We start from the raw sequence: 239,269 nt of genomic DNA on the forward strand, positions 1-239,269 counted from the left end.
TGTTGTGGGAAGTCTTTCACAATGAAAGGTGAAAGATGCTACGCAGACAATGCTAGAAAGTTAGAAGGAGATGCTCAACAATCATGGATTACTAGCTGTTTACGTTCTTTTGGTTCATGTAGTGTTTAATTGGATTAAATGGATCTCACAAAATAAAACACCTGCACAGAAATGTGTGAATGTATTAATTTATTTATTACACATAACAAGGACTTTTGCCCTTCAAAGCTTGTATGGAGATGAGAAACAACACCTATGGGAACTCGTTCAAATTCAAAGATTAAAATAGTAAATGTCTGTTTGCAAAGGTAGCAGTAAAGAAAACAAGATGAAAATTGAAATTTTTTTGTAACCTTGGTGTCCCTCTCACATACAAAGTGAAGCATCAGTGTCCACACGTGTGTAAACCCTAAAGCTCCTCACAGCTTGCCCTACTTCTGCTGTTCTCACCTCCTCTGGGGCAGTTTCACAAGCTCACTATGACCCACCACCATCACATCTGTGTGTAATTTTCTGCTCTGTTTTGATGGGAAAGGAGTGCGCGAAAAGGACTAAAGTCATAAAAATCCATTCAAGCAATAAAGATATGATAAAAGCCAAACTAGAACCATAGACGTGGGAGTGACGGAGCAGTCATATCCGTTGGAGCTGACTTTAGATGAAGCTCTTATCTCTGTGTGAAAGTTGAGTCCCAGGCGACTTTGTCAGCCAACCACCATCCTACTTGCCACATACAGTACATGTCAGTGTCCTCGTTACTCGTGAGTGAATCATTGCCATCTTGTGGGTTTCTCTCTCTTTAGTGTCTCACAGGTTTCACCAAACAGTGGCTCAGTAGCTGCTGTAGCTCGGCACCATCCTAGTTTTGACATAAACTCAAAATCCCACAGAAATGGAACAAAATCGCCCCCGTTCCCTCACAGCAAACATATTGACAGGTGATGGTACTTCTCCTTCTACTAGTGTCTAAAAAGCCACGGAGGTCTCTGCCTTTAGGTGGTAATGGACAAAAGGGAGGAGTGATTGTCTTATCCACTTCCACCTTATGTGCAATAAAAGGACAGACCAGGGCAAAATCAATAGAGGTTTATAAGGTTGCAGTTACGCCGTGGATATAATGTTATGACCACTCTGAATTAAACGAGTGACGTAGAGAAAAAATGAGAAGGGGGGAATTGAAAGTTGGATAACCAAACAAACCGGCCTGTTTTCAGATAAGCGTAAATCCATCAATATGTCGGAAGATTCACCAGTTTCGTTTATTTCAGTGATGGGGTTTATGTGCGAGGTACAAGAGCCACCATCAGTGCAGGTGAATTGGGGATGACCCATACCAATTTTCACAGCAATTCAACCTGTAGCACAGCTGTGCTGTATTTTTACCGGCTCTACAGAACACCAGTCCCCCATATCTATATAATTGTGTGCAAGGGCGACACAGTGTCCTAATGGACAAATGGTGCGAGTGCTCTGAGAAGGCAGTGATGTGTCAAACCCTTCCATGGTTGGTAAGAGGTTGGAGAGCCAGGTGATTAAAGCAATGTCACTAGTGGGGAGGTTTCAGCTGCTGGCGTATTCACACACAAGCTGGCAACTTGCGGGTGCCATAAGCAACAACACAATTCGTCAATAAAAGTAAAGAAGAAGTGTGTGTGTGTGTGTGTGTGTGTGTGTGTGGTGTGTGTGTGTGGTGTGTGTGTGTGTGTGTGTGTGGTGTGTCTTAGAGAGAGATGTTTCAGTGTAGACGCAATCTCTTTCACTGTGTTGTTTATATAGCACTGTATAATGTGTCCAATTTCATTCTCATTCTTCGCCAGCCGAAACAAGACTCATAAATCTAGATAGCAGATGTGCACGAGAGCCACGATCACTTTGTAATGCTGAGAGCCATGAGTTCATGTGTTACCTGCAGCTGTGCGTTGGAGTGGAGGAGACTCTACAGTGTTTATGCCTAACACAGCAAGAGAGAATCAAGATTTGATTATCGTAAACTTCAACTAAATATGACAAAAACATTGCCGTAGTGTAGCAAAAACGATGAGGAAAAAGATTTATCTGCATGTCGAGCTAATAAAAACATAAATAAATGTTGTCAGAGTAAGTAAGAGAAGGCATTTTAGAAAATTCATCTTTACTAAATGCAATATGAAAACTGGGTGGCACTATCCTGTACACTGAATTGGCTCCATAAGCATAATGTAAGTAATGATTTAGAGGAAAGTATTCCTTCCGTCACTTTACTGTTTATCAATGTGGCAACGTCTTGAAATTTTTGAAAGAAATGAAACATTCTTTTCAACTTGGTGTTAAATTAATATGCAGCATGAAAATTAGCCAGAAGTTAGCTCTGACTCCTTCTATACTTACACATTTGGTCAGCATGACGTCTTCACAAAATGAAATGAAAAATGAACTTTTATGGTACTTGATACCAAATGCAATCACCAGAGTAAAAATGGTAGGCTATAAACAACTATACCATGGTTGCATGACATGTAAAGCTTCACCAAGTGAGGTATCTACTGATAAATGTCATGGAGCGAAACAATGATATCTTAAGCGATTTTAAGCTTGGTAATCAAGATCTATACATGAAATACAACTGCATTACAGAGTTATATAAGAGCACACACACACACACGCACATACACACACACACACACACACACACACACACACACACACACACACACACACACACACACACACAGCCAGACAGGGCAGTAGACCCTCTCTGTTCTCCACCTGATTCCATCTTCTTCTCCTCCATCAGTCAGTGGGCAAAATAAATACTCATGAACTAATGTAATTAGTAATAAAATTGCTTATTTTTATGGTTTGATTTGAGCCCATTTTTTCACACAAATACTACACGCCCAGAATTTGTCAAAGAGAATGTTTTTACCCATGCAGGTGTTATATCTGCATATTCTAGTCTGGAGACACAGATGTCTGTTTACACAGATTGGAACATCAACGGCAAGCTATCTATTATATCTAGGAAGGCAGCAACAGGTCTCTTCGACCCTGGCCACCAACATTTTCCATGTTGACATGGAAAAGAATTTGTGTGCCACACAAAGCCCTGACGTAAACCTGATCTTAACAACTTGTCAACAACGACATGAGTGGCTGACCTCAGGAAATTGCAGCCAGTTTCCAAAAATGTTGTGGGAAGTCTTTCACAATGAAAGGTGAAAGATGCTACGCAGAACAATGCTAGAAAGTTAGAAGGAGATGCTCAACAATCATGGATATACTAGCTGTTTACGTTCTTTTGGTTCATGTAGTGTTTAATTAGGATTAAATGGATCTCACAAAATAAAAACACCCTGCACAGAAATGTGTGAAATGTATTAATTTATTTATTACACATAACAAGGACTTTTGCCACTTCAAAGCTTGTATGGAGATGAGAAACAACACCTATGGCAACTCGTTCAAATTAAAAGATTAAAATAGTAAATGTCTGTTTGCAAAGGATAGCAAGTAAAGAAACAAGATGAAAATTGAAATTTTTTTGTAACCTTGGTGTCCCTCTCACATACAGAGTGAAGCATCAGTGTCCCACAGTGTGTAAACCCTAAAGCCTCCTCACAGCTTGCCCTACTTGCTGCTGTTCTCACCTCCTCTGGGGCAGTTTCACCCAAGCTCACTATGACCCACCACCATCACATCTGTGTGTAATTTTCTGCTCTGCTTTTGATGGGAAAGAGAGTGCAGAAAAGGACTAAAGTCATAAAAATCCATTCAAGCAATAAAGATACTGATAAAAGCCAAACTAGAAACCATAGACGTGGGAGTGACGGAGCAGTCATATCCGTTTGGAGCTGACTTTAGATGAAGCTCTTATCTCTGTGTGAAAGTTGAGTCCCAGGCGACTTTGTCAGCCAACCACCATCCTACTTGCCACATACAGTACATGTCAGTGTCCTCGTGTACTCGTGAGTGAATCATTGCCATCTGTGGGGTTTCTCTCTCTTTAGTGTCTCACAGGTTTCACCAAACAGTGGCTCAGTAGCTGCTGTAGCTCAGCACCATCCTAGTTTTGACATACAACTCAAAATCCCACAGAAATGAGAACAAAATCGCCCCAGTTCCCTCACAGCAAACATATTTGACAGGTGATGGTACTTCTCCTTCTACTAGTGTCTAAAAAGCCACGGAGGTCTCTGCCTTTAGGTGGTAAATGGACAAAAGGGAGGAGTGATTGATCTTATCCACTTTCCACCTTATGTAGCAATAAAAGGACAGACCAGGGCAAAATCAATAGAGGTTTATAAAGGTTGCAGTTACGCCATGGATATAATGTTATGACCACTCTGAATTAAACAGAGTGACGTAGAGGAAAAATGAGAAGGGGGGAATTGAAAGTTGGATAACCAAACAAACCGGCCTGTTTTCAGATAAGCGTAAATCTCATCAATATGTCGGAAGATTCACCAGTTTCTGTTATATTTCAGTGATGGGGTTTATGTGCGAGGTACAAGAAAGCCACCATCAGTGCAGGTGAATTGGGGATGACCACATACCAATTTTCACAGCAATTCAACCTGTAGCACAGCTGTGCTGTATTTTACCGGCTCTACAGAACACCAGATCCCCAATATCTATATAATTGTGTGCAAGGGCAGACACAGTGTCCTAAATAGGACAAATGGTGCGAGTGCTCTGAGAAGGCAGTGATGTGTCAAACCCTGCCATGGTTGGTAAGAGGTTGGAGAGCCAGAGTGATTAAAGCAATGAATCACTAGTGGGGAGGTTTCAGCTGCTGGCGTCATCTCACACACAAGCTGGCAACTTGCGGGGTGCCCATAAGCAACAACACCAATTCGTCAATACAAGTAAAGAAGAAGTGTGTGTGTGTGTGTGTGTGTGTGTGTGTGTGTGTGTGTGTGTGTGTCTTAGAGAGAGATGTTTCAGTGTAGACGCAATCTCTTTCACTGTGTTGTTTATATAGCACTGTATAAATGTGTCCAATTTCATTCTCATTCTTCGCCAGCCGAAACAAGACTCATAAATCTAGATAGCAGATGTGCACGGAGAGCCACGATCACTTTGTAATGCTGAGAGCAAATGAGTTCATGTGTTACCTGCAGCTGTGCGTTGGAGTGGAGAGAGACTCTACAGTGTTTATGCCTAACACAGCAAGAGAGAATCAAGATTTGATTATCGTAAACTTCAACTAAAAATATGACAAAAACATTGCCGTAGTGTGAAGCAAAACTAGACTGAGGAAAAAGATTTATCTGCATGTCGAGCTTAAATAAAACATAAATAAAATGTTGTCAGAGTAAGTAAGAGAAGGCATTTTAGAAAATTCAGCTTTACTAAATGCAATATGAAAACTGGGTGGCACTATCCTGTACACTGAATTGGCTCCATAAGAATAATGTATGTTATCACCAACATTAGCATATAACTAATGATTTAGAGGAAAGTATTACCTTACTGTCACTTTACTGTTTATCAATGTGGCAACAGTCTTGAAATTTTTGAAAGAAATGAGTGAAACATTCTTTTCAACTTGGTGTTAAATTAGTCTAAATATGCAGCATGAAAGTTAGCTCTGACTCTCTCTATACTTACACATTTGGTCAGCATGACGATCTTCACAAATAAAATGAACTTTTATGGTACTTGAAGACCAAATGCAATCACCAGAAGTAAAAATGGTAGGCTATAAACAAACTATACCATGGTTGCATGACTTTAATGTCACTATCACTAAACCGCTTGGCATCATGACACTTAATGTCCTGACAACCTCTGTAGTCTCTTTTAGCCACTTGTTAATCACCTTTTTAAGACATGTAAAAGCTTCACAAGTGAGGTATCTACTGATAAATTTTATGTCATGGAGCAAAACGATGATATCTTAAGCGATTATTAAGCTTGGGTAATCACAGATCTAACAAAAAAACAAACATTACTCATTATTTCCAGGAATGGGAAGGACACAGATCTGTGTATATTTGCCTCAACAGGCTTTACTATATGTACAGCATGCAAGACCCTCTATCTTTTGCCCCTTGATTCAGATAGACGATATACTGAAAAAAATTTGATATTATAAGCAAGGGCAGCACTACTAACCATGGCTCTGCTGGCCACATTGACAGAGACCGAACCAATCCATCCTTGTTCTTCATTTCACGCCTCTGCTTGCATCGTTTATCCTATTCAAGTGAGGCGTCAATGCCGATATTTAGCAACATGAACTGTGATTGATGATGACACCCACAGTCTGCCACAGTAACCATCTTCTACACAACAACAGGACACTTAGGTCTGCTTTGATTGACAGAACAGAAACAACAAAGCTTTCCAGCTTCTGTTCTCTGACACATGGCAAACTAACAGGAAGGATAATGGGTCAGTAGGAGCCACAGTTCTTATCAACAATAGGACCAAAATATATTATTTATCTTTTACCACAGCTACACATTAGAATACCTTTTTAAATTGCCTCTTTTTTTATTTTATCTAGTAAAAGTTCATTGGTAATCTATCACTTCTATACATGCAAACATACACTACTGCTAAAAAGTCAACAACTATATTGATGTTTTTCTAGTTTTAAAATGTTGCAGCGAGACTAATCACAAAATCCAATAGTGTAGCAGAGTCCACATAATGGCTATCTTACCATCTCTGCACTGGTTACCTGTGCTTTTTAGAATTGTTTTTAAAATTTTAATGATTATTTTAAACCATGTTTGGGGTTAGCGTATGATTACATCACCAAACCCCCTACAAGTCTTAATGCAGCCTGAGAGGTCAAGGTTAAAAACCAGAGGTGACTGAGCCTTCCGAGTAAGGTGAGCTCTGTTTCCTCTTTTAAATCTCTCTCAAAAACACTTTTTCATGATTGCTTTCTCTTCTCTTGCTTTCTCTTTCTCTCTGTAACCTTTCTATTTTTGTTCTCTTGCTATTTTATGTTTCCATAAATCACTTTGTAACTTGTCCTTGGCCAAAAGTAGAGTAATTAAATGACTGAATCTTCAAAATCTTTAGTTGATGTCCCCACGGTGTTGCATGACAGGAGAGAAAACTGTAAAAAAAAATTCCCCCCAAAATAATAATGAATATGTTTTCCAGTTCAGAAAAGCTCAGGTGACCCGCGATCAATAATGAACCACAAAGGTGCAGTTATCCTTTTTCTTTTTACTGTAATTTGTCAGTCCATAGTATGCTCAGCTGATATACGTTGATCTAATTCCAAACAGAGCTAACCCTAGACTAACCTTTTCTTTCTATTTTGAAGTTAATTACATTGCATTATTGTGCCCTTGAGACAAGAGAAGTTTGTTAAATCTGCACTGATTTTGACACTAGGCTTCCAGTTTCTTTTATGAGTGATTTTTATTTAACTGTTGCTCAAAGGTATCTTTGTTTCTTACTGCCCTTTAAATTGTCAGTCTGATTTAAACATTCTACAGTGTTTTGTTCTGTAAAAAACATTACTTTATTTGCAAACCTATTATATTACATTCTAATCCTCCAGCAATCTGACTGTACTGAATCAAGCTTTTGTAGCAGGGGATCCCTAAATTTTGAATAGCAAAATAAATATATACTGTATGGAGATCATTTCAATTTATTACTGTGTAGCATTACATCACTATAAGTTAAAGTCTGCATTTCAGAACATTTTGCCATATGTATGCCACTTTCTATATGTCAAGACTGCTTTCGTTTGTTTTCAAATTAAGTCAAGAACAATAGAGTAGTGTGTGTTAGGTGTGCTGGAGTAAATCAATGATGTTATAGCAGATATAAGACTAAATAAAGAGGAAAGGATGTTCCTGGATACCTGTAAATAATATCTGATCCCATGCCAAGCCTAGTGGTCGATCTTGGAGAACTTAAGATGCCAGTGAGCTGCAAGATTCCTTGATCACAGGCCTGTGAACAGCGGCCAATCTCAGACTCAAACTGAATCGCATCTTATTCGTCTAGCCTAGAATCCAAATCTTATTAAAGCCAAGGCAGATATAATTATTAAACGATCTAGTGTGGGGGTGTTTGAGTTTTGTACTGCTTGATTTTTAAACTGACTCAGCAGGAGAAGGATTAAATCATTACCTTTAAACAGCCTTTGTGATAAAATAAAAATGGTAGTCACGCTCTGTCTTGGCCATGGGCATCAGTCAGTTGGCAGGATTTAGGTTTATTTGTGATGATGAGTCCAGATGGAGAGAGTTCAGAGAATAGGAAAGCTGTGAACTGATGTCCATATTAAGCAGCACATTTTTGTATGTGATGCTCAAAGTCAAACAACTCAATAAAGTGGCTCAGAAATACACAGGGCCTACGAAAAACAGTGTTCAAACTGGTTTGTTAATTTTGTATAAGCATCACGCTTACATTGAAATAGCAGGTAGTCTATGTGTGCACATGTCAGTGCTACATTAGGCAGTCAGACTTCACCATGCAAGATCAATACATCAGCACAGGCCTATTTCCTGTTATGGTGACCAAAAGCAAATTATCTCTAGGGTACATTTTGAAACAATTGGTCCTTCATTTCAGCAAGTAGATAAAAGCATGCTTAAAAGTTATTGCTTTTTTAAGCCAAAATGACCCTGGCAGATTTTATTAGCCGTGACAAAATCTTAAAAATGTTTCATATAACAGGCAGCTTGTGAGCTGTCAGATTATAAGAAGAAATGTAAGATTAGACTTCTTTAGATATTTACTTTTGAAGTACAAAATAATTGGTTGGTATTATTTACACTTCATTTTATACATTTTCTGAATATATGATTGAAAAGTTTAAATGTTTACTTTATTTAGTTGTTCTAATCAAAACTGGCACTTGCATATTCAGATCATTGTTCTTGTTATGCTGTTTTTCGATGTTCTTTTTTATGTTCTATTGGAGTAAATAAATCAAATCAGCAAATCAAGAAATTAGAAAATTACTTGAGGTTTGGGACAGATCATCTCAGGTAAATTTCCCCAAATCCAATAAAAAGCAGCAAAGGCAATGATATATTATCTGAATTAAAACAGGAAATTCATCAAAAAATTTCAATCAAATATACTTAATAGCAAATAGTTAGTTAGAGTTATTAAACTATGGGATAAAAGACTTCTTTCAACATATAAATGCAAATCAAGTCTTCTGTCATCCACAGTATAGGTCTTGATCAAAATATACATGAATTTTTATTTTATGTTCTCCAGAACAAGTTTATTGTCACTTTATCTCATTGGCTTAAACTATTAAAGAGCTTTACTGAGCATTGACTTTTATATACAATAGTATACTGTGTATATGAAGTCAAATGAAACTATTATTTTTTAAATTCTATTCTTCTATTACTTAATTATAATTTGAAGTCACGCTTTATTTGGTAAGTTTGTTTACAATGACTTATTACCTGCTTGTGAAACCAATATTACAAGAATCATGTGAGATAACAGAACATGCACACTGTGCAGGGATCCTTTTTTTTTACCCAGAGACAGTGTAAATATTCAAGAAGAGTCCACACATTGTAATCAATGCACCTGAGGTACCGTATAAATGCATTTCACAAAACGCATTCAGTCACTTCATCTAGCTTGCAGGTAAAGACCCAGCTCTGAAATTCACTCCTGAGGGAGGACTCCATGTCAACAGTGATCAATCACTGAGGGACCACCCATCGAAAGGTGACATTGACGAGTTGACACAGCTTTTCATTTTTTCTCTAAGATGAATGGAAGTTTGAGTTTATTGAGACTAACAGTGTCCTACAGCCAGTGAGGAAAGTAATTTCAGTTGCATTAATTTTAATCAACTTGTTTACATTTCTGTTACAGAAATCAGTATTTTTATTTGATCATGTAACCCCTAAAGTGTCAGTTGGGTATACGTAAACTGTTTTATTACTGGAGAACTTTCAATTCTGCACCTCTATTTTATGAGACAGCACTACTCAGTATTGTTTGGCAGTCAGTGTTGGTTGGCTGCAAAGCAGTAACATTTGAAGAGCTGGACACAGAAATAAATTGATTCTATTTTGAGACACCTGCTGTGTCTAGACAACCCAGATATGCCAATACTTGATCTGGCGCACTGTCACTGTCTAAATATCTCTCATGGCCAAGAAAGATTGAATTTAAACACACATGGGTAGATGTTCTGCACCCCTGGGTTGTTTGATGAGAAAAAAAGGAATCTTCTTTCAGCTTTTATTTAATCTCACATGCTTAAGGAGAGAAGGGCCCACTCTGTTTGAGCCTAGAGGGGAGTGTCGTCACGCAAAGTTTTCCCTTCTGCTCCTAGTTCTGGTCCAGAAGTACTCAATATTCACACACATGCACAACAGGCTTTGCCTTTTTGTGTGAAAATTCAAAAGTGTGGAAAATACCACCTGCTGCCTTATGGTATAAAGATTATGCATGTCTCTTGGCCTACAGTAACCCTCTCTCCTCTGATTACTAGACGTTTCTCTTGCAGCACAGAGGAGAACTAGGTCTGATTTGGTACTGTCATATTGGCACAAACTGAAAAAAAAAAGAAAAATCTACATTCATGCTGACACATTATTCTGCCCAAAATACTCAAAAATCCCTGAGGCGATGTCATGCTGATCGATAAGGCATTCTCATTACAAAGTCAATTTAGAAATTTAGAAATATTGACTAAGTCTGAAACTAAACCCAAGGTGAGAGGTAAGAAATGTCTACAATTACTGATTCTTAGCTTTTCTACAAAAAAATGAGCATAAAGGAAAACGTTATAACTTTAGAGGCATTTGAACTTAGCACACAAGGACACTGAGTTTGATCCTCTTCATTTATGTTTTACTACTATCTACATATATCTTTATTTTTGTCGCCAAAAAATGTATATATTGTGATTTTCTTTGCTCATTTCTTATTTCTTTGTATACCCTTTCTTCTTACAAGTCTCTATTGTGTAGAGGAGGTCGTATGGGTTCCCATTTGGTGACACCTGAAGTCATTTTTGGGGATTTCTCTGAATTGAGGGTTTGCACACTGTCTGAATTGTTGTAATTTGTAATTTGTTTTTGACTTCACTTTACTTGACACATGAGAAAGATGTCTGAAGAGGAGGGTGTCCAGTTTGGGAACCTTAGGATTGCATCTATCCTGTTTGCAGATGATGTGGTTCTGTTGGCTTCATGGTACCGTGACCTTCAGCACTCTCTGGGGCGAGTGTGAAGTGGCCAGGATGAGAGTCAGCACCTTCAAGTCTCAGTCCATGGTTCTCTGCCGGAAAATGGTGGAATGCTCCCTCCGGGTTGGGAACGAGTTGCTGCCCCAAGCAAAGGAGTTTAAGTATCTTAAACACAAGTGATGGGAAAATGGAGCGTGAGATGGACTGACAGGTTGGTGTGGCGTCTGCAGTACTGTAGACGTTGTTCTGGGCCGTTGTGGGAAAGCTGAGCCAGAAAGCAGAAGGTGGTGACTGAAAGAATAAGCTTCCTCGACAGGATGGCTGGGATATCTCTATCATTAGTGATAGGGTAAGAAGCTCAGAGATCCGGGGGGAGCTTGGAGTAGAACCGCTGCTCTTTTGCACTGAAAGATATCAGCTGAGGTGGCTCGGGCATCTGATTAGGATGCCCCCTGGGCACCTCCTTTTGGAGGTGTTCTGGGCATGTCCAACTGGGAGAAGATCCCGGGGGCAGACTCAGAACCTGCTGGAGGGACTATCTAGCTCATGTAGCCTGAGAACACCTCAGGATCCCCCAGGAGGAGCTGGAATGTGTTGCTGGGGCTGTCTGGAGTGCCCTGCTAAACCTGCTGCCACCGCAACAGAACCAGGATAGGAGGAAGAGAATGAAATGATTAGTGGCAGAACTGAAAAAGTTTTTACACCTGTCTGTCTGTCTTCTTTTTTTTGTATTATTTTGAGTTCAAATTTGTAATTCTGAAGAGGATTCTGCATGGAAAATCTTATCTGTAATCACAGGGCTCTAATGAGGATTCAGATGCCCAGCTATTGCCTACCATAATGTATATTTTATGCAAGATTTAAATATATATATATACAAAAAATATATACAGCACGTCAAAGCTGTGTACCTCTCAGGTAGGAGTTCTGTTCAGCCACTTTGAATGACTATTTGATACTTACAATGATCTACTGTAATGGTCATTTTAATGTTCATATACCTCTCTTACATTGTATCTTCTACAGCTGACTCATGCTATTAGTGTGAAAGAAATTAAATTAAAATATAGTGAGGATAAAATGTGCTTCTGATCTAAATTAACCATACCATAAGAGCTTTGGAAGGAAAGAAACTTGCAGTGTGTTGCCATAAAAAGTCCTCCAGCTACAGGCATATCACCATCAGCTAGTTAGCGTTATTGTTAGAGTGGATAAGAGTGGAAAAAGAAGACCGATAGTGTCCAGTTATGTGATGTTGCTGTGCCCCTGTCTGCCTGCTCCTTTCTCCCTCTCTGTTTAAACTCCCATTAACCATTCACACTTAATGACTCTGGTATTTCAGACAATTTAAGGGCCCTCTCCTACGGAAAGGACAGCGCGATCGAGTGTGACGGAGAGCTAATTGAAGTCCGCTGACACTATTAGCAAACTGCCATCAGTCTGATAGCCAGTCGTATAACAAGGGGCTGAGAGGGCCGAGGAAGAGAGACACAGCGACAGCTGATGATGAACAACATAACAGTGATTCCTTTCTCACAGGTCAGACCACGTCTCCTTTAACAAGCTGAAAGAGAGAGGGAGGACATGGCGGCATATTTACACACATACAGCTTAATGGTGTATTTTCGCATGGTTTACACACTGAGGAGGCTCTTTCTCATGCAAACTCACAAACATTTTTGAAATCTCTAATGCCATACAATCCCACGACTATTTCACCTCTCAGTTGTTATGAAGCAGCACTTAAAATGGTCCAGTATTCTGCTTCAAACAGGAAACAAAGCTATTTCAGTTTATATCTACAAAGGTCATTGAATACAGTGACCGGCCGGCTTCTGTCACGTACTGGCCTTTATCTCTGTGGCCCATGCTAATGCACTATGACTGTTGCCTTTGCTGAAAGGACTAACAAGTGTAGTATTGCTGAAAATGGGCTCTGTAGTATTGAGTCTCAAAGAGAGGAGAGTAAGACTGTGTTTGTGTGCGTTATTTAGCCTTGTAAAGGCGCATTACAGATGCAGACAAGTAATAATATGCATAATGTATTATATTTGGTTAATGATTTTTTAAACATCTTCCAGCGTCAGTTTGGCAGTTAGCCACAGTGGAAATCAAGCCTGCAGCTTTGGCAGTGTTAACAATATTAAACCATTAAACCACCCCCGGCGTGGCTCAAGAAGCAGCACAGAAGGTGCCTAAACAGGCCAGTAACATGCTGATCTGCTCCCACTGTGCTGCGGATTTGATTTGGCTGCGACCGTCTTTATTTCCCCTGGGCTACACGGCGATCACAGTGAGGCGAGGAGGTGAGCCATCTTGCTGAATGGAAATGCTCCCATAGATGTGCAGTATGTGAGAGACTAGCCCTTGGGACCAATACTGCCTAATGGCTATCTGATTGACTGGGCAAAGAGAGGAAGAGAAGCAAAGAAGTGAAGAAGGGAGTGCAGGAAGGTGACAAGCCTGTCTGTCTGTTTGTCTTCCTGAGCACTCGAGTATAATACTATGTAGAGCATGTTTATGCATCCTTATCAGTCTTTGGTGTGTGTCCGTATGTCTTTCAGTCTGTGGCCCTAATGAAGGCTGCTTACAGTATAATGAGAGATGTGGTCAGATAATGGAGGAGGTAATTACTCCAGTGTGCAGCAGCAGCCGCTTGTTGAGAATTACATTATTGATTGGCCAGATGCAGCAGCATGACAGGCCAGGGAGGGATGCAAAAATGGAGAAGGGAGAAAAATCAACTCCTAAAATAAACAGCTCGTCTCTCTGGCTTCCAATCAAGGCTGAGGAATGAGGCACACAGGTGAGCGGAGAATGTGTCTGCGCACACACAAACACAAATACAAACACAAACACAAACACACTCCAGCTGAGCAGCTCCCCTCAGCAGGTAACATCTGCAGTGTGTGTGTGTAGTGATCCAAACAGTTCCACTGAGCAGGGAAATTTGTAGACTGCAGCTAAGCCTAGTTAAATGTTAGTGTGTATTTTCCAAGCATGACTAAAGAGAGAATTATATCCAGAAAACATTTCATTCACATTAAATACTGTACAACTGATTTAATTTGCTCCATGTGGTGAGAACAACCACACAATCTGACAACTTTGCCTGCAGCTACTGCACTGCCCCAAGCAGCAATTTGCACTGAGCACAGTACTTGTGTACATATTTCAAAACAAAGTTTAACTGCAATTATTGTTGGCCAAAACTGCAGATTTCCCCCTACAGACACATTCGCTTGTTAGAGCTTGATACCAGCGCTTTTTATAGGAAAGAATCCGGCAACACTAAAACACAACGTTTATGGGTTCAGTCAATATTTATACAATACTGTGCTTCTGGCTGTTGGTTAGTGGTGGTTTACACATCCTGTTGATATTAAGCTGACTGCCAGTCTTTATTATAGTTATACATAGGGATGGGAATCGAGAACCGGTTCTTGTTGAGAACCGGTTCCGTGTGTTTCAATTCCATGGAATCGTTTGGCAGTTTATCTAACGATTCTCTTATCAATTCCAGGAAGCACAAATTACGCCACATGACTTACGCAAGTTTCGCACGTGCAGTGCAATCAGTAGTAAACAATGGCACCCACTAGGTTCAAACGCTCCAAAGTTTGGCTGTATTTTACCAAAACAGACGGCAACAGGGCAACTTGCAATCATTGCAAAGTGGAGATAACAGCGTCGGGAGAGAAAACGATGAACATGCAGAAACATTTGCGCGTTTCGGAATGGAAATGAATCTCAACCTAGCAGCAGCAGCAGCAGCCAGGCTATGACCACCTCTGTGGTTACTACGGAAGGTAACTCTGGTAAATAACACACTGCCTACCATGTTAGCACAATGTGCTTCTTTGTAAAACTTGCTATAACAGTTAACAATAAACAAATGCCTTCTGCATTACATTTAGAAGATGACCATGACGAGAGAGAGAGTCTGGCTGGCTCTTTTGACCTCGCTGTTGGTTTTGTAAGGTCGTGATACTTCAAACTAAACAAAGTTGATGCTGATAAAATTGTTTGTTCTCCTTTTTTTCCCAAATGAGAATCAATAAAGAATCGTTAAGCAGAATCGATAATGGAATCGGAATCATAACAATCTTATCAATTCCCATCCCTAGTAATACACTGATTACATTTTAAATGATGTTAGCAGAGCACAGTGAACTTGCACATGCTGTGCTGTGCACGCAAAACACATTATCTTGACCCACAAGCCTTCATACTCAGGAATAATCATTATAAGTAATACATTATATTGATTTCTTCTTACACAGCACAGTAAGACATTAGGATCTTTTCTAGTTCCCCAGTTACCCTGACCCTTCCCTCGTTAGATCATCTCCTCACTTTAACCAGGCATCAGAATATAACACTGAAAACAACAGCCTACTATTAACACATTTAATACTATTTATATATTAATTGATACTAATAAACTTGATTATTTATACATATAAACACAACAAGCCTCATTTTTACCACTCACATCCCACATAAATATCGCATCCAGCAGGCAAACAAGGTGGTAGCTCCAATTGTTGAATGCCAGCATTAGTCCCCACAGAAAACGTAATTATGGGCTCAAATAGGCCCACTAGCTAGCTATAGGGTGTGTACATATGTCTGTGTCAGCATGTATGAGAGCTTTTTTTGTGTGTAGGAGTGATTGCTGGGGCTTTAGCTTTTCATTAAAACAGAAGGCCTTGCAAACCTGTGCTTCAATATACGTCCCCTGAGGCTGCCTTTATTCCATGAGCTCAATGCAATTAATTTGCCAACCTGGGGAATGGAGAGATGGATGTGAAGGGGTGGACTGAAGGATGGATGGATAGATGGATAGAAGGATGGAGGTAGAGACAGACAGGGACTGAAGCATGGCAAACAGGATTGATGACAGAAAACTCCAACAGCATAGAAATGCCTTCATTTTTGCCAGGAGGTCTGCTGCGGGTGACGAAAGCAGAACAAAGTCAGAGGAGAGAGGAATACTGAACAAGGATGGCAGTAAAACTCCTTCTGTCTTATATCCATGCCTGTAGTTGTGTCACTCAGGGTGTGTAATGACCAGAGCCACATATACTAAAAGCTCACACTTTCTGCAGCTGCCAATACATTCATACTATAACATTTATTAGTCTCTCTGTGGAGAGAGAGGGAGAATCTCTTAAGAGTAACAATTATTCACACACTAGCCTGCAGTGGTATTGTCACATTTGCGACTTTGTCAACTTCCTAATGAATGAATGAATGAATGCATTTAGCGTGGTCCACCCCCATTTTTTGGCTTTTTTGCTGTCCTTTACAAGTCAAAAGACATAAAATTAAAATAGACTGCACATAAATCAACAAAGAGAGAAAGATCTGTCTTTCCAAATTCTTGAGTAGTTTAGTAAAAGCAAATATTTTTCCCATGCAAATGTTGCTGAAAAAAGATAAACTGAAAATAATATTTAAAAAAGAAGAACATTAACAGAAAAATTATCTTTCTGATATCAGTTTTTATACATGCAAAACTGTAACACACTGGCAACAGAGAAGCTGATGTAGAGAATGAGTATAACTCTCTGGTACTCTCATGGTACAACAAAGTCTTATTGACAGAAGCCCATTAAAAACCTCATTACATCCCCAGCCATAGAGTAACAGCTGTACACTGTGGCCAAGTAGATTGTGCTACAGCTTGCTGGTGTGGTTGCACGCCTAATGGAAAATCTCAAATCCTTTCAGTGCTGAGAGTGAATTCAAATTATGGTGATTGTGGCTTCATCTAAATCTATACATCTCAAACCAAACCAGCACAGTAATGTGCCTCAATGACAATTGTGTTTCAACGTTTTGAAATGTTCTATTTTTAGAAAAAGGTGTATTACTAATTACTAATCAGTGAAAACACTGAGACCTGAACAAAGGGATCAATAAAACTGAAAACATTTCTTATTTCTCTTTGTCTGAATGATTTTAACCTTGGATGTGTGAGTAACAAAAAGTGCCCTTTAGTTCAGCATACTGTGGCAAGTTTTTTTTTATTTTTATGTTGTGGCAATGCACCACTGTCTACCTTGGTTTCTATTATTGTAAAGCTTTGTTGAAATTAAGTATATCAATGGGCTTTAAATGTCAACACTTTTGGCTCCTTAATATAAGGAAGTGTTTACTTGTGACCCAGCATCACTCCCTCATTTTATGGGTTATGACTATAATTCAAATATAAAACAAAGACTAGATGACTTGAAGTATAGTTTTGAATGAGGTAAATAGTTTTCTTACTATTCAGATACATCTTGTGACAGACCCACTGTTCTACAGCATGTATTTCAACTTTCAATCACTACAAAGGTTTGGTTTGATGGTTGCTTAAATTTTAAAACTCAAATGCGCTGAAAACAAAATTGAAACAACAAAACAGTTCCAGATTCCCTTTTATGATACACACAGCAACAAATGTGCCATACAGGTGAAAGCCTATGAGTTACAGAGGCATTCCACTGATCAAGAGGAAAGCAGCAGGCTACGGACATTCATCAGAGGCAGGAAGGCAAGCCACAGAGACAATAGGTTCACAGAGGGAAGTGACTCAGCAGTCGAAGCCTAGATAGATACGACGATAACAAACATTCCAGGAGACATGTGCATTGCAAATAGCATCGGTCGTCAGACAGAAAAGGCAAGGTAAGAGGAAAATTGCTTTTGTGATTAGCAAGCTGGCGTTCGTGCAGCAGATAAAAGCTTAATGAAATAAATAAAAAGTAGATTTGATTATGATGTTGTTATGTTTCGAAGTGCATGATGATATGACTACAAGCTGACAGTGATAGCATGAGTTATGCTAAGTATATACAAAATCCAGGACAGGATAATAATTAGATAAGGAACAAAAATCACAATCATCAGGACGGAAACAATTTTTTTAATGTTTTGTCTGACTTCAAGCACTCAGGCTAAAATCTTTCAACAATGGTTTGCCTTTTAACTTTTGCTGGCTAATAAACTGAAGCCCTGAAGGACTTTCTCAAGTGGATTAAAATGACATTTCTGATTAGTTTGTTTTGGCCCATATGGCCATGGAGTTCCATTGACACCAAAGTAATACAGCCAACTTCCCTAAATTGACTCTCTCAGCATTGCACACTTTTCAGCTTTATAGTGTAATTTTGAAGTGGTAGGGAAACAGGAAACACTCCTGTAAACATGGAACACTAGACTGTGTATCAGTTTCCATACACAAACATAAAAGACAAAAATGAAGGAACTGTGCACTTAACTGTTCATGCAGCATTATCAACCTTTTGGTTATGTGTCATAACTATAACATGGTTTGTTTTTATAAGTCTGGTATAGTCTACTTTTTTTGGTACAGGATCAGAATGATTTACTTTAACTTTTGCATATTAACATTTATTTTAACTGACACATTTCAAAAACAGACATCACAAAACTGGTGGCAGATCATCTAAATCAAATTAGATAAACCAAATCAATGGAGGCGTTCCAATAAGAGTTGCTTTTCCATGCGGGTGAATTAAATTCAAATGTGTGCATTCACCTTTCTCCAGTCTCCTTTAAAACTAGCTCTTCTAAATCTACTTTATGGTCAAGTTAGTTTCAAAAATGTTAAATTTAACCTGGAATTATGCCTCTAAAGCTGCATTTATAGATTTACTGGTCACTTGGGGGCGGCGGAAACAGGCTGAATACAACATTGACATTCTCATTACCATTCGAGTTGATATGGCAACAGTTACCTTTTTACACATCCAGCGGACACAGACTAACAATGATATTAATTTCAAGTTGTGTTTCTGGCCAACTAATAAATGTCAGTTTGATATTTGCTCTTCTTTTGTTATGTTTTGAGGTCCACTAGCTCCTGAGAAAAAAAAACTGTTCATCTGCTGTCTGGTGCCGAGCAGGAGGTCCAGTGAATTTTTAGTGCTTTTTTGCAGAAAACAGCTGCCATCTGTGGCCAAAACCAAAGCTATGAGAGCGACTAAAATGAACCAACTGTGGGCCGTAAAACCAAAACAATTAGTTAAAAGATGCTACAAAGCTCTCAAGAACTGAGGGCAACAGCAGAGTCTGCTGATAATTCTCTGGGGCCTTACCACTAAGATATCAATATCATATGATCAGTTATTAATATAGAAACTGATTATAGCCACTTTAAAGCTGCATTAGATTAGATTAGATTAGATTCAACTTTATTGTCATTACACATGTACATGTACAGGGCAACGAAATGCAGTTTAGCATCTAACCAGAAGTGCAATAGGCAGTAAAGTGCATGTGGCATAAATATTGTGGTATATAAAAAGTAAGTCTAGTATTTAAGGATAAGAGCTTGTACAGTGAGACCATATAACAGGTTACATGCGAGCAGATAACATAATGATTATTGAGGGAGGTTACTTGACCATACTATTACGCATGGATGTGTTCGTAAGTGGGAAGAAGACTAGAAACAGGAACTAGCAAACATAATTTACAAAGAGGAGATGGCAATGGATGGATAGAAACCAAGACATAAAACGTAGTATGTATGATGTCTCCCATAGTTTTCTAAAGATGCATGAAGATTATTAGAATATGATGCTCAGAGTGTGGTAGTTCTAGTTGCTGCCATCTTGGCACTCCTGCCTCTGCAGCCTGCCAGGTAATACAAAAATGTAAATAAATAAATGCATAACTTTAAGCTTCAATATAAACTGAACAGGTGAGTTATATAAACAATCAGACTCAGTACAGTTGTCATGAATGGGGAAGTTAGTTACAGAAACCAAAACTGTTCTGCAAACATGTTTATTTCGGCCATTTGAGAAACTCTGTCTTTTGAAATCAGACTTTATTATATATGGCATCTTTAAAGATCTATCTCTATTCTTTGAGCGCCTGTGTTATTCAAGCAATATAAAAATGCAATTGCCAACAACCGCTGTATCCCAAAGGAAACTGGATAATTGTCAGTAATCAATTACCTGATGATCTTTCCTCCTATAGCACATTTAATCTTTTTTTTGTCTTGCATGATGGCTTTACTTTCTTGCATTTACTAAGCCAGCCCTGCAGCAATTCTTTTTATTACCACAGTAATTTAATGTGAATGATTTGATCAACCAGCTTTTGGCAGTCTTTCTTCTCAAACTTCTATTGATTCTGACTATCACCAAGATTGCCTGCTGCTACTGCTGTCAGATAAAAATGTAAGTCAGTAGGGAGCATAATTGATATGAGTGTTATTATAAAGAGTGCATATACTTACAGCATTTGATAAGTTCTAAATGTTCTCCCCCCAATGACATGAAGACTTCCTTCTTTGGTGTAAATATTATGACAAGGAAAGTACACTCTCTCAGAACAATGGTCGCCAGCCAGTAGACCTTGACACATTTCCATAAACGTGTGTGTATGTGTATTGGATGTAGGGGTTGCAAGGGAGCATTTCTTGTTTTATGCTTACAGGGTTTTCCCCTTTCTCCTATTTGTGTCCTTCGTACTACCCCATTCCTCTAACGAACCACCCTTAGGTGGAAACCACTCTCATCTCCAACAAGGACACCACTTAACACTTTAAGTCCACCGGACTTGTTGTCACAGGAACATATTATTGATGCTTGTACTGTATTTTTTTCACGTGTTGGTGACCTACAAGGCAAAGATAATGGATGACACTTCCTTGGCACCTTCTCTCACTAGGGGAATGATCCTCAGTCGCAGGGTCATAGAGGTGTGAGAGCATAGATAGAGGCCATTTTCATCAGCAGTCAAACAGCTCATTTTATGCACTATCACTAATGGACAGGACTATCATTGATGAAGGGTAATGCCTTTAAAGGAGGCATGAACGGAAGCTAATGATCTGACTGGCACTCTGTTAGAAGCAATCTCTTGTTGGATGATATTTAGGCTCATATTTTAATGGTGTGCTTTCAGTGATGAATGCTGAGCTATTTTCACTGGTTGATTTACGATGGAGATGTGTATCCTGCAGGTAAATAAAAACGTTGTAGTTTGTAGTTTCCATCAAGGATTTGGATTTATACAGCACATTTCTGTTTGACCACACGGAGCATGGCTTGTGGAGATCAGCTCTCCTGTGAAATATAAAGACATTTCTTCTCCCTTGTGAATTCCCAATTTTCTCACTGCTGTAAAAGTCCAACTATACACATAAACACATATCGCTTTCCCCCTCCTTTAATCATTCCTTCCTCATGCACTTAATTATTTATCAGAAATCAGAAGCATACCACTTTCTAAGCACTTTCCCACACACACATATGAACACTGTAGATGCACCCCTCTTTCTCTCATCAGTGCCAGATTAAGGTCCCTACAGCAGCCTGTAAACAAAGACATAAATCATTTACGCCTCTCCTCAACTGCCTGACTGAAATTCATGGATCTCAGCTCCACTAAATCACAGTGGATGAGGGCCCAGAAGAGGCTATAAGGCTAATACACACTGTCCATGACTATCATCAGCAGCGAGGGCCAGTTATATATGTCTAAACATAGTCAGTTTAGAGATGGACTGGCCTAAGATGAGCAGTCATAGAGGAGCAAAGGGGGCATTTGATAATTGTAGTTATATCAATTTTCTTTGTATAGCCCGATATTACAAATGCCTCAAGAGGATTTATTATCTGTACAGCACAGATATCCTTTACCCTTAGACTTTTGATTCAGATAAGGACACTTCCCAAAAGAAATGGCCAATGGTCCAGCACTGAATAATTAAAAAAAAAACAGAACAAGGAAGAGAATGCACTTTTGGGACAGCAAACAAATAGAGGTTTAGAGACATGCAGTGGATTTCAGGTTTCAAGTTTGCAGCACAAACATGGACTACAAGCACTAGGCCAATAGATTCATTGACACTGACACACCCACAGGAAAGAAAATGGTCTGAAGTCTTCAAAGAATAAGCTGCTTAAAGTTTTAAGTTTTAAATTTGGCTTAAAAGGCCTCCGTGCGCCCCTGGATGCGCCGTGCGCCCCCATCACTCTGTCCACTGCCCCCCTCTACCTTGTCAACACCCCGCTCCCGGGGCGCCCGCTCCCCTAACCTAATGAGCGGTATCTAAATTTCTTTTTCGTGGGGTCGTGCGCCCCCCACGGAGACTGCGCCCTGGGCGGCCGCCCACATTGCCCATAGCTAAGACCGGCCCTGGACAGACGCAAGAGAGCACATTATAAGTAGATCATATAGGTATGAAGGGACGTGCCTATTTACAAGTTTGTATGTCACCAGAAGTAGCTTAATTGGGGTATTTTGAAGTGGGGTTGTACGAGGTACGACATAATCAGTATGTGACCTGCAGTAGATGGTGGAAGTGGTGAAAATACTCTTAATATTGCATACAGTTTAATGAATATAATTGTTTTGATTTTGAAGTGGGCCTTTTTACGTGGCTAAATTAAGTTATTCTGCTGACCCTGTCCACAGTGGTGCGTAGCTGTGCTTTTGTGCTGGGAAACCAGAGGCGCACTGACTTATGGATGGAAGTACTTCTTCTAGGAGGACGACAGATCAAAGAACAATTTTGATGCCTCACAGAGCAGCTAGCATGGCTACAGATTCTTGCTCTTGTTGACTCGTCTTGTTATGATTCCTCCTGCTGGGTTCATCCTTTGTTTCTGATTATGTTGCAACTGGGATGCAGACTCACGCCCAATTCAAGGTTAAGCACTAAAGCATAATCAAGGGAAGCTGTATTGTAAACACCAGTATGTGGACATCTGTACAGTCTTATTGTTAAATAGGAAATAATTAGATATGGATGTCTTATGAGAGGAAGAAATGCATAAAGATCCGTGCGTGCTTCCACTCTAATTACTATAATCATTTCATTTTTATAATTAAGGCGAATACAACCACATTAAATCCCGAGCAGCACTCTCTCTATAAGCACTTCAGTGTGAAGTGGTTGTCCAAGTGTTGTTAATCACACAGAGGGTCATCTTTTTACTGAGGCAGGCTGAACCACATGTAATCGTTCTATCATAAAACACCTTTAGAAGCTAGAATCTCATCTGGGAGTCGAGCCAAAATAAAGAATATGTTCAGGTCCAGTAATGCTGCAATAACACATCAGCAACTTCAAAGTGCAAGCAAACAGAAGAGGCTAATCTTCTGTTAGCAAACACTGGCGTCAAGATTGAGCATGGCTCTACATTCGCTAAGAAGGTAGGCCAGCTCCCCTGTATGCTGTGAGCCAGATTAGCTTCCTGATTCTGCATAAACATGCCTCTGATCTCCTCAGAGCTGGTTTCAGAGTGATAAACTCTCCCTCAAACATAAATTTGTCCTGCATCAAAGCTGCTGACAACACCACCAGGCTCACAGGAGCCACAGGATATGTATCCAAATATTCTATTCTACCCATTTACTGTCCAAACAAAAGATAACATGGTTGTTCTTTTGGAGATTAGAGAGAATTATGGCTTGGATAAATTTGATTATGCAAGACAGAATAATGTTGAGTTGGTCAAGAACTTAAATTTGACGAATTGATGAATCATATGCACAAATTGTGATGATGCAGGTAGGGGTTAACACCAGGAGAGGGGAACCTTAAATTGGTTATTCAAACTAAATGTGTATTTTTTTTTCTTTACTTAAGTCTAAATATGACTAAAATGCTTCACAGGGGTATAATATTCTGCAGATGGAAGGCTTGAAGTAACAATTTGCAAATCAAACCTCTAGAAGAAAGAAAGAAAGAAAGAAAGAAAGAAAGAAAGAAAGAAAGAAAAGTACTGTTTTAAAGGACATGAGCTTATAATTTGGCGTCAGTACAAAGCCAACAGTTGTGCTAATGCAGCTGCATTGGCATTTCCATCAAATAGAAGTTTGAGAAGTTCATGTCAGTGCTAGTGAAACGCAGAACTGATGCATCTTGTTACTGATTGGCCTACTATCAGCCTGCATCAATAATTGAGGACAATGTGCCAACTTGTATTTGTAATTTCTGTAAATTTGTCATTACAATATAATGCAAACAGTGTTCTTTTAATTGATCTATCAGTACTCACATCACAAAATATTATGAGGGTTCCTTAGTGTAAACAATGCTGTGAAGTAGTATTCAGACCAAATCACACAATGCAGCTTTTAGCAGAACACTATTGATTAGTGGTGTAAAAACTGTGAAACAATCAGAAAATAACTTTTTATTTTTCTAATGTACCAGCTTTCTCACTACTGGTGCTCCCTCTCCTCATTTATGTCTATGTCACTTGACCAGCACTCTCTCAAAACAAACCAAAGGAAGGCTCTCGATATTGCTGTTTTGCAGTATAGACTGCAAGACAGACACAGATGTCAAACAAAATTAACCAACCCAGGACACAACTGGTAGAGTATCATAGTTTAGTCCATGAACTCCGCCTTGATCACTCCCAGTTTCAGTGATATTTCTTGTAGTGGAGATTCTGGTGTGTTATGCTAGTAGTGCCTTAAGGCCTTAAGTGGCTAGCCACAAGCAGAGATGAGGATTTGGCTACAGAGGTCTGAAAAGTTCACTGTGATGTGATATCATTTAAGGCAATTTATCATATCTCCTTCTTTTGAGTTACAAAATGCTAAATATAACGTTTTTCACATATTCAGTAGTACTCCTTAAAGCATGTAACTACTCTTCCATGTGTACAGTTGGCGGAGTTCCCATTTAATCGTAATGTTGTTGAAAGAAAGTTAAAAGCACTGTCAGGGGTTTTGGTGACTTGTCCATTATCACTGCTCTTGCAAGAATCAATTAAAGAAATAATTGTTTAGCCCCTTTCGTACAGGTTAATGCGATGAGTGACAAGCTGATAATGAGGCTGTACAAATGTACAAAGACTCATGCACATGACGAATAGGAATTACATGAATTGAAACTATAGAATAGATTTTAAAAACAGTACAGTACTCGGCTGTACTGTTGGTGGCACATCATGTCAGTGTAAAATAAAAGACATGTTGTTACTTACATGATGGTTTTCTTTCCAGTTTCAAATCTCTCAAAGTTCTGTTCGTGCCAGCTGCAGCAGGCAGCTGCACTACAATCAAGATTATTCAATTGGATCCTTTTGAAGCCCGTAACAGCCTGTAGATTACGCTGAGATTGATGCATCATGAGGCCACAGATGGAAAAGCACAATGCTCCCTAATGTCTCAGTGTTCGTGTTGCTGCAGCTGTATCTAACCACACGAGGGTAATTTCTGCTACAGTACAGTGTTGCTTTATGTTTTCTAACGTTGATGTTGAGACCTTCTAAAGATGTTAAAAGGAACGACCTTTAAAATTATATGATCCCAGAAAGAGATCCAATTATCTGCATTTATGGCTTAAAAAACAATGTCAAGAAATGTTTCATTGATCTGATGGCCTTTGTGGATTTTCCCACAGAGATGTGATATAATGCTGATGAATTGCATATTGTCAAAAACATTAAAAAACATAGAGCTTTGTAACAATTTGCTATTAACCTTTCCTGTCTTCATTTTCTTTCTGGTCTGTCACTTGTCTGTACGTTTAAGTTTTTGCTCCTTTTCACTGAAAAGGTCATTTATGACTGCCAGGAGTAAGAGCATAGAGCATAATGAATCTATCTCCTTGTCTTTCTATCACACACACACACAAAATACATTTAGAAATACATACACAGAAAAAGGTCAAAATAGGTCAAACTGTGAAACACCTTTGGCATCGTTCCCGTTGAAATGTCTCCCACATCCGGTAATTTAGTTTTTTTTCTATTGTATTGAATATAAAAGTGATGTTTTGCTCTTGTATCTCATTATATTATACAAGACTGAGTGGTGTCTCTCAACTTGACATGCCAAGTTGAGGAGCAGTCTAAAACTGAGCACAACATCCCTGTAACGTGTCAGAACAGTGCATCCCATTCCTGCGTACTCTCATTCTTTACCCTCTAACAAACCTTCCAGTGGACATTAACCGTGTGATAGCAGTCTTTATGGGTGGAAATTGGGTTGGGTGGTGTGTTTGTGAGTGCAGCAAAGCTTCCAGATCTGGTAATAAATGTGATTCATGATTGTGTGTGATGGAGATGTCCTCAAAGTTTAAGGGCTCAAACAGAGGGCACAGAGAGAGAGGGAGAAGGGACACCGAAGGAGTCTTGTGATTGAATCATGTGTCGGCGAGGATGTTAGCAGGAAACAGTTCAGGCTCAGTGGTAAACTGGAATTACAGACACCGTTATATATTGCTGAGTCACAGATGTGACTTGTTTTGTTTGCAGTGCAGGGAGTAGGCCCAAAAAAAACCCACATAAATGTAACTGTTTTAGGGCACTGCAGAGTATCATTGAATACAAAAACATGTAACGTGGATAATAATGTTAAAATTCTCTAGCTGTATGGCAAGTGTACCACTGGTGGTATACATGTTACATATACATGTCCTCCCTCTAGTGGTATGTGGCGGGATCTCTGATATATTTTGTTAAATGTAAAGAATTAATTTACTTTACTGTCAAAATCCATACATACATTATTAGTTTTAGGCTAAAATGTGACAGTAAGGCAGTAAACGTAGAACTGTTAACAATATATACTTTTCTTATTACTAATAAACAATTTTTAAAAAACTGTTTGTACCTGAATGGGGTCAGTCTGTGCTACTTTAATGTCATAAAGATAGAACATGCAGAGCATATTATTTTCTGAGGTGGTACATGGTGTAAAGTGCTCTAGCTGAAGAGAAAGGCTGCTTTTTTGTGCATTCTAAACGTATTGGCTCTTACATTTAACAATCATTGGTCTCTTTGTCTTTCAGCTGATTCATTAGTTCTTTTAATGTGAAATCTCTTTTATTACCAAATCAATAGCTAGCAAAGACTAAATAAGGCAGAGTGATTAGTAGAGGTTTAATTGTTTGTGTTGCCGGAAGAAAAGCTTAGTTCATATTTTTCCTTTAGATCTTTTGATAATTATTAACAACTGAATATACCCTGCTCATACACCAAAATCGACCATTATAGTTTTCCATTTTACATTTCCATGTTGCTCTAATATTTACATTGTTACTAGGAAAATATAACAGGAAGCCAGATAAGGCTGCGCTGATTCATGTGCTGAAGTCATGCATGGCATTAGAAATGCTTGAAAAAAATAAAAAAATAAAAATAAAAAACACTGGAAACATCTTTAATAATTATAACGAATATTGGATTCAATTATACACCACAATGAATTGTTATAATATGTTGATGGTAAAAATCAAAGGGGAATTGCCTGCTGAATCTTGACTACATAATTATGCATGTCTCTGCATATTCCTGACTCTGGTAAACAGAATTGACTTGTGCTAAAGGTAAGTCCCAAATACACACCACAGCCCCGCAGTTCATTTCAAAATTTGCATAAATGAAACAGAGAAAATGTCATTTTTCACAGCATCTATAGACTCAGTGTGACAGGAATACGAATGCTGTTTGCTTCAGACTTTGACTCTAAAGGTAACAGCTAAAGCCCACAATCAATCAGAGATTCAGTGAGGTGCTCCTGTGACAGTTTGGGAAAATTGTCTCAATTTTATTTGAGTGGCGAGTCACTTGCCACCTGCGTGCAGCCACTCCAACAAAGAAACAATTTTTTTTGCTCAAACCGCTTTGTCTCTTTGCTCACAAAATGCTGTACAATTTGGAGCCATGCTCATTTTCTGCTGTGCTCCACTCACTTACGACTCTCGCAGGAGGAGAGGGTGGCATTGATTGCATCTTGCCATTTTTTGGATGTCACTAGTCACCACTAATGGCTGTACTAAGCACTGCAACCATGCTGCTGATGGCTGGCATCAGCAGTCACAGATGTAGAAGGGCTGAACGGGCAATGTGAATTAGTGCTTCGTTGAGGAGACCTGGTCAGCAAGCTCTCCTCTCTCAGCGTACATTGCAACTGTTTTTTGAGGTCTGACTAAAAAGTGTGATAGACTTCAAATTGCTGAAATAAGAATTAAAAAGGAAGCAAAATAGCCAGCCAGTTTCTTTTTGCTTCCTTTTTAATTCTTATTTCAGCAATTTGAAGTCTATGAAACTGGCTATTAAAGAAACATTACATACAAACCGTTATTTTTGCAATTAAGCACAAAAACTAGTGAGTCAACAACTTTCCTAACAAGCAAACCTTCCCCTTTGCCCCTTGTTGAGACAGCAGTTTGCGTTACTTCTCGCAGGTGATCGTAGCCAGAACACAAAGTTAGTGCAAGAACAGGTATAAGGGGTGCACAGTAGGAATGGCAGAGGTACCATTCACTTGATTATATAACAGTGTAGTAGCAAAATGATTACATTTTTTAAATTTCATGGTGGAAAAGTTACACAATGTTGCTTTAACCTGACCCAAAAAATACTGTGCTGAACTAAGAACAAAGATTGTTTTCAAAGTGGTGTGACTTGCGTGCTTATGATTCATTGTCCTGTTATCTGGTCCATGTGATCTAGAACAGGGCAGTGTATATTTACTTGTCAAATGAAATGGAGAAAGAGCTGCCAACTTTATGCTGAGACAGTATTCCTTTGTAAGGTGCACATGAATCTTAGTTTCTGGTGTTAGTAAACAAAATAGTTTTGGATCTGTGACTGGTCTGACACTGCTCATTAGCAAACAGGATCCATTTCTGCGTGTATGTAACTGTACAGCTGACCCAGATAAGAATTCTGTGAACATCTAAAGAGGAAGTTAAATCTCAGCACTGAACCACCTCTATAACAGTACCAGGAATTAAACTGCACGAGCTCTTGCCCTTGGAAAGAAAACTTGGAAAGTGTACAGTGTCAGGCCGAACTCAAAACAGGACTCAATCGCAGAGGTGTCAAATGAGCTTATTTATTGATGACAAAAATCCCTCGACAGAGTGAGGCTATGAAAACGGCCTAAACTAGGGAAAACAAAAACACTCCAAAGGAGGAAAACTCTAAACTACTCTATCAAAGATTATGAAAATCAAAATAACTCACACGGAGGGAAAAGAACAGGCTGAAAACTCTAAACTACTCTATTAAAGATTATCAAAATCAAAATCACTCACAAGGAGGAAAAACTACAGGCTGCAAAACATTAACTGAAGGCACTCCAAAGAGGCTGAAAAACACTACGCTATGCACTATGAAACAAAAAGACTAGACTAAGAAGTTACAACAGAAAATCACTCATATGAGGAAAAATAAACAAAAGAAGACTTGAGCTATAACGCTATGGCTATGGACAAGGAAACAAGGCTTGGGTGATTGCTACAAAAGACGAAACACTTTGGCACGGGACAAAGGGAGACGCAGACAATATATACACAGGGTAATGTGGAACAGGTGGAAACAATCAGGGCGGGGAAGACAATCAGACCGGTGACACATGAGGAAGGGCAAGTGACCTGAAAGGAGAGGACAGGTAAATATCAAAATAAAACAGTAAATGACGAGACAGGACAAAAACCCAACTTGACCTCACCGCGGTGTGACATACAGTATTTCTCAACTCGTATTGCAGGACTCACAACAACAGTAACTGACTGTTCAAACACTGAAAAATTACACCATGGTAGTTTATGCAAAATCTGTTACATCATGCCTATTTACTGTAATCGAATGCAATGTTTTGGTGATTCACCTCCTGCTTGGGAAAAGAGAAAGTATTCCAAGAAGCCCCTTCATATCATTTTTGATTGGTGGGAATTCAGCCACTGTTTCCAACCACTGAAGCATTCACTTTTGGAGACACAAGTGATTCATCTAAACAAAATGACGCCTAGAAAAGCACACATAAATCATTCTTGTTTTGAGTTTGATGACATTATGACAATATCCAGGCTCTGTGGGGGGAAAAAAGTTAGAGCGTGACATTTTTTCAGTCCTTACATATTCTAATCCTTCAACTTCACCAATCAGTAGACAGGAAATGTTGAATTTTCACCTTAATGAAACAAAATCTACATAATCACCAGAGTAACAGGTCCAGAGTACGACTCAACTCTCTTGATCTTAAACATCCTGTCAAACTTTATTTTCCAGTATGCTGAACAACTTAAGCAATGTATCAGACCCACTGAAAATCATGTTAAAGCCACAGATACAACTCAGCATCATGCGTAATCTGATCCGCTCAGCATTTAAGTACAGGATAAAACCTGACATGTAACTCTGCCACAGCACTCCTGTCATGCAGGGCAGGGAAGGATGGATTAGATGGATGGATTTTGTTTTCTCTGCAATATGAGAGAGTTAAACGAAGTATAACAGTTTTGTGTGTGACTTGCACATATTACGTGCACGTATTTAGGTATGCACACATAGCCAAAGATTACAGCCAGGGCAAAACTTGAACTTGCTCCAGGGCTGCAGAGCCCCACTGGCCCAAAAGCCCCAGGTGTTATCTAGTATGTTTATTGCAACACTAAAGCACAACATCATATCAGCTGATATTCAAAGCGGCCTTCATGTATAATTCTGGTTTCACTAACAAGGACCATGCCTGTACGGATGAATTTTAAACATGTTTATTACAAGTAACATTTGGGAAGCATGGGTGATATGCTGCAGGAAAGGTTTTAGGGTGGGGGTGTTAGAGGGGTCGAGGGATGGAGGGATGTTAGGATGAGGGATGAAGGGAGGGAGGGAGGAAGGGATGAGAGGGGAAGGTGAGAGGGATGAGGGATGCGAAGATGAGGGGTAGGGGGAGGAGGCAGGACCATCGGTAGAGTGGTCCTGAGGTTGACGAGTAGACAGGAGGGATCCTGGAGGGAACCTGGAGGGATGGAGACATTAATTGCAGCTGTACACTCACCAGGTTAATTTCTGAGATCTGGGAATGCAGCACGATCACTAAAAATAAGTCAGATAGTGATTTGAGAATCATACAGGATTACAGGATACATGGTTTTAATTTATTTGTTTGTTTTCTGTGGGTCTCTAGTTTCATAAGCATTTCCTAATAATCCCTTGTACTGTAATTTAATGTAATTTAATAATAATTTTTCATGTTCATTAGGGGTGGTGTGCACCAACCTAAAAGTCCAGTGTTTAAGATTTAGGAAGATCTATTGGTACAATATGGCACAAATGGATTTTAATATTCACATAAAATAAGTATATTTTCATTAGTCTATAATTACCTGCAAATAAGAATTGTTGCGTTTTCTCTTCCCTTCTCTACAGAATCTGCTACGTTGCACCTCCATGTGTCTAAAGTATCCCAAAACAAATTAACCATTAAACTCTACTTAGCCAGTAGCTTTCAGTAGACAGTGCCTGTCTGCTTTGCCCTGTCTTTGTTTGAAACATTCGAACTTCTTTTGAGTCAGTCTTCCGGTCTGCAGTCTTTAACCTTAAAAACAGAGCCTTGACTTTGACACGGCAAATACAAAAAGCACAGAGAATGATGACTATGACTATTTGAATTCACTAAATACACTTCTTAATCCAGCAATGAACCGAATTCAAATGCCGAAATGAAAGAATACAGCAGGAGATGTCAAAGGACATATCAGACAATTGAGTCTCCACGGATTTGAGTTTAGAGCAGATTTAAAATCTGCAACATGAGCAAAGGCCATACAGCGCTTCCAACTGTGAGCTGGATACAGTTACTGTTTGTGCAGATGCTCGAGCAGGCAGGAGACACAGGCTGACTGCAGAGTGTTATGTAGGTGATATCAAGAGATGTGTCTACTTGGCTTATAGAAAAATTCTCTTGAGATGAGTCTGTCTAGAGAAGATGTCTATATTCAGTTTTAAGATGAGGACCAAAGGTTAACATGAGTGATGTTTTGTTGTTTTAACGACTGATGTTATTAAAATTCAACAAAAACTGTAAGTGGTGTACAACTGCACATAATCTGCCAAAACAAGGTATGTTTTTGTGAGTTTCATCTCTACTGTAGTTTCTGATACATGTTTAGAAGCGGAGGGGTATTCAGTTAGTTGCAATCTGCAACCTGACTGCTAGATGCCACTAAATCCTACATGCTTCAAAAAATCTTTCGAAATCAATTCAGCAGAAGAGATCAATCCTTTTTTATTCCAGTCTTCTTCTTCCTCTGTCAAAAACTACTCCCTTCATTACCCACAATGTAACTCACTCGGCAGTTCAGTTGGAGATAGAGATGTGTTGTACAGTACTAGTAGGGCTCAGTACCGCAGCTGTGCCAGGCTAGTGGCCTCAATGAGACAAATGAAAATGTTGGATTCTTCATGCAGTGCTGTTGTCTGTATGAACAACAAGACAATGATAATTATGCATGGAAACTCTAGTTCTGTAATCACACCCAGAACACTCTAATTAGGCTGTGTATATATAGGATTTTGGCATCTTTGTGCATTCATATTTGCATTTGTTCTACATACTACAGCTTTTTTTTGCAGTAACCCTCACCAGGGGTCCCCCCAACCTGTGAAATCCACTGTCACATTTTATTCTTGTTACTGATGACCCTGTAAATAACCACAGCCATGTACGATCCAGGGAAAGTGACCAGGAGTCCAATTTGTGATTGGAAAAGACTAATGGGAATCAAAGTGATCTTTACACAGAAGAGAAAAATATAAAGAGCACACACACTAAAGGGCATGATAAGAACATTTGTGGAGGCGCAGTCTAAGGAAGAGAAATGTGACCACACTGGTTTCACTCTGTTTGAACTTGTTTTTGGTCACAAGATGAGGAGCCCGTTGCACCTTTTTAAGGAACAGGTAAATAAACCAACTCATCAAGTATGTCTTGTGTACTAAAGCCAGACAGCCGTTGGCCTTTGGGATTGCAGGGAAGTACCTGGTACAGACCAAAGTCTACATGAAGTACAGGCATGATAAGAAAGCACTATGGCTTAACACAAGGTCTGATCCAGCAGACCAGTGACAGTGTGATCTGTTGGGACCTGGTTTTGCTGGTCAGTACAGAGTGTAAAGGAAGGTTGGGACAAAAGCCGTATGATAAGAAAACAGTACGACACACTTTTGATCCGGGTAACCTTGTGTTAACGTTGGTTCAAGGACCACGTTTTCTGTTGGGACCTGGTTTGGCTGAGTTGGGAAACAGCAGTTTGCAGACCAGAGTTTGTTGAAGACATAGTGAGCATCATCTTTTATAACAGAGGCCTGAGCTGTGTTTACAGTAAAGCTTGAATAATCCACCTAATGTCATGTACAGAGAACCAGCCAAACAGAATTGTGCACAATGTTGATGGTGATACCATCCCTATAAAACAGTTTTATTGTTATCCTCCTCATAAAAAGAATATAGTCCAGGAAGAAGTTGATTATGTCCTGCAGAATGAGGTTATTGAGTTGTTGGTGTTTTTGACTGCTCTATGTAGGGGAGGATGCTTGTGAAAAACAAGCTGTTCTCAAAACTGCTTAACAGACGTCAGCAAGTATATATTGAAAAGGAGGAGTATTTTGAAGTCTAAGTTGCCAGCAGTGAGAAGGTTGTGTTATATTCTGACCACAATCCTTTGTTTTTTCTGGTTAAATTCAGAAGTGTCATGGCTCTGATTTGTTGAGTCTGGTTCTAAAACGGTATAACCTTGAAATGAAGCATATTGCAGACAATAACAATGTTGTAGGGATTCCTGGGCAACTGGCAGACCGGTGTGCAAGTCCAGGTGCTGTTTACAACCTGATGGAGTGACAGCGGGGACGGCCAATCACACAAGAAAGGGCAGAGCCAATCGAGGAGCTTGTGGGCGGGTCTAAACTAATGGTAACAGGCTTCAACTTGAGCGGCTGTTTTCCGCTTGGTCCTAGTGCTTTGTACCTCTGCGCACAGGTATGACAGGATGAACGATGGAACATGCTGCATCTGTCACATTTATTATATTATTATATATATTATTTATTATATGTATGTAAATGTAAAGCATCTTGCATATAGGCTCCCCAAACAGCTAGAAAGGGCCCTGATGATTGTGATGAGTGAGACTGGTCTAATTAAGACACGCTTTGGGTTAAATCAAGGGAAATGTGATATGAGAGAAGGAGAAATACAATAAATACGATAAATCAATATAAATTGATATTGTTAAATTAAACAAATTGAGGATCAATACATGTTTAGTACATGGTTGTTCGTTGCGCACTATCACGCTATTTCTAGATTGGCTGCCCTGCATGTCTGTCAGGCCAGGGGCGCTGGCTTACCTGTTCATGGAGATTGGAGCGGTTACGTTGAAAAGCGGGTGCAAGAGGCGGGCTTTAGAAAAGGTGTGGACCTGGTTTCTGAGTGCTGCGATAGAGAGAAAGTTTTTTTTTACCTCCGACGTTTTTATTCCAAATATTTTGTATGAGAAGCTCGTTGAACCGCGTCTGACCAAGCAAAGCCAGCCACGAGGCAAACAGGTGAGATCATACAGCACACCTTTACATTCGGCCTGGCAGCCGAGCACATGTTTCTGGACTGTAATATGCACTACATGAGCCTTTGACAAACATGTCAGTAAGCGATCTGTTTATGGGCGTTAATGCTGCATTTAGCAAGATTTCCAGGCAAAATTACACTTTTTTCATCATATTTGGAGTAGATCATGTTCCAAAATTCAACTCCCATAGAAAATACTTTTTTTCTTAAAGCAGTGTGCTGTTTGAAAATCACGAATATGAGTCACTGCCAAAAGTTATAACAAATCAGGGAGTGCAATGCCGTGAAAACCGCCCTCTATATGTTATCTATTAACCTCCCATGATTACTTCCAACGAGATTAACAATACTTACTGAAATTATTTAGAGTGACCTTTGGAACCTGGTAGATAAAAGGGTTTTTCCTGTTGTTGCTGCCATGTAATTTGATCCTTTCTTATGTTCATAATGATCTCACTGGGAAAATATGCTTGAAAGTCTGAAAGTGTCTGCTTGTGGCAATTAAATGAATAGAGCCCTCCCTCCCTCCGTGTCTTATTCACAGTCAAAGAAAGAGGGAAAGCACACACCACCTCAGTGCTAATCCTCTTGGGACTTTCCTCTTATAAAATAAGTAATCATTAGTGATAGACATTAGAGTATTAAAGTGCTAGAGAAGAGCTGTGGAGAAGCAACAATCCTACTGAGGTCAGTTACACTCCCAAGACTTAACAAACCTGTAGTGTGTGTATATATACTGAGATCTGTTTTAATTTGATTGTTCTCTTTGTTACAGTGAAACACAAATCCACTGACAATGAGGTTCACAGCCATGCATATACTTCTTTGGGTTCTAACTGCACTCACTCTTACGACACAAGGTATGTGAAATTATTATTAACTAGTTTAAACTCAAGTGTTCATTGTAAATATTTTTTGACGGAAATGTTTGTCACAAATATATCACAGAAGGAAACTTTAAAAACGTTTGTGCTATGCAGAAGAGAAAGTTTAAAAGTTCATAGGATGATCACAGTGTAATAATCATATCTCATTATAATATTGGTATCTTTGTCAACAGAGTTGGTGACAACAAGTGTGAGTCCCAATATTACTGCAGAGCGTGGCAAACAGGTTACCCTGGACTGCAACGTGTCCTCATCTCTAAATGGATTATCAGTCATTCGCATGCAGTGGTGGTATGGCACATCACTTCTGTGTTCTGTGGACAGTGACGGAAATATAACCCCACACAGGGAAAGCACTCCAAGCCTTTTCCATTGTGAATATAAACATGGACAATTGTCCCTCATCTTTGAAAGAATTGTGCCACTGGTGTGCGGAAAGTACACTTGCAAACTACGTTCTGATAGGGGAATGGCGAATTCTGCTACGTGGGTGGATTTACAAGGTCAGAGTCCACTTTTTTTTTAATGACGGCTGTCATGAATGTACACATTACAAAAAGACTAACCTGCTTCTTATTTGCTATTTTTCTTCTTTTGCATTGGTGGCATTAAGTATTTAGATTCTTTACTTGAAGGTGCCCTGTGGAGTTTTCTAGTAACAGTTATGTTCACATTCAGTGTTACTCACCAGAACCTATTGTGTGCACCCTCGAGGTCTAACAAAGATGCTAAATGCGACAAAAAATGAAAGAATGATTTGTTTTAAATAATCTATAACCAAAGGCTTTATCATTGGTTAATAGATAACAAATCCAATCATAAAAAAGAACATATAAAAACAACCTTTGAGGTTTTCTGGTTATAAAAAGTTAATCGTCTAACAGCCTGATATTTGCTTTGCCTTTTACAGCAGATTGGCTGAACAAAGATTAATAACAAAACCTACTTCCTTATGTCGTTGCACAATAACTCTGTATTACAAAATGAGAACTCTATGAGCCATTTTTAAAATGATGTACTCACTTTCATGGATTAATGTGGCTGAAGAACCGTTTATTACTTACTTACACCTAGTGGCTTACTTTCTAATAAGCAGTTGGTGTTAATTGATTTTGGTCTGCAGCTTTTTTGCAGTAAGTAAGTGGTTGAACTCGCCAATTAAATGATCTCACTCTGTGAATTAAATCGTTCTGTAGAAGGGCTGGGCGATATGGACCAAAAGTCATATCGCAATATTTTTTAGCTGAATTATGATACTCAATATATATATATATATATCGATATTTTTTCTGTGGCCGGATTTTATTTATTTATTTATTTTTATTTCTTTTATTTATTATTTATGACCCGCCAGTAAATTGCAAACCCACCACTCGTACTACAAACCCCACTATGCACACTTCCAACCCCGCTGCTTCGGTTGTTTACACACTAATCAGTGGTCCAGTGTTGACAACTTAGTGACTTTGTTGTTATATTTAGCGACTTTTCAGACCCTCTAGCGATTAGTTTTTTTTTTCCTAAAAAGTGACTAGCAACAAATCTAGCGACTTTTTCTGGAGTTATTGGAGACTCTGACGTGACGACGTCAACGAGCAGCAGGAGACCTGGACAGAGGGAGAGGAGAAATAAAAGTGAAACGGCGGCTCAAGGGAAGAAATGTATAGTCATTTAAATGCAAAATAAACTATATTGATGCGAAACAATACGGTCTCATGCTATAAATAAACTATATTGATGCGAAACAATACGGTCTCATGCTATAACGTGTTTGAAAATATATCAATATTGATTAAAGCCCTATTCTCTAGCTATGAAAACAAAACAAGTCATCACTGTCACAATGTCAGTAACTTCTCTTATTAATTATTAACTAATTAAAATGTACAGCCAATGTGAACTACTTTCTATACTGTCGGGTAGTAGTGTGATCTATGAAAATAAGCATCATATAAACTCACTATGCAATTTGTGTGTAAAATCTCAGCAAACAAAGTAACTAGTAACTTTTCAAATCAGTGTACAGGACCAGAAAAAGACAATTTGTTCCTCTAACAATGTAGTGAGTACGACAGCATTTAAGTAAATGTGCTTTGTTGCTTTCCACCAATGCTCCGTTGTGGTTGGTATAGATTTGATCAAGGAAATCAGTGAGGTATGGTGGTATTAAGTGTTCCTAATATTTTGTACATGAAGTGCATTCCTGAGGTTAACTTCTAAACTCTTCATGGTCTTCTCCACAGAGTGTTATGGGAACGTTGAGGACGCTTCTTCTGGTGACAAACACACATGCACCTTCCACCATGTCTACCCAGACGGGGATGTGCACTGGTTTCATGGCTCCCACAATCTCTCAGACTTGGCTAAACACACCACAACCAAACAAGTGGACAATGAGGGTTGGCTGACTGTCCGTAGTGAAATGCTGATGAAACATTCAGATAAGCCCTACAACTGTTCCTTGATGAACACGAAATCTGGTAGATACATTGGGAGCACTTTGATTCAGATTTCACGTATGTTGTACACAGATCCAGTCAGAAATGGAGTTGAATCACAGGGACATGTGTGGACATTTTTGTGTATTTCAATCATACTCGCTGTCACAATGAAATAATGAATTTTCCAGTAAATTCCCGTCATGGCGTGTGATAAGATGCACTGATTAGGAACAAGGAGGAACAGTGAGATACTGATATTTCTGTGTTTTCTTTTAAAATCTAGGTCCACACTGCCAGTTAGGTGAGGTGAAATTACACACCGATGAGGACAGGGGTTTAAAAAACCAAATACACACACAGATAGAACACACATACAGAAACACATGCTCATATAACTGGAAATGTTTAAGGAGTCATTTTGGCTACTGGTTAAATTCAGTTCAGGAGTGGCCAGTGGGTTTAAAATGTCTGACACATGTCCACTATGTGTCTGTCTATTGAATGTTTGTTTGTGTGACTGCTGTGTGAATGCAGTTGACTGCACACATGGAGCATTTAAACTATGAAAAGAAAATCTGTCCGTCTTGAACAGAATGAATGGACTTTAAAAGACACATGAAATCCCCTTCAGAAACAAAGAAGCATTTCTTTGCAAAATATCAAACAGTTGGATAGAGAAACCCTGTCATGCAACAACTGTCTGTGGTTTGTGGGCGGATGCTGCCCTCTGATGGACTAATTGTGATCTGTAAGACGTGTGGCTGCTGTACAACTCTTTCAGAAGCAGTTGACTGCACAAATGGAGCATTTAAAAGGTTTTACTTTAAATCAAAATTAAACAAAAAAAAGACTACACACCCTCTGAGATTTCTGATAACCCTGGGTACATTGGAGGTGAATGGTTTGTGTTGCACTAAGTGTAAAAATAAGATTTTCTGTAGAAATCAGTCCAGATTCACTGATAATCACTTGAACATTTGAGTTATTCTCTTTAACATGTTAATCAACAAGATTTTTTGTAATATATATATATATATATATATATAGTGACAAAATGGGATGCATATTTAGTGATGATGACTGAAATAAGAAAATGCTGTATTTTGTACTGATTCAGAACAATCTGCGTGATGGACCTGTTTTGTGATCTATTACGTTATGACTAATGTGAACGCTGCTTGCAGGCATGTTGTTGATTTGTTTTACTATTGTATTGTATCTTTCCTGCTAGATGCACAACAGAGTTTACTGTAAGCTGTTTTGATTGTATAAAGTTGCTGAAAAATAAATAATAATAACCTACTGTAAGCTTTCACAATGGGGCCTTAAAAGGGAAATAAAGAACAAGTATAAATAAAATTGTGTTGTGTTTACTCATGTCATGATGTGATGAAGGTCTTGATCTTCCATGACTCAGATCAATTTGGACAAATTTGGCGTCTACCAAATGAACAAATATAAATGATATTGTAAAGAAGTATGCTAAAACATCAGTCTTTAGAACATGAAATAAAAGATTGAATTGTGGGTACCACAGGTACAAAAAATCAGGAGCTGGCCTACTTTAAAAAAACATCTATAGGATTACCATTCCTAATAACTCATGCATTTTAGAGAGCAAACCTCAAACAAAACTTCCTAATAACTCATGCATTTTAGAGAGCAAACCTCAAACAAAACTGAAGTCAGAGATTGAGGTTTTTATTTCCCAAATCTAATTGCTTGGATAGATATAATTTATAGGGTTTTAATTGGTTATTTAAAATCAAAATGAAGCTATACTTCATTCTTGACTTTGTAAACAATAGATCTCTCAAGTTCAGGTTCCATTGAGTAGATGGTCTAGAACTTTTGGTGAGAATATATGCAGACTTCATGCAGGAGTTTACTCAGTTGTCATGGGATTGCAGATAGATCAAATTGAATTTTCTTTCTGATATGTTGTTGGCTTAACATGGACAAGAAGTCCTTGATGAGATTAGATTGTTTGGTTACCTTACTTTCTCTCTGTGTACTTGTAGTGTGTCCTTCTTACCACCAGAGGGAACAAGTGTTACATTTTATTATGATCTCAAACTGCTTTTCATTTTGAGGCTGCAGGGTTCAAAATGCCCAAATTACTCATGAGTGAACTCAGTGAACCATTTTTACTGTGCAACAAATAGTTTGCTGCATAATGAGGGTTACACTTGTGCTATCTTAAAGCATCCTACAACACTAATTTATCCTCAAACTCACAAATGTTTTAAACATGTTTGAAACTACAGTTCTCCCAGTAAAAACATTAAATGATTGAATCAGATGACTGTGACTGACTATCAGGACTTTTAACTGTTACCATGTTTGCCATGTTTCTGCAAGTGGCCATGCTCCTTTGTTACATCATCTCTCGATGTTTGAAATTTGTTTCTCCTGCGAGCACCTCATCTGGGCAAAGTACACAGTGGGGTGTGTGTGTGTGTGTGTATGAGTGTATACTGGGGCTTCAGGTCAAGTTCCCATGGTAACTGAGAGGTGTCTCGCTGTGTGCCCCAGGCTTCATCTCTGTGTGTGTGTGTGTGTGTGTGTGTGTGTGTGTGTGTGTGTGTCTGGTCAATTATCCCAGTGGGCTGTTATCTTCTCTCAGAGAGGTTTACATTATCACCCTGACAGCCTGGTGGTTATTGGTCAGGTGAGCGGCCACAGATGGTTCTATCATACACATGAGCAGAGGGGTGGGGGAGGTAGACAGATCAAAAGAGACAAGATAACAAGATAAGAAACTGGCCAACAAACAGCGAGACAGGATGGATAAATGGGATGGAGGAGAGAAGACAGATGGATGGAGGAATGGAAAGACAAGATAACAGCGGAAGATTTATATGAGGCACTTATAGCCTGTTACCTAACATTACGGTAAATGGGAGTCATCTTGGGATTAATTGTCCCAAGAGCCGATGTACACAAGGAGCAGTGTTGTTGGTGGTAGTTTTCATTGCTGCAGCTACTCTCTACCAATGATCTTTAGATCATTTATATTCATAACAACACACACATACTATATAAAATGCATGCAACAAATAGTATGTCACAGTGGGCAATTTTCTGCATTTTTTTCTTTTCATAACTGTATTTTTAGTACTTTATTCTGATTATACTTCACTTTATGAGTTTAACATGTATTGGAGTATTTTTACAGTGTGGTATTAGTATTTTTACTTAAAGTACATGAAATACATTTGAGTACATACTTCTTCCATCACTGGAATATTCTATAGTCTCTGTGTGTAGTCTGTAAATATAGGTAACAGAGGAGGTTACATTAAACACTTCATCCCTCCTCTGCACCATGAACATAGTCTCACAGATCAGAGAGCATCGGTGACTCAAACATTTCCACTGCTGCCAACGTGAACTTCATTTTAACACTTAATATTCTCATCAGAATCTTTTCACTCCTCCGTTTCTGTGTACATTCAGTGATTTTCAGACTACTGAAAGCCCGCTTTATATAACAGCTGTCGCTTGATAGAGATCGATACATGAATAACCCAGCAGGAAAACTGAGCTGCGTCTCAGCTGCTGAGAGCATGCAATGTCTTAAAGGTTACAGAAGGAGAAAAAGAGGTGTTAAAAGGTATGAATATGAATAAACCTCAATATAAATTCTGAAGCTATGTGCCAAGGCAGATGCCCCGCTTATTCACAGCAGCTGGAGACCAGAAACAAGGACTGTTATGTGAATCAAAGATGAACCTGTTCATCTCAAGATACAGCCTGTGGAAAGCCTCACAACAGACAGAGTGTGAAGTCTTCTGAGTGCTATAATAAGATACCAAAATATTACAGCTAAAGCTGAGATGCAGAATGCGGTTTATTAAGTCTTACATCCCGCTGTGGCAGCTAAGATCCACCTTTTTGAGAATCAGCTTGAAAGTTGGTGAAATGTGTCCTCATTTGATCTTGCTATAAGAGTTTTATTGCACTCCTTGTTTGATTCATCCAGTGTAGATAGATATAAGGATGTCATATGGCACCTATGTCATTCAATGCCCAAGGCCTAGCACCAATATGTGACAGTTTATGTTCTTCTCCATGTTCCTGCCAGTAATGTGTGTGGAAAGCTATATGGTAAGGGGGGCCCCTGACTGAAAGCTAGAATAAAAGGATGAGACTGCCTACAGCACACAAGTCAGCCAAGATGCTGCAGATAACAGTCTCATGTGTTCATCTACATTGTACATTTAACCTTTCAGGCTTTGTACAAGGACATTTCACATCTAGCTGGTGCATTCATACGGCTCACAGATAGCAGCCAGACATGTTTGTTTAGTTTAGTTAGTGTGAGTGTGAGTGTGTGTGTGTGTGTGTGTGTGTGTGTGTGTGTGTGTGTGTGTGTGTGTGTGTGTGTGTGTGTGTGTGTGTGTGTGTGTGTGTAACTGCATGCACTTTTAGCCTTGGTTTCCCTTGGAGACCACACACAGTTATAATCCTCACCTCACAACTGAGCTCTCGTTAACATAATGCTTTTCACAAAATCCAAGTGAATTTAGCAGATTTGCAATATGCAGTAGAATTACGATTGTATCATGTTGGTGTATAACAAGACTAAAAGGCTGTGCCTGTGAATACTCATATTTAAAAGAGGTCATACATTTAAATGGATTAACCCACTAAAGGGTCTGGGGGCACAGATAAGCTGTGTGGCTCCACTGATCCTCTGTTTTCATTCATTTGATAAAAAAAAAAAAATATTGTAAAAACCTTGCACTGTATACATTTCAACAATGGCCAAGACAGGTAAAAATAAAAAATGGTCTCATGCAGCACTTGTGCAATATTGGCAAGATGGGAAATAGAAAAACATCTTTTAATCAAACAGTGAAGTGTTAATACTACGCAGTCATTGAGTTATACTGTAGTAAGTAAAATACAAACAGCTTTTATATTCTTTTGACTAATATAGACAAAATATTTGATTTTATGTAACTGCCTGTGATGGTGATGGATTTTTTTGTTTCTTGTTGGTGGATTTTGTGTTGAAAACAGCTTGCCTTGCTTGCGTAATTTACAATCATTCAGTTTCAGTTTTTTCCCACTTGGCTAGTCATAGTTAAAGTCTGAACCATATGATGTGAACATCTGCTATAAATCCTGTTTCATTTTTACAGATATTGAGCTTTATATTGCTGCATATTCCCAAGCAAATTAGCAATTAATCAAACTGATACAAACCAACTTATGCACAATGAATCTCGGGCTGTTGGGTCTTGGGACAGATGCCTGTTTTATTGCTAATCCAGCCGTGCTTGTAATTCAATAGGTATTTCTCATGTAGGACATCTTTCATGCTAACAGAAAATGATTCAATAAGTGAACCAGACATCAGTCAGACATCAAATTGTGACAATTTTATAGTAACTGAATAAGTATGCGTTCCAATCAGCTCAAACAGAGTCAGGGTGCTGCTGTGATGCATGTTGACTCACTGGAAAGGCTCTGTTGCAATAAATGAAATGGAACTAAAACACAACAACAAAGTTCCTACAAAGTCAGGAATAATGGAACTAAAACACAACAACAAAGTTCCTACAAAGTCAGGAATATGTTTTATTTATCTATAAGTATCAGGTATGTCTAAACAAGTTGCAGGGACACTTGGTATTGTCATTCATTATTTAAAGAGAAGGGGTGGGAGTTTATAAGTAATTCTTCTTCTCACTCCTTCTCACATATATTTCTATGTTTAAATGTTTTGCCTCACTTTTTTTTAATTTTGGTTTGCATATTTGAAATAAATACTTCAATCAGTCAATCAAAGGAACATCTGTGGAGTTGAACTACTGTAAATGGGACAGAGGTATCTTTAATGTCTTTTGTAACTGCCATGCTTTCCTGCCATGCTCACAGGTCTGCTTCCAGCATTTGGAAGTTGTTTACTACATGTTTCCATACCACATCAGAGTTTACTTCCTGCTGTATTTTAAAATCTCAAACTGCCCTAAAGAAGTTAGAATACATATAAATACCATTCAAAAGCAGTGAGTCATCATACCACAGAATTAGCCACGGGTTTCCTTCTAAATACGCTGAAGCACCAAAATATTACAAGCACCTTCTGGAGGTTGAGTCATGACTCCTTTTGTAAAGTGGCATCTGAATCTCAAAGCTACCAACGCTTTTGGTCACATTCATGTTCAATGCGACTAATTAGCTTTCCAGTTCCCACTGTAACAGAATGTGATGTGTGGTATGAGGTGTGTTACAGGTACTTTAGAAATGCTAAGTAGAGTCATTTAAAAAAGGACGAGTGATGTTCCTCTCTCACAGGTGACTGAAGTCATTTATCCTGCATTATGTGGTACAGTATTACTGAATGGACTAATGAGATGATAAAAAAAAAACAGCTTGTATAACTTGTCAGTAAATTGTGTTCCACGTAAAACATACTGGTACTTTAATTTGTCCACCTCAACTCAGTTTTCTTTTTTTCATATTGTTACTTCAGTTGGATGTCTTTTCATTATGCAGAGAGACATATGTGCAGTTTGACACTTGAAAGTGTTTTTACATTTATTTGCTGAAAGTGGAAAGTGTGAATAAGATGTGAATGTAAAAGCATGACTAATATGCAAATGAAGACTGAAACATCTTCATCATCAGTGAAAAATATTTGCATATTCATAGATGGATAGAAGTTTTCAGTGAGAGTAAAAGAGAGTAGATGTAAGAGATGTTAAGTAGATGTTAAGAATTTCATAAAGATTTTTTTTATAAAACTGTATTGGACGCATTACTATTCTGTGCAGAGATTTTTTGTCTGTAAATACTGCATTGAGCTCATATGGTGCACACTCTGAAAAAAATGTATTTGCTTCCTCTGTTGAATCTGATTGAAGTTTGATGTGCAAAATAGTAAGACCAAAGATACAATAGATATATAGTTTAATTTTGTATAGTTTATAGTTTATCTATGTCCTCTTATGACACAGAGTAGTGTGAGTTAAGGTTTGGATAGAGGCACAAAAACAACTCTGTTAGGATTTGGGAAAGATCACAAGGAAACATTTGGGTACTTCAGAGGCCAAGGCTGTGGAAACATTATTGTTGGAGCTGGAACTACGACTTTGTTAAGGGTCGGGCACCTTTATCATCATGGTTGCTGTAATAAACATGTGATTAAGGTTATGCAACCATCATGGCCATTAACTCACAGACAAAAACAACAATCTCCTGTGTTAAGGTCTTTTGTTAGAGATGCACCCTAGTGTCTTCTCTATGTGGACATAGTAACATTACCTCCTTTGTTTCTGTCATTATTACTGCAGTGGTTAGAGAGATTTGTCATTGCAACCTAAACATAAGTCGTGTTGGAGCAATTAAATGTTTCTCACCAATCTATGTGGTAAGTGTTTACAGTTATGTAATACAGAATGATCATAACAATGAATTGTAAATGGAGGAACATTATTATAACTCATAGACGCATTGTATGATGAGGGCATTTAGTGTATTAAGCTAACTGTGCAATCTCCAGCAGTTAAATAGTTTTTCACCATAAAGTTGATGGCCAAAATGGGCTCACCTTTTCAACTAATTGCAACAAATGTATTATAACAACAATAGCTTGATAACTGTTGATTTTTCAATGTTTACGATTGTTAAACTGACAGCCTCCCATTTTCATTTTTCGATTGGGGCATTGAGTGGTTGCTGTTCAATCAACTTTTAAAACAACTAACCGCTGTCCAATAAGTGTTTGAAAGAGGGTACGATTGACCTTTTGCTTTGCAAATATTGATTGCTGTTGAAGTAAACATGCAGAGGGGATGGTGTATGGAGGGTAGTAAGTACAAAGGCAGGGTTTTATGAAATAATGAACTGGTCTCTCTGGGCGATAGAGGTAGGTAGGTAGTTAGGTCCAACATGTTTTACCAACAACAGGTAAAACACTAAAGTCATAGATCAAAAGTTGAATGAAAAGCTGCACTGGCATCTGTTTGCATGGGCTCAGTGATCGCCTGCTCCAGTAGGGCTCTTACTCACATCATCAAAGAAAAAAACATTTTTTATGTATCTAAAGGTTGTTGTGCCTATTAGTCTCAAAATTGGCTGTGCATCCCTACCTTACCCTCATATGGACGGGGTATTGGTATTTCCTGGTACTACCCATCATAAAATATGCATATCTTATTGAACCATTCCGAGTAATACAGAAGAATCAATATCTCATTCCTCTTGCTGTGTAATTGCATCTAAACATATGAAAGCAAGCTAACAAATGGAGTGTCTTACCATATATTGATAACAGTGCCAAGTTTGTGATGGTGGACTGTGAGCTAACAGACTTAAATCAAGCCCATTTGAATTATATATGGATTGATACAGCTTCATCTACCATGCTTGTTACATAACGTGCTATCTCCGGGGAATGCAATCCCTTCTAGGTCTAGGTGATTACCTCATGTCAAAAAGTCATCTCTGTCTTTTCTTCATGCATATTACTTTTCCATTTATCTCACTTTTCAGCTCTGAGAAGAAAGGGAGGAAGTCTTTGTAATTTGCGTTCCCTTCAATCTACAGGTCTCACTGCCCACCATCCATTCTCTGCATGAGCGGACGGTTCTATGCACTAAAGGCAAAAGTCGTGTCTGATTGATATGGTCCAGTGTGCTCGCAGAATAATACCCAGATGGTTGTCATTACTCAGAGACCCCAAGAGCTTTACAATATGTTCCACTGCTTCAGTTTCCTTCCACTGTTTGTGTGTCCGTGTAGTTATGTAAGCCTCGATTTATGTAACACCTGGCAACCTTAACCACCAAACTGGCTACTTTTAAGTACTTGAAATTTAGGGATGCATACTTGAGATTGCCATATGCATTAGATCTGAGTGCTGTATACTTGTGTTTTCCAAGTACAACAGATGACTTTGAAGTGACTGAGGGCATAGGAGGAAAGAGAGGTTGTTTGATGACTGGGTCTAATGTGATTGGAAAAAAAAGTGCAACTGGAGAGTCCCCTTTGAAGTGTACCTGTACCTGAAGAACCTCAAATGGAGGTGCCTTACACTTCAAAGGGGATTGTCCATTTTAGCCACTCTTTCATAGTACAGAAAAAAATGTCTGGGGAGTTTCTGTGATCAAGTTTTATTTTCATATTCCATCTGGCGGATGGCTCATTCTTAAGCTTGTATGAAATAGTGAAAAGCAGTGAAAGTTTCTTCCATCTCATCTCAGTGTTCATTTCCCACATTTTGAAAGAAATCTGATTGGTAATTAGTTCTCGTGGTGTTTTGTAATCTGATCATTTAATAGCTGCAAATAATTAATGACAGATAATGACACAGTAATCAGGAGCCATCTGGCTTGATCTTTCACAGATGCTTTTCGTTTTTGTTTTTTTTTTAAGTTTAAAACGCTATAATTGGATATTGTCTGGCACAACCGGTAAAAAAAATACAGCCATTGCTTTCTATTAAAAGTCTGGTGAATTAACGGCCATCTCTTCTTCTTTTAGTTTCTCCTGTTAGGCAAAATGTGCCCTGCCCAACTCAGCTTTAATTTAGGATGGGCTTTTTTATGCCAGATGCTCCTCCTGATGCAACCCTCCCCATTTATCTCGGCTTGGAAAAGCAATTTAGGAATGCACTGACTTGTGCATCCCCACTGGCTGGGGACCAACGTGGGCTTCAGTGTCTTAGACACTTAAACATGTGAACAGGATGAAGTTGGTAAACCGCCAACCCTGTGATCAGCTGACGGCCCACTCTACCTTCTGAGTCACACTCGCCTCTACTTTTTTAAGGTTTAAAAAAGAACCTGACACATAAAATATGCTGCTATTCTGGCCTTGTATTATGCAATTTGAGCTATACAGGAAAAAAATAAATAGAAGACATCGCGGACTCCTGTGCAATCTTTCTCTCCTGTCTGAAGTGATCATTGATGAATACAATTTACCCTTCCCTTCCTTCCCTGTGGTCATTCTGGCCCCATCACTGAGTTTAAATTGATATATACAGAAACACTTTATATCAATGCAAGATATACAACATCAAACAAGATACTTTCATAACGTAATAGTAGTTTCAGACAAACATGTTATCAGTGCACAAAAAATCTAGAAAAAAAACAAAAACAAAGAAGCCATTCTGTGATTTTAAATTAGATGCGGATTCATTCATTCTTATTATTTCTCTGTGAATTAAACATTTGGTCAAAGTGGAGTTAATGAGATAAAACTCACGGCTGCATAAACAGAGAGCAGCAGAGCCCGAACGAGACAAACACAACAAACCTAAGGTAAATGCCCAGTTAGAGACTGCTGACCTCTCTCCAAATAGAAATTTCTGAGACGCCATCAATCATTCCTACTTTGTTCCTGGTAAATAAAAGAGAGTGTTGGGAGCAACATGTGCATGTGTTGTATTTTTCTAAAACTATTACACTTCCTGTAAATGATTTCGTAACCATGGTGATATGCAGGAGTTGGAGTTGACATATGGTTGGATGTAAATATCCTTCCTCTATTAAGTAGAGTGGTAACAATCATGCAGGCACAGTGTGTACTTTTTTGTATCCCACTACCAGAACATCCATAACATAGGAAAAAGCCCACTGGTTTCTTTAAAGCACAGATGTCAGTCACGAGTGCTACAACTGATACATTGGAAATAAACTGTCCAGGCAACATGTCACAGGCAGTAACATCACACGGTGTACACAACAAACATTGTCCTACTACTCCTAAAACAAAAATACTATAATTCATAATGTATACCAGGTTAGAATATAAAGTTTGCAGTTTAAACTGGTGGTGTCAAATAACTACACTATGATTTTAATGATCAATGCAAAAAGCAAGCATTTATAGCTGTAGGGAGTCTTATTTGGTACGAGAATTAAATTGAGTAGCGCCAAACTGCAGTCCCTATTGCTTCTCATATTCTGTTACTTCTTCATGTGATGTTAACTGTCAGGGCCAGACATGTCAATCATACTTAGATAAACTTATAGAGACAGATAATTACATTTACTTTGTACTCACCTCCCTGACAATTATTAACTGCTGTTACAATTGTCAACATGTGTAGCAGGTATTACGTTTACCCCGTTCACCACCTTAATTTAATGTGTCAGCACACAAGTGCAGCTGAGGCTGATGGGATTATTTGGCAGATATTTAGTCATAAAGCGTAAATAAGTTTGACCTTGTGATGGCACTGGATGAAAAGACATTTGTTCGCTATCATTTGCCCTGATTACGTTTGTTGTGGTGTTGCTATCTGATACTAGTACTGCAATAACCAGAGCACGCTGTCCTCAGTCTCTGGCCAGGTGGGTTGTGTTTCACTTCATTATCCCATTTGTCAGTTAAACAGGCTGGTACAGGGTTTCCATGGCGAGTGATAACTGTAACAGGTATCGACCAAAGTGGTGGAGACTGTGAGAGTGAAAGAGAGAGAGAGAGAGGTGAAAGAGGGCAAAAAATAAGCATGGTAGTACTGATTGCTGCCCAGAGCTTAAATATGCAGAACAAACACAGTGCTGCACACTCCATTAACACACAAACATGGTAGAAATGAGGAGAATGAACACACAAGTCTGCTGTTCATTCATTTGGCAACAATTTTACCACTGCTACATAAGTGTGTTGTTGGCTGCAGCTCACTATACTTACCCCTAAAAAGGCGTATTGATCATCTACAACAAAAAGCCCCATGCTGAAGGCCACTTGCTGTTGTTTGTCCTATATACCCCCTCCCTAAGGGGTCACTGCATAGACATCACACTTCATAATAAATGGAGAATGGAGACTAGGGCTTACAGACAGTTTCATCATACTTTAAAGATCCACAAACATGTGGGGATGGGCAGGGCTGTACTCACCAGGGTTCTTTTTCTAAGGGTTATTGTGCGATTGACAGCAGTTTATTGCTGCATTCATCCCACTGCAGTATACATTCAATGTGACCTTTCATCCAGTGGCTTGTAGCTGAAATTATAAAGAGGACAGCCTTCCAATTCTACATTATAAACCGTACAGATAATTGTGCCAGCATACAGACCTGTGGTGAGTTTGTCCACGTGTCTCCACTTTTGTGTGAAATCAACAGTTCCCATCTTTGTTGAAAAAAAAAAAAACGTGGTATATGATAATAAGGAACATTAGCATTAAAATGTGCTCGTGCTGTTTTTCCTTATCTGAGTGGATGTCCTTTCTTTACGGCATGCAAGCCCTTCTCTGATGTCTTCCCTGTATGCTGCTTTAAATCACGTGGTCTGTTCAATATGCAAAAAATGTTTAACTTATTTCTTCTCACCCTCTTTATCTGTTCCATGTCATATGTCACATATGGCTTTTAATTGAAGGAGCACTGGGTCATTTATAGGAAATTGCACAATTAGTGATTGCAAACAACAATTCATTACTGTCCTATAGGTGAAATTTGAATAATTTCAGCCATCTGCATGTGTTTTACATGCTGAATGCAGCTGTGGGGACCAGCACAGCAGATGATAATTATGTGGCCTGAGGAGTATGAATACGTACTGTGCAAACAGTTTCACATAGCAGCGAGACACCTACTGTATCTACATGGATTTGCATTTTAAGTCTACTGGCTGAGTTTGAAAGCAGCCTCCATTTCCTGCTTTCTCATTATTTAAAATGAGTCCTCCTCTGTCTGCTGCATAATATACAGCCACACCATCAACCTGGCCAACTCTGAAGAGGGCTCTTTACATGTACTGTTGTTAGAGTGGTGATTTTCACCAGAGCTGAGGATGCATCAGATTTTTCATTATAACAATCTCCCAGAATATATATGTACTCTATACCTTTGAGCATGTTTCTAATCCAAGGCTGTGAGTGGGCTGGAGTCGTGAGAACCTCATCGAGGCAACTAGATGGCTCCACAGTTGGATGGTCATGAAAAGAGCAATGCTGTACCTCGGTGTCCACCCTTCGAATTCCCACCTATCAGTCAGATAGTCATTTAGCTGTCTCTTTCTTTCTTTGACTCATGTAAGCACATAAACACACATTTTCTCTGCTCTATTAAAAGCACTTCTGCATTATTCATATGACGTCAACATAACTCTTTGTTTTAATTTGACCTTGGCAGTTCAATGATTGAAATTGTCTTGACAGCCCTAAGTGATTATATGTTTTGTCTCATGATGATTATTAGTTCTAGCACTAGCTGTAACACTTGTTTGTAGCCTAGAGGAAATCCAGAGCAGGCGGAAATGCAAAACAATGTAGTTGGTTAGCCCTTACATGCTGGCAGTCCTTTGTTAATAGCTATTTTTATAAAGAGGAGGCACGCAAAAGTTGGGAACAGAAGACATGGGAACGGTAACCTCAGTCAGTTGGCAGCAAACTCTCTTTAAGTGAAACTATTTTTACATCTGCTGATCACACTTTCTCAAAACTCTGTCAACTCAAGCACCAAACCCCACAGCAGATAAAAGAAATCCATGTTTTGGCCCAAAAAAGTCCACAATCCCTTAAATTACTATATTTGGGGAACTCAAATATAGGCTCCAAAATCATCTGCTCCAATGATCTTTATGTACACTACACTATGTTAGGGGTGTTTTGGAATTTTCTATCCTTAGGTAACACAAGGTCACGTGTGGGCCTTGAGGTCCTCGGTGTGGTGTCTAGGCTGGGGGTTGGGCTCCAGGTGCTCTCATTACAGGGATGGGTGTGGTGCTGTGGAACTGTCTGCACACACCTGAAGCTGATCATCATCTCGAGCAGTATTTAGAGGCTGGCCTCCTGCATGCTGCTGCCAGATTGTCACCGCGTCGTGGTAGAGCAACCAGGCTCCTCATAAGACTTTGTAAACTAAGATTTATCTGAGTATTGACTTTTATTTCTGTCTCCAGACTCCAGTTCTTCGCCCTCCTCACCACCAGGCTTCTGCACCAGTCCGCCCCAGCCTAAACCCCTCGACGGTCTCTCCCTACCTCGTCCCTGGCTCAAGCTCCCCCCGTGAGCTCCCCTGCCCCTGCTGCCTTCCTGGCGCCTGTGGCACCCCCCTGCCCCTTTTTCCCGTGGTCTAATAAACGGCTGCTTATTTGGCAAACTCTGCTCCTCTGCATTTTTGGGTCCACTACCAGCGAGACACCACACTCGGCAGTATTAATTGTTTGTCTTTGACTAGGTGCCACCATATCTCAACACTGTGGTAGCCAGGGTCGAAGAGACCTGTTGCTGCCTTCCTAGTCATAATAGATAGCTTGCTGTTAACGTTCCAATCTGCGTAAACAAACATCTGTGTCTCCAGACTAGAATATGCTGACAATAACACCTCCATGAGTAAAGACATTCTCGTGTAGTATTTGGGGTTTTATCTTTGGGTTTAAAGTGGATCTACCAGCACGAGTTCGGCAGAATGTGAGACCGACTCAAGCACCAAAGACGTACTTTGAGAGTGTCTCTAATTCTCTTTGGCTAAGCGTCAATAAATAATACAGCATAAGACATCAGACTTTCTTCCTTCCTGATCTCACCATCAAAATGAAACAGATTCTGGAGGAAGTAAATCTTTGGATTTATATTTGTATTTGTCTCTCTGTGCAGTAATAAATAAGTGAATAAATACTAAATTAAGTAAGAGGAACAAGACAAACAGGCAACATTGAATCATGCACATTCAAAGAAAGTCCTGAATTTAAGAATATAGAATATTCTTAAATTGAAAATGATTTTTCTGATAATTGAATGCACACCTGATGGTGGGAAATCCCATTCTCATAAACTAATCCGGAGATACGACTGAAATGCATGAATGTCTTTATGTGAATGATACGAAACCTGCTGGAAGTGCCATGGAAACCACTGCTCACTGGGGCTCATTATCTACCCCGCCGAAGAGATGAAGAAGGAGGTGGGGGGCTGGTTGCAATGAGAGGTAAAGAAAGGATGATGAGGAGGCACAGATGAGTAAATATGAAAAGGGTAAAGGAAGAAAAGGAAAAGATAGAGGAAAGGATGTGAGAGAATGTATGATCAATATTCCCTCTGCAAATAAGTCAAGGCGAACCAGATGTAGAGGTTACAATGAGTATATACAAGGGAGGAATAAATCATTCTGTATGTGGTGTACACATACTTTGAGGCGTCCTGTATGGAAAACCAGCTGTGGGAGGGGAGATAGTCTTATCATTTATGGAAAGAGATTTATTCATGAGGTACAAGTTAGATTATTGATTTAGGAACCTGCATTATAGGTTACTCTAGGTTGTTCTGGGCAAAAACATTGCAATATGATAAAAATTTAACTTTTTTCACTATAGATCTTCTGCTTTTCATTATCACTTCACATATAATACTTTATATTGTTTTGTGAGACAAATCTAAGCTCATATAAATTATTATATTGACATTGAACATTAACTTTGTGTCTAGGGAAAGGGGTAAGAAATCATCCGAGATTAACCTCCCCAACTCTATGGAGCTTTTTAGCTTCTCTTTTCATTCGTGGGTCAGTCCCACTAATTTCATCAACCTTTCTAGCGTCAGCTTTTGATAACCAAAAACAGAAAAATTATCAACAAACTCATGAAAGAAAATCAAACTCAGATAAGACCCAGACATTGTTCTTCAGATGGATGAGTGAATTTTAGACTTCAGATGGCCAGAAACTCCAATGGGAGAATAATGTTGCTCACAGTAGTTTCTTAAGGGGTGACATCGTGTTTCTGCAGTTTAAATGCACTAATTATACATCATATGGAAAAAAGTGTCTACTTCATGATCGTAAAGGCTTCTCACTTTGCGATTTTGTATTGTGATTTTAGTTTGAGGAGTGGACCCACAGAAATCACAGATGACCTAACAAGGGAAAGCAAGGAACACAGGGACTAAAATCACAAGGGAAGATAAGATGACGAGTCACAGGTGATTATTCAGAGACAGGTGAAACTAATCAGGCTGTAACAGATAATCAAATGTGGCGGGAAACACAACAAAGGCAGGAAGTCAAATGAATTACAATATAAAATCCGGAAACACTAAACAGGACACTCAAAACCGAAATCCATCGAAAATTGTGGCTTTAGATCGTCCTGTGAGTTCACTTCATTGGAAAGTGGAAAATATTCTGACACAGATTGGGACCAAGACTTTATTAGACCCATCTCATACGGTGTGACATGTAAAACACTTGAAAGACTGTTGCACACTTGAAGCCGTCTTTATATTTTTGCCTGTTATTAGGATCATGTCATGACTGTGAGTCTGTCAGCCTGTTCGGAAGTTGTAGTATAAAAAATTCATGAATGTAAAATGGTTTGTGAAGAATTAGTGTAAATACGAGAGACAAGAAGCTTGACTGGATTAAAACTGGATTGGTCATTTGTTTCGAGTAGCTGGTGTCCTCTTTGACATAACAAATGACATTACTTTTTACATTTTCCCACAGTATCACTGTCTTATACATAAATTACATGGACTATTATTTACCCTCGAAATTAAATTTCTCATTTCCATGGTAAACCTGTAGAAAGCTATACATTTATCTTATGCAGCAGGTTTAGTGAGTTCCCTCCCTTTTCAAGAATGACCTCAATTTTCAACAAAGACCCCAATTTCCATTCCACCCAGAAGCAGAAAAATGCAATTCCAGAGTCAGCATCACACTGAGTCTAGTAGACCATTCATCTTAAAAAGAATGAGTGCCGTCCATATCCTGTGGATTGTCACATGCACTTGATTGCTTCTTTTTGCCTTTGGGGCCAATTGAGGGACTTGCATTTGTACAGCGATATGGAGCTTTTACCCCATCACTGAGGTACTGGAGAAGCTTTTCATCACACAGTTCGAGTGACAGAGTTAAGATAGCGTGATGTAATTCATCTCTTTGTGCTAGCAGGAAACACTGTTTTGTACCAAAGTATATAGGCGCTCCCATACACCCTGATAGCTGAATGACTAACAATGCACTTGAACACAGTGTAATAACCTTAGAAATTGAGCATAGAGGGCAGGTATAGAGCTGTCACCTGCTGCCTTCCTCCCCATCTTTGGAAAGAGTTTATGCAGTTTATGCATGAGATGGATGGAGGAGAGGGAGAGAGAAAATGAGGAGTCAGAAGGAGAAGTGATAGGATGAGAAGGAGGCAGAAGAGTGGAGGAGAGAGCAGTAATCTGGATTAAGGTGGACAAGCAAAGTGTGTGTGTGTGTGTGTACGAGCACATATTTGGCATCCTCTACCCTGTGCGGAGACAAACCCGTTGTTCAGTCTATGGGGGTTTTGAGAATAACAGTAAGGAGCTATAATCTTTCAGCAAGTGAGGTGTAAAGAGGCCCTGCAGGGCAGCTTGTTGTCAAGGACAACATCATGTTCTGCCATCAACGCTGATGGGAAGCTTACTGTGGTAAAACTCTTTTGAAACGCAACATTTTGAGTGTGGCTGTGCATGCAAACACCCTCTTTTTGAAATAAATAAAAGAAATAGATAAAATCGAGTTTTTCACAAAGGGATGTTCATTATTTTCAGATTGTTTATTAAACAGTCAAAACTGAATTTAGGAACTGGCATGATCTCAGTTTTGGACCACTTCATTTTGTAACCAAATAAATTTTTTATATCTTACCAAATAGTGATGTGAACATATTAGTGTGACCAGAGGCTTAAAAACAAGGGCTAATAATAATGAAGACAATGGACAGCCTTGTCTTTTCCCCTGATGACAGAAAAAAGATGAATGCCGAATGTTTGTCTTAATGATTGCCAAAGGGTAAATAATGCGGATCCAGAACATGAAGACATTACATCTTTTTAAATTGTTGTTTTTGAGGGGGTGGTATTCATGCTTTTATGTGACAGGACAGCCAAAGGGGACGACACAGCTAAGGACCACAGTCTGGAATCAAACCTGGGTCACTGCAGCAAGGACTTTTGCATAGGAGGCACGCTGTAAGTGAAATCTTGATAAGAAGGCTAATTCATATTCCCAAGTGCAAATGCAAATGCAAATGCAGGAGGAAGTACAATCTTATGTGTGAAAAAGAATCATCAAAGTAGCTGCGTATATATACCCTGAACAAAACCTGTTTGGTCAGAATAAATATGTGAGACCAATGAATCGAGAGGAAGAATAATGATAGTAATGATCTTATGATAGACATTTACATAAAGCAGTGTTGTACTATGAGAGAAATAGTACATTTATAAGACATAGTTCATGAAATGAACACAAACAATGCAGACAATTTAGCACTACAATCCAGACTGGAGCCCCAAAAAACAGGAACAAGGGAAGGAGCACAGACTGCAGAGTCTATTTGTTGTCTTAAGTGACTTTGTTTCCCATGAATGTTTATATAATGCATTTATTCATAAGCCAAAAGAGATCTGAGTAGACAAAATTGAAAACTTCAAACACATCTTCTAAAATGATTTCAGTGCTGGAAAAAAAGGATCGTCTCCTGCTGATTTCTTCAGTAAGATTTGGTACTGGTCACAGAGTAGGGTGTATTATTTGTCAAAACATAATGTCAGAGTATTAAACACAAAAGTGCATGCAGTCAGCACCATGTTCTCATCAGCATTCATTACTAAGATTAGACCAGCGCTCCTTAGCGTCTGTACTTCCATGCATAAACTGATAAGGCTCTGCATTTTCTTTCTGTCTGATACACACATTGAGAAACAATCTGATTAGCTTGTGCTGAGTCCTTTGAAAAAAAACAACAACATCTGAATAAACTGATTTCCTCTACAGGCTTTACTGTGATAGCAGTGTACTGTGTGTATCAGGAAATAGTGTGCGACATTCATTTCTCTCTCTCAGGTGCCAAAACACGCAGAGGAACACATCCTGAAGAGGTGGTAGACAGTCCAAAATTCAGTAAACATTTCACAGATTAAATGTTCACTGAGTGAATACACTGAAGCTCTCTGTGTGCCTCAGGATCCACAGACAGTAATGGTAATATCCCCCTGACATTCCCATGGGACATTTGAGGCACAGTCTCAAAAAATAAAAAATAAAAAAGAATACGAGGTCAGTTGTGTAGGTTCCACCATGTTCTCCAAGAAATGTGACAATTGAAGATGACGACGTTAATCTGATTATGAATTATGTTACATTCAACCCTAACATAAATATAATTCATCCATCCATTATCTGTAAGCGATATCCTCATCAGGGTACACTCTGGACAAGTCGCCAGCTCATCACAGCATAAACATGTTTAATTCAATTACGAATCTCTAAAGAAAGGATGTGAAACAACCAAAAAATCCCACACACTGCCAATCACTGAACTTCAGTCCTCAGACCTTCATCGGAGCTGTTCACCAGCTAGTAACTATGCCTGTCTGCCATTCGATGTTGGGCTGGCAGGGTAGTGTAGATCTGAAAAGCCTGATGTGTCTGGAAACAATAGCGATGAGAGTTGTGAGGCAGATCCTAAGCAGCAAAGCCAGAAAAACAAAAACAAGCTGAGCTGAAAGATGCTTCCAAGCTCCAATGGACTGAGGGGAACAGTCAGAGTCAGGTGATTATCTGTGTGTATGTCATGACCATTGACCCCCTTTTTATGTTGCATATTTATATGATGCAGTGTTCATATAAAAATATTCATTATGGCAGTGTCTGAAAGTAAGACTCATTACTATTCTTACAGTGAGTCTTTTATATCTACAGCCGGTCTTCTTCCATGCAGTCTGGCATATTTCTACAGGAACCTTGACCAGACAAACCAAACACTAACTCTAGATTGGGAATTTCACATTTTTTGTGCATTACGCAGCCACCATAAATTCTCTGTCATGCTAGGTAGAAGATGGTGATGTGAGGGGGGTGTAATCGGCAATTACATCACTCGATAAATTCTACACACTACCTCTTTAAATTCAGTTAATGGTCTAATAGAATGTTATTTGGTAAATGTGTACAGAATTGAGGAATCAGAAAAATTAACATTAACATTTTTGACGTATGCTGCACATCTTTTTTGGTCTGTGAATGTCCGCAGGCAACATGTAGCCTTAAGACAGAGAGAGTGAGACTTTGAGTTCAGAATTAAGATAGCTGACAGTGTTATACAACCAAATGCGACTTGTTAGAACATAGATGCCCAGCAGGCTATTCCTCTCTGCTGCCTCTGACAACTTACCTGTCAGCAACACTATGCCGATGTAAAGGGACTAATACAAGATGAAAACACCACTCATCGCAGGCCATATACAGGCCCAACACACACACACACACACACAGACACTGGTTTCTTTGTGAAGAAGAAAAACTAGTAGATAAAAAAAGCATTTTGTCAAGACAACTGAAGTGATGCTTAATTTTTCAAAACCTTTCTCCATAAAAATGATATTTTTTTGAATGTGAATGAATTCTTAGTTTATCACAAAGTTTATTTACATACAGCCTGCAGGGTCGCAGTGTTATGAGGGATGTATTGGAGCAGCTACAAAATAAAACTACAACAACAGCCCTTCACATCAGAGCCCCATAGAAAGAGTGCAACAGTTGGTGGCCATCGTCATTTTTGCATATTCTTATTGCATCTGCAGTGCTGGAAGAGGTACTCGGATGAATTAATGAAGTAAAAGTATCAATAATACAATGCAGAAATACTCCATTACAAGTTCTGCATCCAGAAATATGAACAACAAGCTGGAGCTAGTTTTAACTTTGAATTAATTTAACCACCAAATGGTCAAATTAACCTAACCTAAGATGACTGATGGGACAGGAAGGAAGAAAAGAAGACCTGCTACACAATTATTTTTCTTTATTTGATAATAATAAGGTCACAGAACAGTGAACAGTTTGGGAACCAGTGATTTAATCTTTAAAAATGAATTATATTTAATAAGATTATCATATGTTTTTTATGTAAAATCATCTACTCCAAAGTAAGTAGTGATTATATGTGTAAAATGTGTTAAAAAGTGTGATATTTGCCTTGTAGTGGTTTGAAATGTACTGGTGTAAAAGTATAAAGTACCATACACGGAAATGCTCAGTACTTTAAATCTGTACTTCAGTATAGCACTCGAAGAACTGTAGATACTTACTTAGTTGCTAAGTTGCTCCCCACCATGGAGGATCTGTCATTATAAAACATAGAAACAGCAACCTTTTTCTTCTTCTGCCTTTGTTTTTTTGCAGCAATTCAACGATTGTACATCCACCATAGAAGAGATGCTACTCTTTCACTGACAGATGCCTCAACAGAATACAATGCAGTCAGTGCTGTGAGGGAAGAGAATCTGAGACATGCTTCAATCAGACACACTGATGCTCACACATCAGATGCAAATACAAAAAAGATCGCTGAAAGGCATCTGGTAAATGTCGGAAGTCATAAACTGAAGCAACTGAAACATAGGATACACACAAACAAACTAATTGAAGACTTGATCACAAACCCCCTAGAATGTGTTGAATATCAGAGGCTGGTGTAAAGCTGTGCGAAGTCAAAGAAAACTAGATGCCTCCAAGCAGCTAACAAGGCTGAATGATAGAATAAAAAATAGTCTGATTTCAAGGCTGGAGCTGGAGGAAAATAACAGCAACAACTGGAGTTCCTGGTAAATTTGAAACAAGTCTGTCAGTACTGTCAGTCAGACATAGTCACATTCACACACAAACACACACAGTAGCAACAATGCCTGCTGTTACATCTGTGTTTGCGGTTAATTAGTCTTGCATTGTCCTCATTACCTTCACTTTAGCACAGTCCAGTACGCTGTGATTGATGTTGCTATCCAACAGAGGTATCTTAATGAAATAAAATGGACTTCCCCAATGGGGATGAGGGAAATTCCAATTTGTGGAATCAGCATTTCTAGAAAGAGCAACTATAAAGCGGCACATTGTAGTCATTAAGAGAAATACACGGTGTACCTGGTTAGTGATTCATTCTCCCGCGTCGTTGCTCGACACATTAGAGCTCAGTAGATCAGTGGTTTACTGCTCTGGCCTGGTGAACTGTCATGACACGACAGAACTGGGCTCATGCTCACACATGCACTGCTGTTATATTGATCTGTCACATTATGAGAAAGCACGATGAGAGAAGGTGAGAGAGTTCCTTATTTTGTGTACTGATTAAAATCACAACCCAATCACAGTTCTCACTGAGCTCATTTATTCTAATTAATTATTATTATCATTATTATTATTAACTCATGATCTTAGAAAAATATCTCTGACAGGCATGCAGAGGTACCTCTGTGTGTGGGAGTCGTGCTGAGTCTGGGTCACAGACACAGTGTGGGCTAAGGGGCTAAATGAAGGACAACGAGACAGACAGAGGAGAAGTAAACCCTCTGAATCATGCAGCAAGCATGAAAAACAAGCCTGCGAGCTTCAAGATGATGTACTTTTGGAGGGAGTTGTCATCTGCAGTATTCTTACTTCCACTGAACTGCATGAACAGAGCTGATGCCTCATACGTAAATAACAAGAAAAGAGCGTGTTGGTATATGTGAAAATCTGTAGTTTCAACAGCATTATTTATCAAAGTTCAACCATGACTCATCTGGACTGTCGTGTCCTACTGGAGACTCTGGTAAAAATATATATATATTTATATTTCATCTTTACAACAATCACTCATTAATGTACGTGTTTTAGGACCACCAAAGTAAAAATGATTCAGCCTCAGGGGACAATGAATGTTTTTAAAAATCCATCCAATAGTTGTTGAGATATTTTTGTCTGGATCAAAGAGGTGGGCCAAGTGACCGATATTGCCTTTTATACAGCCGTGGCTGTCCTCAGCATGCAACAGAATAATGTTAAAGAAATAAAAAACACAACAAATAAAAATAAAATCAATATTCATCTGATATTTTGGCACCGGACCAAAATATCTTTTGACAACGACTGTCCTTATTTATATTTATATTTATATTTATATTTATATTTATATTTATATTATATTTGTTCAGGTTATCATGATTTTAGACTTCCTGTTTCCTGTTTTATTTTGTAATTCTCTCCTCTTCTCATATCTAACTTTAGTTCTTGCCTTTTTTGCATTTTTGATTGTCTGCCCTGCCCTGATTACTGTCACCAGTGTCTTGTTATCCTGCCTTCACTGGTGTATTTAGTCAGGAACAAGTTGATCCAATCACACCAACAGCAAAGTGCTTTGGGCTCATTGACTGTGTCATGGTGTTAAAGTTAACACATTGGTAAATATGTGTATATAAATAGGACAAATTATACTGCTTGGCATGAAGTGAAACATAAAATTACATGACTCACACAAGTAACTTTGTCCTTTACCCAAATAAACAGAAGTAGGAGGTGACTGACAGGAGAGAAGCTGATGGAAAACACAGTTCTCTAATGTCAATCCAGAAAATGGGTCACTGAATGATTCAGGGAGGATTCAAACAAGTTCTGGTAAGATGATGAATTACAGTCCATGTGCTTAGGTGCTGCTTCTGCAGTTTTGCTGATGTATGTAGATTTGTATTAATCCAAAAAAATAAATTATGTTTACAGTTTATTTGTAGAAACTTTAGACACACTGGTAGGTTTGGCCATTCCTTCCATCAACATTGTTTTTTAGGCATCTGAAAAGTCCATGATCAAGAAAAGTAGGTCAAAACGTTCCTTTAATCCACCATTATCAGAGAAAACTTAAAATACTCAAACAGAACAACATCAAACTGAAATTTATCCTGTAGGTTAACTATAATAATAGATGAATGATAAGCAAAGAAAAAGTTGTGATGATGATGTTGATTATTTAGGTCACCATTATCATCATTACAGCAGCAGCAGCTGTAAAGCTAATAAAATATCCACTCTAATAATATCAGTGCCCTAGATGTGTCTCCATTAGCGAAATGACCCTCAGACACAATTTACCGGCAATCACAAACAATTAACACAATAGCATAATATCATGTGAGTAAACTCCAGTGTCTTCATAATAGGCTGTGGGAAATATTGAGTCTGATAAGGGCACTAACATAACATAATAACAACACATCCCTTTTCAGAGCTCCAGAACTGTGTGTATGATATGTCATCTACTTGAGGACTCGAGTATGTGAGTCAACAAGCTTGTCTGTCTAGTCAGGTTAGATATGACCTAAAATATAATATTAAATTATGAAGTGATTGGAGAAGTTCCCATTAAAAATGTGTTTTCTATTCAAAATAATAAAACAATAATAAAAGTAATACTAAACACATTAATAGTAAAAACAAAGTACATAGGAACAGCAGTGTGAGCTGAGGCTGTTTTTAGGTACAGTGGGGACCAAATAATTGATCAATCTGTCGGCATAACTGCGACTGATTTTAGAAACAAGATGAGTAGAGTCCTGGCAAACTTCAGGCCATGCTTGCATCAGAAATGTGTGTCCGACAGAGAGAGAAAAAAGGTGAAAGTAGGGAAAGAATATCACAGCTACACTTTGCAGTTGCACTGGAGTAGCCATGAAAGGTGAAAATAATGTGTAGTGACAGAATGTGTAGACCTCATTCATACATCAGACCACCTGTACATGTCTTCCTAAATCAAGGACCAAATCTGAGCATATTAACATGCTAAAAATGAATAATACATTACGGTCGGAATTATTATAATGCAGATACATAAATCAGCCTGTGTTTTACCCACCGTGTGTATGTTTTCAAATTTTTTAACTCTGCCGTGGGTTTCTCAAACACGTATTCAGGAATAGAATATCTCAAATGAATGCATGTCATAATATGAAAACATTCAACAGGAAAGTAAAGGAAAACAGAAATATACCGTCCAAAGGCAGGAGGATTACTTGTCCTCGTTAGCAGACATTGTTCCTGTAACTCAGCACTGGACTAAACGTGTTCATTTAAACTGAAACAATCAAGTGTGGGGGGCAGTGATTAGTGCTGCAGCACAGGAGAAGAGAAATAGTACACCATGAATCACATCAAAACATCTTTATTCAAAAGATAATCCAGAAATATGCCACCCTGGGTGGCTCATTAGCTGCATGCGCCACGGGCTCTTCTCTTCCACGCTCAACATGCCTTCACTTTCAGTGCACATTAAATGGCATTCATGAGGAAGCATTAATAAAAAAAAGTAGCACTCAGGAGTGTTTATTGTATAAATTGAATGTCGAGTGGTACAAGTGAGAAACTGTATGAAATAGTCATGTTAATATTATTAGTTACACTTTTATATGTTTATAACAATACGATGTGTATGTGTTTTAGTTTAGTCAGGTGCGATGTCTACAAGAGGACTCTTCTCCGCATTACATGATGGACAACTCTTTGTATTTGCAAAAATATATATGGAGCTTAGAGACGTAATGTTTTGCATAAGTGAGCAATTATATTCTATTCAGTTTTTCTGAAGGAGGTATTATTACAGTTCTGCCATGGATGGATCAAACAGCTGAACAAGGACTGGCAGTTTCATCAGTCAGCGAGATGAACAATGCTGGTGATACTGATATATTGTCTAAGAGCCTAGGGCCAGAAAGATTAACTATGAGTGGGAGTGACTGACTCAGTTCTGGATGCATGACATGGTTCAAATAAGTCAGATTTTTTATTTCTTCATTCTGTTTCACCCAAACAATGCCTCTTGACTCATATCCTTCCTTCTATATGTCTTCCTGCTTCCCTCTATTATCCGATCAGTTCAAATTTTGAAAGATAACTACCTACTTGTCCTCTTGCTTACCCACATGGGAGTAAATTACTAATCAGCATGTCCTTTATTAATCCAATTAGCTGCTCCATCTGTCATGATGTCGTGATGGCTAACGGTAAGGTTCTGTACATTTCTGTGTTTCCTCCCCCTTAACTAATTCAAACATGTATGCCAAAATATAATCTTAATTTGATCGATGACACTATATCACTGTTGAACTCTGTGTGAGCCTCAGATTATTTGGCACAGGCTAAAAAAGCAAAGCCATTAAATCTTTGACACTTAAAGTTAAAAATAGGCTTCTTCTTCTCTGTCTAAGTCTCGGTTCCATGTGATTTAGCTGTCTTTCTCTGTCTGTGTCATGTGAGCCAGATGGGTGGATTTGGCACCGGTCTCTTTCGAATCCACAAAAGCATGACGGACTTTCAGATTAAGAGACAGATTTAAAGTTAATCATCATCAGCTATGAAGAAGCTGTGACTTAGTTTGCACCTGTAGATGGAAATATACAACATACAAGCCTGCAAATGTGCACACACGTAGTGTGTACTCATGCAACAACAGTGACTGAAATTTGGAATTTTTCAAAATGCGTCTTTCCTCCACATTCTCCTCGGATCCTTGGATCTGCCACTATGACGAATCCAACAGGATGTGGCATGACTGATCACCCAACTGTCACACCGTTGAGCCCAATGCAGACTGACAAGCCATCTGACTGTTGCTGACTCACACATGCACACATGCATGTAGACTCACACAGAGAAAGAGCGTTAAAAAGCTGAAGCTCCTGCAAACCAAAAGCTCTCCATCAGTTTTTCAGTAAATTGAACGTTGTTTAGGTCAATGATTCTGAGGTTTATGTGGATTAAATGCATGAAACTGTGGATTCAAAAATTCTAAAAATCGGCATACACAGTGTTTTTGTTAAATTTATGAAGCTATACTTGGCTATTTTCTGTACACGTCAGTCATTGTGTAATGGTGTGAACATACACAACCTTTGGCATTGCACTCCTTAACACTGTTGCACTCAGTTGTTAGACATCGTCTCTGCCTGCTGTCTACATTACCCACAATGTAACTTGGCCACTGACATTTCAGTCAGAGATTCAGGTCAGTTATCAAAGAGACTTTGATGTGTGAAACTGATGATGTTCCACACAGTAAATCATCACACATGGTGTGTGCAAACTATCATCAGACAGCAGTAGTTCTGTATCTTCATTTTTTTTTATCATGAAACATCAGTTATGATTACAGTCATTGCAGCACTGTAAATCTAAAAGTAGACAGTGTATATCAGATTTAATTTACAAAGATGTGTCCACATCTAAAGTATGCCCCCTGGGGTCACTACACATGATTTTCACTTCGAGTATCTCTCATGGCTACTAAAGAGTGAAACTGCAGAGAGTAGCTGTGATATTCTTTCCCTACTTTCACCTTTTTTCTCTTTCTGACAGGCACACATTTCTGATGCAAGTGTGGCCTGAAGTTTGCCAGGACTCAACTCATCTTGTTTCTAGAATGATCTCAGCACTGAGTCACAGCTATGCCACCAGATTGATTCTAAAGCAGGATACATTAATCCACACGTTTGGAGGTAAATCACGAGGTTGGGCTCCCTACATAGCTGCTCCTATATGCTATATATATAAATATATATATGCTATATGCTATATATTTGATTACGGGCCTCTTCGAGCTATTTATGTTTTGAGCTATGAGATATGAGATTTTGAGATATGCTAATGCTGTTTGACTAATAATAAGTGGCAGCTTCAGGAAGCTCTCTGAATTAGCAGGACTCTTCACCAAAAGTATAAACTAAATGCTAATGAACTTTCATTTTAAGTTAATTTTATGTGTATTAACGTGATTAAAGGGGTATTTCACCACAGATGTGAAATCATCCTATTTTATAAAGGGTGTAAATTGCTTAGTTATGAACATATGCATATTGCTGTGATCCATTCTAATTCCTGTGAAACCCCATTTCCCCTCCACAGTATTAACATGATTTAATCGCAAAAATGTTTCTCATCAGTGATGCCTTAATCAGCCCTCACTCAAATGACTAATGAGTCAAAACATTCAATAGCTTTACTGCAGTGATTCTCACACACAGAAATATTCCAGCATCGTAGGTTATGGGAGATGATTTGAATAATTCAGCAACTTCTTTAAGCAGTTCTCACAGCATTTCCCCCTTTTTTTGTCTAGACCTCATCCACCACAATAATTTACATATAGTTGTCACCTATGCATGTTTAATTGGGAATTTGTATTCTGAAGTTGTAGCCTTTGAAACCAGATTTTAACATAATGCCCTCCCCACAATGCCATAATTCTTTTTTCCAGGCACGGACACTTACACATTATCAACCATACATGCAGCTCACATCCAACACAAGAATGCAAAACTCAGGCAAATTAAATTGGGGATTTTCTTGTTGGTTGAGAGGGTGGTGTTACTGTGTGATGGTGTTGCGTGTTAACTACACCCAAGAGATATGCACAATGTGGAGAGGCAGCACCTGCCATTTGCAGCACAGAGGGGTGTTTGTCTAATAAATTTGATTTGTTGTCAGCATCCTTAACCCTTCTGCTGAGATGCTAATCAAGAAGGGCCGGTTAATTATCTTGCCATGAGTGCCTCTGCATGGCTTGTGATAATATTTAAACCAGATGCAAGATCGCTGTGTTCTCTATACTTAGTGTGTGGGTTTGAAGCAAGATCTGCTGTAGGTAAGATAGTTTTGGTTTGCGATTTTGTTATTTCTTCTATTATATTATATTATATTATATTATATTATATTATATTATATTATATTATATTATATATGTCGTCATTATATCTTTAAAAGATAAATAATAAAATATAAATTAGATGTTGAAACTTGCATGAATGCCCATTGAAGCAAGGAGTGTTGAGACAAAACATTATGACAGATCTATGCAGAAAACAGTTTTGGTAAACAACATTTGAACGTCTAAAACAGAGCAACTGAGGCTGAAGAAGTGTGGCCTCAGGAAACAACTCTAATCTGTTTAAATAAGAGTGTCGAGAAAATCAGGTGACATTGTGCCACGCTTCCCTGAATCACAATTCAGTTAAGAAAAAAGATGAAGAAGAAATGTAGCTCTGTAAATAAAAAAGAAGGAAGATAGCATCTGTGCAACCTGTAGAACATGCAACAAACCAAGGGAAAAGAGAAATGGGGCAAACATCATGAGATAAATCTTTATTTCATTGGTTCCTTTAGAAGACGTAAATCTTTATAATGGATCTAAATTGTATTGTTTCATTTTTTTTAAAGGTTGAGAAATTTCTTGACAAAGCTTGGCTCTGTAGTTTTTTGTAAACGTTACTCAAAGTGGAGTCAATAGTGCGTCTGTATTTTCAGCTGTGGATTAATACACATTTAGTGGTAAATTCTTTGAACAGAAGACGACAGAAGATATATCAGGGTTTAATGATAAATATTTGTAGGAACATCATTTGAAAGAAACTGCAGTTGATCCTCAAAGGAAAGGAGGTCATGTACATCTCGTTCATCATTTTTCTTGTTAACACCATGCTTAGCCAAGCCAAAGTATAAAAATAACCTTGAGAATACAGAGCATAAAACAATATCACATCATTTGTAGTATGAGGTATTATCTAGGAAATCCCTTGACTTAGTGTCTGGTGACCATTACGATATCAATGCATGTCTATCTGCACACTGACAAAGATATGAGGGCACTGATAGTGGTTGCCTAGTCAGATTTCACTATTGACGTACAATATCCTGACAGACATCCTGTCAGACCATCAATAAGAATAGAACTACAGTATGTTCAAACCTCCTCCAATCTTCATTTCCATGAATGACAGCAAACTTGTTTGCTTTATCAGCTACTTGGGCTTATGACTTTACTTTCCAAATAAAGCGTTTCTCTTCACGTGAACGGGGAAAAAATATTTTTCTACTTAGGGAAGTCATGAAATAAATGGCAAGGCACAATAGCCAGCTGTGCAACCATAAAGTCACAACAGAACCATAAAGATACTATCTCTTCTCCCATTAACATTTACTACTCACTATTTACTCTACTCCTACTGCACATGTACAACTCAATTTGCTTGGCGAGCCTATGAACCAACACTGGCAGACTGGGAGGCCCTTTGGAATATGCCCAAACACCGTATCAGCACAGTGATAGCCAGAGAGAAGATTTTACAGTGGCGACAGAAGGCTGTCATGACATGTATCATGCCAGGAAAATAAACATGGAAAGTAGACTTTGAGGAAGAATATAAAAATGATTGCATTTGAATTGATCGAACAAGAAATACAAGAAATGATGGTCAGTGGATGTTAGTTAATGGATGTTACATATAGGTTTAATTTCACTTAGTTTATATTAACAAAACAAAAAGATTGTGAGTGAAGCTTGGACTGGATATCTGCAAGAGGGAAGAATGGCATTATGGATATGCCACTGAAACCACTTGTTGATTATGTCTACAACTGCAAGCTCATCTGAGTATCTAAGGATGGACTTACAGAACAATTTGTAGCCCCACAGAATAGTGAGGTAGATTTTGAAGAGCTGAGAAAGCAGCCTGGATTTCACTTGCTTTCACTTGGTCCATTTGACTGTAAACCACTTTAGAAACAGCCAAAGTCAACAGAAACAGCAGCTGGTGTTGTTGTTCATTGTAGAATAAGATGATCCGATTCCAGTTAGCAGGAAGGTTGAGCCAAAAGTTTGGCAAGGCTTGGACTGGCTTGACTGGCTGCAAAAATGCAAAAATGTGGTAATAAATGTCATTATCAAGTGAGCCCTCGTATGTGCCCTCATGGACTGTGATATCGATGCAATAGTCTATTTCTTGCAGGTGGATAATTGGGAACAGTATATCCCTCAAGAGAAGGAAAGCATAAGCAAACTGTAAGATCTGTGGAACGAGTAGGTGTACTTCCATTCAGGTAAAGGTACCCTTGTGTCCTTTGAGGTATCTGCCAGCAAGAGATTGAGGAGAAAGCTCCTTAAGGAGACAGAAGATCTTGGTGTCCAGTGCCGGGAGCCCCAGCTAGAGCAAGATTCTGTGGTTACTGGAAATATGCTGCAGGGGCATCCTGGTAGCAAGTTCCTCTACTACATCAAGGTTCCTCTAGTACATCAAGGTTCCTCTACTACATCAAGGTGTCTTGGTGCACGGTGGCACGATTGAAGTATAGTCCTGATAGTTTCATGTCAAGAAGTCAGTGTGTGTTCTAGTGTTAGGAGGATAAAATGTTTCTCCACAGTTTTACTTATAAAGTATAAGGCAATATTCTGTATTGTTATCAACAAAAGTAGTGCCTATGTACCCAAATCCTCAACGTTTCATTGAGCTTTGTTGATGAAAAAACCAATAAGCCATGAAAATTGGATTTAAATACCATTTTCTGCTTCTGTACATGATTTTATAACTCCCAGTTTCAGGTCAACACTTTATTATTAAGATGTATTGCATTCTTAGTTTAATCATTCTGACAGAAAATGTGTAAATATACTGTATGTACATCAGCAAGAAAATGTCTACTGCATTCTTAAAACATAACTCTACTCAGCATCATATGTCATAAGGAATAGGGAGCTATACTTTAAAGAACGGGATGGGTCGATTTAAGGCACATTAGTTATGACATTTATATCAGCCAATTATTATATTATTATTATAATTAATAATTATCAATTATTCAATGACAGAGACTAGCTCATCAAACATCAAACATTTCTTCCCCTCCTCAATTTCTATCTTCAAACACATAAAGCCTAAAATAATCCTCCCATGCTGTTCTCTCTCTTCTCCTCACTTAAAACAAACAACAAACATATGCTGTCTATACTCGTTTACAGGGATAAACTCCTGCCAAATGTATTCCTTGATCACTTCATCCAGTAGTCCTTTGTGAATGTGAATGTGACTGCTAAACTATTTGTGCCACTTTGAAGCATGACTTTGAAAACTCTACGCTACCACTCAAGTTACAAACTGTCTGCAACTCACAAGGTGAGAGTGGGTCCACTTGGCTATGGACGACAAATGTGTAATGTTTCCTCTTGTGGAAGTCGTGCCCATGACCATAGACAGGTTAAGTTGTGAGAATGACTAATGCATTGTTGGTTTAGGTCTTTTGATTTAATTAGTTGACCATAAGCAAATAATAAAATAAAACACCGGCCTAATTATCCAAAGCTTGTGAAGCCCTTTTATGGTTTCGTTATATCAATATTTCCTTTGTGTTCACATCAAAACATCAATAGCCCTCCTCTGTCCCTTGTTATGAGAACACGTGTTGGGAAAAAATAGTCCAGTGGCAGTGAAGGTTAATTCACACATAAGGGAACATTTATATTTGGCATCTGTCAGATTTCCACACCATCATTTTGTGGCATCATCTTGACAGGGTGACAGTGTAGTGCGCTTGTTTCCCCACAGGATGCAGACGTTCAGGCCATGGGGGCCAAGACACAGGGCACTTTCCATCAATATACAGAGCCAGGGCCATCCATCCTCCATAAAACACAAGGGGCTCATCGCCACAAGGAAATCTATTTCAAATAAAGACACACAATAGAGAGAACTAATATTAATTGACCTTCGCTGTTTAAAGGACAGATCTGGAACTGAAAAAGAACTCTTTTACAAAATACAGCAAAATAACATTGTGTCTGTGTCTGACGAAGAAATGAGGCAAACACACACACACAGTTACTGTAGAGCAATGACGCACATAGAACAATAGTGTACGAGCAACCTGTTAATAAGTGAAATAATTGCAGCAGATCGTTTAAACAAAGGGAGGATAAAATAGATGCAGCTATTCTTAGAAGCTTTCACCCGCAATAAATACAGCCTGGAAATAAAGACATGTATAAATAAAGATCTTTAGCTGTAAAGGAATGCATTACAATGAATCGCCATGACATTCTTTTAGTGTACAGTGGTGTACAACAGTCTCTTTTTTTAACGCACGTCAGAGCTGAACTTTTGTTTCAATCCAACAAGCAACACCATCTGGTCATTATTATTAGCAGCATGGCCGTGAATAGAAATACACAAAACATGTCTGGAATATGCAGCATGGAAAACAATGTTTGCTCAGAGGTAATTGATTTTTTCATTTAATTTAATTCATTTCATTTTAATTAAAGTCTTAATGATGCTGATTTTGGGCGATTTACTTTATTTTTTGGTATTCTTCCATTTACAGGTTTGAAACGATGGATCTGTTTTGTTCAAGTGTCTCAATAAACCATGAGAGTGTGACACTAAATAGTGGACCACAGAGCCATATTGTAATGTAACGTAATATACTGAAACTGAAACAGGTAAATAGACATTTATATTCTCACATGTCAAAATGTCTTTAGTGTCAAAATGTCACAGTGTGGGGAAAACGTATTACTGACACTGTATGTGTGATATTTGTTGTATTCAAAGAGTTTTATTTGAGTATTATTATTGTTATTCTTGTATATCAATGAGAGACGACAAAAGAGATAGCAATACTAACTTTTAAAGTCAGAACGACCATCACAACAAAGTAAATCAAGAGGTTGTAGCTTATGTCTCGTTAAATATTATTAGCTAAAGGTCCATTGTCTAAGATTTAGGCAGCTCTAATCACAGAATATGGCAGAAATGTTATTTAATATTCATTATTCATTCATTTATTCATTTCTTTTTCATTAGTGTGTAATCATCATCCACCACAGACATCTCTCTATAGTAACCCAGATGGCCCAACCAAACAACAGCTCTAGATATTGCATTTGCATGTGCATTTTGCAGCCACTGTAGTTTCGACCTCATGCTTGGGATAGGAGCGTGAGTGGACCCACACATATATGCATAATGACGCCTTTTACAATATATGGTATTTCGTAAACTATGCTTGAATTAATGCACACACCAGTCATCGCATTTGTTAAGATGATGATATGCTGTGTAATGTATGAACAACCTTAAAGTCACCTTCACTCAAATCTGTGTTTGTCTCTTGTTGTCTATGTTGGATGTTTGTTATGATGTGAAAACTTGAAACCTTACACCAAGGCGACATCTTGTATCCAGCTGTTAAACTTTTGAAAATATTTGCATGTCCATAGATTCTGAATTTCTCAATAAGCGCAAAGGAGTACCTGTAATTTTATTAATTCATAACAAAGCAAAATATTTATATATCTCTTTAAATATGTCTGAAGCCATCTATGAAAAAACAACTATGAATAGCAAATATATGTAGTGAGATAGAAAAAATAAAGTAGCATAAAATGGAGAGTAGAGCACATGTAGCTCTTGAGTAAATGCACTTGAATGAACGATAGTGTAATGCACTCTCCACCACTTCACTTTTACGCCTCGAGGTGAGAAGATGTGTTTCTTTACCAGTGCCAGTCAAAGCAATCCAGCTAGACACAGTTCAGAAACTGACAGCAGTGACTGCTGCCATTAGCAATCCTTACACAGTGTGTCAGGGCAGTGTGAGTCCATAGATAATATTCCCACAGTGTTGAGCTCTGCTCCACTGCCCATCAGGCACTGCAGGCCCCTGGGAAGACAGCATATGGGTGCATATTAAAAATGTGTGTGTTGGTGGGCAGTGGGAGGAGTGCTCCCTGCAGATTATCAGGGTTCCACGCTGTTGCCTAACCTAACAAGGCAGGGAGAGTCTCAGTCTGTGAGACAACGCTAATCTCAGGGGAAATTCAGGAGGATCACGAGTCAGACTCCTTCCTCTGAAAGTAACTCTGACAACCTGGAGGCAGGCAGGATTCATTCTCAGGCAGTTAAAGGCAATGCATCACATCTAATTGGACACCAAGGACAGCTGAAGGTGATTCACACATGCATCGTCGTGTGTGACTGAATCTATCTAAGTAGCTCTCCGTAGAATGTGCCAGAGGAAAATATCATCAGCTTAACAACATATTTAATTTAAAGCATTTTTTATTTATTCAGAATTAACACCAAAGAAAGCAAACATTATGGTTTCAGCTCAGGCTTTTCATCTTTTGTGACTTTTATCACTGGACAAATGAAACAACAAACCGATAGTATAGAAACACTAGTGTGACTGCATGTCCTGCCTCTGGCTGACAAATGATAAAGACTGAGACAAAGGAAGACTAACCCCCTAGAAAACCTGAGGTCTGCAGCGTTATTATAAATGTATAATCCATCCTGTTTTATTGTACTTAATTCAATTTCACCTTCTTTTATTGTATTCTTACTGTATTTATTAATTTTGATGTTTCTTTGTGTCTCTTTTAATTATATATTATTATCAAATGTTTTAATGTCATTGTCTTATGTAAAGACCTTTAGCATTGCCTTGATGTTGAAAGGTGCTCTGCAAACATACTCGCCTTACCTAAACTGCTATGTAAAGTTAATTAAATTAGTCTCATGTTGTACACAGCGAACATAGACAAATAAACAAGATTATAGAAATCTGTGGTTTTCAAAACAGGAAACTGACTTCAAAATAAACAGTAATGATCATAATAAACCAATAGGTTCATTTTCTATTTCATGGAACATTATATTTCATATCTCCACATCAGAGCATGTAAATTTCCATATTATCCATACTTTGCAGGTGTCTCATTCATGGCACATCAAGTCATCTAGGCAATATACATTACATATGTTTATACTCTCCTGATATGATCATTAGTATTCCTGTCACCATCAGATTCTTTACTACGGATCTAATAATTGGTTGCAGAGCATGTCAAATATATTCATACAAAGGGATGTCAGAGGTTGAATCGAAATTATGTCAGTTTAACAAAGGTTTGTTTATTTATGGGATTATCCTGTCGTATAGAAAGGTTCACAGTGTTCATTAATCAATTACAACAGTGGATTTGACTCTGTTAGCTGCTGAAAGACAATATAAATAGAACTGGTTATTTAAAGCGATTGCCTGATATTTGCCTCCCTATTTTAGCAAAACAATGATGGGCAAATTATGTTTTTCCTCTAAAATACTCTGTGACCGTCTGACATTATGATCAGGACCCTGCCCGATCATTTTCCATGCCCTGCTTGCTGTTTATTCATTTTCAGATATTGCCTCCTTTCTCCATACACACTGATTTACATGCTCTGCTATCATTGGTTGCCTGGATGTTACACTTCAACAGGCTGCCTTCTGCTGATTGGTTGCTACTGCAGGAGGGCATGGACGCTCTCACCAAAACAGGCATAAAAGGCAGTGTGTTTGAGATCAGAGTCAAAGCATCCAATAAGGTACTTTGAGGAGCTTTGACAGAGAGCTGCTGCCAGCTTACCTAAACTGGGAGGTGGAGAAAGAAAAGAAGCTCAAGGAGAAGACACGAGAAGATTTTATTTTAAATTAGAAGTCAGTGACAGGTGAAATTTGCAGTTTTACAGCAACTGAGACAGTTCTTGGGACATTTGCTTTGCTCATTGTAATCCCCCCAGCATGTCTCTGGAAGTTAAGAAGAAGACCCAGGTACGTTTTGTGTTTCTTGGGGCAGCAGGAGTGGGCAAGACAGCCCTGATCCAACGTTTCCTCCAAGATACATTTGAGCCCAAACACCGGCGCACAGTGGAAGAGCTGCACAGCAAAGAGTATGACATTGGTGGGGTCAAGATCACAGTAGAAATCCTGGACACCAGTGGCAGCTACTCCTTCCCGGCCATGCGCAAGCTCTCCATCCAAAACAGCGATGCCTTTGCACTGGTGTACGCCGTGGATGACCCAGAGTCACTGGAGGCTGTCAAGAGCCTCCGAGATGAGATTCTGGAGATCAAGGAAGACAAGTACACACCAATTGTGGTGGTGGGGAACAAGGTAGACCGAGAACAGGAGCGTCAGGTATCCAATGAGGACGTGCTGTCAACTGTAGAGATGGATTGGAACAACAGTTACCTGGAAGCTTCAGCAAAGGAGAACGCCAACGTGGTGGAGGTGTTCAAGGAGCTCCTGCAGCAGGCAAACCTTCCCAGTCGTCTCAGCCCGGCGCTGCGCAGACGCAGGGAGACCTTTCCAAAAGATACCAACTTCCGGCCACCCATGAACAAGACCAACAGCTGCATTCTGTCATAACAGGAGGCAGAAGAAGATAATGTTTTGTTTCATGAGGCGACAAGAGATGAGAGCGTGGAGGGTATGTTGTGCTGCTGGACACAGAGAAAGAGCAGAGAGGAAAGCCTGCCTGACTTCAGTCAGCGGGGTGTAAAGTGAAGAGCTGCCTGACTGAGATAAGTGATTCTGGACACACAAAGACACTTCAGGGTTCACAACTGAGGGGAAAAGAAACTGAGAGGTGAAGTGAGACTGAACTTGAACAGACTGCCAGTGGAAAGAAGGAAGATGCATTAACTACACAGTTGTTTACTCAATGTAATGTTGTTGCTGCTTTGGTGACATGCTGCTGGTGTTTAGATCAATGTATAGCTTTTGGATTTAAAATTAAAATGTTCACTTGCATCAAAATATTAAGACTGTTGATAACAGATTGTTTACTGAGAGAAAGTGTGTGTGTATATAATGTGCAAAAGTTGTATGTCTCATGTAAATTGTTTTAATTTGATAATTCACTTGTAGCACATCATGTTTACAATTTTTGTATTGAATTTCAATTTTACATTGGGCATGACATTATTCTTATGTTTGTTTGTTTTTTTAAAAAGTGGTGAAATGCAAATGTAAACCGTAAATGCACTTTTCATTTTGAAATGACAATTCAAAATTATTGTTTTTTTTTAGCTTGTTTTTTTTCTTCTTTTCTATAAGTTAGAGTTTTTTTTATTATGGCATATTCTCACAAATGTCATGTTGCTCATCATTTGACAAATGTAAGTGGAATGTGGTTCTAAATGTGTAATAAAAGACGTAAGCACACGAAAGTGATCTTTGTTGTGTGAAATCTTTCATCTTGCATACATGCTACAGATAGATGTATAGTTTATGTATTAGTTGCCGAGAAGCAAGTTCACTTTTAAGGAAATAATTATGTAAGGGAGTAAAATTAAATTTAAAAAAGCAAACAATAAATCAGTCATTAATTACATGAATGTTAAAATAATGCCTTTAAGGAAATATAAATAAATGGACACATACGCACATCACAGATAAAACACGTGAAAAATGTTGCAAAAATAGTACGTTATAGCTACAGTATATAGTACTGTATTGTAGGACTGCAATTATTTTCACTATTATTTAGTTCATTTTACAATCATTGATTTAAACATTATATTCAATATCCTTCCCCCATCCTGATTTTTCAACACATTTGAGAGCAGAGTTCTTAACAGGGTCATAAAACCTCACAAGTGCAGCACTCAGATCTGTCACTTTCAGTATAATGCTTATTATAGAGCAATCCGATTTTTCCAGACGACGATATTCTGATGTCCTTTCTGGCAGAATGAGAAAGGATGGGAAGATCAAACTGTAAAACATAAAGCAGTGAAAATGCAATGCATGCATAACAGAATGGTGAATACTGATTGTTTCTGTTGTGTCTGAGTATGTTTGTTTTTTGCCTTTGCAGCTCTTGGTGCATTTCATTCAAAATGTGACAAAATAATGTCAACAAGTGCCAGTAGAAAGTATTCCCTCTGTTCCACTTTCTGTTCATACCCTAGAGTATTTTAAGATCTCTGTCGCCATCTGTTGATAAGAAACACCCAGTACACTCACTGAAACTAGTAACAGCGCAGTGTATGTGCACCTTTAAATTTAAATACCCGAATGATGTTTGAATCTACAACCTTAAAATTACATATGAGGTCAAATCTCAGGGTGTTTTTGTAATTTAATGTTCAAGTGTCCCGACATAAAACTTCACTGCATTGTTTCTATCCTTTTAAATGTCACCAGTGTTCTGATAACCAACTAAATGTGCACTGCACTGATATTGTTGTCCATCATCAGTTTGGAGTGACTGGGTTGACTTACAGCATGTACACAATGAAGCCTGGCTGTTCTGAACAATGAAACACACTTTAGTGTGCAGTATTGGTTCTCAAACTGGGGTGTGTATAACCAGGAGAAACATCAGTGGAACAAAGTTGAAAGTGCACTGGTGCTCATTTCACTGAGATCCTTTGTTATTAGCTGCTTACCCAGTTATTAGTCAACACGTTTCATATCTCTGAAAGATGAGAGCAAGTGTGACATCCCAAATAATGAGGACTGGTTCCAGGCTAGAGTGGAGATCAGTCAAAGTTAGTGAACTGAAAACAATTTGAATACTAAACTCCTGTTCAACCGGCTAACAAAATGAACCACTATACAGTTCCTGAAATAGCTGTGCACGGTTCCCCTAAATGCAACAGAGTTGAGACAGTTGAAGTGTTCAGGTCCGAGCCCCCCCCCACACACACACACGCACACACTCCACTGCATCAGATTAGACTGAACCAAGTTTCCTGTTTTAATTTGAGGAAGTGGCCGAGTAAACGTTTGCAGGCAGTTCCTCTTTCAGTCCACATTTAAACATTCTTCCGTACTCTGCTCTTGTTCATTTGCAAACGGAGGGAGGTCTAGCAGCTTCACAGTCTCACAGGTGTGTGGATTTGCCATCTCGTAACTCAGAGATCTACTTTCATTTAGATTTCATTCATTTCTATTATTTTTGAGATATTTGAGGATTTCTGGATAGCCATTTCATGTACACTATCTTTACTTTAGTACTACTTTTTACTAACATATAATGGTTAGATTTTTGTTGCAGTGAGGTGGGCTATTCATACATTTAGGATTCATGTTCTCTGATGTCTTCGCCCCTGGACTTGGTCAAAGCTCCTCAGCAGATGAATGTGACTCTGAGGCGTTTGGAACAAGTTCAGGGTCCTGGACAGAACACAGAAAGATTATAAATAGAGTTAAATGAAATGTCAGCAGTATGTGTATTGTCTGTTTTTAAATGATGCTGTATTTTAGTCTATTCAGATGACTACAGTGTAGGTTTTATGTTTGTAGGTTTGTTTTCTTCCTCTGTAGAAGAAGTAAAAATAACTGACGAATGTGTCACACATATTTTTACTCTGACTGAGACTCTATAGGTCATGGGCCAATGTGTGAGTTAGACTTGTGAATTAGTCACCTTTAGAAATTATTATTTTTAAAAGGGAAGGATATGTTTACAATTGAGATTACATTTGGAAATTATTATTTCTATCTACCACTGAATTATTTTAGGAGGCAAAAAAAAATGCTAATTTAATTTCCGTGTTAGATATATCCCACATGTAGCAGATTTATTGCAAAATAAATAAATAAGTCAAGGAACATTACAAGAATCAAATCCCAGTTTTAATGTTTAATATACTGCAACCATAAAATGACACCTCATGCAATGCAGAGCTCTTTCATCTAACTTTAGCTGTAATTTGACATGTCATGCTTTTATATGCTCCAAAAGACAAGCGGCCTCAGCTATGACTGAAACTGCTACTGAAACTTAAGATTCAGGTGTGAAGTCACTGTACTGTGTATTTGTGAGTTCAGTTGCAGAACTCACACTTATAATGCAAACTATATGTGTACTTATTAATACCAGCTGTCATACTGTGCTACAATCATCCAGTTACTCAAGCAGCAAAGCATATATTAGTTCAGTGAAACAGTTTGTATTGTTTGTACAGTCCCGCTATATAACTTATAAGAGGAATGAAGTGTGTGTGCTTGGTAATGCTCTGGTGTGTGTTACTCCAGTCATCCACAGTGATGTTGCGGTTATGAAAAGCCAAGGACTCTCTGATGAGAATGCACCAGATGACCTCAGCAAAGATCATACTGACATCCACAGTCTTGATTTCTGGACACTGCTGCTTCTGCACCACATGATGCACACTGTGGGTCAACACCAGCTGGAGGTGCAATACAGCAACCTTAATTGTTTCAGTCTTCTATGACTATAGGGACTTTGTTGCTCTGAGTATAGGCTTTCACTGTAACATCTTCTCAAGTTAAAATCGAAATCCAGCTAAATTAAGTTCAAGTCTGTCTGTCATCAGGAAAATAATCTATTAAAATGTATTTTTGTGTCATGAGTGAGTTTTTTTGTTTGTTTGCTTGTTTGTTTTTCATAAAGACAAACCAATGTAAGCACAAGCACAAGATATATGCAGATGTGATTATTCATTTTTTGAGGAGGAGAGCAGGTCTGATGACGTGGGATTGGTTTACACTGAAGCTTTTGCTGAAAACACATTTGACATACATTTCCCATGCACCTTTGAATTTTAACTGAAGTGACAAGATAGGATGAGAAAGATACGTTTACCATGCACACAGGATCTTAACTCATCCATAGCAGAATCATGGTGCATCTGCAGACAGCAGGCCATGTGTAGCTATGACTAACATGAATCTGATATATATACCAAAAGCACCATATACTTAGCCTTGCTGTGATATTTTGTGGTAATCTCTCCCTTATGAAAACACGCCTATGGACTGATAGTTTCGCTGCAATGAGACGTACATGGACCAGAAATACTGCAAATACTTGGTTTTCACTGCCTAATCCATCATTGCTACCTAAACTTTATCACACCAGTGTCCATGGAAATTTATTTTAATGTTAGTAAGAGTTTTTTTTCTTTCCCTAGCATGACATAGAGATATACTGTCATTTACACCTATTATAGGAAAATGTACTCACTTTAATTCTTAAATGTCCACATGTGAAATCAAATGTGAGCCTTAATTAACTCATCGTGTCATTCCATGCAGTGAAGCATAAACAATCAACAGGAGGCACAAGCATAAAGATCACACCTGGGAGCTCTAACCCAGAGAAAGAGACATGATGTCTGCTGCCTGCATTGGCAAAAAATATGATGGTACATGCTACATATAATACTAATACACAATTAAGACATACAACAGACAGATGAAACATTACAGAGCACTTGGTGATATTCAAAACATCCAAATTCCATGATTTTTACAAAAAGGAGGAGGTTTTAAATCCCAGAGCAGCTGGTAAAAAGCCTTTCTGTACCATGAATTTGCATTTCATGTAATCAATGCAAAGGCAGAAAAAGAGAGGGGGCTGAAATAAGTGTGATTCAGCTCCAGCTGGAAGAAAAGACATTTGGGAGTCAAGAGGGGGGAGAAGAAGAAAATGGATCTGTATACTCAGTACAAAAAACTGCATACCCTCCTGTGAACTGTGGTTATTTTTCAGAGCATGCCTTTTCATCAGAGCAAATTGAAAAAACTGTTTAACAAGGACAAACTGAAGACTCATCTGGTAAAACATCTGGGAAACAGACCACGGCGTTAGGGTTCTCTTCAGTTTTTGGGATATTTATTTTAAACTCTATTCATTGACACACTTATCCATATGAAGATAACTGCTATATGCCACTGTGCAAGCTATGACATACAAAGTTTACATGCCATATGTTCTCAAACACATCCACACCGACCATAAAAAGCATTGAACTTGTGAGGGCAATTTATTATTAGGAGTGATTTGAGGGAAAATGTGTCAGCCATAAAGCAAAACCTGTAGATTTAAGGTTTTGATACATATAATCTAATAATATATATACAGTATAATATATATAATATATAGTGTATTATTAAAAGACTGGAGAAAAAAATCAAAACATTCACAAAAAGCACAAACATTCACAAAGTTGACAGTCATATCAACATTTAGTGCAACAATCAAGTCGCATCAAGTCAAACTCGGGCCCAGGCGTTAATGCAGCGGTGCCTTGGGCAGAACATAACAGTGATAAAGAATGAACTTGATGGCTCTTTTTACACCACAAATAAGTAAAAGCCTGGCTTGGTGACAGTGGAAGGCTCTGCCAGTACAGTCAGCAAGGGTTTGTTTGGCTGGACGCTGCCAGTCAGCACTGAATACGGGTTATGGCAACACAGATCAGGATACATTAACGCACACATATGGAGGTGAATCATGGAGTTAGGCTGCTCTTTGCTCGCTTACTTCCTGTTGACTCTCCATTCCAAGTGCACCCACATTTTAAATGAACGATGAGAGATAACATGTACTTAAATATTTGATTACGAGCCTCTATTTGAGCTATTTATTTTCTGAACTGAGATATGCTAATACAGTTTGACTGATAATGAGTGTCATTCTACTGCAACTCAATACAGCTTCATTTCACAGGAAGCTTTCTGTAGTAACAGGACCTGCACCAAATAGTTTATCATGTAATAAACTCTTAGCTCACATCCAGCACAAGTATGCATAATTGCATAAAACATATCAACACAGATCAACGCTGGAGAGAAAACTGTTTTAGTGAGCATGTGAATGTCCAAAATATTTAACGGAGCAACTGAGACTGAAGAAGTTTGGCCTCAGGAAAGTGCTCTAATCTGTTAGTGTCTAAATCAGGTGATATTGTGCTACGCTTCCCTGAATCACAATTCAATTAAGAAAAAAGCAAAAATGGAGCTCTATGAATAGCCAGGAAGATACACAACAAACAAGAATAGAAAGAATAGAAAGTTCCTTCTTCTCTGCACAATTTTCTTGGAAGATACAGATTGGGCAAATGTCAGTAGTGTTTGACTTGAGATCAAACTTTATTTCAGTAGTTAAATTGTGAAATTTAAAAAGAAGAAAGAACTAATCTCTGACAATATTTAACACTAATTCTGTAATATACACTGAAAATGTTTGTCTAACATATGTGTCATTACAAATTAAACTGAAAGACTGTACTAGTAGGCAGATAATAAATCTACACAGCAACCTAACAATGTGTTTCTCATCACTTTCTGAATTTCCTTGTCTGTGGCCTCAGCCCCATCACCACTGGTTCCTACTGGAGATGTAAATTAGTTAAGCGATTTCCTCAAAAAGCTGGGCACGGTAGTTCATAGCAAACATTACTCAAACCAAAGTAAACACTGTATCTCTTGGGGACTATTTTACGTTGTGGATTTATACACATTCCACAAACAATGATCACATCATTGAGAAGAAATTTAGATGATTTATTATTGAGCTTTAACTATTCTTCAGTATGTTGCTGCCTTGTGGGGAGGCTTTAGTGGGGACCTCACCAGGCCCCGGTGACCCTAATACAGATGAAGGATACAGAAATGATAGGTGAATTAAATAACGCCAGCCTCGCCAAACTAATCATACGTGTATAAAGCTTGTGGCGTTTGAGTCTTTTATGGTTTTATTATATCACAGTGTTCCCTTTGTGCCCCTTATTTTAAGGATAGGTGTTTGGAACAAATCTTTCAGTAGCAGTGAAGGTTGATTCACAAATAAAGTAACATTTATTTTGGCAGCTGTCAGATTTCTACACCATCATCTATCAATATACAGAGCCAGAGCCATTCATCCTCGAGGGGCCCATAGCCACAAGGAAATCTATTTCAAATAAAGACACACAGAAAACTACTATTAATTGACTTTCTCTGTTTAAAGGACAGATCTGGGACTTAGAAAATACTGTTCTTCAAAAAAAAAACAAAAAAAACAGCAAAATAACAAGGCCAGTATGTCATTTTGCCAGTCTGAAGAAGAATGAACACAAATACAGAGAGGAAGAGGAACAACTAGAGCGACAGAAGACAAATTACAAACAATAGCACATTTAGTACATTGTTATGGAAGTTCTGAACAGAAATAAAAACAGCCTGTAAATAAAGATCTTTAGCTGTAAAAGAATGCTTTGAAATTAATGGCCATGGCATTCTTATAGTGTAAAATGGTGTACAACTGTGTCTTTGCATTTTACATGTCAGAGCTGAACTTTTGGTTCAGTCCAATAAGCAACACCATCTGGTCATTATTATCATCACAAGGCAGCATGGCTGTGAATACCATACACAAAAGATGTCTGGGATATGAGGCATAATAGCAAATGTACACAAGAAGGTGCTCAGAGACAATTGATTTTTCATTTAATATTAAGTCCTTAATGATGCTGATGAGAGTGACTTGTAGGGTGTTCAGTTTTTACTTTATCTACTTTTTTTTGTGGTTACAATCTGCAACTACACCACCAGATGTCGCTAAATCCTACACACTAATACTACACACCTTTAAAGAAACATTTTGTAACTCTGTGTCCCATGCGCAGAGTGGGGCCTATGTACCTTTGTGCTCCATGTACACCACAAGAAGTATATAGCACTTTAAGGCACTAAGTCACACACCACCAACTATTTCTCTTATTTTAGTGAAACTGGATCATATTTTATGGAGAAAATGTTTTCTGATCTGCTGTCATTGGTTGCCTGGATGTTTCACTTCAACGGGCTGCCTTCAGGCGATTGGTTGAAGATGCTCAAGAAACTGCCAAAGGGAAAACATTTTAGTAAAGTAGAAGTCAGTGACTGGAAATAAACAGGATATCCATTACCGGGGTCAACTTGGGTGTTTACAAAGTTTAGCTTCCACCTTTAAAAATCAACATGACAGTTCTACTAATAATTTTGTCTTAAAACAAATTAAAATATTTGTGTTATTTCAGATGCAAACACACACAAACACATACAAATATAATTTTATTAAAAAAACAAAAACATTTTGAAGGTTGAATATAAATCAGAGTTTCTGATGTTTTCAGCGATCACATCTGTACAGCTGAACACTCGACTGACATTTTAAGTTCCAGTTTCAGTGAAAACTAAATCAAAAGGACAAATTGGTGTAAAGTCTACTTCCTCATAGGTCACACAAACATCAAATATCTGATTCCTTTTCTTCCAGACAACCATTAGTTTCAGTTCACAGTCACTGTTTATTTACTTTATTTGGTCAAAGTTAGATTTTCCTCAAACTGACACACAGCAGATCTCACTGACGTTCATGGGCTCTGACATCTGAGATTTCAGTGTTTGTTTGCAGTTCCACCTTGTTTGCAGTTTGAGAATTAATTTCGAGGTTCAAAATCAAAATGATGCTTTGAATGTTGGGATGTCTGAGGTTCATTCAATGCACCAAAGATGTTTTTTTCAATAGAAGAAAATGTAACTTTGACAGTGAAATAAACATGACAGACACCAGATGTTGGATCACAACTTCCATCCAACATCATAAACTCAAAGTCAGAACGTCTGTGGCTCCACCAGCAGGCTGAGACAGGTCACTACAGCCGACACACTGAAGGACCAAAAGTTTTTAATGTTTCCATCCAGCTCTCAGCAGGTTCTTCTTCAGGTGTTTTTGTGCCCCAGGACGCCTCATGCAGCCTGTTTGGGCAGCTTCCTGCGGTCCTTCCCAGCGTTCCTCTTCCTCTTCTTACTCAGGAAGTTTTCTAGTTTGCCGCTCTTCTTCAGCTCCTGGTATTTTTCAGCCAGCTGCAGTTTCTTCTTATCGGCTGCAAAAAAACAACAAAGAAGACTTTGAACTAACTGGAAAGCTGAGAATCTTGTGGATTCGGTGAGCACAGTTGAATCCATGTCAGATGACGTCAGCTATAGTAACCACTTTATTGTAGGGAGACCGTTTTTTTGAGACATCACTGTATAAAGTGAGCTGTTATGATATCTATGATAATCACAGCCTCAGGACAGCCTGTCCAACTACAAACTAGCGACTGAGGGCATTCAGAGGACGGATGACTTACCTATGTTTTTTGACAATAAGGAGGTTTCTGAGCAATATACAAAAGAGAAGTTGCCATCCAATCCAATAGCAGAAATCTCCAAAATCTCTTTTAATACCAAATGACAGCATGACTTTTTTAAGGTGTTCCCTTAATGTCTTCTTGCCTTCATGTGATATTTTGAAGGAATTTGGAGGGACTACTTTTAATAATTGTAATTTTTCGAGTGGTCAAAAACGGTTGTAGTTTGCACAAATGACATCAACCCACTGCTTCAAACTCAACAAACCGCTGCAATGCAACTTTTGAAACATAATAGAGGACGGGAATGATCGTCATATACTTCTATAATAATCTGCTAAGCCCTTATACACTCTAAACCTTCAATACTGAAACAAAACGGTGTTCATTACAGATTTATGACGAGAAAAACATGGTACAGTACGAAACTGCATGAATCTTTCAGATGAGGTAGGACAAAAACACTGAGAAGAACAGACGTGGAAACAGACAGTCAGTGTGAACTTACAGTTCTTGAGGAAGAACGGTCGTGCGCCCTGACTGGCTCGTTCTCTCTGCTGCCTCTTGAACTGCAGCTCTCTCTCTCTCTGCTCCTCTCGGCTCTTACTCGCTCGCTCCTGGTTCTCCTGCACAAAGTCACAGTTGACACGTTTAAAACAAACATGTACGGCCATACGTCATCACACTGTGCACACGCTGGAGAGTTTTCGTTGTGAAACATGGACAGGAAGTTTTTTATACCACCGCATTAACATAATTACACGTCAGCAAAGTAGAACTGATGAGTGAAAACAAGACTCCATTGTTGTTGTGGCAAACATTCTGATAATTAAACTAAACCTCCATCATGTTTCACTTCATTCATTCAGACAGACATTTGTGTATCATGCTGACTTCATTATCAATCAGCAGAGCCCCCGGGCACAGACACTCCTAAATGTTCAAGGTTATTCACCGCAAGTAATTTCTAATTTCCAAATATATTATGTAATTGAAAATATATATTAAAAAGAAACCTCAAAGTCTGAGACCGTGGTTCTCTGCCAAAAAGTGATGTATTATGGCTCGCTAGTGAGCTGTTCTATTTATAATACCAGTACAACTTCCAATAAAAGCCCATTTGTGTATTTGTTTGACCAGCGTAGCACACACAGCCTTTATTAGAGAGAGGCTCTTATATTGTTAATACTGTTAAAATTCTGAGGCTCATTTCTTTTTCTGGGTGTTTTAAATGGATGTGGGGGAGTTACATACTATAACAACTGTCAAGCAGACATAAACATTTACTTATCTATTTAAATGGGTGCCAGCTCACATTAGCACAAATAATAAAGTGTAAACAGAACGGATCAATATTTGACATATTTTAGCTATTTAGTGCTACTTTGTGCAAACTTTCACCAAGCAAACTACAGCGGTGTGTTTGGGACGTTTATGCTTAGAATCAGAGCATTATATTTGAGGTGACACTGTATCGGACGGCAGCCCTGTCTCACCATCCTCTTCAGAAGGAACTGCAGTTTCTCCTTCTTCGTGTTGCTCTTCTGTGTCCTCTTCAGCTGCTTCTGGATGATCTGCAGACAAACAACACAATCATGTTGATTTTCAGTCCAGCGTCCTGAGGGCAACAGCTTCTACAAGAGTTTACAACAGTCTGATCCAAAGTGCTCTCACCTCTTTCTCTCTGTGTTTGATGTCTTTAATAAATTTATACGTCTTCTCAAAAATCTCTGGTTTGTATTCTCCAGAAAGGTCATCAAATCGAGGATCTCTCAACGTCTGAGTAAAAAGAGCAAAAAAACAAACAAACATTTGAAGGATGTGGAGCAGTGGAGAAGAACACAGACTCGGTTTAATCTGAAGGTTTTCTTCACTCACTGGTTTCTTGACAGCGACGACCTGACGGAGGAATGGAGCTGGTCTCTTGGCTGAAATTTCCACCGGCCTGAAAACACAAACACACACTGTTAAAATCCAAAACGAATAAATGCTGAAGGCAGAGCAGCTGTCTGTAGTTAGAGGCTGAGACTGTCCACCTGTTCTTGTTCAGACGTTTCTTTTTGCGGGTCTCTGTATTCTTGTTGCTGCCGTAGGCAACCTCGTTGTAAACTTTGGTTCCCACTTTGTTCTGCAGCTTCAAGATGTCCTCAAAGGACATGTGGGAAAGTTCTGGTGAGAGAACAGAAAAGAACTCAGTCATTGTTACTTGAAGATGAACTCACAGGCATTAGTTGTATTTTCTGAATCCACTAGACACGGCAGATGATACCGAACATGTAACACATAAATATGAGGAAGCAACAAGCACCCCGCGAGCTTTCTGATGAGGGCTTTAAGTTCAGTTTGACCTGCTGAACGTCAGCTCACAACAAACTCACCGTTTTTAATGTCTTCCCTTGTTTGGATCTCACCGCTACAACCAGCATTCTCTGGGCCTTCATCATCCGCATTATCATCATCTTCCTCCGATGCATCACTGTCTCCTCCCGCCTCAGCCTCCTCTTCTTCTTCATCTGCATCAGACTCTTCCTCACCAGCATCAGATCCCTCCTCGTCTTCCTCTTCTTCATTACCACCATCAGACCCTTCTTCGTCATCATCGCCGAAGTCGTCCTCGTCCTCTCCTACATGGTCCCGCTCTCCCTCCTCAGCTCCTCTTCCCCCTCTCTCGGTGAGAAGGGCGAAGTTCTTCTCCACATCAGAGTCTTCATCATCACTGCTGCTCGCCTCCACATTTTTCCTCTTTGAGGCTGCCAGCTCCAGCCGCTGTTTCCCTTTCCCCTTCATCTCAGTGTCTGTGGCTCAAGATTTAGGCAGCTGCGAAAAAGAAAGTATGAGAATTCATGATGATTTGGGAGAGATAGTTAGGCAAAGTGGTTGAAAAGGCACTGAGCAAGCTGAAAACACAAACCCCACAGAGTGAAGGCAGGTGAGCTCCTCAGCACAATTTCAGGGGAATTCAAGTATAAGTAAGGCAGGCCAGGCTGTTATGGAATTTTCTCTTTTAGGGTTACACGAGGCCACGTGTGAGCCTTGTGATCCACGGCAGTATTAACTGTTTGTCTTATGACTAGGTGCCACCATATCTCACTGTGGTGGCCAGGGTCGAAGAGGCCTGTTGCTGCCTTCCTAGTCATAATAGATAGCTTGTTGTTGCCGTTCCAATCTGCGTAAGCGGACATCTGTGTCCCCAGACTAGAATATGTTGACAATAACACCTCCAAGAGTAAAGACATTCTCTTTGACTAATTCTGGGGCGTATAGTATTGGGGGTGTGATCTTTGGGTTTAAAGTATATCCACCATCACGAGTTCGTCAGAATGCGAGACCGACTCAAGCACTTCAGGTGTACTTTGAGAGTGTCTATAGTTCTCCTTGGCCAAGTGTCAATAAATAATACAGCATAAGACATCAGAGGCTCCTGAACACTTTCTTCCCTCCTGACTTCACCATTGACCTTTGACTTCAGCAATTTCTCCACAACACAGGCAGATCTGATAAACTCAACACCATGTGAAATCCAAGAAGAAACAATACTGATGTAGGCACAACTGTTGCAATAAAGCGGCAGCACTGAGCACGATGCAGCAGAACAGCATGCAGTGAATAAGAGAGGAAGATTATGCACTATTTAGATATTTTTATACATTACGCAGAGTTCACGCTATAGGATTGCATCCCTAATTTTCCATTTGCAGACAGTTTTTGCCACCAAATTTTCCAAGATCAGAGGCAAATTGGTCAATCAGACTCTGAACTTTTGTCATTCATCTTTATGTACGTCTGGCAATAATAAGATAGAGTCAGAGTTCTTGGCTACAAGTTTCTTTTTACTTCATTAAGAAATATATAAACAGTGCAGACATGAGCTCAACATAAGGACAGCTAAATGTTTGTACTACACCATTTTCTGTGTCACTTCCTGTGTGTGTTTGCATGACAAAACGTACTTTGGAGAGCAGACAGACTTGCTGTGGATCCCTCCTGGTCAAAGATCTTGTGTGGTCACCGATCAGTCATGTAGTCTGCAAATCACAACTTTGAGATTCCTGATTCTCAGACACTGTAGTGTGAACGCTGGTCCGACACAGCTTTGGTTGTAGTAAGCTTAGATCTTAGTTGATTTATCACCTCAGTTATTGTTTATGGACTCAATCAGCCTTCTCCCACACAGTATTAGTACATTTTTATAAATTATCCTCGTCTCTGTGTACATTTAAATGGCCATGAACGTGTTTTAGGTGGTTGTTGACCTCTGACCCTTTCACGGCGGCTACGTCCACTTCTTTTATACAGTGTATTTTCCGGTGCTCTGTAAACTTTTAAACTCGAATAAAGTGCAAGCCATGTGTGTATGAAACACCAGATTATTATCCACAGGTTTTAAATGAACTCTGACGTGACATGAGCCCAGAAAGCGTGTCTACACATCGACAACCAGGAGCTAACTTTAGATAACAGCACGGACACTACAGACTCACTGCACGGTGGTCGAGACAAAGTAAAGCTTTATGTACCTGGTATCAAGGTGTTATTAAAGTCCTGTTTTTGCTGAGCTGCATTATCCACGTGTGTCCATGTCGGCTGCGCGACAGGAAGATAAACAAAGCACGTCCGGTTTCAAAATAAAGCTCACACTGGGTTCTTCTTAGCCACACATGCTCATGCGCAGTGCTGCCCTCTGCTGGCCAGACGCAGCTATGATCTCCTCAAATAAACTAGAAACTTTTTATTGATCCGACACTTCTAACTAATTACATTTACTCAAGTACTGTACTTCAGTACCAATTTGAGGTATTTTACTGCAGTATTTTTTATTCTATGCAACTTTCACTGCACATCTCAGAGGAGATGTTTTCTTCAATACTTTTTTGCTGATAACACTTAATCCATTATAATGCACATATTCTTACTGAAGTAAGGTTTTGAATGCAGTACAATTTCAACACCGTCTTGTTACTTTATACTTTTACACTACTACGTTTAAACATTTCCGTTAAAAATGTTGTAGTTTTATTGGGATTTATTCTGGCAATTGTTATAGATTACTACAAGTGATCTCCACCTTTACCACCTGCAACATTAAAAGGATGCTGAAACATATTGCATGACTTTTTGTAATAAATAAAAAAATAGTGAATTAATAATAATGTATATTTATTACATTTGTACTTAAGTAATATTTTAAATGCAGGACTAGTATTCATACACTGAGTAGATAAATCTTCTCTGTATTTCTTTGTCACACATCTGAAAGATCTGCAGAGGTCGCTGTTAGCAACAGAATTGAAACCAACTCCTGGTGGCAGATTATCTCCAGTGATGAAGCGTTTCATTCATTCATACCAATGATGGAGATCAAGACGATTTGTATTTGTATTATTTGTATCTTAGGATCTGGATGACCAGACAAAAAAAACGTGAATTTCTAGATTTAACATCACACACACACACACACACACACACACACACACACACACAGGATAAAGGAGGAGGAGTTTATTCCCGTTGCTAGGAGATGATGGTGAAGATGATGGTCAAGTTGGAACTATTGAAAACCTGAACATGAATAAGACGTCCTTCAAAATAATTGTTGTTACTTCAATAAAAGTAATGATCCCACACTGTAGAAAAGTAAGTAAGTAAAACTACACCTGAACTCAAAGTATTTGTTTGAACAGGCCCTTTCAGTGTAATAACTACCATTATTATTATCCTAATTTAAGCATAAGATGAGCATAAAATTCTCAAGTAAAGTACAAATACCTCAAATTGTACTTGTAAATCATCACTTTAGCAGTGAGCTGAGAGGACGTTTTAAGATTTGAGTGCATCTTTAAACACAGATGCATTTGTTAATTCTGCAGTATTTTGTTTTATTTTATTGGTTGTGTTAAGATACAAATAAGGAGTCTGTTTTATTTATTATATTATTTATTATTATTATTATTATATTATTATTATTATTATTATTATTATGTTTGATAAAGTTCTTAGATTTGGTCCAGAACAGTTTGCAAGTACAATCTTGAGGTACTTGTACTGCCATGCCTACTTTACACTTGATTGGACTACATTTCAGAGGCAAATATTGTAGTCCGTTATTTTTAACGACAGTTATAGACACTTGGTACTTTGTATTCAGATTAATACAAAACATACAATCAAATAAATTATGATGCATAGGTCTATACTATATGTAGCCTGCAGTTTGCACAATTTATGATGCTTACACATGAATTAATCAACAATTATGACCCAATAATGTATTATATTACAAGGGGCGTTCTGTATAACTAGTAGACTACATTTACCTTTGGTAGGCTACTTTAAATATATTTTGATGATAATAATTGTTTACTTTTACTTAAGTAAACATCTGAATGCAGGCTTTTATTTGTAACAGAGTATTTGTACACTGTGGTAATGTTACTTCAGCAAAAGATCCATCACGACCTTATAGTATTACTATTACAGAACTGGAATTGAATTATTGTCATTAATTCATTTAGCATCTATCTATTTATTTTACGTTTTAATGTATTCAATCTGTATATTATTATGGAAAGAGAAGCAGGCGATGCTTTTATTCTGAAAAATCCTACCGGAAGTGGTGTTATCCTCGCCAGCGGACCTCCGGCTGGTGACCGGTCTGCGTTGATTGAATGGTTGTGATCCAAACACACTCACAGTCAGTCAGTCAGACGGGTCGTGGATGCTGAGCAGGATTACAGTGCTCAGCAGGAGAGCTGCTCCAGCTCCGCCCGCCGCGCTTTGTTTTCTGCGCCCATCACCAGAAGAACCAGTTTGATACCTGAGCGCTGTCTCCTGCAGACTCATGCCGACCCCTCTCTCCGAAATCACCTTTTTTCTTCTTCTCTCCAGAGAGATCGGACAGCAGATAGATAGAAAGGCCTGCATGGTTCACTGCAACAGGTCGAGGACGAGCTGAAATATAATTAGTGATAATAAATCTGATGTGGATAAAGAAGACAGAGGCAGACAGACAGCAGAGGAGCAGGACTGGTTTGATGGTTTCAGCTGCAGTCTGCATGCGACAGAGCGGAAAACTGCCAACATGATGCCGGTGAGTGTAAAAACACATGAATACACACATTGTGTTTTCATTATCCATTCATATGGTCTTCCTCTTTTACTATCACTACAGTAATAACTGGCAACATCCTCATTACTACCCTGCCAGGGCATTAACCTGTAGTTTCAATTATCTCCATCACAACAGGATCCCTTCATTTAACACGTTACAAACCCTTAAACCCATATTAAGTTCAAGGAGAAATATCTTTAATGGGTACAGCCTCTTAATATAAACCTGTATATGCAACATTCTGCTCTTCTAACTAATTATGATTTAAGGGATTTAATCAGACTGAACTGAGCTGAAGTCGTATATGTGGATGAATTTAGCTTAAATGAAGTGAGCAGATTGAGAGATGATAAAAAGAATATAAAGACCATAAACCATATTAGAGAATGCTTCTACAGCTGTACAAGTATAATTATTTACAGTGTCTTCGTGTAATTGTAATGTTATTCACAAAATTCTGTTATTTCTACAATAATGGTAAAAAGGTACACACCATGGTTATTTTATAGGCAGATCCACAGATTTTTAGACTCTATAGACAATATTTAGACCTTTTGGACATTACCTGAAAAAAGTCATCTAAACTATGCTCAACTGAAAACATATTTCCAAAGTTATGTTTCAGTAAAAAAACAAAACACAAAACCTGTCTGAGTATTCATTCTATTGTACTACTGATACTACTACTACTATTACTAATTTAGCCTGGTTTAATTCTTCTTTATGAAAATTACAAGGGACTTAAATATCATAAAAGTTAGCTGTAATAACCACATTTGTTGTTGTTTTGCCAAACTGAATAGCTAAAACAGAATGAATTTCCTTGTCTTGTCTAAGGGTGGCCAAGACACAACATAAAATCCTAATTTTCCTAAAATCCCCAGCAGCCACAGAGGCAGACTGTGAATATAAATAGATTTCCCTTATTCATAATGTGATACAAAAACACCCAAAAAAGTCAAATAAAACAAGCAAAACAGATAAAGTAAAGTAACAAATATAACATAATGAAAGCAAAGAAAACTTATTTTAGTGATTAAACTTTCCCAGCTGTCATCTGGGAGGAGCCATCACAGTCAACATGTTGTCAAATTCACCTCTTTTAAATGAATGAGCTCAGGAATGGTTCTTTAAATTAAAGCAGCGTTCAGGCGACTAAAAACATGGTATCTGTTGGTCCAGTGGATGGAGAGTTGTAGGATTAGTAGATTTAATTTGTCACCTACAGGAAAAATGAATCACTTGTGCAACATTTTGAAAATGTAATAACACTCATGATTTATGAAGACACAACCTAAAGAAATGATCCAGTGGTCACATCTAACAAGAACATGACACAAGTCTGTGTGTGACGTGCAGTGACTGGAACACAGCAGAGCTCATCGTCGTACCAACAAATGTCACGAACAGACGCCCTGAGATCACCACTAATAATAGAACACCATTGTACTATTGTCTTCATTTTGAATGGAGGTACTCTCCTGGTTCGTAAGTGAAAAGGAGTTTTGACCTTTTCATCCACACTGCAGTACCTGATAAATCCTCAGTATTCCTTTTAAGTTTTTGTCCTTGTGGATAAGAGTGAGTACACTCTCTGCCCTGGTCTATCCTGTCTCTCACTGTTGAGAGTCTCTGTTGATGCCAAAATGGTTCCCTTTATAGTACATTCACCGGACAAACAAGGTAATTTTTGAGGAAAGAAGTAATCATGTGTAAATGTTGTGTGGAAAGTGGAATCTGTTGCCAAATGTTTTTTGGCTGCAGTTGACTTCATCAGTAAAAACACCTCTAAAAACATTTTGTGATAAAGAAAAGTCTATATTGATTCAGTTTGAAACGTGGGATGTTGCTTCTGTTTCTCTGTTGATTTTTGTTCCCCTTTACCACAACCATAGCCCACCTTTTGCCCTCAAACCACAAGCACTTACAGAACCTTTACTTGGATTAAAGGATTAAAGTAAACAAATCACATTAATAGGCCGAAACCAACAATGTGTTAGTCCGTCTCTCAACTCTTTTCACAGCCCATTGGTTCCTAATGAAGGCATAAAGCACAAATGTTCAGTAATTTGTTAAAATTCCACTGTAAGACAAACAGGAGAAAATTATGTATTTCTTGGACTGTTAGCAATGGTGGATTAATACACATTTGGTGCACTAGTGAGCATTTGTTGCAGCAGGACGGTGTAAGTGGGACTGAGTCAAACCAAACCATCTGTGTTTGTGGTGATGAAGAAAAAAAGTATGGGTTTTTAATGGAGCTCTATGGCGCAGAGAAAGAAGATATATCAGGCTGTGGTACACACAATATTTGATAGTAGACACATTCACTGTTGGGTGTTTTCATGGGATTTGTTGACAAGGAGAAAAATATTAAATATCCTCAGACTTATCCTTTAAGCTCTAACCGCAGTCATGGAGGGCAGGGCATAGGGATTGACTCAAAGGGGTATCAGACTTTGACAGTAAAACATTTTCAATCAAAGAGTCTCCCCAGACGTTTTAAAAAGATAATCCTACGTGCTACATGTTTTTGTCTTTATTTAGGAGCCTCTATTTAGACAATATGATATATAATATTCAGAGTCCACCGTGTTAGTCTGTTATGTTTCTACAGAAGCCCTAAATGGACAAACTAAACACTGGTTCTAGATGGGACCTCTTGTATTTTTCGTAGCCACTGTAGTTTCTCCTCCATGCTGGGAAAGGGGGGTGATGTGAGGAAATGCAACTGACCTGTTTTTTTTGTGACCATCATAGAATTACACCTTAACAAAACTGTGGTGAGACCAGCGATGTTGTTTGGTCTAGAGACAGTGCCACTGAGGGAAAGACAGGAGGCAGAGCTGGAGGTAGCAGAGATGAAGATGCTGAGGTTCTCTTTGGGAGTGACCAAGATGGATAGGATCAGGAATGAGTACATCAGAGGGACAGCACATGTTAGAGGTTTTGGAGATAAAGTCAAAGAGGCCAGACTGAGATGGTTCGGACATGTCCAGAGGAGAGATAGAGAATATATTGGTAGAAGGATGCTGAGTTTTAAACTGCCAGACAGGAGGCCTAGAGGAAGACCAAAGAGGAGGTTTATGGATGCAGTGAAATCAGGGTTAGATGGAGGCAACTGATTCGCTGTGGCGACCCCTGAAGGGAAAAGCCGAAAGGAGAAGAAGAAGAAGAAGATAGAATTACACCTTAACATCAGCTAACTTAAAAAAAACAACAAGAATAATACACTTTCTTTCAGGACTTTTCCTGTCACCCCAATACTGCACATAAAAATAACAACAACAATAATAATAAACATATTTCTAGCTGTATTTATTTTCAAGCAGCGCAACTCAAAAGTGGCTGGACCACACAAACCAAACTGAAAGTAATGTCTGCTGCATTTGGTCACAAAAACATTTATATCTTATATTTATAACACCACACTCTCACCCCAGAGTGGAATTGTTTGGATGGATTTACCGATGGCAGCAAATTAAACCTGCAGAAGTGTGACAAATTGTCCTGTAAATCTAAATAATAGTGCCAGCAAACACTTAAACTGTGTGGTTTTCAGCTGTTTCTATCTGCATGCATGATCAGTCATGTTTCTAGGGGGAAGGTCTGTTTGAGGAAACTGAGAGCACAATGAGGAAACAGTGAGCTGAACTTCTCTTACCAGAACCACTGTTTACAGACCTTATTATTATTCAGACAGAAGTGTGTAACATCCACATAATGACTGACATTTAGCTTTGAGACGGCTCCCAACTCCGATTTGTTTTAGACTGAAGATGGATTTGGTGCAGATCTTTGGGTGTTTGTATCGTTCAGTTCGATCTTGGTTTTCACACCTGTCTGTGGGTGACTTAAACAGTAAAATGATCCCTAAATATTTCATACATGCTTCCTTTAAAACGTAGCACACCCTGATCATTATACTACATCCTCATCATCTTGCAGGCAGGGCTCATTGGAGCTCGCTGTGCTGCTTGGTAACTGTTGCCACAGAGACCAGAAACACACACGCAGTTCAAGGTCATATGGGAAACAGTATTATTTTAGTATTCCTCAGGCAATGAGGAACTAAAGCAGAGAAGTTGTAATCTTCATGTTCATTTACAATATCAGCCTGACATTTATATCTCCAAGCTGACGATATAATCATCAGACGCTGTGATCCGTGTTTGTTCCTCTTAAAGGGGACTGTGACGCTGTGATACTCAACACACAACAGACAGAGAGAGTAGTTTTTTGTTCCCAGATCCTTATCACTGATAGAGTATCTCAATGTGCTTTCATGCCTCACTCAAAAGCTGTCAATCAAAGTCTGGTGGGGACCCAACATCATGAAATATTAATGTACACTATGAACCTGGCGTGTACCTACGATAACACCTTTAGAAGCCGCCATTGTTGTCAACAGTCACTTCTCGTTTTCACCAACACCTGATTTTAAACTACGCATCATACTGTAGCTGTCGGTAGTTCCTCATTGGATGCTAATTAGTTCTTAACCACTGTGTTCAGAAACAAGCGCATAGCTTGAAGTCTGGCAAGATCAGCTTCAGTCATTACCAATAACACTCATAGTCAACAATTTCTTTGTGAGTTTTTGCACCAAGAGTGTTAATGATGCAGGAAGACGTCCTCCAAACTGCCCCGTTGAGTCTGTATAGCGAAATGTGAGCATAAAAAAACAGATCAGACAATAACGGATCAATTTTTTTGTCTTTGTTCTGGACTAAAAGAGCAGGCTAAGCTTTATAAATTAGTATTCTAACTTGATGTTAGCATGTATTTAGTTTGTATGGTAATATAGTTTCAATTAAAGATGGGCATGGGTGCTTGAGTAATTGATTTGGATGTCAGTATGCATTTAGCATGTACTCACATCTTTTATAATAAAAATGACAGATCTGCACATTAGCTGTTCAACGTTTTCAGTCACACATCACTCGACCTTTGCACTCAAATTAAACTTGTTTTTCTGCTTATTTACATACATGTGAAAGATGGTAATAGACCATATTACAGAAATTAAATTTATTCTAAGTACTCCTATATGGTAATTGTTTAAATTTCCATTACTAGTTCAAACCATGTGATTTCAGTACCAGTAGTGTGTCTTGGCTCAGGTTAAACCCTTTTTAAAACTGAATGAATAAATACAAAAAATTAATGCCGTGGAAATTTCAATTTTTTGGCAGTCTGCATTTATCTAGCTCTGACTAATGTTACACTACCAGACGTCAGCTCTTCTTCGCTGCTCTGAAACAGTAGTTGATAGTGTTCAGTGTCAGCCCTGCACACATGACCAGCCCGAATCTGACTCTGATTAGCTTGCACTTGTTGCTTTTATTGGTTTGGGTTAGTCCACTTAGTTAGAGTGAAAATATCAGGGTTAATCAATCAGAGTCAGAGTAGGGCAGGTCACGCCTTTGCCATCATGGGTGAAAAAAAAAGGTGAACAGAGTGCTGCCCCATTTTGAGGATAATAAATCATGTGATATCCACAGACAAGCACGATAGAGGTGGATCATACTGGTATTGGAACAGCATCTGTAACAAGATAAAATTTAATAAACTTAATTTCAATTTATCTGGTGTGGTCACAAGACTAGTGTCACACAGCAAGTGGGTTTTCAGTTCATCACATTCTGCGGACATGACTTGAATGCAGCTTTAATTTGTTAGTGTACAGTTAGAGTCCTAACATTTAGCATGTTAGTGTAACGTGGTACTGATGGCAGGAATTTGTCTGGGATGTTTCAAGGTATGATGAACTAAAGAGTTAGTGAAGGCAGCAGAGTCAACAGTCTTTATTGACTGTGGCTTTATTGTAGTCATTGTGACCTCTTGGTGAACCTTAAACAACCCAAAGTGACAAGCCAATAATTAGTTTGGGCTAATTAGTGACTTGGACATATATACAATTAAACATACAGCAGGCAGCCAATCAGAAACCAGTCCTGGTTTCAGAGCTTAGTGTCAACAGTAGTTCAGTGGACGCTTCGTGTCTTGATGTTGTTGACTGTGGTCGTATCCTGAACAGCAGGCAGGGTTTGGGCTGTGTGTGTGTGTGTGTGTGTTGTGTGTGTGTGTCTCGTTAATCCAATATTGGTGTATCACGTGATGCTGTCGACCATATGGCTCCAGCCGTCCACGCCGCCTACAAAACATTTGGGATGTGACCTGCAGTGTGCCAGCTGCCACCACCATGTTTCCCCGAGCAGAAATAGAACAGACGCACCAGGACTGAATAAAAACATTAATCATACTAACAATGGAATTTAAGTTCCAACACAGTTTCATGTGTTCGGCTTTACTTTTTCTATGCCAGATGTTGTATGTTTAAGGCTACAAAAATGTCTTCATTACAGTTAAACAAAATAACTCAAATGTGTCATTACAGACCGTAATAATGTTATCAATCAACTTTCTGTGATTTGTCTGCAGCTTTGTTCTTCTAAATCTTTAAAATTAATTTAGTTCAATCAGTAAATTAGTAGATACTGTTGTTACGAAACCTAAATTTCAGTTCATATACCAAAGCAATACTATGTATCCCTCTTTAGAAATATAATATAATATAATATAATATAATATAATATAATATAATATAATACAAACAGAGCTAATGTTTCACAAACTGATAAAAAAAAATTTCTTTTAATGCAAAACTTTCTAAAGAAAGAAAAAGATGGACGTGACAGATCATCCTGACTTTGTGGCCATTTACCATTTCAGTCTGCACTAAAAATTTCATTTCATACTAAGTCTTAATTCAGTAAACAAAAGGGGTCTGAAGGTCTTTAATTTACTGAAATGTGCACAAACTATAACAACAATAATGCAACAATAACAAAACATCATATGTTACTTTAAAATTCCCCCTAGGATGAGACAGTACATTGCAATAGATAATCTTTTGTTAATTAAATTATGCCATAAATTTTAAGTAGATAAATGTTTCACTAACTGACTGGTCAGTCAGGATCATGATACAGTTTCGTGTTGATGAATCCTTGTTGTTTTGATAAAGCTGTTGACGTCTTTCAGACAGTCGATGGATCATTCATTTCCTCCTTCACAGAAGTGGGGGGTTGTGGGTTGGTTGGTGGTATTAACTAGCGTGATGCTGTGCTAATTCCTGGCTGGATTAAGAGCTGCAGCCTCAGGAGTTTAACAAGGCCTCGGCCTGTTGACTGACTTACAGACAGACAGACAGAGATTGCAAGATGTCTGTATAAGGAGTATGGAAATGGATCAGCAATTCATCCTCACTGCAAATAAGATGACAGTGAAGCAACACTTAAAGGGTGACTTCACCGTTTTTTTTACCTTCCATAAAGCTAAGACTTGTTAGAGACAGAGTAAAAGGCCTCATTTACACTTGTCATTTATTCTACACGCTTTTCTTTACACTCAACCAATTTATATGTGTCTCTGTTGGTCAGATCATGCATGTAAATCAGGGTCGGTCCTCCTCTAGTCAAAAAGGAGGCGGCTTGAAAAGACACAAAAAGGCCACTTTAATATGGCTGTGTCCCAATTTGCAAACTCTTGCACACGTGCACTTAATTCAGTAGAGTTTACAATGGCAGACATACCAGGAGCCTCTTTCAAATATTCTTTTCTCTTGAAGCATAACTGCAGTATTACGAGAAGAAAACAAAGGCTAAATATGTTTTGAAAGAGCAAAAAAATGGTAAGTTTGTCAAATCCTTTAGGATCCGTTTGCATAGAACGACCAGTCCAGGTATGGAGGAATTCCATAGAATAAATATGGATGTCTTGGCGTCAATCATACGTTACGAAAGAGCCGTTGTAAAGAGTGTGGTGGCTCTGGTTGCCACTATCTTGGCAGTCCTGTCTGTGCCCCCTCCTGGTTAAGCTTAAAATCAGCAATCAAGAAGTGGATTGTCAGTGTACCTTATTTCTGCTGTGGAGCTGTACATTTTAATATGGGGGTTTATGGAGATTGACTCATTCTGGAGTCAACCTCAAGTGGACGTTTGAGGAACTGCAGTTATTGGTTCTTCTGTATTGGCTTCACTTCACCAGCACTGTAACATCATGTGTACATTTGGCTTTTTAACATGCTGACGATTGCTTACTTCTGTTAGCTTCTCCTGTATGACAGTGTCTCAACATTATTTTCAGTGCTCTGTTGGATACATTTGAAGCACTTTTTAAGTTCACCTCAGCGTTGTCTAAACACAATCTGGATACATCTTGTCAGTTCAACAGGTCCTGTGACACTAACTACAGTAACTATGGCTGGGTGTTTTTTGTGCACAGCAGTCTTTTTCGTTACCCAACTTTTATAAACACAGACATCTTCTGTCTGTACTCATATTGAAATTCTATAACCAGCCTCAGTGACGACAGGAGGTCTCACTCCCCCATTCCTGTTGTTGTCCTGAGGGACAGACAGCCTCTCCCCTTCAGGCTCCGATTGGCTGCAGCATTTCCTGGTCGACCTCGGTCCAGTGACTGACGGCAGTGACCCACTTCATCTGCACGAACCTGAAGGAAGAAAGTGGTGCTCCAGTTTTCCTTCAGAGCCGAATGTAGGACAGCAGGCCGGCTGCTTCTTACTGAGATTAATTCATCTCTGTCACTGAGTTTCTCTGTTGATTTTATTATTGTAAATGAAACTAAAAGATTTCTTCCTTAATTAAATGTTCTGCTGACAAGAACATTGGTTAAGTTGCTTTAGCTGACAGTAGCATGAGAAATCGCCCATGTGCAAACCAACTAATGGGCTAAATGATGTCCCGGTTCACATCTGAACCTTTTAGTTTGGATGTGAACAAGGCCAGAGCTGACAAATATTATATTATAATATTACCTAAAAATGTTTCCCAGAGAAATTAGGATTTCAAAACCAAACATTTAGCTCCAAACCCAGAATCCTGATGTGAAGCCCTGATGTGTGACCTGGGGTTTAAAAGGTGGCAGCAGAAAGCTTTCGTCATGCAGTTTAAGCTCCTTGATTGTGACTCTCTGTATTTCTCTTTGCCAAGTTTGCATTTAATCTTCTCCCTTTAATTTCATTCTCACTTGCACTTCACTATATATAAGACTTTGTATCATTGTCCTGGATACATTAGAAAGCAATGTCACCATGACACATGAACTGAATACATAATTGAATGTCAGATCAATCTTTCTTAGCCATGCTAGAGGTGAGGCTCTATGGCCCAGACTGAAATGTCTCAACAAATATTCGATGGATTGCCATACAATCTTTATATTTGTAGTCCTCAGAGGATAAATCCCCAGCAGGCCAAACTTTCTAATTTTCAGTGAAATATCTCAACATCTATCTTTTATTTGTCGAATACGTATAGCAAAAATTCACTTATCTCGTAAACTATCTCAACACCATGGGTACAAACATTGCACAGACATTCTTGGTTCTCAGACGATGAATCCTGAGTCTAATGAGGCTACGACACAACATTGTATTCATGGTAATCTGGCCCCTCCCACATCCAGACATATAAAAAAGTCACCTTAAGCATTAGTGATTGTTGGCTGTAATTTAAAAACACTTTGTGAGCTTGTGGACGTGTTAAAATGAAAATGGGGGCATTAAGTTTCTCTTTAATACAGTTTCTCTGCTGTACAGCAGTTTATTAAAGTGGATTTTTTTCTAAACTGTGCTGCACTGTTGGCTTGAAGCAAGACTTTAAATGGTCAGTGTGGCGAAAAGAGAAGCGATTTTTGTAGATGGAAGCAGCTCGAAGACAGAATGAGGACAGAAGGACTGAGGACAAGAGCTGAATGCACAAATACACAGCGTCACTGTCACATCTTTAGAAACCATGAAGGACAATTCACAATTTACCGACCCTGTTAGACACCAGTGTTTTTCTTTTTTTCTTGGTTGTATTCATTTTCACATGCATCAGGGGTTTGTGTTTTACTCTGGCTGGACTCATATCGAGCTTTCCTCGTTTGTGTTTTTGTGTGAGCTTCATTTCAACCTCACTAACAGCCAACAACGTCTGCATGTAAATGATGCTGCAGTCAGTCTCTGCTCTGTGAGCACTGCTCATGAAAACCCAAAAGAAAGGTCGCCGTAGGCAGCTCGTTTTTCATGTCACACTGAGACGGAGAGGAGATGAGGGCTAAAACCAGCTAAGATTGAAGGTTCAAACTCTCAAACTTAGTTGCCTCCAGCGAATCTTTGAGCAAGTCATCGTTCAGTACCACCCTTCCAGGATAAATAAAGAATAGAAAATGCTGAACACTGCCTCCATGCAGGTTGGCGGGCTGTGGGAGGCGATCTGGCTCTGGGCCTTGACAGCAGATACCCTGCTGGAGTAACAGATGGCCCAATGCATCATGGGAGTTACTGTATGTCCACAAATATCTGTTTTAGTCTTAAATAGCACAGGAAGCTTCCATGAAGGTGAAGAAGATTGAATGCGTCACATCACAAACTGTTTTAAAGTTAAAAGGCTTGCCAGTGTTTTACCTGAATGTTGTCTTTATTTCTTGGTTCAGACGCCCTGTTTTAAGCCTGTTTGGCAAGAAACCTGTCCACATAGGATACACTGCTCCACTTCTTTTGATTATGATTGACTGTCATTAATCAAATTAGTGTTGACAGGAAGTGACATCTCCACTTCTGTGAAGTTTTGGACAGTTGAAACATGTACATTTGGAGGATTTCTCACCATACGACTTCCACAGAGTTTATTCCAAATAACAGTAAAAGCAGTCCAACAAAAAAAAACCAAAAAAAGCTGAGTCTAAAAATACTCTAATTTGCTGATAAAATACCCAAAATGTTTTGTGTCAAGGTGATTAATGAGGACAACGTGTTTTGAATTAGGTTGAGTATCGAGTCTGGGGAAAATGACTAAAGCAGCAGTCTGTAACAACAGTGTCTGCTCTGTGTTTGTAGATGTTCCTCACCGTGTACCTCAGCAACAATGACCAACACTTCAGTGAGGTCCCCATCACACCTGAGACGCTGTGCAGAGATGTTGTAGAGCTCTGCAAGGAGCCTGGTGAGGCTGACTGCTACCTTGCTGAGATGTGGAGAGGCTCAGGTGAGCTTATCTTAACCTTTCTTTTCCTCGTGATCAACAATACAGTCATCTAATTTTCCTGAAATAACGGTCTTTGTTCGGATTTTTAACCGTTCAGAACGCGTCATCGGTGAGGGGGAGCGGATGCTGGAGGTGTTGCAGCGATGGGGGCTGCAGAGGGGGGAGGTTCGTTACCTCCTCCATCACCAGAGAGCTCCAGGACGAGAGTCGGGTAAGAAACGCCTGCCCATCACAACAGAGGGTTCAACACATCGTGCTTGTTGGCGGGAAGCCAGTGAGGGATCGTGTTGGTGTTGCTGCAATAGAGATTTTTTCTGGTTACTCAGAGCTCCTGTGTGGAGGCAGGAGGGCTCTCGGGGGATAGTGTGAATCTCCAAACTCCTCACAAATGAAAAGAAGCAGCTGGTCACTCAATGTGTATCAGAGGTGACACATGGCTCCAACAGTGGGTAGTTAACAGAGATAAAGACTGCAGCACAGGGGGACTGAGGTGTCCAAGCTGGGGAGAGAAATATAAATAGATCAACTGTGCAGCAGGCAGTAATGCTCATTTCCCGTGAAGTCCTTTCCCACCCCCACCCCGCCTGGAACTAGAGCGAGTCAGACACAGGTGGTTCGCCATTTTCCTGAAAACTAAGAAATCTATGTGCCCTTTAAATTTTATTATGATTCTGTATGAAGATGAAACTATCACAGAATTACATGAACAGTCAGTTATGCTGGGATCAGATTATACACCTCACCCTGATAAGAGCCCAACCTGACAGAAGTGGGGCATCACAAAAATGAACGTGAGGTAGGACAATTAATCATTTAATCATCCCGGAAGACAATCAGTGCAGCACACCTCACAACATCTTCTGTTTGTTCGATAATTTCTACTCAATAGTTTAAAAAAATACAGTATCATCACTATAATAAACTTAAATATAAAACTCATTTTCATGCACAAAATAATCCACAGTGCTGATCCTCCACTGCTGAAGAGCTTTGTTCCATTTTGAGCAAATGAGCTGAGCTCTTAGGGGCAATAGTAGCATCCCTAAACAAAGCTCTGTTCTTTGCACAATCTAAGCTTTCTTTTAAAGCCAAACAATCTGAAAACCTGCACAGGTTTCCATATTTCTTCCCTTGAAGTTAAAATGTTTTATATGCATGTTATCAATAGGTTGTTGGTACATTTGTAGTGGAGATGAGAGGTTTTGCTCTCTGTTTTATTGTTTTCTTTTGCCTGCTCAGGGACTACAGATGAAAAATGATCTAGTAGTTAAATCTGATACAAAGCATCTTTTCTCTTCTTACAGATTTTGTACATGGTGCCTGATATAAATAATTGTACACAACTAAACACAATAAACACAATAAAACACAACTTTAAACATGGCAAAGTGAAAGAGGAATCATGTTGTTGGTGTGGTCAGGTGGAGCAGGGACTTTGATCTCTGGCACCTCCTTTCGGAAACACGTCTGTAAGTCTAGCTATGATTGGCTTGTCATGATATTATCAACTTACTGTGCAATATATGGACATGACCTCAGAGTGTTGTTTTGTTATCGTTTCTGGTCCTGTTGCTTCTGTCCTCATCATCCAGAGGGAAAATTACATCTCTTTTTACTCTTCCATTACGCACATTAGGTCAAATTTAAATATGACCCTATAGATTGCATTGTTATGCCATTGTTATGCTGTTATATAACCATTATATCACTGGCATAAAATTATGTTAAAATGACAAAAAATATACAAATTTACTGCAATGATTTCTGAGATAATATATCATCCAACAAAACGAGTTATTGTGACAGGCTTCGTCAGTGTGTAGCCATTTCTCTCGACCAGTCACGCTAAGAATTCCTTACTGTGATCACCTGCTATGACACAGTGACAAAAAAATGCAGTTTGATGTCAGCTACACGCTAAAGTCTGCCAGCTGCAAATCCACAACATGTAGTGAACTAGTGCTTTCATCACAATTTTTTTTTTTATTCGCATTTTGTTCACAGACAACTGCAAAACTCTGGCATTTTATTTGGCTGTAGTTGTAGTCGTAGAAACTGCAAACTAATCTTAATTAGTGTTAAAAGTGCTTGTTAGGCATGACAAACAGCAAAACGAGCAGATGTAACAAACATTGTTGGGAAAATGAAAATCTTCCTCCAGACAAACAACTGTGCGGTCTGATGTGGATGACAACACTGAGTATAAATACTTAAATTGAACTACTGTAGAGTATTCACAGTTCTGGTAATGACAGCACAATGCAGATCAACAGCAGGATCAGCTGCACGGTATCGAATGAGGTTCAATGTGTAACTACAGTAGATGACAAATTGTAATCAGCTTATGACTCAAGGGAGTCAAGCATGCAGCTGCTGGACTCTGCAGGGATTTTTCTGATGGATTGTGATTTGCTTGTTTTTTCTGCCCTAAAAACATGGAAATCCCGTCTGAGGTTTTTGTGAGCCGATAAGTGGTCCAGATCGGACAGTCAGATCATTTTTAACATGGATCATTCAAAATATTATAAAACCACTGCAGTTATTTCATATTTTCCTACAGTCATCTAATGTGCAGCCTCAAACCTACAACATTCCCATCCACTTCCCTAATTTGCAAACAGGAATGTCATTAGTTCTGTAGGTATTTCATCATATACCAAAGCATTAGACAAAATAAAAAATTTACTCGAATTTCAGAGCTACGCTGCTGGCAGGGCAAAAAAATGTAATAAAAATAGCATCTACACAAACTGTGTTTTACTTTCCAGGTGGATCCAGAGTTGCAGATCAGATGATGAAGAGGAACCAGGTGAAAGCTTCTGTGGAGAGATGTCTGGAGAACGGGGTGAGAAACTTTTACTCAGAGACAAAGAAGAAGATAGATGTGGGTACATGTTTAGTTTAGCACAAAGAGTGTAAGCAGGGGGAAACTGTTAGCAGCTTCAAGTCTGTCTGGTTTATATGTTGTGTGTTGAACATGTGTGTTAATAGACTTGGAAAAAGGGCAAATGAAGCTTTTAGCAGCTGTTGGATGCATTGATAACTAGTCTGCTAACTAACAAGTTAATATTTTCACTGCAGACTGAAGTGAAGGTGAAGGCTGCATCTCTGAAAGTTGGTTCATTTGAAGGTGAACTCTGACTGTGTTGGTGTGTGATGCAGGTCTCTGCACCTCGTCTGGACATGACACTGGGTGATTTGCAGGATCTGGCAACCCGACAGCAGCAGCAGATCAATGCCCAGCAGCAGCTGCTGGCTTCCAAGGTACAACATATCCACACATTACTGTTACTTCTATCATTATTACTGCCAATAACAACTCACATCACTATCACTATCACTATCACTATCCCTTATAATATACTCCTGTGCTGTTTCTCGTGTACGAATGCCACATGGCCAGAATACCTGACAGTACCTAACAAGGGCTTCACTAAGCTTTAAACAAAGTGCTCATAGGACCGTCTGAGGGCATCTGAAACCTTTGTCTTCCACATGTTTCTGGTGCTGGAATTCAACCACTGACTTTTTTAGCTTTATGCAGTGATTGACCAGATGAACTTTTATTTCACTTTTCTTTGACCTTTCTATTTTCATTCTTCACACTCAATTGAGTGCAACATCATGAAGAGAGACAGTCTGAAACTGAAACTTTTTGTTCATCATCTTACCCCTTTCTATGAAGGCGGCCTTTTTGCTCCATCGTTCACCACAGCTCTTGCTCTACTTGACATGCATTACGCTGATTTAGACCTATTAACTGACTGATGGAGTGTGTTTGCTGGATGTCACAGGAGCAGCGGCTACGCTACCTGAAGCTGCAGGATCAGCGGCAGCAACAGCAGCAGGAAGTGTCTGAACAGGAGCGACTGAGGCAGCTCAGAGAGAACGCACACAACCAGGAGGCCAAACTGCGACGAGTTCGAGCCCTCAGGGGGCAGGTGGAGCAGAAACGCCTCAGCAACAGCAAACTAGGTCAGTGTGACGGATATCTGGGTGACTGGACAGATTTTGTTGCAACGTGACGCCTGTGTTAAAAGTTATATTTATTTTTAAAAGTGTGGCTACAGCAAAGAGGACCAGCAACTAAACCATTCTGCAGACTGAAGTTGTGTTCACTCACCGTTTTCTTTGCCAGCTACTGGCTGAAGCCAGAAAACACAAATCTGGCAGAAAAGAGATGAAGTTTTGTGAGCTGAGCAAGAGGCAGACAACATGGCTGGAAATAAATATTATGTTCTTACTTTGTACAGTATTTCCAAACACAAGGGGTTTTCCCATTCACTTCAATGCAATCATATTTTTCTTAGAGGAGTGTGTAGTGGTTGCACCCTGGGCTATATTTAGTAAGGTGTTTGTGGTTTTCAGGTGCAGATGTGACACATTTAGCCCCAGAAACATGCAACGTTTGTATTGAAAAGGTGTTACAGTTTGTAAAGTTAATTATTGTGTATGCACTGAAAGGAGGATTGCTTAGATAATAGGAGACATGTCAACGGGTTGATTATGTATTACATTGGACTGATTTGTGGGTAGAAATTTCTGCCTTGGAAAAGTTGATTTTTATTGATTGATTTTGATTTATATTAGAAATAAAGTGTCACTCTCACAAAAACATCCAGAGAACTGCACTAGCTTAGTTTTTTAGAAATAAATAAATTAAAAACTGAGTGAGTAATGAGCTGCTTCTTTGTCAGTCAGGCACTGAAAAAAAAATGGCACAACGCACAAACGATATTTTTTTACTTTTTTACAAAACAACATTAAAAGATTTAAAAGATTTGCACTATTTGGCCGTGATAGTTTGCATCATCTCACGCCTCGCAGGATTTCTGGTACTCCATTTTGAAACCACAAAAGTTACCACATGCAGTTTGTAATTAAACCAATACCAGCAGGATATGTTCAGTATATATGCAGTGTACTGTCAGCAGTAATCACAGCCATGTAAGTTGAATCTGACCAGATCAGATTAGAATAAATTAGATCAGACTGACCCCGACTCTGGGTCATCATTATAGAAATTACAGGATTTACATAAGATGATTGTCATTTCGAATGTTGCTATTTCATCCTTTCAGATTCACAGCTGCTAAGCTGCATGTGTGTGTGAGCCAAAGTTTTTAAAATGTCTTGTTTTCTTAAGTATTTTGGCTTCTTTTGCTAATTTAAAAAGAGTTGCCAATGTAAATGTATTGTTTTGGTATTAGTAGTCCATCTCTGGTACCGTATTAGCACTCGTATCTCATATGTGACTGTATTCGTGTGTGTGTCAGTGGAGGAGATCGAGCAGATGACCGGTATGTTCCAGCAGAAGCAGAGGGAACTGCTGGTCGCTGTGTCGAGGGTGGAGGAGCTGAGCGACCAGCTGGAGACGCTGAGGAGTAACAGACTAGAGCCTCCTCTTCCTCCTCCTTCTCTTTCTCATCACCACAACACCTCCACGTCCTCCACAGCTGAGCTGGATCGTCTCTATAAAGAGCTGCAGGTGAGGACTTCATCAGACCTCCAACATGACCTCCAGGGTATCTGTGTTAGCAGTCCTCTTCATTTTTTTCATATATAATGAAACTCACTTACAGCATCAGAACAAATGACACAGTGAGGAGAAAAAATAAAATTCAAATTCATTGATTTTCTGGATTATTCATTTGGTAGTCATGTAGAAAATAATTCATTGTGACCTCTTCAAATGTCTTGTTTTATCCAATCAATGAAATATTCAATCTACAATATCAGTCAGCTCATTTCCACACTTTAGAGGCTGGAAGTAATAATAAAAAAAATGTATTTCTTGTTTAACACAAACTTTCTGCAGTTGTTGTGGTCACTGTAGTTTATCAGCTGTTCTGTTCTGTTCTTGTAATGTAATGAATATTACATTAAATATCCATAAAATATGTCACAATATGTCCTGATAATTACATTTGTGATGTGGGAATTTCAGCGTACTGACTAACTAGAGCTTAGCAGGAGAGCAAGTGCGAGAGCGACTAACTATTTAATGTTGACTTTGCGATGTTACCTTTCTCCTTTCTTACCTGTTTTGTCACTGAACATCATTCCTGATCTTTCAGTTAAGAAACAAGTTGAACCAGGATCAGAGCGGCAGGCTGCAGCAGCAGAGAGACAGCCTGAACAAGAGGAACCTGGAGGTGGCAGCGATGGACCGCCGGCTAGTTGAGCTCCGACAGCGGCTCTGGAAGAAGAAAGCTGCCCTGCAGCAGAAGGAGAACCTGCCAGTGAGCATACACAAAATTAATAAATCAGTCAGAAAAATGCATAATTATGAACTAATAAATGAATAAATAGCTTCTATCTGCAGACCTTATACACCACACAATCAAAAATTGCTGCGTCTGTGAAATATTTCCATCTAGGTGGTTTCAGACGGAGCGACCCCTCAGCATGGTGGGGTCTCCAGAGTGGCAGCCGTCGGACCATACATCCAGTCGTCCTCCACAACAAGCTCTCAGGGTCCTCCAATGCCGGCCTGCCAGGAGGCTCTGGTGAAGCCGGCATACCCAGACGGCACCGCCACCCTGCCTATGCCTGACTCGTCCCTGAAGCCGCCTCCCAGACCAGCCAAACCTGCCTCAGGTACTGTAAATGAAGTCACTCTAAAAGCTAGAATAGAAAGAAAAGTAAATGTCTTTGTGCTTGCTAAAGTATCAGTTGTACTGATGTGTCCAGAACTTGTACTGCAGTGTGCTGGATATAGGTTTCTTTGTCCTGTATAGGTTTTGCTTCATCCAAAACCAAACTCTCTGACTGGAGCGGCGCCTTTTCTGATTCCAGTGGAGGTTACAGCCATGCCTCCACCCTGCCTCGCATGTCCAGCCTCAGCTCCTACAACTCAGGTCAGTCAAGACTCAATTTCTAATGTCCATAATATGTGATGTTGTTTTTGGTGAACAACTTGTCAGTCTTTGTTCAAATATGACCTAACATTTCTTTGATTAATATGTTTTGTCAACACTTAGATCCGATTTGAGGATTGGTTGCAATTACATAAAAAAATCAAACCCAGAAGTAAAGCAGCATTTTGTCCTGGAGATAAAACAACTTTACTGGTTGTATTTAAAAATGCTGGAGTAAAAGATGTCTGTTACAATGATGATTGCTGCGAATTGCTCCCATCAGATAGAAACACTATAGGGTTAAAATTAAATACAGGATGAGATACCTGAATAGCCAGAAAACCATTTTCATTGCTCAATGAATCTCCTAAACTCAGAACACAGGGAGGCTGTGAAAAAAGGGTTGTGTTGCTTGTATCTGAATACGCTTTGTGTCTGTTATGTCTGCACTACAATTGTTTATGTGGGAATCTTTATGTCCAAGATAAATTTCCCTACGTACAAATAAAGTAAACTTGAACCTTGAATCTTGAATGTTACAGGTGGTAAGACTCTCACAGACCAAAAGGGCCCCTCTGGGTCTGACATCCCGCCCCCTGTCCCCTCACGGATCCCTCACATTACTGAAAACATGCTCAGAGACAATCAGGTATCAACACACACTCTCATTCTTTACTACCACAAACTTCATATTTGTTTGTCATTGATGAGGTGAAATCAGAAAAATGATTAACATTGTGATTGTATTGTAGCATAGTGAACCTCTGTTAACAATCAAACTGGACCTGAATTACCTGGAATTGTTACTTCACTTGTTACTTGTATTTCACCTCTAGGCATCAGGTAAAGGTTCGTCCAAGATGGTTGCACCACCTCCAATACCCAGTAAGCCCAAACCATTCTCCTCGTCTGGCCCCCCAACTTTCTCCAAGCCCCCTTATAGCACTGGGACCTTCCCTGGTAAGGTGCGTCCAGTTGGGGGCCAACTCAAGGCTGCGGGGGTCCTCTCCAGCCACAGCCACACCCTCCCTCTGCCCAACAAGCAGGAGAGTCCGCCAGCTGCCGCCATACGGCCGTACACCCCAGACATCTCGGAGGCACCCCAACCTGTTCTACAGAAGCCTCAGACTCTGGCAGCTTCGTCCATTTACTCCATGTACACCCAGCAAGCCACACCAGGGAAGGGCTACCAACCAAGTGGTGGCACACTGCCCCGCAGCCAGCCCAGAGGTGATGCTCTAATACAGCTACTGTTATTGCTTTTATTGCTGGTTTTGTTACTTTGTGCTCTGATGTGTCTCTTTGCACCCTCACAGTTTATGGGAAACCAGTCCTCCAAACGAGCGGAGGACATCAGTCTGCAGCCTCAGACAGCGGTACAAATTCTGGTTGTGCTGTGACTGATGGGAGTGATGCTGACAACAGTTGCCTGGCTAACAGCGAAGGTATTGGAGCAGAGACAACAGAGCGTGCTACACCACGACCGCTCAGCCCCACCAAGCTCCTCCCTTTCCTGTCAAACCCTCACAGGAACCCCAGCGACGCCGACCTGGAGGCCCTGCGCCGCAGGCTGCACCATGCCCCCCGTCCCCTGAAGAAACGTAGCTCCATCACAGAGCCTGAGGGCCCTGCCGGACCTAACATCCAAAAGCTGCTCTATCAGAAAACCACTCTAGCTGCCATGGAAACCATCCCCATGGAGACAGTTGTTCCAGCAGGGACATATGCTCATCCTGGGGTTCATGAGGATGGGATAGGTAGTGCAAATGTAATGTTCAGAGTCGACGACAATACCAGAACTGGCTCCAACCAATCGCTTGCTGAGAGCCCAGAAGACAGCCTGACCCCACCCCCTCTGCCTCCCCGCTTACCCATCCCTGACCCCACCTCCTGCCGCTCCATGCCCCCTCCTCTGGAGGACAAGGAGGGGGAGGAGGAGGTGTGTCCAACTGCCTCAGTCCTTCCAGATTCCTTTGCAGAGGAATTCCCTCCTTACCCACCCCCACCTTACCCCACCTGTGGTGAGGGGGAGCAAGGAGATGACTTCAACCTGCAGCCGCCGGAGGTCACAGGGCAGGTCACAGTGCCCCCGGTGAGTTTATTAAAGGATCACTTCACCTAAATGATTAAAAAAAACATTATTATCTTCTTCATTTTCATCTTTCTCTTGGTTCTCTCAGGGTAAGAAGTCAATCCTTCGGAAAGTCAACTCGGAGCGGATTGACCACAATATGCGAGTTAAGTTCAACCCTCTGGCCCTGCTGCTGGACTCGTCTCTGGAGGGCGAGTATGATCTCGTTCAAAGAGTCATCTACGATGTAAGTCTCACTACTGTCTGTCGCTACTCTGTCGGTCCACTGGGGGCGGTGTTTCATGTTTCAACTGCTAGATGCCACTAAATCTTACACCCTGTTTTTTTAACAGCTACTGAAATCATCATCTTGACTCCAGGTTATATAAAAAAATATGTACTATAAATATGTAATCATATGTCCACTCTGCAGGTGGAAGACCCTAGCATGCCAAATGATGAGGGGATAACGGCGCTGCATAATGCCGTCTGTGCTGGTCATACAGAGATCGTTAAGTTTCTGGTTCAGTTCGGTGTCAATGCCAATGCTGCAGACAGCGATGGCTGGTAAGTACAGTCCAGTCTCACTAGGGTTGTTATTTTAGTAGTTATTGTTTCTGTATAACAATCAGCATTTTGTGGCCATTTTTCTTTTGGTAACTAGTTAGGTAAGAGCTAACATTGTTAATCCCTCCCACAAAGATCTGGATTGGCCAAACAAGAAGAGTCTGTCAAACCTGCGATGTAGGATGTGATCCAGAACTCTGGGACCAGGCTACCTAGTATGAACATTTCTTTCAAACCTTTTTTTCCTTTCCTCATCTCTAGGACTCCCCTCCACTGTGCTGCCTCCTGTAACAATGTCCAGGTCTGTAAGTTCCTGGTGGAGTCGGGGGCAGCTGTGTTTGCCACCACATATAGCGACATGCAGACAGCTGCTGACAAATGTGAGGAGATGGAGGATGGCTACGCCCAGTGCTCCCAATTCCTTTATGGTAAGACAGAACATAATGTGTTGCACTGCAGGATCTTCAGAATGCTTTTGTATCATATTAACAGAACTTCAAAAGTCCACAAGCTTGGGTGATCCAAGGTGGGGTTTTGGAGATGCTTATGTAAGTTCTAGGGGTCAATGGGGAATTTCGATGGGGGAGTTCAGAGAGACCACAAGGAGGCTCCAGAGTCAATAAGGATGGTTTGTGATGGTTTTAAAGAGAATTTTGAAAGACTTTGGTTCCGTCTTTAGGTTCAAATAGTTTGAGGAGGTTTACGAGAAGATGAGAAAAGATCATTTCCAAAGACTTCGGAAGTTCTAAGATTTGTTTCACTGGTTCACTAGGTTCACTGGTTTGGGGAATGTCCTTTTCTTTGACAGTGTTTAGTTGGACACATTTTATTGAGGAGGTTTCAGAGGCTTGTTAGGTCTTTCAGGATTGTTGACAAAGAGTCAGGTTTGGGGAATCCTTAAGGAGTTCCCATGAGTTCTAAGCAGGGTTTTAAAATAAAAGATTTTCAGGTGGGAATTTCAGATGTTTGGGGGTTCAAGGCCATTGAGGAGCTTCCAGGAGTCCTAAGCAAGTAACAGCATCTGGGTGATTCATGGGGATTACATAGGGTTTGAGAGCTCCACTTGCAAGTTCTTCAAAGGGTTCTTTCAGGGTTTGAAGGGTAACTTGTTATGTTATGTTAGTATAACTGAATTGACTAATAAAGATAAGTATGAGAACAGTGGTGATCTCCAGAAGTTACTTCTTAATATTTAATAATAATAATAATACATTTTATTTCAGGAAGGGTTAGGGTTAGAGTTATTTAAGGGTTATTTAAGGAATGTTTCAGGGGTCTGTGGTGACAGTGATTCACAGGTTCCAGTTAGGATTTTAAGAAACATTGAAACGGCTTCAGGGGTCTTTGAAGAGTCCCAAGGAAATAATAGAGATACATGCAGAAGGTCTCTGAGGGTGTTTCAGGGTCCTAACTTTGCCATACTGCCTATTACAATGATGGTCCTACAACACTGACTGATTTTGTTGAGATGATGCAGTTTCTAAATTCTTCCTCTTTGTGTCCCTGCAGGCGTTCAGGAGAAGATGGGCGTGATGAATCGCGGCGTGGTGTACGCCTTGTGGGACTACGAGCCTCAGAGCGAAGATGAGCTCGGCTTTAGCGAAGGTGACTGCATGACAGTGCTGAGGCGGGAGGACAAGGTGGAGACGGAGTGGTGGTGGGCAAGATGTGGTGACCGTGAGGGCTACATCCCTCGCAACCTGCTTGGGGTAAGCTGATAGAGAAGTTGAGAGCTTATACAAATGTTTTAGACAGTAAAATTATTTCATCAATTCATATAAATCATCAATTCATATAAATTTCAGGCTTAGATTAGTCCAGGAAATGTAAATACTGCTAATATTATATAGTTATTTCCACATCCAGAAAAAATTGTTAGATATCAGTTACAATTATCTGGCAAATGTAAATTAAATTAAATTTTGCCGAACAGCCTTCGTCTATTTCAAAGGAAAATACAGTATAGTCCTGCTCTGTTCATTGAGCTCCACAGGGAATTGAACCATCAACCCTGCCAGTGTCACTCTGCTGTTTCTTCCAGTTGTCTGTTTTAGTCAGGTTTAAAAGTAGCTCTGAGGAACCTGTTACTCAACTTATGTAAGAAGGTTCAGTATTTCAATTTGATCTTAATGGTGTTTTAATGAGAAACTTGTTTCCCTTTTATTTCCCAGCTGTATCTAAGGATCAAGCCGCGGCAGAGGAGCCTGGCTTAACTGGCAGCTGATAAATCCTCCAAAACACCAAAATGGAACGAAAAAAGAGGAGCAGCAGTCAAATAAACCAAGCTCTGGGCTTAAAATATCAGACAGATGTTTTCTGATCTACCATTTTTGGACCTGTTTGGTTTTTCAACCTCAGCACAAAGAATGTCACAATGAACTGCTGGAAAAAAACAAGAAGAAACAAGAGTTCATCTGAACCTTGAATCAGCAAATACTTGATTTTAGCAGATGAGTCAGTGTTTTTTTTTCCCTTTATTGCCTCCAACTGAGCACCAGAGGCAGCAGAGAGCCTAAAAAGCAACATGTGAAAATTCCTTTGTTTTCATTACATTTTTTTAAAGATGTTATTGAATGGTGACAGCTGAGGAGAGAAATAGGTGGTTTGATGTCCCAAATGTTGGAGTCAAAGCAGGGACACAAGGCCACTATCTGTTTATTTTCTGTTTTGTTTTGTTTTGTTTTGCTGTTAAAGTATTCAAAGGTACGTCATTTTGTTACAGCATCCACCAGTTCCATAAAATGTAGCAAATATCAATATATGTTGAAGCCTACGTTACATTCTTTAATCCTTATGTACATAAAGGTCCAGTGTGTCAGATTTAGGGGGCTAAATAATTTTACACAACAGAACAATGTTTCCATTATTGTGCAATCACCTTAAAACAAGAAAAAAAATTTGTGACCTCAGAACAAGCCTGTTATATCTACACCACCGGTCCTCTTCCATGGAGTCCACCATGTTGATCCACCATGTGGACCAGAACAGACTAAACTAAACTAAACACTGGCTCTATATAGGGATTTTCATGCATTATGCAACCCCTGTCATTTCTCCTTCAAGAGGAGAGGGTGAGGTGAGGAGGTTGTAATCAGCAACTACACACTAGATGCTACTAAATCCTATACACTGGTGCTTTTGGTTTTTGAACCCAAAAAAAAAGATTTTATGATTTTCCCACTTTGGGTGCTCCATAGTACAAATTAAGTTTTACCAGGAAATATTTTTGTTATTTTATTAATTTAAGAAATTTAAGTGAGGTTTTGCTTTTTTATGTTGTTGTACTTTTGCAGACTTGATCAAATCCAGCTCAGTGTGAACTGGCTGCCATTTTGAGTTTGATATTTCTGTAAATCATGTACCCTAAATACATACAGGATCTACAGTATGTGTTGATGAAAAGCACTGAAAGTGTATGAAAGTTTGTTTTTGTTGTTGTTGTTTTTGTTATTAAAGTTGATTTAGAATAGTCCTGGTCTGCTACAGCACAGAGAAAAAGAGGACAGACAGAATTTTCATTAATTCTGATGTTAAAGCTGTCAACTTCATTACAAACCCTGAAATGTGAAAACTCTGGTAGATTATTTCATTTTCCAATATAAAAGCCTGATCAGCACAAATCAACTCCAAAGCTGTCAAAAAAAAAAAAAAAAAAAATCAGGTGTATTGTTTTTTTGTTTTTTTTTGTATCTGCAAAGCTAGCAGTTACCACCTGCTTTCAGTCTTAGTGCTAAGATGAGCAAATCTTATCTCTGGGCTGTGCACACAGATATCAAAGTGATATCCATATTATTGTTTGGGTGGAAAACAGGACGATCGAAATAAAAAAATAATTCACACCTTCTTTCCTCAGTGTTCCACTTTCTTTTAAAACAGTAATCATTTAAAATAACAGAAGAAATATATTTCAGTCGAGTTTTATTTTTTCACTGTAACAGTTTATTTATTAGCTAGAGGGACGGTCAGGAAAAACAAACTGATAAATCCACTCTTTAAAGTTTCGCTGTAGCGTTTGTGTCGGACAGTCTTCTCAGCTCAGCGTCCACGTCTTCATCGTTCTGCAGAATCAGCCGACAGAGATCTCTGCAGATCTCCTCACTGGCATCAACACACATGCAGAGTCAGAGTACAAAGTGCAAAGTCAACAGTAACTCCATTTGAATAGTAAGCAATTTCATATGCTACACAGGATCCATGGAAAGTACATTCGATATTTAGGTTTACAATTGCACAGAACCGCCTAAAAAATCAAATTAAAACAGTTTCAACACTGGATACATATTTTATATTTTAAATGAGAGGATTAGAGTTTTTTCTTCAGTCAAAGAGCATGCAGGTTATGTTTAGCTGCAATAAGCTGCCTGATACATCAAACCTACAAACTTTTTATATCATCACTTAACATGAACAGATAGTCAGAACAAACTGGAACCCAAGATGCAAATATTTCAGTCAGTCATTTGTAAATATTGAATGTACAGACTTTAACAGGTCAAAAGCAACTCGAGTAAAAGAACCAAACAGACAACATACATCTCAACAGGCTGAATGTAAGGCTGTAAAGTGTAGAAAACCACTGCTTGTCCAAAAAACAGCCACTAAAGCTTCCTCCAATATTTCATACATAGATACATCAACCTCCAAAACTCTAGTTTATCATCAGTCAATCTCAGATTGCTAATTAACATCAGGTTGAATTGGAAAAAAACTGGAAAACTGGTTTCCCGTATGCGGTGATCCAGAGCTGTGCTAACTCGACAGAAGGGAATCATCAAAAGTGAATAAAGTGCAAACGAACAGTGAACAATAGGATGAGCTGGTGTTTGTTTTCTTCAGATGATACATAAAAATGAAAGCATTATAATTCCGTCAAAACAATCAGTCTAAACTTTTATGGCATGTATGGAGCCGCAGAGGTATCGAGAGTAATCTTTTTAAACTTGTGCACACAAATTAAGAATTGATGTCCAATTAATAAATCCCACACACAAGTTAGTAATATGTGATCTCAAATGAAGCACACATCATAATTCATTCAGTCTTAATGAAATACATTAGGGCTGCCACAATATACCGATACCACTGTATAACATATTATGAAGACTATGTACTGTGTACATTTGCTTATCTACTTATTGAATTGACTGTCTTTCTGTGAGGATGTTCTGTTTTGTACGATTGTAAACTGAATCTTTGGGTTTCCAACAAATCAAAACATCTGAAGGTGTCTTGGACCTCTGGAATACTAAGAGGGTGATTTTTTACTATTATCTGGAATTTTGTACACCAAAATATTAATTGAAACTAATCAATAATGAAAATAAACATGGCAATCAATGAAGCTGTATATAAAAACATCTATTTTCTACTCTTAGACAAATTCGGTGGTGACTGGAGAGCACATAAATCTAGTTTGTTTACACAAGTTTTCGCAAGATGACCCTCGACACCCACTGTGCTCCGCGGAGAATGATCATCAGGGATAAAAAAACATTCACATTTTGATGTTTATGAGCTGAACCATGCAAAACCACCATTATGGTCTTAAATGTTTGATGGGATCTACCTCAGACTAGAAAGTACAACTGCTGGAAATAATCCCTCTCTTCAAATGTCTGATTCAGTCAAAGCGGATAGACACTCCTTGTCTGAAGGCAGCACTCGAGAGGTGAGCGCTGCATTAAGACCTCAACTCTTCCTAAAAATAATCCTGCCATCCTCTCATGACAGCCGCACTGTGGTATAACATCAGATTAACCGTACAGGCTTAAGTCTACTAAGGTCAGCCAGCTTTAACTCAAGATACTAATGTCTGCTGGGAAGAAGATGATGATGATGATGATGATGATGATGATGATGATGATGATGGATTTTCTGACATAAAAGCGGAAATGGGGTCAGAACTATAGATCCAGGACAGGAGGATTAATACGCCGACATATGGCAGTACAGTCAACCCAATCAGAGGTACACCAGTCAAAGTTCTCAGAGAGATCAGCATCTGTCGATCCTGTGATGGAGGATGAAGGAGTGGCAGTCTTTAATGCTCCTGCAGGTTCTGGTCATGATTCTGGTTCTGGTCATGGTTCTGGGAGGGGGGCAGCAGGCGGGTGACATGGCCGATGCCTTTGGTGACGCCCTCCCTGAAGAGCAGCTTGGCACCCAGTCGCAGATACTCGGGGTGTTTGATGAAGCGGAAGCGAACCACGGCTCTCTCGCCCGTACGCAGCTCGTCCTGCAGCAGAGAGTTGTAGTTACACACAAGCAGCCACAAGATGGTGAACTGAACACAAGCTTTCGATAATCTACAAACCGACCTTTCCATGAAGGCACTCCACGGTGGCTGTCTGCCTGACATTGCCTACATGCACGGTGACCTGTGAGCCGCGCCGAAAGGTCTTAGCGTGGAAGAGCAGGACGATGGCGGCTTCAAACTGACAGCAGATGGTCGGGTTCATCTTGGGACTGACCATCACCATGCCCTGCAACAACCAACCAGACATCACTGTCATCACACACTGACATCAGCTGCCTGTTTTTACTTCAGGAGGAGCTTTTTTTCACAGGAAGTTCAGAATATTTTGATTTTTTTTCTCTTCTTGCTGTGATAACAAAATATCAGAGTAGCACTGCTGTGAAAACACCAGACAGCAGAGGAGTTGGGTGGATAAAAAGGAAAAAAAAGTCAGATGCCACCAATCAGAAAAGACTGGTGCAATCAGAATGGTGCAATCAGAAAAAAAGGTCACGTTCATACCTACATCAAGCAGACTCAAACAGTTTGTAGTTTGTACAGTGGCCAATTAGGACATGAACAAACCCACAGTACTGTATAACATTCGTGTCTTCTATTAAAACAGACCGTCCCTCGGGATTGTTTGTAACTACGTCAAGTCTGGACCCGGTTGAACAGGTTAAGTACGGCCTCACACAGCTGATAACGTAGCCTTTACCTTTAAGATCCATAAGTGTTTGACCAAAACCTTTGGCAGCATAATGATTTAATGCAAAGCAATAGAGTCAAAAAACACAGAAGAAGACATCTTTCTTTTAAAATATACATGACATTCAAAGTTTTTTGGACTTGATTTCACACAGATGAGTTTGCATACACAGATCTTAAGTGCCACCTGGCTGATTAGCTTTTGACAGGTGCTGGAAAGATCAAATGTAAACACAAAAACCAGGACCAGGACTACAGAATCTGTGCACTCTTTAGACTTCTACATACAAATCAAAGGCATGTTCGCAGCTCCATCAGTGTGAAAACATTTCCTACAGTTTTACGTTATGTGACCTCTGACCTTACGCAGCAGAGAACGATCAAAGTTTCCGAGAGCCAGTGTGGCAGCCTGTCCGGCCCTCAGCACCCTGCAGGCTGAGCGGTTCCTCTGGATGCTGCCCACTTTCAGACGCAGGAAACGCCCCTCGTCAGTCGGACCGACCACCAACCTCTCACCCTCCCTACACACTCCACTGAAATACAAACAGTCAGCGTTATTACTGCAGTACACTCTGTACAGTTACACAGTTATACAGTTACAGAGAACAAATGTTTCAAAGCCTAAACCCACTTTCCAGAGATCTGGTTATCCAGATTTGTTTGTAAGCTTAAAGAGACAGAGTGTCCAAGCTTCAATGCCAAAATCTACCTACAGATTCTGCATTTATATGTAGATATTCTGTTTATAGAGATGAACCCAGGACTAAACTTCTGTTTCTATTTTGAGGTTTTAAGAATAGCTTCTAAAGCAACATCCCTGTTAATTCTAATAAAACTTGTTATTGATATTGTTGTACACTTGACACTGAAACAGGAGCCTGTTCCTGTTTAAATCTGCATACATTTTGATGGTAACCTTCCAGTTTATTTTACCAATGACTGCTGATTGGTATATTGTTATTTAACTGTTGCTTAGAGGTATCTGTGTCTGCCCTATTTAGTTGTCAGCCTGGTTGAACCACTCTACGGCATTTTGCTCCTTGTGTACACAAGAAACAAAATACAAAAACAATATCTAAAAGCACTGAAGACCAATCAGAAGTCACCCTCTCAGTTGTCTCTACTGAATCATTCTTTTGTAGCAGGCAACGTCAAGTTTTATTATGTAATTACTGGTATTATGTACGTAGTTAATATCTTTTGTTTTTAGGGATGTTTAGCCTTTTTTATACAGTGTCAGCTAGAGAGACATACCCTCCACCAATGATATGATTTAAAACAAAATACCATTTATACTTTTCCAAACCTTAGTGTGATCTGTGTTTTCTCACCTGTACAGAGTTCCTCCGACCACAGTGCCGACATCAGGAACTGAGTAGATCTCATCTACCTGAAAACACACAGGTCAATATCTACCTTTAACTGTCTCCTTAAAGTTACTCTTTTCTGAACTTACTTTGGTGTTTGAGAATTTTATACAATTTTTTGTAACTTCTAGAATCTGGTTGAATTCTATTATTAATAAATTTTAATAAATGTATTATTTTATTTTTATTGATTCATTTTAATTTTCTGTAAAACACATTGTAATTCTTATTTTAAAAGATGCTATAAAATAAAGATTATTATTATATTGTAATAATAATTACAGCTCAAACCATCATGGATCGGCAAAGCAATCACTGCTGCTGACTTTTAATAAAATTACATTTCCAAGGATTTCCAGGACATTTTTAAAGACGTACCATTCATGGAAAAAATTTCAAATGAAACACAATAGAAATGGTGACTTGTTGACTATATCAAATTTGAAAGGGTCACCATCTTGCAGTCGTAGACCAGCAACTCACTATCTTTGTCAATGAAGTCTGAATCTGAAAATCTTTATACTCCAGGACTTTTCCAAATAATTACAACAACTAGCAGCACGATGGACAGTGTGTGTCTGTGTGTGTGTGTGTGTGTGTGTGTGTGTGTGTGTGTGTGTGTGTACCTGGAACTCAGTGAGCTGCTGCATCAGCTCCTCTTGCTCCTTGCTGTTGCTCAGTGGAGGGAGGATGTTTAGGAAAACCTTCAAGAGGTCAAGACTCTCTCCAGTCACACTGGACAGGGTGAAAATAGGCGTGATGCTGCACACACACACACACACACACACACACACACACACACACACACTCAATGTAAAGTTTAATCATACTGACAGATGTTTCTAATATTTTGTCCATTGTCTGCTCAACCTCAACATTATTAGTCATATTTTACCCACCATGCAGACTGGGTGAACTGCTGTGCAGCCGTCACGGCATCATCGGGGTTCGACACCACCATGGGCACCTTGTTGCAACCCGGCTGCTTCAGGACTCGCTCTAGCTGCCGGACGGTTCGCTCCACAGTGCCGCGGGAACACAGGTCCACTTTACTGACCACGATGAAGATGGGAACTTTCAGCGCCATGGCCAGGCCCAGGTGCTCCCGGGTTGTACCAGCTGGACAGAGGAGGGGAGGTACACATGCTGTTAAAATAAAACTACCCAGAAACCACTTCGCTGCTATCAGGAGAGAATCTTTTCTCTCTTTTTTGTATTATTTGTATGTTTGTGCTTTTCATTCTTGAATCACTTCTGCTGAGAGTTTCTGCAGGAATTATTTAGAACGTAAAATGAGTCCTAGGACTGGAATAATTTATTATGATATCTCAATTTTCAAGTACTTTCCAGCAGTATATAACAATCATTTTCAACAATATAATTAATTTAATTATTGCGACCTCACTCCAGAAGGTGGCATGAAATGGATGGTTTGACTAACTAATTAAAACTGATTCATTCATTAAATTAATTTAATGCAGGTCTGATGGTTTTGACAGAGTCTCCATAAAAAAGAATTTAACTGGATCCTGCAGAACAATCCCACTTTTACTCTCTGAACACTGATCACTTCTGACCTCTAGTGGTGAGTTTAGGCTGTTTTTGATGACGAGGAGACAGTAGAGACGGATGTATTTGTTACAGCATTGACATCAAGATGTTCTTCTGTGTTAGACCATCGTGGTCCAAATCAATCAGGTCGATCAGATCAGTCAGCAAGACTCCTACTTTGGTTTTATGTGGTTTTTGATTGTGTTTAGTTTAACCTTGTTTCATGTTACACATAGTTTAGGTCAGCACACAGTTTCATAGCACTCAACACTTACACTTACTGACATGATTGTTGACGTAACACAGTATGGTTCAATTAAACGGTTGCTGTGTGGTCTGTTTGTTAAGCTCTTCAATGAGCTGGGCATAAGAAGTGAGGGCTCGTCCAATTTTGAACAGTGAAATTTACGTAAAAGTAACTGCGTTACGTAAATGTAATCTGAATTTCCGTTGACTTGGTAATTGCACCATTTTCACTTTTGGATGATCTGAAGTTACTGGAAACGTTTGGGAAACAATCCTACAAAGCCACCAGTGGAATCTAATTCTACAAATATTATAATATTAATAATATCAGTGTAGCCTAATCTTTATCTGCATCTGTGCAGAAATACATATAAAGAATGAATCTGATTGTCAGCGTTATGAAAGAAGCTTCAAACTATTGATAAAGCCCTACCTGATATCCAGATATAAAGTTGCATATATCATCTTCCATCATACACAGCTCTAAATGTACTGATATCATTGCTTCCTGCTCCTGCTCACCGATGCCAGTGTTGGCGCTCACCACCAGCATGGCGAAGTCAGGGCAGTAGCTGGTGAGGCCGAAGATGGTCGTCTTCAGGTATTTGTGATGTCCGGCCAGATCGATGAAAGTGATCATCTTGGAGGAGCTCTCACAGATCTCCTCAGCTGTCCGAGACTCGCTGTAGTTCACGACCTGTACCGAACAATATCAGACAAGAGATTGTTATCATTTTATTTTAAAACAGTACCACAATCTAAAAATATAGTGATCAGACTGTCTGTTATCCATCGTGGACAATGAACAGCACCCTCTTCATCACACAGTGGACAGACAGCGGAGCAGCTTCTCCCACAGGCTGCTACAGCTCTGCTGTCGAAGGGACAGATACAGGAAATCTTTCCTGCCACATGCCATCACACTGTATAATAACAGCTAAAAAAACTCAGGTCATAATTTACAGTCACTGCACATTTCTCCTTCCTTACTTTGCACCAAATCAACTATCATCTATCTGAATGCTTACATTGAGACAATTGTTTTTTGTATCACAAGCTTTCTTTCCTTTGTGAAAATGATATAATAATAATATAATTATTATTATATATTATATTAAAATTGCATTATATAATTAATAATATATCTGATCTCTCTCTCTCTCTCTCTCTCTCTCTCTCTCTCTCTCTTTCTCTCTCTCTCTCACCTCTCCTTTGCTGTTAAAGCCCAGGATCTCGAAGCTGATGCTGGAGGTGCGTCCGGTCTGGATCTCGTGCAGATGTCTAAAGAGGTTGAGCCGTGCTCGACCCCGGCCGTTGTCCAGCTCACCTTGCGTCAGGACACCCAGCAGGGTCGACTTCCCTGAGTCCACATTCCCCAGAACCGCTACCCGCAGGTCCAAGAACTGTCCCAGTCCATATAACAAAATAATGAAGGAGAAGGATCATAGTCTGTAGTGTAAGCCTGTTTAACGTAAGCTGGTGCTGCCTGCTCATGCTGTTGAACTGGAGTCTGGTTTGTTTTCCCCCAAAACAAAGACAGCTATCAGGAAGCAGTCCCAGTCTGGTCACAAAATACTGGAGCTGAATGTTTCGACCTAGATCTGACTACTACAAGGCGAAATTGGAGCTGAGCTCCCTTTGCATGCTGGAATGCGGATGAAATAGTTTTTAGCAGCAAGCTGGAGAATGATTAGATGACTAGCTTCTTGATATCTTGGCAGATGGAAGCTTCTTCAGGACTTTCTTCATCTGTTTACTTTCTCACTCCTGCCACAGACACATCAAACCAGTGACCACGCTCTCATCTGCCTTTAGTGATGCATTTTGGTTTGCTTTAATTTGTTTCCAATGATTCAGATCACAGCAAACAATCTAAAGTTTAAAAGGCCCCTGAACATACACACAACAGGGAATCCAGAACCTGGAGGACAGATTCTCACCTGCTGATCATCAGGAACTTTTCGAACCAGGACTTCAGCGATTTTCCGAGTGTTTCTGTCCAAGTCGTAGTCAACCTCCCGCTCTCGGAGAAGTGTGATGTCAGCACCGACTCTGATGAGTAGGAAAACCTGATCAGAAACATTACAACTCACAACACAGTGCTGCATAATTTCAGTGTATTATGCAGTGACTTAAATTATTATGAAACATGAAAGGTCCACAAAAATAAATATACAGATCTCTTTTCACCGACACAGACTTTTAAATCAGGTGACCTACTTCTCTGCCATCCTCTTTAAGGTTTTGAGCGAGGCCTTCATGTCGGCCTCCGTCAGGCCGACCAGCAGGCCGTTGTCTTCCACTCCGATTTGGTAGACAGCCTCACCGCGACCCTCCTGCAGACGCCACTTTAACTGCGTGGCCAGATGCTCGAAGCGATACTGAGTGGGATTAACCAGCTTCAGCTACAAGCAGAGAAAAGTGGTTAAATTCAATATAATCGTGACATTAATATCTGTTTCATGGTCATACTGAACTAAATATGCAATCTATCAAAGACAACCACCAAATTGATACTTATATCACATTTAAGTGTGTTTTTGTCTCATCAGCAATCCAAAACTCAAAGATATCTGTTTACTGTGACGTACGACAAATAAAAGCATCAAATCCTCACATCTGAGAGGCTGGAAACACCAAATGTCTTGAATTTGTACTTAACAAAACAATTATTGATAATTATTAAGTTAATTACAACAACATAACAATAATGTCTGTATAATAATAGAATGAATTAATCATTAAACAAAGACCTAGACCGGGATAAGCGAAGAAAAATGGTTGAATGGACTGATTAATTTAAGGGTAACATATGAGTTTTACATAAACTCAAAGGTGTGGAACAACAGCCAGTTTTTACTAAAAGCACATACAAGTGCATTTAATAACTAACAATGATAAAACAACATTTAAGACCTGTAATTCAATACTTTTTAAACCATGGGAAGCCCTAAAGCATCATCTATACAATGTTTTTCATAGAGAAAAAATTATATATATTCTTCAGTTCATGTTGCGGTGTGGGAAACCTGCACTCCACTAAACCAGAGCAGCAAATAAAGAGTTACCTTGTACTCAATGTTTCCTTCTTCAGCCTGGAAACAGAGAGAAAGAAGACAGATGAGGACACTGAATTGACTAACACTGGGCCAACATTGTATACACTGTATGACAAGAAGTATAGTATATGGTCCATATATTCAGCGTACTTTCTGTCTCATTCTGTTTGTACTGGACAAAGATAAAACTGATTATTTTACCTTTTATATCAAAGTACGTAAGAGGATTAGGGTCACATGTGAAAAATGTGTTTGAGTTCTGGGGAGAAATTGCTAAAGTCAAAGGTCAATGGTGAGGTCAGGAGGAAAGAAAGTGTTCAGGAGCCTCTGATGTCTTATGCTGTATTATTTATTGATGCTTAGCCAAGGAGAATTAGAGACACTCTCAAGAAGTGCCTGAGTCGGTCTCACATTCTGCCAAACTCATGCTGATGGTCTGACTTTAAACCCCAAGATAACACCACAAATACTACACGCCCAGAAATAGTCAAAGAGAATGTTTTTACCCATGCAAGTGTTATATCTGCATATTCTAGTCTGTCTGTCAACAGCAAGCTATCAAGACAACATTAGGTCTCTTCGACCCTGACCACCACAGTGTTGAAGATAGACTGGCACTTGCTGTTCTCAAGCAAAGCCAAACAACTAATACTGGCGGGGACCTCAACACGTGACCCTGTGTAACCTAGTCAAACTTTAGTAATTCATTAATAATAAAAGATAGATAGATAGATAGATAGATAGATAGATAGATAGATAGATAGATAGATAGATAGATAGATAGAGAGATAGATATAGTGGGTTTTAAAGTTCCGGTTTCTAAAGAAAAAAAAAATATTATATATATATATATATTATATATTATATATATATATTATATATATATATAGCCCTAGTGCTCTTCCATATCAAAGGTAAACAAACAGCCCCGTATGTGCGCAGCAACACGCACCTTGTCCCGCTGCGCAAACACTCCTGACAAGGAGAGAAACAAACCAAACTTCATCATCCATTTAAAGTTTGTTTGGAACGATATATATATTATATATATATATTATATATATATATATATTATATCTATATATATATATAAAGCTTGACTCTAACCTGTTTATATATCGAAAAGATGAACTCATCTACTCGGCATACAGGGGTAGCTTTACGCATTGGTACTGAGGTTTGAAGCTAAATATAGTACAGTAAACAATGTCTGTTGTTGTTGAGACACGTGCCGAATTATTAATTGGTCTTTATTATTTCAGAAAAGATCATGAGACTTCTTCTATGGCCTTTGTGTCTTAACCATCCAGACAAAATTACTTTTAATTGTGCGATATTTAAGCGCAGTTTGGTGTGACGTTTTCTCAGGACGAGGCACAGCTACATACTGGTTGCAGGAGCTGGTGTCCCTCAGTGTTTGCAGTATTTGCACGGCATGCAGAGGCATGTTATGGATGTTTTATTGTGGTGGTGTAAACAAAATGAGTCTGTCTGTTATTAGCCTGAAACTAGCTCAGCTTCGCTGCTAGCTAGCTGGCTAGTTGAGCGGGCTGGATGTCCCGTTAATCCCCGGGCCGTACCTCCGGTGGAAAATACGGTGGTGGTGTTTTGTTGTTCCGGTTGTTCTTTTTACTCCTTCGTCTCCTGCCTCGTTTGCCTCTTCTCGTTCGCGACTTTTTCGACGTTTTCTTGCCGTTATTACCGAAACCGGAGCCCTGTCCATGTCTGCCGTGTCCGGGCGACACTGCACCACTCTCGGACAAATCCACCATCACAGAGCTCGGTGTGTCGCCGGCAGCCTGGAACTAGAGATCACCGGGAGCGGTCTGAACCCACGGTAATAAACTCACATGTGATAATGTCGATATTAATCCTCTCTCTGACATTACATCTACCGAAACACACGGCCTGTGTGGCAGGAGAGCTGCTGCGGAGGATGCTCTCTCCTCAGCATCACCATCCATCTACCTCACTGATATACCACACGGCTTCCGGATAACACTTTCAAAATAAGCTCTTTTTAAAATAGGAAAAGGGTTTAAATTTCAAAGTAAAAGCAGTCGCTGAGATGTGTTGGAAAGCACTGAGGTACTTGTACTATACTTTCTTCTTGAGCCATCTTTTACTTCTTCTCCGCTACATCTTAGGAGGAAATACTCTTTTTGCATAGTAAACAAATGAAGATGTACGACTGAAATCACGAGTTCATTAGTCGATAATTGGCAACTATTATAATAATCATTTTACAAATTTTTCATGTAAAGTATTTGACGTCAGTGACAGTATTTTTCACTGTTTTCAGAATTTCTACAAATCCATCCATTAATGGAGAAAATGATCAGCAGATGAATAATGAAAATAATCATTAGTTGCAATCCAAAATATATCAAAATGATCTCCTCCACCTCAACTATCTACAACAGTAAAATCCTGCTTTTTACATGAATGAATCATATATAATAGTAGAACAGTCACTGGGGACTTTTTACTGGGGACACAGTACAGTACAATCTCCGGATTATACTTGGATATTTTTACTTAAATGGAGGACTTTTACCTTTGACATTTTTGGATGGGCATGAAAACTCAAGTACTCGTTTGAATGTCAGTATTCGTTCATTCATATTTTTTCATGCCAGCTGATCTCTGTGCAGTGCAGAAAGGTTTAACCCTAGTTCCACTCGCATTTTTGCTTTTGGGCCCTATTCTGATGTTATATATTTTATTGTGAGTGATCTACAATCATTTAATGTTCAAATGATTTACCATCCCTAATTTTTACAGCATGATATTTCTACTTTTATCACTGCTGTGATAAACATAATTTCTAAATCAGAAGTCTACAGTGATATCAAAGGAAAATAATAAGGAATTAATGACACCACAAATATTCTCTAATTATTATTTTTTTACTCAAACATTGACTTTATTTCTGTAATTGTGCCACTGTGATTCAGAATTTTTGTTACAGGAATCAACTTTTGGAAATATAGAGAAGAAATTTTGAGAAAAGATTTCAGAGTTTCAGAGATTCAGATTTCAGAGATTTCATTTATTGACTTTAACTCCAAACCTATTGGTAAAACAAGAACAGATACTGCATGGTAGCCTACCATTGGTAGGGACTAGTGTGTAGGATTTAGAGGCAAACTGTAAATAGAGTCCCCTCAGTGTCACACACTGAACAGTCTGAAGTGTCAGTGTGTCTTTTCTTGAGCGTCTCTGCAGTTTCTGAGAGATTCACAAACATGCTGCCACAGAGGATGAACGTAGTGACAGCTTCATCTGCACAGCTGAGTTCCTCTGGACTGTCATCTCCTTCTGGTTGGTGATGCTCTGGTTTTGTTCCTGTAATCTTAATGAAGCAAAAATCTAAATTTTGTCTGTGAATCGCTCTTAGTCTGGCCCCTCTCCTGAGACCAGTTTGCCTTGGGACACCCGACCAGGATGACTCCAACAACAACACAGGTCCCAGGGTCACAGGAACACGCAAACCTCTCCACCACGATAAGGTAGCGATTCTTGGAGAGGAAAGTTTTTGTTTTCAATGTTACATTACATTACATTACATTACATTTTACTACTTTATATTACATTATATTACATTTTACTACATTGCATTACATTACATTATATTACATTTTACTACATTACATCACATATTACATTACATTTTACTACATTACATTACATATTACATTACATTTTACATTATATTACATTACATTATATTACATTTTACTACATTATATTACATTACATTATATTACATTTTACTACATTACATTACATTATATTACATTACATTTTACTACTACATTACATATTACATTTTCCTACATTACATAATATTACATTACTTTACATTTTGCTACATAACATTACATTAATCAACTACATCTTTATCTTGTTCTCCATCTTCTCGATGTCAGAGGAGGGGGAGGAATGTCGGCACCTTCGTTATCACTGAGGACATCCTATTCGTTAGGTTCGTCATGTTCGTCCTCAGTGATAACAGTGATGTCTTCTTCATCGACAGGATGGTCTACATCGGCCTCAAAACAATCCATGATGATGAGGTTGTTGCCATCTTAAACTTCTTCCTCAGGTGACGTGCAGTCACAAGAAGCAGAAGTTTCATCTGACGACTCCTCATCATCATGATTGTCATCGGTCTCGTAGCCATCCATGTCGACTGAGCTGTCCTCCTCTGTTCAGGACTCTTCTTCAGAAGACTCCTCATCATCTGACTGGATGTCTTCCACCATCCAGTCAGACGAAGAAGATTACTCCTTCCAGCGTTTCCCTGGCCTTGGACTGGGGGTCCAGTCCTCATCACTGTCCTCCCTGCTCCTCTTACTGGAAACGCTAGTACCAGAAGAGGAGGAGGTGGGATCCTCGATGCTGCTTGAGGACTCAGGCGATGATTTCACACTCCCAACATCATCGCCTTCATCGACCTCATCAGCACCCAGAGAGACAGTGATGTGGCCATCGTCTTCATCTGAGGAACTGATGCCAAAAAAGGCTCTGTCATCATCTGAAGAGCTGAAGGCCGAGGAGCCTTCGCCTTCAGATGAAGAACAGAACACTGAGAAGGCATCGTCCTCATCTGAAGAACCGGAGAGGGAGTCTTCGCCTTCGTCTGAAGAGCCTGAAACAGGGATGTCTCCGTCTTCATCAGAAGAGGTGGAGCCCTCGTCTTCATCCGAAGGGATGAAGTCGGGGTCTCCATCCTCTCCGTCAGAAGAGGCGGAGCTCTCGTCTTCATCTGAAGAGAAGAAGTCGGGGTCACCATGCTCTCTGTCAGAAGAGATGGAGCCCTCGTCTTCATCTGAAAAGATGAAGTCGGGGTCACCATGCTCTCTGTCAGAAGAAATGGAGCCCTCGTCTTCCTCCCACCAAATAAAGAGATAACCACCCGCCTCTTCCACGAAGACGACATCTGCAGGAAAATGTTAAAAGAAAAGTTGAGTTATAAAGTTGAGTTATAAAGTTGTGAATAGTTAAAAATAGTAATACATCCAAATAACACTTAACAACTTAAATTGCACTCTGTCATAACGTTGTGTGTGAAAATTGAGGACAGAGGCATTGCAGAAGAAATTTTAAAAACGTATGACAAAGATAAAAGGTTTACACAAAAATCTAGGCCAACCCCTGACACGTGATGTAAAAAACAGGATTTGCACTTAATGAAAAAGTGGAAAACCGCACATGTTCAAATCTATTGTAACACTGGCTACCCCATGTTAACCATAGACATATATACATAGACGCCGCATTGAGCGGGTTGGTCATTGGTCGCGATACGTCAACGGGTCCGCCGTATTGGATGTGGCAGATCTGCCCGTAAACTAATACAAGGAAGTGGACTGAACTTCATAAAGCGCCTTTCTACAAGGTTCTTTAAGTTAATGCCTCTTATACACCCATTCACACACACACTAATATATCTGGGAAACAAATAGGCACCAAAAACAACGTATGTAACTTTTATAGTGATGATTGTAAATGTTTACTCCTTATGTAAGCACCAAACCAACGTATGTATTTTTCTAATGCTGTTATTGTGATGATAAATATTGAAATATTTATATTTAACATTTAATCTGTGTCTATAATAACCAGATCCTGAAATGTAGATGTGGCATGAGGGTTTTCTGAATAAAGAGCACTAACATTTACATTTTTCGTTTACATCTGATTTTGATTAATCGTTTTCATATTCACACTGATGAACATGTACACACACACACACACACACACATATATATCATCACAATAACAGTGTTACACACATTAGTAGCTGTAAACACTCAGCATTAGAAAAATGCATACGTTGGTTTGGTGCTTACATAAGGAGTAAACATTTATAATCATCACTTTAAAAGTTACATACGTTGTTTTTGGTGCCTGTTTGTTTCCCAGATATATTAGTGTGTGTGTGAATGGGTGTATAAGAGGCATTAACTTAAAGAACTTTGTAGAAAGGCGCTTTATGAAGTTCAGTCCATTTCCTTGTATTAGTTTACCGGCAGATCTGCCACATCCAATATGGCGGCGACGTTGACGTACGATTCAGCGCTCAATGCGGCGTCTATGTATATATGTCTATGATGTTAACAATAAACTTTTACTAAGTTAAATTAGTTTCAGGCTGTGGGCCAAGCAAACACACAGGGACATTTTCTTTAACATTGACCAACCATGTAATACATCATCCACTTCATATCACTCCACCATTGTTAACAATCACTCATATTACAGGTGTACTATAAAATATAGTTCCTCTTTTAACTGAAGGAACAGATTACAAATAGTTATCAATAATTAAATCAATCCGAGAAAAATCATCTAATCTCACAAATAAATCTCATTTCACACTATCGTTTACAATATATTTTAGTTTTGTCCCTAAAAATGATTCATTACGTGAGGAACTTTAAACGACAACAGTTCTGTGTACGTTTAAACCAGGTGAGCTCTGATTACGCATGCGCGTTCAGGCGTTACCCGCTAAAAGTTCAATCGTCTCCATGGTGATAAAAATGTACATTCGATGCGTTTTATGAAAAACGGTCCAGTCGCCATCTTGACTTTCAAATATGTTTTCACTCAAAATCGCCAAAATTAATACCAATACAAATATATAAATCAAAATGAAAACGTCAGTACATCTCTGCACTATTGTTAAGATATTACCCGAAGTTTTAAAGCGCTAAAACCAACTAACAACACGTTTACACCGAGTATGACCCAATCTGTATCTCAAACATTTTCCAACTCGTCCACTGTTAAATTACACAGGTTCTGCTCACATATTAGAATAAGAATAAGAATACATTGATTTAAGTGTCTTACCCAGAGGATAGTCCAGCTCAGGCGGGTCCAGGGCAAACAGGTCCGGCGCAGGCAGGTCTCCAAACAGCAGGTCCCTCGGAGGGGGGGGGGCGGTCCGGAAGGAGGCATCTTTCCCGCAGGTGTTTTCTCTTCCTTCGGCCTTTTTCTCTTTCTCCTCCTCCTTTTTCTTCTGCTCCTTCTGGTGCTTCTCCTTCTTCTTTTCCCCTTCTTTTCTTCTCCCCCTTCTCCTTTTTCTGCTTGTTTGCTTTAAGCCCACTGTAAATAAAGCTGAAAAAAAAATCCTTCCCCTACTCCTGCTTTTTCTTCTTCTCCTCCTTCTTCTCCTTCTCCTCTCTTTTCTCCTTCTCCTCCTTCTTCTCCTTCTCCTCCTTCTTCTCCTCCTCCTCTTTTTTCTCCTTCTCCTCCTTCTTCTCCTCCTTCTCCTTCTTCTCCTCTCGGTTGTCCGGTACAGGTTTTCCACGCGGTCAGTCTTTGCAGGTCAAGTTCACGTGCAAAGTGAGAACGTGCGAAAGGTCAGCAGGCCTTATATATGACCTCGTCTGCACGTGACCGTTCTATTTCCATGGCTACTACTGACCCACGCACATATACGTGTGCGTGTGTGCGCGTTAAAGATGCGCTAAATAATGATTTTCTAATTTTTATTGTTTCCACAATTGTGATGTGAATGGATCTGAAATGTATGAAGCCCCAGAGGCCTGAAGGATGATATTTTATATTGTCCAGCCAAAGTCATAACTTGTACAGGTTATTATCTTGTGCAGACAGCGAGCAAAATGTTTACTTGTTCTTACAACATGTATATGTTTCTGTCACTGAATAATTGCTCAAATAAGATCATAACAAGGCAATAACTTCAGCACATACATATCTTGAAAATTAAACATGTACAGTCAGTAGAGTCAGTCAGTAAATCTTAGTCTATTGATGTTTGTGCAGGCAGCTATTTTTCTGTTTTCTGATGTTTTTGTTTGGCCTCATTATCTCTTTTATGGTGTTAATTTTTAAGATGTAGGTTGTAAGTTGTAAGTTGACAGGTGTGTGCAGTCTGCTCACAAGTCTCCTCCCTCTAGTTTGTGCTGTTATGCTGACCACTAGAGGCCTCAATAAGGAAGCACACCCACCTTGTGGAAATTTTAAGGACAACACTCCAGTTTCAAAATAAAACACATCTACAACAGTTTCTTCTTCTGCACAGGATTTTACTGCAGTCCAGCATTACACTTTCATTCATGACAAAATGTTTTCATGCTTTCATTCATTTGTATTTGATTCAGTCATTTGATTCATTCTTTACAGCATCAGTTCATCAAGACCACGTCTTTTAAGAATAAGGTTGGAGGTTCACTGACGGACTAAGTTATGTATTTGAAACGTTTTTAACCAATCCCATCCGGTAACAATGGTATTGAAACACAGACTTAACAGACATCCAAAGTTCTTTACATAAATCACCAGAATTAAAAATATGATAAAAAGTTAAAATTAAAAAAAATGGCAAAAAAAGTGAAATAGTGCAAATCTTGACAGAATAAAGTTTATGCAAAGTTTAAAAGCTTTTTAAAAACATCATTGTCTTTAAATGAATTTCAACTAGGGAGACTTTTCTCTCTCGTTACTAATTATCTGTAATTTTTGTTGTCATAAAGGCACAATGGTTGTTTAAGGAGACCGACCCTGTTCAGCTGTAGAATGGTTTAGTGACACAGCTTCTGATTGTTATGCCAAATGTATCTGTTACAATAAGGAATGACACACATTGTCCATATCAACATCTAGAGATACCAACAGAATTATACACACAGTCAAGTAACTCTGAAAGCAAGTAAATAAGATCTTAAAGGCAAATTAATGTGTAACTACATACATAACTCAGTAATGTGCATATCAATATTATTGGGGCCAAACATGACAGACTCTTGTGAACAAAGATATTTTCTTTTTAAGTAGCATTACACTTACACTAATTTTAACATAGACAAATGCGGTACTCATTGATCATGTTAAAATGCTGAAGCTATATGACACACAGAGAAATACTCAAGTTCAGGATGGCAAGATTTTTATGGCTGCCATACCTGTGATGCATATTGGATGTAAAGGTCTAGCTTTGATGTCATGATGGACCCACCCCTCTGTGTTGCACGGTTAAAAAGGTTAATGAATCAATAAAAAGACAGACATTGGCATTGTCTGGTGTGTATTTACACTGTGGGTATGAAATAAGATTGATCTATATATGTCGGTAATTCTTCATTGTTTAATAAACTGCTCATGATCAGGCAGTTTAAGTAACCGGACAGATGACCAGCGGGTCAAAGTTTCTAGCACCTTCATTCCTGCAGGGACTGAAGAACGGGTAGAGTTTCTCAGTGAAGGAGCAGCCAGTAAAGGAGTAGATAAGAACTGCAGCATCTACGTCATAAAAGGAGACCAGACCCTCCTCATAATCCACAAACACTCCCACCTTCTCAGGCCTAGACTGCAGAGAGAGAACAACTGGAGGGTCATCAAGAGCTTTGTACTGATTTTCATTTCTCAACCATATGGTCCAGAAACCAACCTCTGGTCTCATTTTGATTTCTCCCTTCCTGCTGATTGACTCTCTGACCACTCCCAAGTTCCATTTTGGCTTGTTTTTAACCTGAACCTGAAAGTAGAATCTGCCTGAAGAGAAACTCTGCTCTCCTAGAACAAAATTATAATGAGAAAATCTCTCTGGGTTGTCTGGGAGAAGCTTCTTCACATGACCTTGTCTCACTTGTTTCCTATCAAGAGAGAGCATGAGTTCAGGATGCGCTGTAAGAAAATCAAGAGTCACATCCACTGCATACTGCTGGACCCTCTTCAGCTCAGCCTCAGCGAGCAGCTTCTTCATCTTTTCACTGAGTGTCTTCTCCAGCTGAACCACAGCTTTCATCACAGTCCCCTTATATGATGCTGGAGGTATGCTGACCCCTGTCCAGTCCTTTGTGGGTGGGATGTCCTTCAAAGATGGGAAGCTTTGGAGGAGGAGGATGTGGTCTTCAGAGCGTGAAATTTCCTTCACCTCAGAGCTTCTCTTCTTCAGCTTAGAGATTTCCTGTTCCACCTCTTCGATGAAGCCTTCGGTCCATTTCTCTGTTTTCCTTTGGCCCTTTCGGATTCCATCGATTAACTCACTCAGGCCTCTCTCAACAGACTCCTTAAGAGAAGTGAAAACCCGAACACCTTCTGCAACCTCCGTGTACGCATTTTCCTGACTGACCTTCAGTGAGTGTTTGAATTCATGAATCTTCTGTTGTCTCTTCTGGATCATTTGCTGTATTTTAGCGTCAGTCTTCCCCAGCTCTGCTTTCTTTGCTTCATATTCCACTTTCAGAGGAACAACTACATGTGTCTTATGGTCTAAAACTGGGCAGTGCGTACAGACACATGTCTGGTCACTTTTACAGAACAGCTCCAAAGGTTTATCGTGCTTCGTACACATCCTGGCTTCAAGGTTCTCCACAGGGTTGATCAGCTGATGTCTTTTCAAGCCTGACACTGTCAAATGAGGCTCCAGGTGAGTCTCACAGTAGGATACCATACACACCAGGCAGGACTTCAGGGCCCTCAGCTTGGTACCAGTGCAGACGTCACAGGGGACTTCTCCTTGTTTGGCAATTTGTTTAACTAAGCTGCTCCTGTTGGCGTTCCATTGAGCTGACTTTCTGAACTGAGAAACCATCTCATTGATAAAAGTATTGACTTTCAAATCAGGCCTTTTGGAAAAAACCTCTTGACAATTGGGACACCGGCATCTGTAATTAACATTCCAGTGTTCACTGATGCAGTTTTTGCAGAAGTTGTGTCCACATGGTGTGCTGACTGGATCAGTGAACACATCCAGGCAGATGGAGCACAGAAACTGAGCTTCAGACAGCATACTGTTGGCAGCAGACATAGCTACACACTGAGAACAAAGGTCAAAGTATTAGTAAAATGTTTGTTCATGTGTGTTTTTCATTTGTGTAAAAATTGTATAGTACTGCAATATTAAGAAACTGATATGTAAATCGACAAGTGTCATCATGAAATGAAAAGAGTAATCTTTTGTCTGATAAGAGCTAAAAAAAATTTTTTTTTGGTTTATGCAAATGACTTTGCTGTTGAAACACAGTAAACATTATCAGATGCACTTACCAGTGTTTGAGTCGCTTCTTAAAAAGACCTGATGAACTCTGTTTAATATTTCTTTAGACAGAAACACACAGACTTGTCTCGACTGCAGCTCTGCTGTGGCTCTGACAAACCTTAAGTTTCATTTCAGGAACAGGACGTCGAAGCTCTCCTCCTGTTGCTCCGCCTCTGCTACTCTGTTTGGGAAGTTGTTTTCTACTTTAGTTTTAGACATGATTATATTTACATACATTTGGCACACGATTTTTTCTTCACACAGTTTTTTGTTCTTTGATCGTCTCTGTGGGTTTTTCTGCAGCTTGCACTTTGCACAAAAAGATATCAATCCCACAATCAAGAAAATATCTTCAGAAGAGAACAACAGTCCCTTTTATTTTTGCTCTGCAACAATTTTAAAGTTTTGTTTAGCTCACCGTTGTCCTGTAATATTCTTGTTTTTGCTTCTTTCCCAGTTCTTATTTAAAAAGTTGGAGCTGCCCTCCCGCTGATGTGCGCTGTTATGTTCACCTCTGGTGTCCACAGGAGGGAATCACATCTGACTCAACTTACAATAGACGACTCCAGTTTCAAAATAAAACATTTCTACAAGAAGTTTGTTCATGAGCGCTCATTAAATGCGGCATTAAAACTTTGAAACATTTTATTAATAAACATCATAACAGTTAGGGCTGCAACCAAAGATGGCCAAGTATATGTACACACGAAGGGAAATTGGCTTTTAACAGACACACACTGACACTTACTGTTGATTCATTTGCTGTTTTTATTTTATTTATTTATTTATTTTGCTTAAATGATTGATTGATCAGATGTTTAAAACATCAGAAAACTGTAATATGTCCTTTACATTTCTTCAAGGTGATGTCTTCAAATGTCTTGTTTTATCATTTACAATAAAAGATAATAGAAAATAGAAAAACTTTGGGGAAGCTGAATGTTTTGGCATCTTTGATTAAAAATAACTTAAGACATGAATTGCTTATTAAAAGAGTTACTGATTGATTTCTTGTTTATGAACAACATTGACTAATCATTTCAGCTGCAATGATAATAATTGTCCGGATGACAACCAAATTGCAAGACAGCTACATTTTATAGGAGGCTTAAGTATATAAGTAATATACTTTCTACTACTGATATATAAAGTTGTCATGAACATGACGTTAGTTGTGTTTAAACTTGAGATTTTAACTACATTTATCACAAATTATCAAGACGTCATTGCGTATTTTATTTTGAAAATGTAACCGGAAGTAAAACTAATTTCTGTTTCGCTAACTTGATGCTTAAAGGGGAGGCTGGTGGACAAAAACTTCACGAGTCATGCACCATTTTAAAACAATGACCCCGGGTCTGTAAGGGGATTTAGAGGTCTAGGTGTCCGTGTGAGGGTCTTCAGACAGCGGGCTGCTCAGTTCACCGACTCGCTCTGCTTTTTATAGGCGCTGTTAGCCTGCGGATGCTAACTTCAGCTAGCCCGAAGCTAACGTTACCGTAGCTACCAACTCGCCACACATCAGGACGAGCCCGAGCTGAGCGAAGTGCTGCTGCTTTTTGTCGTTGTTTTTATTCCCCCACCGGTTCACCACCAGCTCAGTGAGTGATGTGGAAAGTAACTTTACCGGCGTTTGGTGTTTTACTGCTGGCCTGGTTCTTCGGGAACTTTGTTCTGGGTTGGTTTCAACAAAACAACGTAAAACCTCAAACGCAGCACAGCGAGCACCCGAGCAGAGCCGCAGACAGTCCGGACCAGAGCTGCCTGTGTCATGTAAGTTACCCCAGCACGGTGCTTGTGTAACCTTTAAAGTCAACGTGTCATGACGGGGGGGTTTGTATTTACGTGTGAAGCTTTAAACGTGGCGACTATCTTCCAGGAAATCTTCTAGCATTTTCTACTGTCATCTTAATTTGACGTCACCGCGTGTGTGTGTGTGTGTGTGTGTGTGTGTGTGTGTGTGTGTGTGTGTGTGTGTGTGTGTGTGTCTGATGCCAGCTGGCAGCAACACTCTCCATCTATCTGTGTGTCAAACTCACATTATTTTAAAAAAAACAAAAAAAACAATATTATTCCGGCTAAATGCCAACTGCTGTATTTTAATCTATCTGAGAAATACCGTTTTTAAATCAGTAGGTTACCTTCACACCTTCCTTCGCCATTCAAAGGCTTTACAGTAAAGGGAATCTTAATAATAATAACTAAAAATGAGCATAAATATCAAAGTCTTTAACCCAAACTAATGTTATTTTTACTACCGTCTAACAAAGCGTGGTGTACCGTGATTGGCCGTGGCAAAGCTCCCGCCTCTTGCTGTCCGACGGGAGTTGTAGTCTTTTATGCCAAAGCTAACAAGTGGTCCTAAAGGCAACAGATCAGGAAGAGGACTACAAAACAAGGAGGCGCCGACGGCGGGGGCGGGGTTTAATTTGACAGCTGGTTGTTTGGAGGCGGGCCCGCAGGTCGAGCATGGGACTGTAGTGACAGCTCAGCCCACAGACAGAGCTGCTGCTGCTGTGACATATGGACACTAAGTTTACTGAGAGGAGGTTTTAATTTGAAGGAAGTGAAAACAGAAGTAGGAACCAACAACAGCATGCTGAGAGGAGTTTGCTTCTTCCTGCCGTTACTGGTGGTGTTCGGTGGACTGCTGGACTCTGCTGGACTGCTGGAGGTCAGCTGTGGTTTGGTTTATGTGATCTGTTAAGTGTCACACTGAGACTTTCCAGGTGTTTCTGTCTGCAGGAGATACAATCCTGATTTAGTTCAGCACTAAAAAGGCTTAAAAAAGAAGAAGCGAAAGGGATTGTGTTTGTGTTATATTTTTAAATGTATTTCTGCTGCTCATCAAGTACCAAAAACTGGCTCAATATGCTTGGTCTGATGTTTGATTTGGTCTGATAATTTTGATTAAAAAGACACTTATTTAAGTAGCTGACTGAAAAGAAATGTGGTATTAGCAGGGATGTTTTTATATCCTGACTATCACTGAAAATAAACGTAAAATTTGGAGGATTTATGGGTTTGAACAGGCGAGTTGTTGTTTTAAAGACTCTTCTTTTTATGTTTGTGTTCAACAGTTTGTTCCCAGTTGTCATTTAAATTTGTCCATATAGATTCAACAAAAGGTATGGCGGTTATATCACACTTGATACCATGCAGCCTATCTTAAAATGTAAATGACAGCTGTCAGGTCATGTACGACCAATGGACTGTTGATTTAAATTAAAACTCCATGGTCTAACACTGGCAGGGCTGTCAGTGCTAAAAATAGACACCTGCAGTAATCTAACACTAATTATTGTTAAAATAGGAAAGAACGAAAAAAAAATCAATTCAAACCCAACTCAATATTTATTTACTCTTCAATTATTATTGAAAAGTTAATCCATCACATCTGTAAATGTTTGCCTGTTGACAAATTTTGCATTTTTGCATATTCATTTGACCTGCTGTTAACAGTTCATTGGAAATCTTTAATTCTAAGTGTACCAGCTGAACACTGGTCTGTTTTCTTGGTTCATTTCTTCCCTGGTTACATCTTTGGAAATTAGTTTAAGCTAAGAAATGGACATGGAAAAGCTCTCCACTTTTAATTGTCATCTTTCCAGACAGCAAAATTACTTGTCACTAATAGTAGTGAGATAATCACAGCTTCGTCACCAGGTGAACACGTGGCCTTTTTCTATTTCACAGTTGGTGTTTAACCTCAAAGTTGAGCAGAGATCTGTTTCAATGCAAATTTACACACAGGATTACGATGCTTTGAATAGACTTAGAATTGCATAAGATAATGCGTTGTATGTTTAAGTATATTTACTTCAGTGCTGAAATGATTAGGGAGTTAATCAATCAGGTGAAACTCTGCCTGGTCCTCTTTATCTATCCTATTTGTCTATGACAGCAAATTCGATGTCTTTGGGTTTTGCTCAGATAAAAAAAAAATAAATACATTTTGAAATAGAAAATAATTGTCTTACTTACTTACTATTTATTTGTTCACTCTTGACTGTGTTTTTCAGACAGTTAAACCAGGCGTGTGCACTGTAACCTGGTGGTGTTGACTCCACGCTCCACCTTTAATTAATGCTTCATTTGTTTACTGAACTCAAGAATGTTGTTAGATTTAAAGGTTTCTGATTGTTTAGTTACTCTGCAGGTCAAACACATTTGTCTTAGTTTAACATGTCAGCAGCTGGAGGTCTGAATCTGACCTGCATAGTTCAGGTAACAGTGAGGTGGTAGATGTATTATGTATGGGAGTGCAGGTAGACCGCAGTCTGTCTCTGTGTCTGTCTGTCTGTCTGCTGGCTTCCTGCTGTAAAAAGTGGAAGTGTTGCCTCTGGTGAAGCAGCATGAGTTGTAAATCAACACATTATGAATGCATCGTGTTGCACATCAGCAGTGTTCATTTTAGCAGCTATTTTACATCCAGTGTTCATCTTTAGATGAAAGCATTTACTGTTTTTTTGTTGTTGTTGTCACATTTTAGTCATTTTGATGCTTCATAGTATTAATAGATGTTTTTTTTTGTCTAAATATTTTCTCTGTTTATCTCTTCGGTGTTTGTTAGTCAGACAGACATGTTTTTAATGACGACTTCATTGTTTTGCTGCCACTCAACAATAAAGAACAGACTACCACTAAAAATAAAAGAGGCGCTCTGGACTGCTTCTAGCTGCTCCCAGCTCCTTGGGGAGCGCCGTGCTGCTCAGTCCTGACAGCTGTGCTGTTATAATGCAGATAGTTGGTAGTTTGCAGGTCTGGTCAAATTGAGGTTGTTGATTAACGGATATTTCTGTGTATCAGGTGATGCAGATTGGTTCTCATAACGGATTGTTTTTATTATCAGAAATCTGTTTTTAGCTTGTCTTTGTCATAACAAAATGAACAATGCAAATCAATATAGTAGCATGTATAGTAGCAATAATAATAAAAACAACAACAATAATAGAACTTTATTGATATAACACATTACAATACATACAAGAAGATGTATAAAATAAAATAAATCAAAGAGATTTAAAAATCAAATGAATTGTATATCTTTACTTAGGGTGCAACTAACACTTATTTCCATTATCAGTTATTTTCATCAGTGCCCATCACTGTATCTCAGAGCCCGAGGTGACGTCTTTACATGTCACGTTTGACCGACCAACAGTCCAAAAAGAGATTCACTTTACGATCATGTAAAACCATAAAAGGCAGAAAATGACCCACAGCTGAAGAGCAGGAATAAGTAAATGTTTGAAAATGCCGAAATAAAACAGTTTCAAGCTCTTTGCTGCATGCCTGCCTACCCTGCCTTTCCTGTCTGCCTTTAGCGGCACTGTCAGATAAAAAGTGGGGAAAAAAACACACCCTCCAAAAAAACCACAGTATTAGTAATAGTGTTAATATTAAGTGTAATACCATAACAGTAACTTTATTGATTTAGCACATTCCATACAAGAAGTATAAAGTAAAATTAATCGAAGAACTTTAGAAATGGATTAAATGTAAACTATTGTTTTTCTGATTGCAGTACATCTAAATACAGCAACGTTGAGTGTTTTGGTTTTCCTTGTTGGGCCTCTGGGTCTGTTGATGACCTCAGTTATCCAACAAATACACAGAACTTACTTAATTTTATTAAGTGGAACATTGTAACACCGCTCTATTAGAATGCACCCTAAAGGTTGACCGCAATAAGTTAAATATATGTTAAATAACTGTGCAATACTGTGAGATTAGAGTCCAGTCTGCATGGACTTTGGTTTTATGTCAGTTACATTTTATATCCTGCAACAGCTGCTTATTTCTCACGATCAGGCGTCAGATCGGGTTCTCTAACACTTCATTTGATGCTTTTTAAAAAATGTATTTGTTGTTTTTTCAAGTGTCAATTTATATATGAGACACCGGGGCTCATTTATTGATGAAAATTTCTGCCGTCATTCCAAAAACATTGTATTTAATTACCCTTGCAGTATATGGCCCTGTGTCAGTGTCATGACTGACACTCTCATCTTACACACAGTTTAACTGAACTTCCTGTCACACCAGGAGTTTTGAGCTGCTGTGAATTTATTTTCTGAGATAAATTTGTGAAACATATAAACAAAAAATGTTTGTGTGTATAAAAACTACATGTAAGATGAAAGTTGTCTCTGCTCTGCTTTAGCTGACGGGAGTCCTGGATGACTGCTTCTGTGATGTTGAAAGCATCGACGTCTTCAACAACTTCAAGATTTACCCTCGTATCAAGAGGCTGACGGAAAAAGACTACTTCAGATACTACAGAGTAAGAGCGGCTGCTTCACTATAAACACAACATGACTCACCTCATCTATGAATTACCTTCTAGCCCTGTGAAAATCGGATTCATTCCTATAATATATATAATGCTTGTTGTTTACTGTAAACTGCAGTGATCAATTTCCTCTAGACAAGGGGATAACATTTGGATGTGTAAAACAATTGGTCCATCTACTTACCTAAAAATCTAAAAAGTTTCTTCACTGTCAGGTTTCCTCTTGTCCTTCAACAATTACAGCTTTTAATTTTTGACCTCTTGGATGATAATATTCATCTCCCTCAGTTTGCATGATTCAGAGTTCTGTAGTTAGTTACAGTGACAGCAGCAGCTGCTGCTGTAAACAGCACTTTGGAAAGGACACTCCCTGTAGTTCAGGTACATGCTAATCTTAAACAAAAACCTGCCTGTGTACATGCTTCAGTGTTTTCTTTGCGCACACCTGCTTTTTCCATTAGTCCATCAGTTGTGTTATTCAGAGGTAATGTTGGCATACAGTAAGTGGCCCTATTCGACTGTAGTAATCAATATTAAGAACAGCTTGTCTAAATAAAGTGAAATGTCGGCCCATCATTACTTTAACACATGAAGATCAGTGAGTCCAGAAAATTTCAAGACCTTTGAATGTCTTCAAGTACAGTCACGAAACTATCAAACACTGTGATTAAACTGGCGCTCAGTAAAGTTGGTTTAGTTGAATCTGACTTTAATAGGTATAAATTTAAACGTAAAGATTTTTTCTGTCTTTTTCAGGTGAACTTGAAGCGACCATGTCCCTTCTGGCCTGACGACGGACATTGTGCCATCAAAGATTGCCATGTGGAACCCTGTCCAGAGGTCAGAGATCACCAACACCCACCTGCTTGATAATAAGAATACATCTTATTTATAAAACATTTTTCTATATACTCAAAAATCATTATTCCAAGGCAAATTAGTAAATTGCTCAGAAACCACATTATTGTGAATATACGTGGGAAAGCCATCCGTCCTATGAATGTGGTTGGTCTCTAGTTTGTGGTTGTACAGTTCCACAAGGCTGTGATTGTCCTAGAGGTCACAACAGATAATTTTATACAGTCAGCTCAAGTTTCATCGCCAATTTATTCAATTGCAGTACTGTTTATCCCATTATGCATGAAAAACGGCATGTTTTGTCCAAAGCTGCAGGGGAAAAGCATGAATTGGTCAATTATTTCAGTTCAACAGCAGCTTATCAAAATGTATCTGTTAACTCACGAAAATAGATTTTGTACCATTTTTGATTTAGAGTTTTTTTTTATTTTATATGTTTCTGTTTAGATGAAGTTGTCTCTTATTTTGTGTTTGTTTGTTTGTTTATCTGTGTTGTGTTTTACAGAGTAAGATCCCGGTGGGCATCAAGTCTGGGAACTACAACAAGGTAAAACTGGAGATGTGTAATGTTGGGTTTGATGTCTCGTCAACATTTTTCTTTGTTCTTGCAACTAGAAACACAGGTCATTATCAAAAGTGTGTCTCTGGTCAATACTAACCATCAGCCCATTGTTTTGGATCAGTGCACAGACATCCATACTCGCTGATACATGATCCCACTGATCCTGCAGTATTTATAATATTTACGATACTAGTTTCAGAACAACTCTAATTTTCAGATGCGAAATCACAAATCTGTGTTTTAGTGAGTATTTCTGGCAGCAGGACAGTGTATGAAGGGACATGTCACCCGGTGCAACACTGTGGCTTATTGATGTGTTTTTAATAGTTTTTGGACAACAATTTAGTTCCATGGCACAAAGTAAGAAGATCTGTTTGTGACACAGCCTCATACGTGACAAAAAAACGCCTTGTTTAAGGAAGTTTAGGACCAGCTGCATTTGTTCCAGAACTTTCTGTCCCATCAGCTGATTCAGTCAACACACACACTAAACTCTTCGAGCACTCAGCTTATCACCTCTGATGGTTTCCATGTAGAGGCCGAGTGTTTGCCTGCTTTTGGCCCACAGCCTCATGTTTGTTTTGTAATGATCCAGAAGTGTTTGGACATCTGCACACGTCTCAGTCAAGGTCGAATCTGTTTCACTGACCATCAGCCAGGAAATTCAGTGTTACTGTTAGAACCAGTGGGAGGGACACATGAATATGTGCCACCTCAGCAGTGTTTAGGGGGAGTTTACAAATCCTGACTGACACATCTGGGACTCTACAGGTTAATGTAAGGTTGTGTAGTAAACGTAAAATGATACTTTGCGTAAAATCTATATCTGCTTGAAAAGTTAAAGGTTTGTAGTTTCCTTACTGGCAGCGGCTTCAGTCAGCTTGGATTCACAGCGACTACAATTACGGATCTTGAGATGGAAAAACAATTACATAGAAATTTGTCAGACCACTTTGAAAATAAATACGCTGGCCCTGATGACTTTAGGAACTTCATCTCAAGCTCACAAATTGTCTTGTTTGTTTAAACCACACCAAGCCAAAGTGTAAAACCAACACGTCTCTGCAACCAGCTTTAGAGGAACTCAGACATTTTGTTACCTTTAGACACAATCAGGCTAGCATTCCAGACTTTATGCAAAGCTAAGCTAATCAGCTGCTCATATTAAACAAACAGACATGAGAGTGGTATGAGTCCTCTCGTCAAACTCTTGACAGGAAAGCAAAAGTATTTCCCAAAATGTTGATCTCTTCCTGGAACTTGGAATGGTGATGTTGTTTTTGTTGTGCAACAAGTTAGAGCAGTAGCTTAGAGGTGTGAATCGGAGGAGGAGGTTTCTGTGTTAAGAATATCTTTGCATAACCGGAATTACAATGAAGAAAAATATGTGTGAGATTATTACTGTATTAGCCTGTTCTTTCTCTTACTAACAGTCTCTCTCTCTGTCTCTGTCTCTCTCTCTCTCTCTCTCCAGTACTCCCAGGCAGCGAATACGATGTCAGACATGACAGAGTGTGAACAGGCCAAAGAACTGGGCGCCATCAACAGCACCCTGAGGTGACACCACAGATTTCCTCTTGCCTATTTAATCTGCTGCAGGCTGCAGACACTTTCACTGTATCAGCTGTAGCAGCTCATTTACTCAAAATGCAAAGCAGCCTCAGCAGCTGATAGTGACCAGTCAAACATTCACCAACGTCTGACTGGCAGCTGCTGCAGGATTCCCAGCATTCACAACCAACAGCAGCATGCCGACCTTCACTGCACTTCTGTCATGGAAAATGTGGAGGGTCATCACAGGTTGAGAGAGCGCAAGTCAGGCTGGAGATGTATTTGCTTTTTAAACACTTATTCATGTAGACAGTAGAGATGAGTACTCAAGTACTTGATTTGGACATCGATATTTGTTCAACATGTACTCACATTCTGGATTGTAGCAAAAGTTATAGATGTGTGCAGCTGCAGATAAAGTTTTCAGTCACACACTACTCGATCTCTGCAATCAAAATATTTTCCGTGTTGGTCAAAGAGCATTAATCAATATTCTTACTGAAACTAATACTGAATGTATTGCAACATCTAAATGTTTGTGGATGTGTTTTGTCTTCATGTCAGCCCATCTCTACAGTCTGTGCAGTACAAAGCGCCCTGTTGTTACATTAGATTTGTGTTACTGGACGATTACTCCATATAAAACTGGAGGAGGTTCCTATTTTCATCAGATTAAACCTTTAACCTGCAGCTTGTTAGGACACTTAATTGTGTAGCTATGTTTGTAATCAAAATCGGGACCCTGGGCGATTTGTGATTTATGTTTAGTCCAACACTTGACTTTGCATTTCTTAGTGGCTTTTATTCTAACAATTTAGATTTATAGAAGTTTGATGATGGTGGGTAGTCAGAAAGGGACTTCTTAAGAGTAATAGAAATAGTAATAACTGTTGTTGTTGTCATTATTGTTATTATAACTATTTCAGGCTCTGAAAATCACAATCAGTCAAAGAAAGCGTTGATTCTTTATCACAGATAACAGCATCATAGAACACTTCTTAATAAGTTTTGTCACCATGTTTATTTTTTCTTGTCTAATTCTTTCCTATTTACTTCTGATTCTTTCATTTCTATATTTCTTATTCTCATTTGTTTTACTTCCTGTTTCAGTAACCAGAGTAAAGAGGCTTTCGCTGACTGGGCGAGACATGACGATGCTCAGGACCACTTCTGTGAGCTAGATGGTGAGGATTTACTTTGAGCTACAGCAGATATCTGAACAACTTGCAGCCATGTTGCTCATGACACCACCCAACATATAAAATCTCCTGATCACTTTTCTTGAGAAGATAATGACCTCATGACTCCAGAACAGGATGTTTGTTCTATTTTTCATGTTATACATCATGAATTTGCTTACAAGTGGTATGTGTTTGTACATGTGTACAGATGAAACCTCTCCAGATTCAGAGTATGTGGATCTTCTGCTGAATCCAGAGCGATTTACTGGATACAAGGGTTCTTCAGCCTGGAGAGTGTGGAACAGCATCTATGAGGAAAACTGCTTCAAGTGAGATACAAACACACACACACACACAAACACAAACACACACACACACACACACACTCTCAGTTTCACCACCATCAGTGCTTACAGATAGTATTTGATCTGATCTGTGGGTGACTGTATATGTCATGCTAGAGCACAGCAACTCAAACCAAAATAAACGTGTGCTATGGACACCCGACCGCATTGATAAAAACACCAAACCCAAATAACAAAATAAACTGACCAAAACCATCTTTGTTGGTCTTTCCACTGTTCCAACAATCATCAATTCTGGTTTGGTTGAAATAAATCCTTAATTCACAGATTTAAAGGAGAAAAACAAACATTCAGTCAATGGTTTCACACAGAGGGACACGCATGCACAAACATGCTTGTGTGTTTGGGGCTTCAAACAAAACACAGAGCAGCTTGTGGACGAACAAGAGGAGGGACTGTGACATCATTCTCTGTTCACTCCACTTTATCTTTACAGAGTGAATAGAAGTTTGCTCCTATATCATAGTATGTTGTATAACATTTGAGAGGTTTTACCATAGATAAAATGTTGTTGAAAATGTGCCTCCTCCCAGTTTTAGTCTAGACTTGTGATGATCATTGATTGATTGATTGATTGATTGATTAATTAACAAAAATCTTTTTTGTTTGTTTGACAGGCCCAGATCAGTGTACCGACCTCTCAACCCTCTTGCTCCGAGTAGAGGCGAGTCTCAGTTTACAGTTTCATCATCTGCACGTTCAACTTGGCTTTCATTAATATCACAACAATCACTCAAGGAAGCAGGCTTGTCACTCGGCTTTGTGGGTAACAGAGAAATAAAATGGAAGCTGTCTATCTCTAATCTTTACCCGTAATACATGAGACAGGAAATGTCTATCACAACTGAGCATCCTCTAATATACAACTTTATTTAAGAAACCATTAGAGTACAGATCTCTATTGATCAATGATCCAATATCATTGATTCAAAGTGAGAACATTGATGCATATCATAATCTTTAAGCTACACCTTTATTTTGAAATTCCAGGTTTTGGATTGATGTCATTCGTTGTATAGATTTGTTGCAAAATGTAACAAATTTTGACCTTGGGGACATTGATGAAAATGCCTCCAGAATACTACATTAAGACGACGATAACTGCGACTAAGATTGTTGTTTTTCAAGAATTTGCTGTAGAATAACTAACCTGAAACCTGATGATCACACCCTGCTCTTGTTTTTTAATTATTTTTTCAATCTTTTCATGTGTGTTTATCTGATGTTGCAGAGGTGTGTGTTTTATTAATAGAACAGATCTAACAGAGCTTTGTTCTCTCTTTTTGTCTTTCCGTGTTCAGGAGATGACGATGGTGAGTAAGACAAAAAACGTCTTCATGTAAATTTATTTTTGGCTCTTGTGAGATGATACTGAAAGGATATTTTTTCTCACATTGCAGGGGAGGGTTTCTACAAGTGGCTTGAAGGCAAGTAGTTTTTATCTTTTTCTTCTCACAAATTTCTCCAGGAAATATTCTGACATACCTTTATCCTTTAGTTCTACTTCCTTTTAAATATTTGCTTCATGGCAGCTCTTGACCTCAAAAGCAGTTCATTCTCTGGTGATGGAAGAGTTTGTCACATGAAGCATTTTTCCGTTTCCATTTTATTTGGATAAGTACAGAAAAAGCCTTCAGATAAAAAAGTAAAACATTTTCCTCCTGCTGTACATTTAAAAACAACCTCACACACTTTGCGTTGAACTCACTATATACATGAAACCACAAATTTTGCTCGAACACGTCATGTTTCCTGTCGTCTTAAGCAGCCACAATCTTTGGAGTCGAGCTGACAGCAGCGGTGACAGTCTGCTTGTTGAAACATCACAGTTTTGTTGGGTACAAACAGATCCGTCAATCATCTGTTGTATAGCCTGTTTAACATGATGTCTGTTGAACAGATAAATCAGAACTTGCAGCGAGAAGTAAAATTGTGCTGGAGGTAATTGGTTTAGTTTTAGTTTATTTAAGTTGACAGAACAAGAAGGAAAACATGAAAACATGAACTTATTGTCAGTGTGTTGCAGGAGTCCAGGTGACTGTGTGATGTCATACTATAAATAAATCAATAAATCAAGAACTCAGTTATCACTCCAAGTCTTAAAAGTACATGAATCCTATGTGGAACTGTAGCTAGAATTTGACCCTAAATCTGCAAAGGTAACTTACAGTTCCTCTCTGTGTCTCCAGGTTTGTGTTTAGAGAAGAGAGTTTTCTACAGACTCATCTCAGGCCTTCACAGCAGCATCAACATCCACCTGTGTGCCGAGTACCTGCTGGACGGTATGGCAGTCTAATCTTAATAGTTAGTTAGTTCAATTAGTTCATTAGGTTTCAAGACCAGGTAGCACTGATGTATACAGAGTTACACCAGAATATATGTATAAGTGTTTTATCAGTGTTATATCAGTGCTGTATCATGTGGTAAAGTGTTGCTGTCGGTGTTTGATTGCTCAGAGGGTTGGGGCCGCTCAGTCTGGGGTCCAAACGTTCAGGAGTTTCGGCAGCGGTTTGACACAGCAGAGACAAAGGGCGAGGGCACACGGCGGCTGAAGAACCTGTACTTCCTGTACCTCATCGAGCTGCGGGCACTCTACAAGGTGGCTCCATATTTCGAACGAGCATTTGTCAACCTGTACACCGGAAACACACAGGAGGACAGTGCCACCAAGGACCTGCTACTGGAAGTTTTCAATGAGATCAAGTAAGAAACGCTTGTTTGTATGTCTTTGTTCTAAAACATTTATTTGTTGGTTTGCCAAACCTTTAAGAAAAACAGATTTGTTGGTCCAAACTGATACATCTCAACAGCTATTGGATTGATTTCCATTAAATCTAAAGTAGACAAAAATTTGGATGCTGGTCCAAAGGCATGTTACTTAATGACAGGACACCTCTGAAGCGTTATGAAACAGGGCTCTGTTAACAAAAAGTTGAAACTAGTGTAACTTGCTGCCAGTCTGGCATGTCAAATATGGGCGAGTCACATCATCATCAACAGTTTACTTGATGAACTTGAATGCCCACACTGGTGTCATTGCTGTGAAAGAATTGTTTCCATTCTGAATGCCAACATGCTAAGATGCAGGATGTGATATGCTGAACATTTGCAGGCTTACATGTACTGCTTGAACTAGAGGTTAAAGTGTCAGACTTTGGTCATAGTTACATTTCTTTATTTTCTCAGTCTTTCATAATAGTTGTACTGTTAGTCAAACAAACTTTTCATAGACATCTTCACTACTTTGTTTAAAAATACATAAAATATGTTGGAAAATAGTCGCTGAAAACTCGTGAAAAAGCCTGAACAATATATTACTGAAATGTGGAGTTAGAGGTTCAAACAGTTTTTCACCAGTTTTCATTCCAGGATTTTGTGGGCGGTCCTAAAGGGTGGCACGATGACACACTGAGGCCACCCTGAGCAAACCCCTGCACCCCTAGCAGAGAGATAGAGATTAATTAATCTCGCTCAGTGTTTTAATGTTAGTCTTGTCATTTTCTGAACTCATGAGCGGGCTTCAGCGCATTCAGCAGACATGCCCCCACAGTCCTGGAGTTGAGAATACTGCTCATTTTTACCCAATTTTGACACTTCATTTCATAAACTTGTTGATATTTTTAATCATTCAAATTTTAGTGGGTGGTTAATAGCACTTTCTTCTTTGGACTGACAATCTCAGAACACATATTTATTCTTACTTGTTCCTTTGCATGGCTTTATTTAAACACAAAAATGTACTAGAATCATATTTTTTGCAGGTCATTTCTATTAGTAAATAAAGAAAAACGTCTCTTTTTGTCTTCCAGATCTTTCCCAATGCACTTTGATGAGAAGTCTATGTTCGCCGGACACAAAATAGAAGCCAAAATATTAAAGGTGAAGCCAAAATTTTTAACAATGACTCATTATTCAACGTAGAGAGTTGAGTCACTCTCAATGTGTGACGTCCAACTTTGTTTGTTTTAGTGGTTTAAACAGAGGTGTCTTCTATTCTCAGATGCTTGTTTTTATTTAATTAACCGAAGAGCCAGAAACCTTTTTGTTTGCTTTGCAAACATCAGCGTGAAGCTTGTCTCTTCTCTTTTTTTCCTTCAGGAGGAATTCCGCCTCCATTTTAAAAACATCTCCAGGATCATGGACTGTGTCGGCTGCAGTAAATGTCGACTGTGGGGAAAACTGCAGGTGAGTCTCTGCTGTGTGTTTGACTTTAATACAAATTACATGAAAACAAGTCAATCAAAAACAAATCTCAATTACAAGAGAGATGTGACTGAAGCAGTTATAGAACAGGAAATACAATCAGTCAGTCAATTTTTCATCATGTCAAAGTTAACTTAATATCAATTAACTTTGCAAAACAAAGTTTTCCAGAATTGAAATGCATTTGGCAACATGTACAGATAAACTTGACAGTTATTACAGATTTATTTTAGATGTTTTCGCTCTTTCCTTCATGTGAAAATGTAATTTAAAGGAATAGTTTAACATTTAGGGAAAGCCATTTTTATTTATTTGCTAAGATTGATTTGTCTCATGGTTGTACATTAAATATCCAGGGTTGTTTTTACATAGATTACACAAAGTGAGCTTTAAAAGTGCTATTAGATGGATTTTATTTCCTTTGGACAGAGCCAGGCTAGCTCTTCCCCCCCGGTTTCCAGTCTTTGTGCTGCTGGTGTTGGTGCACACACTGTACACACAGTTAACTGTTTTTATTCGGATTTGTCTTAAAATGAGACATCAGTGCAAAATATCACATAAGAAGGGTTCATTTGCAAAAACAGATTTCTCTGTTTCGGTTTATTTTCCTGATCATTTTTGTGTGTTCACTCCACGGGAATATGAATTAAACTGCTGTTGGTTTATTCATTATAAGACCGGCTTTGATCTGGTGTGCAAAAGAACTCCTTTTGTGTATTTTTGCTGAAATTTAAAGGAGAACTATCAGAGCTTTCTAACAGGTGTGACCTGTGCGTTGTGTGCAGACTCAGGGCCTGGGTACAGCCCTGAAGATCCTCTTCTCAGAGAAGGAGATCCAGAAGCTCCCTGAGCACAGTCCCTCTAAAGGTTTCCAGCTGACTCGACAGGAGATCGTGGCCTTAATGAACGGCTTTGGCAGGTAGGTTCACTGCTGTCTGGAGAAGCTGTGAAATTATACACTGTCAATAATAAAATGTATTCGTTTCAAAATTCAGGTTCTCTGCTTCTAGTTACAACACAGCATGGGCTGAAACTAGTAGCATAGCATGTTAATTTCAGTAGATATCTCTTCTAGACAGGACAGAAATGTGTTTGACATAACTCTCTCTTTCTCTCCCTCAGGTTGTCCACCAGTATATATCAGCTCCACAACTTCCGTGTGCTGCTGAATAAGAACAGGTAACACAAGGTGGTGCGGTGCCAGCCCACAGAGAACTGCAATAGTCTGATCCTCGCCCAGAAGAAGAAATTTTTCATGGACATCAGGATCAGCAGTGAACAGCCCCACAAACTCTCTCTTCCACCCAATAATCTCTCTCCTCTTTCCCTCCCGTACCTCCTCCTCTTCCTCCTCAATCTGGTAGATCATGAATGTTAACTCTTCTGCCTTCTCGCCTACATCAGAAAAGTCTCAAGGTTCTCAAAAAACATCTTTGTTTTTCCTCTGCTGTAAAACTTGTCGGCCAGTGACGAACTCTGTCCTTTTTCTTCATTTAAATGTTTTCCGGCCCGTGAAATCAGCGGGTTGCGGCATTTGACAACCTGAAGGAGTTTGGAAGGAAGTGATGTCACAGACCAAACAGACGGACTCACATGCCCAGATGACTGTGTTTGATCTAAAGCAGTCGAGGAAAGCATCTTAAATCGCTTCAGTGTCTCTTTCTGACCCTGCCCTCTGCTGACATCACATCCTGTTGGATGTAAACCTGAGTCAGACCTTTTACAGCTCTACTGTAAGGATGTGGAAATACTTTCTCCGGAGAGAGGACTCGGGACGGGCCAGTCCAGATGAAAGTGTGTCTCAATCATCAGGATGCTGCTGCCTGTTTTAGTTCTCATTCTTTTCCTCTTTCACCTTTTTTTTTTGTTTTACAGAGAAGTTTTTTACTCAGAGCCTGAGGATCTGGACCAACCTGCTCGTGTTTACCATCTCAGGCCTAATTTATGTCAAGCTCGCTAGAAGGAGTGTGTGTCTTTGTGTTTGTGTTTGTGCAGACCTATGTGAGAAGTTCCCACCAGCCACATGATGATTGTTGATTTTAGCCGGCCATTTTGTAGACCTTCATCTTTTTGTAGACAACGCTGATTAGACGTGTTTAATGTCACACAGCATTTCCCAATGTGGATTTCACTGACAAGATCAGTTTAACTTAACTTTACCTTAACCCAATGCAGACTCCCAACATTCACAATAAGGCATGTGTTTAGCTAACATTGGCAAACCTAAGATGTCACTTTTAACTTTTAATCATCTTTAAAATATGGTTTTCTTTTCATCATAGACGAGCTAGCATGTGGCATATCTAAGTACAGAAAAGGAACAAGCTGACCGAGGTTTGCTCAACTGTGATTGGAGCACAGACCAAAAAGGGGCGGCGCTTAGTGTACTGATCTGGAAGTTTTACAGTTAAAATGAAACTCACTCAATGCAGCTCACTGGACTGACTCCACATCATATAATGTGACCCACGGGGAGCTCTCAGTACTTCAAAAACTGGAGGTGAGAAACAAGTTCTCCAAGAAGCTGTGGATTCATGGCTGACTGTTAGGATAGTGAAAATGGCCAGTGGCCACTGTGGCTAGTGGACGATACCACCAAGATGTGATGTTAACTTTCTGACCAACATTTGAAAAAGTAGCTAGAATGAACTGTCTCAGCTCACCTGTGGACATGTTGTTAAATAGGTTAAACCAAACTCAAAGTAGCTTTGTGATATTTTTTTTATATCATCTCATGTAAAGTATGAAGCAATAGCATCAATGTCAGCTAAGGTGCTGATTTCAGTTTGGCACGTTGGAAAACTTTGGTGCCGATGGTTTGGTTTTTGTGTTTGTGTGTGTAGGTCATCAACAGTTGCAGCTATAAAATTATGGACTATGACTTGATTCCATAGTTAAATAACCATAAACTTGATACAGTAGCAAATGTTTTTGCTCTTTTGCGATAACTAATAATTCTGTTTGTGTGTTTGGATGAATGGGTCGTCTGGCTGGCTGGCTGTCTGGTTGCTGCTGTGTATTTTGAGTATTTTCTGTTTTTTGCTGCCTAGTTCTCTCCAGCACTCTTGTTGCTTCGGCCATGTTGTCTTAATGCACAACTTTAAACAAGATAGATTTATTAGATTTATTTAAACTGGGAGTTATGAATTGTTATTGTTTCAGTATTTTATTTTATGCTTAACTGAAAGGGGTGTGATGACACAGGGAGGAGAGGGACTTTCATCGAGCGTGCAGGCAGATCAGCAGAAGGGTGGGAAGTGGAGGTGGAGCGGACGCTGACGGATGATGGGGAAAATGTTTCTCCTTATATATATTTTTTTATTATTACCTTTTTTTTTTTCTTGTCAACAAATCCCATGGGCAGACCAAGCTGCATCCTATGTGGCTGTGAAATAAAGCCAATGCGGCCAATAACTGCAGTTCCTTGAACGGCCACTTGAGGCTTGCTCCAGAATGAGTCCATATCCATAAGCCACCATATTAAAATGTCCAACACAGCAGAAATAAACATTTTTACAGCCTGGTACAAAAAACTGTACCCGTTCAAATTATATTAAAGCTTAAAGTTATCCATAACTAAGAGCATTTGATTGACACAAAGTGAGCTTTAAATAGGTTCAGCTCCACCTACGCTCCATGTCTTTGGACTAGCGAGGAGGTGGCACAGGCAAGACTGCCAAGTTGGCGGCAGTCAGAGCCACCACACTGAGCTTCACAACGGCTCTTCGGAAACCTGTGGGTGACGTCACAGATACGACGTTCCTATTTTATACTGTCTATGGTGCAGACTCAAACAAACAATGTGTTAATGCTTCTGTCAATACTGCCTTCCTGTTTGTGGTTCTCATCTCCAGCTTCTCACACAAATATATAGTTTCATGTTTAAAAAGCTTCAGTAATTTTCTAAAAAAAAAGCTGCTCACTAGTTTTTTAGTAAACAAACAGGAAAAGGTGCATTTGTTGGGGACTATTTTCAGCGTTAAATTTAAATAAGCAACGTCAAACAAGCAAAGACTTATTAAAGAGCTATATACTCCTTAAAAATTAAACGTAATGAAACACTTCAAGATACAAGTTGATGCTTCAATTGTTAAAAATATTGTTGACCATTAACATGGGATAGTTTCCTTGCCGTCACTCTTATTTTGTGTATGTTAAAATTGTATAAGAAGACGATCAGGGCAGCAGGTAGACAACCTGTCGAATCTAAATGAGGCGTTTTTCCAGATTTAGCTGGATGTTTGTTTTGCTTAGTCAGTAAAAGTATAAAGCGGACCAAAGAAATTGTCTACATTTGTTTTATGTATTTTTGTTTGTTTGTGATGCCCAGAAAGTGTTTGTTTTACTCAGCTGCATAGTTTGGAGACGTAATGTTAAGATAAGTTGTGTTTAAGATTCTTTTCTTTTTTTTACTGGTCATACAGTATATGTATGAGGCTTAGGCTGACATGTCACCTCTATATAACAATTAAAATGAAAAATATTAAAAGTAATATTAAAAGTAAAATTCCAGCTTCTGTTTGCTCCTCTTATGTGCTTTAATGGCATTTATCACACAATTTTCTTGGGTTGGGGAGACAGTTCATTACAATTAAAGGACTTAAATATCAGCCACCAGCAGCTTTAGTCCAAAATCTAATCAGTCAATATAATCAGTCAAATATGTGAAAAATGTCTCTTTTTTTGCCCTGAGTTTTGTCTCTAAGGAGAGATAAAGTAAAGCCTGTAATGGTACATACAGGCAAAACAAGTCTCCAAATTTAAAGACCAACGTTTATCGAGCAATAACTTTCGCCCTCAGTGGCTAACACAATCATTCCTATAGCCCTCCTCACAGTAAAAGCCAGAATTCCCATTTTGCAGCTTACAGTAAGTGACATCTTTAAATGTCACAAGGTTTTGAGAAGTTGGAAACTATGTTTGGTTATTAAATGCTCGATCATCAGTGATTCATTTTAATGTTGATCCCCTAACAAATTAGATAATTGTTTCACTACTTTGACAGTTATATTTTACTGTAAATTTGATCTTCCTAAGCAATGACGTACTGTATAGCAGCCTCTGCACACTGCCATGGATTTACAGTAATTCTATATGACCATAGTGAAGAAATACAAACCCTACACTGAATTTAGTTGAGAGTAAATTAATTTAATCGACTTGTGTAGGTTGAGTCTGTGAAACTGTGTGGGAATCCTGTAAAATATTTCTAGAACATAAACTCCTCCTCAGATAAAACCAGCAAAATTAAAAAGGACACGACAGTGAAGCAGTCCATTGGAGTTGAGAACAGGAAGTGTGAAACATTCTGTTAGAAATTTTGATCCTGATGCTTCAGAAGCTTCTCAGAGAGGAAACCGTTTGTCTTATTTTATGTTAGTTTGAGAAAGAAGGTTTGAGATTCATGTGAATTAATGAGACAGGAAATGTGTGTTTCTGTGTGCAAAATATAGCGTGTGTGTGTGTTGATAATGATAAAACGTGTGTGTTTTAGTAAGGATACGGAAGCCTGAGTGTGACAAATGGAATATGTATAAATGTAAAGAGACATGGAAGTAACTGAAACCTAAATGTAAAATGTATTCAGTACTGAATGCTTATTACTGCTGAATTTGGATTACTGAAGTACTTTCCTTTGAAAACCATCCATCTGAATTTACGTTTAAAAAACTAAATCAAAGTTGTGTGATTTCAAACAGTTGATTGTCTTTTCTTTTACATGGTCTGAAAGTGTCCAATGTTCCAAAAACTGTATGTAAGCTGCTTAACTTCAACTAGTGGTTTTCAGATGTAAAAGTTTAGGACAAAAGTTGAAGTTGCTCAGAAAAAATTCAAGATTAAGATTCAAACAAACCAATCCGGAGTACCAAAGATCAGAGACTGAATATAATTTCAGAAAAGAAGTTCAGATAGAAGCTAGAAACAGCAAATTTTTCTAAATCAAATTTACAGTAATTACATTACTTTTTTGAAATTACAAAATCCTAAATAATCTACTAGAAATTAAACAACTGGGTAAAGTAAAAAAAAAAAAAAGTGATATTGAAATGTTAAGATTGGTTCAGTTGCTTATAAAATGTAAACTATATTATCAGTTGTCAGTTATATTTAGGACAGTTTATAATTTTTTCAGCCTCCATAAATGAGACGGTTCATGTGAACAAAATACAAAATTTGTTACAGGAATTAGATGCGTGTGTGTGTGTATGTGTGTGTATGTGTGTGTATGTGTGTGTATGTGTGTGTGTGGGTGTGTGTGTGTGTGTGTGTGTGTGCATGCCTTCCTCTGAGCCTTGCATGCCCTCCAGCAGCTGGACGTCCCGTACAGTCCACTTGTCAGCCTTAAACTAAATCACTATTTTAGAAAAAGACAAAAAAAAAAAAAAACTTCTTCATATTTCTTCATCTTGAATCCAATTGTGTACAGTTTGTAAAAGGCAGCACAAGTTTTCTTTCTTTTGCTTTCAGATTTCTATGAATATATATAGTTGCACCATGTTGATGTGTGTGTACCTGTTGAGTATATTTATTTGAAAAGAGGAATAAATATTTCTGGACATCACTGAACTCTGTTTGGTTTTTGGTTAAAATCTCGAGCATGTTTCCATCCAGAAGATCTACATTCATTGCATTACTTTCCCCCTTGGATGTTTTTGAAATGCACTTGCTCAATTTCTTTCTGTTGAAGGCACCCTCTCAAGATTTCGACCACTGGTAGATCTATGAAGCAACATCTTAATGAGTGAGATTGGGTCTAGCAGTACAGTTGATTCCATTGTCTCCTTCCTAGGGTGAAGGTGAAAATATGGTGGCTACGAAAATGTGAAAAGCACTCTATCTAGAGCAGGGGTCGGGAACCTTTTTGGCTGAGAGAGCCATGAAAGCCACATATTTTAAAATGTATTTCCGTGAGACCCATATAATATTTTTTTTAACACTGAATACAAATAAATGTGCATTTTTAAGTAAGACCAAGAACTTTAGAGCATAATAAGTCTCTGAATTTAATCTTTTTATAACATTGTTGTACTGAAGCTACAATAATAAATAAAATACTTCTTTAACATTAATGCAACTTCTGCATGGTCCCGATCATGTGTTTCAGATGTAGACGCGCATGTGCGTGGTCGCTGGCTCATAAGCAGTTTCTTTTCCGAGCTGTTCTGTATCCTTAAAATTGAGCAAAAAAAACACGAAACACAACTGCTAACTCTCCTACTGATTTTAATTGGGACATTTTGCAACAAACGTGAAGACATAAAACGTGTGGTACACGTTTCGAAGGCTGGGCGCAGAGGAGACCACCGGGCTCTCTCTGAAGGGAGGGGGAGAGAGGGAGCCAAGGCTCCGGCCAGCATGGTTATTCACAAACGATTCGGAATGAGTTAAAAGGAATTTTTAATCAGACTAAGTAGTTTATAAGACTGCATATTGCGAATGGATCAATTTTCTGACCCAGAGTGTGGCCATGACTGGTTCTGAATGAAGACTTTATAGCAGGCAGCCGCTCTCCCATCTCCCTGGTACTGCGTACCGGCACTCAATGTTTTAATGGTACGCAATACCGGGCAGTACTGGCTTACTTTCACCCCTGTCTGCGAGCCAGATGCAGTCATCAAAAGAGCCACAGGTTGCCGACCCCTGATCTAGAGTGTTTTAGTTTGTCTGTTCTAGGCTACTGTAGAAACATGGAGGTACAACATGGCCGACTCCGTGGAAGAGGACCTGCAGCAGACATAAAATGCTCATTCTAAGGTAACTAAAACATCTTATATTCATGTGATTATTCATTTTAAACAATTTTAAAGATATATACATAAAATTGTTACAAATATATTTCAATTTCTCTTCTTTTTTTTTTTTTTGCGTAAATGGAGCTCTCTGTCCAAAGTCCAACTGGACAATAATCTAGTTATACTAGCTGCTCTGTGAGGCTATACTAAATGCTAACGTGCAGATGACGCCCTGGCCTGTTAACCATGTTTACTATCTTAGTTTACTATGTTAGCATGCTAACATTTTATATTTAGTTTTAAGGGTTTTGCCATAAACCAAATTAAAACCTGATAATTCCTCAGCTGAGGCCACAAAAACTATTTGGTTAGCTTTAGAGAAAGATAATAAGCTACTTGAATATGAGTATAACAGCCAGACATGATGCTAGAAGGGTACCTACAGTGTCATATTTTGAAGGGCCACTAACTAGTGAATCCGAATCATTCAACCGGATCCCCTTACTGACCCAGAGTTAACGAGTCTATAGTTACCATGAACCCAAATCCTTACTGCCCTACACCCGCCAACACCGGGCCACATATATACATTAAAACGATAAATTGTGCAATTCACTACTCTCCTGGTAACCTGTACAATCTCATTACAACATACCCCAGTCCATCCTCCAAGTAGCTGCCAGAAATCTTGGTATTATTGTAGAAAATAAGCACTTGTTGCCACCATTAGCAATAGCTTCGGGAGTCGGGACTCAGATGAGCTGACACAGTGGATCGGCGTAACTTCCTGCATACCCAGAGTCAGTATCAGAGATCCATCCTGCACGATCAGCACAGAGCTGGAGACACAGGCGACTCAAGAGACCCGTGGATCACTCACTGACCCAGCAGACCCAGGTGACCCAGATTCACTGATTCAACAGAGTTGAGTGGATCATATCTTCCATACAGTGCCAAACAAGGCAGAGTCAGACTAGGGTGGAACATAACTAACATAATTTATAGGCTAAAAACAATGTAAGAGTAGCATAACGTAGTTTTGTAGAATTGTAATTAACAATAAGATGAAAATGCAAGTTTTATTTTCTGCATCAAAGTTTCAAATGCACAAACAGGTGACTGCCCTCCTTGTAGAATAGCTCTCAAATTTAAATGTATCTAGCCTGTTTGGAGTCTAAGACAGTGTGGCTTATATTTCACTGGTAGAATTTATATATTTATGGACATACTGACTCAAGTGACTCAAAGGACTTGTAAGACCTGGATCTGTTTAGTGAGTGACTCAGAAAGACTCGAGTCCGTAAAAGGATCCGAGTTTGACATCTTTACCACTAACCAAGTGTGAGGGCTGGTTGTAACTTAACTGGTTATTTGTTAAAATGACATGATTAAGAAATCAACACGTTTGTTGCGATGACAAACAGAAGGTCATTTTATTGTAGTGTTATTTTTAACCCCACGTCACGAACACATGAACCACAACCACAAAGCTCAACAACAAAATACATGATCTCGGTGAGTCAGCTGTACAAATAACTTACAAAACCTGCGTCTGTTAGAAATATAGACTTTAAGCTTTTTTCTGAATATCGTTACAGGAATGTCAACACTGCAAAACAAAGTCCATATTAACAAAAATGTAATGATGGGTTAAGTCTTGAGCCGGTCTGATGGGTTCATTACTTTCCAGAGTTGTTTTTATGGAAAAGCTTTTTATACAATTCTGGAAATCTGAAATGTATCAAAATAATTACAAGAATTATATTTATTTAAAAAGAAGTCAAATTAAAACTCAACCCAAGATTAAATTACTTAGCGTGAATATTCATAACATCAAAACAACACAGTTGTTCAGCTGTCTGCTTATTGATATTTACAGGATATTGATTATGTTAAATCAACATACAGTGCACATGTTATGATGTAATTAGTTCGGTTTTGTTACCTACAGTCAAAAACCTCAAAAATTCAAATATTGTTCAGGATAGGAAACGAAATTGTGAACCACCATGTTTGTTAGATTTTTAAACTTTGTTTGCAGGCTATACTTTAATGTTAAAAACTATAGTTAATGAACCTTTGTTAACCTGTTAGATGTCTGGAAGTGTGGATGCTCTCTCCAGAAATCTCCAAAAATCTGGAGTCTTGAATAGTAAACAAAATGATCAATTGGGTCCGTTCTGTGCGACTGCCTGAGTAATACTTGTTGAATAACTCCCTAAATGATCAATACACATTCTTTGAAACATTCATCACAACATTGTCTACATACTGTGGATCTAAAACATGGCCTTTCTCTGAAGCAGGGTTCCTACACAGTGTTAGTCTGGAAAACATCTGGACAACTTGGTTGTGGATCCACTTGCATGTATTAATTGAGATAACACAGAATTTTATCAAGCCTTTTTTTCAGAGCTTCATTCCGGCTTTTCAGTCATGCAACGCATCAGATCATCCACAACTATTTGATGCAGTTTTATATCTTCTGGATTTCCTTTGTGGTTTTTGCGGCCCACTGAATATGTGCAATATTGTTTCTCTTGTTGGCTTTGCTCAAAAGTAAGCACTCATAGGCTTTACATTGTGTTGATGTCAGATTAATAAATAAAATAATTTAAATTAAATTGTTGACCTGATGATGGTACTGATGAGTAACTCATCTAGTGCCATCATCAGGTCAACAATTTAATTTAATTTATTACCAAAACCCGCAAAACTGAAGACATTACTGCATAGCAAATGTTAGCATGCTAAAGTAAGATGGTGAACAGGGTAAACATTATTATACCTCCATAACTAACACAGAAACAGCAAGAGACTTTTAGGCTTTCTTGTATTTTTAGTTTCCCTCTGTGTGCGTGTTCATTAATGAGCATTTAAAGATCCAGTGTCTAATAGTGGTGTGTCGGTCATCGTGAACATATTGTTTCATTTGAATTTAACGGGCTAAAGTATTAACATCTTAAAGTATTAACATCAGCTGAGAATGACGAACAACCTAATTATGACCTGTGTAGGAACCCTGTAGGACATCTTCTCTAAATTCTATACGGTGACTATAAACTGGTACATCAGTGATAAGAAACACAATAACTGATCGGTGTCAAAGTGCAGAGTGATGCTGTACAGTGAAAAGTGGAATTATGGGTAAGGGTGGAGCTCTCCAGTGGCAGCAGTAGCAGTCAGACGCTGTTCATCGCTGTTGGTGTGCACAGTGAAGCTGCTGTGGCGGCTTCCCCAGTCATAACAGTCGGAGGAAAGACTGTCAGAGACACAAGAAACTTCAGGTCAGCTGCTGCTTTGCTTAGCTTATCTTTAATGTGAACTGAATTCAGACATACCACAACAGAGAAATCATGATATCAATGATGATGTCTATACCTTGCTGATGCATTCTGGGGAGGAATGCTCCACGCCAGGTCATCGTCACTGTCGTACCGACGAGGGTTGTCAAAGAAATATCCTCTGGAGGAGAGAACGTGGTTTGGTATCCCAGCAGTGCTCTATGGAGACAATGAGTCAACATCAATTAAAACTAATCACAGAGATTTGCTGTGATGACAAAGCCTTGCCATCACCTTTATAATAGAGATTTCTGTAAAACTTAACAGTGCATGGAGGTTTTGTATTTGTAAAACTTTACTGGAACCATTAAAAGCAATTTATTAATCTCTGACATCAGCACATTGTAAAGCCTATGAGCGCTTACTTTTGAGTGAAGCCAACAAGAGAAACAATATTGCACATATTCAGTGGGCAGCATAAACAGAAAGGAAATCCAGAAGATAGAAAACTTTTTGGATGACTGCGGTGGAAGAGCACTTCTCATTGGACTGAATAGGTGTCATGTTGGCATTTGGCAACTGTATCTCTATGTGTTCACTGTCTTAGTTTAGCATGTTAGTAGACTAAAATGTTTATGTTTTAAAATTAGCAGAAGGTACAATATACAGCTAAGGCTGGTGGAAATGTCATTAGTTTTGCAGGTTTTTTGTCTTAAACCAAAGTACTGGACAGTCAGAGGAGTCAATTCAGGCAGGTTCATCCTCTGGGACTATGAACATTGATTAAAAACTTCATGATAATGAATTTGTTATTTGTTTAGATTTTTCAGTCTGGACCAAAATGCTGGACTGACAGATCTAGAGCCACATTACAGCTAAAAAACAAATATGTTGGTCAGTGGTCACCTGACCCTGCCAGGAGGACTGACCCTTTCCTGAGGAGGCCGTCGGACCCTAAAGAAGAAGACAACCAATGAGGTGGGCAGCAACTCCCAGACGAATAGAATCACCCCGAACACAATGTAACCAGCATCTCCCAGCGATGACCGCAAGTCCGCCTGGAGACACACAGATAGATCCAAGGTCAGATGAGAAAAAATGCTGTTTAAACTCCTGACTTCTGTTCAACCAGTGAACACCACATTACCAGACGTGTAGCAAGTTTGAGTAAAACAATCCCACCTGGTCTGAGACGTTGTACCAGTCATAGTCGAAAGAGTTGATGGTCTCGATGTCGGTGAGGGCGAGCACCACCAGGTTGTAGCAGGCCCGAGACGCGTATAGCAGCACCACCATGATGCCAATCAGAGTCACCTGACAGACCGATGTCCCCTGCACACACATTACATTGTATTCAATAATATCCAGAATTTTAGTACAGAAATTTGAAGAAAGCTCTGAAACTACCCACTAATAGGTCCCATGTCAGTAAAGGATTGATTGGATTAAGTTAAGGAATTGTGTGAAATGCTTCCCCAATCTGCTGGCTGACAAAATGTTCCCCCTGTTTTATGAAACATGTCCTCTTAGAGTGCAGTACAGACTATTTAGCTGCTACACAAGGCTTTAATTTTCATCCCACTCTAGATAAAGCAGCTGAGGGCCTCAAGCAGGTTTTGACTTACCCTACTTATTTTAGTAATCTCCAGAGAAACCTGTGACTTTACCTTTGACTCCAGGTAGATGTTAGCCAGCGACATCTTGGCAACCTTGTAGAGGCAGACGGACAGTGAGATAGCACAGAGGACGAACAGGCTGTCATTGATGGTAACCCTCACCAGGACGATGGTCTTGACGTCAGCAGCAGTCATTTTGACAAGCAGAGCACAGACTAGATTAACCACCAGGAAGAGAAGACTGACACCCAAGAAGACCAGGTACAGAGGAAGTCTGTAGGATGGCGGAGGGAAACAGGGAGAATGTTGGTCAGGACAAAGTACCATCTGTAACCTACATAAGCATTTTAAACATGGAGGCTATTCTAAAACAGTCACTGCTTTTGAAAACATGTTTAGTTTGATTTATTAATACACTTGAAAGGTTTTGGAGTTGGTTGAAGTTACCTGTACTTGAGCAGTGCAGGTGAATACTTGGACTTTGCCTTAAAGTAAACCTGTGTGGGGAAAAGAAAAGACAGATTACACACTAGGAATAGGATGTTTTCTATAGCCTGGTTGCAGCTCACAGCTCTCTGGGTGGAATTAACATTGAGGGCACCAGCTTCCTATATAACTAGCAAGATAGATACATCCATGAAAAGTAGCCACAGATAAATAATGCGTAGGTGGGGTTGATTGTGATCACAAGATCACACGAGAATCCATCTTGCCAGGCTTCAAGCTATGTGTTTGTGCCCAGTGGTTCATACTAATTAGTGTCCCATGAGGAACTACTGGCAGCTACAGCATGAGCTACAGGCATGGTTTAATGCTAGGTGTGATAACATGTGTGAAATGTGATTCTTTTGCTTGAAAACAACAATGGCGCTGCTAACGAGGTTGGCGTAGATGCTGCCAGTGTTAGTTATATCAGAACTGGAGAGTATTTCTTTAATGACAGAAGAGCAAAGAACAACACTGAAGGCTTTTCTTGACAGTAAAGATATTTTTGCTCTTCTTCAGACTGGCTTTGACTGTGTTATATGGTTTCTTGATCTAAATTGGTTGAAGTTCACCCAAGATAGACATTGATGTTGATGTTTTATCCAATCACCTGCAAGTATTTTTTGATAGTGTTACAGAAGGTTATTTTAAATTGTCCCTCTTGCCACATCGATCCAATGTTGGAACTGCGAGGCTGCATTTGAAAATGTCTGTAATTTTCCAAAATCGAACATTCACAGCTACTTCATGCAGTGATTGGGTTGCTGTGTGGAGGGGAACTGAACTGAACTCTTTTTTCATTCTTTACACAGCTGTTTTGTTTGCTGAGTGCAACATTATGAACGTGTTTTAGGAAGTTAAGATTCAGCCCTTAGACACCAACCTTTTGGGTTAAAATGTGAGGACAGAGACAACAACAACACAGCCCGGGTTGTAGACTTGTCCATGATCGTAGAAGATGCCAAATGTATGGAGAGAGCCAACAGTCTGCAGCTTTTCAATTCAGCAGCCCATTTCATCGATTAATCCCTACTCCAGGACTGAAGGTGCCCTTATTAAGGAAATAAGACACCATAGTGTTTGTTCGGAAAAATAATCTGCGTCATCTGAGCTCTCAGAAACAACTGGCGTAAAGCTGCTGTTAAAGAGGCTCATTTCTATTCTGTCTTTATTTCTGGTCTATTTTGGAAACCACCAGCTGCTGTGGATGAATAGGTGAAGAAGAGAGGCAGCTGCTTCACTGATCACCCCAAAAAACTGACTTAATGCACGACTTGTCCCACATTATGCAACTCATCCGGCAATGGAATGGTTGATGTTGCATCTTGTCAAATTTATTGCGATTCAACCCAAAACAAAGACAAACTGACTGAATGACTACAGGGTGGCTGTAGGTCAGGTGGTATAGCGAGTCAGCACATTACTTGTAGGGTTGATGGTTTGAGTCCCAGTTCTGTCCATCCACAAGCAGTGAAAGACACTGATCTTCAAATGTCTGTTGGTGTTTCTATTTTGTTTTTGTATGCTGATGTTTGTGCTGACAAACTTCTAATGGGTTGAAGGGTTCAATGGGTTTTGGCTTTCAGCACAGACAAAAATCATCATTAGCTTTGAGTGCACAACAGACTGCTCCGAAAATCAATGGAAATAAATGTAAATCAGTGTAGATCAGTGAAAACAAAACTACCATTAGCAACCAAAACTTCTTGGAGCAAAGAACGTCAAAACAAGTTGATCTCAACTTTCCTGAAAAAGTAATAATAAATAAACTAGTTTTTCTTCCTCTATAGCATAGGAAGAAAAACTAGTTTATTTTATATAGAGTCTATACCAATAGTATAGGATGGTTATGTTGGTGAAATACTCTTATGATTGAGGGCGGATTCCTGAAAATCTATGGCTACCCACCCTGAACCTTCTGGGACCCAACAAAGTACTGGGGTTCAGGTCACATATATAAGATAAGCTGAGCATGTGAAGATCTTTCTGGCTATGCCAATCAGTTGCGTTGATCTGTGTCATTTTTTGGCAAGTAGAAAGAGATGCATGCATCCCATTTGCTGCGTTTGACTGGCAAGATAAAAACAATCAAATAATGGATAAAACTAACTAAATTGGAAGGAATCTGTTTGTTCTCAAGGACATGTGTTCAACTTCACATTTGTATCGCTTAGGATCCAAGGATGTGAGAGTGTAAAGTAGTTTGGATGAGCAGCTCTCGCCAAAGCAGTTAATTTATTGTTATGAAGCTAACGTCAGATAGCTACCTTCAAAGAATAATGTGAGCCTTTCCTATTGCGGTATCTGGTGTTGCGTGCAAACGGCAATACAGGCACGTTTTAAATGTGCACTGCAATAGTTAACCATGCTAGTTTCATGTTGGTGTGTTTGGGTAGCACTGTTTCAGGATTCACACCAAAGTGATGTTTCCTATTTTCTGTGGCTTCTGAACTTGTAATTACATAAACCCTTTACCTAACATCATAAACATTTAGGCTACCAAAAAACACTTCTAAGATGTTCTGTCTTCTATATTCAAATCCAAGATTGTTTTACGGGATGGTATTTCTATAAGTTGATTTACAACAAGCGTCCATTTCATCCAAGCTTTATGTGGCTATGCAGAAGGATGATGTCTCCATTCTTAATCCCACTTACCAAACCTTGACCTGTTGATTGTTTCTCCAACCGTTAGAAATAACTGTTTGGAAAAGTTTGGAACCAGGCCAGTGCTGGTCTTGTACAACGCTGCAGAAACAGTTTCAGCCTAACATATTTGCATCTTTGGAGACTTTAAGATCTGGACTAGAAGTTTTGGGTGTTTGAACAATTCTTGGCTGCATTACTTGACTTTATATTGATGGAAACACTGACAAGTCTAGTAGGAATTAAGAGGTTATGGAGTAATTGAACACCAAGCTGAAAAAATTGTTTCACTGCTTTTTTGGGGTTGAAAGCTTCAAGTCTGTTAAATTGCTGGTGGGTGTGGTCAGACATAAGCTCTGTTGCACCTGTAACCACACCCTGCAGTGATGTCACAGTGTACTGACACACCCTGAAATACACTCCTACATCACTGCAGCAGTGAAACCACTGGAGCTGCAGTTATGTTACTCTTTAAAGAACATTGTGGGCCAGACTTATTCTGCCAGTGTCACCAGTGTCTCCTCCACCAGTGCCAGTAGCAGTGTCCCCCTCACCTGTGCGCAGTAGAGGTTCATGAGGCTGAGCGTGAAGAACTGCAGGCAGACGGGGAAGCAGTAGAGCAGCCAGAAGGCGAAAGGTCCAAGTGCGTTGGCCGTTACACAGTCTCTGAAGTAGAAGGAGAACAGGAGGGCTCGCAGGGCGGCCCACAGCAGACACAGGAACAGGAAGGCCGTCTGGTAGCTGAAGCGCTTGTGTCGGTATCGCAGCACCAGCCAGAGCTGGGCGTAGACAAAAGCGAAGAGCAGCGAGTAGAAGATGGTGTAGGCGATGGTTAGACCCAGCTTCACGTAGGGAGGGATGGCCGGCGTGATAGTGGGAGGGGGAGGGAGGTGGGTGCCGTTACCGGCATGCTGCTGCTCCTGTGCCGGGTTCCCCTCCATCGCCTCCCCATTCATTCACCCTGTGTTCTCCAGCAGAGGGAGGGAAGCAGTGGAGATTGAAGACAGAGCAGCAGCCTCTGATCTACGAGTGAAGATGAAGAGGAAACGTGTCTCAGCTCGTTAGACGGATCCTTCACATCCATCGACTCTCCTCCAGACACACCGTCTGACTCACAGAGAGGAGGAGGAGAGACACCTCCCCTCTTTTTGCCGGTGCCTGGTGGAGAGCTATTGGTAGCTGTTGCTCACATGTTCACACTCCACGGCAGGTGATTGGCTGAGCAGGAGGAGGGATGCTGCAGAGAGGAGAGGAAGGTGGAGAGATGGATCTGGAAGGAGAGAGAGGTAAACTGGGATCTGTGGTCCACACACACACACACACACACACACACACACACACACACACACACACACACACTGCGTCACAGCAGCATCACACTTGACTGATACTGTGTTTTATTTGCCAGTATCTGACAGATACTGGTGGATATAGATGAAAGTGTTTTGTGGTAGCAGTTTTTATTATTATTGTTTTTTTTTTTTTTAGAAAATAGTCTGTTTGAATGCTTTGCATAAAATGAATGGCTCAATGAATAATAATAAATGAAGAACATATATCAATAGACAGATAAATGAACAATGAGTGAGTGAACAAAAAGTGAACAAATTAATTAAATAATAAACATTTGAATAAAAAAAATGATTAAACTAATGATTAAAATGGGTTGGTTTACTAATGCCTGAAGAATGAATGACAAAAAAACGAATGAATAAATAAGGAAATGTATGGAACCTGTTCTGCAGTAACAGAAAATGAACATGACATGCCATAGCATATTTATATATATATATAATATATATATAATATATATATATATATATATATATAGATAATATATATATATTATTAAGGTAATGACATGTGCGTGAGGAAAACAGCGAATGGAACAGGAGTTAATATAGGAAATTCTTAGTTGTTACAAATCAAACAAACACTAAAAAACTCAAAAGAGCTTTGTAGTTAATATCTGATGCTGTGTATGCAGGTTGTTGATTGCTATAATTTCATGTGCTTGACTAAAGAATTCATGAAATATTTCTTCTTTTTAGATTGATTCCAGTGTTACATGACAGATGACCAGCTAAGAGAGTATCTCCTATCCTACGGTGGGTGCGAAAGTCCAAATCTTTGAGCGACTTAGAGGAAAGCTCTCAAGAAACAAAGGTGATCATGTGTTTGAGAGAGAGCATAATTATTACATTGAAAAGACAAAAAAGAAAAGTATCAAGCTGTTCACAGCATCAACCTGTAAAACACTGTTAATCAAGTATTTAAACTTGATTGCTGCATTTGAGAACATGGTTATAAAGTGGAGTGGGGCTGCAAATCTTTTTTTTTTTTAGCAGATGTTAAGTAATGTAACCTGTAACATGTTTCATAAATTGCTGGGGAATATAACTTGGCTGCAACTCTAAATAATTTCAGTCAAAAGATTTACACCTGCACCAGCACATAATTCAACACATGATCACAGTGGTACCAGACATGGAGCATGCACCGTCAACATGCAGACTTTTAGAAAATCTTACTTCAAAAATATCAATTTGGTTCAACGCAAAAAGTTGTCTTGCCCAGTCCTTCTAAAAAATCATCTAATCTCACAAATAAATCTCATCTTACACTATTTTTTACAATAATAACAATTTTACATACAAATACCACACCATCACTAATCTGACACGAATGACAGCAACATAATAATGTTGCCAACCAGTTTGAAGAGCTCAAAACTGCATGCGTAATTTCATAATGTCACTGTACGTGCAGGACATACACATGCTTAAGCTGCGTGCCAAGCCTCTAAAACAACACTCTGTACTCTTAAGGTTTGACACAGATCAATAAAAACATTTCAATGTCATGAAAGTAACAGCATTACAAGTGAAACAACCATAAAAGATAAAAAAAGTGATCGCCCAGTCACCATCTTGAATTTAAAACATTTTTCGGTTTCAGTCAAAATCGACACGATTGATGCAAAACTAATTTTACAGTTTTACACACAAATATACAAGTTTCACCATCACTAAACTAACATGGATGACAGCAACATAATATTAGCAATATAACTGTTTAGGTGTTGGAGGAGTTGTAACAACATGTCAAGTGAAAGAATCATAAGTGATAAAGTGATGAATAATAACAGTTGTTGTGTTTAGTTCACTTTAGTTTGTCTCCAAAAAATGATTCATAAATGTGACGAACTTTATTAATTTAATTGTCTTACCTGGCTCCAGGTCTTCCAACAGTAGGTGCCTTGCAGGGGTCGGCGGTCCGGAAGGAGGCATTTCTCCGTAGGGGTTTTCCCTTCCTTCTGCCTTTTTCTCCTTCTCCTCCTCCTAATTCTCCTTCTTCTCCTCCTCCCTTTTCTCCTTCTCCTTTTTCTTCTGCTTCTTCTCTGGGTCATGTTCAGGTGCAAAGTGAGAACATGTGAAAGGTCAGCCCTATAAGGCCTTATATATGACCTTGTCTGCACATCACTGTTCTGTTTCCATAGCTGCTAACATGCGCATGCGTATATATATTGTGTGCGTGTGCACATAAAAAATAAAAAGATGAACCAAATGATGAGCTGTTTTCAAATGTATGAATCCCCCATAGTCCTGAAAGGTCATAATGTACAATTATTATCTTGTGCATCTTCTTTTTGTTTTCTTTTCACCATATTTATTTTTTTTATACTGATTTTGCATCAATATCTTCAAGCTTAAATTTCTGTATTTGTGATCCCCCTCCTCTTTTTTAAGCGTCATTATTTCCATTTTGGACACTATCACCTTTTAAGACTAAGATTATTACTTTTTTGCTTTATTGATAGACACAGCTGAAGATCGACAGGAAATGTGGGGAGATAGATGGGGAACGACATACGGGAAAGGGCCACACAGGTCGGGACTCGAGCCTGGGCCTCCGCAACGAGCCCTCGCACATGGAGCGGCCGCTCCACCGACTAAGCCAAACGCCGCCCCTCTTTTAAGACTGTTTACTTATTCATAGTGTGAATTCACTTGTAAAGTTCAACCAACGTTAAACTTTGCCTTAAGTAAAACCTCTGATCCCAACAATGATGTTCAAATTAACTAAATGATGAAGGCATTTGACAAGCTATAAATAAAATATTCACTCACTAGTGTTAATGATAATATTAGTGAGCAAGCAAGCTATGGTTAACTAGCCAGCTGCAACCCAGCGATGCTGCATGTATCCGGCCGCCTCATAATGCCAGGAACCTGCAAACCAGCTAGTTAAAACCACAGTATCACATGCTTTATATAATTCACATGCTTCGCAGAAATGTCAGCTTTGACTTTGGACTTGGTGTGTTGGACTCTGCATTGTAGTGGGTGGCCATATGTTGATGTTAGCAGCCATTTCGAAGCGAACGTTACTTAGTGTCGCACACTGCTGATACTGTAAAGAAGCACATCCTTTGGGTTTTCGCATTTGAAATCAATCTGTTATAGGCAGCTAAGAAAATTAGAAAAGGTGTTTTCTATATACTAGCATATAAACAAACAACAAGCACAGTACTGATCAATTATCTGGGAAATATAAATTCAGCATGATATCATCCAGTCAGACTGGAGTATGAAGGCCAGTATCGACCCTGATATCAGTCAAACTCTTAAACAGACCTCCTCCTCCTCCCTCTCTCTCTCTGCAGATCTTCTCTGTTATTACATAACAGGCAGGTTGTTAGATAATAGAGGATGCTGGGCAGCTCATCTCAACACGCTGACGACAAACATACACACACTCCTGCTCCACCATTTTTATTCACTGCTCTGCTTCTATTTTTGCCTTTCATGCTGTGAAATGACATTGAAATACTGAATTAATTTAAACACTGAAGGAGTTTGTCTCAGATCATCCATATTCTATGTGTTTAAGCTTTTAATATGTCTCATATATCAATCAGCAGTCATGTTTTGTATAAAGTTTTATATGTCTTATACTATATGGATTATATAATACTCCTCTTTCTGTGTATATTTGTTATATATGAAGGCATGAGGAGATTTATTCCATTAATTAGGAGATTATGCGGAAAATACAGCGTGTGTGTGTGTGTGTGTGTGTGTGTTGAGGTGAGTCCTACCTGAAGTCCAGAGCAGCAGCATCAAAAGGTGGTCCATGTCCAGGTGGAGTGTCTCTCTGCCATCTGTCTCTGCTCTGTTCATCTCATCTTGTCCTCAGTGTATATCTGAATACAGGAAGAAGACTAGTGTCACTCAAACACATCTCATTTTGTGGTCTTTAGTTCCAGAGAAGAGTCCTCGTCTGTCTCGGTCACACATTCAGATGTTTGTGCCTCAGACAGTTTTCCTACCAGTGTCCAATCTGGGACCAGTTCTCACTTTGAGCTGAAACATAAATGTAATATCATGTGAAAGTGATTTTGTGTGTTACAGCAGGTGTTTCTATTGATAAGTGGTGTGTATGATCTTTGATTGGCTTAACAGACTGACAGAAACTCCTGATGTGTCACTTTCACACAGCCAGGTCAGTACAGTTTACACCATCCTTGATCCAGAGCACAATTCCAGAGGTTAAACCCAGAATAAACCACATGGACACAGTTGCATCTACAACCTCAATTCCCAAAAAGTTGGGACACTGTGTAAAATGTAAATAATACTGTAATGTAATGAATTGCAAATCTCAGAAAACCATATGTTTCCATCAGCCTTTCTTTCTCTTTCTCCATTTGTCAGTCTCTCCACATCAGCCAAAGGTAAAATCTTTGGTATATTTTGAATTGATGATGTTTCCACTCAGGATTTTATTCTTAAATTTAAAAAAACAAACAAACACACAAAACAGTTGGGTGGAAATGTGAGTTTAGAAACGCACAGAAGGAAATGTCATGTTAGCCTAGGGTGGTTGTGACCCAAGGACAGGAAGCCTGACCCCCTGCATGTCGGTAAAATAAATAAACTTTAATTTCCAGTGACATTTGCAGGTGAGGTATGTTGGATTTGAACATATGTGTTTATATATTTTCCGCTGAGGCAGTAATAGGCAGGAAGATGTCGCAGGTGCGGCTAATATTATATTATTGGATCATAATTATTGACGCACTTATCTGTACACCACTTTAATGTTGCAGCTAAAAATGGTGGACCTAATTTACGTGCTGTATATTGCTGGGTAGCTCGTTAACCTACATTATTATTTATTTGTTGATTTTATTTTGCATTATTAATCTGAAAAGTACAGCAGCATTTTGCTGCCAGAAAATTACAAACGAATCACTATGACATAACATGAAAAGTTTATTATTATAACACGATATTTTCAGATTATTATGGCAGACAAACTTATCACGTTTAACAGTTTACTATTTATCTAATTAAAGTAATGCGTTAGAACAAGATATATTGTGATAACAAGAAAAGTTTCTTATGCTTCTGTACAAAATGGAGAGATGTGGGAGGAAAATTGAAGGAAAGAAAGAAGGACGGAGGTGAGGAATGGATGTGGTTAGACTGTGTGTCCACTAGATGGCGACACAGTCCTGAATCAAACTGTTGAGCTCCGACTAAACCAAAGACATCATGATGATTTCTTAATATCTATATTGCTTTTTTTAATTGTTATTATTATTTGTATCTTATTGTTTTATATGGACTAAGTTCCTGTTTTAAGATGCATCATAACACATGCAGCTGTGATGTTTTCAGACGTTAAGTGTTAAATGAACTTGTAATAACTAGCAAATAAAACAGAATGAGAAATTAGTTTACAATAAACATTATGATTGAATTACTTACGATCAAAAACTTAAGCGTGTCGACAACTTTCTTGACTGACAGTCAAACATTAGTCAAGTTTAACAACACAAGACAGCCAAATAATATAACTTACTAGTTTCACCAAGCTAATGCCAATGAGACATCAATATCAATATGATCTGTTATTTTGCGGTAGAAAAGTTACACAGTGTTGTTTTAATTAGGTTTTGGACTGTGGATATTACACATATGGTGCACAGTCATAACCCTGATACCCCAACGACGGAAAGAAGTCCTAAAGACTAACATGGATTTTAATACGAGCACATTGATGTGTTTGAAATGTGTGAACACATTTTGTTTTTGTGGAGAAGAAGAAGTTCCTTAATTCAACTAATGAAACATGAGGGAAAAAACAAAAGTGTTGTACATTTGTTGAATACAACATGGATTTGTTTTCCAATGTAACGAGCTGCATGACAAAGAGGATGTACTGTGCAAAATATTGACAAATAATGAGCAGCTGTTCACAGTATGAAGTGTAAAAATACGTTTGTTAATGTAACACATTAACCTTAAAATGTGTCACATAAAATTACACCTAAATAAATCAGGTTCGGAGTACATTAAAAAAACTAATTAATTTAAAATGTTTGTCTTCCGGTCGGTTTTTTGTACCAAAATAAAAGCTTTCTGCACGTCTATGAACTCATTTGGAAAATAAAGCCCACTTTGTAGAGCTTTTCTAAAACTACTAAATCACTCGTAGCTACTACTTAAACTAACTTTTCTTCTATTATAGACACCTTTATTTTGAAAAAAAAAGTTGACCGGAAGTCCCGTCGTTGTCAGTGAACTACCCCCCAGCTTGTCACCTCCATGCTCCTCCATCCATCCATTCATCGCGCCCTCCCGCGTCTCCTTCAGTCCGCTCCTGTGCGCCGCCGAATCGGCTGATCGCGTCGCCCGCTGCCCTTGCTTCCTCCTCGGCTTTGTTCACTGGGGAACACCGCTGGTCTTGACTGTGTCTGGAGAACCTTTAGAGAGAAGATGAGTCCCGGGTCCTGGAGCTGGTTCTGGCTCTGGTCGTGCGTGCTGAGCCTGAGTGTTTTGAGCCGGGCTCTGGAGCTGGAGGAGCTGTTTGAGTACGGAGAAGAAGCCGGAGACCAGCAGCTGCTGCCCGGCTCGGACTCCACCGCGGAGCTGCCTCTGGTCGGAACTCTGTACTTCTTCAGCGAAAGCTTCGACAAAGTTTATGTGAGTTTAACATCAGCTGGTTTTGTTTTTATCGAGATTTCACCAAGAAGTTCATTCATCAAAGTTGAATCAGTGTTACAGAGGAACTGAAAATTTAGCAAAAATCCAACCAGTTAACTCCAGTTAAAGCTTAAATCACAATTTGCGTTTCAGCTAGAATTAAATCAGCATTTCAAAGTTAAAATGACTGAAATTCAAGATTTACAATATGTTGATTTCTGTGAAGCTGCACAAGATTCTTTCAGTCTAAGCCACAAAAAATATTCCTAAACATCTCATATCATAGTTCATAATCACTTAAGTGCCACACTGCTGCTCAGTTAAATCAGTGTTTATCTGAGGCGAGTTTGCCATGAGAGTTTGTTAAAAGAGTATTTTTTGATTATTTAATTTTTTATGATTATTAAAACCCATTTTATTACTGATGATTGATCCAGGCTTGATTAATTTGTTAAATTCTCTCTTGATCCAATCTTCACTTTTAGTCACTTTGTCTTCTCTCTGTCTGTTAGTCGACACATGATAAGGTTCATCATCTGCTTTCAGTGACACTTAAACCTCTTTCACATTTTGACATTTGAATAACTTGGTTATAGAGCTTCTACTTACACCTACACTTCAACTGATATAATATTTTGATTTATACACTTGGAGTGGATCTCTTTACTCTCATTTATTAGAAATTCTTTCAGGGCTTGAACTTCAACTTCAGTTTCATTTGATGCTGCTGACGCTCAAACTTACACGTCAACATTTAAACTGCAGTCTTTCAGTTGTTATATTTTTTGGCCGCCACTTTAACTTAACTTAACAGTAATTCACCTATTTCAAATGCTAATTTTAAGCACATGCATGATTGGTGTGTTTGATAAGTGAATCATCTCGTTACTTTGTCTGCTCTCTCTGTTTGTTTGTTTGTTTGTTTGTTGACGCCTGATAAGGTCGTCTATCACCTCCACACATTTTCTAACTGTTTGCAAAATAAGAGTCTTTCTGTCTGTGTGTCTTCACTGCAATTTGAGCTGCGGCTTTGGTTTTAGATACACATCAGTCCTGCCGGTATCTGACTCTGACTGTTTGATTTGTGGCCTTGCGGTGACACGTTGAAGTGTTGGTGTTTAAACAGCAGTGGTGGAGAAAATATGCAGATCATTTACTTATGTAAAAGTACTGATACCTCACTGTAAAAAAAAAAAGCATGTAAGTATGAGCAGTAAACGTAGTTAAAGCAAGCAGTAAAGGATTTTACTGTTGTAGTTGGTTGTTGGTTATAGGTGGAGCTCATTTTGAATGATTTTGTATTAGACTGCAACTAATGATTATTTTCATGATGGATTAATCTGCTGGTTATTTTCTCTATTAATTAATGATTGTTTGGTTTGTTCATTTTGTCCAGCAAACAGTCCAAACCTCAACATTATTACAAATACGTTCAAATTATTCAAATCATTCAAAGGAAAAGCAGCAAATCTGGAAGCATCGTTGTTGTTTTTGCATTAATTTTTTTTTAAATGACTTCAGCAATCAGCTTATGAACAACATCATGTTTTATAAACTCTTCATATGTTTATTTCTAAATATCTTTATTTAAAGCAACCAAAGCTGTAAGATAAATGTAGTAAATTAAAAAGTACAATATTTCCCCTTTGACATGTAGTGGAATTAGACGTAGAAAGATCCAAGTAAAGTACAAGTACCTCGTATTTGTATTTAAATACAGTACTTGAGTAAATGCACTTGAGCAGACAGGTGGAGCTGCTGCTGGAGGTGCTGGATTCTCTCTCAATATGTGAACAGCGGCTGGAATGTGAGTCAATTAAAAGCCAACAGAGATAAGCCTTTCATCAAGCCGACACACACACACACACACACGCACACACACTGTGAATGCATTCCTCAAGTCATGTGACAGCTAATCCAGATCGGAGCATCTACACTTGGTGTGAAACACATCAGCTGCTGCTGTTTCCTTTTGTCATTTTTTAATCTTTTTTTAATTCAGTTCAAGATGTTTTTGTTTTGATGCGTAAAAAAAAATAAAATAATGAAGTGTAAACTTATCTTGGAACAAATTTGATTCACCAAATAGACATGTGGGCGGCTGCCTTGGGGCCCCAGACTCTGAAGGCCCCCAACAGCTCCAGGTTCATTGTCAGCTGTTTTGATTTAATGTGATTTTGTATTACTACAGAACAACATGTACTAAGGCGGGTCTTGTACTAGTACCTAATGGTTTGGTTCTGTTTGTAGAAGGGTCCCTGTTCTCTTCATTAATTTAGAAACACATTCCTAAGTTAATGAAATAATCTACAAATTGATTGACACACTTAAATCTTATGGACTTGTAGTTACATTGCAGCTCTGGAGTAGTGGCTGCTTTTTGGGTCTCCGTGCATCTGGAGGTGACAGGGCTCGTATAGAGTTTGGGAGGGGGGGTGATGTGGGCAGACAATAGGGGCTCAGCAACAAAGATTTGCCCAGCGGCCCCTTATAGGATAATCTGGCCATGATATGAGCACACTTGAATCATGGGAGATAAAATCCTCTTGGCTCAACAGAAGATAGAAACTTACTCTTCTTCTAGTTTTATGTCTAGCAATATAGAAGCACCTGGGGGATGTTGCTGCCCCTCCAAAGACTAAAGCTGTGTCCCATTCTCAGACCATGTACCAATTCTTGGCAAGTTTGAAGTTTGCCGTCTGTTCATACCAAGTGTAAACCCACCGTGACATCCCCCATTGGTTTGTGGACAACTGTTTTGAAGCCTCGGGTCTGGTATTATGGACGTTGCCATCTTGCGAGATTGTCTGCACTTGTTTTGACTGTTTTCAAGCAGGAAAAAATGACGTTTTGCCTGGTTACAAGCATTCTTGATTACAGCTAAACAGTATAATAAAATATGTCTCTGAAAACATTTGAGGAGACAATGCAGTACCAGAATCTGAGAGGGGGCTGCTGGCTGTGTGTCTGTTTGTGCTGAATGTAACTGCTGTGAAACAACGAGGAACTTTAACTTTAACTTTTTATCTGTCTTTCTTGATGCCCGTGCTCCCTCACTCTCATTCACTGTCTAAGTCACTCGACAGAGACAGAGAGAGAGCATTTCTCTCTCTATCTCTCTCTCAAACCATCGGACACAAACCAGTTTTTCGTGTCTCTGTTTTGCAGCGCAAATTGTGAGCCAGTCACAGATTTGGAAGTACATAAAATAAACAAAGCCAAAACACAACAGGTACAACATCAGCGTTCAGTCCATGAATCCATCTGGATAGCCTCAGTTTCAGAGATATTTCAGGCTGAATGTGGAGGGTTTGTCTGATCTCCTCGTCTGATTGGTGGCCGCAATGAGATGTTGGGCTACACCCCCAGAGCCAAAGCAGACGACCCCCACTCAAATGAATGGAAAAACCTTTGAACCAGTAGTGACGCCCCCTACTGGCTATTAGAAGGAATTCAGACCCTAAAGCTGCTTACTGTTTTGGTTCACTCTCAGCCTTGTCATAGCGCTGAGAAGGAGTAGTACTCCCTGTACAGATTGTAAAGCCCTCTGAGGCAAATGTACTTTGTGACTTTGGACTATACAAATAAATTTGATTTAATTTGATTTTGATTTGAGTTGGTATGTACAAAAATCAGAGCTAGAAGAGAGGGAATATTGGACTTCATCAGGAGACACATATGCAGCTGTACTAAGGATGCCTCATTAGATGTAAAAACATCTGTAACGGATCATTATCACTTTACTACTTTCTGACTAAATTGTTTTCAGAATTTGCACAAGCTGCTGAACCTCGTCAACACTCTGATAGATCCACACAGAGAGTGTTTTTTCTTCTCTGTTTCGGTCACTTCACCATTTGTTTTTCATCCGCCTGTTAAAACAAGCTTCAGACCACACAGATCAGTCAGTGTCTCCACAGGAAGTTTAAAGTACATCATGAAGGTCTCTCTCCGGTCACCTCAAACTTGTTTAATTCTGAGCAGACATTCAATTAAGTTTGTTGTTGGTGGATAAATCAGTTAAACATTGTCCCCCCTCAGGTTGTGTTCACATACAGGGCAGGAAGTATATAGATGCTTGGTGTCCTATTGGTTTTACCCCACAAGCTGCGATATTGTTTGTTTGTCTTTCAGTTAATTGGTTGAAATTGTTACAGACAGTTGTTTGGTGGCCCTGCTACTCCATACTAAGCCCTAATCAACAAAAACGGAGCATCAGCTTCCATAACACCTTCTGGCCAATGTTTCTCACTTGTACACAAAAAAAGTCAATGCTAATGGGCAAATTGTCATAAAATAATATGTGCACAATTAGACTTCAGAGAGGATAAACCCTTTTATTTTGAAATCTGTGATTCCGTGACAACTTTTCTAGTGGTGTTGTTTCTTATCGATACCAGTATCAGCAATACTCTGATACAGCCTAAAATGCTTTACATTTTGAACCCTAAACAACAAGTATGTTGTACATTCAAATAGTCCCAAACACATTTCTTACTGTTTGTTTGAATAAAAACCACTGTGAGCAGCTGTTTGTGTAAATACTGAAAATACTCATTAGTAAACAATAAACTATATATTTAGGAACAAATGAGCTTTGACCTAAGAGCCACTAACATTAAGTCAGACAGAAACGAACTCACGCATTGGTGGTTTGAATTTGCACACAGGATTTATTGACAGTAAAAGATAAAATATGAAGCCATAACCTATAAATTTATTTAAATAGAACTATGCAGATTAAAGTCAGAAGCTTTTTACAGTGTCATGCTATAACTATTTCCTGTTTTGCAATGAACATGAATGTGGGTTGCTTTCATTTAAGCAGAACAACCAGTGCCCATGTTTCTGCTGAAGACAGTCATCAGTATGTTTGCTGTGTCCAACATGTTGCATATTGTGGGGTGTAACAAACACAAGTACACCGTAATCTGCATTGTACGACAGCTTATTGTGGCCACATCAGAAAGAGACAGATGTTTTTTATGTTATTAAGACCTACAAACTTCATCTTCATCTTCAACTTCAATTTTCATAACATCACGTTATAACAATATTAGTTATCTTGTTATATAATTCTAACAGTTTGATTTTATAATAAGATAACTCTGGCTTGGCAGCAATAGACTTCAGTAGTATCTATTAAACTAATAAATTAACTGTGCCCATATCTGTACTCAGAATGGGTGGATCTTAAATGGGACATGGGTGGTGCTTACATCAGACATCAGGGCAATAGCAGGACCTACAACTGGTGGCCTGATGGGAATATTCTAGATGCGTCATTTTATACACATTTGGGATTTGTTGGTGGGTTTGAAAACCACCAACAAATAAACGATCTCAGCTCACACAGGATTTATGAGAAAAATTCCTAAACGATTACAAAACATCAAGTCATTCTTTAGTTGTGATCCAATTAGATTAACAACTTATCAACTACCTTCAGAAGTTTTGTACATTTCAGTCACTAATTTTTTTAGGATCTTTACCAGAATTTGAAGTTCTGTTAATTTGAATGGAGACTTTGTAATGATGAAGACTTTCAGAATAAAATGTCAGACTTACAGCTGTCATTTGTCTAGCCTTCTCTGCTGTATTTTCCCACAGTGTGAAGCTCTAATTGGTCACTGGGAGTCTGCACTCCATAAATTACCCACCCCCCACTTTTATGTGTCTCTAACTACCCCACTGACCCCCCCAAAACGGGTAACATCCTGTTGGTCTGTGGTTCCCCAGTAATTATCACTGCTGCAGTGAAGCTCTTAAAGCTTTCTTTTAAATTCAAAGTGACATCAGGTTTGAAAATACTGTAGATGTGGATTGTAAAATAAAATCTGGCTCAGCTCCAGCTGCTGCTGCTGCTCCAGTCATAGGCTGAGTCCTCGACAGGAAGCGGAGCGTACTCGTTGAGTCGACACATCTGGATTGTATAGATGCAATACATCTGTCCTCTAGAACCAGATGGCAGCGCTCAGTGTGTTTCCTCCCTCCGCTGTTCTCACACTGATAATGATGATCTCAGGGGTCGGACATGTGTGATGTCAGTTTCCACTGAGGATCTCACTGCTGCAGGTCCTCAAACAGTACATGTATTATTACATGTGCTAACAACCGGTCCCTTACTGCTGAACGTATCACAAATATGCAGCAGAGACGTCAAACATGTAAACACTGTTTTCACTTTTTAAACCAATAATTTTAATACAAATTACATCATTAAGTTTTGACAGTAAAATATATAATATGAAGCCATAACCTTTACATTATTTAAATAGAACTATGCAGAATAAAGTCAGAAGCTTTTTACAGTGTCATGCCATAACTGCTTCCTGTTTCACAATGAACATGAATGTGGGTTGCTTTCATTTGAGCAGAACAACCAGTGCTCATGTTTCTGCTGAAGACAGTCATCAGTATGTTTGCTGTGTCCAACATGTTGCAAATTATGACAAACACAAGTACACCGTAATCTGCATTGAACGACAACTTATTGTGGCCACATCAGAAAGAGACAGATGTTTTCATGTTATTAAGACCTACAAACTTCATCTTCAACTTCAATTAATTATTTAATTCAATTAATACAAATTACATCATTAGGTTTACATTGGGCTGACAGTTTCATAAAAAATACATTGTCTTTATTGGTCCTGTATGAAATTTTTTCCATAAACAGCACACTCAAAGATCATCCAGATTTAGCATGTATACTGACGTCTCTGAGTACTTTATGTGGCCACATTTCCACTGTGAATGAGACAAAATGAGAGTATTTGATTAGAAGTTTTGTCACAGTAACCTTTGTTGGGTTAAACTTGGTCTTACTGATGTCAGGGTGTGACTGTTGTAATCATTTGAAGGTTAGGAATGTTCTTGAATTAAAATATACAACTTTAAAATGCTTGCATACACAATCGCTTATGCGAGATAGCAGTTGTAGGAGCCACTTGAGTTCTGTCACTGCATCAATGCAGAATTTTCTATGTCCGCGTCTCGATGAATCCTAGCACTGAGAAGTTTCCACACTGCTAAAATAGTTTTCAGTTCAGAGACAAAGTTCCTACCTGAGCCTGTTCTGAAAGGTTTGAGAGTGTTGTTAGTCTGTGTCGCTCAGACAAAAGATTTCCTGTTGGTGATGAAGCTTGAGTGTCTTCAACTCTGCAGGCATCTTCTCTGAAGTTGAATACCTGCTGAGACTGCAGAGTCGCTGTCCTCTCACCCACATGCTTCTATCATTCATGTGTTTCTCTAGAGGAAGTCTCTATGGTCAAAAGCTCCCCTGAAGATGTGTCTGCTGAAACCCTTCAGGCTTTACAGAAGCAGTCGTGCAGAACAGCTTTCCTCTTCGGCTCTTATTTCATGTCGTCCCTCATCTCAAAGTCTTTCAGAGCACCCAGACTGTGATCTTTGAACTCTTTGGTGGTGATTGATTGTATGATATAGGGTGTACCTGCATCTCCTCTGCACAGGCAGACAGATTTCCTCCTGTTTCGGGTTAATCTCCGTCTGTCAGGATTGTCCTTCAGGTTTATGTTCGAACCTTCGCTTTGAATTTAAACTTGCAGGACGGCTCTAAATACTGCAATACCCATGAGCCTCAGCTCCTGTGACTGTGGAGAATCAGATCTATGGCAAGTTCATCCTTCAGGCGCTAAAAAGTCCAGATCACAACTAAACGTGTATAAAAAGATTCAGCCCATGCTGATATATGTTGGACTTCTCTATTAGACTAATCTGCAGTACTCTTTATATCTAGTGTGAATGTGGGAAGTAGCACATCATATACAGTATGTCCAGTAGCACCATGCAGCTGACAGGGTTGAAGACCTCTTAAATGTTTTATTTGATGCAGTGGAGCAGCCATAGTATAGTAGTGTCAATAATAATATTTTAAAAATAGTGTGCATGGCTAGATAACACTAGTTTTCAGATAGTTTTGTATTTAAACTGTCTTAGATACCTGGACAGTTTGGGTGAACTAATGTGAGACCTGACAGCATCTTAAAATGAGGTGACTGGCTCTTTGTCCCAAATATGATCTGGTTAGATAATTAAGACTATATGCAACATATCTCATGATGTTCTCACCTCTTAAAGGCCACAGTTGGAGGAGGTTTTAGTTGTATGATGGGATGTCACTGTACAGAACAGCTGTTTTCTCTCCTCTTGGTTGAATGTACATGGTGAGATAAGATGGAGGACTGTAAGATATACAGTTTATGTCTGGAGCTGCTGATATGTTGAAGGCCTAAGACAAACATCAGTAGTTATGTCTTCCACTCATCGCAGCCACAGCTGACCTCATGTGTAAATGATAACGATTACGCAGTGGCCTACCTCTGAAACAACTCAGTGACAGACCAATGCACATTTTTGAAATGCATACAGAACATCCAGTAAATAAATGGCCAACAGATTTAAGATGATTAACTTAAAACTCTAACAGCTATAAGACTAAAGTAAGATGATTAACTTAAAACTCTAACAGCTATAAGACTAAAGTCACATCTTCAGTTATTATGTCTGTGATCTTATGGATTAGTTATGGAATATATACGATTCTCATCTGACTGAATTTAGGACAGAAGTGTCAACTGTACGCAGGAGAAATGAGTATCTCTACTCAGTTAAGATAGACAACTGTGGTAAAATAAGTTTTTTTCTTTTTGTATAAAATTGCAGCATAAATGGACAAAGGTTGTGAAGCTTTATAACAGATATGAGCTGATTTCAGATGGTTCTTGTGACATTTAGTCATTTCATGATCTGTACGGTCTTCAGGTCTTCAGTTGAGCGAGAGGCCTCCTGATCACAGGTACATATTAACCATCTGATTATGTGAGGTTCTGGGAAACACGGCCCTATAACCCTTTTGTGAATAATACACAACAGCATGTTAGTGTACAATGTGAGTACACTGACTGATCCTTGGTCAGCACTGACTGATGGGATATTAATGAGCATCTGTCAAACAGATGCTTCTACCTGCTGATGGTGTCTAACTGTAGACAAATTTGATACAAGAGACTGACTGACTCACTACAAGTATCATGACTGAGCAGCCATTTTAAACCCATTAACAATGTCATTTTCACAAACAGAGCCTTTTGTTGTCGCATTTGAACTAATTGCTCTATTTGTTAACTTAAATGTTAAAATATGACATGATCAACCATGGCTGGACTAACCCAGGCTAGGTGTTGATTATTGAATCCACTAGGGCCTCATGCTGGGGCAAAAAAAAAGTACTGTGGTCCCCCATTAGGGTTTATAGTTAGGGATATCAACCAGTACTCCTTTTGTGGAGGGGACCAGAGAGTACTTATCAGCTGAAATGATAAAGGTCTTGGTTACTGTATTCAGTCATATGCCCCTAACCCAGCTTTGAGGGGCTGGTGACAAAGTTAATCGCAGTATGTCCAGTTTATTGAGAACATTTTTGGTAAACCTGTAGATTAGGTCACTTTAATCCCTGATTGGGAGAATCGTCAGCTCGTCAGGTGTGCTTTGCAGTGTTTGTTACTGTACAGGAAGCCGAGTCTGGTTCTGAGCAGCCTGTTGATGTGCATTTAGATACCAGGTATTAGTAGGAACCCTTATCCTTGATAGATCAAGAGTTCTGACCTATCGAGGGAGGAGATTAGATAACAACTTTCCACCACAGTATCTCACTGTCTTTGTGTTGTTGTGTGTCCTTTGTAGAGACAAACTGAAGCAGAGGTTGTGGGTGTCGGCTGAATGTGAACAAGAAGTCTCTGTTTCTGCACTACAGTCATCCTTTCACATTAATGAGATTACAGTCACATTATTATCAACTCCTTTGTGTTCTCCAACAGGCCAGAGGGCTTTACTTCATTAAGCCTGAACAGCATAGGTTGGCATTTAAAGTCATTTCAATATTGGAGTACTTGAGTGGTTGCACACAAAATTGTGTGTAAGAATGAACATCTAAAATGCGGGTGGGGTTAGGACTAGACTACCTTTTTGCACTGTACAGACTGTAGAGATTATCCACTGTGCTAGCTTGTACTCCAGCTCAGCAAACTAACCTGATGATCTTTCATGCAAAATTCTTTACAATTGCTCCTTCTCAAATGTGACAATTTGTCTGTTATTATATAACTGAAAACTAAATCTGTTTACTTTTGTTACACTCACAAAACGTCACTGTAACAGTTCTTGAGAGTTGTTCGATCAACCTTTAACATTTTGTAGCCTTTATTTTCTTAATCTTGTTTTAATTCTTGTTAGATAATTTAAATAGCAGCACCTTTCCACAGTTCTCTAACTCCAGTCTTGGTGCTTGTGGTTGCATACATGATTTATTTTTCATGAGAACTGAACTGATTTATGGTTGCAGACATTTTTGAGAAACAATCAGCTGTCATTGAGACAGAGTTCATGGCGTTCCTGTTCTCAAACAGTAACTGAGGCATTTGCTACCATTCAGTGTGAGGCGGATTTGAGTTAATGAGTTTAAAAAGATCCTTTTCTTCTGAGTGAATGGGAAGTTATTGTGAGGAATTCCTGTGGGCCAACAAAGCGAGCAGAGCTGCAGAGGGACGTCAGGCTGTAGGAGGGTCCAGGATCCGAACCTTCACTAGAGCTTTAACTGGAGGTCTCTCTGAAACAGGACAGCAGTCCTCCTGTCTGTACTCACTCAAACAGCCACATTTTCAAAAAAAATCATATCTAGATTATCTTCTTCCTCTTTGTTTTGTCTTTTCTTCATGGTCATGGACACTTCTTATTTCCAGCAAGACCATAATCCAAACTGTGGAAGACAAAACATGTTTAGAGTGTGTTTTTCTCATAATTACTGAAAGTAATCTCATAACCATGATAAAGTTTCTCTTCGTCATGAGACACAAATTTATAATTAATAATAACCCCAGGAAGACGAGCCGAAGCATACGGAAATCCTTCTAACAATAACCAACAATTATTGTCATAATTATTATATACAAAGTCAGAATGATAAGATCCTACCTCATAATAAAAGTAAAGCAAGTTTATATGAGTTCTTAATTAAAAATCACTTCCATACAAGCAAACATGTAGCAGATCTATCATTGACCAATAAAACATCTGCCTTCTGTTCCAGATTAACACTAATGGATTTGTGGCTGTCGCCGACCCTCCAACTGAGGAGCAGTACCTGGGGAAGATGCCCACTAGTTTCAAAATGATTGTAGCCCTGATGGGAGACCTGGACAACAGTGATGGACAGGGGAAGGTCTACTTCAGGCAGGACAGCAGCCCGGACGTGCTGAGTAGAGCCGCCAAGCACATCAGACAAGCTTTCCCCAGAGACGATGGAGTGGAGCCCAAAAACACCTTCATCGTCACCTGGGAGAACATGGCTGCTCGGGGGACCTCTGGACGAGGAGACAGACTAGACACCAAGGTGAGGACCATGTTGGGTCGATGGTTTGTTTCATATCTCAGAGATGAGCATCAGTATTTTCATGGTTACAGTATGTGATGATTTCTCTTCATGCCTTTTGATCTTAATGTTAGAGGCTCATTACGCCTACATCAGTTTGAATACACAAACATGCAAAAGATAATTACAAGTACATGTACAATTTACAATGCAAATACCAAGTACAGTATAATGGACTCTGCAGAGGGAATGCCTCGCCTCATCCATTACTGTTCTGCCTCAGTGCACCTCACTTTTCATTATAATTTATGTATCCTACAGGTGGTCATGTCCCTTCCCTGTAGTTTATAGCTCTTTCCTTCACGCTCTGACCTGGACTCTTCATGTCAGTGATTTCTCCAGCTGGTCAATGATCCTCTCAAACATGTGCAGCCATGTTCTGCTGCTTGCCAGATTTTGGTTCATATATTATATATAGTATGGTGTGTTGTTCTGGTCTTCTAGAACCAAAGCACAGCTGGTTTTCTTTAATCTGTGTAATCATGCATTGTTCAGGCTCTGGAACCTCATGAAATACGATGAATAAAATGAATTCCAACATGTAATCAATTAGGTATTATTTCTCATTCAAAAAAAAAATAATTATACAAATTATTTACATTACTTTAGTTACTAAGCACAGCTTAGTTGAAGCTTTTAACCAATTTCAAATTCTCCACAAGCACACGTTTCATCCTTTTCAATATTACATGTGTAGAAATATTCAGCTTGAACAAGCAGCCAGCCTATAGTTTAGAGGTATTTACTGGACATTGGCAGCTAATGTAACGTGTATTTCGAAAGGCTTAATTTGTACATCACAGCACAAATTAATTTCACCTCTGCGAGCAAATCCACTCATTACAGTGAAAAATTAATTGATTTTGGTCTGAATTTTTTCAGTTATAAATGCTGGTCTGACTGGATCCAACAGTATAACTCCCAATCACTACCAGTCAGCATAGAAAATCTCTGAACAAAAACTAAGTCATGCTCTCTTTTGTACTTTCAGAGAAACACTTTCCAGCTCGTTGTAGCCTCCATGGACTCGTCCTCGTGTGCAATCCTCTTGTACCCCAGAGACGGCCTACAGTTTTTCTCCACGTCTGTAGGGGGAGAGACTAAGCTCCTAGAGGGTGGCTTCAATGAAGGCATTGTAGAAGGCTGGTTTTGGAGCAGCAAACAGGGGACACACTTCCGCACCACCACAGATGAAGAGACCTCCGTCAGGGAACTTACTGAGTACGAATCTGATATTATTGTTTTACAACTGGCGATGTTTGTTTTGTACTTGAAAATATAAGATGCACAAAAAGATGATTTGATACATCTATGTTCAGTGTGCTGACTTGTGATAGAACATAAAGTTTGTATGCTCAGTTTTTTCATTGTTTATTTGTCCAACTCTGCATTGGGCAGGGTAAAGGTACTTGATACCTTTTTAAGGTATTGATGAAAGTAACCCAGCACCATGTAGAATCAAAACGTCTATAATTAAACAATACCTGTATCCTTTTTGTACCCAGATCTTGAAAAACATGACTGTTGCATTGTATGTTTTTTTCTTATGGCCAATCACTGCACGTGTTCTTTAATGCAATAAATTGTGTGGTTGGGCCGCTATACTACATTCCTGTGGCGCCTGATAAAAATTAAGGTATAAAATACAGAAGTCGCCCTGATAGCCCTGATGGTTAATTACATTTTCTCCATAACTACACAGTAACCTCTTGACTATAAAGCAAGCATATTTTTTTCCACTGTAAAGAATATATATGTGAAAAGGGTGACAGAGTTGACGATGAACTTTTGATGAAATAGCTGAATGGTCCATTTATTGTTTTTTTTTTTCCTTCTTATATTCAACTAGAAAGACAAACTCAGGACGGAGTGGAGTTTGGGTGTACGAGATTGGCGCTTCACCATTTTTTCCTGCGATTACACCAGGAATGGTCTCTGACCTACATGACAAGGAGGCTGCCACTGAACCTCCTGTGACCATGTTGCCAAGGCAACCCGATGAGCAACAGGAGGTGGACTTCCCAACCTATGCACCTCTGTTCCCAACTGAGACTCCTGCTGAGTACCAACCAAGTTACCCAGAAGCCGAGACCATCACACCAACGTATGCTGAACCAGAAACTCAAGAACCGGATGAAGAAGAACTGGGACAATTTGAGCCAGAATATCCGGAATATGAGATTGTCACACCAACGTACACTGAGAGTGCTCAACCAAGGTACACATCTGAGCCGAGATACCCTGACCAAACAATGACCCCGTACCCCGACTCTGAGCCTCTGCAACCAAGATATACTACCCCTGAAACCACCGAGCCAAGATACATTCCACTTGAGCCGAGGTACCCTGACCCTGATCCAGTACAACCACAGTACACCAACCCTGAACCAGTCCAACCAGTGCCACCCCATTCCCGGCCCCACCAACCACAAGTTGTTGTGGTAGATGAAGACGAAGACCTCAATGTGGATGGTATATCACAAAAGCTCAAAAACTTTGTGCTTGAATTTTCAGAACAAAATGTAAACTAGTGAATTCCTTTTGGGTAGTCTTGTCAAAGTTTTATTTTTACTGAAATCAAACTAATTGGCCCATTCTTTGGTTGTTTTCACAGTATTTGCGTACAATACGGAGACATGTGCCCACAATAGGCACAAATGCTCTGCTTTCGCTGACTGCCGGGATTACAGCAACGGGTACTGCTGCCATTGTAGGCCTGGTTTCTATGGAAACGGGAAGGACTGTGTTGCCGAAGGTGAGGGGCATTTTTGTTGTTTAACTGTTCAGGTTGTATCTGTCAGGCACTTTGTAAAATTACAGTTCTGCCTGGTTGTACTAAAGACTGATCTCACTCAATTCCCATGGATAGTAATCATGCGATACCACTTTTGTAAACTTGATGTAAATAAAATAGAATTGCTAATATTTGACCAGAGGCATAGTGATGTTTTTCTAGCACTTAACAACAATGATGCAAGACACCAGTTGAACAGAAGCTAAACCAGGAAGACAACAGGACCTTGACTTCATAAATCAGAAGTTTCAGTTTAATTCATCAGTTTCTTCTTAGCATGCAGGTTGTCATCGCTACCATACTACAGGATTATTGTTATCACAGCAGTCCTTTACCCTGATGCCTTTTTCGTAAGTTAAACTATGGAATTTCTCCACTACTAATCAAATAATCATTGTTTTCCAGGAAAACCACAGAGAATGAACGGAAAGGTGAATGGTCGAGTGTTCGTTGGGAACTCCCCTTCACCTGTGGAACTCGGTAACCACGACTTGCACTCGTACGTGGTAGCCAATGACGGACGGGCCTATGTAGCCATCAGCAACATCCCCGACAGCCTGGGCCCATCCCTGCAGCCATTGTCCTCCCTGGGAGGAATCATCGGCTGGGCCTTTGCTCTGGAGCAGCCTGGCTATCAGAATGGCTTCAGTCTCATTGGTGAGGGGACATGTTGGTGTTAATTGCAGCCTGCTGCTAGATGGATGTTTTTTAACAATTGCCATTGCTGGCTGGCTCAACACAAATGTGTTGTTTGGCTAAAAGGTTTTCTCACGCACCCTGACTGGAATCTGGCTCGGGACCTTGTTGTTAAATCTTGCAGACACTCACATGTTTTCTCACACATCCATGCAGGTGGTGTGTTTTCCCGGCAGGCTGAGGTGATCTTCCAGCCCGGTAATGAGCGTCTAAACATCAGGCAGCAGTTTAAAGGAATTGACGAACACGACCACCTGGTGGTGAGCACTGAGCTGGAAGGACGTCTGCCAGCTGTACTACTTGGATCCTCCGTCCAGATCAACCCATACAAGGAGATCTATCAATACGACAGAAATCGTAAGGGCAATTAACAACTTGATTTCACGTTGAATCATAATGATAACTCATAGTCCCAGTGCATGTAATAGTGTTTAATTCTTCTGCTTCTCTTCCAAGTGATTACTTCTTCCTCCAACCGCGACTACACCGTCACCACCCCTGAAGGCAATGTCGAGAGCAGAACTTACCAATGGCGTCAGACAGTCACCTTCCAGAGCTGCAAACATGACGAGGCCACCAGTGCAGCGCCATCCACCCAGCAGCTCAGTGTGGACCAGATCTTTGTGATGTTCGATGCTGACAACCATCTGATCCGCTACGCCATGAGCAATAAGATCGGCTCAGTCCACAGTGAGTTCAGTTTATCAGCACCTGAAAATAAAATACTGAAACAGTTTTAACAAATTCTTTATCTTCAAGAAAGACGGCCAAGAACAAAACAAAAGCCCAAATTAAAATCAACAAGGAGATGATTCTAAACCACAAAATTACCTTTAAAGATGTATTATCTATTTTCTGTTCAGAGAAAAAAAGTCAACTCCAGATGCACCGAACCTTCTTAACCATCTAAAACTGCTCTTACGCAAATTTGTTAGTACCTTTTGTAATGCCAGCTAACACTATATATAGTAAGCACAGGTGTACTTGCAAATACTCTGGTACATGCCTAAGAAACAGAGCGATTCCCCCGAAAAAGTCTTTAAGAACAAGAGTACTGCACAGTACAGTGCTTTTGTGATTCATCCGTCTCATCAAGTAGGTCTCTGAAAACATCTACTGCTGTATCATCCAAGGGTTTTATAGTCTTAACTGGGATATTTTTAGTGCATAGATTTAATCATTATAATCATTATAATTTGCATTAGCAATTGCCTGGTATTGTCAGGGGTGCCTTTAAAAACAAGTAAAATAAAATTCTGACGTCTAAAGCTAAAACAAAAAATCATGAAAATGCAGATCAGTAGTCACATCATTCAAAATTTGTCTCATACGTCCCTTCTCTCATGTCATAACCTCATCGTCAGGATCAGCAAATTACTTCTTCACTACACGTTCTTTTTTTACATTACGGCGTGATGCATGCAGAGTTATGAGGGGTTGAACTCATGCTTCACTGGCTAGCAAGGATGCAGATTATTTTATCAGCACAACTGACAAGAGCAAGTAATGATGACATGTGCAAAAGTGTCAGGGGAACATTGGAGACTGGTTCTCTAGTGGCTGAGATAGTAGCAAAGGCAAAGAAGCCACACACAATTGTCGAGACGGTTTTTTAATAGACTTTCTAGTAGTGGAAGCTTTTTGTTAACCTTCTTTATTGTAAATCGTCCTACTCAGCAGAAAACTGCTAATTTTAGATGCATTCAGTAAAACTGAATCTTGCTGTTTCTTCTGAAAATAATTTAAATTGAAAATTGGTAAAATAAGAATGCTGAGTGTTGCAGCATGTCATCAACTACAGCGGCAGGTGTTAGCACTATACTAGAGTGTTTTCCTGAGAAATGACAGAAGTGCATGTTCACAGATGAGCACGGGGTGCAGGCTGACATGTAGGAGATTGTTCAGGTCATTGCAGGAGAGACGTTCATGTCTCCTGGTCGTCTGTCAGGGGACCGTCAGAGTACAAAGATGTGTGTTATTACCCAGAGGAATGCACTGAAACACGCCTCCAACAGTTTAGTGTCTCTGCTGTGTTTGCAGTGGAACATCAGACTAAGATAAACAGTAACATGAGCCCGGCTTATTTCCTCAGCTGCAATCAGAGAGGCTGTGGCAGGGGGTGAAGGTCAGCGGCTGAGGCCAATGAGATACCAACCTCCAATCCACAGCAGGGAGGGGAGCGGGGGAAGGGCACCAGGAAGATCTTTTTTTCTTAAAAAAAGGGGGGTTAAAGGTAAAAGTGCAGGTGGGGGCTGTTGATGGGATGCTCAGAGGCCTTCATTGTTACATAAGCAAACACAACTCTGCTGGAGTTTGTTGGCAGAAAGTGGAACATCTGGGTTGTGTTTCCTGTGAGGAGGTGAAGGTCTGAAGACAAATTCAGACATGGAGCTGTAATACACCAGCTGCATGATGGGAACAAGAGGACAGCAACACTCATTTTACTCTCATTTAAATAATCAATAAACCCTTGAAGTCATTTATGAAGTGAAACATGTCAAACATTCTCTGGGTCCAGCCTCTCAGGTGTGATGATCTTTGGGTTTTGGACTGCTGGTCAGAACCTGTGATTATCTGTTATTTTTTTTTTATATTCAAAAGATGTAACAATTAATTGATTTAGCAAAAAAAAAAAAAGTAATTAGAAAAAAGATTTTTTGCCTCCCTGACGGGCCCCTGGCCTGCACAGTGAAATCATCTCAGATGATCCAGAACACGGCGGCATGCCTGGTCTTCAGTCAACCCAAAAGGTCACGTTACCCTGATGCTCATGGAGCTCCACTGGCTACCTGTAGCAGCCCGAATTAAATACACATTGCTTAAGCTCATCTGCCTCAGGAGTACCTCCTCCCAAAGCACTACCAACAACTGGACATGCTAACTCTAGCCCTCTTCACAAATTGTAACTTGATTGATTTGATGATGGTAATTCAGAAGATTGGGCTTGTTATTCAAATGTAACTTAGATTCTGTTTCTAATTTAAATGTGTTACAGGAGTGAAATGCTGAATCTGTGACTGACTCTGACTTTGTTGAAGGGTTAATAAATCAAACCAAGTTGGACAACAACAGCACATGGTTTTCCTCAACTCTGTAGTTTCAGTACAACAATGGAGCAGTGGTGGCGGCCAGCAGCAGCATGAGGCAGCAACATCTGTCACTTTCTGTTCAAACTGTGACTCCACATCATGTTGTTAACCTGTATATGTTTCTATGTTTTTACAGCCAGCCTTCCAGAGCAGAATCCATGCTTCACCGGCAGACACGGCTGTGACATCAACGCTATGTGCAGACCAGGTGAAGGCCTCCAGTTCACCTGTGAATGTTCAAATGGTTTCACTGGAGACGGACGATACTGCCACGGTAAGGGCCTCAGACACATCGCTACTGTTCAAAAACAACTTGGCAAAGTGTGTCACAGCTGATGCTGTGCCACCGGTTAAAAAAGAAAAATTATACTGCATGATAATTTACCGGTTTTTAGGGTAGTGTCACATTTATGTATCATTCTTCTCCATGGTGGTGTGTCATTGGCAGATACTGACGAGTGCAGGGAGACTCCTCAGGTCTGTGGACCCAACACCTTCTGCAGTAATCAGCCTGGAACTTTCCGCTGTGAGTGTTTAAGTGGCTTTGTGTTCGCCAGCGATGGAAAGACCTGCATTGGTATGTTAAAGTGTGTGTGTGTGTGTGTGTGTGTGTGTGTGTGTGTGTGTTGACAGCTGTGTGGTTGGGCGGAGTGTGTGGTTCCTTGTGTGTATGTGTGTGAGACTTTGTTTGAAGAGTCCCTTGTTGCACATGCAGATGTTCTAAAAGCCGCTAACAGACATAAACAATGAAGGTTTTGTACAACTGTAAATGAGGCTCGCTCAAGTGGAGTCATAACGTTTTTAGTGAAGCAGGATGAATCTACCCCGCTCAGTCTTCAGACAGTACTGCAGGGTACGATGGCCTTAAGTTAAAAAAAAAATATGTTAAAAAATTTAGCAGCAACATCTTTTTAGATGAAAAGTTGCCTTGGATAAAACTAAGAGGTCCGAACCAGACAAAACAGACCCAAAGTACACTGAAGTACATGGACAGGGGTCTATAGCGTGTTTAGTCTATGAAAGTATTTGATGTAACTTTCTAATCCCTACAGTCCCCCTGGAAGAGAAAACAGTGCCTAAAATGGCTGTTGATTGAGATGAAGAACTTATAGTTATTCCTCCTTTAAATAACTGTTTCTCTATCTGTCTCATGTCATCTGTCTTGTCCTATAGAGGAGAACCGTCCGGTGGACCACTGTCAGAGAGGAAGTCATGACTGTGATGTTCCTGAACGTGCTCTCTGCAGCTACACCGGGGGCTCAGCCTACGTCTGCTCCTGTCTGCCAGGATTTGAGGGTGATGGCCGGGTGTGTCAAGGTACGTTCACAGAGTTTAAAGTGATGTGATGTCTGCAGACCTTGGACTGAGTCAGGGTGGTGACTGCTCAGTGTTACAATTCGTCCTCAGAGTGTTCAGATATGAAGACTCACTGATGCAGTCGGTGTTGAAGGTCACAGCAGTCGATGTGTTTGAAGCAGCAGAACAAACACAACATTTGATTTGTCTCACTTGAAGAATGTCTTGAAACTTCAACTTTGTTTGCATGTGAACTTTCCCCAGATAAATACTTTAAAAACTAGAGCCCTGCAGATGTCCTGAAATCTTTACATTGTATGCTTGAATGAACATGTTTAGAACAACTTTATGTAACTTTTCCACCTTAAAATAACACAGTTGCCATCATGTTGACGCTATACTGACTTGTAATCATTCCCACTCTGCGCCCCATATGCCTGTTCTCACGCTACGTAAAGTTTGGGGTCAAACTTTGGTGAAACTGGAACATAAGTAAAGAGAAAATGTTTTGTGTAACTGTAGCTTACGTTAGTTAGCTCAGTTAGCTGTAACTTAGTGTGCCCATTCTTTTTTTTTATAAATTAGTGTAGTAAACACTTATAAATGCATCACAATACAGGTCAATAGCACAAAGCACAGCACACACTACATTTTCAAATAATCCAGCAGTTAAATCAACACGTCTCTGGAACTGTTTCACCACAAACTGAACATTATAACTTTAACCTTCATGAAGGAGGATTTATTGCAGGACTGTTGGATTAGACTTACTTAGCTGTGGCCTGGTGTACAACCCTGCTATCCAAAAGTTAAATGTTTTTTCAGCATGGAAGTACATGTACTCAATGCACAGTTTTGTTTTTCTTGTATTTCCATTTTCATGCTACTTTATACTTCTACTTCACTACAGTTTGGAGAAAGATATTGTACTTTTTGCTGCATTACATTTAGTTGATACAAAGCGGGAACCACTGTGGCTGTGAAGTGAAGCCTATGCGGAAGTGCCAAAAACTACAGTCCCCATGTTAAAATGTCCAACTTCACAGCATAAATAAACATGTTTACAGCCTGTTAAAAAACAGTTTTGGTCTCTATAGCTAATTTCCCCATTCATGACAACTGTACTGTGTCTGAATTTTATTTTAACTCCCCTGTTTAAATTATATTAAGACTTAAAGTTATGTAGTAACAGCATGGCCAGTTTCATTGGCAGGTGGGTGGCTTGAGCACCTATTCAGCCTGCCTCAGGCCTGATGATGATCCACGTCTTTGATGATGTTTAGATTAGAAGGTAGAGGCAACTCTGCCACCATGGCGGTGGCCAGTGCCACAGATTTTGAGCTTCAAAACGGCCCTTCTGAAACCAGATGATTAATGCATCAATATTTCTAAACCAATGTTGAAATATAACAGAATTAAGTAAATTAATGAAATACGTCATTTAAGTTTTATTCAAAACACAGATAACAACCTTCTAGGGATTTACAACACTGTGTGTCCTCATTAAGTACCCCATAAAATACATTTTTACAAGTGTTTGTCCTGACAAACATCTGATTAAATGTCACGTAATGTGCATCAAACAGTGGCACCAGAGTTTTCCATGTTGAACTTGTACATGTTTCTTCAGTATAACGTACCTCAAAGTAAGCACTGTGGCCCCCAGGGTCAGGAAGTGGTTCCACCTGGACAGGAAGTTGAACCCTGCCTTACAGCTGTGCAGCTCATCTCTTTATATATACATCTCTCCCACACCTCTTTTTTTATGTGTTTCATTGACTCTGGAGAGTCTGAAGTAAGGTATGTTTATACAGCTCAGCTGGATCAGAGCAGGACAGGAGGACCAAACTGTCTGTTCAGCCTTGTCACTTAAGTGTTTCATATTTGACACTTTCCAGGAGGACGGTGACTGTATAGTTGTGACATCACAGTTGAGAATGCATTTCTCCATACTGTGCTCGTACTTGTGCAAGTAAATATCTAACTTTATCACTACGGCAGTTTGAACCCAAAATAAACAGATTTTTTGTTTTGGCCTTTCAAGCTTTATTTGATAGAGACAGCTGAAGAGTGACAGGAATGTGGGGAGAGAAAGAGATGGGGAATGACATGCAGGAGCCACAGGTCGGATTCGAAACCCTGGGCTTCCGCAGCAAGGACTGAGCCTTTGCACGTGGGGCGGCTGCTCTACCAAATGAGCTAAACACGGCCCCAAATAAACAGATTTTAATATGATTTGATTGCTACAAACGGATCAAAGTGATGCTGATTTGTTAAAAGTCTAAATTCATACGTTGTTAGGTCTGTCTACAAGACGACAAGCAAACAACTTTCAAAATGCTTATTTTCTGAACAGACATCCGTAACAAACACATATTTTCAGCACTAACCAGGTGGTCCAACTTCCTCCCTTCTCTTATTCCACGCAATCTCTTTTTTTGTCCGGCCTCTCTTTAAATAGTAGTATCAGCAGTATCATATCGTAGCTCTGGGTTCACACAGACTGCCACAAGTGGGCATGGCTGATTGAGAAGACAGGCTGAGAATAATGACACTATAAAGAATGGACAGTGTATGCGTGATGTCACCCACAGGTTTCTGAAGGGCCATTTTTAAGCTCAGAGTGTCGTGGCTCTGGTCGTCCCCATGTTGGTGGTCCTGCCTCTTCCACCTCTTGGCTAATCTAAAAATGGGCAAAAGCGTGGATCATCAGCGGACCTGAGGTGCGCTGAACGATGGCTGGGTGCCAAACAAGCCATTTGTAATGGCACCTACCTGTCAATCAAAGCAGCCGCACCGTTAATTATTCATAACTTTAAGTCTTAATAGAATTTGAACAGGTGAGTTAAATAAAATTCACCCTCAATACATCTGTCATTAACAGGGAAATTAGCTATAGAGACCAAAACAGTTTTTTGTACCAGGCTGTAAACATGTTTTTTTCTGCTGTGAAGTTGGACAATTTAATATGGGGGCTTATGGAGACTGACTCTTTCTGTAGCCAGCCTCAAGTGGATGTTTGAGGAACTGCAGTTTTTGGCACTTCCACATTGGTTTCATTTCACAGCCATGGAGGTTGCCGCTCGGCTGAGAATCAAGAGATCCACTTTTTAATCCCAAACGTCTCCTCCCATCGATAAATGGCTCAGTAGCCTTTAGTAGTGCTGCTGTCGGTCGATACTACATAACCTGAAGAGTGAATTCCTTTCTGCAGGAGCGTCAGTGCTTTGCGTTTGTCTTCATCTTTCTTTTTCTTCCTGTTCAGACGTAGACGAGTGTCAACAGGACCGATGTCACCGTGATGCCATCTGCTCCAACACACAGGGCTCCTACACCTGCCAGTGCCGTTCTGGTTTCCACGGTGACGGCTTCCAGTGCAGCCCGACATCCTCAGGTTGGCAACTTACACTCTTTCTGACACCTACCGACTACCGACTACTGATTACCGACCTACTGTTTAATTAATTTTTAAATAAATCTAATTTCTTCTGGCTGATAGAAATGAACTGAGACAGTGAATGTTGGTCTTTGGGCAGCTGGAATGTAAATTACACCATGAATGGGTAAAAAATGTACTACCGTCTAATAATAAGAAAATATTTGGGATTTTTTTCATGTGGCTGGCAAACATTTCAGAGACAAATGTAAGCTGTGTAAACATTTGACTTGTATGTGAGACGCGGTGACCACAGAGCAGTGAAGGATGTTGTTGTCAGAGTGTAAACAGATTTCATAGACTCAACAGACACTTGATGATCCACAGCTGAGCTTCACGTTAGTGACACTGTTCCCTCGTGGTGTGTTCAAGGCTGTAAACCAAAGTAATGAGAGACTTTTCTTCTGTCCTTTGTGCTTTTATAGCAGCCTGAGGTGTAGATTACAGTTGAAATTAAATAAAATATGATCCAAAACCAAGACTGAAATCATAGAGAGGGACGGATCCGACCAGAACTAATCCCTTAATGTGATAGGGAGGTTAAAGGCAAGCTAACCTTAGATAGGATAGAGGATTTCAGCAGGAGGATATAATGAGTTTGGAAATTCAAATCGAATTGAATTTTAAGTAAACCTGTCAAACTATTTTAATCAGCTAAAACAGTTCAGATGACTAATAAGGGTGCATTCAGACAGGACACAGGCTTTTATCGATGCCCTCACTCTCATTCACTGTCTATGTCTCTCAACCAGTGCTTACTCTATCTCCTTTTCTCTCTCAATCCATCGGATTCAAAACAATTTAAACTTCTTTGTCACTATTTTGCAGCATAAATTGCGAGCCTGACACAGATTTAGAAGGTAGAACTGAGTAGGTAAAGTTTTAGAGTTTAGCTCATGATTCCACCTGGACAGTCTCAGTTTAAGTCACATTTCAGACCGATCCGAGCGCCTGATTGGTCGCTGCAGCGTGAAGTTGCACTGCGTTTTTCCAAAAGTTGGATATGGCTCAACTTTTGCGAACACCCCTGTGGCCCGCACCGTTGCAGCCAAAACGCACTACCCACACTCAAATGAATGGGAAAACCCACGTTTTTGCCGCAGGGCTGGATCCTGTCTGAAAACTTTTGTCCCTTCAGCAGGTTGAAGACTGAAAAGAAGCTGCTTTTGTTTATCTTCATTGTTCTTTCAATACTGTTTTTTTTTATTTACTTCTTTTTCTTTTGCCTTCTGGCATTGTTTCCCTCTTTCATTCCTTTGTTTCTTCACCTGATCTTAAAAGCCCTGAAAGAAACTCAAAAACTACTTTTTTTTTTTTTTTTTTTTTACTAATACCGGGACATTACTACTGTTTTTCTGACACTTTAATTAAGTTAAAAGTTCTGATGTGTCATCATGCAGACACCTGATTGGCTGGGTTGGTATAGAGTGTTATAGTTTTTCTCCGGCTGGTTTGTTGTCGTTCTGGTGGCTTGGCATCTTCCCAAAGCTGCAGACTCCTTCAGTAATTCCAGGTGTCAGCAGCTGAGAGCTAATTACAGCTCGCTCCTCCGCACCAGAGTTTTGTCATATTTTCGTCCTTTTTATGACCTGCCTGGCTATTGAAAGGCATAATTTTTTTGTCCCCTGTCAAAACTTGTCGCAGCTTCTTTGTACTGTACTGTACTGCTCTGTTTGTTTTGTCTGGATGCTCTGCGTTTGATCTTCGCCCCTCTCTCTAAGGGGTCGTCTCGTTTCTTGTCTTGTGGCGTTTCTTTGGCTGGCAGCAGACGTGGCGCTGTGCGGACACACTGCTGTTTGTCAGACTGTTATGGCTGTTTTGTGGTTCATCTTGCTGATACTCTTGAGGATAAGAGTTTTAGAAGGCTCTTCCTGATGTCACCGTGGCCCCTGGATGTAAACGCAGAGATAAAGAGTTTCCGGCTCGTCTTTAATCTGTGCCCCCCCCCAAACACACACACAACTCAGACGTTTGTCTGCAGCTGCAATGTACAAAAATCTGTCTGCTTAGGAGCAAGAAAATACAAAACAAAGTTAAATAACATTAAACCTGCAAGGAGTTTCGGTGCTGAATTTTTTTTTGTTTGTTTTTAAATAAAGGAGAATTTAATAGATATTTTTTTCTAATAACATTTTTTTATTTTGAAAATGCAGATCTTTTTATTAGGTTGTATTTATTATTATTTGATTTTAGTATGAAAGTAACAATAAATACAATAAAAAATATTTAAAGTTTGAATAAAATTACTACATGAGCTACTTCTCTAAATCTCTGGTCCTTTAATTAATGTCCATTTCCCTGGCTGGAAAAATAAACGTCTAACTAGAGTCTTGAGGACAGGATTAAGGATGTGGATGTTAAACTAATGACTGAATTCCTGAGTCTCAGCTGTACACTGAGATAAATGCTAATGCATGATTTTACCTCATCACACTCTCAGAAAGAGCTTTGTATATAACTATACTGACATAAACAAAACACTTCTGGAGTCCAAATGAAGCACAAATCCTAAAATGACTCCCAGGTTTGCCTTTAGCTCAAGTCTTCATGTTGCTAACAATGATGGATGTCTCACTCAAATAACTGTCTGTTATTTTGGCTCCCAGAGCGAGAGAAGACCCAGTGTGAGCGCCACAGAGAGAGCGCCCAGGCTGCCACCTCCAGCTCCAGCATCTTCTCTTTCTTCCGTCCTCGGCCAGCTGTGGGTAACTACGTCCCACAGTGCGACGAACACGGAGCCTATGAGCCCACACAGTGCCACACTAGCATCAGTCAGTGCTGGTGTGTCGACGCCAATGGTCAGGAGATCCCCAACACCCGCACTGGACCTGGCAGCACCCCTCTGTGTGAGTGAAGCCTCACCAATTGCACGATTCATCTACCTCAGTTTGTCATTACAGGGACACACAGAGTATTGCCCACATCTGCCTAACATGGACTATGAACTCTTATCTGCTACACAGGTATCAACCAGGTAGTGACTCCCCCACCGGTGGGTCCAACTCCACGGCCTGATGTTCACCCCATCGCTCCAGGAACTCACCTGCTGTTCGCTCAGAGCGGGAAGATCGAGCACATCCCGCTGGACGGATACAACATGAAAACAGAGGAGGCGAAACCTCTGCTGCACATCCCTGTAAGACAACATTAGATTGGATTTCATTTCACTGGCTTTGTTTCCATCAATGTGTTTTGGTGTATCGCATTAGAAAAGTTGGTGGGAACTAAATTAAGTTAAGAAAAAGCTTCCCCAATTTCTTCTCTCTTTATTTGTTTTTTGTCTTTTTCTAAAAAAAAAAGAGTAAATGGGAGATGGAAACAAGCATTCATTTGCGCTTTCATATCTTGCCTCTGGAGAGTTTTTTTCTTGTGACGACATTTGGTCTTTACATGGGCAGATACTGCAGAATGTACACACAGTCACACAGTGTCACTGTTCGTCATAAATGTAGCTAAACCACTTCTGAGCATTCCTGGTTTCTCTGAAACAACCCTCTAATTGTTCCTTAGCACATTTCAACATCAGGACTCTTTTCTTCTCTGTTATGAAGCAGCGTTAATTTACTGCAGCTGAACACAAAGCTCTTCGTCAGTGTCGGCGTCTTCGAGCCCGATGCGTCGCTGCTGTTCTGTCACTTCAGACAAAAGACTCTTTGAACGAGTCTCCAGATGAATGAAACCGTCTGTCTCTCCCTGCGTTTTCTCTCAGGACCGGGTGGTGATCGCTGTGGCTTATGACTGTGTGGAGAAGATGGTTTACTGGACTGACATTACCGGGCCGGCTATCAGCAGGGCCAGTATGAGTGGAGGAGACATCAACCCAGTCATCACTACAGGTACAATCACTTCATCAGTCCATCAGTCATCATCAGGCTGAAGTCACCACCGCAGGGAATGAAATCTGTACAGGGTGCGGACACCCAACAAGCTTGTCACTCAACTCAGGATCTGCAGCCTGTGAAACTAAGAAAAACCCGCCAGTGTTACTTCTTTCAGTGAAGAAACACTCTCCAGTTCTGATGCCAGCAGCATCATTGCTCACCTCTTTAACAGACGCCATTGTCGCCATCACACTTAGTGATGAACTATGTCTGTAACTCATGATGTAGCTGCCGGTAATTCTTCCTAGGACGCTGTTTGATTCGTACCGCTGTGGTTAGATAGAAGTGCATGGCTTGTAGGCCAGCAAATGGAGTCACCAGCAAACCACTAGTCAGAGTAGCATTGACATGTGTGGCAAGCAAAAGAGGCAGAACACATTGGCTGAAATACAACGTAGGAACTCTGACGACAACTATAGCATCCATATGCAGATTTTTGTTTTAAGTCTGTTTATAGAGAAGCCCAGAAATCATCAGATGATAGCCGATTGGTTCAGAGATTGCTGACTTCAGAACTACAAGTCATGAAACAGAGGCTTTAATTGATAGCACCTACTCATAGTTCACTCACCAGTTGATACAATGTTAACTGAAATGATTCAAGTTATTTGAAAAGCAATTTTACTACTTTAAAGGCTTAATCCAGTTCAGTCCTGTCAGTAACATCAGAGACTGTGGGTATGTGACCGTGGGCCGAGCAGATGGGCTCCCTGACCTGACTGAACTGTGTCTGTACCATCCGTCCACAGATCTCCAGAGTCCTGAAGGCATCGCCATTGACCATGTGGCTCGTCTCCTCTTCTGGACCGACTCTATGCGTGACACTGTGGAGGTTTCCAAGCTGGACGGCAGCCAGCGCAGAGTCCTGTTTGACACCGATCTGATCAACCCCCGACCCATCGTCACCAACCCGGCATACGGGTGAGTGCGGGCAAAATAAGATGAATCGAATCAGTTTGTTTCAAAGCGACATAATTTCGTTGCAATGCTTTTTGAACTCAAACGGCATCAGTAGTTTGGTCTAACTGGTTTTGTCCTATTGGTGCAGGCGGCTGTACTGGGCAGACTGGAATAGAGACGGGCCTAAAATTGAGATGTCCAACATGGACGGGACGGATCGGACTGTGCTGGTGAAAGACGACCTGGGACTTCCCAACGGTCTGACCTTTGACCTTGACAACCAGCAGCTGTGTTGGGCGGACGCAGGTGAGACAGATCTGACAGGAACATGAACCTCCAGTCTGATCGATCATTATCCTTCAGAACCCATCCTGTTGTTGCTTGGTTTGGATGTATTCTCAGTCCACACTTGATTGATTGATGGGTCTGCAGGTACTCGTAAGGTGGAGTGTATGGATCCTCACCGTAGGCTGAGGAGGCAGATCGTTGAAGGGATCCAGTATCCGTTTGGTCTCGTCTCCTTTGGAAGAAACCTTTACTACACCGACTGGAGGAGGTAACGCACACAAACACACTCACCTGTTTTCAGCAGCCGTCTACGTTTTAACCCTGAAAGATTCAGTTCAAATCTCAAAAAATGCATGATGTTTCCCTAAAAAGTCTGTTACGAGAACCAATCCGCAATGCCCATCCTCTTTATTGTTGAATAGCAGCAAAAGAATATGTGAAGACATGTCTCTGAAGAGAAAAACATTTTGCCTAAAAGTTGTTTAAAATGCAATGATTTTTAAAGCTGAAGGTTAAAAATGACTAAAATTGGACTAAAACTAAAAAAGCATTTTCTTCTTATGCCTTAAACTAAAGTATTCTATAAAGTGAACGCTGTACTAAATGAACCTAAACAGTCTAATAATTCAAAATAATTCATTTCCATGTGCGTCACACCCAACACCCCCACCACTAAAACAAATTCTCTGCAAACTTCAGCCCATTAACAGACTGTGGATGGATGGGAATGTGGAGTGGATGTAAAATAAACAGTACGGCTGTTGTTTGAATTGAACTGTCACATAAAAGTCTTGTGTATGTGTGTATGTGTGTATGTTTTAACAGTCGTGTTAATTTGATGATCAAACATCTCTGTGTGGTCTTTTGGTAAACATTCACGGGTTTGTCATTATTATTTTTCAGAGAGGCGGTGGTCGCTGTGGACCGTCAATCAGAGAAAGAGACAGAAGAGTTTCTGCCGCAGAAACGCTCTCGGCTGTACGGCATCACCACGACACCCACGCAATGTCCACAAGGTACTGATCAGTTTGAATCACAAGTAACAGAGCAATGAGGGAAAGGAATCAAGGAAATCAAAAAGGACACAAGGAATCATAAGAGCTGTTGTGTGTTAAGGACTTGGTAAAGCTTTGTCGAGTTTAAAGAATAGTTTAGGGAGATTATTCCACTTATTTCTTTTTGTAAAAGAGTAATTTCTTTCTGAAAACGGCTTCATAAATGGAGATTCACACCATAAAGAGTCTGTCATGATTCAGCTCACGGTGAATAAGCTGCACCTTTACAGGTTTGGGTTTAAAGACGTTGAAATCATTAATGATCGACTCAAACTCTGCTTACAAAGAACAGGACCCAGAGCAGTTTGATGCACTCAGTGACCGTAGTAATTGATTCCAGACACGTATAGTATGTGGACGGATATAAGCGTGGGAACTGTGTGGTCAAGTGAGCTCAAGGAATCCAGCCGAGGATATTGAGACTCACATCTGGCTCTGAGCCCTGAACTATACAGCTGTCTCTGTCCACCTGCTGGTTTCTAACTGGTGGGTTTAAACTGCCTATGATGAATCGTTCATCCACTTCCTGAAGTTGCGTGGAAACATTTCACTTATTAGCTATTACTTTTGTCGTGTTTTTACAGTCTGCGTCAGCTCACATGACATGGGGCGTTTCGTGTCTTGGTTCTGTTTGAGAAAAGGGAGGTGTTGGTTTCAGATCAGTCTAGAAGCTGCTGTCAAAATCTGCTTCTGCTTCAATGTTTCCCTGGATTCACACCAGAAAGAAAGCTAAATAATATCATTGTACTTTATGAATACAGTGTATATATCAATGTCCGTTCAACAAAGAGGCAAAGATGCTCCAAATGTATATATTAAATGGTATTTGCCAAACCTAAAATGTGAAATATGTAAAATATTAGGTTTTATAAAGTTGTCTGAGAGAAACACTCCCAGCCTGAAAACCAGCAAGTTGCCTTTGACACAGCTTTAGGCTAGCAAAGTAACTACCAAGTAAGCTACGGTAGCAGCATCGATATGAGAGACATTTCTGAGAGACTGAATGACATTTGCAGCATGAACCAAGGTCTGCAACAGAAAGTGGTAGATGACGCGAGAGCGATCAAAGATCATTTGGACTCACTGAAATCTGACTGGGTTAAACCAGGCTTCAGAACCAGCGAGGCCGATGGAAGAATCTCCCAGCTGGAAGATGAGAATATTCGCCCCTGGTCAACTAAGTGAAGAGCATGGATGGCAAAACTGTTCAGCTCGAGGCTCGTTTATAGATCAGGAAAACTACAGTACAAGAAACAACAGATTGAAGGAGTATGAGAAGGCACAGAAAATTGACTTAAAGTGATGGACTGTGTGACAGACTTTCATGAATACTTAAAACAACGTGATCATCGAGAGTGTGATGACATGCAGCAGGTTGAGCCACGACCCTGTTCTCTGTCACAGTGAAAGAAACAACGCGACAACAGTGATCGCACAGCAATCGTGCCCAATTAATGAGCCAAGGATAACTGAAGTTGTCTGATGTAACTCCAGCTCTACTGATCAGAGAAACGCAATTTTACGTTGCAGCACACCAAAGTTGTTGGTCCATCGCTGCCTCGATCTGCAGCAACCAACATTAGAGAAGAAGTCACACAATAACACAAACAGATTGAGGCAATGGTGGACCAGTACCTTCAGTGTTCTGCAATATTAAGGTTTTTAACAATTAATTTAAGATTTAAGCTGTGCTCTGTTTAAGCTCGTGAAGGTCTTGGTAGCTTTCTAACCGGTGATTCATTTCACTAACTTTGTTCTCTTCTCTCTCCTGTTAGCCTATAACTACTGCGCCAACAACGCCGGCTGCTCTCACCTGTGTCTGCCGCGGCTCGGCGGGTTCACCTGCCGCTGCCCGGACAACGCCGTCCCCGGCCAGTGTGAGGAGAGGAACCTGTGAGGAGCTGCTGCTGCTGGGAGAGAAAAAAAACAAAACACACTTAACTGAATTTTGGTGTTTTCTACTTTTCTTACTTGAATTGAATTTCTACGATCATTTTAGAGTTTTATGTGGTTTTGGCTGTTCAGACCTCACTGTATTTATGATGCCACACTTCAGGTCCACCGGTGAGATTATTAACTTCCTTTCTCAAACTGTTGAATTCAGATGTAGTTTCTGGTATACTTGTACTCTGGTTGAAAAGTGAGGAAACAGTGACAGTAATTGACATACAGGGATTTTATAAAGACGGCAGGTAAACTATAAACACTTTGACCAGTGATAATTATTTGAAAAAGGTACCAAACGTTGTGTTTTTATTGTATTTTAAACTCTGCAGATGTGGTCTAATAGACAACTGTGTAAAACAATCAGATTTAATTCTTTTGTAATGATCAAATACCTGAGGGAAGGATTCCCAAGGGCCTTGAAAACCCTTGAAAATGTCTGACATTTTGAAAAAAAAAGCCTTAAAAGGTTTCTGACAATGATTTAAACTTTATCAATATCAATCAAAATTTAAAATTTGTTTCGGTTTAAAATCTTCTTTTCGCCTGAACTTAAATCATCAGAAGTTCCTGGTTAGCCATTGTGAGCTTCTGAGGCAGCTCCTCATATTTAATCAAATCTGAATCGTTCATAACAACTGCTCAGTGTGTCAAAGAGTTACAGCAGTTTGACAGAAAAGAAATCACAGCTACAAGACAGTTCCAGGGAAGCAAATGTCTCATTATTGAGTTGCTCCAAATGTATTTGTGAAGATGATGAAATTTAAAGGAAGAAACTACAAACAAATTGAAAATGGTGGAAAAATCTGTATTAACAGACTGATCTTAACCAACAATTTGGTTCACAGTTCAAGATATTTGAGACCAAAGAGAGTAGGTGGTGGCTATTTGATGACAAAATCATTCAGCCTTTTGTCCTCTAAACAGACAATCAATAGCACTGAGAACTACTTGGCTTCTTTAGGCTATCGCTGCACTCCATCAAATCTTCTATTAGTTTCAACACATTAACCAGAAAGATACTAATCGAATTCATGATCTAGTGCAATGGGTCCTACAGGAAACACAGGAGGAGATGTCTGCCTTTAAATGACGGTAAAAGTTGATTTTGAATGCTGCCTTAATGACTGACTGAGAAATACAGTTTTTAGAGATATTAGTGAAGATAAATAAGGGCTGAAAAAAGTATAATCAGACTAGATTACAGTTTTTCAGTGGTAGAATCTGATTATTCCATATTTTAGTAATCCTCTATGATAAAATTTGATTTTTTTTCTCCCCCCCAAAACTGACACATGGAGTTTTGGACCACTAACTATGAGCCAGTGACTGATCCTGGGGGGTGTGAAACTTTAATAAGAGCTTAATAACTTACAAGATTTATTCTGTTGTTTGTGTTAAGACTCACATTGTATTTTTTATATGAACTTGTAAATAGTTACCTGATATTCTCTGATTTTTTTTTTTTTAATGGTGCCTGAGATCTGCCTGATGACGATGATGGTGGTGTGTGCAGGTTGTGTTTGTTGGGTTGTTGCACCTGTATGAACTTCTCATGTAAACATTGTTTTTATAATGAAGACTTGTGCAGTGACTATAAGTTCCAGTCGTTGTTAAAGGTGTTTTTATCAGAAATAAAAGTAAAGAAAGAAACAACTGTTTTTCTAAAACAAAAAAAACTCATGTCATGTTTTTAAAGATTCTAATTCCCAAATATGAAAGTCTGTAACTTAAAATAATACAATAATTTAAATCGATTTAATCAAATTCTTTCTAATTAAAATTAAATCATCATTTATATAATTTATCAACTTTTATTGGAAATGTACTAAAATAAAATACTAAGATATAGAACTATTATAATAGTCTAATATGCAGTTTTATTTAGAAATTTAGAATTTAGCACAAAAATATATTATTTCATTTGAATATTACCGGCCACAGACTTCTTTACAGACTAAAAGACTATTCTGTGGTACAGTGAAGTACACCTGTCCTGTTTCTCTGCTAGATCTTTTTTTTAATATGAGCACAAATGGCAACTTGAGCCCCATGGGTAGTGGTAAATATATATACACATAGAATTATTTGTTTGTTTTGATTTAGCGTTTCCAGTTTCAGAGTGTAATGCCGTTGTGGTAAATATGGACAGCTGTATACATGTATTTGTTATTATTATATTACTGATAATCAAAAACTAGCAAGTCGACCATTTTTCTAACAGCCAAACGTCAAGCCGGTGCAACAACACAAGACATAGCAGCGAGTTAATATTGCTTACTAGTTCAACAGCAAACAACTCACCCTGAGGTGAAAATTACAGTGCGATAATACGAATGACAGAGGCACCATTCACCTGATTACAAGTCAGTGAGACATCAACACAATAGTGAATATTATTTTTAGGTAGAAAAGTTTAAAAATTCTATTTCAGTGGCAAGCAAAACCAGCCGATTATGGAGAATTTTCTTTCTATGAGCGCAACAGAGACTTTACACAAGAAAATATTTAGTTATTTTTAATGTATTTTATGTTTTACCTCTCTAATCAATCTGCGTAGAGATAACAAAACATAAGCTATCTGAGATTTATTTTCACTGTAAATATAAAAACATTACTGGTTTGATTAAAATGTCTTTTTTTCATCAAATTTGGCAACAGACGACGTTTCTGTCAGAAACTTCCTACCAGAAACATTTTCTAGTGTGCACAAAAACTTACTACTATTAAATCTACTGTTTTATTTGTTCATGCCACTTCAGGGGCTCTGTGACTTACTCAAAGCCATTTTTGTTTGTATTACACACCTTCTGAAACAGGTAACAACTGACTTGTACTGGAGTGAAGGTGTTTTAAAGCAGCAGGAGAACAGTCTGAAAGTCTCAAATGTAAAAACTGATTACATGACTGGTGTGTGATTGGGCTCATTGGGTTGTAGGTGACGTGAAGAGCAGATTAGTGTAACGTTGACTGTAGGAAGCTCAGCTCAGGTTTTTTTTTTTTTTTTTGGCTACTAAAACTCCATCAGGTACAACATTGATCAGTCCAACAGGGCGGCACAACAACAACACATCCATAACTGTGGCAACAGTTGGAAGCATGTCTGACAAAAACCCCTCATGTAACACATTCACGTGGTTTGTTGGTCAGTGTTGTGCTGCCCTGGGGACTGCTGTTATTTGCATCATGTCAGGTCTGTGAACAGAGTATTGTATGTCTGTACTGACCGTCAGCCAAAGAGGGAACATTAACTGTCTGTACAGCCTCAATAAAACTTTTTTTTTTTAAATATACAGAGTCAGTCTGGCGTGTTCTGTTTGATATCATCTATTCCGAGTTCAGCCTAATGAAGCTCAAAGAAATACTGAACTGAGTTGTGAGGATCAAACACTCACCCTGGTTTGCTCCATCATGAAGGACGACAGCCATCTTGGATTCATAGCAGGTTCACTGGATTACAACATCAGGAAAACAGCACACAACAGTAGTAACATCATTTTTACCAAAGCTGTGGACTTGAACATACTGCAAGTTGTTGTTAACAACATGTTAGTCCCGTTCCTACTAAAACCATTCATCTCCAGTAGGAATTTAAAGGCCAAGTCAACATCTTGTCAACACCAGGCCACCTTCTTCCATTGCTCCATGGTCCCGTTCTGACATTCACATGCCCACTGTAGGCACTTCCACTTGCTGACAACTTGATATGTCAGAATGACGGCAGTAACACATTTCTACATGAATGCAAATAACTTATGATAAATGTGTATGAATGTGAATGTGATTAATCATTACTAGTCAGAGTACTTATGAACACCAGAAAGCTTCCAATGTCAAAATCTTGTTCCCTCACCTACAGATTCTGCATTGTGCAGGAATCTGGTGTTACAGTAGCTCTTCTATGGAATCGGACTATTGTAGCCCAGCTAGCCTTCTTTCCCCTTATGCACCAATGAGCCTTGGTCACCCATGACCCTGTCTCCGGTTCACCACTTAGACCACTTTTGGTAGGTACCAACCTCTGCATACCAGGAACACTCCACAAGAGCTATTGTTTTGGAGATCCTCTGATCCAGTTGTCGTCGCCGTCACATTTTGGCCCTTGTCAGTCACTCAGATCCCTACGCTTGTTAATTTGTCCTGTTTCCAGCTGATTTACTTCAAAAATCGACTGTTCACTTGTTACCTAATATATCCCATTCCTTGACAGGTGCAGTAACAAGATGATTATTCACTTAACCTGTCAGTGATTTTTAGGCTTGTTAGTCTCATTCATTTCCTTCCTTTCCATCCAACAAATAGGAGAAACTTTGTTGGGGACAACAAATTAATTATGGAACCGAGACAAAAAAAAAAACTAGTGTGTGTGTTCATGGTGATTTATTTACATATTTAACAATATTTATACATAATTAACAATGTAATAATGAAGTATACTAGTCCTTTGCTGAGCAGCATTTTCAGCTCTTGCTGCCCTCCGGTGGTTAAAGTATTCTCAATAGACGAATGACTGAGGTCAAATCTGCAACCGATGATTTGATGAATTATTCAAATTTCTCTTTCTAAGTTGTGAATATTCAGATGTTGAATGTGGATCACACATCAGAGACAAACTACTCATCTGTCTCTTGAACTCTTAACAATTATCAGTTTTACCGATGTGTTATCTAAACCAGCAGCAGTGTCAGCTACACCTGTTTTAAGTTTTATTTCCTGTCTTGTGAAGAACAAACAACTCCTTTAAGAATTCTTCAGTTTTTTAATAAGATTTCTTTCAACATCCCAGGTCATTTCCGCACTTTACATCCCTACATGTTTAGCTTCGTAGACTTCATTAAGCACCACCAAGTACAAACTCAAGCTTCAGGTACTGTATCTCAGCCTGATTCAGTGAATGAGACTTTAAAATTAACATTGGATTGATTTTTTACTGCACTACATTTGAAATTATGTATGTATGTATGTATGTATGTATGTATGTATGTATGTATGTATGTATGTATGTATGTATGTATGTACACACATTTCATATCAACTGTCATCTAAACTGAAATGCTAACAAGGCACTTCACTTTGCACAGATTATACAGTTTAAACTGACTAAAACTGTAACATTTAAATGACCAGCGTGTGGGATTTAGCTGTATCTAGCAGTGTAGTTCCTAATTGCAACCCCCTACCTTCATCCTTACCTTCCTAGCATGAAGGAGAGACTATAGTGGCCACAAAACCTATTTAGATAGGTATATCTAAAGCTAGGGTTTAGTTTGGTATTTCTGGGCTGGGCTGTAGAAACATGGAAGTTCAACACGGTAGACTCAGTGGAAGAGGACCTACAGTGTCCGTAGATATAAAGGGCTCATTCCAAGGTAAAACAAACATAACTATTCTTATTCTTAGGTGATTATAAAGAAAAAACATAGTTATGAGTATCATATTATTATCGCATAGAGCCCCCCAAATCTGACACACTGGACCTTTAACAGAATAAATTCAGACCAATTCAAACCTCGTGTTTGTTGTTATTTCAACAAACTTAACTTAAATGCTTGACTCTGTTGGTGCAGCTGTAGATTTCAGTGACATGCATCATCCTGAAGGCTGATTTTTCCTCAACAGATCCAGTCTTAAATCCACTTCTCACTGTTTGTCTCCTCTCTGCAACTCCAGGTTCAGTCCTGGAGGCCTCTGTTCTGTCTCTGCTGGGCGGCTCTTCCCCTCCTCGGTCCAGATCAGGACCAGCGGACCAACACCTGGTCTCCGTCCTCTATGGAGTAAAACTGTATCGTCTTCAGGTCACTGTCGATCTCAAACTCTGTCCCAACCATCTACAAAGAAAGGAGCTTGACTTCAGTGTTGGGCTGCATGTTGCTGAAAAACGGTGCAGCTGGAAAAAGAGGACATGTCTCACCTTGAGGCTGGTGTAGGTGAGCTTCAGATCTGCAGCAGGAACCTTCAGCAGTCTGTACAGGAGTCCCTTCACCTTCTGAACCACCATGGAGGCTGCAGAACAGATGAGACACTGTTCAACTCAACTGGACATGATTTTTTGTTTCCTGTCGACATATTTAGCATCTCATCTCCTGAAGTGTCACAAAGCTATGAGAGAAACCTTTCTGCTGTATTACCTGGAAGTTTCTTCTCAATTGGCTTCCGCTCTGGGTCATCAGGAAACACAAATGTGATCTCTGGTTGAGGAGAGACGAGAAAAAGATCAGGAAATATGACATTTCTCTTGTAGCTTCACTCTGCTGAAACTACAGTACGTTTATTCATGTTAGCCAGTCAGAGAGCAGAAAGGTGGGACTAACTTAATAGCTGATTCTTCAGTGCAAACGGCTCTGGCTTCTTCAGCTCGCCTTCCTCTGGAGCTCCGTACTCTGAAACACAGGTCAAGCTGTCAAACTCTGCAGTGCTGATCAAATATGAATCAACTGGAATTGTCTGTTTCTTCCCTCAAGTGTTTTCAGAGCCAATCAGCTGCTCTGTGACCTGATGGTGTTGTGGGCGTGGCTTACTGTCAATGAGGCTCAGGTAACGAGGGTGCTGACGGTTGAACTCGCTGCTGGGCTGACTCCCCCCACCTGCCTTCAGCCACTCCTCTCCAAACATCTTGATATAGTCAAGCTCCGCCCCCCTCCTGTCCTCAGGCTGGATCTGATGGAGACCATGGCAACGGGTCAGCATGCACACACACACACACACACACACTTACAGACATACACACATATTCAGCTCACCTCACTGCCGTTGAGGGAGACCAGTCCACCCAGTTTGGCGATGAGCATCTGACTGGCTGTTTTGTAGTTTCCATCACTGCTCACCAGTCGGTTATGGCGACATGAAAAATGTACCAAACTGGACAACTTCCCCAACTCATCCACCACACACCACTGAGAGAGAGAAAGAGTTTGGTCATGATGATTTCATCCCTGTGATCTAAGATTATTATTATCAGAGGGTTAACTGTGGTCACAATACAAGCAGGACTCAGCTGGATAAAACTGATCCAGACTACGTACATCTCAGGTCTTCTAGTTTCATATGACACAGAAATCTTCACTGTAGCTATGAAACTGAAGCCACCACAGCCTCTGAAAGGCAGTGATGTCAGACATGGACATCTTTTCTGACTCTTTACTTGAGTCTTATTTTCATACAGTACTTAATGTATCAGGGCAGTAATATGAACTGACCTCAGTGATGTTGTTGTTGTCCAGGTTGAGGTTGGTCAGTGCTGGGAACATGGCTGTTTGAGATCCTACAGACAACATGTCATGATAATGTCATAAAAACACATTAAGTGTAGGTATTAACAAAGTAATATTAACTGACTTTTTGTTTTTGTTTACCAGGAGCAGCGTCGTCAAATCGAATGTCAGACAGTCCAGTCTGGGACAAGCTCAGCTTCTCCAACCTGCAGTTGAACGACAGAAAGTTTATTAAAGTCGGGTGTTAATTAAAAAAAAAAAAAAACTGCATCAGGTATCAAGGTCAAGAAACAAACTCAATATAAATAACTACAACATGTGAATGCAAGTTGTATAAACATTTCAAACAGGATTGATATACTTTGTTATATACTATACTATATTACTTTATTTTTATATACTGTACTATACTATATGGTACTACTTACAAAAGGTTTCAAAGTCCAACAAATAATATTTTAAATTTTTAAAAAAATATATAAACCCAACTTAAATTTCTAAATTGTATGTGTATTTAGCATGTGTATTTATGTATGTTCAAAAACTTGAAGGACCCGGGGGAACCATGATAGACGTGTAAAAAATAGGCTACACGAACAAACCTGGGGGGGTTTCTTCAGTTTTTGTGTTTTTTTTTATTGCACTTTTCATGTAGAAAATCTGGTACAATTTGTAGACCATAAAGAGAACTTTTGAATCTCTAGTCAGAAATAGTTCAATTGCATAGATATGATATTAAAAGGTGTGGACTGTACCTGGGCAGAGCAGCTATACTCAGCACACTCTCCTGGACTAAAGGGTTTGAGGACAGATTGAGACACTTCAGAGACTGCAGGACTCCATCAGGCCTTTAGAGCATCAAACACATCAGAGTTACACAAAGTCTCCACAGCCTGAATGTCAGATAGCTTTAGACTGAAGCCTGAAGCCCGTTACCTCTGCAGCTCTGTGATGTTGTTTTCTTCTAAACAAAGATCCTCCAGCTTAGGCCACATGCGGGCGTAGTCCAAGATCTGACCACAGACCAGCAGAGACAAATTTTATTTACACTTGAATTTTGATTATTGAAGGGAAGAGAAAGGGAAATTTAAATGTTTACAATTTTTTTAAAGCACAAAAGAGAAAGAAAGAATGGGATTTATAAACGGATGATGAAGAGGTGAAGGCACACACACACACATGCGCGCGCACACACACACACACACACACACACACACACACACACACACACACACACACACACACACTGTGGTCTTCTGTAGTGTTGTGTACCTGCGGCCAGGTGAGGTCACAGTTGTTGAGGGCGAGGACTCTGAGTCTGCAGAACGCCTGGCAGTGAGCAGAGATGTCAGAGGGCAAACACAGTCTGTTGTTGCTGAAAAACAAAATGAAGCATTCAGGGGAAGGAAGCAAAGAAACACAAACACACACACACACAGAGAGTCCACCTCAGAGGAATCTGTACCTGAGCTGGAGTCCCTCTAGCTGGTCCAGCTGCCGGGTGATTGCAGCCACGTCCTCCCAGCCGGACAGCAGAGTCCCACTCATGTCCAACCACTGCACGTCTGATTACTGCTGTTAAGGAGTCATTGACCATGCTCACATTCACACTAAAAATGACTAATAATTATGATAGAAAATGTCATTTCCATTAGTTGCATGTATTAGAGAATTCAATCTTTTCTTGAATCATCAAACTTTCTTGCTACATGGGGAAGGAAACCTAGTTACAGTGACAATTTCCCAAAGTTGAAGGAGACCTCCTTATTTTACTTGTATTGTCCTACCAACAGTCTGAAACAGAAAAGCAACAAATCTTCACATTAGTAGCTTGATTAAATGACTCAGAGTAGTTGGAAATAAATTTTCTGTCAATCAATCTGGTTCATGTTTTCATTGACAATACTGCTACAGAGACAGAATCTACACCTAATGTACGCGTGATGACAAACATCCTCAGGAACAGCAACATTTAAAACATAAATCCAGCCAAATGAGGCCTGATATATCTGTAAAAAGATACTTGGTGTTGATTTCTTGATCTCTCCATCAGCTCCGGGTCCGTTCACATCACTACGACTCAACAACACTGATGGAAGACGTTCTAAACTGCGGAGACATAAAATGAAGAAGGATGGAATCAATCAACATAAACTGAGCTTTGACTGTGCAGCTCTTTTCATTAAAAAACAACAACAACAAAAAAACACAATACTTGACCTTAGAGTCTGTGTGTATGTCGTGACATAAATTCTCCAGTTAAAGCCTCGATTAAATCTCAAATAATGACCCACAAAAAGAAATGTTGCGTCATCTGAATCTGTTGTTGTACTAATTGAAATGTTCCGGCTTGTGTTTTGTTTTATCTCAGTGATATAAATATACTTAACAAACAGTTAAGTCTCTAATTTAAGACCAGTCAGATCACACAACATCTGGAGATGATGATACCTGCGCTCCTTGACTGCCAACCAATGGACACTCTCGGAGGAGCCCTCCGTCAGCACTTCTTGTGAGTTGACCTGGTACACCTGTTGCACAGCGGTCAGGTAGTCCACTCCGAAGCTCACCTTTGCTGGACGGACCAATGAGCCTCCTTTGGGGTGTCTAACAGCAAAGTGAAAATGATCAAGGACACGATAGTTACTTGTTTCAGACTGATCACATTGGCCGGAAATTATAGTAAGTAATTCTCATACGTGAAAAATAAATCACTTTCTTTATCATTTTAATCCAATAAGTGTTTAGTAAAGTATTTTGGGCTCCTCAGAGGAATCACCCAGAGAAGCCTTGATGTTTTGAAAATGAACTACATGGGAACTTGTGTGGATAGGTTAGAGTGACGGGAAATACTGAAAATTACCTGCATGTAAAGTACTGGACTCCGTCATGGCTGCCGTCATGTTTGCCTCTCTCTGGGTTATCCCACTCCACGCCGAGCCACAGCCCTGAACACACCGAACAAACATTTGGTTACTGTTAGTGTGTTAAGTATCAGCACATGTGCTGTCAATTGTTGAAAAGGATAGAAGTGTCCCATCTAGTGAAGCTGCTTCCACAACTTTCTGTTTTTTTGGCTCGGTCTCTGTCTCTCCGGGTACTCTGGCTTCGTCCCACAGTCCAAAGACATACATCTGCAGTTGTAGGTGAATGGTTGTTTGTCTTTAAGTGTAAGCCCTGTGATGAACTGGCAACCTGCCTCTTGCACAGTGTCAGCTGCGGTCACAGAAAACGGATGAAGGGATCTAAATGTGTGTTGTGCTTCATAAATAAAGTGACTTGACTAGACTTATCCTAGATAGCAAAAATCTTTTTGGCTTCGCTTTGGCCCAAATCTGGCTTTCATTTTGGTAAGGTTATGGGTGGATGACTGGGCCATAAATGGCCCAAATTAGGAAAGCCAAAATCATAACAAAACAAATTGTGGACTATAGCCATAAATGTCCCAGAAGAGCCCCACATCAGCTGATCCTACTCACGCCCAGTCTTCTGGCCATAAACATGCCTTAACTCAGCCATATAGTGCTGGTGCCTCCTTATCTATTATGGATAACCCTAATCATACCACAGTTAAGCCAAAAGAAAGCCAAAAATGCCAAATGTATGCCATAATACAGCCAAAATATTTGCTATCTGGGATTCCCCTTTGTATGGGGACAAACCAGCTAAATGTCTTGCACATATTTTACCGACCCAGCCCTGGTTAGTTAGGGTCAATCACCGGCTGACATCCCGGATTTTACCTGCTGTGGGTGGTACCGGGCCCACAAACCGCACCGTGGCCCGCTCATCGCCACAGGACACCCGCCTGCCCACCGCGTCCGCCGGCACCGCCTGGTCGACCCTCATCCTGCCGAGGAGAGGAGAGTAACACCGGGGTCAGGCTGGGTGAACACGGGGTCACGTCAAAGTCACATTTACAGTAATATGAGAGGTAGTTTGTATATGTACAACCTGACGTCGGACACTTAATAATAATAATAAGTTATAAGTTACCTGTTGTAGTTTCTGACGTGCTTTAGCTTCTCGGCTAACGTTAGCCTCCAAACCAAAACACCTCACGCCTCCGGTTCACCGGACAGATTTAGAGGTTGCACTCACTTCTCGCACACAAAATAAAAATGATAATTGTGCATTGTGTTCAACACGTATGCTCTTTCTCTGAAAATGTCTAATTCTCACTATCCCAGACATGAAGTGAAAAGCTCGGTGCTGTCAAATCAACCTTAATCCAGGAAAGATAAAAAGGAACCTTTGTGCTGCTGTGACCGAGTGTCCTATCGGACATAATCCGCAGTGGGGTGTCTGTGCTGGGAGGAAAACGTGTGAACGCGCTGCAGCTCTCGTGTTTCTGGACTTTGAGTCGTAATAATTCAAATAAATGCTGCAAGTAACCCAACAGATTACATATTTCAAAACACAGAACACACCGGAAGTCAGTCTTCGAGTGGTGTTGGGATAAACTGAAGGAAACCATGAAGAAGACACGTGACAAGAGGTTTGTTTACGCATGTTTCTGCCCAAAGTTAAAGTGAATGGAGACACAGATCAATGTGTGACAACATGTGTCTAAGCAGCAGTCTGACACACACTGTTAAACTGTTATAGACACTGCAGCTAAAGGTCACTCGCAGCTTTGTAGTGAATCAATTTTAGAATAAACACTGTGAGTATTTTGACAAAAGAGTTAACTCAAACTATTTTTGTGTGTTTTTATGATTGCACACTAAATTACACTGATACATTCAGAGCAAAGTGAACCTGGAGTCACATCTCTGGTCTGTGTGCACATACCTGGATGGTTCAACAGCTTTAGACTCTTTAGGGATTTTATGATCTTGGTATTTTTCAATATTTTCTTACAGTTAGTGACTGAACAACTCGTTTTAGAGAGAGTGACAGTTTCAATTAGTGTTGCAAATCAGCAGAACAATTACCCACAGTGAGGTTGTTTCTCAAGGGTCGTTTCTCGGGCCTCTTCGGTTTAACATTCATATGATCTCACTTGTTTAGATTATTAAAATATTACAACAACACACAGAACTGTATCACCGCATGGTGATGGTCTCTGGTTCAGTGGAAATGACGAAGTTGCACTCACTTCTCACAAAGAGAAGTAAGTAAGTCACTTTTCCTGATTACAAATAATAAATGTGCATCATGGTCAACATATATGCCTTTAAACACATTTTTATTCATTTTCCCAAACATGAAGTGTGAAGTTTGGCAGTGTCAAATTAATGTTCATCGAGAAGAATACAGTAACATTGAAATTAGGATAGTAACATATGGTTACTTGACCTGTAAAGTACAGTACTACATACAAAATATAAAAGCCACCTTGAATAAACCTTTGAAGAGAGGATCTCACACTGTGTTCATATGGGACCTAAAGTGATCACGTCTCTAATTACCAGTAGTTTTTTGCTCTTAGATCAGATTCTGTGACCTGACGTATATCTCACTTCAGATTTTCTGTCCTCAGTGGAGAGGCGGCGCCAGGACAGCAGTCGGCTGATTATGTGGTCGGTCAGGTGTCAGGAAGTTTGTTCCAGAATAACCCAGAACCCTCTTCGGCTTCTGGATCGTCGCTGTCGGCTTTATTCAGCACCGCTGCACCAGCTGCATCTCTTCTGTTTCAGCCTGCACCCAAGGTAAATCACACACAAAATAATAAGTAAAATAAAAATGATGCCCATTCTAGTTTTTCTAAGGTAAACAGGAAGAAAATACTGGATTCTGAGAGTATAAATAAACCACAGTGTGTGTGTATGTGTTCATGGTCTTGAAAGAACAACAGCGTTGGTCATTGATCTGTTATTAAAGTTGCTCTATGGCAACACAGAACAATAAAAATAGCACCTGGGACACATATAGACAATGTCCGTGTGGTGGGTTTGTGATTATTTGGCTAAATATTAATGATAATGATGTTCAAAGAGTTTGTGGATAAAAATTTCCACTGAAAACAAGTTTGCAGCGATGTATTTATTCATCAAACAGTGAGAAATAAACAAGAAGAATAATGAAAAGAATAATGAAAATTGATTGTGGCCAAACACTTCAGATGATTTCAATTTTTTATTCAGATATAACTGCCGAGATTAACTGGCAGAACCTCCATGGCAGAGCAGAAAGAGTCACTACAGTGATGAGAGTTCCTGAAACAAAATTATTAAACTATACTAATTATGCAGTTTGAAAAAAAAAAAACAATTTGGTACAATGGTTGTTTCATCTAGGAGAGTTAAAAGAATTAATTTACTGTTGGTCTGAAACATGTCTTGTGTGGTTGATTGTTTGTTATTACGCAGCCTGTTCGGAAGAGCACAGAGACAAAGGAGGAGCAGAAGGAAACTCCAGAGGTCAAAGGTCAACCCAGCCAGAAGAAGAGGAAGAAGCCACTTAAAGACAAATCAGAAGCCGACCAGAAGCTGGAAAACAGGTGAGGGGTTTAGAAACAGACGTCAATCCAGCTGATCGACTCATTCATCCCCAGAGCTGTCAAGTCTGTGTGAGCTTCACTCCTTCTTCATCTTCATCTCTGTTCGGTGGTTTCAGGGAGATGAGTTTACAGATTGCAGACGAGGATGAACAAGAGCGGGACGCACCCGGGAAGAAGAAGAAGAAGGGGAAAGGGTCGGAGCTGGGTGGAGAGAATGACGTGGAGCAGTGGGTGTTGAAGAGACAGAAGCTGAGAGCCAAAAAGGTGGAGGAAGTGATAAAGAGCAAGAGGACGGTGTTCGTAGGCAACCTGCCTATCGGCTGCACCAAGAAGGTACAGAGAGAACAGAAGGTCCTAAATAAAGCTTGTTTTCATTCATTCAAAATGTCACATAGCCACAGTCACAACACCAGGAAGAAATGAATTTCACTCGACAATCTCTGATGTCTGGACATCCTTTTAGTCTGAGGTTTTTATACCAACGAACGGGAAAATAAAGTGCCAGCTTTCAGAGTCTCCTGTGAGACAGCTAAACTCAAATGACACTTTCCTCGTCAGTGTAGCCACGAAGGTCTGTGTTTAAAATATTTATCAAATTTCTTAAAGGGATTTTGGTGTTATATTTTCCCCAGACAGCACAGAGAGCTTTAGTTTAATTCAAACTGCCAATATGTTTGTTTGTTTTTGTTTTTTTTACGTAAAGTCAACACTATAAAACCACTAGGTAACCGGGTAAAGTATGACAAGTCTGTCTGAAGTTGATTGCTGTTAGAAATTAGTTTTGATTAATATTTTAATAATGTGTGTATTATACTGACGATGGCTGATCAGACTGATTATCAGCTAATGATATTCACTTTCTAACGGCTTGTTCCTTGTCTGTTTTTCAGACCCTTCAGAGCATTTTCAAGGATAAAGGATCCATCGAGTCCATCCGGTTTCGCTCTGTGGTAAAAATACACACAAACAGTTTGGTTGTGAACAGGTTCAGCATCAGCTGCACATTGTTAAAGAAACACTGAATAAATAAATATGATTATCACACAGTGAAATTCATCTTTGGCTCTTGGAGCTGTATGACGTAATGATGAAACGCGGGGTCAGCAGGTGAACTGCTGTAGTGTATCTAGTCAGCCAAGAACAGACTATCATGGCTTCCTCCTTTTTGTGTTCTCTTCTGTGATTCAGTTGAAATTAACTGATTTTAAATGTTGGTGTGACCGGGCCTTTATCGTCTTTAACAAGCATAAGTTTGCAAACGTTCAACCAAGTAAAAGTTGAACTGAATTTAACTAATTTCTTATTTTCTACATGGAATCTTGTAGAAGAATGTTTTTAGGGTTTTCTCATTCACTTCAATGCATTCAGAGTTTTGTAGGAGCTCCATTAGAGAGGCTGTAACTTCTCCTCACCACCTGATATTTTGTTCCCTGCAGGCCCGAGAGGATCCTTCCATGTCCCGCAAAGTCGCAGTTATTCAGTAGGTTTCTGTCTGTCACTGTTCTGTTGGGATTGAACAGCTACCAAATCAAATGTTAAATTGTGCTCTCGTCATACTCCCTTTTATAGAAATGTGCTTCTTTTTACTCCACAGACGCAAAGTTCATCCCAAAAAGCAAAGCATAAATGCTTATGTGGTGTTTAAAGACGAGGACGGAGTTGTTAAGGCGTTAGAGAGGTCAGACGCTTATTAACTGAATCCACAAATGCTTAGTCATTCTTTTCATTTAAATATCAACCAGCTGTTTCCCTCTTTGTCTCTGCTGACAGGAACGGCATGGAGATCGAGAAGGACTTTTACATACGAGTGGACAGAGTGACCGACAACTCATCAGTGAGTCTCCAATCATCAGCTAATCTGTTGACATGTGTATTTGTGATATTAACATGTTTGGTGATGTTGTTGTCTTGCAGCATGATCACAAACGCTCTGTATTTGTGGGGAATCTTCCGTTTGGTGAGTCTCTCTGCAGTGTTAATATCAATGTTGAGTGTAAATGTTTGTCATGTTGTGTTGATGATAACCTTCTGTGTGTGTTTAGAGATCAACGAACTGACTTTTCGGCGTCATTTTGAGGAGTGTGGTACAGTTGAGGCTGTACGACTGGTACGAGACCAAAACTCTGGACTGGGGAAAGGATTCGGTTACGTCCTGTTTGAGGTACGATGCCTCAGAGCCTACTTTACTCTTAAGCTTGTGTTCTCAAGGAGCTGTGATGTTTGATCCCCACTTCATCAGGGCCAAATGTAGCTGGGTGGTCACAGTGCTAAACCAATTGGAATAACACAGACTCTTGACTCACCCCTTTATTGTGGTGATGTGAGCGTTTACGGTTTTGTACCTGTTTGTCTTCCTGATGCAGAGTGCAGACTCTGTGCAGCTGGCGTTGAAACTGGAAGGCACTAAACTGGAGGGCAGGTCCATCCGGGTGAAGAGGTCAGTGACGAAGGAGAAGCAGAATAAAACCAAAGGTAAAGGAAGCACAGAGAGGCCTGGCAGGAGCCCAGCTAAAGGTCCCGCTAAAGGCCCTATCAAGGGATCTATCAAAGGCCCAGGGCGAGAGAGAGGAGGCATTCGGGGAGGTTTCAAGTCTCAAAAGAAATTCTCTGGAAACCAGCAGTGGTCAACCAAAAGTACCGGTTCCTTCAAAGGAGAGATGGCAGATCCGAACAAAAAGACTAAAAAGAAAGGACTGAAGAAGAAAGTGAAGCCTAGAAAGAAGACTGTTCACATCTGAGCATCGTTTTACAGAAATATAAATACGTCTGAACTCTTTCTGAACCCAACAGTGATTCGGCTTTTGCTGCTCTAATCACACATTGTCAAAAAGAACAGAGGATTGTTGATTGAAGGACAGGCTTGTTTCCTTCAGTCCATGTTCCACATTTTAAAGGAGCTTCTGAGTTTTACTCAGGAAACCTGATTCTGAGCAACAAAGCTGCTGCAATCCAGACAGCTCTGACAGTCAGTTCATCCAATCACATCCTGTCTGTAAAACCAATACAGCTATTGAACGAAACTTTGTCACACACCATTTGTATGTTTTTACCATTTAGCTGTATTGGATTATATTGTTTGATGTTCCTGTTATTGTATTAAAATACTTACTTTCTCTTAAGTTTCTGGACTCTGTTAATCGTTGAGCTTAAGAAGAGCTGTTTCCCCACCCTTCCAGGCTTTTGCTAAGCTAGTTTAGCTAGTATAACCCAAGTGTCATTGATCTTTTAACAAAATAAATGTCCCAATACTGTCAACATTTGAATCCTCCTCATTCCTGACACGTCTATTTGATATGTCACGAATGCACCACAGACCCACTGGATGCAGCATGAGCTATGGCGCTGATTCTCAAATAGGGGTCAACAGACCCCCAAGAGTCCATGGCATTCTGCCAGAGGGTTAGTAATCATACTGCAGAGGAAGTCTTACCCCAGATATGTACTGGTTACACTGGAAGCCTAGAAATATCAGCCGTTGCCCCCAGCCCCCAATTGGTTGAGATCAAGTGGCCACCTCAGTGACTGAAGTGACGCCAATGTGGAAGTACCAAAACTCTACAAGAGCCCATGTTAAAACGTCCAACTTTTTTATACTGTCAGTGCTCGAGATTGACTAAAAATTAAAGGGCGACATAGAAGTGAGACAGAAAGTTGAGTCTTTGTTTGCCTGTGCAGGAGATGGACATTATTTCTGGGTTTCCTCTTTTGAACGTTGGCTTATATTCTAGTAGTAGTTTTCATCTATCAGTTTGTAAATATGAGGAGTTGGTTCAGGAGATAGGCAGTAGGTCACACAAATTCTACAGTCAGAAGAAGAGAGAGCAACGAGATGATGCAATTAAAAGAGTGTCCAGTGAAAAACGGTGCAGAAAACAGATGTAAATGATGTTTGTGTTTGTTTTATGAATTTATGAGGAAGGTTACATCAGATCTGTGCAGAGCGAGCATGGTTCCCTTGAAATGAAATGTTCACTACATCACTACTTATTGAGAAAAAAGTTCAAAATGCCTGAAATTACATTGATTGCAACAGGTAATGTTTGGTAACTAAGAAGCTCCGTGCTAGGTTGCGATGAGCAATAAGTTGAGGCAGCGATGTTGCTCCCTGTCTGTTCATCAGGTCAGCTCTTTTAAAATAAACTCAAAACAACTTCATCGTTTGTTCACATTTTATTTTATTTTTTCATAAAGAGGTTTGTCCTCTTTAAAATGAACAAAACATTCCACTTTTTTTCACAAAAGTGTTTCCAAGTCTAGACCAAACAGAAAGTCGACTGATAACAAAACAATAAATACTTTGTGAAGCGCTGTGAACTCTCTACTACTGATATCACAATAACCATGAAGATGGTTGACGACATGTCAGTCAGTGTAAACCTGGTAAATGATGCGGTCAGGATGTGTGCCACACCATCCTGAAGGAAGGAGCTGATTAATGATTTCACCCAGTCCAGTGAATTAGTACATATCTAAAGATGATGAAATGGGAACAGGCTCTTGGATTTCTCTGGATATTATGATTGAGATACTTTTAATACCCCAAAACGGGTAATTTAAGTAAAAAACAAACACTACTGTCATGGATAATTCAGGAATAAAAAACTAATTCCCTTTCGGACGCCCTGATGGGAAGTGTTGGACATCGGCCGGAGTGATGGAGGCCGAGGCGTTGGCAGGTCGTGATGGAGAGTAGACGTCCACGAGAGGAAGAGGCGCAGGCTGTTTCAATCCTCTCATTCTATATCGTCCTCGCTTAGACTCTGTGCACTCACAATACGCTGCAGGAGCAGAAAACAACACAACAATGAGTTAATGAACAGAGTGGAAGTAACCAATCAGGTGTCTGCGGCTACCTGGATCAAGTTAGAGAGGGTGAGGCTGATTTTGGAGGATGAGGTGATGAGGTTTTGTGTGTTTACCTGGCTGATGCTGGGCAGTTTGGTGAGCAGCATCTGGAAGACAGGCGGTGGCAGAGTCTGCTGCAGCACCTGCAACAGCTGCTGAGGCTGACCACACACCGCGATGGCGTTGGTCAGATGGTCCACACCTTTCTCATAGTCTCCTGTGGAGCACAAACATAAACACACTTACAGACTCCACAGAAACCAGAACTTTCCGCTGCTACCTGAAATTAGACTGTGGAGGTGTTACCCTGAGCCAGCAGCTCCTCCCCCAGTTGGATTTCCTCCAGGAAGAACTTCTGCACCGCTTCAGCGTCCTTCAGGTCTGGGAGCTGCAGGACAAATAACATTCAACACCAGGATGCAGACCTGAGAACCCCTCTCTCCTGTTTTTACCAGCCAGACCTCACAGAAAGTCATAGTGTCATGTACAGCAATGTTTATGTACATCTGTTGTCTGAGATGTTTAAACATGAGCTCAGAGGAGTCGCGGAAACTGATCTGTGATCTCCTCGTTGTACTTCATCTGTTGGGTGCAGCCCTTCACCTTCATCTAGATTTAAAAAAAAACACACTAGCAGACAAATACCGAAACAAATGCTTAATTTCCACAAAGGCTGAAGACCTGCTGCTGAATTTATCACTACAGTGTCATGGTTACAAATTTTGTGTTTGTGTTTAAGTGTTTTAAATCTGCATTCTTCTTAATGGCCAGCAGGGGGAGACAATCATTGCACTTTATGGTAAAAGGAGAAATGAACAGGTGATACCTGGGAAACTGAGTGTAGCAACACAGTAACAAGCGTTTAGCAGCAAGATGAAGAGTCTGTGCTCACCTTTGCCATGCCTGCCCTCTCTTTGGCTACCTTCATCTTTCTTCTCCCTGCAACAAAAACACAAACAATCAGAGTCCAAATGATCACTGTTTCACTCAAACAAACAGCATTTGACATTCACAAACAGACAGCTGCAGCAAACAACTCTCTGTAAAACCACCAAGTTCAGCTTTTGTCGTGGTCTTAATTATTCGTTACGGTGGTGTGAGTGGTGCAGTAAACAGCTGACACAGCGTGACTCTCTCTCTGCACATTTGCTCAACCAGCACCAGTTTGTCTCTTCTTGTTTAAGAGTTACCAACTCTGATCATCAAAACAAGTGTAAACTCCTTGTAGGGTTAAAACCATCAAACTTTCAGAACCTGGAGGCTCTGAATGAAGTTAACATAGCTGCTGGTCCTCGACTCACAGTGATAACAGACTGAACTGTCACTGTTCACCGAGTAACACATCATCGGCATTTGGCTGAAAGCCCAGCTCGTAGGACAGTGACGCTGACAGCTTCATGAATGAGACTGTTGCTGGTCTCCTCGGGTGCCCTTAATGTTTCTAGAAATTTGGCTTGAAATAGTAAAAAGGTTTATTTATTAAGGTTTATTTTGCAGACAGACGGGACTTTTTGACGGAGGATTGAAGCCGTTATCAACACTCTCTTCAAAAGCCACAGACACTTTCACAAAAACAGTAATTTTACCAGAATAGTTTGACTATTTTTCTAAATCAGACCAGAGCTAGTGATTGTTTAACCTAACAAAGATGTTTATGGCAAGTTTTATTCAGTTTCTGATTAAATTCAATGTTTTATGATGAGTTAACAAGACAATTAAATTAATCCTCGTTGGGTAAAAGAGAGAACTTCAATTCAGATGGTGTTTTTCTGTTTAATAAGGAAAACGGATGAAAGACCATTTCCTTTCTTGACAATTTTTAATGTTTATTTATTAGGTTTTGTGGGATAACTAAGATGGATCTTTTATGATCGGTTCACAGAATTAATTGCGTGATAAATGTCCGAGCACGTCTAATTCAAACAGATAGCAGGAGAGTTTACAAAAACTCAAATGACAATGTTTCAAACCCGGATTACTTTTTATATGTTTACTACTTATGTGCATGAGACCATAAATTACATAGTTAGAAGCATTTATGGATTTGGGTTTCCAGTGGCTTACACAGCGAGTATTAAACACAAGTCGAACCAAACTCCATTGAGAAAAATCTGTTTACCATGACCTTGCTCAAGGTGAACACCAGACAGAACATGGCATGAGGTATTTGAACAATATTCAGGAGTGTTGTCATCTTACTCTGATTCAGAATATACTTTTTAACTCGCAGCAAGAAGGTTCTTGGTTTGAACCTCGACCGGGTCTTTCTGTGTGGAGTTTGCATGATCTCTCCGGGTACTCGGGTCCAGTCCGAAGACTTCGAACAGGTTAACTGGTGACTCTAGATTGGCCGTAGGTGTGAATGTGAGTGTGAATGGGGGTGTTTCTCTCTTTGTGTCCAGACTCGTCCAGGGTGTCCCCAAAGTCAGCTGGGACGGGCTCAGGCCACCCAGGATGACCTGATTTACTTTTTCATTCAATCTTTGGACAGCAGCAGAAAGCACAGTGTGCAGATACTAGAAAATGTGACACTCTGAGGGGCATGCAGCTCATTCATTAAGTCATTCAATGAATATGTATTACTCCTTGAGTTTAAAGGACCTTCTCCTTGAATCCTTGAAGTTTCTTGGTTGGTCGAGTTTAAGCCGAATTAAGCCGAATGAAGCCGAAGAGCTTGTGGACTCGTGTGAGGTCTTAACTGTGCTGCTAACAAACTGTTTTAATGTCAGGACATGAAAATGTCTGACAGGTGAACGGAGCTCCGCGTGAGAGCTTCATCAAACAAGACACACCTGGTCAGACTGAAACAAGCTGTGACAGACTGAACTAAACCGAGCTGGACCGGACCGAGTCCAGGTTCCTGTGATGATGAAGGAGGAGAGGAGGAAGAAGAGGAAGAGGAGGAGGAGGAGGAGGTCAACACTCACGCTCTCGCAGCCTGTTCTTGAAGTTGGGGTCACTCCGTCTCTTCCTGTCGAAATAGATGCAGTAACCGACGAACAGAGCCCCGCACACCCCCGCGGCCAGCGCGCTGGTCTTACCGCCCATCATGACTCCCGGTGACCCGGTCGGTTTGAGGAGGATTACCGGTGAATTAATCGTTTTTTCCCCGGTGCTCGGTGTCTGTCTGGAGGCTGGCGCAGCGGCTCAGGGCAGGAAGAAGGACCCAGCAGGACCCCGCCGTTTGACAGCTTACAGCTGCCTGTGCAATGCCTGACTGTAAATGTGAAGAAATAAAGATATTTTCACAGTTAAAGACGGTTCAGTGTGAATGAGTCAGTGTTTGAACCTGTTTTCTGAAATACTGTGATGCGTTTTAGTTTAATTTCGGGTTATTTCTGGAGACTGTTATTTGCAGGTTAGATGCATAAAAGGTTATTATATAATTTTATTATAATAAAAAAACAATACATTATAATTATATTATTATTATATACTGTTATTAACAATAACATTACCATCATACCATCAGTACTATTACCATCATCAGTAGAGCTGGTGATGTCGTGGGGGGAGGAGTTGGACACTAGGAGGATGCTGTCCAGGCTTCAGTCCATATTGGACAATGTCTCTCACCCTCTACTACGACACACTGGCTCTGCAGAGGAGCTCCTTCAGCAGAAGACTCCTCTCTCTTAAATCCACCACAGAGCGATACAGAAAATCATTCCTGCCTGCGGTTATATTTTGATCCTAATAGATGATTACTTGTTTAACATATGTTTTTGTTTGTATACCTGGACTATTGTAACAAAAATAATTTCCCCTGAGATTATTAAAGTATTTCTGAATCTGATTCTGATCATCTTGCCACTGCACCTTGTCTACCTATTTATCTTGTGTTTTTTAAGTGTCCTCCCCCCCTATTCTGTGTTTTATTTCTATACATCTAAAAAAAATAATTAGACGTGACTAAGCTGTTTATATAGCAAAATATGTTGTGTGTGATATTATGTGCAACTAAATATAAAGCAGGACTTTCTAATTAATTTATTTTTTTTCTCACAGTTTCTTAAATGTTTTCTTTATTTGAACAGGCACAGTGTGCAGAGAACATCAACCTTATATGATCATAGTAACTGATGTTTTACTGACATCATGTGCAATCATCGGGGACAGAATTCAAAATATTCTGTCTTTGCTCGGAGGACAGTCTGAAGATGTCAGAGGAGATTAGTTAATTAATTCAATTAGTTTGACAGTCTAAACAATGATGGATTTCATAATTCCTGTCAGCTCAAAGCATCAAAACACTCAATTGTATCAACATGTTGTCAAAGGTCATATAGTGGTTGCACAGATAACTCATTTGTTGAAGAAGAAGCAGAAGAGGAAGATAATAATGATTAAAAGAAGAAGATTCAATCCTAAAAGGGACCTGATGAGAAATATTTATTTATTTAGGTGGGTCATATAATTTATGTAATCCAGAGACATTTCACACCCTCACAACATCTGTGCACAAACACAAGGATGGAGGAGCATCTCCTCAATGAGACAATAATGCAGCTTTAGTAGTAGCAGTGAACAGGAGAAACTGAGACCCTGAGGTAACAACACAAGTAGCAGGAGTAGTTGGAGAAGTAATGCAGCGATGAATCCTTCAACGTGCTGCAGGTTCTGTCTGAGCTCCAGGATGGAAAGAGGACAAAGTAAAGAATGAGAACTGAACCTGCAGCAGGTAAATGACAGAAATCTGAAGTTTAAAAGGTCAAAACAACAAGTAGAGGGTGAGATGAGACTGCAGGGAGGATCACTAAAGACCTAAACTCATCGGAAGGCTTGGAGGCAGAGAGAGAGGAAGCCATAAAACACTTGGACAAAGACACCTTTGGAAAGGACAAGGTGTTTATAGAGCAGCTGATGAGAAAACCTCCTGCTGCCTCAAGCTTACAGAAAAAGTCAGAGCAAAGGAGGAGAAGAATGGAGTTGTCCAAAAGGTGATCACCGAGCTTAAGGTTAGTGATGTCTGAGGAGTCACTCCCCAATCCTCCGACCCTCAAAGCCCATGGGAGACATTCCCGAGTCTCCTGAAGATTTGAATCCAATCACCTGTAAAATTGTTGTAGTTCATGGAGTTTTTATTGTTTGGACACACACTGAAGACTCATTATCACAGACATACAGCCCTGAAACTTCAGTGAGAAGATGTTTGCTTGTATCTGCTTTGCTGCAGCAGCTGACATTTCCCTTCAGCGATCAGATTCAAGTCAGTGTTAAATATGTTCCTGTCTGACTGACGCTGACTCACACAGACACAAACAGACTGAAACAAGCATCACGCCCTGTGGCATTATGGGTACAGCAGGCTGACGAGAGCAGCAGTGATCCTGTCTGTCAGCAGGGGTAGCTGTTGGTCTATCACAGCATCCGCAAAACACACAAACACACACTCTGAGAATACACTCAGTCTGTCACAGTCCAATACACACACACACACACACACACACACACACACACATTCACTCACTCGATTGTGTTGTGTGCGTGTGTGTGCAGACTCTGCATCCTGTCAGGCTGTGATATCTTGATATTTTGAGGTCTGATGGTGTTAAGGATTTAAACAGACAGTCAGCAGCTCATACAGCAGCATGAATGAACAACACACAGTACTGGTCACACACACACACCTTGATGGTTTAATCTAAATTGTCCTGCGGCATCATGGGAGAGCAGGACAACCACGTACTCTGTCAGACTGACGCAATAAGCCTGAACAAAAAAAAACCCTGTTTAGTGTGAACAGAAGAACCTGGGTCCCTGTTAGTAACAATGTTTGTTCTTGAATCTGTTAATTTAACACAAAGTTTCAGTTTAGTGCAAAATTATGTTTCTGTTTCTAACCCTTTGTAATATGATGGAGATTTATACATTTTATTTTAGACTCATGGTTGTCATTTTTCCATCAACGTATTTTGATGCATTTTGAATTAGAAAAGGTTGATGGAAAAATGAAATTCCTCAGCTTTGCAAAAACGAGTGACGGGAGATAATAATTTTTTTGTTTTTTTAATAAGTTGTTATATAGTCATAGACTGTTTAAATGAAAAGACTGTTTAAATGAAAACGGGTGAAGACTTCTTTTTTTTCTTGGGCCTCAAGCTTTTTTATTTTTATTTTCGATAGAGACAGGTGAAGAGTGTCAGGAATGTGGGGAGAGAGAGAGATGGGGAATGACATGCAGGAAAGAGCCACAGGTCGGATTCGAGCCCTGGGCTGCCGTGGTAAGGACTGAGCCTTCGTACATGGGGTGGTTGCTCTACCAACTGAGCTAAACAACTGAGCCGTTTTGAAGCGCAGAGTGTGATGGCTCTGGTCGTCACCACCAGCTCCCTCGCTTGAATAATCATCCAGACTTGCCTCTCTATTTCAGAGCTTCTCCACTGGCACACTGGCTGTGTTGGTTTGCGTTGCCATTGCCAGTTTAAACAAGTGATGTCCAAGATGAACCATCTCCAGAATCGGGTCAAAGTATGCCAGACCCGACTGCAAGCGAGTTGTTATGACGTCAAATGGGGTTTGTTAAATGATAGCTCCCATCCATTTCTTCATCTGACCTCTGTTACAGCAATAAGCAGTAGATGCCAAGAAAAGTCGTAACAACAGCCTGAAAATTCATGATGATAAGTAGCTCTCAACAAATGTTGCACAGTGAAATAGTACAGTAGGCTGCTTTTAAACGTCATTGACTCAAGTCAAGTGAGCCATCAGTGAAAGACACCGATAAGCATGTGTTAAGATCACTTCATAGGACGTAAGAAAAGGGTTGTCCAGCAACAAGCTGTATGTTTTAGAAAACTAGTAATCTTGCAGAAATTGTTGGATGCAATGGATGTTAGATGATGCAACAAGCATGTCATCCGAAGCATACTGAGGTCTTTAATCTGTCCTCGATCAATGACCATGTTATTCCAAATCACATTTATTGTGTGTTTTGAAGGTATCTTTCAGTTCTGGTGTGTGTGTGTATGTGCGTGTGTGTGTTTGCTTTGGCAGCGTCCTGCTCTCCACAGATGGCAGCTCTCTGCGTGAAGCCTCCACTGAGGACCGTTAGCATGGCTGAAGCTGCTGAGACAAAGAGGACCAGAGCTGTATGATCCCACAAAATGGAGCGTGTCAATGGGAATACTAATACCAGCGGGCCATAAGTAAACTCCATAAAGCTGTGTGTGTCTGTCTTCAGGCCTTCAGACTCTAACTCAGGGTTCAGTTAAAGAGTTGTGATTGTGCTCTTGTTCTTTATTTTGTTGTGTGTTTGCAGTTTTGGTTATAAATCTTCCTATTTAGAACAAAAAAAAACTTTCGTTCTCAGTGTGTCCAATAGATCGAACCATAATCTGCAGAGATCTCATTGGTCAACGTACTCTTGTTTTATTAAAAGAGCACCAAAATCAACCATCATGTTCCACTGATCCATGCTAACAGTCGCTCCAGCTTAGCATAATTATAGGTGGCCCTGCGCTGGGCCCTTAGCATGTGCAGAGATGTGTTATACTTCACTAACTTTTGATCCTGCACTATGGTGACCTGGTGTTCCAGTTTCAAACTGGGCGGCCTGAGTCTCAACAAATATCTATAAAACACTAAAATGTCCCAGAATTTCATCTCTGACAAATTTTCCTGGCTTTTTACCACAATTAAAATTACAGACCCTCCAGGAATTTGCGATGTCGGATTTGCAACTTCAACGCAACTTCAGTGAACCCCTGTGAATTCAGGCCGGTGTTGCAATTTTAACCAATCACTGCGATTTTTCCGCAACTTCCGCGCAGTCTGGATTGAACTCGGCAGGTCAGGGACGGCCACACGGTGCGGGAGGATCCCCTCATGGGACCTCTACCCGGCGCTGGCTGGCCCCCACCGGGCGCATTTCCTCTGCAGCACGACCGGCTCTGGGTCAGCTTGGAAAGGCCGCTTCCTGGGGCCGTGGACTGCCCTCTCCGGGACTCGCCCCCGGAGACGGGGTCCCCTCACCTCATGCAACATCAGGCATTTTAGTCCACAACTATCTCAAAAAAGGCCCACGAAATTATAGACTGAAATTATATTTGTTTTCAGTGTTTCTTTCTAACAGAGCCTGTCAGTATGCTAACAGTTAGCTGTCATGCCAAAGAGAAAGCTGGTCTTTTGTAAAGAGCTCCATAAGGCTCACCAACTAAAATGTTGCATTCATGGTGCCCCTGGTGTGGAAAAGTGTGCTTGTAAGGTTTGCTAAGTGTTGGAATAACTGTACCGCATCTTGACAAACACACCTACAGTGGTACACCTTCAGGTCCTGGTTTGGGGGTTTGAAAATATGGCCACCTCTGGCTTAAAGCCCTCTACGATAAACAAAGCATTACAATATACATCCGTGCTAGGACTTTAGCATACATCTATCACCTCATCATCATCATCTTGTTCTCCTTCACACCTTGTTAGCGTGAAGGAGAATGCTTCTGCAAAATAAAAACATGAAAGCCCCTGTCAAGAGCCAGTTTAGTTTGTCTGTTCTGGGATACTGTAGAAACATTGCAGGTCAACATGCCGGACTCTGTTGAAGAAGCATCTGTAGATATGAAAGGCTCATTCTAAGGTAAAAAAAATCATTTTTAATATATTCAATCTAAAGAGATAAACCTAAATCTGACACACTGGACCTTTAAGTAGTTGACCTAAGCTGAATTTTTAAATCACACGTCATTTCCTGAGGTAGATTGGAAGTGGAAGAATATCAGTTTCGGTCAGGAGGACGATGATGTCTGGGTGATTTAGAGGTGGGATTTCCTTCCTGAGGGGCGACTGTGCAGCCGGGCAGAACAAGAAAACATGAAATATGGGTGGGCTCATTCACACAGTGCAGGACCCTCGCTTTAGCATGACACACACACACACACACTCCTGAGCTGTGGGAGACTCTGGGGATTAGTAAGGAGTTGGCGGAGCTTCGGTGGAGTTTCCCACATACACACATTTCCCTCGGCTTTAGTTTCCAGGAGAGAGGGGTATTGGATGTTGGGGGGTCTCAGTCTGGGGTTTAGAAGCAGTGGAGGATCTGAGGGGGATTTTAAAGAGAGGGAGTGTTGTTAACAGGAAGTGATGGAGCTCCTCCAAACAAGCTGTTGTTTGGATTTCCAGGCATGTTTGTGTGATCGTCAAGTGTATGTGTGTGTGTGTGTGAGTAGAAACATGTGGAGCTGCAGAGGTCTCCATGTTCTCCCATGTTCAGGTCAGAACCAGATTTCTGTTTTTATTTTGACTCAGGGGCATCAGACTATAAGGCTGAACCCAGGCATTCTACAAAGGAAAGTCACTTCTGCCACATGTATCCGCAATCTCATTCTTTTGGTCACTATGCGAAGCTTATGACAACAGATGAGGGTTGGAACATAACATCGGCTGGTAAATTGAGAGTTTTGCCTTCCAAATCCACTCCCTCATCACTACAACAGTCCAATACAACGTCTGTTGCCTGTTCGTCTCACCCTTTTAGCCCTCACTGTTGAAAAAGACCCAGAGATACTTAGACTCCTTTGCTTCAGGCAGCAACTCACTCCCAACCCGGTCGGAGCAATCCAACGTTTTCTGGCAGAGAACCACTCAGAGGTCTTAGGCCTCATCAACCGCCTCACACTCGACTACAAACAATAAAATAGTAAAAAATTTAAACAAAATAACCTGCGGAAAACAGGGCGTAACATATTTTGTTGAGGATGGAAAGAAAAGGAATAAAAGACTGTAAAAATATAAAAAGCCTAGGACATAAAGACATAAGGTAAAAAAAAAAGTGACTGCACTAATATTTATTTTTTTATTTTTACACAATTATCACACCAATATATAAAATGGAACATAAAAACAACTCTGATCTATTCTCACGTTGCTAATGATTAGCCTTCACCCACATCACAACTCTGTGCGTGTGTGTGTGTGTGTGTGTGGACACGTCTGCACTTAAGCAGAGGTGTAGATACTGAACTTGAATAAATGATAAAGGTTAAATGTAATTAATGGTTGTGCATCTCTTTTGTTTTTACCATCACAGTCAGAACTCTTTGAGAAAGGTTTATTACGGTTTTGTTGAGGGTAAAAGAGTCAGCTGGTCTTCAGCAAACCGAATTCAAACACTAGACAGACAGAACCAGACACAAGAAACCACCAAGTTTCAATATCCTACTCCTGTTGTAGACAAATCGTCACCTTCCTAAAGTTTTTATTCTCTGAGACGCCCTTACAACTCACTGAGAAGTATTTTACGGTTTACTATTTTATGGTTTAGCATAGACCCTTCCCTGCTTTATGTGACTCTTCCGAAGATGTCCTTGTTGCTAATGCTCGGTTTACCAAAAACACCTTACACAAACAGACTGAAACAAGCATCACGCCCTGGGGCATTATGGGTACAGCAGGCTGAAGGGAGCAGCAGTGATCCTGTCTGTCAGCAGGGGTAGCTGTTGGTCCATCACAGCATCCACAAAACCACACAAACACACCTCTAGGAATACACTCAGTCTGTCACAGTCCAATCACACACACACACACACACACACACACACACACACACACACACACGTATTCACTCCTCGATTGTGTGTTGTGTGTGTGTGTGTGCAGACTCTGCATCCTGTCAGGCTTGATATCTTGATATTTTGAGGTCTGATGGTGTTAAGGATTTAAAACAGACAGTCAGCAGCTCTACGCAGCTGAATGACAAACACACAGTACTGCACACACACACACCTTGATGGTTTAATCTAAATTGTCCTGCGGCATCATGGGGAGGCGGACAACCACGTACTCTGTCAGACTGACGCAATAAGCCTGAAAAAAAAAAAACCTGTTTAGTGTGAACAGAAGAACCTGGGTCCCTGTTAGTAACAATGTTTGTTCTTGAATCTGTTCATTTAACACAAAGTTTCAGTTTAGTGCAAAATTATGTTTCTGTTTCTAACCCTTTGTAATATGTGGAGATTTTTAATTTTTATTTAGACTCATGGTTGTCATTTTTCCATCAACGTATTTTGATGCATTTTGAATTAGAAAAGGTTGATGGAAAAATGAAATTCCTCAGCTTTGCAAAAACGGGTGACGGGAGATAATAACTTTTTTTTTTTAATAGTTGTTAGTAGTCATAGACTGTTTAAATGAAAAGACTGTAAAAAAAAGGCGAAGACCTTGGGGACTCGCTTTTTATTTTTATTTTCGATAGAGACGGTGAAGAGTGACGGATGTGGGGAGGGGGAGAGAGATGGGGAATGACATGCAGGAAAGAGGGGGGATTCGAGCCCTGGGCTGCCGCGGCAGGACTGAGCCTTGTACATGGGGTGGTTGCTCTACCAACTGAGCTAAACAACTGAGCCGTTTTGAGCTCAGAGTGTATGGCTCTGGTCGTCACCACCAGCTCCCTCGCTTGAATAATCATCCAGACTTGCCTCTCTTTTCAGAGCTTCTCCACTGGCACACTGGCTGTGTTGGTTTGCGTTGCCATTGCCAGTTTAAACAAGTGATGTCCAAGATGAACCATCTCCAGAATCGGGTCAAAGTATGCCAGACCCGACTGCAAGCAGTTGTTATGACGTCAAATGGGGTTTGTTAAATGATAGCTCCCATCCATTTCTTCATCTGACCTCTGTTACAGCAATAAGCAGTAGATGCCAAGAAAAGTCGTAACAACAGCCTGAAAATTCATGATGATAGAGCACAAATGTTGCACAGTGAAATAGTACAGTAGGCTGCTTTATTTTAGTCATTGACTCAAGTCAAGTGAGCCATCAGTGAAAGACACCGATAAGCATGTGTTAAGATCACTTCCATAGGACGTAAGAACGCGTTGTCCAGCAACAAGCTGTATGTTTTAGAAAACTAGTAATCTTGCGGAAATTGTTGGATGCAGTGGATGTTAGATGATGCAACAAGCATGTCATCAGAGCATACTGAGGTCTTTAATCTGTCCTCGATCAATGACCATGTTATTCCAAATCACATTTATTGTGTGTGTTTTGAAGGTATCTTTCAGTCTGGTGTGTGTGTGTGTGTTGCGTGTGTGTGTTTGCTTTGGCAGCGTCCTGCTCTCCCAGATGGCAGCTCTCTGCTGAAGCCTCCACTGAGGACCTTAGCATGGCTGAAGCTGCTGAGACAAAGAGGACCAGAGCGTGTATGATCCCACAAATGGAGCGTGTCAATGGGAATACTAATACCAGCGGGCCATAAGTAAACTCCATAAAGCTGTGTGTGTCTGTCTTCAGGCCTTCAGACTCTAAGTCAGGGTTCAGTTAAAGAGTGTGATTGTGCTCTTGCTCTTTATTTTGTTTGTTGTTTGCAGTTTTGGTTATAAATCTTCCTATTTAGAACAAAAAAAAAAACTTTCGTTCTCAGTGTGTCCATAAGATCGAACCATAATCTGCAGAGATCTCATTGGTCAACGTACTCTTGTTTATTTAAAAGAGCACCAAAATCAACCATCATGTTCCACTGATCCATGCAACAGTCCTCCAGCTTAGCATATTATAGGTGGCCCTGCGCTGGCCCCTTAGCATGTGCAGAGATGTGTTATACTTCACTAACTTTTGATCCTGCACTATGGTGACCTGGTGTTCCAGTTTCAAACTGGGCGGCCTGAGTCTCAACAAATATCTATAAACACTAAAATGTCCCAGAATTTCATCTCTGCCAAATTTTCCTGGCTTTTTACCACAATTAAAATTACAGACCCTCCAGGAATTCGCGATGTTGCGATTTGCAACTCAACGCAACTTCAGTGAACCCCCGTAATTCAGGCCGGTGTTGCAATTTTAACCAATCACCTGTTTTTCCGCAACTTCGGCAGTCTGGATTGAACTCGGCGGGTCAGGGACGGCCACGACGGGCGAGGATCCCCTCATGGGACCTCTACCCGGGCTGGCTGGCCCCCCCGGGCACATTTCCTCTGCAGCGGTGCCCACCGGCTCTGGGTCAGCTTGGAAAGGCCGCTTCCTGGCCGCGTGCTGCTGCCCTCTCCGGGCTCGCCCCCGAGACGGGTCCCCTCACCTCAGCAACATCAGGCATTTTAGGCCACAACTATCTCAAAAGGCCACGAAATTATAGACTGAAATTATATTTGTTTTCAGTGTTTCTTTCTAACAGAGCCTGTCAGTATGCTCAGTGAGCTGTCATGCCAAAGAGAAAGCTGGTCTTTTGTAAAGAGCTCCATAAGGCTCAGCAACTAAAATGCTGCATTCATGGTGCCCCTGGTGTGGAAAAGTGTGCTTGTAAGTGTTTGCTAAGTGTTGGAATAACTGTACCGCATCTTGACAAACACACCTACAGTGGTACACCTTCAGGTCCTGGTTTGGGGTTTGAAAATATGGCCACCCCTGGCTTAAAGCCCTTACGATGACAAGCATTACAATATACATCCGTGCTAGGACTTTAGCATCATCTATCACCTCATCATCATCACTTGTTCTCCTTCACACCTTGTTAGCGTGAAGGAGACGCTTCTGCAAAACAAAAACATGAAGCCCCTGTCACAGAGCCAGTTTGTTTGTCTGTTCTGGGACTGTAGAAACATTGCAGGTCACATGCCGGACTCTGTTGAAGAGCATCTGTAATATGAAAGGCTCATTCTAAGGTAACAAAAACATTTTTATATATTCAATCTAAAAATAAACCTAAATCTGACACACTGGACCTTTAGTAGTTGACCTAAGCTGATTTTTAAATCACACGTCATTTCCTGAGGTAGATTGGAAGTGGAAGAATATCAGTTTCGGTCAGGAGGACGATGATGTCTGGGTGATTTAGAGGTGGGATTTCCTTCTGAGGGCGATGTGCAGCCGGGCAGAACAAGAAAACATGAAATATGGGTGGGCTCATTCACACAGTAGGACCCTCGCTTTAGCATGACACCCACACCCACACACTCCTGAGCTGTGGGAGACTCTGGGGATTAGTAAGGAGTTGGCGAGCTTCGGTGGAGTTTCCCACATACACACATTTCCCTCGGCTTTAGTTTCCAGGAGAGAGGGGTATTGGTGTTGGGGGGTCTCAGTCTGGGGTTTAGAGCAGTGGAGGATCTGAGGGGGATTTTAAAGAGAGGGGTGTTGTTAACAGAAGTGATGGAGCTCCTCCAAACAAGCTGTTGTTTGGATTTCCAGGCATGTTTGTGTGATCGTCAAGTGTATGTGTGTGTGTGTGAGTAGAAACTGTGGAGCTGCAGAGGTCTCCATGTTCTCCCATGTCAGGTCAGAACCAGATTTCTGTTTTTATTTTGACTCAGGGGCATCAGACTAAGGCTGAACCCAGGCATTCTACAAAGGAAAGTCACTTCTGCCACATGTATCCGCAATCTCATTCTTTTGGTCACTATCCGAAGCTTATGACAACAGATGAGGTTGGAACATAACATGGCTGGTAAATTGAGGTTTTGCCTTCCAAATCCACTCCTCATCACTACAACAGTCCAATACAACGTCTGTTTGCTGTTCGTCTCACCCTTTTAGCCCTCACTGTTGAAAAAGACCCAGAGATACTTACACTCCTTTGCTTCAGGCAGCAACTCACTCCCAACCCGGTCGAGAATCCAACGTTTTCTGGCAGAGAAACCACTCAGAGGTCTTAGGCCTCCTCAACCGCCTCACACTCGACTACAACAATAAAATAGTAAAAATTAAAAAAAATAACCTGCGGAAAACAGGGCGTAACATATTTTGTTGAGGATGGAAAGAAAAGAATAAAAGACTGTAAAAATGTAAAAAGCCTAGGACATAAGACATAAGGGAAAAAAAAAGTGACTGCACTATATTTATTTTTTTATTTTTACACAATTATACACCATATATAAAATAGAACATAAAAAACACTGATCTATTTCACCTTGCTATGATCAGCCTCACCCATCACACCTTCACATCACAACTCGTCTGCTGGTGTTGTACATGAAAGGAGGATCTACATCCACCTCATTGCTTCACAGAGGCAGAGAGAGCAGATCAAACGTGATCCACTAATGGGAAGATGTCGTTGGATCCCCTGCAGGCTGCGTGCAAAGTGTCTTGGCAAAATTGGAAACCCCCAAAATTGTGGGTTCAAACACTTCTTCACCAGGAAAGAAGAAACAGAGAAAGAAGAAGAAACGAAGAACATCTCATATCCTTTATTTGTATTGTATTTTTATTGTTTGCATTTATGATAAAGTTCTTGGGTGGTCAGTTTGTCTGCAGAAGAAAGAAACTGAATCATCATATTTTATACTTTTTACTTTTTGGCTGGTCTATTGGC

The 239,269-nt window shown here is 39.7% G+C and overlaps 13 protein-coding genes and 2 long non-coding RNA genes across 23 annotated transcripts; 8 read left to right on the forward strand and 7 right to left on the reverse strand.

The window, feature by feature from the left end:
- Positions 1-17,751: 17,751 nt before the first annotated feature.
- LOC104927308 (uncharacterized) lies at positions 17,752-39,177 on the forward strand. 3 transcript variants are annotated; one of them, XM_019267377.2, is made up of 4 exons: positions 17,752-17,815; positions 35,271-35,355; positions 35,556-35,885; positions 37,626-39,177. In XM_019267377.2, the coding sequence occupies exons 2-4, from the start codon at positions 35,292-35,294 to the stop codon at positions 37,997-37,999; spliced, it is 768 nt and encodes a 255-aa protein (XP_019122922.2). In that variant the 5' UTR covers positions 17,752-17,815; positions 35,271-35,291; the 3' UTR covers positions 38,000-39,177. The 3 variants fall into 3 exon arrangements, with proteins under 3 accessions (XP_019122922.2, XP_010739653.3, XP_010739652.3); XM_010741351.3 differs by lacking the exon at positions 17,752-17,815 and adding an exon at positions 34,333-34,476; XM_010741350.3 differs by lacking the exon at positions 17,752-17,815 and adding an exon at positions 34,965-35,182.
- A 34,588-nt stretch (positions 39,178-73,765) lies between these two features.
- LOC104927309 (GTP-binding protein Rhes) lies at positions 73,766-75,384 on the forward strand. Its single transcript, XM_010741352.3, has one exon. It carries the CDS (start codon positions 73,963-73,965, stop codon positions 74,587-74,589), a length of 627 nt encoding a protein of 208 aa, XP_010739654.1. The 5' UTR covers positions 73,766-73,962; the 3' UTR covers positions 74,590-75,384.
- A 1,620-nt stretch (positions 75,385-77,004) lies between these two features.
- On the forward strand, positions 77,005-78,545 carry LOC109140464 (uncharacterized). The gene is made up of 2 exons (XR_002042478.1): positions 77,005-77,059; positions 78,211-78,545. It is a non-coding gene; the product is annotated as an uncharacterized LOC109140464 (long non-coding RNA).
- A 4,454-nt stretch (positions 78,546-82,999) lies between these two features.
- Positions 83,000-88,693, reverse strand: rrp36 (ribosomal RNA processing 36). Of its 2 annotated transcripts, XM_010741353.3 has the most exons (9): positions 88,598-88,693; positions 88,031-88,105; positions 86,459-86,897; positions 86,117-86,249; positions 85,959-86,025; positions 85,755-85,859; positions 85,577-85,654; positions 84,589-84,706; positions 83,000-83,831 (listed from the first exon to the last, which is right to left on the reverse strand). In XM_010741353.3, exons 3-9 carry the CDS (start codon positions 86,865-86,867, stop codon positions 83,695-83,697), a joined length of 1,047 nt encoding a protein of 348 aa, XP_010739655.3. In that variant the 5' UTR covers positions 86,868-86,897; positions 88,031-88,105; positions 88,598-88,693; the 3' UTR covers positions 83,000-83,694. The 2 variants fall into 2 exon arrangements, with proteins under 2 accessions (XP_010739655.3, XP_010739656.3); XM_010741354.3 differs by lacking the exon at positions 88,031-88,105.
- A 2,000-nt stretch (positions 88,694-90,693) lies between these two features.
- Positions 90,694-114,620, forward strand: LOC104927312 (apoptosis-stimulating of p53 protein 2). Its single transcript, XM_027283278.1, has 18 exons — positions 90,694-91,167; positions 102,098-102,245; positions 102,343-102,456; positions 105,014-105,090; positions 105,408-105,509; positions 106,040-106,220; positions 107,522-107,733; positions 108,323-108,487; positions 108,626-108,845; positions 108,986-109,105; positions 109,648-109,754; positions 109,942-110,335; positions 110,422-111,197; positions 111,286-111,423; positions 111,610-111,743; positions 112,005-112,171; positions 113,253-113,452; positions 113,915-114,620. The coding sequence occupies exons 1-18, from the start codon at positions 91,159-91,161 to the stop codon at positions 113,954-113,956; spliced, it is 3,306 nt and encodes a 1,101-aa protein (XP_027139079.1). The 5' UTR covers positions 90,694-91,158; the 3' UTR covers positions 113,957-114,620.
- Positions 114,621-115,662: 1,042 nt separating this feature from the next.
- gtpbp2b (GTP binding protein 2b) lies at positions 115,663-126,896 on the reverse strand. Its single transcript, XM_027283279.1, has 12 exons — positions 126,490-126,896; positions 124,919-124,945; positions 124,071-124,255; positions 123,791-123,902; positions 123,056-123,253; positions 122,373-122,547; positions 120,953-121,172; positions 120,680-120,815; positions 120,018-120,076; positions 119,048-119,219; positions 118,061-118,225; positions 115,663-117,978 (listed from the first exon to the last, which is right to left on the reverse strand). Exons 1-12 carry the CDS (start codon positions 126,679-126,681, stop codon positions 117,784-117,786), a joined length of 1,836 nt encoding a protein of 611 aa, XP_027139080.1. The 5' UTR covers positions 126,682-126,896; the 3' UTR covers positions 115,663-117,783.
- Positions 126,897-128,787: 1,891 nt separating this feature from the next.
- Positions 128,788-132,337, reverse strand: LOC113746558 (protein bfr2-like). Its single transcript, XM_027282652.1, has 3 exons — positions 132,308-132,337; positions 131,774-132,242; positions 128,788-129,854 (listed from the first exon to the last, which is right to left on the reverse strand). Exons 1-3 carry the CDS (start codon positions 132,335-132,337, stop codon positions 129,196-129,198), a joined length of 1,158 nt encoding a protein of 385 aa, XP_027138453.1. The 3' UTR covers positions 128,788-129,195.
- Positions 132,338-132,500: 163 nt separating this feature from the next.
- Positions 132,501-133,519, forward strand: LOC113746693 (uncharacterized). The gene is made up of 2 exons (XR_003463051.1): positions 132,501-133,387; positions 133,423-133,519. It is a non-coding gene; the product is annotated as an uncharacterized LOC113746693 (long non-coding RNA).
- LOC104927315 (E3 ubiquitin-protein ligase TRIM39) lies at positions 133,381-136,478 on the reverse strand. Of its 2 annotated transcripts, XM_010741359.3 has the most exons (3): positions 136,348-136,478; positions 135,938-136,110; positions 133,381-135,707 (listed from the first exon to the last, which is right to left on the reverse strand). In XM_010741359.3, the coding sequence occupies exon 3, from the start codon at positions 135,696-135,698 to the stop codon at positions 134,061-134,063; it is 1,638 nt and encodes a 545-aa protein (XP_010739661.3). In that variant the 5' UTR covers positions 135,699-135,707; positions 135,938-136,110; positions 136,348-136,478; the 3' UTR covers positions 133,381-134,060. The 2 variants fall into 2 exon arrangements, with proteins under 2 accessions (XP_010739661.3, XP_027139368.1); XM_027283567.1 differs by having other exon boundaries at positions 135,938-136,471.
- Positions 136,479-137,178: 700 nt separating this feature from the next.
- Positions 137,179-157,506, forward strand: ero1b (endoplasmic reticulum oxidoreductase 1 beta). 3 transcript variants are annotated; one of them, XM_019267378.2, is made up of 16 exons: positions 137,179-137,702; positions 142,096-142,215; positions 142,981-143,064; positions 143,588-143,629; positions 145,119-145,201; positions 146,306-146,379; positions 146,585-146,705; positions 147,359-147,507; positions 148,043-148,054; positions 148,142-148,168; positions 148,931-149,023; positions 149,198-149,444; positions 150,551-150,620; positions 150,840-150,926; positions 151,730-151,863; positions 152,067-157,506. In XM_019267378.2, the coding sequence occupies exons 1-16, from the start codon at positions 137,538-137,540 to the stop codon at positions 152,125-152,127; spliced, it is 1,569 nt and encodes a 522-aa protein (XP_019122923.1). In that variant the 5' UTR covers positions 137,179-137,537; the 3' UTR covers positions 152,128-157,506. The 3 variants fall into 3 exon arrangements, with proteins under 3 accessions (XP_019122923.1, XP_019122925.1, XP_019122924.1); XM_019267380.2 differs by having other exon boundaries at positions 137,180-137,702; positions 147,359-147,405; XM_019267379.2 differs by lacking the exon at positions 137,179-137,702 and adding an exon at positions 138,375-138,603.
- A 3,816-nt stretch (positions 157,507-161,322) lies between these two features.
- gpr137bb (G protein-coupled receptor 137Bb) lies at positions 161,323-170,046 on the reverse strand. The gene is made up of 8 exons (XM_019267373.2): positions 169,939-170,046; positions 167,264-167,979; positions 164,025-164,074; positions 163,629-163,851; positions 163,144-163,293; positions 162,891-163,019; positions 162,059-162,180; positions 161,323-161,939 (listed from the first exon to the last, which is right to left on the reverse strand). Exons 2-8 carry the CDS (start codon positions 167,663-167,665, stop codon positions 161,819-161,821), a joined length of 1,197 nt encoding a protein of 398 aa, XP_019122918.1. The 5' UTR covers positions 167,666-167,979; positions 169,939-170,046; the 3' UTR covers positions 161,323-161,818.
- Positions 170,047-174,332: 4,286 nt separating this feature from the next.
- Positions 174,333-207,224, forward strand: LOC104927329 (nidogen-1). Its single transcript, XM_019267372.2, has 20 exons — positions 174,333-174,703; positions 185,811-186,113; positions 187,144-187,373; positions 188,002-188,624; positions 188,767-188,907; positions 189,352-189,603; positions 189,799-189,999; positions 190,099-190,332; positions 192,868-193,005; positions 193,180-193,308; positions 193,905-194,048; positions 197,293-197,421; positions 200,070-200,309; positions 200,427-200,599; positions 201,173-201,299; positions 202,094-202,265; positions 202,393-202,550; positions 202,677-202,800; positions 203,436-203,548; positions 205,363-207,224. Exons 1-20 carry the CDS (start codon positions 174,497-174,499, stop codon positions 205,482-205,484), a joined length of 3,960 nt encoding a protein of 1,319 aa, XP_019122917.2. The 5' UTR covers positions 174,333-174,496; the 3' UTR covers positions 205,485-207,224.
- A 2,672-nt stretch (positions 207,225-209,896) lies between these two features.
- On the reverse strand, positions 209,897-216,837 carry tbce (tubulin folding cofactor E). Of its 2 annotated transcripts, none has more exons than XM_019267381.2 (17): positions 216,739-216,837; positions 216,486-216,592; positions 215,606-215,690; positions 215,194-215,349; positions 214,766-214,851; positions 214,208-214,307; positions 214,015-214,117; positions 213,679-213,755; positions 213,498-213,590; positions 212,884-212,948; positions 212,728-212,792; positions 212,272-212,424; positions 212,050-212,188; positions 211,843-211,911; positions 211,660-211,719; positions 211,443-211,534; positions 209,897-211,359 (listed from the first exon to the last, which is right to left on the reverse strand). In XM_019267381.2, the coding sequence occupies exons 2-17, from the start codon at positions 216,589-216,591 to the stop codon at positions 211,264-211,266; spliced, it is 1,545 nt and encodes a 514-aa protein (XP_019122926.2). In that variant the 5' UTR covers position 216,592; positions 216,739-216,837; the 3' UTR covers positions 209,897-211,263. The 2 variants fall into 2 exon arrangements, with proteins under 2 accessions (XP_019122926.2, XP_019122927.2); XM_019267382.2 differs by having other exon boundaries at positions 216,486-216,626; positions 216,739-216,817.
- Positions 216,838-217,034: 197 nt separating this feature from the next.
- Positions 217,035-222,439, forward strand: rbm34 (RNA binding motif protein 34). Of its 2 annotated transcripts, none has more exons than XM_027283385.1 (11): positions 217,035-217,240; positions 218,213-218,396; positions 219,057-219,187; positions 219,304-219,520; positions 220,078-220,137; positions 220,624-220,667; positions 220,782-220,865; positions 220,958-221,021; positions 221,102-221,144; positions 221,230-221,348; positions 221,551-222,439. In XM_027283385.1, exons 1-11 carry the CDS (start codon positions 217,218-217,220, stop codon positions 221,923-221,925), a joined length of 1,344 nt encoding a protein of 447 aa, XP_027139186.1. In that variant the 5' UTR covers positions 217,035-217,217; the 3' UTR covers positions 221,926-222,439. The 2 variants fall into 2 exon arrangements, with proteins under 2 accessions (XP_027139186.1, XP_027139187.1); XM_027283386.1 differs by having other exon boundaries at positions 218,228-218,396.
- Positions 222,440-223,342: 903 nt separating this feature from the next.
- On the reverse strand, positions 223,343-227,201 carry tomm20b (translocase of outer mitochondrial membrane 20b). The gene is made up of 5 exons (XM_010741365.3): positions 226,960-227,201; positions 224,925-224,971; positions 224,339-224,420; positions 224,107-224,249; positions 223,343-223,965 (listed from the first exon to the last, which is right to left on the reverse strand). Exons 1-5 carry the CDS (start codon positions 227,081-227,083, stop codon positions 223,921-223,923), a joined length of 441 nt encoding a protein of 146 aa, XP_010739667.1. The 5' UTR covers positions 227,084-227,201; the 3' UTR covers positions 223,343-223,920.
- Between the last annotated feature and the right edge of the window lie 12,068 nt (positions 227,202-239,269).

This window comes from Larimichthys crocea, chromosome X, assembly GCF_000972845.2.
Source record: "Larimichthys crocea isolate SSNF chromosome X, L_crocea_2.0, whole genome shotgun sequence".
Taxonomy (NCBI): domain Eukaryota; kingdom Metazoa; phylum Chordata; class Actinopteri; family Sciaenidae; genus Larimichthys; species Larimichthys crocea.

Bases quoted from the DNA above. Each gene is read 5' to 3' on its own strand.
- LOC104927308 (XM_019267377.2), top strand. From the start codon at position 35,292: ATGAGGTTCACAGCCATGCATATACTTCTTTGGGTTCTAACTGCACTC. The intron at 35,356-35,555 runs GTATGTGAAATT...CTTTGTCAACAG, and splicing joins ACTCACTCTTACGACACAAG to AGTTGGTGACAACAAGTGTG. The intron at 35,886-37,625 runs GTCAGAGTCCAC...TCTTCTCCACAG, and splicing joins TACGTGGGTGGATTTACAAG to AGTGTTATGGGAACGTTGAG.
- LOC104927309 (XM_010741352.3), top strand. From the start codon at position 73,963: ATGTCTCTGGAAGTTAAGAAGAAGACCCAGGTACGTTTTGTGTTTCTT.
- rrp36 (XM_010741354.3), bottom strand. From the start codon at position 86,867: ATGAAGGGGAAAGGGAAACAGCGGCTGGAGCTGGCAGCCTCAAAGAGG. The intron at 86,250-86,458 runs GTGAGTTTGTTG...TTCTCTCACCAG, and splicing joins AAGGGAAGACATTAAAAACG to AACTTTCCCACATGTCCTTT. The intron at 85,860-85,958 runs GTGAGTGAAGAA...CTTTTTACTCAG, and splicing joins TCGTCGCTGTCAAGAAACCA to ACGTTGAGAGATCCTCGATT.
- LOC104927312 (XM_027283278.1), top strand. The intron at 102,246-102,342 runs GTGAGCTTATCT...TTAACCGTTCAG, and splicing joins TGAGATGTGGAGAGGCTCAG to AACGCGTCATCGGTGAGGGG. The intron at 107,734-108,322 runs GTGAGGACTTCA...CTGATCTTTCAG, and splicing joins GTCTCTATAAAGAGCTGCAG to TTAAGAAACAAGTTGAACCA.
- gtpbp2b (XM_027283279.1), bottom strand. From the start codon at position 126,681: ATGGTGGATTTGTCCGAGAGTGGTGCAGTGTCGCCCGGACACGGCAGA. The intron at 120,816-120,952 runs GTGGGTAAAATA...GTGTGTGTGCAG, and splicing joins CAGTTCACCCAGTCTGCATG to CATCACGCCTATTTTCACCC. The intron at 120,077-120,679 runs GTACACACACAC...GTGTGTTTTCAG, and splicing joins AGCAGCTCACTGAGTTCCAG to GTAGATGAGATCTACTCAGT.
- LOC113746558 (XM_027282652.1), bottom strand. From the start codon at position 132,337: ATGGAAATAGAACGGTCACGTGCAGACGAG. The intron at 132,243-132,307 runs GTCATATATAAG...TGACCTGCAAAG, and splicing joins AACGGTCACGTGCAGACGAG to ACTGACCGCGTGGAAAACCT. The intron at 129,855-131,773 runs GTAAGACACTTA...ATTTTCCTGCAG, and splicing joins TGAGCTGGACTATCCTCTGG to ATGTCGTCTTCGTGGAAGAG.
- LOC104927315 (XM_010741359.3), bottom strand. From the start codon at position 135,698: ATGTCTGCTGCCAACAGTATGCTGTCTGAAGCTCAGTTTCTGTGCTCC.
- ero1b (XM_019267378.2), top strand. From the start codon at position 137,538: ATGTGGAAAGTAACTTTACCGGCGTTTGGTGTTTTACTGCTGGCCTGG. The intron at 137,703-142,095 runs GTAAGTTACCCC...GCTCTGCTTTAG, and splicing joins ACCAGAGCTGCCTGTGTCAT to CTGACGGGAGTCCTGGATGA. The intron at 148,169-148,930 runs GCAAGTAGTTTT...CTGTGTCTCCAG, and splicing joins TTTCTACAAGTGGCTTGAAG to GTTTGTGTTTAGAGAAGAGA.
- gpr137bb (XM_019267373.2), bottom strand. From the start codon at position 167,665: ATGAATGGGGAGGCGATGGAGGGGAACCCGGCACAGGAGCAGCAGCAT. The intron at 164,075-167,263 runs GTGAGGGGGACA...TTCCCCACACAG, and splicing joins TGAACCTCTACTGCGCACAG to GTTTACTTTAAGGCAAAGTC. The intron at 161,940-162,058 runs GTATAGACATCA...TGTCTCTGACAG, and splicing joins CCCCAGAATGCATCAGCAAG to TCTTTCCTCCGACTGTTATG.
- LOC104927329 (XM_019267372.2), top strand. From the start codon at position 174,497: ATGAGTCCCGGGTCCTGGAGCTGGTTCTGGCTCTGGTCGTGCGTGCTG. The intron at 190,333-192,867 runs GTGAGTTCAGTT...ATGTTTTTACAG, and splicing joins TAAGATCGGCTCAGTCCACA to CCAGCCTTCCAGAGCAGAAT. The intron at 200,310-200,426 runs GTGAGTGAAGCC...TCTGCTACACAG, and splicing joins ACCTGGCAGCACCCCTCTGT to GTATCAACCAGGTAGTGACT.
- tbce (XM_019267381.2), bottom strand. From the start codon at position 216,591: ATGAGGGTCGACCAGGCGGTGCCGGCGGACGCGGTGGGCAGGCGGGTG. The intron at 214,852-215,193 runs GTATCATCATCT...ATGTCTCCGCAG, and splicing joins TTGGCAGTCAAGGAGCGCAG to TTTAGAACGTCTTCCATCAG. The intron at 212,189-212,271 runs GTGAGCTGAATA...GGTCTCCATCAG, and splicing joins TCTCCCTCAACGGCAGTGAG to ATCCAGCCTGAGGACAGGAG.
- rbm34 (XM_027283385.1), top strand. From the start codon at position 217,218: ATGAAGAAGACACGTGACAAGAG. The intron at 219,188-219,303 runs GTGAGGGGTTTA...CGGTGGTTTCAG, and splicing joins GACCAGAAGCTGGAAAACAG to GGAGATGAGTTTACAGATTG. The intron at 220,138-220,623 runs GTAAAAATACAC...TGTTCCCTGCAG, and splicing joins CCATCCGGTTTCGCTCTGTG to GCCCGAGAGGATCCTTCCAT.
- tomm20b (XM_010741365.3), bottom strand. From the start codon at position 227,083: ATGATGGGCGGTAAGACCAGCGCGCTGGCCGCGGGGGTGTGCGGGGCT. The intron at 224,421-224,924 runs GTGAGCACAGAC...TTTGTCCTGCAG, and splicing joins AGAGGGCAGGCATGGCAAAG to CTCCCAGACCTGAAGGACGC. The intron at 224,250-224,338 runs GTAACACCTCCA...TGTGCTCCACAG, and splicing joins GGAGGAGCTGCTGGCTCAGG to GAGACTATGAGAAAGGTGTG.